General features: G+C 35.5%; 11 protein-coding genes across 28 annotated transcripts in view; 6 read left to right on the top strand and 5 right to left on the bottom strand.

The window, feature by feature from the left end:
* The window catches only part of LOC127858199 (uncharacterized), a 5,173-nt gene extending 1,255 nt beyond the window's left edge, over positions 1-3,918 (bottom strand). Inside the window, exons 1-2 of the mRNA XM_052395174.1 lie at positions 3,456-3,918; positions 1-3,352 (exon numbers count right to left, since the gene is read on the bottom strand). The exon at positions 1-3,352 is cut by the window's left edge and continues 1,255 nt beyond it. Coding sequence (XP_052251134.1) covers positions 93-3,352; positions 3,456-3,756 — 3,561 coding nt within the window. The 5' untranslated portion in view covers positions 3,757-3,918 and the 3' untranslated portion in view covers positions 1-92. The remainder of the gene's footprint in view (positions 3,353-3,455) is intronic.
* A 12,745-nt stretch (positions 3,919-16,663) lies between these two features.
* Positions 16,664-23,867, bottom strand: LOC127858206 (toll-like receptor 7). The gene is given in 2 exon segments (XM_052395178.1): positions 16,664-22,161; positions 23,626-23,867. A coding segment is annotated over 1 exon segment (2,556 nt). The 5' UTR covers positions 22,047-22,161; positions 23,626-23,867; the 3' UTR covers positions 16,664-19,490.
* A 19,111-nt stretch (positions 23,868-42,978) lies between these two features.
* On the top strand, positions 42,979-48,799 carry LOC127858003 (cholecystokinin receptor-like). Of its 2 annotated transcripts, none has more exons than XM_052394840.1 (2): positions 42,979-43,208; positions 45,713-48,799. In XM_052394840.1, the coding sequence occupies exon 2, from the start codon at positions 45,750-45,752 to the stop codon at positions 46,890-46,892; it is 1,143 nt and encodes a 380-aa protein (XP_052250800.1). In that variant the 5' UTR covers positions 42,979-43,208; positions 45,713-45,749; the 3' UTR covers positions 46,893-48,799. The 2 variants fall into 2 exon arrangements, with proteins under 2 accessions (XP_052250800.1, XP_052250799.1); XM_052394839.1 differs by having other exon boundaries at positions 45,709-48,799.
* A 6,046-nt stretch (positions 48,800-54,845) lies between these two features.
* Positions 54,846-118,481, bottom strand: LOC127857363 (uncharacterized). The gene is made up of 17 exons (XM_052393762.1): positions 118,432-118,481; positions 116,811-117,028; positions 108,011-108,031; positions 107,312-107,383; positions 104,587-104,753; positions 102,115-102,229; positions 100,414-100,526; positions 92,283-93,735; positions 90,139-90,345; positions 80,546-80,728; positions 72,676-72,712; positions 71,865-72,120; positions 70,967-71,063; positions 69,535-69,666; positions 68,746-68,832; positions 65,526-65,777; positions 54,846-60,100 (listed from the first exon to the last, which is right to left on the bottom strand). The coding sequence occupies exons 2-17, from the start codon at positions 116,850-116,852 to the stop codon at positions 59,948-59,950; spliced, it is 3,387 nt and encodes a 1,128-aa protein (XP_052249722.1). The 5' UTR covers positions 116,853-117,028; positions 118,432-118,481; the 3' UTR covers positions 54,846-59,947.
* Positions 118,482-121,214: 2,733 nt separating this feature from the next.
* Positions 121,215-214,032, top strand: LOC127858964 (neo-calmodulin-like). Of its 4 annotated transcripts, none has more exons than XM_052396347.1 (5): positions 121,215-121,289; positions 123,077-123,113; positions 123,953-124,096; positions 141,361-141,606; positions 142,101-142,451. In XM_052396347.1, exons 2-5 carry the CDS (start codon positions 123,077-123,079, stop codon positions 142,130-142,132), a joined length of 459 nt encoding a protein of 152 aa, XP_052252307.1. In that variant the 5' UTR covers positions 121,215-121,289; the 3' UTR covers positions 142,133-142,451. The 4 variants fall into 4 exon arrangements, with proteins under 4 accessions (XP_052252307.1, XP_052252305.1, XP_052252303.1 ...); XM_052396345.1 differs by lacking the exons at positions 121,215-121,289; positions 142,101-142,451 and adding exons at positions 121,390-121,950; positions 213,858-214,032; XM_052396343.1 differs by lacking the exon at positions 121,215-121,289 and adding an exon at positions 121,390-121,950.
* On the bottom strand, positions 146,450-221,950 carry LOC127858961 (uncharacterized). Of its 5 annotated transcripts, none has more exons than XM_052396328.1 (5): positions 221,926-221,947; positions 150,051-150,090; positions 148,484-149,193; positions 148,150-148,334; positions 146,450-148,004 (listed from the first exon to the last, which is right to left on the bottom strand). In XM_052396328.1, the coding sequence occupies exons 3-5, from the start codon at positions 149,160-149,162 to the stop codon at positions 147,117-147,119; spliced, it is 1,752 nt and encodes a 583-aa protein (XP_052252288.1). In that variant the 5' UTR covers positions 149,163-149,193; positions 150,051-150,090; positions 221,926-221,947; the 3' UTR covers positions 146,450-147,116. The 5 variants fall into 5 exon arrangements, with proteins under 5 accessions (XP_052252288.1, XP_052252286.1, XP_052252289.1 ...); XM_052396326.1 differs by lacking the exon at positions 221,926-221,947 and adding an exon at positions 150,558-150,680; XM_052396329.1 differs by lacking the exon at positions 150,051-150,090 and having other exon boundaries at positions 221,926-221,950.
* LOC127858959 (uncharacterized) lies at positions 166,186-176,231 on the top strand. The gene is made up of 4 exons (XM_052396324.1): positions 166,186-166,465; positions 170,184-170,867; positions 172,146-172,333; positions 172,717-176,231. Exons 2-4 carry the CDS (start codon positions 170,189-170,191, stop codon positions 173,809-173,811), a joined length of 1,962 nt encoding a protein of 653 aa, XP_052252284.1. The 5' UTR covers positions 166,186-166,465; positions 170,184-170,188; the 3' UTR covers positions 173,812-176,231.
* LOC127858960 (uncharacterized) lies at positions 186,906-193,887 on the top strand. The gene is made up of 4 exons (XM_052396325.1): positions 186,906-187,441; positions 188,312-189,001; positions 189,430-189,617; positions 189,857-193,887. The coding sequence occupies exons 2-4, from the start codon at positions 188,317-188,319 to the stop codon at positions 190,805-190,807; spliced, it is 1,824 nt and encodes a 607-aa protein (XP_052252285.1). The 5' UTR covers positions 186,906-187,441; positions 188,312-188,316; the 3' UTR covers positions 190,808-193,887.
* On the bottom strand, positions 217,165-239,981 carry LOC127858962 (uncharacterized). 10 transcript variants are annotated; one of them, XM_052396339.1, is made up of 6 exons: positions 239,706-239,975; positions 238,470-238,676; positions 228,417-228,919; positions 228,082-228,266; positions 227,387-227,931; positions 217,165-218,846 (listed from the first exon to the last, which is right to left on the bottom strand). In XM_052396339.1, exons 2-6 carry the CDS (start codon positions 238,643-238,645, stop codon positions 218,639-218,641), a joined length of 1,617 nt encoding a protein of 538 aa, XP_052252299.1. In that variant the 5' UTR covers positions 238,646-238,676; positions 239,706-239,975; the 3' UTR covers positions 217,165-218,638. The 10 variants fall into 10 exon arrangements, with proteins under 10 accessions (XP_052252299.1, XP_052252300.1, XP_052252301.1 ...); XM_052396340.1 differs by having other exon boundaries at positions 217,165-219,069; positions 227,610-227,931; XM_052396341.1 differs by lacking the exon at positions 217,165-218,846 and adding an exon at positions 219,076-219,403 and having other exon boundaries at positions 227,911-227,931.
* An 18,612-nt stretch (positions 239,982-258,593) lies between these two features.
* Positions 258,594-270,062, top strand: LOC127858958 (uncharacterized). The gene is made up of 4 exons (XM_052396322.1): positions 258,594-258,863; positions 264,003-264,686; positions 265,947-266,134; positions 266,518-270,062. Exons 2-4 carry the CDS (start codon positions 264,008-264,010, stop codon positions 267,634-267,636), a joined length of 1,986 nt encoding a protein of 661 aa, XP_052252282.1. The 5' UTR covers positions 258,594-258,863; positions 264,003-264,007; the 3' UTR covers positions 267,637-270,062.
* A 6,924-nt stretch (positions 270,063-276,986) lies between these two features.
* LOC127857362 (uncharacterized) lies at positions 276,987-283,250 on the top strand. Its single transcript, XM_052393761.1, has 5 exons — positions 276,987-277,510; positions 279,936-280,028; positions 280,900-281,589; positions 281,882-282,069; positions 282,312-283,250. The coding sequence occupies exons 3-5, from the start codon at positions 280,905-280,907 to the stop codon at positions 283,248-283,250; spliced, it is 1,812 nt and encodes a 603-aa protein (XP_052249721.1). The 5' UTR covers positions 276,987-277,510; positions 279,936-280,028; positions 280,900-280,904.
* The last annotated feature ends 5,108 nt before the right edge of the window (positions 283,251-288,358 follow it).

The following is a 288,358-nucleotide window of genomic DNA, read 5'->3' as shown; positions in this document are numbered from 1 at the left end:
CCATGCAAACCTGCGTCCTCTAATCGCTCAGTCAGAGTTCCTCTCAAACCAATACCTGTCAAACATATGTGATATATGCATCAATACATGAATTATGGTATGCATATTAATGCTATCATATCAAATGATAATCTAGTTTCGCCAAAACAACCGTTATTTCCCTTCCCAGGAATCGTACAATCTCTTCCAATAATGTTACAATCTTTTACAAAATATCTAAATATGCCGTCTGACGAAATTAGCATTGGCCAATAAGGCGAACTGACCCATTTTGGGACAACAAGGGTGCATTTTGCTTTCTCCGATATCATCTTATCGATACAGTTCGGAACCAACCTAGGTGGTGGAACTAACCAATTTACATCGTTTCCCCAATATTGTACTAAGGCATCTACTGCCTCTGTTCCTGGAACCCACCATCGGGAATTAAACCTTCTGCATTTATTGTTTGCATGCGATGCAAATCTGTCAACTGAATGTTTACCCCATATGTTATCTAATGCTATAAAATAACATTTATCTATCTGCCAGTCGTCTGAATCGAAACATCGACTTAAATAGTCGCTCTTTTCATTATCTGCTCTTGGAATCCATTCCGGACATAATGATATCTTATTTTGATCACAAAACATATTTAAATCTAAAGCTATGTCATGGATATCCATTTTTCGACTACCATTCAGTAATATAGATTTTACATTTTTATTGTCTGAATACACTTTTATGTACGAATTTTGTAAAGTATTTCCAAAAGTTTTAACAATTCTGTTAACTGCTTCCGCTTCCCGCCAAGTGGAGCTGCGTGATTTTTCTATATCAGACCAAATGCCAATTACTTCTACATCTTTAACCGCATTATCATCAACCTTTATACAAAAAGGATAAATCTCGTCATCTGTGGTTTTACCATATACTCTACAAACCATCTCTGACAACCGTCTATTATCTTTACCGTCCTCTTCTACGGGCTTACCATATTCGCTATGGCTCCTTTGCGGGAGCCATGTATTGCAATCTTTGTCCACTTCCGGGGACCAAATCATACCTTTTTTGCTCACTTCCGGGAGGCATCTTACTGAATCTGTGTCCACTTCCGGGGATAATAACATACCATTTCTGCTCACTTCCGGGAGCAATCTACTAGGCTCTATGTCCACTTCCGGGGACCATAGCATACGCTCTCTGCTCACTTCCGGGAGCAGTCTACTAGGCTCTATGTCCACTTCCGGGGACCATAGCATACGCTCTCTGCTCACTTCCGGGAGCAATCTACTAGGCTCTATGTCCACTTCCGGGGACCATAGCATACGCTCTCTGCTCACTTCCGGGAGCAATCTACTTGGCTCTATGTCCACTTCCGGGGACCATAGCATACGCTCTCTGCTCACTTCCGGGAGCAATCTACTAGTCTCCATGTCCACTTCTGGGGACAATAGCATAATCTTTCTGCTCACTTCCGGGAGCGATAACATACCTTTTATATCCGTATGCAAAGTTTTATCTTGAAAACCAACTTCCGGTGGATACGTGTCTTTACGTAATGTTACAACACAATTTGTTGTCTCATCTTCAGGACTCAGAGACCGTGAGTACATACCTTTACTCTGTTCGTCAAGTGAATACATCAAATTGCTCAAATTTTCTCGTTTATTTCCATGAAAGTCGTAGACTTGAATATCATTTTGTCTATCTACCTGAAAGCTACAACTTTCTATAAAACCTCCATAACCTGTGCTACTTGCATCAGCAAATATATTAAACAAACACACTTGATTGTGTTTGAAATATTTTCCACTGCTGTTTAATTTCCTAGCGTTTTCTTTCCAGAACGTAAGTTCGGAAATAGCTTGCTCTGTCACAATAATGGGAGCTCTCCAACTAGCTCTGGTATTTATGCAATTGAATAAATGTCTTGTTAACAACCTAACTTTATTTCCAACAACACTCTGAAGTGAAATTATCTGCCCTACAATGCTAGCTACGAATCTTACTGGCACTGTTTTTTCTCTCGTTTGATGAATTTGATAGATCATCGAATCAATACTCTTTTCTAGTCTAGCCACTCTGTTTTCAGTAATGAACAACCGATTTGTATGCATATCGAGCACATGCCCTAGCCATTCTACTCTCTGAGAAGGAATCCAATTACATTTATCTTCGGCTAATAAAAACCCAAAATCTACCAGGGTATTTCTCGTAAATTCACTGGCACACAATGCTCTCTCATATACTACATTTCCGCCAATACCATCATCCAAAAACATAACTATTTTAAGTCCTTTTGATCTAAGTAATGCTACTACAACTCTAAGCAGTTTAGTAAATATATGACCGGCTGTTTTTATGCCGAATGGAAGCGAGTTAAACACATAATAACACTGTTTGCTATTGTCTTGATAGCTAAAACCTAAATATTTTCTATGTTCCATGAATATATCAATGTGATGATATGCTCCTTTAATATCGAAAGTAAATAAAAAGGAATTTTTCTCAAACAAAGTTTCAGCAACTTTAATGTCTTCAAATTTTACTTTAAACTGGTGCAAGTGTGGATTAATATACCTACAATCTAGAACTAATCGTGGCTTCCCTTTCTTATTAAATGCTACTGTAAGCGGTTTAACAATATGTGGAATCTCGTTACATCTTGAAACAATACCTTTGTCTAATAAAGCTTTTATTTCGCTTTCTACAAATACGGAATTTACTCTCGCTGAGTAATTATTTTTCACCTGAGAATGTTCGGGTACAGTTATAAATGGAAGCTTGTACCCACCACTTACTACATCTAAAATATACTTACTATCAGTAGCCTCTTGCCACTTGGCCACGTGTGCCTTCAGTCTACTAACCGGAGAACTTCCGGTATCAATCTCTTTAATAGGATCCTTTAGATCAATTTCTGTGTTTACATGTTTAAGTACGATACCTTTTTCCGACGGAATAGGAACTACCCATTTTATGGATAGCGGTGTCCCAAACATAAAACTACTTATCTTATTGTTAGAGCTGCTTGCTGGACATTCAGCTGCCCCTTTCCAATGCCCCGGCTTGCCACAAGCGAAACACAGCCCTGTGCGTCTCAACGGCTGTCTCATCGACATCCCCTGGGTTGCATTGTTTTGTGCAACCATCGGCTTCCGGTACGGCCCATTGCGCGCGCCTCGTGATTTTTTCGATTTTTCCGCTTTTAACTTTTTGTTTGCCCGCGCCTCTGCCCTGTACATCCTCTTTTCGTCTTCGGAGTCAGATGCCAGCGGGTTGGACTCGTATTCGCTTACGAACCTCCACCCCAACTCTGATTCGTCAGCTAAACGTATTAGCTTCTGTCGGTGAGCCACCATAGCTTTGACTGCAAATAGATTAATCTCATAAGACTCGTCAAACGATTAAACATAAATATATGTTATGTATATGACGCAATAAAGTAAATAAAATTATTTTCCAATACTGACCTTCCGCGATTTTGTTTCGCGTTTCTTCAATATTTCTATTCGACAACGAACTTTCTACTTCCTCTAATGCCAAATTTACTTTCGCATTATGCTTAAATTGCTCTTCACTTGATTTTCGTTTAAAAGATGGTATACCTGATACAATGTTCGAAATTTGAGTTAACTGAGTAACATTAGTTTTTGAACTTATCTTTTCTACAATGCGTTCCAGGTCATGAAGCATTGCATTCTTATGTTCAGTTAAAGAAGATTTCAACTTTTCATCGACTATTTCGCTGATCAGGTGTATATGTTCCTCCATTTTCGGTGCACGATCTTGCCACGTTGACGCCTTCGCTAGAACTGATTTCTATCGCTATTTATTTCTATAAATAGCAATACACAAAACAAACTCGCAAAACCGGTTTGTTTTCTCATGTCCGTCAGGACAAAAGTACTCCGCTATACGATGTAACGCGGAGTACTATAATGATCGGAAATAGTTGGTTCAGCTTGATCGCACTTCAGATTCAATTTCACATCCGTGACCGTAAGTGATAGTAACACAAACGACAACATGATTACAGCTTACACATTGTGCGCGTATTTATATGAGTCGTGTTCTGAGAAAACTGGGCATAATGCATGTGCGTAAAGTGTCGCCCCAGATTAGCCTGTGCAATCCACACAGGCTAATCGGGGACGACACTTTTCGCTTTTATGACATTTTTCGTTTGAATGAAGTCTCTTCTTAGCACAAATCCAATTTAGGCGGAAAGTGTCGTCCCTGATTAGCCTGTGTGGACTGCACAAGCTCATCTGGGACGACACTTAACGCACATGCATTATGCCCAGTTTTCTCAGAACACGACTCATATGTATTGATAAAGATATTCCATGGCCGAATAGAGAGACGTACTTTTTGTTTAAATTTGCCCCATGTCTTCTATTTATGAGAGTAAAGGAAATATGAGCCAATTAAACTTTCCACTGATAGCATTCGCGAGGAAAGACGTCCAAAATGTAAACACACTTAAGAGAAAGCACACTATTTCCAAGCTCCATTTTTAAAATAAGGGGAATGAGTTCATCATATAAATTATTCTTTTACACATACAATATGTATATCTTTATATATTTGCAGTTCCGGTCAACATAGTTATAATCGTTAAATGGAAATTTACCAAATACTATACAATATTTTTACGATGAACTCCTCCGGTGGGAACCGAACATATACCAACAAAATTAAGCACTTCAAAAACATTACAGTAACTACCCTAAAGTCCCGTTATACCGTGATAACTTGAGTGCGCATGAGTACCGGGGTACTTCATGTACACTTAAATAACGACTTCTTATTACCGCTACCGCGCCCGCAAAAAGTGTACCCTGGGAGAACTTTGTATAATTATATACATAGATATTTTTTTAACATTATCAAAACGGGACAAATGTGTAGCGCAGCTATTTAAAAAATATTTTAAAATAAAATACCGCTCTTACCGCCAATATGTCCCTTTAATGTCCACTGTCACTGAACAAAACGTGCGTTCCGACAATTGGCAGCATCCAACGACAGAATTTATGTAAACAATTTATGTAATTATATCATATATGCACCTCTAAATTTTCTTCCAATGATAAACTTCTTAAATTTAACTTATTTGTTTAAAGCAAGTAAAAATATTATCGAATATGTTGGTAAAAATACGTGGTATACAATACGTTACAAAGATCCCAGCAACATTGAACTGACAGACCAAAACTCACTTATTCATTTTTATTAACGATCCGTTTGCAATTAAGATAATCATCTAAGTACATTAAAAGCGGAAAGCGTTCGTGAGAACTCGAACTGTATCCTCAAATGCATTTCAGTGTTCAAGCATGTTTGTTCAACGTCAAACATCTGTTTGTATTCGTATTCACCCATAAAAAACAACGCGTGTGCTAGAATTAAAAAAAGTAATTGTACGAAAGAAAACCTGTCAGGTGCTGTTTTTGTGTGTATACAGTTGAACAATTTCGAAGTCACTGAGTCCGTCAAAATTTATCGAAGTTCTAAATTGGTTTGCATTTTATTAAACTTAATTGTATTGTAAAAATGCGCATGATGTTGTATTTCCTACCAAAAGTAGAAATAGTGTTTGCCTGCCCCCCCCCATCTGGCTGTCGATTTAGGATTTTTTTTTAAATAATGGGCCTACTGCAAAGTTTTCTCTCATGAAAGGGCCCACAGTATTGCATGGACTCACTGAAAGCTGCCTGTACCCCTTGTCAAAAAATGATACAAAACGTGCATGGTGGTCGCAAATTGGTACGAATTTTATTAACTATCCAGGAACAGTCACACATCCATAAGAACAAAAAACAATGTTATTGTATTTCGCAACTGTGTAATTGCGACGCAACCATAGCCGATATTGCTAAATGATCGAATGCATATTTGTATACCGAGTCCGCTCTTTTGTGACAAACTATTGACTGGGCGGCATTGGAAATCAGTAGGTCACATTTTGGTATCTTATAGTATATGATGTAAAGAAATGTTTAATGCATTGTTAACGAGAAAGAGAGCCAGGACAAGACCATTTCGTTGATATTTATGTACGTAATCCAGGGTTACCATGAGTACACATGTTAATTGTTAATCTTTCAATGCAACAGCTTTGCGTTGGAACCAAACAGATGCTGGTGGAATTTCTGATCTCTCTTTCTGTTAAAATGGACTCATAACTGTTGTCTGTACAGTGTCTGTAATGTGAGCGTGTGGCTTGGTCGTGTTCTTGGTACTTTTGCTATTCCTGACATATATCGAATCTTTTCTTGTGTGTTTTTTCACGAACTCTCTTGGGTTGCTTTTGCTGACGACCACATACACAATAAAGTTTCCTTTCATTATTGACACAGGCACACTTTGTTAATCGCGATAACATGAAAATGAACGAATCCATACATAATGAATATACTTGTCTCCACAGCAGGACGGAGTTGTAAACACATGATCATATGTTATCTTTGAAATGTTTCGAAATAAAAGAAAACGTCATACAAGATACCACAACGTCATCAAAAATTGACGTATGCAAAGTTGCATTTTTATATCAGTTGTATTTTAAATAAATTACTCAAATTGCTGCTGAAATGTGTGTAGCGTTTCATGTGTAATTGTAGTTACACTGCGCTCAAATGTCGCCGTGCAAAAAAAACGTTTGAAATGCATGTACCTGTTTAAGCAACTACAACATTACACACAATTAGGATTGAACATGTGCACTCCAAAAAGCGATAGAAATGTATTATTAAAAAGTAAAAAGGGTATGTTATCATATTGTTATTTAAAAAAACATGCACGGTGAACCTGTTATTGATAAGTAATGTTCTTTACCATATCGCATGTTTATGTCAAACTTATATAGATACTTTTTATGCTACTTGTTATTTAGTTTGTATGTACATTGTAAAACGTCGTTGAATATATTATTCTTTTTGCACGGCAGGAGGAAGACAATACATAATATATGTGTTTGTATGTTATCTGTCAACAGTAACAAAAAAAAAATCTGCCGATATCTCCTTTCAGGAAAATATTAATACACAAAGCGTAATGCGAGTATTTTGAAAACTGTATTCATTGTATTCGTGTTCAACGCGGATAATAAGGCGCACGTCAAAACATGACTGACATCCGCGTAGCGGCAGTATTCATATAAAGATTGGATGTTAAAATAATACGATGTAACGCCAGCCAAATATGAACATGTTACAATGTTTAATACATAATACACAATCATGTACAGGTATTCATCTCTAACGTGATAGAACATTTCTTGATTTGCAAAACACTGGTGGCAATTTTTTACACAGAGCACACAATAAAATGAAAAATAAAACCATGTGGGTATTTTTTATTGAGTGTGAATGTCCATACTCGTGTTCATGTTCAGTATTTCATTAAAATACAAATGTTATGTAAAAATTCAATCGTTTATAACTTTAAAGACAGTTTAAATGCCTATCAACTTTTTAATTTGTTTACAATACCAAGCTTCTGTTAATAGTATTAGTATTATTACTGTTATTTGGATCATGTTGTGGAAATAAATATCTTCAAGTAACTAATAGAATAATTATTTGCCGCTTGAATAACGCATCCGATGTGAGCTTTGCTACACCACTGGACTTGACAAACATCTCATTTGTTTAGTTTTATAAAAGTTAAAATTGGTACATTTGCAAACATTGAATATTAAGGTCAATACTAGCTGTCAACTGGAAAAGACAAACAAGCAAATTCAATTTTATAATAGTGTTTATGACAGTTGGATTTTTAAAAAACATACGCGCTTTAAAATCACGAAAATGGATTAAATTCTTAGTAAACAAACTGCAGTTTTAACAAAAGGTACGTAAAAATGAGGAACCTGTTTGTATGGGTAAGTCTAGTGGAATTCTAGCATAGCTATTCATACATAACCCCTGCTAAAAAGGGATGAACTTGTCAACTGCTGGCTATGTGAGAAAATGCAATCTAATAGAAATCTATAAACTCTATGGCAAAATTGTATGAACTTAAGCTACCCATTATGTAAAACGGAATATATTAATCGGACTATACTCTATTTATTTGTAAATATTGGTTTTAAAAGTTTTTGTTTTATTGTTTAAGGAATATACACTGTATGTTTTACTAAAAAGGTACCGTAACACTTAAAATGTCATTTTATTTTAACACTGTTGTTGATTCATACAGTTTTTTCTTACATTTCTTAAAATTTCTCATGTATGTAGTATTATTATGTTATAAGAATCAAATTAAAATTAAATAAATCATTTAATAAATAGTGAGCTTACCTTCTATCAAGACAAAGAAATACAAGTATAACTAAATGCGATGTGAAGCTTACAAGACAGGATTTAATTGTTATGAGAAAGACCAAAGAGTATTTAAAATGCAACATAATTCAAAGTAATTTGAATACATATACAGTTACTTCTATGGTACATTAAAATCAATAAATCTTATATATATATATATATATATATATATATATATATATATATATATATATATATATATATATATATATATATATATATATATATCCATGAGTTAAGCTTTGGCGAGATTTTGATGAGTACGTGGGTATACACACATGTTTATATATTATACACTATTTTATGCAATGTAATTAATTTAAATTACATGCAATAGGTATAAGTCTTGAATATTTAAATACTTATTAGTAAATAACAAGATGAGACAATATTTATATTAATTACTGTATTAACAATTCACATAGTCATGTATTTATTCATATGTTTGAACATTTTCAAATGTACACCCAATAAACAACTCAAACTAGAGTGGTTCTTAATTGCGTTTATTTTTCCATCCTTAGGAAAAAAATAAAATATATTTTTAGTCTTTAAGAATAGTATAAATCCTTCTGATTCTCCATGCTTAACATTTTATCTTAACACTAAGGAAAATGTATTTGTATGTAAATTTGTAATGTATACATTTAAGGTAAACATTGACGTCCTTTCACGATCAAGTATCCGAACGAAATGTCTCCCGAAGAAAACGTCAGCGATTCATATCTACTGGACCAAATAAATACGGAAGTAGTAACACTGATGACACCTTTGATGGTGTATCTGAGCGTGGTGATGTTCTTTGGTCTCATAGGCAACATTCTCGTCTGCTTTTACTATGGGCATCAGACAAGGCGCTCCGGTCACGCCGTTTTCATTTGCACCCTTGCCTTATTTGACCTGGCAAACTGTGCATTGTCTATTCCACTTGATTTTGTAGACACGAAGTTTTACTACACTTTTACTAACATTCCTCTCTGCAGGTTTCTCAGTTTTGTCAACCACGTGACCGTTATGGGTAGCGCGTTTACACTTTTGGCGATAGCTGTAGACCGCTTTCGAAGAATATGTCGACCTTTGAAGAAACAATTGGACTTAACTAAATGCAAAATCCTATGTGTTCTTTCATTCGTGCTTGCCTTGGTGTATTCCTGGCCGGCATTAATCTTGTACACATCGATTGAAGTAGATTTGCGTGCGTCAAGTGGTAGAATTGTGAAAGGTCATGACTGCTCGACCACAAAGGTCAAAAGTTACAAACCCTATATCTGGGGTTTTAATGTTGTTTATTTGATTACATTCATTATTGGTACTGGGACTCTCGCCGTGATGTATTCACTCGTTGGAAAGGCTATTTATCAACACAAAAGAAAAGTCCTACGCAATTCCAGAATCAGCTCACAGATATGTCGCACGAAACACACGGATGTACATACAACTCAAACTTCCAGCTTCGACATTAGTGTTGAAAAGAACGAGGCAATTTGTGGTGGGAAGTCGCAAATGAATGAAATGCAGCAAAAAGAAGAAGGTTTGAACAATGTGTCTATTAAATATACCATCATCATGTTAGTTATTGCGGTAGTGTTTATTATCAGCTTTCTACCCTATCTCATTTTAGTGATACTTAACGCATTTCTGGGTATAAAGGATTCGGCTAAAGGAGGTGCTCTTGTTGCATATAAGATTGGTTCGCGCTCTTACTTTCTCATTTCTGCCCTCAATCCAATGATTTACGGATTACTCAATTCACAATTCAGGAAGTATTATAGCTCAAAGCTCGTTCTGTGTAATAGATGCGAAGTCCGGAGAGAAAATGTACAGTCTATCTCTGAAGCAACGGCTTCTACGAATGTATAGGCTTACATGTATGTAACGGCACATACTTATATTGCTTTTGATTACTACAAAAGGAAGCAGTTTAAAATGACTAATGAATTCAGGTAACTTACATTTAAAAACAATATTAAAGCAATAGTCCGAAAGAACATAGTTGAACATATGTTTTCTGGCATTACTTCTAATGAATGTGAAGTATTTTTTTTAAATTGAAAGTGACTGTCTTCTTTTAAGAACTGTATCGTATCTTTTAATACTTATTTTCGAAAATATCGTTATGTACATGCTTTACAGATCATGTTTTTTTCTTATTTTAATGCAACCCAAAGTGATGTTAACGATTTTTGTGTATATTGTTTTTATTTCGATCAGAAATATTCCCGTTAGAGATGGCAGTTAATATTTAATTCCATCTGCATGCTTGACCTGGCCCCGTGTTCACAAAACGATTTTGCAATCGAAATTCGATTTTAACTGACATCGATTTTCATTTTTGCCTATCAACTACAATGGAAATCAATTTTTAATGACAAGCAAAATCGATTTTCGATTGCAAAAAAAGTTTTGTGAACACGAGGCCAGTTGTTACCGTCGTAGTCACTAGTGTGTTGAGCGTCGCGCGTCCTCATTTTGAAATGTCATCTCGTCAACAAATACACCAATTTTAATTAAGTTGAACACGCAGTTAATGGGTTTGTACTTTTGGTGGTAGCTGTAGATTGAGAAAGACATCTATATCAAATACAACATTAAAACTTGGACTAAATGCAATCGAAGTTAGTGTGTGGTTGTTAAAGAATTCATGCAAGTCGCGTGAATAAAGATCTTCAAAAAGCATTATGATACACATTTAAATGATAGTTTATCAACAATTTCGTGTATCTGTGATTTGTTGTTGTGTCCTTAGCCTATTTAATGTATTAAATAGCATGGTAGAGCGACGAGGTCAATAATGCTCTTAATAAAAAACAATGTTTTTCGGGATATGCCTGTAATTTGCCTCATGTAAAACACTAAATGGTTTTGTTTCATTAAAAGAGTGTAATGTAAGCTCGTCATTACTTAGTCTATGCACATGTATGCTGATATGTAAGTTGAACGAATCGAAAGAAAAATGTGACTTCGTAATGTGTTATATGTTATTAAAATAGTTGTAACCGAGCTTCACATATACATATTAAATATTTCATTTATATTTATTTGTCTTTTATAAGAGCGAAGATCGTGGAACTGAATCGTACCTGTATATGCTTCCAATCGCTTTGAGTTTGCCATTATATTTTTGTGATGTGCCTTTACAAAATAGTATATGGTTCGCATGTCACATGAATACCAATACGCACAATGTAACTTGATTTATGTTAGCTAAATTAATAGTTGTAGCGGCATATAGTTATATCTAGTTGCGTTTGCACCAGTATTTGCCCCAACCAATAACATCTTACACAGACAACAGGCATGCAACAATTACAATAGAAAAGGAAAAATCATTACGTCGATTCTGAATAAATCTACGATTTTGTTCAACCAAGTGATTGTGTTTAAGCCGAAATATTATATCAAACCACTTACAAATAGATCGGATCTACGGCAACAAACATAGAAATGTGCGTTCTTCTTTGTTATTGTTATAGACCCATATATAGTACCAGCAGAAATAACTAAGAGTTTTGATCGTGGGGAGTTTTGTGTCTGGTTTTTGGTTAATGCATAGGGTAGTTATATGCAGGTAAATTATTCAACTTTAACATTCAATGCACATACAGTTTCGTTAAATATTTAAAAGCACTGATGTGTCAATGAAGTATTGTTAATATGTCATTGTATTCATATACAGGCCAGGTGTTTGAAGCTGCGCTGATTTGCATGAATGTAACTTCTTAACTTGCTGTTGCTAAAGCTGGAATATTGCATACCTTCAGGTCAATAAATAAATGAAAGAAGGTCGTTAAGATAGGTAATTGTCCAATCACGTGCGTAAAATGATGTGATTAACATCTATATGTAATTGCTATATATTATTCTATTATGTAAAATATGTATTGATATCTCGTTTTAGTCAGATGTATCTGCTGATGTGTAAATGCTACACACGTTCAACGTTTGTTTTGTTTTGCATTGTTGATAAGTAATGATTGATAATTGCGTTATGCATCGTCTCATGGTGATTTACATTTGTGTGTGTTCATTTTGAATTCAATACTGAAAAGATAAATGACCGGACTATTTAAGCAATATTTTAAAGTGTTTGTATACCTCTACGTGTGACCTTGACATTGGTAATGCACATCTGTGTCGTGCTCGCCATACACCGTCTTCCAATAATGAACATTTCATCCAGGTGCTCATTGTCTTATAATCATGAATGCTTATGCAAAGAAATATCAGTATCCTACAATATAAAAACTATAACGACATTTTTCATCACAAAAGGGTATTAAATTGTCTTATATTATTCATCAGTTTATTACCACTGATTTTGTCAGGTTTGTCATGGCAGAAATGATATTCATAAGTGTTAAATAGCATTGTATATGAGTGATTAGAGTAATACGGGTGAGTAGCGTTGTAAAGCAAAGCCCGTCCACAATTCAACGTGATCATACCGTTACAAGCATCCCTAATTTGACAGGTACGTAACTCAACATACTCAGATAAATCAGAAACCTGAGCCGCTCATGATGGTCATACTAAATACACGATCAATTCTTTTAACATGGTGAATACTTACTTAAACGGTTCGGAGAAATTTTACTTTATGAGAGTGATTGCGACGAACTTTTCAACATTAATGTAGATCAAACGAAAATGATTGCATGTATACTCGTGAAAAATTATCAAATTGGGGAGTCAGTTACAATTAATCCATTAACTTCACATCACAAACAATCAACGCGGAAAAAAAGATCCACCCGTACTGACGATTGACAAATAGTATGCTGAATGACCAAACCCGACCAAGCTCGACTAAAAAGGGTATACACGACTTCATCTCGACCTCTTGTCGATAACACACGACCCCCATACGACTCATTGACGACGTCCACTCAACCATCTTTACGATTTCCGCTCGATCATCTCGACCCATACGCGATCTCAGCTCGACCAAGTGGACCTCAGCTCAATCGCCACCAGATCTTCACACGACCCGATCGTGATGGTCGTACTACAGTCGTACAAAGTCGCGAACGGTCGTGTATTGAAACTTTGTCTGAACTTTGAGAATAAAAACTTCAAACATTGTTGTTCACTAATCACTTTAATCATCATGGTGATTGAACAATTACAGTTGTGGGCCAGATGGTTAGAGCTCCAGAGAGACAGGGCCATGGCTGTATTAGAGTTAGAGGAGGAGGAAGCCGCCCAGTATCAGTCGTGTTTTTGCTCTTTCTTGGCATTTGTTGATGTTTACTCGTCCGATTCTAAGAAGGTTATGAGAGACAAGCACGACGTTTTGCACGTGAGTTTTGTTTTAGTGACATTAGCTCGTGTATGGTCGAATAGCAATCGGGAAGTGATCGTGTACGGTCGAGTAGCCGTCGGGTAGCAGTCTAGTAAATCTGTACATCAACTCGAATAGAGGTCGAGTGGATCGTGTTGCGATCTAAAATAACTCGGATAGAGGTCGAGCGGATCGGGTACAGATCGGGTAAAAGATGTCAATCCGATCGCTACACGATTGCTTCACGATCAACTCGATCTTTTACTCGACTAATACACGACGACTTCCCGAGCGCTTCTCGATCCATTTCCTACTCGACCGCTACTCGATATTTTTTGACATGTCAAAAAATATCGGGTAGGAAGCCCGACCAATGCCGACCTACCCGACCGCCCCCGACCACTTATGCCGACCGAACCAGACCAGTACCCGACCGCTTGGTCGGCTTGATCGAGTTGATCTGATCGGCAATGGGAACCCAGCTTAAAGTTAAAACAAACACGCATGTAAACAGTTTTATCTAAAACAGTGTTAGTAGCGCACGTTGCTACGATTGAACCAATTCATTCCGGTGATGTGCTATCACTGATTTCTAACAAATGAAAGTATACGTAAACAAAAATGAATATAAAAATGTACACAATTTGTAAACGCAATTATTATGCATCAACTTCTTTTTTTTAACCCATTTATGCCTAGCGTCTAGAAAAAAGGCCTTGGCAAACAGCGTAGACCCAGATGAGACGCCGCATAATGCGGCGTCTTATCAGGGTCTGCGCTGTTTGCTTAAAGGAATTTCTGTAAAAAATATTCTAAATATAGAAATAAATATACTAGACATCCCTTATTTTGGAAATAAGTTGATCCAATTTAGAAGGATGGGAGAGTCCACTAGACATAAATGGGTTAATGACAGTTGCGCATACAAAGTAAAGATCGTGTCGTACAATTGCTTGCATTTAGAAATATCGACTGTTAGTGTATATTTAATGCTCTGATACTGTAAATATTTAAGTTTAACATATTTATGTGACCATTTTGCATGATACTTAACTTTTCATCGCTGCATGGAGAAGTTTTCGGACGACGCACACTATTTGTACCAACCTCCGTACAGAGATTTGACGGGAAACACCAGGATTACTGGATTAAATTGTATGTGAGAGCAAGGAACGACAACTCGGCGTGAAGAATGACAGTTCATGTGTCAAACACAGTCACATATAGGTAAGAATATAATATAGGTGTGTCAGTTTATTTCAAAATCATAGTTTCTCGTTTACACATCTTTGGTCAATGTATTGGTTTTCATTTACAGTCTTTTGAAACACAGTGCCTTAAATAATTATACAAAACATAATCTTTGCTTATATCCAGAAGCACACATGACCATGCTCACCTTACACTCATTATGATAACACTTCAATTAAAGAGGTTTCTTCTCACAAACACTTAGGTGTTATTCTGACAGAAAATTTAAATTGGTCAACCCATATAAATGATATAAAAGAAAGGTGTTGGAAACGAATTAACGTAATGAGAAAACTTAAATTCAAACTTGATAGACAATCCCTTGAAACTATATACATCTCGTTTATTTATCCAATTCTCGAATTAGTGCCATCCTATTCGACAATTGCACACAGGCCGAAAAATATGAGCTCGAAAAAATTCAACACGAAGCAGCAAGAATTGCTACTGGTACAACAAAACTAGTATCTATCGAAATACTTCAATCAGATATCGGTTGGGAATCTTTAGCATCTAGGCGAAATAAACACAAACCCATTATGTTTTACAAGATGAAAAATTCGCATGTTCCTGATTACCTTGCTAACCTTGTCCCGCTTACATTAGGTCAGTCTGTCCCGTACTCTTTAAGAAATAGAAGCGACATTCAAAACGTCAACTTCCGAACATCATTCTATAAGAACACATTTCTACCCTAAACCATCGCCAGTTTCAATTTCTTGCCAAGTCATATTCAAAATGCACCATCTGTTGTCGCATTTAAAAATATGTTGAATACTAACACTGAACCTTCCAGTAGCCCAAAAATTTTACCATGGGCCGCGAAATCTTCAAATTTTACATACACGTCTTCTCACCAATTGTAGTTCTCTTGCTGCCCATCTTTATAGAAAAAAAAAAATGACTCGCCTAATTGCAATTCTTGTGACAAAATTGAAGACTGCAACCACTTTTTCTTTTATTGTGCTAAGTTCAGTGTAGAACGAGCTCAGCATATAAATAGTGTATCGCAGATATGTTCTCCATCACTATATGCTTTTCTGTTTTGTGATCATTCGCTTTCTGTCCATGAAAATTGTATCATATTTGACCATGTTCAGCGCTTCATAAAATCAACCAAGAGATTCTAGCCGCCATCCATTTTCTTCTCTCTGCCACTCTTCTTCTCCATAAATTTCTGCATGACCGTTTACAACCTCGAAATCAATACTATTTTTCTGTTTATGTTTCCTTTTCCCCCCTCAATTTCTATTTCTTATCCCCTGTAAAATTGCTTTTGTTTCTTTCCACCAATGTTAGTGGACTTGTATATATGTTGCATTCTGTATTATGTTTTTTGGACTTGTAAGTTGCATTTTGCATCTGGTATTGTCAATTTACTACGACGTCATGACATAATATCATGTGTAAATATATTATTTATCGGGAGAGGGCTCCAATAAGGTTCGCCTTTCAGCCCAATCCTATGTCAATGTCATGTAACTTGTGAATATGTTACTATGTCGTAATAAATAAGTTTAAACCAAATAATTATATATGACGCAAAAACACTATAAAACTGAATACAACTACCACCTTTGATTGTGAGGTGATATCCAGTGCATGTGGATCTGAAGAGCAAATCGATCTGAAGAACAAAATCCAGTGTTAAACATTATATATTCTCACATGAAACTATATGTCTTAAAGTATCTTTGTGTTATTTTCTTTTCCCCGGGAAGCATTGTTGTACCTACAAGCCTTGATGAGTTAGTACTTGCAGGTCAACGGCTAAGCAAATGTCTTTTTACATCGACAAGGGAAATAACCAAGGCGATATATCATAGTATTTTATTGGTTAATTTTTAGTATATGCGTTTTATTAGGAATTTTGTTTTCAAACTCATTATGGTCATTCTATACATAGATGGTGACGTCAACACGCTATTGTCAGTAAGACAATATGAGATATGTCTTCTTTTTCGTAAACCGTAACGAAAATCAGTATCCTCGAATTTTAAGGAGTCTTTACGTATATAAATTTATTTGCAAAACATGTATATGGCTTTGAAGGAACAAAACTTTGGAACATTGACAAGACAATGTGTACACAATGCATTATGGTGAAAATTTGTCTAGAAGGTTTAAAACAAATATTTTTATTACAAGCTTTAAATGTACTGAATATAAATCAATAAAACTATTGATGACGAAAGTATCCATTTCCTCTCGCTTCAATGTTCCAAAGTTTTGTTCCTTCAAAGCCATATACATGTTTTGCAAATAAATTTATATACGTAAAGACTCCTTAAAATTCGAGGATACTGATTTCCGTTACGGTTTACGAAAAAGACGACATATCTAAATGGCATGTGAAATATATTATCACGTACATATACCAATGATGTGTAAGCATGAAACACTTGAACATTGAACAAAAGACTACGTGAATAACAATGAATTGTTATATCCAACGTTCATACCTAATATGGAGTGATGCGAATATGTATATACAATAAGCATTGACAGTTTATTATGACGGTGACCACAAATTAAAAAAATATATATACACATACAATAGTAACGGAAAAATAGGACTTAATCATCATCATTTACGCACATATGCTTCTCATTATTAACAGAAAAATGCGATTGACTACTTTCAAACAAATGCGACTGACTACTTTCAGACAAATGCGACAGACTACTTTCAGAAAAATGCGATTGACTACTTTCAGACAAATGCGATTGACTACTTTCAGACAAATGCGACTGACTACTTTCAGACAAATGCGACAGACTACTTGCAGACAAATGCGACTGACTACTTGCAGACAAATGCGACTGACTACTTGCAGACAAATGCGACTGGCTTCTTGCAGACAAATGCGACTGACTACTTGCAGACAAATGCGACTGACTACTTTCAAACAAATGCGACAGACTACTTTCAGTCAAATGCGACTGACTACTTGCAGACAAATGCGACTGACTACTTTCAGACAAATGCGACAGACTACTTGCAGACAAATGCGACTGACTACTTGCAGACAAATGCGACTGACTACTTGCAGACAAATGCGACTGACTACTTTCAAACAAATGCGACTGACTACTTTCAAACAAATGCGACTGACTACTTGCAGACAAATGCGACTGACTACTTGCAGACAAATGCGACTGACTACTTGCAGACAAATGCGACTAACTACTTGCTGACAAATGCGACTGACTTCTTACGGACAAATACGACAGACTACTTGCAGACAAATGCGACTGACTACTTGCAGACAAACGCGACTGACTACTTGCAGACTAATGCGATTGACTACTTTCAGACAAATGCGACTGACTACTTGCAGACAAATGAGACTGACTACTTGCAGACAAATGCGATTGACTACTTTCAGACAAATTCGACTGACTACTTGCAGACAAATGCGACTGACTACTTGCAGACAAATGCGACTGACTACTTGCAGACAAATACGACTCACTATTTACTAACAATTATACATGCACATATGAATGGTTCACTGACAGCTGTCACCGATGCAAAATCGACCATATTTGTTACCACATGCAGGAGCCTTTTATATGACCAAGGTGTACTCATGAACTTTTATTACAGGCAATATATACATAACAATATTACTTACCTATTGAAAATATCAGGTTCTTACCATTATTTGGAGGTCTATAAAAGTTATATGCATGTGTTCCTATTTTTCAATATACAAAACACCTTCAGCTTTAATATGTTTAGAAAAAATGATTGACCTGTCATTTGCAATATCCCACAGATTTTAAACAACAATATGTTTCATGACAAAAACACGAATACACGAACATTCTTAAAATGAAATGAAAAAAATTGTATAAACATTAAAATCTTTATGCAATATTGACAACTATGAAAGTTTGTTTTGATAATTTATTAAATTCCTTACAGGTTGGTAGTCATATAAAAATGTGTTATTTTCAAAATAAGTAATTCTTTTAAATTCCTGATTTGACGTAAGATGTATTAAGCTTTTAAAAAGGGATAAATGTGATACTGTTTATGTCAATATTGTTAATTTGATTATGCGAAAAATTGGTTGTTTATGTTTAAAATGTCATGTGACGTATTTTAATAACAGTTTTAATAATAAAAATCATATGATCATAATCATTTTAGCATCAATGCTATCGTTTGAGTTTATCGGTTGTATAAACAGTTTTAAAGACCTGTGAAGACATTATATTTACCCATGTTAATACCAAATATGCCATTCGTATAAACATGTCTTTATATTTACATAACATATCAAGAGCGCAAATAAATATATGTTACCAATAAACGGCGGCCTTAAACAACCGTGAAGAAAATACAAGCAGTCAAATTATAAGTGTAAGTAGACTACACATGCAACACACATATCTTCAATATAACAGCGATTTTACTCCAGAACAACAAAAACAAACGACATGGCTTTTTACAATATGTATATGTCATCCCGTACGCCCACAAACCTTCATAAAAGTACCCTTATTAATCATAGACATACTATGTTTTACGTGATTTGAAGTCAACAAACGAACTTTATTAACAAGTTGACCTGAATAAAAACTGTTGTTGTGGGAAGCTATTGATAAGTTATGAATTTCAGTGTCTGCACATTCTATTCATCTTCCTTACAACTTAGTTCTGAGTCCTTCGAATAAGAACCGGAGTAGTCGGGCTTTTGTAGTGAGGTTAAATTCGCCGGGTTTCCAAGTATAGACGTCAGTTCCTCTATCAACAATCGCTGCCGTATGCTGTTCTCATTGTCGTTCCATCTAACACTTGTCTTCTTGGTCAAGAGCACGCACCAAGATTTATTTGCGAGTTCCATCTCCGTATTGTTCATAACGACAACAAATATATTCCTTTTACCCTTGGATTCAATCTTCCTCATCAGAGCTATATCGACTTGGAAAGTACACCAGGCATCCTTCATTAGACTGTTTGAGAAAACTACGACCACAGACTTGGAAATGTCCATAGCATCAAAATAGTTGTCCGCTTTTGATCCGCCTATAGCACCATCTTTGTTTGAAGTGTGCACAGTGTAACCTAGCTTGTCTTCCACCAGCGGCACCAACAAATTATCTACAAAGGGACCATCGGCATCGCTGTTGATCACGTATGCGTCATACAGAAATCTTGGTCGCCGTGGCCTGGCAAACGGCTGGCGCTCGGGATCTCTTTCTTGGCCATTCTTCTTAAAGCGTTTCTTAAAACGGTACCAGTAGTATTGGAGGTACCATCTGTTCCAGAATGCAACAACGACTAAAACGATTATCACAAAAGATGAACATCCTGTTGCTATATAACCTGGCAGTAACGGATTTGGGGGCCTGCATTCTTTCTCAGTCATGTGATAGTTCGTAAGTAATCGAAGATGCATTTCAGGAGGGGTACTGCAAAAGTATTTAATAGGCCAGTTGACAAGTTGAACATTTTGTACTCGACCAGAGGCGCTTATCTGGTCTCTAAACCAACGGGATACGTCGTTACAACCGCAGTCGAACAGGTTGCTTGAAATATCTAATGATTTTAGAGATTTCATGATTGTTGAGGGCAGTATATCTTTGCTTTTGAATGTTATTTTATTTGAAGAAGCTGATATGTATTTGATCTTTGTTGTGAAATTATGATAGGAGATTGTCTGTAATGACGAAAGCGCGTTTTTATCAATAATCAGGACTTCGAGATGCTTCAGTTTCTTAACGACGTCGATTGGGAAGTTCCTCAGGCCGAAACGCTTCATCACAAGACGTTTTAATTGTGTCAAAGGTTCAAGTATTCTTGCAAGCAATGTTTCATTGATCGTCCCTATGTAGTTATCCGAAATGTTCAACAGTGTGAGGTTCGGGCAACAATGAAACAATTCCCGCAGGTCACTGCGGTCAAAAGTCAAGAAATTACCTTTGATGTCGATTTTTTTCAGTCGAGCAAGTTTTAAAGCAGGCGGTTCAAACACCTGGATTCCGCGCAACTGCGAATCAATGTGAAGATACCGCAAGTTACTGAACGCTGCAAAACTGTCGTTAGATATTGTGCTGATAGAGTTTTTACTCAGCCTGAGTTCATAAAGATTTGGGAAGCAAAACAACTGGTTATTTTTCAGGGTGATAATATGGTTGTAGCTGAGATCTATAACTTTTACCGATGTGAAATTCTCCCTGCTTGCGTTTGGACACATAATTGGTGGAAAAGGAACGAACTCGTTTCGACTTAAATCAATTGTCCGAATCTTGCTTGGGTATCGTCCAAACGGATCAATTGAAAAGTTTTGAATTGTCAACCAGTTGCCTCGCATATTCAAATCAGTCAATGAACCTAACGTTTCTATGTCTGAGACATTGAACGATTGAAGGTTGTTATAACTCAGGTCAAGTGTGCTCAATTGTTTTAAACAATAAAGCCAGGTAGAGTTAAAACTTCTAATATAGTTTCTACTAAGTTTTAAGTCCGTCAGATTTGGGAAATAATCCTCTCCGTCCGAACATAATCCCGGATTATCCAATCTATTTTGGCTAAGGTCAAGATGACGGAGGGCTGGAAAAACAGTAAAATTATCAAACCTTCGGATAAAGTTTTCGGAAACTTTTAGCATTTCCAGTTCAGAAAACACGTGAAGTCTTGAAAAGTTTAAAGTAGTGAATTAGTTTCGACTAAATTTTAGTGCGATTATTTTAGAAAAGTTTCCACTGATAAATTCCGGGTCTTGAAGTTGTGCAACCCTCATTCCCTGAAGTGCAATTTGTAAGTTCTGTGTGCCTTGCCTCAGGACTACCGCAATGGCAATGAAGAGTTCCGTCGTATTTTGTACCTCGTTGTCCGAGAAAGACAGTTCTTCTAAATCACTCCAGTTCTCAAACAAATCTGGGTGAGTGTAAACTATTTCATTGTCTTTAAAATGCACCTGTTTGATATGCATAAGGGGCGGAAAATTGCTAGAAGAAAGATTAGTGAATAGAAATCCTTCCAAATGAAGTTTATCGACATCATCGGGTAGTTGTTCGAAATAAATGGTATGACGAATATTGTCTCCATTACAAAAGACGCTTGTTGTTTTGTTCTTTGATAAACATTCACAGATCTCTGATCCCGGACAAGGACGTCTTGAACGAGCGTGGGTCAAAATGATCAGCATGAGAACCAAACTGCACATAATAGCATGTTTCGTCATGTTGTAGTGAAAATCCGTTCGACAGATGCTTTAACCCAGTCGAGTAAGCATTCACTTGGATAGATACAATGTCTTTTGAAGCGTCTTGTCAAGACAAGAGGGCTGGATAGTCTCTCTGAAATGGGAAAATATGTCTTCACAAATCTATCGGTCATTGAATTAGTGTTTGAGGATGAGCAGTACAGTCAGAGTATTCGAGCGTTTGTTTCGTTTAACGATAATGTTAATAGTCGCATTTTATTGCCGGGTTTTTGTCCGCGAATAATTAAGAACAAAGAAGTTTTTAAAAAATTCCGGAAGTGAATTTAACAAGGAAATGTTGTTTTATTTCCTGTATTGATATTAATAAAAATATCTGTGTGCTTTTTAATCAATGTGTTATTTTTATGTGAAATCCGGATTTTATTCTTGCCTGAACAGTATATAATTCACGGACCCGTTTAACTGAATGGCACAATCAAAGTTCTGTACAAAGATAAGAGAATCAAAAATGTACATAATACAATAAGCGCGCACATTGGTGATTTTCTGATTTCAGTTAATTTACTCATTAAAAGTAACGATTAATATTGTTGCACTAAATGTCGTTCCATTAAACAGTTTAATCGTTAACACGTATTTTCAAAGCACAAACACACAGTTGAAGTTAAGTTTCACCAGTCGGAGAGATACATGTTGCTCCCAGGCGGTCCTCTATTTATCGCCAGGAATTTATTGACAAACAATGAGACTCTAACAATAAATGAGCCATGCTCTATGATAAAGGGGTTAAATGTATATGCGTAACGTGTCGTCCCAGATCGGCCTGTGCAGCCCGCATAGGCTAATCAGGGACGAACCTTTCCGCTGTGATGATATTTTTCGTTTCAAGAAAGTCTCTTTTTTGCAAAATCCAGTTAAGGCGTAAAGTGTCGTCCCTGATTAGCCTATGCGGACTGCAAATGAATGGCAAGCTTAACTGTATTTGACATTTGAACACTACAAAAATTACGATACCCTGGCATAAACACGTAAGCCCCTGGGATCCTATTAATATCTTGTAAGACGTTAACAAGTAATGTGTTATTCTGTATATGGTGGCATGACATAAATAGAATCTATAGCCAAATGAAATGTCAATATTAATATATTATGATTCGTGTAAATTTTTGAGTGTCAGGTAAGTTAGTAAGTTTGTTAAGTCAGTGAACCCAATATTGTACGGAATTATATAAACTTAATTTGTTGTTTTGCGTTATGTTACGAAACATGCGGATGTGCTTAGAACGATTATTTTTGTGTTGTTTTATTAAATGTAGTTATTATAATAATAGGCGAATCATGAGTACAAAAGAAACTTTACAATGAATCCATGTCTTCTTAAATTGTTCATATAAACTAGAAATTCCGGTTAATAAGTTCCGTAAAGAAAATAACACATACACAGCATGCGTTTTTGTACAAGACAGTGCTGATTAAAATTAAACACTGATTGTTAGACGGCGTAAGAACTTATTAATTTGTATCGCCAGTCTGATGGTATAATTTAACCAAATATCAAATCAATCATAATGTTTAAAACAATCTTCTAGTTACATACCTTGAGTCAAATCCGAATCGAACGCAAGTCCGCTTCCAAGTACATAATCATGTGGTTAACTAAAGGTTGAAGATTTAAAATAACAAGATAAAACATCCGCCAATCCTAATGTTTCTTTTAACTTCCCCGTTCAACACCTGTGACATCGCACTAAGATACGCGGTTTCATTAAATATTGTCCGGCATAAACGAAAGTCTGTCAGAAAGCCCGACGATGAAGAACGATTACTGCGTTCTGTCGTTATCGAAAACCTGAAAATACAACAGAACTGCATAAACTTTGAGCGAGATCATCTCAAAGCGGAAATAAACAATACCATTGTACATTAGTCGCAAAATTTTCTCTTTTCAATGATAAAGAAACAGGACGAAAATCTAGATGAAACCTTAAACTTATTAATAATAAGTCAATGAATAATTCCTAAATGGACGTTGCAGGCCGACCCAGCAGCTTGATGACTGTCTTCCAGGAAGCACGCGGCAATAGAGCGTGGCATACCGGTAGCTGCGAAACACTATGCATATACGGTGTTCCGGTGTGACATGACAGTGCAACAACAAACAACAGCAGCGGTAGCTTGGAACGTTCAAGGACTTACATTTACCCAACTTAATTATGAAGACTTCGTAAACTATATTCGTAAATTTGATATTATTGTGTTGGTGAACACAAAGGCTTTATATAAACTCAGCTTGCTATGATATTGTCGTCTATAAATTATGCTTTTTGAACAGGAAACTAATGAAATTACAAGTTTCTAGCGTCCTTAATAACTTGTTAATCCACGAAGAAAACTCATCGTATAACACGTTTGAATCTTACTTAGAATGGCCAGATTATTGCCCATAATTATTTAATATTTATTTTATAATACACAATATCGAGAAGTAATAATAAATCGATTACAACACGCTTTATCTGGTTGAGCGGCATGCCTGCCTGCCTGACAGCCCGCTCGCCTGCTGGTCTGTCTCGTCTGTCTGTCTTTCTGTCTGTCTGTCTGTCTGTCTGTCTGTCTGTCTGTCTCTCTGTCTCTCTGTCTTGTCTGTCTATCTGTCTGTCTGTCTTGTCTGTCTTGTCTGTCTTGTCTGTCTAGTCTGTCTGAATGTCTGTCTGTCTGTCTGTCTGTCTGACTGTCTGTTTGTCTGTCCTGTCTACCTGTCTGTCAGTCAGTCTGTCTGTCTGTCTGTCTGTCTGTCTGTCTGTCTGTCTGTCTGTCTGTCTGTCTGTCTGTCTGTCTGTCTGTCTGTCTGTCTGTCTCTCTGTCTGTCTGTCTGTCTGCCTTCCTGTTTGTCTGTCTGTCTGTCTGTCTGTCTGTCTGTCTGTCTGTCTGTCTGTCAGTCTGTCAGTCTGTTAGTCTGTCAGTCTGTCAGTCTGTCAGTCTGTCAGTCTGTCTGTCTGTCTGTCTGTCTGTCTGTCTGTCTGTCGGTGTGTCTGTCTGTGTGTTTGTGTTGTCTGTCTGTCTGTCTGTCTGCCTTCCTGCCTGCCTGCCTTCCAGTCTGTCTATCTGTCTGTCTGCCTGTCTGCCTGTCCCGGAGACAAGTAATTTCACATAAATTTACGATATTTCATACTCAAAACTAAAAATAGCAAAATGCATAAAATGAAGTTAGTTTTCATTACCGGTAGCGTAGAATAAAACAGCATATAAATCATGTAATTATCATCAATAATACATATTGCATATGTTAAAATGGATTTTTTCACAATTAAACAAATTTATAGTTTTAAAAAGAATAGCCACAGACACCAACGAAAAGTTTTGCATTTTATTCAAACAAAAACAATATTAAATGCTAGTTAAATAAAAATCATCAATCAAAATCGAAGAAAAAAATAATGCAATTGTAAAGCTAATGTAGTAAAAAAAGTGCATTAACGACACAGCGTTTTAACTAATAATATAAGGTATTTGTACATAACATCTGCACACAAACTTCGCGATGTTCATCTAAAAAAAAGTTTCATTAGGTAAGATATAAATAGCCTTTTTTGATTTTCCAGATTATGGAATTTACTTTATTTGTTAGTCGTTAGATTACCTAGACTGAAGGTCGTGTAGTTTAGCAAGATCGTGACTGTATAATGTGAATCACTCTAATCTGCCTTTGAATCACTTTATTTCCTTGCGATTATTATGATACTTATGAAAACCAATGGACACAATTGAACATCATATCAAGACGACGAGTCGCGTGCAACAACCATATCACTTGCTTAAAGGTCATGGTCACCTTGGACAAATAGAGGTATACTTATTATATAGATGTAGTGAAATGTAGATTTCTTTTCCCGGTTCATTATTTTATTCCGCGTGGTAATATTTCATAATAAATTGGCAGATATTATCATCATATCTTGACGACGTGCCATGTACTAACATCCCGCTTTTGAAAAGGCCAAATCAAAGGTTACTTTGTGCATATTACTGATATAGAGTAAAAGTTTATGTTCGAGTACAAACTTTTTTCGCGCAATACGTGATTCCGAACAATTTTTTTTTATAATTTGAAAATAGTTTATAAGTTTAGGTTCATAATAAGAAATAAAAAACCTAAATTTAAAAAATAATTAAAAATAACAACGGGAATCTTACTTTCCCATGTGGCTTGCCTATCATCAAGTGGTTGGTTATAAAGGTAGGAATTTGATCCAGCTATATTGGTTCCAGTCAAATCTCTGGGCGGATGTTTGATTTCGAGTATTTATTTAATCTTATTTTTCATTTGGCACTGTAAACCACACATAACAAGACTATTGCAAAGCAATATATATGTCCCCTACCGCCTCCACCATTGTCAGAATTTGTTAATATGTTTTTTTATAAATATTTGTTGCCATAGCAACCAGAATTCTTGACATAGGAACAAAATGAAAAGACGTGCATAATCTCCATATTGCCATCTGACCATGTTTCAAGTTTCATGAAAAAAATATGAAGAACTTTTAAAGTTATCGCAGGATCCAAAAAAGTGTGACAGACAGACTCACAGACAGACTCACAGACAGACGCACAGAGCGCGAACCATAAGTCCCCTCCGGTGAAACCGGTCGGGGACAAAAATCAGCTTAGTAGAATACAGCATTTCAAGACCAGGGCGGATTTCGATTGTCTCTACAATGAGAACCGTAAACCGTTACGGTTAACAACTGCAAGGACGCCGGTGTAACAACAGCTAGAATGTTACATACATTGTATTTTCTTCTCCATAATTTTTACGCTATGATGTCTTCATTATGATATATTTTCATATAATGTCTTACACACAATGCTCATTCAGTGTCTTGTAAGGTAAGTGGAGACATCCGCGACCTATGGATACATCTCTATTGATTGATTTTTTTATATGTTCAAAGGTCTGAAACGTACCAATTATAGAACAAGAGTTTCTTGGGAAATTTATAATTTAATACCAATGCACAACAAAACGAATTAGCAAACATCATAAATAAACTATAGAAATATGAAATAACTAAATGCAAAATAACATTTCATAGAAAGATATTTTGTTAATCACAAAATATTGAAATATTAAAATTCGCCAATGACAGTAAAATTAAGAAAATAATACAATTGTTTGTATAAGAAGCGATCACTATCTGTTGAAAGTGTGTATTATATGGGTAAGGAAGTAAGATTGGGATATACTTTTCTTAAAGGTAACACGGCTTTGAGAAAATGTGTGCAATAATATGTCTAATTAGATATAAATATGGTTTACACACAAACAATGAACGTAACAACAATCATTTTCAAACACCTGTAAACACAAAACAATATTATATATGTGACAAAATGAATATCCATTAACCATATGGAGGGTGCATGTATTTGATTATTACATATTATTCATGAATAACACCTTAAAAATACAAACCAGGGCATACATAATTTACATTTAGGTACTTTTTACACAAAGTGATTGAAAGACATATTATAAACGTGAATAAAAACCACAGGGTTGACCATTTTGAGATTTACCTAATTCAGTTGATTACTAATGTCCTCAATAATACATGCAATAAAGGTTGCCCACAAGCTTAGACAGATAACAAATATAAAGAAAACAATGGATACATTTATAATGTTCACATAAATTAACAATACAAATAATTCCAGCATACTAATTTCACATCGTTTGGAATACAAGTGTATGCAATGTCAATAACATTATTTACACTGAATTAACAAACAAATTTTATCAAAAGACACAGATTTTGGCTTCCAGTTCCTAACATGAATATAACAAATAAAACTGAGACATAAAATGAAATTTATATGTAACCCTTATTTTTTTTTTTTTTAAACTTTGTCATGAACTCTATACTTTATTTGTTCTTTCCAAAACAAACAAACTGGTAAGAATACAATATTTCCTCAATATGTTTTACTCCTATCAAAATGTATTAATTTTTACATCGGTAGAAAGATAATATTCCCTCAATATAATATGAGTCCTGTTCTGAGAAAACTGGGCATAATGAATGTGCGTAATGTGTCGTCCCAGATTAGCCTGTGCAGTCAACACAGGCTAATTAGGAACGACAATTTCCACCTAAATTGGATTTTTGCTAAGAAGAGACTTCATTTAACGAAAAATGTCATAAAAGAGGAAAATGTCGTCCCTGATTAGGACTACACAGGCTAATCTTGGACGACACTTTACGCATATGCATTATGTCCAGTTTTCTCAGAACGCGACATATATGTTTAATCCATTTGCATTAACTTAAGACAGGTACTGCACACTTAACTCAGGACCTGACTCATTCTTACACCTCATAAGTTAAGTCAAGTGTTCCATTGCTTCCAATTAAAGTGAATCTAATTATTTATTAAAGGGGCCTTTTCACAGATTTTGGCATTTTTTAACTTATTCATTAAATGCTTTATATTGATAAATGTAAACATTGGATCGTAAAAGCTCCAGTAAAAAATCAAGAATAAAATTAAAAAAAGGAAAAGAACATAGCCCGGAGCAGGTTTCGAACCAGTGACCCCTGGAGTCCTGCCAGAGTCCTGAAGTAAAAACGCTTTAGCCTACTGAGCTATTCCGCCGAATACACATACTTGACGTATGTTATACCTTATATAAGCAATCTTCGTAGTTTCACAAAATTTAACGACAAAAACAGAACTCTCCAAATTATTCAATCGTTTCGCGTTGCAACGCTTTATAATTTTTAGGTTTTAAAATCGTCAAAAGATGCATATAATGGCTATATTAGACCATGGTAAATGTTCCGTATTACTGTTTCCTCACAAATATCTTAACTAAAACGAAAATGTGCGAATCTGAAACAACTTTTTTCAATTTTGTCAATTTACCAAAGCGTGAAAAGATCCCTTTAAACCAAAATACCCCTAATAAAATTACAAAACTCTTTCTTCGTAAACACCTGCTTACTTACAAGGAACTTTATACTCATTTGTTTTGCTTTGGAAAAATAAAACAATAACTGGTTTAATAATGAATGAATTCACATTATCTACTTATGTGGATCAAGCCAAATGATTACCCAATATAAACATTATTGTAAAAATGAAATAACAAGTGATATCCAACCTTATATATGGAAGTTTTATGTAAGCAAAGAGACATGTACCACTGAATGGTAATTGTTTGGAATATTCTTCAAATGATAAACGATAAATCTTTTTTTAGTGTTAACATCTTTCGCAAAATGAGTTAACATATAAACTGTAGAACAAGGGTTGTAATGCATGTGTAGGCCAAGGGACACATCTTTCATAAACAACAACCACAAGGCGTAATGTTATTAAAATGGCATTAAAACATGTGTTCTAAAGAAATAGATGTGAAACATGGAAATTCTTTACAATAAATTATTATTTTACAGAATATTTGAACCAAACATTGTGCATGTGGTTCTTTAACCCATTTATGCCTAGCGTCTAGAAAAAAGGCCTTGGCAAACAGCGTAGACCCAGATGAGACGCCGCACGATGCGGCGGCTCATCAGCATCTGCGCTGTTTGCTTAAAGGAATTTATGTAAGAAATATTCGAATTATAGAAATTAATGTACTAGACATCCCTAATTTTGGAAATAAATTGATCCAATTTAGAAGGATTGGAGAGTCCACTAGGCATAAATGGGTTAATATAAGCTACAATTGCATGACAGAGACAGGTTTATGGATAAGTAAAACATTTACTTCATTGGTGCAATATTTTACTGAATAAATATTCTGTTCTGTCACCTACTGTTTTATTTACTTGCACATTTCTTTGAATCACTGAAAATGTTCTGTTACCCCATAATTTTAAAATATAAAACCTCAATGTACAGGACAGTGCTTGGCATATTAATAAATATAAAAACATCACACGGACTTCATATACATACAGAGCAAATTATCCTATATAACATTAAATGCATGCATTATTTACAGCAAATATTAGTGAACAAATAAATATAATCATGAAAACATTTATACTTTATAAATATTTTTCTCACTACATTTCAGTTCATTTATAATATTTAAACAAGAACTGTCTGAAGATTACCATTTTTAAAGCGAGTATGCACGATTTTAATATGTGTTAAATTGTAATATATTGAAAAATTTGTTACAATAACACAAAATAGGCAAGACAAATTAAACATTTGAACCGAATTTCATTAAATGCAGCAGATGTCTTATTTCAATGAACATATGATATTTAAAAAAGGAAGTTTACTTTAACCTTTGACATAAAATTGAAGTAGCTTTGCAGGAAATGGTACAACAAGTTTAACATAGTTCTCCAACCGGCACTCAAACTTCATCAAGTCAATACATGTATATGAAATAGAAAGTCACATTCGAATTTTCGATAATATAAATGATAGAATTTATCTCTGAATATTACTATATAAGTTCCTGCAGCTGCAACTGCCGCTTTCGTTATTTCTAGTTTTGAACTAGATTGGACATAATATTATCAATATAGTAAGTTCGTATGTTTTAAAATTGTATTTCGCTTCATTAACAACGATCTGTACGAGATTTATTACGTATGAAATTATTGTCTTGAGATCGCGGAATTACAGTTTTGTAATTTATAACTAACATCATATTTAAAATAAAAATTTAATTTGTCTGAATTTGTTTATTTATTTAGATTAAATAATTAGAATTCGTATTCTTATTATAGTCTAAAACATGCACTTAAACATAATTATGTTTATGATTTTTGAGAGAGTGTTATTCAACAACTAAATGTTGGGTAGCACATTTGGGAACATTTGGCAACACCAATCTCAAATTTTCAAACATGTTTTAAATAAGTGACTTGTCAAATACGGTTTATTATGGAATTTGATGCAAAACTCTCATACAAACATTTGTAAAGAACCGACTGGAACAAGTGCATGTGTAATGGTTACACTCTCAGATGCTTAATGAATGGAAACTTCACTAAGCGAACATACATGTGATCAAGAATTTTGTTCAAACTTTTTATCTTTATACGTACTTCATACCATGCTCTATGTTCGGATTGTTATCCAGGGGAATGTACTCAATGTTTTCCCATTTTGAACAACTCCTGATCAGTTACGTGTCGCACATTTTCACTATTATGGGTCCGTGTCTTTTTTTTATTGATTTATTTCGGTATGGAATACACACATGTATAATACAGAATCGCAAAACACATGAGAATATATAAACCATGACATGCACACCAAACACCTAGGATAACACAAAAAAGAGCGACTCTTATTTCCATTGCGGTCCTTTGTGCTGGTGGCATGACATAGAGAGCTTTTTACTAACAGAGAGTAGCTTTTAAACATTAACCTTATAATAAAGTTTATATTAGTACACATAGTTAAATGGAATGATATCACAGATAAATGGCCTAATTATATTATCACAGTACAAATCTATATTTGGCATATTGTATTCAAAGTAGGGAATATACTATAAACGAATATAAAATATATTTAAGGATTTCAAAAAAGCTAGAAAATACTTGGAATTAAGACACAAACTTACACATTACGCAATGTCCTTAAAATCTAATAAAAAGTAATTTAATATCAACTAAAGAAAAGCTGATAAAAACAATATCACAACTTCAGCAATTATAAAAAAACCATCAAATGACTAGATTTAGATGAACTGATTAAAAATATTCCTATACCGAAACAATAATGATACATAGATAATAATGATATAAAAATGAGAAAATTATAAACTGTCCATCAGGTACTTCTTAACTGCTATTTTGAATGAAGGTAACCTTTCAATACTGGATATGTCAGCTGGTAGGCTGTTCCACAAGGAGCAACCAAGAGAGCAGAAGGACTTGGAGCCAAAACCTTTGACCTTTGGAATTGCAAAAGCACCCCTACTACATGACCTTGTCTTATGTGAATGAACAGAATCCTGGGGGATAAACGACTCTTCCATATAATCAGGAGCTAAACCATTTTTGACCTTGAAAACATGACAAAGGATAATCTGTTCAACACGTTTGCTGACAGGTAAGCAATTAAGAGAGCGGAAGTGTTGTGGACCAACATGTGACCTGGCGTCAAGATTAATAACAAACCTAATTAGCTTATTTTGAGTAACCTGTAGCTTGTGTTTAAGCAACTGAGTTAGACCGGGGTACCATATTGAACAGCAATAATCAAAGTGACATTGAATCAAGGACATAATAAGGAGTTTCTTAGTGTGTTGGGTAAGGAAGTCCTTTTTACGATACAAGTATTTCAACCGGACATTAGCCTTCTGCAAAACAGACCGAGCCATAGTATCAAAAGACAGAGTCTATGTTTAGACCCAAATAAGATTGACTCAGTCTTACCTATATGTAGTGATAATTTATTATTTATTATCAACTAGCCATTGGCTAACAAGACTCAAATCTTCTTGAAGGGCATGTTAAATGACAGACTTACATTTACCTGAAACTAAAATTCCTGAATCATCTGCATATAATAATAACTTGTTTTTTAACACAGCTGACATGTCATTTAAATATATCAAAAACAGAAGAGGACCTAGGATTGACCCTTGTGGAACCCCGCAAGAAATACCAGCAGTTGATGAATAGTTGCCTGAGATATCAACAAGCTGCTGTCTATCAGAAAGATATGAAAGAAAGTGTCGAACACTGCTCGTATTATGGGTCCAGTTGAACTGCAAAGCTATTGTTTTTTTTAAAGACAATACTTCTATAAAATAACATTAAGATTTTTCTATGGATTCTCAGACAAAAATTCGCTTAACCCATTTATGCCTGGCGTCTAGAAAAAAGGCCTTGGCAAAACAGCGTGGACCCATATGAGACGCCGCATGATGCGGCGTCTCATCAGGGTCTGCGCTGTTTGCTGAAAGGAATTTCTGTAAGAAATATTCTAAATATAGAAATAAATATACTAGACATCCCGTATTTTGGAAATAACTTGATCCAATTTAGAAGGATGGGAGAGTCCACCATGCATAAATGGGTTAATAACAAGCTATTTCGTTGAATCGATATCACCCACCTTCTCATTAATATCTATCCACATATGAAGTTTCATGTTGAAATCTTGTATAGTTTCTGAGATATAGCCCTAACAAATTTGTGAAACACGGACATACGGACAGACTGACTGACGGAAGAACTGACAGACTGACGGATGGACAGACGGACAACGCTAAAACTATATCCCTCGCCTCTGCCGGGGGATACGAATTTAATAATAATAATACTTGTATTACATTCTTTCTTTATTTAAAATTAAGATAACATGTCTTATTGAATGCATATACGTTCATCTAATTGAATAAATTAATGTACGAGTCTCCGTTGCAACGCGGTGTCGTTGTAAACGCAATATAAGATATGAGCCTCGCTCTGTGAGAAGGGGGTTTAATGCATGTGCGTAAAGTCACGTCCCAGATTAGCCTGTGCAGTCCGCACAGGCTAATCTGGTACAACCCTTTCCGCTAAAACTGGATTTTCGCTAAGAGAAGATTTTACTGAAACAAAAAAATACCATGAGAGCGGAAAGTGTACTCCCTGAGTAGCCTGTGCGGACTGCAAGTTATGATACTGTGAAACCATTATTAATCGTCAGGCATTAATTTTCATAAATTTCGTCAGTCGACCGATCGGCGAATTTAAGATCCTAACGAACAATCATGCTCTATGTTTGAACAAAAACAAACACTAAGTTGAACAATATTTTAAAACTTTACCGTAGACATGAGGCATTAAATTCCAACATAATCCATGCACACATTCACTGCTGTTTCGTAATCAAGATTAATCCGGTTTTGACACATAGGGATGTTGATTACACAAGGTACTTAACTGACACGTTACACTTCTTTAAAACGCGTGTGCAGTACAGCTGTATCGAATGCGTTGACTTCGTTTATGTAGAATAGTAATGAATTAGCGCTAATTGTTTATAACTTTATTACCCATTAGGTGCATTGTGTTTTTAAGGGGTGTTGCATATTAGCCATCACGCAGCGAATGCCGATAAAATACAATAAACCAAATGAAAAGATGACGATGTGTGATCAACATGCGTATTTATCACAAATAAATACAGATTATTTTAATTGCTGTTTGTTGTTTGAATGTTTTCGTTTAACCACACTTATTACTATTTTATATGTATTAATTTATTTATTTTTAAATTATTGACATTTTTGATTTAGATCTATATACCGGTAGTTTACTTTTTAAGAACAAACACACACATAGAGTTTATAATTTGAATGTTGATATCAGAATAAAAAAGCATTTTATTTGAAAAAAAAAACCACTTAACAATCTGGAACCTCTTTTGTATAACACAAACAGTTTTAAAACAGTATCGACAGCATTTTAATAAAATTGTTATCAGTATGGCAATTATAATAATAGAATAAGACTAATTGGCAATTGGCTTCGTTGTTACAAACACTCGTTAACAGTTAACAATGAACGTGTGAAAGGCATATATTATGAGGGTCCATTACTGTCCCTTGATAACAAAAGACTAGTTAATTGGCATGTGACAAACAGGCCCCAAACAGGCCCCACCTCCTGCAGTGATTCTAAAAGTGTGTTCCCGCAATCGTACGATTTTTCGCAACTGCGATTGATCGCGAATATGTATTACACACAAATCGGATATTGACTGACGCATTTTTTTAAAATTCAAAATCAGAAATCGGCGAATTTATGTGCTGACGAAATCGTCATTTTTATAAAAATGGCGAAATTTTGTGCTGTCGAAAATAAATGGTTTCACAGTAAGTCCTTTTTATAAAACGTGTAAAATAAAGGTAAAGCTTATTGTTAAGGATCAGTCACAATCTGTATTTGCCACAATACGTTAAACTTGCCAAAGTGTGTCAACTTGGCTAAAACAAGTACCAATGTTGAACTTGAGCCCAAAACAAACACATTCGCCGATTTGATTGCAATATATTCGATCAAAGGAAATCTGATAACGTTACAATTTGAAAACGTTTACCCGAAATGATAGTGTTGTCATTATGGGCAATTGACAACGTGCTCGGTACATCTTATGAATTCGCCATAGCGATGTCTAATTATAACACCTCGCTCGAGATGGACGAAGTCCTTAGACTCTAGAGGTAAGATACTTCCTGTATTTCTGGTTTAAAAAGCCATGCACCAATGGAGTCATCGCTGAAGTTAGAATGTACGAACGCACTGCAATGTCGTATGCAACGAAAGAGTTAAGCATTTTATTGAATCCATCAAGTCGCAAAATGCATCCACCGCAACTAAGATGAGGTAAAGTTGAAAGCTGATTACAAAGCTGATGTAAGTGATCATCAGCATCATCAAGATAAATTTCACAGACATGGAGTTGAAAGCCGTTTTTGCTGTCCATTTGTTTCCAATGAAAGACCTATTTTGTTAGTAACTTTTTAGACATGACGCATGCCCCTATATTTTCTTTCACGAGCCTCTCGACAATTTGAGCCGCGTTCTGATAAAGCTGGGCTTAATGCATGTGCGTAAAGTGTCGTCCCAAATTAGCCTGTGCAGTTTGCACAGGCTAATCAGGGACGACACTTTCCTTTTTTATGGTATTTATAGTTTCAAGGAAGTCCCTCCATACCGAAAATCAAGTTTAGGCAGAAAGTGTCGTCCCTGATAAGCCCGTGCGGACTGCACACGTTAATTTGGGACGACACTTTACGCACATGAATTATGCCCAGTTTTCTCAGAACCGGACTCATTTAATTACAAATTGTTGACATGTTGGTTCCTATCATTACCAATGATCGAATCGCATTCATTGGCTGTGTCTACTTTATTGTGTTTTGATTGATGCAAATTTGATTTTAACGCATTTATGCCTAGTGGACTCTCCCATACTTATAAATTGGATAAATTTATTAAAAAAATTAGGGATTTAGGGATGTCTAGTATATTTATTTCTATATTTAACATATTAATTCTTAAAGAAATTGCTTTAAGCACACAGCGCAGACCCTGATGAGACGCCGCATGATGCGGCGTCTCATCTGGGTATACGCTGTTTGCCAAGGCTTTTTTTTTCTAGACGCTAGGCATAAATAGGTTAATTTGAGCAGGTGTGTGAAAGGTTCCTTTTTCGTCGATAAACTGACTATCCAAGAGAATAAACCACAGTAAGATTTTCAGTACATACAATAAACGTAATATGGTAAACAACATTGATACCCAGATAAAGATTCTATAACAATTATTATTTTTTATTTTACAATCGTACCCTTTCACTATTTGACCATTTGCCGCGTTCAAATAAAATTTAACGGTGTATTAAAGGGGCCTTTTCACGTTTATCTAAAGTGACAAAATTGAAAAAAAGTTGTTTCAGATTCGCAAATTTTCGTTTTAGTAATCATTTTTGTGAGGAAACAGTAATACTGAACATTTATCATGCTCTAATATAGCCATTAAATGCATTTTTCGACGATTTAAAAACCTGAAAATTATAAAGCGTTGCAACGGGAAACGATTGAATAATTTGGAGAGTTCTGTTGTTGTCGTTATATTTGTGAAACTATGAAGATTGCTTATATAAAGTATATAATACATTAGTAACAGTTACTTGGAAGGATGGCCGAGCGGTCTAATTGGTAGAGTGTTTACTCCAAGACTCCAGAGGTCAATGGTTCGAGCCCCGCTGAGGCTTTCTTTTTTTCTTTTTTTAAATTTCATTCTTGACTTTTTACTGGAGCTTTTTAGACCAAATGTTTACATTTATCAGTATAAAAACATGCCAAAATCTGTGAAAAGGCTCCTTAAATGTTCAACGCCGACAAGGAATATAAAAATGAGGGAAGACATAAACATGCAGACAAAAGCTTGTTCTTTATTAAGTTGAGCCTCGCTATGTGCAAAGGGGGTTTAATGCATGTGCGTAAAGTTTCGTCCCAGATTCGCCTGTGCAGTCCGCGAAGGCTAATTAAGGACGACACTTTCCAACTAGATGATATACAATGTGATCGTTTTTCTTCTTCAACACATCTAAAACTAGAGGATATTGTTTTTAACTTGCCAAACCAAGATGTGAAACACATTTTAGACTTGACAGTTTGTCTCAAAGAATTATATCTGAATGGAATCTTTACCTTACGAAGTAGTGTCTGCTAAGTCATTAAATACTTTCAAAAACAGACTCGACCAACAGTGGGATAATGATGCTCAGTATACATGCTCTAACCCGTGTTATATCTCAATAAAGGTATTGTAAGTCCAATCATCAGTTGATTAATGAAGATGTAGGCTAAACAGGATCCTGATCCTTACTTACGAGCCTCACAACGATTATTTGGTATTCTATGGTTTATCTGACCGAGCTTCTTTCATTTAAATATTTGAGTCGTGATCTGAGAAAACTGGGCATAATGCATGTGCGTAAAGTGTCGTCCCAGATTAGCCAATGCAGTCCGCAAAGGCTACTCAGGGACGACACTTTCTGCTTTTATGACATTTTTCGTTAAAATAAAGTCTCTTCTTAGAAAAAATCCAATTGAGGCGGAAAGTGTCGTCCCTGATTGTCTGATTGACTGCACAGGCTAATCTGGGACGACACATTACGCACATGCATTATGCCCAGTTTTCTCAGAACGCGACTCATTTGACATCACTATATGCACTATCTGCAATACAATACCCAAGCTTCACCTACAGCAAGTGAAGAAGTTGCAGTTATGCAACTAAGTCATCATTAAACACCAGACCCATTTATTAATACAATAACGTTTTAAGGATAAGTCGATGACAAATAAATGCTTTGGATTATTTTAGGAGCCTATACGTCATTTGAATAGTTAAGTTGAACAATTTATATGCATTTAACTACACTTTGCATATAAGAATAACCAGAGTAGTGAGACTTAAGATCCATCCCCGTATTAATTGCCACCTGAATGTATCTCGGCCAATCGCCTATACACCAAAAGGAGAAACTCACTACTGAGTGAATTGATACAAATATTGCGGATTCAAGTAAAGCAGTTGGTTAATAAAGTTTTTTTTATTTACAAATGTAATCACAATTAAATCAATGGATTTGCTTTCTTATTGCATTTGTTGCATACTTATCGCCTTTGTCAGCTTTGGTAGCAGGTTTAAATTAACATAGCCATATCAACAAACACCTACGTCTTATTTTATGCAGCCATAGCCACATATTAAGATAATATAAAGCAGTTTACATTGTGTTTATTGATATGCATTTTTCCTAAATCATATTTACAACTTGGTACAGAAACATACAGAAATAAATAAGGTAACTGTCAAACCAAAGGGAAGCATATATGAGGAAAATTATTTTATAGTGTATTTTTTTACATTATAATTAAATAGCAAAAACGTCCATTGCAGTATTTAAAAAAGAAATTGTATTTAATTAAATACATATTGTCAAATTCATCAAAATGCATGCCCGTGAACATATGTAGTTTTAATGTGTATCGTTGCATACATAATTGCCTAAAATTTCGTTGTAACCGTTGTATCGGAGCTAGATAATAAATTATCGTTAGATACTTTGCATCTATTACACAGGAGCAGCTTGGATCTATAATACTTTCGAAATTGTGAATTGAAAAATCGGTAAATGATTGCATTGATGGCACATGGAAGATATTGGGAGCGTGCCCCAATCTCGTATGCAACAAGTGCTCCTCCCTGAGCCGAATCCTTCATTTTGAGAAACGCGTTAAGAATGACTATAATGAAAAACGGCAGAAGGCTGATAAGATACACTGCCGCAATCACTAACATGATCAAGGTGTATTTTATAGACACTGTGTTCAAGCCATCTTCCTTTTGCTGCATGTCATTTGTTTGCGACTTTCCTTCACAAGTGGCATCGTTTTTTGCATCACTACTGTCATATCTTGACGTTTGAGTTTTATCTAATTCTGTGCGTTCCATGCGACGTTTCTTTGAGCTCATTTTGAATTTCTGAAGGTTTCATTTATTTCGATAAAGGAACTTTCCAAAACGCGAATAAACAACAACAATAACACCATAACAAATAATAACTGTTATAAGGTAAAGGAAATATACAACTTTGTAATAGGTTTTTTACTTTCTGATAGTTATATTCCTACATTCGTGCCCTTTCACAATTTTACCATTTGACGCTTTCAAATCTTCTTCGACCGATGTATACAAGATTAATGCCGGCCAAGAATATATCAGGGCAAGCAGAAATGAAAGACCACACAGGAGTCTGCATTGTTTTAAGCCCCATTGTTGCTTCAAAGGTCGACATATTCGTCTAAAGCGGTCTACAGCTATTGTCACTATTGTAAACGCACTACCCGTTACGGTCAGGAAATTTACAAAACAAAGAACCTTGCAAAGAGGAATGTTAGTATACGTGTAGTAAAACCTAATGTCCAGAATATTAGCTGGAATTGACAATGCACATCTTGCCAAGTCAATAAAAGCAAGTGTGCAAATAAATATCGCGTGCCTGGAGCGATTTACCTGACGTCCATAATAAAAGAGGACGAGAATGTTTCCTATGAGACCAAAGACCATCATCACACTGAGATAAATGATCACAGGTGTCAACAGTGAAACTACTTCCGAATTTATTTGATCCAGTTAATATGAATTGCTGACGTTCTCTCCGGCAGGCATTTCGTCCTTGTTATTTGATCGTGAAAGGACTTCAATGTTGACCTAGAATGTTTTAATTAAACAATTATATTTCAGAAAAAAAATAATTAAAATGCGATGAAAGTAAAACATAAAATTTTAAGCAGCAAATATTAAAAAAACAAGAGATGTGTTTGTCAGAAACACAATGCCCCCTAATGCGCCGCTTTGAAGCCATATATATGACCTTTGACCTAGAAGGATGGCCTTGACCTTTCACCACTCAAAATGTGCAGCTCTATGAGATACACATGCATGCCAAACATCAAGTTGCTATCTTCAATATTGCAAAAGTTTTGACCAATGTTAAAGTTTTGGTTAAAGTTTTGGTACACACACACACAGTGACACACACATACAATGACAGACAGGCCAAAAACCAATACCCCCGATCATTTGATCCGGGAGCATAAAAAGAAATTATCTTTAATTGGTGGCAATTAACTAATATGCTCACCTTGTTAAATGTCCTTTATAACGCGACAGTGTAGCTAAATCCGGTATGACTTCTGAACAGCGAACGTGGTAAATTAAAGGTATATAAGTTTACCTACTGCACCCGATTGTATAAACGCTGGTTAAAGTTACCGCTCGGTAACATTCAAACCTTGGTAAGTTTGCGGTTATTCAGGTATAGTAACCTTCAAGGTAACTCGATTGTATAAACACGATATACCGCAAAGTAACCTAACCGCGCATAGTGGAATTTAACCACCGGTAACTTTAACCAAAACATTCCCACAATGCATTTTCTAATGACGTAATTTTCGTGCGAAGTGTCACGCTTATAAACAGTGACATGTATTTTTTTTATATCAAATTCATTTACAAATGAATTCACAATAAAATAAAGTGTAAATTTTAACTATGACTTCATCAAAATGACCAGGGACAAATTGATAATGATGTCGGGATTTGCATCATTTAGCGGAATCCCTGGTTCTTCCAAACTGCAAGAGAGTGCTTACAAAGACGTCTATTCTTCTAGTTGTTCTAGATGTAACATAAAAATTATACATGGTCGTCGTAACATGCTAGACTATTCTTCTAATTTGGCTTATGTTTACAATAAACTTACTTACTTTCTTGTACAATAAGGGAATTTACCATAGACAAATAAAATATTGTTCAAGATCAAATATATCTTTGTATGCAGAATTCTGCAAATGCAACCGAGTTCACCAACGGCTATTATTTGTGTCGTGTTCTGAGGAAACTGGGCATAATGCATGTGCGTAAAGTGTCGTCCCAGATGAGCTTGTTAAGTTCGCACAGGCTAATCAGGGACGACACTTTCCGCCCAAAATTGATTTTTGCTAAGAAGGGACTTCATTTTAACCAAAAAATTCATAAAAGCGGAAAGTGTCGTCCCTGATCAGCCTGTGCGAACTGCACAGGCTAATATGGGACGACACTTTAAGCACATGCATTATGCCCATTTTTCTCAGAACACGACATATTTGATAAACTGCTCCGGTTCATTTTAACAGCAGTAATGTACACAGAGTACATAACGTAGCGTGTGAAGAAGAAGAAAGTTTATTGAGTTCTCATTTGAATATAATGATTTGATGGCATAAGGGTCTTTATTTTACTATGCTAAAATAATTATCAAAGATCCTAGATAGATGCAAACTCGTCAATTATTGAATTAAATGGATTATTTATGGATTTTAAAGGATTATTAAAGGTAAGATATTAGTTCGAACGTGTTTTGTTTTTTGTTTGTACTTTTGTTGTTCCCTGTTCTCGGAGAAATGATTTTAACATGGGCGCCATTGATGCATCGGATCACACACGGCATAACCATAACAGAATATAAGAAACACGTTCTGTGCGTCCTTAAATTCGTCGTCCGAAGTCGGAAATCGTATTGCACATGTTAAATCCTAATTGTGTGTAATGCTGTAGCTGCTAAAATAGGTACATGCATTTCGAACACGTTTTGCACGGACGACCTTTGAGTGCAGTGTTACTACAATTACAAATGAAACGCTACAAACATTTCAGCAGCAATTTGAGTAACGTATTTAAAAACACAACTGATTTAAAAAAGCATCTTTGCATACGTCAATTTGTGATGACGTTGTGGTATCTTGTAATGACGTTTTCTTTTATTTCGAAAAAAATCAAAGATAACATATGATCATGTGTTTACAACTCCATCCTGCTGTGGAGACAAGTATACTCATAATGTATGGAATCGTTCATTTTCAGGTTATCGTGATTTACAAAGTGTGCCCGTGTCAGTAATGAAAGAAAACGTTATTGTGTATGTGTGGTCGTCAGCAAAAGCAACCCCAAAGTACCAACAACACGACAAAGTCATGCACTAACATTGCAGATGTGCAGACAACAGTTGTGAGTCCATCCTAACAGAGAGAGAGAGATCAGAAACTCCACCAGCATCTGTTTAGTTCCACCGCAAAGCTGTCGTATTAAAAGGTTAACAATTAACATGTGTAGTCATGGTAACGTACATATATATCAACAAAATTGTACTGGTTCTCTCTCTCGTAAACAAGGCATTAAACATTTCTTTACATCATAAACTATAAGATACCAAAATGTGACCTACTAGTTTCCAATGCCGCCCAGTCAATAGTTTGTCACAAAAGAGCGGACTCGGTATATGCATTCGATCATATAGCAATTTCATCTATGGTTGAGTCCATGTAATGCTGTGGGCCATTTCATGAGAGAAAACTTTGCAGTAGGCCCATTGTTTAAAAAAATCCTAACTCGACAGCCAGCTGGGGGGGGAGGGACAGGCACACTGTATACACTCTATTTCTACTTTTGGTAGGAAATACATCATGCGCATTTTTACAATACAATTAAGTATTACAAAAAAACAAACCAATTTAGAACTTCGATAAATTTTGACGGACTCAGTGACTTCGAAATTGTTCAACTGTATACACACAAAAACAGCACCTGACAGTTTTTCTTTCGTACAGTGACATTTTTTTAAATTCTAATACGCGCGTTGTTTTTTTATGGGTGAATACGAATACAAACGGATGTTTGCCGTTAAACAAACGTGCTTGAACACGTCATTTTGAAATTTATCTGAGGATGCAGTTGGAGTTCTCACGAACGCTTTCCGCTTGTAATGTATTTAGATGATTATCTTAATTGCAAACGGATCGTAAATAAAAATGAATAAGTGAGTTTTGGTCTGTCATTTTAATGTTGCGGGGATCTTTGTAACGTATGGTATACCACGTATTTTTACCAACATATTCGATATGATATTTACTATATTTAAACAAATAAGTTAAATTTAAGAGGTTTATCATTGGAGGAAAATTTAGAGGTGAATATATGATATAATTACATAACCCGTTTGCACAAATTCTGTCGTTGGATGCTGTCAATCGTCGGAACGCACGTTTTGTTGAGTGACAGTGGACATTAAAGGGACATATCGGCGGTAAGAGCGGTATTTTATTGTAAAATATATGTTTTTAATAGTTACGCTTCACATATGTCTCGTTTTGATAATGTTAAAAAAATTATATGTATCTGATTATACAAATTTGCACCAGGGGACACTTTTTTTGCGTCGTAGTACGAGGGTATTTAAAGGTACCGTCAACCACGACGACGAAGAAAAGAAAAGTTGTAAAATAACGTATATTTGTTTACAATAATTAGCTTATATTGATAAAAATATCACGACTGATATATTACATTACTTGAAAAAGTTCATATTTTCAGTATATTCGGACATAAAATTTCGCGATGTGAAATTGAAAGTACATCGCGACAATAGGTGACATAACGATATGCACACTTTAAATAACGTAAGTAGATTAATCATTATATATATAAAATATATACAATTCACTACGCATGTACAATTTGCATTCCTGGGTTTACCACGTGACGATAATGATCAATCTACTGGCGTTAACTGGTAGTTACCTGGTACCGGTGCCCAGTAAAAATTATTACCGAATATACTGAAAATATGAAAACTTAACAAAGTTATTCAAGTAATGTAATTTACCAGTCGTGATATTTTAATCAATATAAACTAATTATTGTAAAAAAATACGGTATTTTACAACTTTTCTTTTCGTTATCGTCGTAGTTGACGGTACCTTTAAAGTGCACATGAAGTATTATTACGCACGCATTAAGTTATCACGGTATAACGGGACTTTACAGTAGTAATGTTTTTAAAAAGCTTGATTTTTGTAGACATGTATTCGATTCCCACTGGAGGTGTTCATCGTAAAAATAGTGTATATTATTGGTATAATTTTCATTTATCGGGTATAACTATGTTTACCGGAACTGCAAATAGATATACATATTCCATGTGTAAAAGAATAATTTTTATGAGGAACTCATTTACCTTATTTAAAAAATGGGACATGGAAATAGTGTGCTTTCCCTCAAGTGTGTTTACATTTCGGACGTCTTTCCCCGCAAATGCTATAAGAGGAAAGTTTAATTGGCTCATATTTCCTTTACCACCTTAAAGAGAAGATATGGGGCAAGTTTAAACAAAAAGTATGTCTCCCTATTCGGCCATGGACTATCTTTATCAATACATATTAACCCATTCATGCCTAGCGTCTAGAAAAAAGGCCTTGGCAAACAGCGTAGACCCAGATAAGACGCCGCATAATGCGGCGTCTCACATCAGGGTCTGTGCTGTTTGCTCAAAGGAATTTCTGTAATAAATATTCTAAATATAGAATTAATATACTAGACATCCCTAATTTTGGAAATAAATTGATCCAATTCAGAAGTATGGGAGAGAGTCCACTAGGCATAAATGGGTTAATACGCGCACAAAGTGTAAGCTGTATTTATGTTGACGTTTTTGACTAACACTGACGGTCACGGATGTAAAATTAAATCTGAAGTGCGATAAAGCTGAACCAACTATTTTCGATCATACAAACACTTGATTGAAGTGAAACATTTTAAGCCAAAGTAAGAAACATTTGTTTTTAGAGATGAGCATGCATTTGCCATTTGGTTTAGTGGTCATGTTAATCTGAATCCAATTGTAATTTGCTCAAATGATGGCAGAACAGTTGATTCCGAGTAATAAGACCTACCTACAGATACTGACTTATATTACAACTTGTAAACGTCAGTAAACGTGATACATTTGTTTTACATCAAGCCGCGTTACATCAGACTGATATCAGTGTAGTGGTATGAAAAAGTTAGATATGGGAAGGAAATTGCAATTAACACTACTGAAACGTACATAATAACAAAGTAGAATATCAACAAATAAATGACGATTCATAGAATTACAGCACGCTTATTACATTCAAATTAATAGTTTTAGTCTTTAAATGGGCCTTTTCACGTTTTGGTAAATTGATAACAGTGAAATAAGTTTTTTCAGATTCGCAAATTTTCGTTTTAGGTATGGTTTTTGTGAGGGAACAGTAATACTGGACATTTACCATGCGCTAAAATAACCATTATTCGCATCTTTTGTAAATTTGAAAACCTGAAAATTATACAGCGTTGCAACGCAAAACGATTAAATGGTTTGGAAAGTTCTGTTGTTGTCGGTATATGTTGTGAAACTTCGAGGATTGCTCATATAAAGTAAAATATACATCTTCTCATAACATGAAGACGGATGGCCGATCGGTCTAATTAGATAACTTTTACTCCAGGACTCCAGAGATCAGTGGTTCAAGCCCAGTTGAGGGTTACTTTTTATTTATTTTTAAATTGTATTCTAGTTTTTTTTACTGGAGATTTTTAGGTCCAATGTTTCAATTTATCAATATAAAGCATTTAATGAAAAACTTCAATACATGCCAAAATCTGTAAAAAGGCCCCGCTAAGAATAGTATAAATCCTACTGATGCTCCCTGCTTAACATTTTATCTTTACACTACAGAAAAGGTATCTGTGGGACATGTTAATTTTCAATGTATACATTTAAGGTAGACATCGACGCGCTTTCACGATCAAGTAACCGAACGAAATGTCTCCTGAAGAAAACGGAAGCGATTCATATCAACTGGACCAAATAAATACGGAAGTAGTAACACTGATGACACCTTTGATCGTGTATCTGAGCGTGGTGATGTTCTTTGGTCTACTGGGCAACATTCTCGTCTGCTTTTACTATGGGCATGAGACAAGGCGCTCCGGTCACGCCGTTTTTATTTGCACACTTGCCTTATTTGACTTGGCAACCTGTGCATTGTCGATTCCACTTGAGTTTGTAGACACGAAGTTTTACTACACTTTTACTAACATTCCTCTCTGCAGGTTTCTCAGTTTTGTTAACCAGGTGACCGTTATGGGAAGCGCGTTTACACTTTTGGCGATAGCTGTAGACCGCTTTCGAAGAATATGTCGACCTTTGAAGAAACAATTGGACTTAACTAAATGCAAATTAGTATGTGTTCTTTCATTCGTGCTCTCCTTGGTTTATTCCTGGCCGGCATTAATCTTGTACACATCGGTTGAAGTAGATTTGCGTGCGTCAAGTGGTAGAATTGTGAAAGGCCATGACTGCGCGACCTCCACGGTCAAAAGTTACAAAACCTATATCTGGGGTCATAATGTGCTTTATTTGATTACATTCATTATTGGTACTGGGACTCTCGTCGTGATGTATTCACTCGTTGGAAAGGCTATTTATCAACACAAAAGATATGTCGCACGCAATCATTCGAATCACACAGATGTACAGACACCTCAAACTTCCAGATGCGACATAGGTGTTGAAAAGAACGAGGCTTCTTGTGATGGAAAATCGCAAATAAATGAAATGCAGCAAAACGAAGAATGTTCGAACAATGTTTCTATTAAATACACCATGATCATGTTAGTTATTGCGGCAGTGTTTATTATCAGCTTTCTACCTTATCTCATCTTAGTGATACTTAACGCATTTCTGGGTATAAAGGATTCGGCTAAAGGAGGTGCTCTTGTTGCATACAAGATTGGTTCGCGCTCTTACTTTCTCATGTCTGCAATCAACCCAATGATTTACGGATTACTCAATACACAATTCAGAAAGTATTATAGCTCCAAGCTCGTTCGGTGTAATAGATGCGAAGTCCGGAGCAAAAATTTACAGTCCAGCTCTGATGCAACGGCTACTACGAATGTATAGGCTTATATGTATGTAACTTCACATACTTATATTGCTTTTGAACACAACAAAATGAAGCAGTTTACAATGACTAATGAATTAAGGTAACTTATATTTGAAAACAATATTAAAGCAATAGTCCGAAAGAACATAGTTGGACATATGTTATCTGGCATTAGTTCTAATGAATGTTAAGATTTTTTTTGAAACCGTCTTTTTTAAGAAGTGTATCGTATCTTTTAATACTTTTTTTTGAAAATACCCTTATGTACATGCTTTGCAGAACATGCTTTTTTTCTTATTTAAATGTAATCAAAAGTAATGTTAACGATTTTTGTGACTATTGATTTTTATTTCGATCAGAAATATTCCCATTAGAGATGGCAGTTAATCTTTTATCTCATCTGAGTGTTTGACCAGTTGTTACCATCATAGCCCCAAGTGTGTCGAGCGTCGCTCGTCCTCATTTTGAAATGTCATCTCCTTTTAAACAAATACACCAATTTTAATTAAGTTGAACACAGTTAATGGGTTGCACTTTGGGCGGTAGATGAAGATTGATTAAGACAGCTATATCAACAATTAAATTAACAATTGGACTAAATGTAATCGAAGTTAATTGTGGTTTTTGCAGAATTCATGCAAGGCGCTTGTATGAAGATCTTCATTAAGCAATATAATATTTAAAATGATAGTATATCATCAATTTAGTGTATCTGTGAGTTGTCGTTGTGTCCTTTTCCCATTTAATGTATTAAATAGCACGATAGAGCGACGAGGACAATAATGTTCTTAATAAAAACAATGTTTTGTCTGGATACGCCTGTAATTTGCCTCATGTAAATCACTAAATGGTTTTGTTTCATTAAAAGTCTAGTTTATGCACATGTATGCTGATTTTTAAGATGAACGAATCAAAAGAAAATCGTGACTTTGTAATGTGTTATATGTTATTAAAATAGTTGTCACCGAGCTAAACAATATACATATTTAATCTTGCATTTATATTTATTTGTCTTTTACGAGAGCGCAGATGGTTGAAATGAATTGTACCTGTATATGCATCCAATTGCTTTTGTTTGCCCTTATAATTTGTTTATGTGTCTTTACAAAATTGTATATGTTTCGTATGTTGCATAAATTTAAATAGCACAATGTAAATTGAATTATGTTAGCTCAATTAAAGATTGTGGCCACATATAATTATACCTATGCGTTTGCACCAGTATTTGCACCTTCCACTAACATCTTACACAGAGGGCAAGCATGCAACAAATGCAATAAAAAAAGGGCAAATCCAGTACGTCGATTCTGAATAAATCTTAAAAATTGTTCAACAAAGTAATTGTGTTTAAGCCGAAATATTATATCAAACCACTTACAAATAGAGCGGATCTTCGGCAGCAAACACATAATTGTGCGTTCTTCTTTGTTGTTGCTTTAGATCCATATATAGTTCCAGCAGAAATAAATAAGAGTTTCGATTGTGGGGTGTTTTTTTGTCTAGTTTTTGGTAAATGAAAAGGGGAGTTAAATGCAGGTACATTTTTCAACTTAAATATTCAATGCACATATACTTTCCTTAAATAATTAAAAGCACTGATGTGTCAATGAAGTATTGTTAATATGTAATTGTATTCATACACGTGCCTTGTGTTTGAAGCTGCACTGAGTTGCATGAATGTAACCTCTTTACTTGCAGAAGCCAAAGCTGGAATATTGCAGACCGTCAGGTCAATATATAAATGAAAGAGGGTCGTTCAGATATCTAATTTGCCAATCACGTGCGTAAAATTATGTGATTAGCATCTATATGTAATTACTATATATAATTATATTATGTAAAAGAAGTATTGATATCTCATTTCGCAAAAGTTTTAGTCAGATGTATCTGTTTATGTGTAAAAAATACAAACGTTCAACGTATAGCTTTGTTTTGAATTGTTGATAAGTAATGATTGATAATTGCTTGAAACATCAAGTAATGATTGATAATTGCTTGAAACATCAAGTAATGATTGATAATTGCTTGATGCATCGTCTCATGGGGTGTACATTTGTGTGTGTTCATGTTGAATTCAATACTGAAATGATCAATGACCAACCTCTTTAAACAGTATTTTTATAAAGTATTTTTATACCTCTACGCGTGACCTTGACATTGGTAGTGCACATCTGAATCGTGCTCGCCATACATCGTCTCCTAATAATAAACATTTCATCCAGGTGCTTATTGTCTTATAATCATGAACACTCATGTAAAGAAATATCAGCATCCTACAAAAACTATAACGACATTTTTCATCACATAAGGGTATTAAATTGTCTTATATCATTCATCGGTTTATTACCACGGATTTTGTCAGGTTTGTCATGGCAGAAATGGTGTTGAAAAGTATAGTATATGAGTTATTATAGTAATTCGGGTGAGTAACGTTGTAAAGCAAAGCCAGTCCACAATTCAACGTGATCATACCGTTAAAAGCATCCCTAATTTGACAGGTACGTAACTCAACATACTCAGATAAATCAGAAACCTGAGCCGCTCGTGATGATCATACTAAATTCATGATCAATTCTTTTAACATGAGTTTTTAGATCTTGATGTTACTGCTAAGATGGCAGCTCCGAGTGCTAGTAGAGCTTTAGGTTTACTTATTGCCAAAGTTAAAACAATTGGTGGTGTACCATACGATGTCTTCACGAAGCTTTACGACTCCGTTGTTTGGCCAGTTATTGCTTACGGGGCGGCTATATGGGAGCATAAATCCTTTTCATGTGTAACAGCTGTCCAGAACAGGGCAATGCGGTTTTATCTAGGAGTGGGTAAATACACCCAAAATCTTGGGGTTTCTGGAGAAATGGTTTGGACTCCAGTCCCTATCCGCCAATGGAAAGTGGTGGCAAATTACTGGGCCCGTCTTTCCACTACCAATTCCTTTAGATCAAACAAGCGCATAGCAATCTGGGCTAGCACCAAATCAGAAAGATGTAAAAATTGGTTTTTCTTTGTGCGAAAGCATCTATCTCATTGCAATCTTAGACATTATAACAATGTTTCTAGACCTATTTCCAAAGGTGTTATTGTTAAAGACATTGAACAGTTTATGTTAAATGAATATTAAGTAGATTGGCTACATAGAATTAACTCTAGTAATGGTGTATCAGGTAGAGGTGGAAATAAACTTAGAAGCTCCTGTACATTTAAGCAGAACTTTGGTGTTGAGAAATATTGCAAATTAAAAATCCCTAAGAATCATAGGTCGGCCCTGTGAAAATTTAGGTGTTGCGTTGCTCCGATTCGCCTCGAGACAGGAAGGTATGAAGGTCTGCCTGCTGACAGACGATTCTGTCCATTTTGTAGAGATAATACAATTGAAAATGAATGTCATGTATTACTAGAATGTAGCATGTATAATGATATCAGATATTATCTTGTTGAAAAAGCTGTTGATTCTACTCCAAAGTTTATTAAAACGTCGAATAGCGATAAGCTAAAATCCCGTTTTATCAATGAAGAATAAACAAGAATCTTAGCCAAAACCTGCTTTTTAATTTTACAAAGAAGACAGTTTTACATATGTAAATAAATAGTAGTGTTGCATGTTTTATGCAAATAGCAGCGATAGTATATTTATTATCTTTGATATATAATATACTTGTGTATAGTAAGAAATTCTAGTCATAAGTTGATAGTGTATTGAGAGTCTTTGTGTATAGAATCTATTATATAGGATAAAAAGGTGATACATTTTGTGTAACGCTCAACTATAGTTCTTTAGGTTCTAATGAAATTAGTTGTTAATTATACAAATGTCTCCTATTATTTTATCATCTGAAATAACTGTTTTATTAAAATACAGATGGCCACTGTTAACCAGTCCTCTAATGATCTGATCCTATTTGGTAGTCACTCTTTTACTTCATGTTGTTCCTTCTGATAAAAGTATCCATTTCCCCTCGTTTCAATGTTCCAAAGTTGTGTTCCATCATCGCCATATACATGTTTTGCAAATATATTTATAAAATTATATACGTAAAGACTCCTTAACATCCGATGGTTTTGCCTTTTGTTTACACACATGTTTTCAATATAACAGCGATTTTACTCCAGAATAGCACAAAACGACATGGCTTTTAACAATATGTATATGTCATCCCGAACGCCCACAAACCTTCATAAAAGTACCCTTATTGAGCATAGACATACTATGTTTTACGTGAATTGAAGTCAACAAGTCAACAAACAAACGTTATTAACAAGTTGACCTCAATGAAACTGCTTTTGTGGGAAGGTATTGATGAGTTATAAATTTCACTGTCTGCACTTTTTATTTATCTTCCTCACAACTTAGTTTTTAGTCCTTTCACTGTCTGCACATTCTATTCATCTTCCTCACAACTTAGTTTTGAGTCCTTCATTTTCCTCACAACTTAGTTTTGAGTCCTTCGAATAAAAACCGGAGTAGTCTGGCTTTTGTAGTGAGGTAAAATTCGCCGGGCTTCCAAGTATAGACGTCAGTTCCTCTACCAACAATCTCTGCCGTATGCTGTTCTCTTTGTCGTTCCATCTCACGCTCGTCTTCTTGGTCAAGAGCACGCATAAGATTTATTTGCGAGTAACATCTCCGTGTTGTTCATAACGACAACAAATATATTCCTTTTACCCTTGGATTCAATCCTCCTCATCAGAGCTATATCGACTTGGAAAGTACACCAGGCATCCTTCATTAGACTGTTGGAGAAAACCACGATCACAGACTTGGAAACGTCCATAGCATCAAAATAGTCGTCCGCTTTTGATCCGCCTATAGCACCATCTTTGTTTGAAGTGTGCACAGTGTAACCTAGTTTGTCTTGCACCAGCGGCACCAACAAATTATCTTCAAAGGGACCATCGGCATCGCTGTTGGTCACGTATGCGTCAAACAGAAATCTTGGTCGCCGTGGCCTGGCAAACGGCTGGCGCTCGGGATCTCTTTCTTTGTCCTTCCTCTTAAAGCGTTTCTTAATACGGTGCCAGTAGTACTGGAGGTACCACCTGTTCCAGAACGCAACAACGACTAAAACAATTATCACAAAAGATGAACATCCTGTTGCTATGTAACCTGGCAGTAACGGGTTTGGGGGCCTGCATTCTTTCTCAGTCATATGATAGTTCTTAAGTAATTGAAGATGCATTTCAGGAGGGGTACTGCAAAAGTAATTACTAGGCCAGTTAACAAGTTGGACATTTTGTACTCGACCAGAGGCGCTTATCTGGTCTCTAAACCAACGGGAATACGTCGTTACAACCGCAGTCAAACAGATTACTTGAAATATCTAATAATTTGAGAGATTTCATGATAGTTGAGGGCAGTATATCTTTGCTTTAGAATGCTATTTTATTTGAAAACGCTGAAATTTATTTGATTTTGTTGTGAAATTATGATCGGAGGTTGCGTGTAATGACGTAGCCCGTTTTTATCAATAATCAGCTCATTAAGATGCTTCAGGTCCTTAACGACGTCGATCGGGAAGTTCCTCAGGCCGACACGCTTCATCACAAGACGTTTTAAATTTGTCCAAGGTTCAAGTATCCTATTATCTTATACACATACCTGGCAATTACATACCACGTGATGATGTCTACCTAAGTTTACCGTAATACGCATTATTTCGAGTCTCCACACAGAGTGGTCGTTCCATGCTTTCACATACAATCTGTGCCATCATAAGTAAATCCTACTAGATTTGGTAGGATTTTACTTTTTCTGTTAAAGTATTTTTTTAATGAAAATTAGTATACTTTTCTTTCATAGTTTGAAAATAGTTTATAAGTTTGGGTTCATAATAAAAAATAAATAACTTAAATTTAAAAAATAAATAAAAATAACAGCAGGAATATTATTGTTTCATGTGGCTTGGCTATCATCAAGTGGTTGGTTATGAAGGCAGGGACTTGATCCAGCTATATTGGTTCCAGTAAAATCTCTGCGCTGAGGTTGGTTTACGAGTATCTGTTTTATCTCATTTTTCATTTGGACTGTAAACCCCATATAACAAGAGATGTGTTTGTCAGAAACACAATGCCCCCTACTGCGCCGCTTTGATTTTTTGACCTTTGACCTTAAAGGGTGACCTTGACCTTTCACCACTCAAAATGTGCAGCTCCATGAGATACACATGCATGCCAAATTTCAAGTTACTACCTTCAATATTGCAAAAATTATGACCAATGTTAAAGTTTTCGGACGGAAGCACAGACTGACAGAGAGACGGACTGACGGACAGTTCAACTGCTATATGCCACCCTACCAGGAGCATTAAAATCAGCTTAGTAGAATACAGCATTTCAAGACCAGGGCGGATTTTGATTGTTTATACCATGAGAACCGTAATCCATAACGGTTAACAACTGCAAGGATGCTGGTGTAACATAATCTAGAAACGTACATACATGGTATTTACTTCTCCATAATGTTGACGTTATGATGTCTTCATTATGATCTATTTTCATATAATGTCTGACACACAATACTCATTCAGTGTTTCGTAAGGTAAGTCGAGGCATCCGCGACCTATGGATACATCTCTTTTAATTGATTTTTTACATGGTCAAAGGTCTAAAACGTACCCAATTATAGAACAAAAGTTTCTTGGGAAATTTATAATTTAATACCAATGCACAACAAAACGAATTGGCAAACATCATAAATAAACTATAGAAAGATGAAATAACTAAATACAAAATAACATTTCATAGAAAAGTATTTTGCTAATCACAAAATATTGAAATTCGCCAATGACAGTACATTTGAGAAAATAATAAAATTGTTTGTATAGGAAGCGATCACTATCTATTGAATGTGTGTATTATATGAGTAAGGATGTAGATTGGGATATACTTTTGTTAAAGGTAACACGGCTTTGGGAAAATGCGTGCAACTATATGTCTTATTAGATATAAATATGGCTTACACACAAACAATGAACGTAACAACAATAACTTTAAAACACCAGTAAACACAAAACAATGTTATATATGTGACAAAAATGAATATCCACTAACCTTATGGAGGGTGCATGTATTTGATTATTACATATTATTCATAAATAACACCTTAAAAAGACAAACCAGGGCATACATAATTTACATTTAAGAACTTTTTACACAAAGTGATTGAAAGACATATTATTAACATGAATAACAAGATGTGTTTGTAAAACACTATGTCCCCCCATATATTTGACCTTTGACCTTGAAGGATGACCTTTACCTTTCACCACTCAAAATGTGCATCTCCATGAGATACACATGCATGCCAAATATCAAGTTGCTACCTTATATATATTACAAAAGTTATGGCCAATGTTAAAGTTGGAGCAAACAAACCAACAGACAGGGCAAAAAACAATATGTCCCCCATTATAGTGGTGGGGGACATAAAAACCACAGGTTTGACCATTCTGAGATTTACCTAATCCAATTGATTACTAATACCCTCAATAATACATGCAATAAGGGTTGCCAACAAGCTTAGACAACATACATCACAAAAATTAAGAAAACAATGGATACAATTATAATGTTCACATAAATTACATAAATAAACAATACAAATAATACCAGCATACATTTTTTACATCGTTTGGAACAATACAAGTGTATACAATGTCAATAACATTATTTACACAGTTTTTCAAACTGAATTAACAAAAAAAAATTATCAAAGGACACAGATTTTGGCTTCCAGTACCTAACATGAATATAATGAAAACAATGAGACATAAAAACACATTTAATACATAACCCTTTTTTTAAAGTTTTAAACTTTGTAACAAAACTCAATACTTTATTTGTTCTTAGCAAAAGCAAACAAACTGGTAAAAATACAATGTTTCCTCAATATGTTTTACTCTTATAAAAATGTATTAATTTTTACACAGGGAGAAAGATAATATTCCCTCAATATAATATCAGCCCTGTTGTGAGAACATATACACTGTAGAACAAGGGTTTTAATGCATTAGTAGGAAAAGGGACACATCTTACATAAACAACAATCACAAGGCGTAATGTTATTTAAGTCGCATTCAAACATATGTTCTAAAGAAATACATGTGAAACAAAGAAATTCTTTACAATAAACTATTATTTTAAGGAATATTTTAATCAAACATTGTGAATGTGGTTCTTTAACCCATTTATGCCTAGTGGACTCTCCCATCCTTCTAAATTGGATCAATTTATTTCCAAAATAAGGAATGTCTAGTATATTTATTTCTATATTTAGAATATTTCTTACAGAAATTCCTTTCAGCAAACAACGCAGACCTTGATGAGACACTGCATCATGCGGCGTCTCATCTGGGTCTACGCTGTTTCCCAAGGCCTTTTTTAGATGCTAAGCATAAATGGGTTAATATAAACTACAATTGCAAGAGAGAGACAGGTTTATGGATAAGTAAAACATTTCAGTGCTTGGCATATTAATAAATATAAAAACATCACTTGGACTTCATATACATACAGAGCAAATCATCCTATATAAAATTAAATACACGCATTATATACAGCAAATATAAGTGAACAAATAAACATAATCATGAACACATTTATACTTAATAATTTGCTTACTACATTTTCAGTTTATTTATAATATTTAAAACATGAACTGCCTGAAGATTACCATTTTTAAACATATGTTCTTCTTAACTTTTATTTTAATTTATATTGAAATACATGTATAAAAAGTGTATTACACATTTGATATAAATTCATAAATATTTGACAAAATCATGCATACTCGCTTTAAGGTGCTACTTGTTGACACCTTTTTTATTCAGATCATTAGAGGTTCCTTTGCTGTAAATAAAATTGGTCAAAAGAGTCGGTTGCTCTTAAACAAACATTACTCAATGTTACGGGAATGAATAGGCTTAATAAGTAAACAAAGCCTTTTTGAAAAACTGCAGAAACTCTTACTGCATGTCAATCTTGGTAATACAATGTTCAAGGAAATTATTAATGTCAACAAAGTAAACCAAATTTGTGAACAACACCAGTACTTAAATGCAATATTCAAATGCTCTAATTATGTTATATTATAACCCATAATCTTGTACAAAAGCTACATTTTATTCAGCTTTGTAGAAGGCTCAGAAAGTAGCTCCAAATCAAATGGTCTCAAGGCACATGAGAATAACATTTAAACTTAAATGCACACCACAACTCACTTTAACCATTTTACATTAGCCAGCATAAATTACAAACTGAAACCATTCCTCTAAAAAGGCAAGAAATAGTTCCTTAAATAGGTATAAATATTTTGACTTGTCCATCTTTATTATAAAATAAGCACTTATTCTTTATTTGTATTATTGTGATAATAAAATGTTTATGAATGTAATATACATTGATTTCTGACATACTTTTTGTCATTGACCTGTATGTTGAGATGTAAAAGAAGGAGATTGACATCAACACACTAAATGCAATAATATATATCCTGGGCCATTATTCAACAAAAGAATTGCAGACCTAAGTGAAAAAATCAATGACTATGCTTGAATATAAAACAGTTCAATATGATATCAAATGTCCTTTCTCTTACTACTTTGTACTTCATTATGAACAACTGATTTATGACATTAGCAAAATGCATAACCTGTATATATTCCAACACAGAACGTATGTTCTTGTTTCTAAGTCTATTTTTTATTTTTAAGTCTAAAAATTAATTGCTAAAAAATAAGCCCTGAGCTGGGGTTGAAACCAGTGTATTTTAACAGAAATGTCCTGAAAATGCAATAGTTTCACAATAAGCCCCTAGACATATGACATACATACTAACAATAACTACTGGCTAATAACTACTGGCACGTTTGCGACCACCCCATTTCTTTGGTTACCATGACAATACTGTGGAGTTTTATAGACATTTTGAACAGTTCCATACATATTTTATGATAACACTTAAAATGTAGAAATATGATACTGAAAATATTGAAAACGGTTTAGCGTTGAACAATTTAAATTTATCTATATTTAACATATTTATTTCTCTATTATGCAAGTTATTATATTACAGTGTTCAACAATTATTCAGAATGTTGTACTTTATTAATAATATCAAAACAAGCTGACTTTACGGTATATGGTTTGAAAGAAAACAAGTCTAATTATGAATTTGGGTGAATAGATACCACAATGCTTACATAAAGTTTTGTTCAATGAAAACATATCATGATAATATAATCTGCCAAACCTATAACAAATAAATTTTTCAGTTTGAATGTGGTCACCCATTTCTTAGATAGTTTACAAAAGACACTGTTGTTCTTTGAAACACACAGAATATATGAAGACCCTAATGAAGTATGCTTTAACTGTTTCAGTGCTGGAACCGAATTTTGAAGGCGTTTGCAAACAGTTTGGATCCAGATGAGATGCCACAGAATGTGGCGTCTCATCACGATCCAAGCTGTTTGCTATTCTGAAAGTATTCTTTGAAAAAAAATCAAAGAAAAAAGCTAATTTTAGAAATTCAGCAGACAACATTTTAGCAGACGACAAATTTCCCAGCATGCAAAGGGTTAAAGCAAAACAAGTGCTGTTTGTAAAACATGCATGCCCCCCATATGGGCTGTCCGTTGTACTGGCAGCCATTGTGTGAATACATTTTTTGTCACTGTGACCTTGACCTTTGACCTAGTGACCTGAAAATCAATAGGGGTCATCTGCGAGTCACGATCAATGTACCTATGAAGTGTCATGATCCTAGGCAAACGCGTTCTTGAGTTATCATCTGAAAATCATTTTATTATTTCTGGTCACCGTGACCTTGACCTTTGACCTTGTGACCTAAAAATCAATAGGGGTCATCTGCAAGTCATGATCAATCTACCTATGAAGTTTCATGATCCTAGGCATATGCGTTCTTGAGTTATCATCCGAAAATCATTTAACTATTTCGGGTCACCGTGACCTTGACCTTTGACCTAGTGACCTGAAAATCAATAGGGGTCATCTGCGAATCATGATCAATCTACCTATGAAGTTTCATGATCCTAGGCATATGCGTTCTTGAATTATCATCCGAAAATCATTTTACTATTTCGGGTCACCGTGCCCTTGTCCTTTGACCTAGTGACCTCAAAATCAATAGGGGTCATCTGCGAGTCATGATCAATCTACCCATGAAGTTTCATGATCCTAGGCGTATGCGTTCTTGAGTTATCATCCGGAAACCATTTTACTATTTTGGGTCACCGTGACCTTGACCTTTGACCTAGTGACCTCAAAATCAATAGGGGTCATCTGCGAGTCATGATCAATCTACCCATGAAGTTTCATGATCCTAGGCGTATGCGTTCTTGAGTTATCATCCGGAAACCAATTTACTATTTCGGGTCACCGTGACCTTGACCTTTGACCTAGTGACCTTTAAATCAATAGGGGTCATCTGCGAGTCATGATCAATGTACCTATGAAGTTTCATGATCCTAGGCCCAAGCGTTCTTGAGTTTTCATCCGGAAACCACCTGGTGGACGGACCGACCGACCGACCTACCGACCGACTGACCGACATGAGCAAAGCAATATACCCCCTCTTCTTCGAAGGGGGGCATAATAAAATACACATTCTTAGGCATGTTGATTCCAATAAAAATTGAAATACAAAAGAGCTAAATCTAACACTGCAGACCTGTGCAAGTTGTTATTGATTCAATAACTAAACTTATGTCAAAACAGCTACAAGCAAATTCAAAACAAAATCTATATAATGACTTCAACTGACTTCATAGAAGTTCAATGGAATAAAAAATGATTCAGCTAAACTCATTTACTCTAGCTCAAAGATTGTTAGTACTAGTCAATTTTGTTTCAATTAGTATTTATAATAAGGCATCCCTTTAAAACAATGGCATTTATAGGTTAAAAACAAAGAACCAGAAGGCAAAGCAATATCAAATAGGCAAGACAAATGCTAACCGGGTATTGGCAAACGAGAAGAAGATGTTCACATGGTTTCACAACAGACTTATAAGGAAAACTGCATCACTCTTGGGAGACATTTTTTTAAACCAAACCACAAATATTTCAAACTCAGACCTTGTTAAACATGTGGCTTCTAAGTGTTCTAATGGTTTCACTAAATATAGGTAACTTCCCTGTCTAATGGAGGCCATATTTTTTTAATGGACAGGAACTATTTTTAATACTTGTCAAAAATCATTACCTAAAGAGCAAATTTCATGACTATTAGGTTATAAATATGGCATCAAGCCTTTTCAAAAGCTTTTTATTTACCATGACCTAGTGACCTTCTTTTTCCTCCCACATGTCCTTGTGGCCTAGTGACCCCCCTTTTTTACCCCACATAACCCTGTGGCCTAGTGACTCCAAATGAACTAGAGTCGAGCAATTATGAGGTTTAATGGGACAAATATACTGACAAGTTGCATAAAGATTGGGCAATAAATATGGCATCTTGATTGTTGAATGTTCACAAGGAAAATGTTGATGATGCACTACCCAAAATTCATGGCAAACAACTGACAAAAAGTGATAACAAAAAGCTCAGCAATCATTTTTTACACAGGTGAGCTAAAGTTACCTCAGTTAAACTTGGATGGAGGGGGGTAGGGGGCGATAAAATTTGTTATTCTGCTATAACATTTACGAATCAGAATAACAAAGATTGGTTCATCTGCAAACAAACCATCATAATGCTAAAACTTCAAATACAATCATGGCTTGACATAATATTTTCTACTAACAATGTAACCTACGTTTTGGCAATTTTACAACGGATGTGTTTTCTTTTTCGTCTTCACACTAGACAATTAAAGTCCTATTGGCACGGTTCCAATCTTGTACAAACAAGGTCCTATTGGCACTATGCCAATCTTGTATTGGCCCTATGCCAATCTTATATTGGCACTATGCCAATCTTGTATTGGCACTATGCCAATTTGTATTGGCACTATGCCAATCTTGTACAAACAAAGTCCTATTGGCACAATGCCAATCTTGACCAAACAAAGTCCTATTGGCAAGGTATATGAGACGTTACACACAAACCTAAGCTTTAAGCTTTGAGCTTGATCTTGTAGAGCTTGAGCTTAAATCCGAGGAGCTCGGTAAGCACAGCCGAGAACGCAGACAGCACTACAACCTTTGTCACGTTGAGTATGAGAGGGTTGGCCGAGATACCGGAGATCTTGAAGGGGCTCTCCAGCTCCTGTAATTGTAGACAATTGTGTTGTAGGTGTTTTCTATGGTTGTAAATTTATATGAGTCGCATTCTAAGAAAACTGGGTTTAATGCATGTGCGTAAAGTGTTGTCCCAGATTAGCCTGTGTAGTCCGCACAGGCTAATCAGAGACGACACTTTCCGCCTTAATTGGATTTTCTTGTAGAAGAGACTTCCTTTAAACGAACAAGGGCTGTTTGTAAAATATGCATGCCCCCCATATGGGCTGTCAGTTGTAGTGGCAGCCATTGTGTGAATACGTTTTGTGTCACTGTGACCTTGACCTTTGACCTAGTGACCGGAAAATCAATAGGGGTAATCTGCCAGTCATAATCAATGTACCTATGAAGTTTCATGATCCTAGGCGTAAGCATTCTTGAGTTATCATCCTGAAACCATTTTACTATTTTGAGTCACTGTGACCTTGACCTTTGACCTAGTGACCTGAAAATCAATAGGGATTATCTGCCAGTCATGATCAATGTACCTATGAAGTTTCATGATCCTGCTTTCTCTTATAAACAATTTGTTACAGTTTAAAGCTATACATATGGAAATATTATGCCAAAAACGTTTTGTACTTAAAGATAACATATACAGTAATTTAATCTCGAAAAAACATTACGTTAACAGATAGAGGAATATTTTGCTAGAAGAAAGTTACATTTGTACATACAGTAAAACCCTAAATAATAAGATCACCTGAGGGTATTAATAACAAGAGCATCGCATAACGGGTGCCATGCTCGGCTGCGAAAGCTTGTCAAAAATTTTTTTTTTTTTTTTAGGTCAGTGACCTTGACCTTTGACCTAGTGACCCAAAATGGGTGTGGCATGTAGAACTCATCAAGGTGCATCTACATATGAAGTTTCAAAGTTGTAGGCGGAAGCACTTTGATTTTAGAGGCAATGTAAAGGTTTAGCACGACGCCAGCAGACGGCGGACGACGAGCAGGCTATGACAATACCTCGGGTTTTCTCCAAAAACAGCCTCGCTTAAAATAGTCTTAGTAGCACAGTAGTCGTTTTAATGCAGTACACAGAAAACTTAGTTTAATCAAGACCCTGCATTAAAAAGTGCAAACTTGAAGCCTTTTTAGTATCGATTCATTGGCCCATTTGAATAATTTTGATGAGAGAATACATAGATAAATTCCATTCAAGTATTAAAGCTTTGTAGGAAGCTTAATTTATTCTATACCAAATTAACAGATTAACCGTTGCCATCCCTACATATTATTGAAATGCCTTACTTTAAGGAGACTCCATGCCATTAAAGCATATTGTTGAAATGCCTTACTTTAAGGATACTCTCTGCTAGTATAGCACATTGTTGAAATGCCTTACTTTAAGGAGACTCTCAGCTAGAATAGCACATTGTTGATATGCCTTACTTTAAAGAGACTCTCTGCTAGTATAGCACATTGTTGAAATGCCTTACTCTTAGGAGTCTCTCTGCTTGTATCGCACATTGTTGAAATGCCTTACTTTAAGAAGATTCTCTGCCTGTATAGCACATTGTTGAAATGCCTTACTTTAAGAGATTTCTCTGCTAGTATATAGCATATTGTTGAAATGCCTTACTTTTTTAGACTCTCTGCTAGTAAAGCACATTGTTGAAATGCCTTACTTTAAAAACTCTCTGCTTGTATAGCACATTGTTGAAATGCCTTACTTTTAAGAGACTCTCTGCTAGTATAGCACATTGTTGAAATGCCTTACTTTAAGAAGACTCTCTGCTAGTATAGCACATTGTTGAAACGCCTTACTTTAAGGAGACTCTCTGCTTGTATAGCCCATTGTTGAAATGCCTTACTTTAAGAAGACTCTCTGCTTGTTTAGCACATTGTTGAAACGCCTTACTTTAAATAGATTAAGGAGACTCCGTGCCATTATTGCATATTATTGAAATGCATTACTTTAAGGATACTCTCTGCTTGTATAGCACATTGTTGAAATGCCTTACTTTAAGGAGACTCTCTGCTAGTATAGAACATTGTTGAAATGCCTTACTTTAAGAAGGCTCTTCTAGTATTGCATATTGTTAAAACCCCTTACTTTAAGGAGACTCTGCTAGAATAGCACATTGTTGCAATGCCTTACTTTAAGGAGACTCTCTGCCAGTATAGCGCATTATTGCAATGCCTTACTTTAAGGAGACTCTCTGCTAGTATAGCACATTGTTGAAATGTCTTACTTTAAAGAGACTCTCTGCTAGTAAAGCCATTGTTGAAATGCCTTACTTTGAGAAGACTCTTTGCTAGTATTGCATATTGTTGAATCGCCTTACTTTAAGGAGACTCCGTGCCATTATAGGATATTGTTGAAATGCCTTACTTAAGGAGACTCTCTGCTAGTATAGAACATTGTTGAAATGCCTTACTTTAAGGAGACTCTCTGAAAGTATAGCACATTGCTGAAACGCCTTACTTTTAAGAGACTCTCTGCTAGTACAGCACATTGTTGAAATGCCTTTCTTTAATAAAGAGACTCTCTGCTAGTAAAGCACATTGTTGAAATGCCTTACTTTAAGAAGATTCTCTGCAAGTATAGCACATTGTTGAAATGCCTTACTTTTAGGATGCTCTCTGCTAGTATAGCACATTGTTGAAATGCCTTACTTTAAAGAGACTCTCTGCTAGTAAAGCACATTGTTGAAATGCCTTACTTTAAGAAGACTCTTCTAGTATTGAATATTGTTGAAACGCCTTACTTTAAGGAGACTCTGCTAGAATAGCACATTGTTGCAATGCCTTACTTTAAGGAGGCTCTGCCAGTATAGCACATTATTGCAATGCCTTACTTTAAGGAGACTCTATGCCAGTATAGCACATTATTGCAATGCCTTACTTTAGGAGACTCTCTGCTAGTATAGCATATTGTTGAAATGCATTACTTTAAAGAGACTCTCTGCTAGTAAAGCACATTGTTGAAATGCCTAACTTTAAGAAGACTCTCTTCTTGTATAGCACATTGATGAAAGGCCTTACTTTAAAGAGACTCTCTGCTAGTATAGCACATTATTGAAATGCCTTACTTTAAGAAGACTCTGCTTGTATAGCAAATTGTTGAAATGCCTTACTTTAAAGAGACTCTTTGCTTGTATAGCATATTGTTGAAATGCCTTACTTTAAGAAGACTCTCTGCTTGTATAGCATATTGTTGAAATGCCTTACTTTAAGAAGACTCTCTGCTTGTATAGCACATTGTTGGAACGCCTTACTTTAAGGAGACTCTCTGCTTGTATAGCACATTGTTGAAATGCCTTAATTTAAGAAGACTCTCTGCTTGTATAGCACATTGTTGAAATGCCTTACTTTAAGGAGACTCTCTGCTTGTATAGCACATTCTTGAAACGCCTTACTTTAAGTATACTCTCTGCTAGTATAGCACATTGTTGAAATGCCTTACTTTAAGGAGACTCTCTGATTGTATAGCACATTGTTGAAACGCCTTACTTTAAAGAGACTCTCTGCTAGTATAGCACATTGTTGAAATGCCTTACTTTAAGGAGACTCTCTGCTTGTATAGCACATTGTTAAAATGCCTTACTTTAAGAAGATTCTCTGCTTGTAAAGCACATTGTTAAAATGCCTTACTTTAAGATTCTCTGCTAGTATAGCATATTGTTGAAATTCCTTACTTTAAAAAGACTCTCTGCTAGTATAGCACATTGTTGAAATGCCTTACTTTAAAGAGACTCTCTGCTAGTATAGCACATTGTTGAAATGCCTTACTTTAAGAAGATTCTCTGCTAGTATAGCACATTGTTGAAACGCCTTACTTTAAAGAGACTCTCTGCTAGTATAGCACATTGTTGAAATGCCTTACTTTAAGAAGATTCTCTGCTTGTATAGAATATTGTTGAAATGCCTTACTTTAAGAAGACTCTCTGCTTGTATAGCACATTGTTGGAACGCCTTACTTTAAGGAGACTCTCTGCTTGTATAGCACATTGTTGAAATGCCTAATTTAAGAAGACTCTCTGCTTGTATAGCACATTGTTGAAATGCCTTACTTTAAGGAGACTCTCTGCTTGTATAGCACATTCTTGAAACGCCTTACTTTAAGTATACTCTCTGCTAGTATAGCACATTGTTGAAATGCCTTACTTTAAGGAGACTCTCTGATTGTATAGCACATTGTTGAAACGCCTTACTTTAAAGAGACTCTCTGCTAGTATAGCACATTGTTGAAATGCCTTACTTTAAGGAGACTCTCTGCTTGTATAGCACATTGTTAAAATGCCTTACTTTAAGAAGATTCTCTGCTTGTAAAGCACATTGTTGAAATGCCTTACTTTAAGATTCTCTGCTAGTATAGCATATTGTTGAAATTCCTTACTTTAACAAGACTCTATGCTTGTATAGCACATTGTTGAAATGCCTTACTTTAAAGAGACTCTCTGCTAGTTAAGCACATTGTTGAAATGACTTACTTTAAGAAGACTCTCTGCTAGTATTGCACATTGTTGAAATGCCTTACTTTAAGGAGACTACGTGCCATTATAGCATATTGTTGAAATGCATTACTTTAAGGATACTCTCTGCTAGTATAGCACATTGTTGAAATGCCTTACTTTAAGAAGATTCTCTGCTAGTATAGCACATTGTTGAAACGCCTTACTTTAAAGAGACTCTCTTCTAGCATAGCACATTGTTGAAATGCCTTACTTTAAGAAGATTATCTGCCAGTATAGCACATTGTTGAAATGCCTTACTTTAAAGAGACTCTCTGCTTGTATAGCACATTGTTGAAATGCCTTACTTTAAAGAGACTCTCTGCTAGTTAAGCACATTGTTGAAATGACTTACTTTAAGAAGACTCTCTGCTAGTATTGCACATTGTTGAAATGCCTTACTTTAAGGAGACTACGTGCCATTATAGCATATTGTTGAAATGCATTACTTTAAGGATACTCTCTGCTAGTATAGCACATTGTTGAAATGCCTTACTTTAAGGAGACTCTCTGCTAGTATAGCACATTGTTGAAATGCCTTACTTTAAGGAGACTCTCTGCTAGTATAGCACATTGTTGAAATGCCTTACTTTAAGAAGACTCTGCTAATATTGCATATTGTTGAAACACCTTACTTTAAGGAGACTCTGCTAGAATAGCACATTGTTGCAATGCCTTACTTTAAGGATACTCTGCCAGTATAGCACATTGTTGATATGCCTTACTTTAAGGAGACTCTCTGCCAGTATAGCACATTATTGCAATGCCTTACTTTAAGTATACTCTCTGCTTGTATAGCACATTGTATATATGCCTTACTTTAAGGAGACTCTCTACTAGTATAGCACATTGTTGATATGCCTTACTTTAAGGACTCTCTACTAGTATAGCACATTGTTGATATGCCTTACTTTAAGTAGATTCACTGCTACTACTCAGCATAAAATGTCTTACTTTAAGGAGACTCTCTGCCAGTTTGAGCACATTGTTTGCCACGAGAAGCTCCTCCTTCTTGTGTGGTTTCTGCTCCATCTGCAGGTACAGGTTGATCTGCTCTGTGATGAGCACACTCAGGTTGCGGTACTTTTTGTTGATGCGCAGTCCAAGGGTCATGAACCTCAGCAGGTAGATGCCCAGCGCCATGCACCACAGGAGCAGCTCCCAGTTCACCAGGAAGTTCAGATAGGTCTCAGCTTCACGGAGCAGCTGATGGAAGAAAGCGAGGTCATTTATAATGTTTTGTACATTGCAACCTTTCCCAGTTTATTGAGGAGGTTCAAGTCGGTCTCCACTTCTCAGAGCAACTGGTATAAGAAGGTTACAGTAAACTTAATATTATATATTATACTTAAAAAATCAGTATCTTGCGACCTCTCCCTGTTCACTAGAAAGTTCAGATAGTTTTCCACTTCACAGAGCTGCTGGTAAGGGGAGGTCACAATAAACTAAATATTTATGAAGGGCAATGCTATACTGTCTAAAAAATCAACACAATTGATTTGACAATATAATTCTCTGAAGTGACACTTTTCATGACTTAATTTTTGAATGTGTTTGTGCATGTGGTAGGAAAAACATGTGTGTACTAGAACATCTCTGTATTTCTTAAAGGTTTGCGATGTGTTTAAGCATGTGGTAAAACATGTGTGTACAAGAACATCGCTTTATTTCTTGAAGGTTTGCGATACAGTGTTTAAGCATGTGGTAGGAAAAACATGTGTGTACTAGAATGTTGCTGTATTTCTTGAAAGGTTTGCGACTACACAATACCTAGACAGTTTGAGGTGTGCCTTCATTAACTGGCGCGCATAGATGGTAAATAGATAGATGTAAAATAGTGAACTTTGATTTCTTTCAAATTCTTACTTACATATCGCATGACCTATCATTTTTTATTGTTCAAATCAATTCGGCTTTAAATTCTTTTTAAGAAAAGGTATGGTTATGAGGGCCGCCAAAATGTGTGTTTTTTGTTAAAAGCAATTGCCTTTTTTGTGAATTTCTTAAATTGATCTTTTGGTATATTGTGACATCTCACTAATTTAAGAAAAGTTTTGATATGTCTCTGCCTCACAAGCAGCGAGTAATGGAAGAAAGCAGGGGTCTCATATTGGGTCTCATATTGGTCATTCAGGCTCTAAGAAAATCAGAGATTCCAATCTCAAATTGTATAGTTTTTTTATATTAAATACTGATCACTACAAAATATGTCAGCTAGTTCATTTTACCTTTCTTTTGTTAAGCTAAAGGTAAGTGGACCTACAAGCTTATTTTTGATCTCAACAAGAGTTGTCTCCATATGATGCCCATATGCTTTAATAGAAGCAGACATGTTTACCCTTCCGATTGCTTCTCAGTAGTATGGAGGGCATCTCTCAGTAGTTTTGGGCTGTTGTCAGTAGTTTTAAGCTTTTCAATCATTTTGAGCATTAAAACACCATGACTGGGTCACATATCAGTTTAACGGTACATAAAGCATTAGATGAATCTACTTGCTAATGATTTAATCTGTTAAGTGATTTTTTTGCTTTATTTGTTACAGCCTGTGGCATTTGGATTGGGAAAATTAGCGTGATAAACTATGAAATTGGATAAAATAGCGCGATAAACCATTAAATTGGGAAACATTAAGCATTATAAATATGATTATAAGTAACAGAATTAAAATTGTTTTTAAGTTCATGTTTGACATCATTTTTATATTATAAAGTGCTGCTTTAATGTCTTCTTACCATGAAGACAATAATATCCATCCACATGCATATTAAACTTGCAATAATCTATAGATTCTTAAATGCACCATTTTATCATAAGCTCTTTAAGCTATTAATTTAGTATTTCAGTATTTTTTTAAATTAAATATCATAAGGGGAAAACATAAACAAATATTGACAAACACCCTTTAGTGTTCTTGTTGTGTAAATGATGTATTAAATGGAGTTAAAATAATATATTTTATTTGTTTACCTTTCAATATCTTGCACTTGACAACCTCAGTTCAATGCTATTTCATTAAACTGAACAGCGTAACAAACATAATAAAGCAGAATATGAATCTGAGTATACACAGATACACTAACATAAAAATCAAATCATGTTTGTCTCTTTCCATTTTCGAACGATACTCATCTTATTATAATAAATGCTTTAACTTTGTGAGTAGACTGAACTCCAATATTCCAACACTCATTTCCGTGACGCACATTCACTGTGCAGATTTCTGATAAATATGTGTTGCTGTTTTTTTATATATCTCAAACGTAGTATTTTGCGTTAATTGACACAGGCATTACATTATTCCCTACTGACCATATGATATCCGTTGTTAATTTGAATGGTATTTATTATTTTCGCCGTTAATCGCAATTTCTTGTCTGCTTGCCGCAATCTTGGACGTGTGTAAAAACTGGCGTGCTCAATCCCGATACATCGACTATCGTCGGTATTCTCCGCAATAGAGAGAGAGATGTGTATACTGGATAGCAACACAAATCGTATATATTCGGCTAAATTTGCGAACCAATACGTAAGTCAGTTGTCGTTCGAGACGACTCGACAAGCTCGATCAGCACTCGTTCCCCGGGAGGCTTGAATTTTAACGTTTCTTTAATTACAAGCGCCAAAATGATTATAATTGATAAATTACCCGCAAAGACCGAAAATATGCGATAGTACGATTAAAAATTGAAATGTGACCATTTTGATCGATGGATCCGTAGTTTTTCAGTACAAATCCGTAGTGCGTAGTTTAGCCAAATAATCCGTAGTAACTACGGCGAATCCGTAGAAGTAGACAGGTCTGTAGAAGTAATGAGCATTTTTCGAAACCTAAACACAATTTTTCGAAACCTAAACGCTGACCCTAAGTTGAAGGTCAAGGTCGAAGGGGTCAAAATCTGTGTGTGTATGGAAAGGCCTTGTCCATATACACATGCATACCAAATATGAATGTTTCATCTGAAGGGACATAGAAGTTATGAGCATTTTTCGAAACCTAACCACAAAGTGTGATGGACAGACAGACGGACGGACTGACATATGGATAGACGGACAGTGCGATCACTATATGCCCTCCTTTGGGGGCATAAAAACTCATAAGACATCATATAAGCTTCAGTTTATTCGGACACCTCACCATTTCCACGCACTGTGATATGTAGACAGACAATCCTACCTGTAGACACATGAGGATCAGCATGATCAGAGTAATTAGGAAGGCTGCCGACACTATCACGTCCACAGAGCGCTGAGGACCACGTTTCTATAACACAATATTACAGAAATTTTATGTCTGTAAAGAACACATATTTGCACTTCTTTTGTGCTTTTCATTATACAAAATATTATGGCTTTTCTTTATACAAAATATTATGTTATTGTTTTTATACATAAATTAGCTTTTCTCATAAAAAATATCAAGGATAAAATTAGTCATATTCTTGAGCTATTTTTCGATAAGAAACAATAAGAGACAGTGATTTCAAAATTCCAGTTGAATTGAAGTGAATTAAGCATATTCTCACCCATCATTGTAACATACTTGATTATTATTTGCTGATACATGTATATTTCATTGTTGAAATCACTACATATTTGATTATTTTTAGCTGATGTTCATATGTGCTTAATTCAAACTATAAGTATTCTGTAATTCTTATGATTATTGGCAATGACTGATAAACTAGTCTAAGTTAACCCTTTACCACTTACATACATATTTTTACGCATTTGTAGTCCCATAGAAAGCAAAATTTTATTAAATATCTTTATTACTAAATTCAAGTTTTTAAGGCTTAATTTCCAACCCTTAGATACTGATGAGCAGCAAAACGCATAAAACCTGAACAGACTATGAGTTACTCGCAGGCTGTTCTGGTTATATGCTGTTTGCACATAGCCATTTTCATTTCACTTCTTATGGTGAAAAGGGTTAAAAGCGACTAAGGGCTAAGAGGTTTCATACCTTTAGGTAAGACCTCAGGGACAGCCATGTGCGGATGTTACGCACTTTGTTGAGACGTAAGTGAGGCAACTCAAACTTCTTCGCCCGTCGAGAAGACGTCAGGTAACAGAAATGTTTGGCATATAACAACCGCTGGAAAAAGGTAGCAAAAATGATTAGCTTGTGACAACTGCTGTAAAAAGGTAGCAAAAATTCTTGGCATATAGCAAGCGCTGGAAAAAAAGAGACAAAAATGCTTGGCAAATAACAACCACTGGAAAAATGTAGCATAAATGCTTTGTAATTTTAACAGCTAAAATTAGGGAAAATGCCCAATCCCCTAGAGGCCATCTTTTTCTACAAACTGAAACCATTTTCGAACTCGTCCAAGATATCATTGGGACAAATTATCTGACCAAGTTTCATGATGATTGGAAATAAATGTGGCCTCTAGAGTGTTAAGAAGGCCAATGTTGACAACCCATGACATTGTGCTCAGGTGAGCTAAAAATATAACAAAATATAATGTTCATGGTTTCAATAACAATATATACATTACATTGTGTTTTTGTTTACACTGCTATGCCAACATTGTAAGGGCTTAATTTACTGTATGGGCAATACTTCAATAGAGAGTGATGTTTTAATAATGTGCACACAACCTAGAAAGAGGCACCTAATGCTAATTCTTCCATTGCTGCTATGTTTTAATTTTTAATGTTAAATGTAAATTTACTTTTCCAACATCACAAATTCACGAACATTCAATACACACACAAACTATCATTCATCTATACACGTATAATCCAGAAATATCTCCTTGAACCCTTATTTAACAAGAGATTGCCAAGCAATATGGTCCCCTACCTGTGAAACTCCACCATTGTCAGAATTTTTATATATGTATTTGTTGCCATAGCAACCAGAATTCTTGACGTAAGAACTAAATGAAATGACTTGCATAATCTCCATATTGCCAGCTATCCATGTTTCAAGTCTCATGAAAAAATATGAAGAACTTTTAAAACTATCGCAGGATCCAGAAAAGGGTGAATGACTGGCAAACAAAGCACAAACCATAAGTCCGGTTTCACCGGTAGGGGACAAACATAGTGATGCTGTTGAAAGGTTTACATTTCTACAAAAACCTTCCATTCCAACAAGGGCCCGTATTCACCAACCCATTCTTAGACTTAAGAATAAAGAATAGACTTGGAACCAAGAAAAATGTGTTCAATGTTTGAATATATACAGGCCTCCACTGGTGATTATGTCATTAACAAAATGTTATACATGAAAAATGACATTTGATAGAGGTGTTGAATGCCAAGTTTGACTCAACATGTAAGCAATTATTGAATATATCAGTTTAAAGAATATTCTTTATTCTTAGACTTAAGTCTAAGAATTGTTGGGTGAATATGGGCCAAGGCCAGCAATCTTTTTCACATACCTGTTTAAAGGTCCTGTCTGCTACAGACAGCAAGAAGAAGAAAATTGCACTCAAGCAAAACCTCTGAATGGCAGCATTGGCATGAATCAGGCATTCCCTGCAAAGATTACAAATATCTCCATTACTATTTTACATGTTCTCTGTCTGCAAACTCACTTTCGTAGTGCCCCTTTAAACCTCCCCTCCTCCCCAACAAGTTGTTCGTGCCAAATAAGTTGTATGTGTTAGTTTTTTTGGTATGAAATCATTTTTCAGCTTCTAGTGACACAACTAACAAGAGATGTGTTTGTCAGAAACACAATGCCTCCTACTGCGCCGCTTTGAAGCCATATATTTGAGCTTTGACCTTGAAGGATGACCTTTACCTTGACCATTCACCACTCAAAATGTGCAGCTCCATGAGATACACATGCATGCCAAATATCAAGTTGCTATCTTCAATATTGCAAAAGTTATTGCAAAAGTTTAACCAAGGTTAAAGTTTGTGACGGACACATAAAATGACAGACAGGCCAAAAACAATACACTCTTGATCATTCGATCCGGGGGTATAAAAACATGTTGCATCCAATTTCTACTTTGTAAACTGGAAGTGCTAACATACATCGTTGAATCAATTCAAAACGACATGATTTGATTGTCAGAATTCAGACTTCTTCTCTCAAGACTGACCACGTTTGTCACGCATGTGACGTTAGATAAATAACTGAATTCCCTTTAATCATGACACTATACACATACAAATTCCCTAGTGTTTTTTCCAACTAATGCAAGTAAGTGGCATTTACCGGAAAGTTTTCATTAATTCCTTCCCTAAAATATTTGTTATTTTATACCGTGAAAGCCATACTGCGTTATCAACATAAGGCTTCTATCGATAGTTTCCATGACAACGTACTTCCATGTAAGACTGTAGCCCCAGTCCGTGATCACGGTGAGCACCTCCCAGCTGAGGATGCTGGGCGAGTCCTTGGCATGGAAGGCCATGAACAGGAACGGAGTGAAACCCATCAGTATAGAAAACGTCAGCCCGATGAAGATGTAGTCTGAACTCTCCGGTATCTTGTCTACAGTTTCTATTATGGCCCAGCCGATGTCCAGGGCTGTCAGTTCTACCTTCTTGCACTCGTTTCTCTCCCAGATAATGCAGGTGACTGAAATAGAATTATTTATTGCACTTTTTCCCGGAGTTTGACAGTAATTAATTCATGATTTTTTCTTATTTCAACATTAATTCATTTATGATTTCCTCTGAGTTTAAAAGTAATACATTTACTATTTTCTCTGAGTTTTACAATTATCCATATATAATTGTCTCTAATTTCAACAGTAATTCAGTAATGGTTTTTGTCTGAGTTAAACAGTAATTCATTTATGATTTTCTCTGAGTTAAAGTTATTCATCTATGATTTTCACTGAGTTCAAGTGTAATTCATTGATGACTTTCTCTGAATTTAACAGACATTCATGTTTTATTTTCTCTTATTTAAACAGTTATTCATTTATGAGTTTTGTTGACTTTAACAGTAATTCATTTCTTATTTTCTCAGAGTTAAACAGTAATTCATATATAATTCATATAGAATTGTCACAGGAGTAAAACAGTAATTTGTTCATCATTTTCTCTGAGTCCAACAATAATTCGTTTATAAAAAGGCAGTCAGTTGACCTGATAACACTTTGAACATTCATTAACACTAAATGTTTACCTTTATCAGGCGGTTGTACATTTGGAACTGCAGAGGACTGTAAACAACAAGAATAGATGATAAACACCCAAAGTTTTCTTTTAACCCTTTCCCACTCGGAAGCAAAGTTAAAATGGCTATGTGCAAACAGCATAAAAACAGAACAGCCTGCTAGTAACTGGCAGTCTGTTCAGGTTTTATGCTGTTTGCTGCTTATCAGTATCTAAGACTTGGAAAAGAAGCCTTTAAAACTTGAGTTTAGTAAGAAAGGTCTTCAATCAAATTTAACTATCTAAGGGACTGCAAATGCGTGGAAATACTATCTAAGTGGTAAAGGGTTAAATAATCATGTAAATCATGAAACTGCTGTATCCGCTACACATTCCTTGCCTCTTTTCCTGTTTAGTCAGCAACTTTAAGGGCTATATTTCATCATGAATAACACAATTTAAACACTGTGAGGCATTTCAATAAACAAGAGCACCGCATAACGAATGCCACGCTCGGCTGCAGGTGAAGTTTTGAATAAATGAAAGGTTGTCAGAATTTTTTAATTAAAAAAAAATTTTTTTTAGAGGTCACAGTGACCTTGACCTTTGACCTAGTGACCCAAAAATGGGTGTGGCATGTAGAACTCATCAAGGTGCAGCTAGATATGAAGTTTCAAAGTTGTAGATTGAAGCACTTTTATTTTAGAGCCAATGTTCATAACCTTGTCAAAATGTCAAGGTTTTAGCGGACGGCCGACACGACACGACGAGCTGGCTGTGACAATACCTCGGGTTTTCTCAGAAAACAGCAGAGCTAAAAATGTAATGTCTTTACAGCAAAATACAAAAATATTATTTTTATATAAAATATTTCGCTATTTACTATTCAATGAATCATAACAGCAACCTCAAGTTTTTAATCTTTCCCATCAATCTTTTCACTCATCATTTTCAAAACACTTAAATTTTGTTTCAATTATTATATTATTCATAAAACACATTTTCTCAAAGACCTTAATAGAAAGATACTGTTTTAAAGTGAATAATTACAATATTATGAACATTTGCATAGCACATGAAGTGAGTATTGCTACATTTTTACCAAAATTGTATTTGTCTTAGGAAAAAATAATATCATGTTTTTAAGAAAAACAAGCAAATTCGTTGAATTGATATCCCCCGCCAATATACTTCTAGACACAAAAGTTTTCTGGACTGATACAAAGGGCCATAACTCTGTTATTATCCAATGGTGTACAATGCCATTTGGCGTGCATCATCCTCTTATCCATATATATACTCATACTAAGTTTCAATGAATACCCCAAAGCATTTCCAAGATATGGCTCCGGACACAAAAAAGCATTTTTTCAAGATACAAAGGGCCATAACTCCGTTATTAACAGATGGTGTACAATGCCATTCGGCGTGCATCATCCTCTTATCCATATATACTCATACCAAGTTTCAATGAAATCCGACATAAAGCACTTCCAAGATATGGCTCCAGACACAAAAGTGCCGGACGGAAGGACAGATGGACGGACAACGACAAAACAATATCCCTCCGGCTATGGCGTGGGATAAGTAACAACATTCATGTGACATGAATTTCTTTTTACTGATAATTAAACCAGGTTTTATATATTTATAGAGAATTCCAAACCAAGGAGTATCTGAGTCAATAGGATGAAACAAAAGGGAAGAATGAATTCAACAGTTTGGCACTCAATAAGGTCATGTACAATAATTTATTATGTTTCTTTATGCCTAGTGGACTCTCCCATCCTTCTAAATTGGATAAATTTATTTTCAAAATTAGGGATGTCTAGTATATTTATTTCTATATTTAGAATAATTTTTACAGATTCCTTAAAGCATACAGCGCAGACCCTGATGAGACGCTGCATCATGTGGCGTCTTATCTGGGTCTACGCTGTTTGCCAAGTCCTTTTTGATAGACGCTAGGCATAAATGGATTAAACCAAAAAAATATTCTTAAAAGAAAGCCTTGGTTGTCATGACGGGTTGACAGGACAATAAGAGTGCTCACCTACAACCAGAAGGACCTGTAATGTTCTGAGTTTTGCAATGTTTTCAGAACCATTTAGAACTTAAGCACACAGCTAAGATATCATAAGAACAAAATTAATGTTCTTAACAAGTTTCATGAAGATTGGGCCAAACATGTGACTTTTACAAGATTTTAATACAGCGATATAGGGAAAACAGCCTTGACCCCTGGGGACCTTGATTTTTGACTGACAGGGACTCTTTTTGAGATATCATTAAAACAAATGTTGTCAAAAACTTTTATGAAGATAGAACTATAAAATTTGGCTTTATCGTGTTTTCACTATAGCCATATTTGGATTACTGCTTTGCCCCCTGAGGGCCTTGTTTTTTAATGTACCGAAACCACTTTCAAACTCAGCCCAGATATCCTTTGAACAAATGTTCTCAGCAACCTTAAGGAGGATTGGGAAATTAATGTGATTTTGGGGTGTTTCTCAAATGCCATAAAAGGAAAATAGCCCTGCATACTGGCGGTCATGTTTTTCAACAGACTGGTATTGTTTTCAAATTCAGCAGAGATATCACAATCATAAATGTTCTGAGCAAATTTCATGAAGACTGGGATCAAAATGGGATTTAATGAGTGTAAACAATTTTTTTTCTTTAATTTGACCTAGTGACCTAGTTTTTGACTCCACATGACCATATTACAAAACTTACTGCCATATCGCTGGGACAAATGTTCTGACCCAGTTTAATTAAGATTGGAAATACAGTGTGAACAAAATAAACATTGACAACGGATGACAAATGATTGACGAAAGACCAAAGGTGATCACATGTTCTGATTGAGCTAATAGAGGAAACTGTGCAATATAAAGTCAATACACTGACATGAATATACTTATACAGGTTTACAATTTTACAGTTACACAAATGCATACTATGCTATTTTCATCATAAAATCAAAGCAAACTAGACCCTAGCAGATATGAACACTATAAACTCTAAGATTTACATACTGTAAACTATTTGCATATCTTTTCTTTTAATGACTACATAATTATCATGTTCTTCAATCACAGTAAGGGATATGCACCCTCTTGGGTTTCATATTAAAATTAAAAGTTTTAAATAACAAACACCAGGGACACCTTAAACAAAGCTAGAATTCTACAAGGAAGCCCGGTTCATGCATGTGTAAAATCCCTATATAATACATGTTTATGTTGAAAACCATCCAGTTTTTGTCCACTTTACCACTTAGATACGTATTTGGACGTGTTTGAAGTCTCTTAGAAAGTTACATTTAATTAAAGATCTTTCTTACTCGATTCAAGTTTTAACAGGTTTATTTCCAACCCTTAGATACTAATGAGCAGCAAACAGCATAAAAATTGAAAAGACTGCGAGTTACTCGCAGGCTGTTCTGGTTTTATGCTGTTTGCACATAGCCATTTTCACTTTGCTTCTGGGTGGAAAAGGGTTAAAGTAACTAAACAGCAGACTGAAAACTGACTTTTTATGCTGTAATATTTTCACAGATACAGTAGATATATGCACATTGATTTATTGGTTTATAAAGCTTCATTGAGAAGTGAGAGAGATAGTAAGAAATCAAGCTTAGCCCCCCTTGTTGCTTGCTTGTTGCTGCACTTTATAAAACGGCCATTGCAAAGTTTACTATGAGTTGAAATCCATATGAAGTTGAATGAAATATATGTAAATTAATAATTATGTTTATATGATTATATTTTATTTATCTTAAATACGACACACTACCTTTCTAATTAAAGTTGTGTGTAGTTTTATTATTGAAATATTAAACAAGGAAGGAAAATATTAAGGAAATAGACTACACATGTTTTTTATTATTATTTTATGTAATCCTTTCAAGTACAAATTTGTTTAAGTAGTAAGTTTTTTAGGTCAAAGTCACCTATGAATAGAAAAGCAAGCAAGGGAGATGCATTTTTGAGGGAACATAAAGCTGCAGAGGGATTTTTTAAAATGAAACAAAAATTGCCCAAACCATCGGAACATTTTGAAACAAGAGGGCCATGATGGCCCTGAATCGCTCACCTGACTAACCTTGCTACATCAACTTAAATTCTATCAGACCCATATACAATCCCAAGAAAGATTTCATTAATTAACACATTCTGACAAAAAGTCATTAAGACGTGATTAAAACTGTGACCTCTTTCATCTACACAAGGTTTTACTTGAATTGGCCCGGTGACCTAATATTTTACCCCAGATGACCCATATACGATCCAAAATCAGGTATTTTCAAGATAAACATTCTGACCGTACTTCATTAAGATCAGATGAAAACTATGACCTCTATTGTCTACACAAGGTTTTTCTTTGATTTGACCTAGTGACCTAGTTTTTGACGACAGATGACCCAAATACAGTCCCAACCCAGATTTCATCAAGATTAACATTCTGGTCAAATTTAATTAAGTTTGGATGAAAAATGTGACCTCTACTCTCTACAAAAGTTTTTTTTTTATAATTTGACCTAGTAACTTAGTTTTTGACCATAGATGACCCAAATTCAATCCCAACACAGATTTTAACAAGACAAACATTCTGACAATATTTAATTAAGATCTGATGAAAACTGTGACCTTTATTGTCTACACAAGCGTTTTTCTATAATTTGACCTAGTGACCTAGTTTCTGACCCCAGATGACGCAAATACAATCCCAACCCAGATTTTATCGAGATAAACATTCTGACCAAATTTCATAAAGATTGGATGATAAGAGGCCCATGAGGGCCTGAATCACTCTACTGCTATAAACACTGTGCAAGTTTGGAAAGAATAAGATGAAAACTGTGTACTTAATCGCGGAAACAAGGAGAATTTTCTCAAATTCAAGGGGAGATTATTGTGTACTTATTTTTCCAATACTGCTCATATTCAATAGGGTTCAAGTCCTCATTGATATAAAGAAACTGTGCAAATTTGGAAATAATTGGATGAAAACTGTGGAATTATTTGCGTAAACAAGCGGGATTTCACAATTTTCTCATATTCAAGGGGAAGTCATTCTGGACTTATTGCTTTGATATTGTTCTTTTTAAACAAGAGCTGTTTGTAAAACTTGCCCCATATGGGCTGTCAGTTGTAGTGGCAGCATTGTGGGAAAACGTTTATTGTCACTGTGACCTTGACCTTTGACATAGTGACCTGAAAATCAATAGGGGTCATCTGCCAGTCATGATCAATGTACCTATAAAGTTTTATAATCCTAGGCCTTATTATTCTTGAGTCATCATCCGGAAACCATTTTACTGTTTTGAGTCACTGTGACCTTGACCTTTGACCTGAAAATTAATAGGGGTCATTTGCCAGTCATGATCAATGTACCTATGAAGTTTCATGATCCTAGGCGTAAGCATTCTTGAGTTCTCATCAGGAAACCATTTTACTGTTTTGAGTCACTGTGACCTTAACCTTTGACCTAGTGACCTGAAAATCAATTGGGGTCATCTACCAGTCATGATCAATGTAACTATGAAGTTTCATGATCCTAGGCCTAAGCATTCTTGAGTTATCATACGGAATCCATTTTACTATTTCAAGTCACTGTGACCTTGACCTTTGACCCAGTGACCTGAAAATCACTAGGGTTTGAGTCCTCATTAATATAAAGACACTAAACAAGTTTGAAAAGCATTGGATGAAAACTTAGACTTTATCGGATAAACAAGAAAAAGTAACCATTTTACTATTTCGAGTCATTGTAACCTTGACCTTTGACCTAGTGACCTGAAAATCAAAAGGGGTCATTAGCCAGTCATGATCAATGTACCTATGAAGTTTCATGATCCTAGGCCTAAGCATTCTTGAGTTAACATCTGGAAACCATTTTACTATTTCGAGTCACTGTGACCTTGACCTTTGACCCAGTGACCTGAAAATCAATAGGGTTCGAGTCCTCATTAATATAAAGACAATGAACATGCCATCCCATAAGCTCCTCTGCCTTTGGCAGTAGAGCTAAAAACTGTGACCTCTATAGTATACACAAGGTTTTTCTAATATTTGACATATTGACCTAGTTTTTTACCCCAAGTGACCCAAATACAATCCCAACCCAGATTTGATCAAGATAAACATTCTGATCAAATTTTATAAAGATTGGATGAAAACTGTGACCTCTATTGTCTACACAAGGTTGTTCTATGATTTGACCTAGTGACCTAGTTTTTGACCCCAGGTGACCCAAATACAATCCCAACCCAGATTTCATCAAGACAAACATTCTGACCACATTTCATAAAGATTGGATGAAAACTGTGACCTCTATTGTCTACACAATGTTTTTTCTATTATTCGACCTAGTGACCTAGTTTTTGACCCCAGATGACCCAAAAACAATCCCAACCCAGAGTTCATCAAGATAAACATTTTGACCATATTGCATAAAGATTGGATGAAAACTGCCACCTCTATTGTCTACACAAGGTTTTTCTATAATTTGACCTAGTGACCTAGTTTTTGACCTAGTGACCTAGTTTTTGACCCCAGATGACCCAAATACAATCAGAACCCAGATTTTATCAAGATAAACATTCTGACAAAATTTTATAAAGATTGGATGAAAACTGTGACCTCTACTGTCTACACAAACAAATTGTTGACGGTTTTTCTATTATTTGAGCTAGTAACCTAGTTTTTGACCTCAGATGACCCAAATACGATCCCAACCCAGATTTAATCAAGATAAACATTCTGACCAAATTTCATAAAAATTGGATGAAAACTGCGACCTCTATTGTCTACACAAGGTTTTTCTATTATATTGACCTAGTGACCTAGTTTTTGACCTAGTGACCTAGTTTTTGACCCCAGATGACCCAAATACAATACCAACCCAGATTTCATCAAGATAAACATTCTGACCAAATTTCATAAAGATTGGATGAAAACTGTGACCTCTACTGTCTACACAAACAAATTGTTGATGGACGCACACACACACACGCACAACGGACGCCGGACATCACATGATCACATAAGCTCACCATGTCACTTCATGACAGGTGAGCTAAAAAACACACTAAATTTTTCAACAGAACTAAGTAGATATAGACCAGCCCATTAAGTAAAGTATGCACTCTAACTAACTGTGAATATATACACCCAGTGCACATATAAGCCAAAAAGAACTAATTCCAAATTCTGAGTGAGTGTCTTAAATGGGAAACAACGATTATTTTCAAATATTTTCCACCTTTAAGTGAGATATAAAATAAAACAGGAAAAAGTAAAAGGGGATTAGTTATCATCAGATACTTTCATATTTTCAAATATATACAGAGGAAAAAGGCATGATAAGAATCTAGTCAAATGTGGAATACAAAATATAATTTAATACTGTAATAATTAAAAGACATAAGAGCCTTTGAATACAAAACAATATCATTAAAGGTTTTGAGAAAGAGGGAATGTGATATAGTAACGCAAAAGAAAAAATTAAAACATCTATGTTAAAAAAAAAAATGCTACACGAGTGTTCACTTTACCTTTGAGCTAAAAATTCTTCCCTGTTGTATAACACCATGCAGTAAAAACACAAATAGAGCAAATAATATTATACAAAATAAGATTTAAAACACAATGAAACAAAAGCAGTCAATAAGTAATGCTAAAAAATATAACAAAAAACATAAAGAACTTAATTAATATCATGCACTTACTGCTAAAATGTATATACACACAATCTGCTCTGAGTTTGAATACATTTGTTTAATAAATTTACAAGATGAATTTCAGTAAAGCTTGTACTATGATTCAACCAGATGTAAATCAGATGTACTGCAAAGTTTGCCATATGGCAATAATATAACATCAAAATATTATTACCTGAATTTTGTTAAGCTGTAAAATAAATAAACAATATATATAGATAGAACACTGCACAGCATAACCACACATATATTTTACAAAAGCATGCACTGATGTGGTAATAATGAACATATCGTCGCTGTCGTTCTCAAACCTCGTAGCTCCAAAATTTTCAAAATATTTTTTTCGTCTTTTCCGAATATATGAAGTCTGGCGCGTGTTTTGTGCTATATCTCGTCGTTTCGTTTGGACAAATTTGACAAAAACGTTTTTATAATTTTTTTATTTGCAACTTTGAGGTTTCCTATACAAAAATGAGACGTTTTTTTCTCTCCCCTGAAAAGTTGACATTTTGTAGCTACGAGGTTTGAGAACGACAGCGACGATATGTAAAATTTACTGGAAAAAGGGCAACATGCAAGTTAATCACTCAAAAATCAAAGCTACTTTTTTATTGATTATAAACTGCACACCTTATTTGTGATTCAATACAATGACACACACACAAGTCAGCATAATGTGCTAGTGTTTGAAGTACAGTCCTAGATTACAATTACTTCTTAGACTAATTTTTGAAAACAAAACACGTGTCCTGTGATATTCTAGTAGATATGCTACAGAAATTGGAAATGAGTATTACATGTTAAAGTGGTAAACTCAATGTCAATAAATGAGAGAGAGCGCAACTAGTAAATGGAGATACTGAACTCCTTGTTAATTGTTAGCATTAACTTCTCCCCACTCAGAAGCAAAGTGAAAATGGCTATGTGCAAACAGTATAAAGCCAGAACAAGGTGCGTGTAACTTGCAATCTGTTCAGGTTTTATGCTGTTTGATGCTCATCAGTATGTAAGGGTTGGAAATGAAACCTTTAAAACTTGAATCTAGTAAGAAAGGTCTTTAACCCTTTCAAAGCGGGAACCGTATTTTGAAGGCCTGTGCAAACAGTTTGGATCCAGATGAGACGCCACAGAACGTGGCGTCTCATCAGGATCCAAACTGTTTGCTATTCTGATAGTATTCTTTGAAAAAAATCGAAGAAAATGCTAATTTTAGAAATTTAGCAGACAACATTTTAGCAGACCACAAATTTCCCAACATGCAAAGGTTTAATAACATTTAGCTTACTAAAGAACAACAAATATATCCATTTGGATAGGACTAATTGTATTTCTTTTGAAATTAAATCAATGCATTATGAATGGTTTGTCCTGCAGTTGATTCTTAACCCTTAACTCCTTATAAATGCACTTTGATGTGTTTGTAGTCCTTTAGAAAATCTAATTAAATTTTAAAGCATCTTTACTAGAATAAAGTTTTAAAGGCTTCATTACAAAACTTAAGATACTGATGAGCAGCAAAAAGCATAAAACATCTGAAACAGACTACAAGTTACTTGCAGGCTGTTCTGGTTTTATGCTGGTTGCAAAAGCCATTCTCACTTCGCTTCTGATGAGGAATGGGTTAAAAAACACTAAGATTGAAGCTGGGTTTCCATTAAGCCAGTTACTTTGAAGATGCAGTTTTTATCACCACTATAATTACTGGCGAGAATGCAATAAGAAATGTTTCCAAGTAGCCACAACTGGACTGGTTTTCTGCTGTTGGTTACTTTTACAATAAACAGTGAGGAAATCATCATTGGAAATACCGCCAGGCCATATGGGAATAAAACGATTACTGGTAATAGTTAATATTAAGTATTTGGTGTCAAATAAAGTCTTGCCCACAATACATACTTGTGTTTTCTGTTTCATGGAAATTGGCCATAAATTAGAATAAACATCTCCACTTGAAGGTGAATGATCAAACATGTGCATACAAGAAACTATGAGTACCAAAAGTCTTACAGTATTGAATTCAAATCAACATTAAATTACCCTAATAAAAATTGAATTACCTAAATCACCATTGAATTACCCAAATACCCATGTAATTACCCAAATCACCTTGTAATAACCCTAATCAACATTGAATTACCCAAATCAACATTGAATTACCCAAATCACTATTGAAGTACCCAAGGCACCAATGAATCACCCAAATATTGAATTGCCCAAATCATCATTGAATTTCCCAAATAACCATTCAAAGACACTTGATGTGTGCATATTTTTCAAGGAAACACAAAGTCATACAAACATACATAATTAACAGATCATCTAGGTACATGTAACTAGCTTACAGAAAATCAACCACCAGGTATTATTATGATCATTAAACGCTAATCTGTTACAGCACTGTGTCAGTATATCCCTTTAACTTCACAGCAGACAATGACTTGGCATCTTACTACTAACCTGTCTTCTTGTCTGCAAAAAACAAAGGGTACACATCACTAATTCACTTTGTCGCGTTCTGGAAAACTGGGCATAATGCATGTGCGTAAAGTGTCGTCCCAGATTAGCCTGTGCAGTATGCACAGGCTAATCAGGGACGACACTTTCCGCCTAAAATGGATTTTTGCTTAGAAGAGAATTCATTTAAACGAAAAATGTCATAAAAGCGGAAAGTGTTGTCCGCACCGGCTAATCTGGGACGACACTTTACGCACATGCATTATGCACAGTTTTCTCAGAACGCAACTGCACTAATAAGCAATGCATTCATTCATGGCAATTTAACACCAAATACACATTTTCTTAATCAGTCTTCAAATTTGCTTCAGGATATTGATTTGTTAAGTTTCTTTGTCTTCTCTTAACAAATTGCTACCCTAGAGTACTAAGATGACTTTAAAATGTCAATTAAGTTTATAGAAATATTAATTAGAGATTATCTATAACTAGAATTGTTTTATTTTTCAGCAGAAATCTGACCATTTTTGAAGACTGACAAGACATGCTTTACAGAGCTGGGAATGTACAACACTTTGATTCTAATTATTAAGACCTATTATTTTCTAAAAAGATTTTTGAACACAACAATAAAATAAATATATAATTAATCTCAATATATTGAAGGTGATTTGATATTCTTATTTGAAGAATTTTGGAGGGTTGGATGTTGTCATGCGTTTCAAGGAAATTGCTTAAATCATCCATAGTTTTTGTGTGTGAGTAGAAAGAAGAAATTGAGTTATGTAATGAAATATAAACTTGACAAATATGCACTTTTCAATGACAGTTCAGTCCCCTTAACTTCCATTACCAGAGATTTGGACATTGAAATATGCATAATAGAAGACATCGGTCTATTTGTCTTCTTAAATCATTTTTTAACTTCCAAAACAAGTAAGAAAAGACCAACCATCATCTATACAAATAGTCCCACCCATACAAAAATCTCCACCCATACATATATATCCACCCATACATATATCTCCACCCATACATATATCTCAACCCATACATATATATCCACCAAGTACATATATAACCACCCATACATATATCTCCACCCATACATATATCTCCTGCCATACATATATATCCACCCATACAAAAATCTCCACCCATACATATATATCCACCCATACATATATCTCCACCCATACATATATCTCAACCCATACATATATATCCACCAAGTACATATATAACCACCCATACATATATCTCCACCCATACATATATCTCCTGCCATACATATATATCCACCCATACAAAAATCTCCACCCATACATATATATCCACCCATACATATATCTCCACCCATACATATATCTCAACCCATACATATATATCCACCAAGTACATATATAACCACCCATACATATATCTCCACCCATACATATATCTCCACCCATACATATATATCCACCAAGTACATATATCATCAACCATACATATATCCACCATGTACATATATATCCACCAAGTACATATATCTCCACCCATACATATATATCCACCAAGTACATATATCTCCATCCATACATATATATCCACCCATACATATATATCCACCCATACATATATCACCACCCATACATATATATGCATCCATACATATATCTCCACCCATACATATATCTTTACCCATACATATATATCTACCAATACATATATATCCACCCATACATATATCTCCACCCATACATATATATCCACCAAGTAAATATATTACCACTCATAAATATATATCCACCAAGTACATATATCTCCACCCATACATATATATCCACCAAGTACATATATCTCCACCCATACATATATATTCGCCAAGTACATATATCTCGACCAATACATATATATCCGCCAAGTACATATATCTCCACCTATAAATAAATCCATCAATACATATATCTCCACCCATACATATCTCCCCAACCAGTACGTAAATCTGCACCCATACATATATCTCCACCCATACATATATATCACCACTGTACATATATATCCACCAAGTACATATATATCCACCCATACATATATATCCACCAAGTACATATATCTCCACCCATACATATATCTCCACCCATACATATCTTTCCACCCATACATATATCTACCAAGTACATATATCTCTACCCATATATAAATCAATCCATACATATATCTCCAGCCATATGTATCTCTTCACCCATACATATATATCCACAAAGTATCTCCACCCATATATAAATCCATCAATACATATATCTCCACCCATATATTTAACTTCATCCAGTAGATTATATATCAACCCATAAATATATTACCACCCATGCATATATCTCCAGCCATGAATATATCCCCACATACATATATCTCCACCCAGTACATATAACTCCACAATACAAATATTCCACCAATAAATATATCCCAACCCATACATATATTTCCACCCATACATATATCTCCACCCATACATATACCTCCAGCATGTATAAGAGTATACATTTCCAGCCCTATAACAATAAAATGCAAACAACACTCGGGTGAATCCGTGATAATTTGGACATCAAGTGATCAAATTTGTTTGCAGATCAAAATTGTGTTTGCAGATCGATTTCTATAATGTTTTCAAGTTACTTGTACTCATTCTTGTTAAATACTCATACATGTATTAGGTGGAGTACATGATGTATAAAATAAGAACCTGACACAATTAATTGCTGTCGGTCTAATTCCCCTACAGTGTGCAACTCTACAATATTTTAGTTAACATCCCCCCCAAAAACCCAGGGATTTCCCAGTAAAGCTATCATTACACCCGGGTTTGCTACAGTGCTAGGTGCAGCATCTTCATACACTGGGTCATTGTTGAATTGTCTGAACTTCCACAGACTCATCCTACTACACGCAACAAAATGAAAACAGTCAGGGATCGTCTCTTGCAATTCAGTAGAAATTGTTTGATGAATAATTCATTATAAATCTTCAACATTGTCCAGCAAATCTTGAGCGGACAATTTAGAATTATCGTACATATGATATACCCATTTCAATATGGGCCAAACACCAAATAATAGTTTCAATTAGCAGATTTACTATGGGTTCCACTAAAAACTAACTTATTGTTATACCTCAGGATTCAATTCTTAGACCACTGAATAAGAATTAACCATCCAAGCCATGATACAGTATGAGCCACAACACGCACATTATGCTCAGGTGATTTGATAGTAATAAAATAATCATACCGCTCATTCAGTGTTAAAAAAAACACAATTCGGAAGCATTTTTAAAAGCAGATTTGAAACTTTGCAAACACACACACATAGCTAACTGTTGGCAACAGCAAAAGCTGGTGAGAACTTAAGAGTGGGTTGGTGTCAAAGCACATTGCATTCACATGGTAACATGCAAATGATTCTGATTCTTTAAAGTTAAGAAATTCTTTAATATGTTTGTGAATGTATGGAACTGGCTCTGTTTATCATAAGAATAATGCACTGTGATTTGATTTTTGAACTAAAAAATCATAAAATGTATAACAATAAAAAATGTATTGTATTGTATGGAAAATTAAAGATCATACAATTTTATATTATACTTAAATTATTGCATTATCTTATACAATCATAAATTAAACAGTAATTTATGACGTCATTGTGTACAACATCATTTGATGTTTAAAAACATTAACTTTGTTATTTAAATTGTGCTGTCAAAAGACGTAAAAATGTAGTTTTTGGATATTTTCCATTGTTTTGATAAAGGCACATGGCCAAAACGTCAAATTAAAGGAGTAGAATTAGTGATTTATAATGATTTAATATCCCTTTGGACAATTCAACTGTGCTTAAACAGTAACCATTCAGTTAATGCCAGGCAAACACGGTTCACACTTGGTCACCTTAATTTTCAAGGTAAGTTAGTAGAACAAAAGAGTTTTGACCTGTGGTTATTTTATTTATATTGCTGTCTCTTTTTTTAAATACTAGTAACATCAGCCAATCGTAGCCTCTTTATCTATACATACCAAGAAGCGAAAGGAACGATTGTGAATTCGAACCTAGAGGCAATTTCCATAATGCAAGAATAATTGCGATTCAAAACAGTCAGTACAACTAGAGGTTTGTCACAGACGTGACGAATACCCCCACATGCCGCATTGACACATAATATTTTGCATGTCGTCTTCACAAAAAACAGAAGACACCATGCTCAATTTTTAAAACGCCCCTTGACCTAGTAGTTTTTGACCCAGAAAGGACCATGTTTTAACTTGGCCTTAAGATCATCTCCATAAAACTTCTGACCAAGTTTGGTGAAGATTGGATGTAAACTACTTGAATTAGAGAGCGGACACCATGCTGAATGTTAAAAAACGCACTAAGTGACCCCGTGACCTAGTTTTTGACCCGGCATGACCCATATTCAAACTTGACTAGACAATATCTAGATACAAATTCTGACCAAGTTTGGTGAAGATTGGATGAAAACTACTTGAATTAGAGAGCGGACAACATTGTGATGTTTAAAACGCACTAAGTGACCCCGTGACCTTGTTTTTGACCCGGCATGACCCATATTCAAACTTGCCCTAGACATTATCAAGATACAACTTCTGACCAATTTTGGTGAAGATTGGATAAAAACTACTTGAATTAGAAAGCGGACAACATGGTGAGGTTTAAAACACACTAAGTGACCCCGTGACCTAGTTTTTGACCCGGCATGGCCCATGTTCGAACTTGACCTACACATCATCTAGTTACAACATCTGACCAAGTGTGGTGAAGATCTGATTTAAACTACTTGAAATAGAGAGCGGACACCATGCTCAATGTGTAAAACGTACTAAGTGACCCTGTGACCTAGTTTTTGATCTGGCATGGCCCATGTTCGAACTTGGCCTTCAGATCATCTAGATAAAACTTCTGACCAAGTTTGGTGAAGATCGGATGAAAACTACTTGAATTAGAGAGCAGACACTTAATACGGACCGACAGACAGACCAACAGACCAACCGACCGACCGACAGACAAGTTCACTCCTATAGACCCCCGTAAACTACGTTTGTGGGGGTATAACTAGTTTGCTGATTGTACCTGACCAACTAGCTTGCTGATTGTAACTGACCAACTAGCTTGCTGATTGTAACTGACCAACTAGCTTGCTGATTGTAACTGACCAATTAGCTTGCTGATTGTAACTGACCAACTAGCTTGCTGATTGTAACTGACAAACAAGCTTGCTGACTGTAACTGACCAACTAGCTTGCTGATTGTAACTGACCAACCAGCTTGCTGATTGTAAGTGCCTTATAAAAGCTTATCAAAACTGTGTTCAGGCTGTCTCAGAAGGTCAGTTCTACCAATGTGAACTTGCAACAATTATTTAGCTCTTGAGTAAAAATATTCTTATAAAGAACCCAAATTTGGCTAGGCTAAATTGATCAATAGATAATTGTCAGTTTTTTTCAGTATTTTTGCCAAATTTAAGCTTTAATTCAAACGCATTCCTAATCACCAAAAGTCACAATTTTCCCAAATGACTACAAACTATTCCCAATTAAAAGTTTCCCATTTTTCCCTTTAGAAATCCAAATTCTCTGTTCATCTCCTTATCAAGTTCTCATGAAATGTACCTCAGTAAATGTAATGTTAAAAACTCTTTGACAATATGAAATTATTTTAAGTTAAACAAGTGGCCATAGTGGTCCTTGAAAACTCATCTGAGTTCTGGGACACCAATCATTAAAGACTTGATGTGGTGATCTAGTGTTTTTATTTAAGATTTGACCTGTTGACCTAGTTGTTGGACCTGCCTCACCCAATTTCAAACTTGGCCTAGATATTGTCAGGATAAACATTCTGACAAAATTACATCAAGATCTCGTCAAGAATGATTCATTAATGTGGCCTTTAGAGTGGTGACATGGTTTTTCAAAGATTTGACCTTGCGATCTACTTTTTGGCTGCACCTGACCCAGATTCGAAATGCAGCCTCCATGGAGAGGTAACGAGAAAAAATGCACATTGGGCATAAGTTGATCACAACAGCTCACTGTGAGCACTTTGTTAAATGGTCAATATGACAAAAATTGTTTGATGAAAGAAAACTTTTAAATTTGGTAATTGGTAATCATGCCTTAAAACTTAATAAGCATATCTTTGGTAATGTGTTTTAATGGGTCAAATAGAACCATGCATTGGAAGATTGTCCTAGTATTTTTGTATATTAGATTGTCAAAGGTTGATGATTAATGCCTGAGTGAACTGCACACATGTAAATACCCTTGACCTTTGTATAGGTCAAATACACTATTCAATGGGTGGTTTTCCTATTATTTATTGTAGTTCTAAAGTGTGTCTATTTATTTGTCTACCAGTCAATTATTTATGCAAGTCTTTTTTTTACTTTTTTGAAGCGGCCTTTGGCTCATCAATTAGTGAAAAAAAATGGGTTGCAACATTTTCGAAATTTTGAAAATTTGAATCACAAACTTCTCAAAATTTTGAAAATTTTACTTGGGAACGTCTCTTAATTGTGAACAAGAGATGTGTTCGTCAGAAACACAATGCCCCCTATTGCGCCGGTTTGAATTTTTTATATTTTTTTTACCTTTGACCTATAAGGGTGACCTTGACCTTGAAATTCCACCACTCAAAATGTGCAGCTTCATGAGAACGCCGCTTTGATTTTTTTGTGTGGACCTTTGACCTTAAAGGATGACCTTGACCTTGAAGGATGACCTTGTACTTGAACTTCCACCACTCAAAATGTGCAGCTTCATGATAACGCCGCTTTGAAATTATTATATTTTTTTTACCTTTGACCTTAAAGGATGACCTTAACCTTGAAGGATGACCTTGAACTTCCACCACTCAAAATGTGCAGCTTCATGAGTACGCCGCTTTGAATTTTTTATTTTTTGACCTTTGACCTTGAAGGATGACCATGACCTTGAAGGATGACCTTGACCTTACAGGATGACCTTGACCTTAAACGTCCACCACTCAAAATGTGCAGCTTCATCAGAACGCCGCTTTGATTTATTTTTTTACCTTTGACCTTGAAGGATGACCTTGACCTTCCACCACTCTTCAATAGAGAAAAAGTTATGGCCAATGTTAAAGTTTTTTTCTGACGGACAGACAGACTGACATACACACATACTGACATACTGACTGACGGACAGTTCAACTGCTATATGCCACCCTACTAGGGGCATAAAAACTGTGATTTATTTTATCTAAGCAGAAAAAAAGCCCTGTAGTTCCTAAGTGAACTACATACCTGTAGATAGCTCATGGAATGGCTGCCACTGATGACGCTGCTGTTGTTCAGGTAGGGGCTGTTGGCAACGTTAAATTCCGTTTCTGAGTCCTCAGGCATGTGCTCAGTCTGTGAGATCTCCGGGGACGAGTGCGAGGATTCTTCTGATGTGGAGTCCACATCGGACTGAAGGTGGTCCCCAAACTCATCCGAACTGGCTGTGCGACCCTGTACATAAATGTCCAACTTGATAAATATAACCATTGGAAAAAATTAACTTAAATATCTCTACAAGAAAACCATTAAATTCCCACTCAATGAGCATTCTACAGACATTTTGAAAGTCTGTCTAGCAGTTTATACAATTTTACAATTATCATGGCTAAAAGGGAACTGCTCACAGATTAAAGTTTTCAAAATTTAAAGTAAAAGAATATACTTTGTAACTTGATGTGTCATATTATTTTTAGTTTTAAGTTGCACTGGAGTAGAAGACCCATTTACTAATTTCTTTCAAAATGTGTCCACATATAAGGCAAACAGGAGTTTAAGTCAGGGCCCTCTCTGGCCATCAGGGGAAGGTACCCAGGTCCCTTATAAACTGAATTTTCCCTCCATTTTTATGGGGATTTTTTTTTATTAACTCTCTCATTATTACATGTTTACATGTTTGCACTATATTCATTTTTTTCTCATAATTTAGAATTTTTGAAAAGATGAACTTGAAATAAAATTTAGATTAATCATAACGAGAAACTTCTTTCTAAAAAAATAATATTTTTTTCATAGGGGGATTTTTTGCCCCAAAACAGGGGGAAAATTATACTTTTTATGGGGGACGGGGCCGATATTCAGCCTAAAAAAACGCAGATCGAGGGCCATGTAAGAGGCACATAACGTCGCTGTTCTTCGAAAACCGCGTAAGTAAATTTTTACAACTTTTCAATAGGCAAAAAAAACATTTTTAAAATATAATAATTTAGATGGTCTAAAAAAGGAACCAAGTATTAAAGAGAAAACTGCGTAAGTCCATTTTTAGAATTAAAATGACAACCACAGGCTTTTATATTTTCATAAATAAAAAGTATGCCCATTTTGACTAAGACTATCTAAATTAATATATATTTTAAAACTTCAAAAAATATATAAAAAATGTTTTTTGAAAATTTGAAAAATTGACTTACGCAGTTTTTGCAGAAACAATTAGTGCACCAATGAGTGTTCAGGATTTTCTCACGTGCTCATAACTATGCCTTCCAATTGGATATAAAATCCAGTATTTTCGCAGAAAATGACCTGTGAACCCGCCGTTCTTATTAAAACAAATAACAATTTGCGCCAAATTTGACTTACGCGGTTTTCGAAGAACAGCAACGATAAACTATCATGAAATATTCCTAAGTTTACATATTAAACACATATTAAATTATGAAAAATTTTATTTAAGCTGTCTGTTGAAAGATAGATATATAATCATTGCAAATAAAAACAGATCACAAATCTCTACAAGAAATAGACTTATTTCTAACTCAAAGAACATTCTAAAGAAATTCTTGTCATTCTTTGAAAGACAGTCAAGTACTATTTCCTCCATAAAAATGGACTCTATGTTGTCTCAAATTGAATGCGCCTCGCTTTGAGAAAACTGGGCTTTATGCATGTTTGTAAATTGTCATCCCAGATGAGGCTGTGCGGAAGTCTGCACAGGTTAATCAGGGATAACTATTTCCATTTTTTTATGGTATTTTTTGTTTAAAAGGAAGTCTCTTCTTAGTTAAAATCTAGTTTTGGTGTAAAAGTGTTGTCCTAGATTAGCCTGTGCATACTGCACAGGCTAATATGGATTGACATATTAAGCACATGCATTGAGCCCAGTTTTCCAACAACGATGCTCAAATAGATTTCATCTTGAATGCTCAATTTGCGCTCATTACCCATCTACTTCACCTGCTGAACTCCATTTAGAAAGACATGTAAGTACTTGTTCTTCCCACAAAAATGGACTCAAGAATTAGTAAAATAAAATAAAGGGAATGCTCAAACTGCGCTCAGTACCCATATCTGTTTCAAGTACTGACCTAAATTTAGAAAGACATGCAAGTACTGGTTTTTCCCACAAAATGGACCTGACAACGACAAAATTAACTAGAATTCTCAAATAGTACCCGTCTGCTGCCCCTGCTGTACTCGGAGCTGTGCCCCTCTGTCTCCCCATCAGACGAGCTCACCCCCGTTGTACTCTTCGTCTCTAGTAGTGACAAACTCCCCGGATGCCAACGGTTACGCAGGATGGAGCTCTTGACCTCTGTGCACTGAGACTCAGAACCCTTCCTACGACGCAAGTTAACAAATTTAATCTTGGACCGTTCTGTCCGTTCTACCTCAGATTCAGTGTCAGTGTCCAGTTTCTCTCTCATTTTCAGTGAGTGTTTTTTCTGCAGTAATATGTCCGACGGTGTGTGGGTAGGGGTGCTTTCCCTTGAGCTCTTCGGGGTAAACTCTCGAAGCGAGACAAGGTCTTTTGTAAAATGCACAGTGGACGCTATATGGGTATGCGATTTCATCATGTTAGGTGCTCCATCCAGCATCATGTTGCTTAAGGCAGACCTGTTGACGTCCTGGTGTGTGTGCGAATCACGAATTCGACAGACCTTCTGAGTACTCGTAGTGTCTACAGCACCAATCTGACTGGATTGACCGCTAGCACCGTTGCACAGCTTGAATGGAGTGCTGGTTCCTACAGGAGAGGGATCACTTTCTTTAACCACTACCACTGGGACAGTTTGAGAGATCTCAGTGGACCTTCCTTCCAGAGGAGTGGGGTTCTCAAAAGGTGATACTGAAACCCCCTCAACCTCGGCTTTAGCATTCATCTGTTTGTCATTTTCCAATGTTTGCATATAACTGCTTTGCACTGACACATTTTTCAAGGATGAAACTGAAACCCCCTCAAACACAGCTTTAGCATTCAGCTCTTTGTTATTCTCTAATGTTTGCGAGTCAACACTTTGCACTGAAACATTCAGTGCACTAGTTTTATTATACTTGTCCTCATTGTCATCATCATCAGAAGATATCGACTGGCTTGAACGTTTGGAGATTTGCTCTAAATGCACAACAAGTCCAGGTTTTTCATCGTCTGAGTTCGACTCCTGGGGAAAGTCACTTTCATTACTCTCACGAGTTTTGCAGAAAGTTTCACAACCATTTATCTTCACTCTCGGTGAGATATCCAACTTTGACTCTGAACTTGAATTATCTTCCTTTCTTCTGATTTCATCAACTCTACCAGCACCATAAGAATCAGGCTCCCTTGAAGAAGTTCTCTCTGGTATGGAATCACTCGCCTCAAATGTGTGATAAGCTGATTCAGAATCTTGGGCATTTTCTCGAATTATTATACGCTGATTCATAGCCCTAATTTGGTTATATCTAATCGTTTGCTCCTTTGTTCTCTCTCTCAAAGGTCGTGACCCTTTATGACCTTTCATACTCGATCGCGATTGGCTCAAACCAGGTATATCCATGGAGGCAGTTTCCGTAGCAACTGGCATTCCAACATTGTCGGCTGTGCCGACACAGTTCTGAGACATAGAGCGTTTTCTTCTCCACAGGTCACTGCAAAGAGACAATGGAGGACTAAAATTTGTCAACAGATTATAAAAAAAATCAATTTTTCAAATTTGTCAAGGATCATTAAAAAACAATGTTTTTGCAACCAAATCACATCCTGAAAGCAAAATCAGAAATTAACAAATGTATTTGTCCACAAAAAAAAATCATTTTCTGAAAAATCACAAGATGTCATGCTGACAAATATATATGGGCCGTTCTCTGTGAAAAGGGGGTTTAATGCATGTGTGTAAAGTTTCAACTCTGATAAGCCTGTGCAGTCTGCAACACCTTAACTGGGTTTTGCTAAGAAGAGACTTTCTGTAAACGAACAATACCATAAAAGCAGAAAGTGTTGTCCCTGATAAGCCTATGCAGACTGCACAGGCTAATCTGGGACAACACTTTACACACATGCATTAAACCCCCTTTTCACAGAGCATGACTCATATGACGTAACAGTTTTTCTCATTAAGTCACTCTTTTAGTTAAGGATGTCTGTATAGATGATGCAACTAACTTCATAAATGTCTACATGTATGTCTGTATAGATGATGCAACTAACTTCATAAATGTCTACATGTATTAAGCATGTGAATTCGATCACTGCAGTATTACTTGATGATTACCTTAAGACATCTTATTGCAAACAAGAAACCGTCGGAGACGGGTGATGCTCCCCAAAGTTGTTTTTTTGTCACAATATTGCACTATATATTCAGATAAAAGAAAACGTCTTGAGGGCATAACTTTGGACAAAATAATACGATGGATGGTTTAGCAACTTAAAAATTTCAAAGAGCCATAAATCTCTAAATAAATCATCTAACCAGAACCCACAAATAACATGTGCATCTCTTCAAGGTAGTCAAGCTTCCCATAAAGCTTCATTGAATTCCGGTCAGAAGTTGCTGAGAAATTGCACTATATGTACAGCTAATGAAAAAACAAAGGGCCATAACTCTGTGAAAAAATCATCCAACCAGAACCCGCTGATAATATGCACAACTCCTCTTGGTAGTGAAGCTTCCCATAAAGTTTAATTGAAATCCGGTCATTAATTGCTGAGAAATAGCCCGGACAAAAATTGTGCACGGACTGACGGACACACGCACTGACAGACGAAGCGGCGACTTTATGCTCCCCCCAAAAATTTAGGGGGAGCATAACAAATGATAATATGTCTGCAATTCATTGACAATGTATCAGGGTAAAGTTAGCGTTTTTCATTACAAAAAATGCATTCATAATTCTTTTGAAGATTATGCAGTTTAATTAAACTTACTCAACACTGGTATACACTCCATGCTGAATGGGTATTTTAGAACCAAGACTGGGTGACGCAAACACATTGTTATAGACAAATTTTAATGGTATTTGGTGTCACCATACAAAAGGGGCTAGATGTCACAATATATTTTCTGTACCGGTAATGTGAATAAAGGTATGTGTGAAGTATATCTTAAAAATTAATAACATTTAAATGGACACCTAGTGACTACCAATCAACACTAGAATGATACTGCATTAAATGGCTTAATGTAAGACAAGAACTGGATAATAAATATAACATTGTGAGAAATTATTTTTGAAAGGCTCTTTGTTAAAAAGGGATCTGATTAGCCAACAAATTCATTGACTTACATCTGCAAATAGAGAATATTTAATACAGTTTAAAATGATGCGAAATTCAACACCTAAAACTGCAAAAACTCTCATTTAGAACAATTTCTCTATGACATAAGCAACTTTGTAGTCTGTTCATATCAAACACTCTACCTATGTTTTTTCGGTTCTAATTCTATACTTTATTTTATGTCTAATAAGTGAGTTAAGGCAAAAGAATGGTTGAACTAGTCAGGAGGTTTCTTGATGTATGTAGAAAACTTTTAGGACATGTGCTCATTATCAGCAGGAATGGCTAAAATGTAAATGTTTACATTATTGAAGAGGGATAACTCGGTCGCTAATTAGGCCACAAGCTGATTATCAAACTTGGACCAGACATTCTGCTCACTGACATATTAATTTCAGATTATTAAGTATTATAACATTAGCGGAACAAGCAAACATTATTATTAAATGTGTTGATTTCAAAATCAAGAAATAAAATAAAATTAGTAACAACTTGCATGGCATAAGAAATGCATAAGACAAAAAGAGCACAGCATAACTGGTGCCAACGCTCGGCTACGGGTGCAGTTTTGAATAAATGAAAGTTTGTCAGAATTATTTTTTAGAGGTCACAGTGACCTTGACCTTTGACCTAGTGACCCCAAAATGGGTGTGGTATGTAGAATTCATCAAGGTGCATCTACATATGAAGTTTCAAAGTTGTAGGTGGAAGCACTTTGATTTTAGAGCCAATGTTCAAAAGCTTAACAAAATGTAAATGTTTTAGCATGATGCTGGAAGACGAGCTGGCTATGACAATTATACCTCGGGTTTTCTCCAAAAACAGACGAGCTAAAACAGGTAGCAACAGCAACATCAATAGTTTCATCTATACCAATTTTTCTTGATAACCATGAGATAAATAATACAAACTTCACTTAATGTTAAAAACATGAGACAAAAACTTGCAGATTATAAAAACCCAATTTCTTCTTTTATAATGAAGCATATTAAATCATATATACTATAAATTGCTCTGGTCTATCACATAAAATAATATTAAACAAGAAACATGGTAATAACTATTGGTAATAAATTCAGAGGTTAAAAAATAACTTATTAAAATGTGTTTTCATAGTAAAAAACACTCTTTTATTCTAATATTTCGCCCAAATGGGCTTTATCAAAGCTATGAAAATGTATATCTTTATCCCTACTGGATTGTAAACTGAGTATTAAAATGTGGTTTATTATATGAAATTCTACATACAATATGAAACTAAATTGCAGCACAAGAAAACAAAATGAATTTGTCGTTTACAATACAATTTTAAAGCTGGCATTAAAAGCGTGAAAACTCTTTCAAGCAAACTTGACAAACATTTACTATTTAATGTACAGCGAATTTTTTACAATTCTTTAAAATGCTGAACCTTGCACATGTCCTAAAAGAGTGAAAACTCTTTCAAACAAACTTTACAAACTTTTACAATTAAGAACAGCGAAATTGTTACAATTCTTTAAAATGCTGAACCTTGTCCTAAAAGAGTGAAAACTCTTTCAAACAAACTTTACAAACTTTTACAATTTAGAACAGCGAAATTGTTACAATTCTTTAAAATGCTGCATCATGTCCTTAATTAAAATGATAACTTCATGCATCATAGGTGCACAAATGTGGAGCCAACAAATGCTAAAAACAATGCAATGCCAGAATGTGTCATGGGCAATCAATCAGGAAAAACAACAGATCCAGCAGACCTGGCATTTTAAACAAACAGCATTTTTGAAAGTGGTCGTTACAGTTACGTCATTGGAATGATACTGTAAAATCATTTATTATTTTGCAGAGGTTGAACTGTAATTATCACGTACTTTATCTCTAAAACCATACATTAGATCCCATTTGCATGATATAATTGTTATGTTACTTTTTTTACCATCAGATCAATGGTATGTTTATACAAATACATCATAATTATGATGCTCATTTTGACCAGTTACAGGAATGAACTGGACATTGAACACAAATATAAGGTTTTATTAAATGAAAGCCCACATAAGCCTTTTTTTGTTAAATGCTCAGTTAATTAAACCATTTTTCAGCAGAATGCCCAATTAAACAATCTCTGTTGACTGCACAATACATGTAACGCTGATGACGGTAAAGGCTCGAAATGCAGAATACAACTGATGTTACAGCAGCAATTCGTAGCAAACTTAGGACCAAACTTAGGACCAAACTTAGGGATGTGAGGGGTGAGGGTGACTCTGCCAGCCTCACTTACATGTATAAGAAGCCAGGGATCTCCTCTATATCACTTAATCTACCAACACAGAGGACAGCACTTGTCAGTTTTTAGACAAGAGCACCGCATACTGGGTGCCAACGCTCGGCTGCGGGTGCAGTTTTGAATAAATGAAAGCATGTCAGATTTTTTAAGTTATTTTAGAGGTCACAGTGACCTTGACCTTTGACCTAGTGACCCAAAAATGGGTGTCGCGTGTAGAACTCATCAAGGTGCAGCTACATATGAAGTTTCAATGAAGTAGGTTGAAGCACTTTCAATGTTCAAAAGGTTAACAGAATGGAAAGGTTTTAGCACGATGCACTCGGCGGAAGACACAACAAACTGACTATGACAATACCTCAGCTTTTCACCGAAAACAGCCGAGCTAAATTATGTATGAATACCAAAGAAATAATGAAATATTTTCTAAATTAACAATTATATTGTATGGCCAACCAAAGTACAGAAAAGTAAAAGAAGTATCTGCTGCTAGTCTGAATGAACATGTGAAAGAAGTCTTTATTTTTATCTAATAAACAAGGGAAGAATATAAGTTTATAAAATCCAGTTATCTGGCTGAAATTTCCTTCAAAAACTTAATGTTGACAGTTAAACTATAAATCGAAGTTGTTCTGTTAACACAGCAGATAAATCTTTGTTTAATGATGATCACTTGTGTAATTAGTTCCTTTTTATTTGACGATATTATCAATTGCAATTAATTTAGTTCAAGTGTTTGTTTTTGATAAAAGTTAAAAATGAATACAGTCGAAAACTGATGACTTGATCTCAATCTGACAGACAACAAAAATTAGAGCAAACCAGAATTAGAGCCTACCGATTTCTAATATACTTATGTTTACTAACATGAATCTGCAATATATTTACATATCCAGTTGAAGTGTATTCATACCGTCTAAACTCTGTACTACTTTCTGCTTTTGAATAAATAAGAATCAAATATATACTTAATATTTTTAGTAAGCAATATTTTTAAACAGTTACACATACAATCAAACAAATATCATATAATAAATTTATATTATATCAGCATGTTTTTACATAGCACATTCACGTGTACATGTAAGGAACAGCACTAAGGATCAAATACATACGTAAGCATTGTATTCCCATCTTTGAAATATTAAACAGCACGACATGTATTTAATTAATCGCTTGTTTTTTTTTTAAAGAATGACATTATTTATAGATACAGAGTTTTCTATTCCATCAAGTTGCCATAGCACATTTTGTAATGCAGCCCTTCCAGCCTTAATAATACAGTATCTACAAGCACTGTCAGATTGTATACAAAATGTCATCTTTAGCTTAAATCCATTGACGATTGAGTTGACGACATGTTTGTTTTTTTGCACTTGTGATGAGCCTTTAACCCTTTGCATGCTGGGAAATTTGTCGTCTGCAAAAATGTCTTCTGCAGAATTTCTAAAATTAGCATTTTCTTCGATTTTTTTTCAAAGAATACTATAAGAATAGCAAACAGTTTGGATCCTGATGAGACGCCACGTTCTGTGGCGTCTCATCTGGATCCAAACTGTTTGCAAAGGCCTTCAAAATTCGGTTCCAGCACTGAAAGAGTTAATCAAGCGCTCCTTATCGATTAAAAGCTTTGTGCGACCCAGTGCTTCAAAGAAAGTTCAAGCCAACTGGAAATTTGACTAGCCAAGCAAGTTTGAGCCTTTACGTTTTAACTTTATCTGTTTTAATAAGCACAATTAATGGCTGTAAAACTATAACAGCTTGATAAGCAGCTGTAACATTATTATAGTTTGCATGCTTAGTGAGTGTTTATCATATTGAAAGAATAAGAAGCAACATAAGGGGACACTTTTTGAGTTACATTTTAAGGTCTTGAGGAGTAACTTTTTAGTCAGGACAAGTACGAAATTAGGGCTAAAATCGAACTGGACAAGTAAGTTTAAATTTAATGTTGAGCCCCAATGTCAAGATTATTTTGTGTGTTTTTTGCATGGATATATATATGAGCGCAATTCAGCCCGTATTCACCAACCGATTCTTAGACTTAAGAATGAAGAATAGACTTAGAACCAAGAAATATGTGTTCAGTGTTTGAATATATACAGGACTCCACTGGTGATTATGTCATTAACAAAATGTTCTATGTGAAGAACAATATAGAAAGAGATGTTTACAGCGGAGTTTGACTCACAATTAAAGAAATTCTTGAATATTCTAATTTAAAATATTTTCTTTATTCTTAGACTTAAGTCTAAGAATTGTTTGGTGAATACGGGCTGGTATATCAATGATCAAAATAAGCGCAAACCCACACTAGCAAATTTTTAAGCATACTTGCCCAGATTCTTGGCTTCATATAGATAAACTCAAAACATTTTCATGGTGCCCAGAGATAGTAAAGGAATTCAAACTTGCTGAATCAAACTACTTATTTCAATTACTGGCATCTTTAAGACGATAAATTACTGAACAGCTTTTTCTTCATCTTAAATTTGCACCACTAAAGGCAAATAAATGTAAATATGAGGGTTGCTCTATGAAAATGTGGCTTAACGCATGTGCAGTCCACACAGGCTTATCAGCCACAATATTTCATCCTAAACTGGATTTTTGCTAATAAGAGGCTTCATTTTAACAAAAAATACCACAAATGTTAACAGGTTTTCCAAGAAAAGCCTAGCAAAGGCTTACCTGGTTAGACACTTAACACCAATGCATTAAGCCCTGTTTTCCAATATCGCAGCTAATTCATAAATATATATAATGACTGCTGGCATACCGTTTGTTGTCGCGTACTGGTGGGCGTAGATGGGTGAGGATGGTCTGAGAGTGGATGAGACCCAGCAGCACCATGAGGATGAACGGGACCACCACCTCACTCAGGGACTGCTCCTGGGGGGACACAAGGGCAAGTATGTGAGAACACAATGGGAAGTATATGAGAACACAATAGGAAAATATGGAAAATATGCGAAAACACCTGGGGAACATAGGGAAATATGCGATAACACAAAATATGGATGGACAAATCTTTCTTAGATAAATCAAGCAAATTCTCATTTATTTGGAAATCATGTTGAAAGTAATTCCAAACAAGAGATGTGTTTGTCAGAAACACAATGCCCCCTACTGCGCCTCTTTGAATTAAAATTATTATTTTTTGATTAAATCCCTTTAAAAAATATTACTTTCCTTGTGAAAATGATCTGTACCTGCCAAATGATATAAAATAGAAATTATCTCCCCATTAAAGCTTGCTACTTCCCTTGGATTTTGTTTTTTGACCTTTGACCTTGAAGGATAACCTTGACCTTTCACCACTCAAAATGTGCAGCTCCATGAGATATACATGCATGCCAAATATCAAGTTGCTATATTCAATATTGCAAAAGTTATGGCCAATGTTAAAGTTTTCGGACGGACGCACAGACAGACAGTTCAACTTCTATATGGCACCCTACCGGGGGCATAAAAACATAATACAACAAAAGCTGGGATTGTGAAACACAATTCCCCCTATTGCGCTTTGGAAGCCCGCAGCAGCATTTTTATAGAAAATTGTTAAGTCCAAGGCCTGTTACTTTGTCAAAAATCAATGGACGGGAACTAAACTCTAACTTGATCTGTAAGTCATATAGGATTATAGGTAGACTCACACACCTAGACTGTGGTAAATATCTGCAAGCATTAGGGAAAAAGTCTGGACAATTATCATTCTAGAGAAAATTAATACTTCTAAGGGACATAACTTAGCAGATAATAATGTTATTGGAACAAAACTCAAACTTGACCTGCAAATCATGTAGGTTGACTCACCCATAAAAAATCTGGTGAATATTTGGAAGTGTTTAGGAAAACAAACTCTGAAAACGGATATCAGACAGACGGACAGACAGAAAGACGGGCGGAGAGACTGGTGGACACAGGGGGACAATGTGAATTCTATATGAGCCCCTACCGGAGTATAAAATACAATACTGTATTAAACAGCTTATACACTTGCTTTTTCTTATTATCAAAGTTTAACAATAAATTGTATTTTAAATGAAAAAGAAGAAAAAAGAAATTATTTTTCAGGAAAACATTAACTATGATCAGTTGAAATAAAAATTTACTATTGCAAAACTTAAAAGAAAAGCATATAAATTATGAACTTATGATAAAATTTGAATTAATATAAAGCTTGACAACATTGACCTAGCGCTTGTAAAGTCAGTATGCATAAATTACAGGGTAGCATTGTTTCCAATATTTTCATTCAGTTTTGGTCGTACATCTTTTGCACAAGTAAAACCAGGCCATAACAGTATACTTAGTGAGGAACAGTTGAATTGATTTGAATTGCTTCTGGTACAGAAACAAATATATTTATCATAAGGGTATTTTTATATATCAATGCATAAAGGTCAGCACAAGGTTAACATTTGCAAGCTATACAATATCTCTTAATAAACGAATCAATAAAAATGAGCCAACATACATCCTGCATCAACTGTTCGCTGACATTGAAGAAGAACACAATGAAGGAAACGATCTGCATGGAGTAAAGGACCATCAGGGAAGACATGAACAGCCATGATGTCTGCTGCACCCACCTGTAGGTAGAAAGACAAACAGGGTTGAGTGATCTACTTTATAAGTCTAAATAATTGCCATGTCAAGGTCAAAATGAAATCAGGTCACGTGGGTGTGTTGCGAGTGCTTATAGATAACATCCATGCAAGAGTCAAAGCTTTGTAGCTGGTAGTATTGATCTTATTCATGTTATACAAGAAGCGTCATTTTTGTTAAACTCTTTCCGACTCAGAGGCAAAGTAAAAATGGCTACATGCAAAACAGCATAAAACCAGAGCAGCCTGCAAGTAATTCAAGTCTGTTCAGGTTTTATGCTGTTTGCTGCTCATCGGTATCTATGGGTTGGAAATGAAGCCTTTCAAACTAATGTATGGCTATGTCAAGATGAGGTCACATGATGTCATTGTGTTCATAGTGTTCATATACATCATAAATGCGAGTATTAAAGCTTTGTAGAAAGCTTTATTGATGTTATTGATGACATGGCACTTTGGGTTAACCTAATACTGACAGATGACAAGAGGAATGAACAGACAGGTCAATCCTTCTATACCTTCTGAATCAGTAGAATCTAATCAATATTTTTTTTATATAAAAAAAAATCAACGAAAAATTTAGGCCGTGCTCTGTGAAAAGGGGGTTAAATGCATGTGCGTAAAGTGTCGTCCCAGATAATCAGGGATGACTTTTTCTGCTTGTATGGAATGTTTTGTTTACAGAGAGTCTCTTCTTCGCAAACATCCAGTTAAGGAGGAAAGTGTCGTCCCAGATTAGCCTGTGCAGACTGCACAAGCTAATCTGGGACGACACTTTACGCACATGCATTAAAACCCATTTTCACAGGGCAGGGCTCATTTATATTTTCATTATCCTACTACATACAAATGTAGGTTATTACAGGTCATGGCTAAGGTTTAATCCCCAAAGAATGTTCTAATCAGGTTGTTATACGGTCTTATATTCACCTGATTACAACCCCAGGAAATGTACATGCACGATAACTTGTCTTTAATAGTTAATCGCACATTACTAAGGTTTAAAAGAATATTTCCAATCAGGTAATTATCTGGCCATCGTCTTAACCTGATTTTAACCCAAAGTAACAAACAAGTACCATAACTTCAATTTAAAGGTTAAACTACCCATAACAAAGACAGCTTTGGGTTAGGCTGTAGGCATTCTAGTATGTCACATAATAAAAGCTCAATAGAATTCAATTATTTTCTTCTGGCACCAACATTATGTTTATTGATTTTTTTTTCACACAAAAATAATTGAGCATGCAATTGAAAGCATTTCTATCTCAGCTATAATCATGATAATAGTTCAATTGATTTAATTATTATTAAATGACAGGAAATTAGAGTAGGAAAGTCATTCATAATGCAATACTGGTGACATATGACTTAATACACTTGTTAACTTGTATTGGAAAACAGAAAAAGGCATGATACATGTACCACCAAGCCAACATTTTGCTGATCTGTAAAAAAAAAATTTAGAGGCTAAAACGTCAACACAATTAATAAAATAATATTTTAATAAAAACAAGAGGGCACTGATGGCCTTACATAGCTCACCTGAATTCAGATTGTGATATTAGAGTGAATAAAGCTTGGACATTATTTACCATGTCCATGAAGGAAAACAAGCTACACCTCGGTAGGCCAATTTTTACCAAGGAGCATAACTTGAATAACCTCAGCGGACCGCTATATAATATATAAGGAACACAATGTAATACATAAAAAATACCAAAGCTCCGGGGCATGCAGTTTCAGAGATGATTGCATATGTTTTCAATATACACATATCAGCAAAACAACAGCTACCCCAGGGCAGGGTCGATTTTGACATAAGGGGCATGATTTGAACAAAGTTGGTGCACCACCATCATATAATGATTGTACAGGACATATACCAAACCTCTGGGCCTTGCATATTCAGGGGATATTTTTTTAAGATTTTTCTAAACACATGTAAGGGAAAAAGTAACCCCAGCTAGGGCAGGCCAATTTTGACTCCAAGGGCATGACTTAAATAAACTTGGACAACAATACATTTTTACATAACAAATACCCGGGTACATGTACCACATCCCTGGGCAATGTGGGTTGAGAGGAGATTTTTCACATTACGTTGTAAGTTTTCAAATTATACTTATGGAAATGTGCTCTGTGAAAAGAAGGTTTAATGCATGTACTTTAAGTGTCATCCCAGATAAGCCTGTGCAGTCCGCACAGGCAAATCAGGGACGACATTTTACACTTTTATTTCATTTTTTGTTTAAAGATACACTTTATGCACATGCATTAAACCCACCTTGTCACAGAGCACAGCCCATATACATATAAAATCGCACATAAAACGACCATACCATCTGTAATGCAGGGGAAAGAAGATGACTCGACTGAATGTTTTCAGCGTAATGTAGGTCCATGGCACCTGCGGCTTGGCCTTGGAGAAGGTGGACCCGCGCACGAGATCTACGTCTATCAACTCAGTCTTTGGCTTCACAACACGGCGCGGGGCATGCTTGATGTTCTGAAAATCATCAACAGGGCATTAGTGATTTACATGTTCACTGAGAAAAGAATTACATTTTGACCAATGAAAATCCTGATTTCTTTTAACTATTTGATAAAAGAGGCATGTTTGATGTTCTGAAATTAAACAACAGGGCATAATTGATTAACATATGTACGCTGGGAACAAGTTTATGTTTTGACCAATCAAAATCATGATTTCTTGAGGAAAAAAGGTGTGGGTGGAGGAAATACTTTCACAACAAGGAGCGGGCTTTGCATGATGATTCAGCAACAGGACATTAGTGATTTTTCTTGCTATTTTCCATTTGGCATTTGTATTTGACCATCAAAGCCTTATTCTTAAAGATAATTGATATAAACATTCTGGCATTATTGCTAATTATTATCTGAGAATCCTTTTGACCAATTTGTATTTTATGATTCAATGTGACATATTGGCAAGAGAATATTAAAATCACAGGCATGCAATTTGCATAGTGCCTAGTGTAAAACGTTAAAGCTCAATAAGGGAAATATAATTTTATCAGAAATGTTAAAATTCTGAAAACATACCAAATTGTGTAACTCTCTGCTGTTCCATAAGGAAGGAAATATAAGTAAACTCAAGTACTTTGAACACAGAATTCAGAAATCAGTTATTTTAGGAATGCACTTCCTTCTTTCTCTTTATAAAGGAAACATAACTATCCTCATAAGTCATTTGGTAATTGATATGAACCAGACCCATTGACACGATGTTGAACTCAATTATTATTGAAATTAAAACCTGAAGTGGTAAATAACACTTCACCACTTAGATACGTATTTTCACACATTTGTAGTCCATCAGAAAATAAAATTAATTTAAAGACTTTTCTTACTAATGTCAAGTTTTAAAGGGATCTTTTCATGTTTTGGTAAATTGACAAAATTGAAAAAAGTTGTTTCAGATTCGCAAATTTTCGTTTCAGTTATATTTGTGAGGAAACAGTATTACTGAACATTTACCATGGTCAAATATAGCCATTATATGCATCTTTTGACGATTTTAAAACCTAAAAATTATAAAGCGTTGCAACGCGAAACAATTGAATAATTTGGAGATTTCTGTTGTTGTCGTTAAATTTTGTGACACTACGAAGATTGCTTTTTATAAGGTATAAAATATGTCACCTATGTATACTCGGCACAATAGCCGAGAGGGTAAAAGCGTTTTTACTTCAGGACCTCGGCAGGACTCCAGGGGTCACTGGGTTCGAAACCTGCTCCAGGCAAAGTTTTTTCCCTTTTTTAAATTTTATTCTTTATTTTTTACTGCAGCTTTTACGATCAAATGTTTACATTTATCAATAGAAAGCATTTAATGAATAACTTTAGAACATGCCAAAATCTGTGAAAAGGCCCCTTTAAAGGCTTCATCTCCAACCCCTTGCTACTGATGAGCAGCAAACAGCATAAAACCTGAACAGACTGTGATATTAATTACTCCCTGGCTGTTCTGGTTTTATGCTGCTTGCACATAGCCATTTTCAATATGCTTCTGAGTGGGAAAGGTTTAGAGGACTGGTGTTTTGAGGCAATATCAATTGAACCTAAACAGAAACAGTTTTTCTGTACATGTATTTGAATAACCTTTATTTTAAAAGTATGCTGATAATTTTGTTATTTTTTGACCATTAAAAATCATGATTTCTAGAAACATTGAACATCAGTTGAAAACATCAAACAAGAAAACAAGAAGCCCTGGTGCACTCAACTGAAACTTAAAGAAAGTAAACCAATCTGATCTGCTGTGGTGATGTTTGTGTAATATATTCCACTTCCGACCAAGCTTTATGTACGCCATACGACACAGATTTTATGTGGGCTGTAAAATTATTAGAACAAAGATCATAAGTATAAATGATCTTAGAAAGTTTATATTATTTTTGTTTATTTTGTTGAAATGTGTACTCAAAATCCAGTTTACCCTGTTTTCTAATGTTATTTTCGGCAAATATCTACCATTCTTTCTTGAAATTATCACTTCACCAAAAAAAAGGAACAACCATTTGTCAATATATTAAATTAAATATAAATTAAAAGAAACTGAGGAACTTAGATGGCTTTTGTTTTTCTCTGTTATCAAAGTGCCCTCTTTTATTGAAGTATCCCCATACCCAGTGAGGTACTAACCTAGTTTATGAACTCACATGACCAAGTTTAGATCTCAGCCAAGATATACAAGAGACAAAATTCTACCATAATTGGTCCGACCATGTTTCGCAAAGATTGGCAAATAATGTGAACTCTACAGTGTTCTCAATGTAAATGTAATCAACATGCCACTGCATACAAAAGACTATGTAAAATGCTTGAACTGATGGGCTAAAACTATTTATATTTTTACATACTGAGTTATAGCACGACTTTGACATATTACAGATAAAATGCAGACAGTTTTTGTTTTATTCTGTCATCTGTTGCAACCAATAAAAAATTCACTATGAGCACTTTGTGTTAAGTTGGGGTAAAAAAATCACCATATACTTCTATGCATATACACATCTATTGATATTTGTGATCGCTGCTTACATTTTGTCCACCAACCTTTAAAACTTTCTGTTCGACGGACTGCTCCCACAGTTGTCTGTCGTACGATCCAATCTAGAAAAGACACAAAACGCAGTCGATTATTGCACACCCACCATCATAAACTGCATGACATTTAAAAGCAATCACACACAAATATTGTGTTGCTCTTAAAGAAAATGTGCATGATCAAGCAAAACAAATTACCAAAATTCTTAGACATAAGAAAGAACAAAGAATATGTTTCATATTGGGCATTCAAAAAATTGCTTAATTTTGTTTAGTCAAACTTGTTATGAACAACCTTTAATAACCTTTTTATTTATTTATTTACAGCATTTTTTTGTCAACAAAAGTGCCATTTGTAGCCTGTACATGTACATATTCAAAGTCAGCGGTGCTTTTTTCTTGGTTCTAATTAGTAGGTTCATTAATCTTCATTCTGAGATTGGTTTGTTGAAAACATGCCCTAAAAAAAATCAAAACATACTGCATATTGATCTCATACTTTGTTATCTTGGAGATTATCCTTTTCAAATGATTACTTTGAACAAAAAAGTCATTACTTTCATTTGAACTAATAACATCACTGTCAATTGAAATAATTACATAACTTTCATTTGAACAAATAACATAAATTCCATTTGAATTAATAAGCTAACTTTCATTTGAACTAACAACACAACTTTTATTTTAACTTACAACATAAATTTCATTTGATATCTGTAATAACAACATATTTATTTGAACTTATGACACTTTCTTTATAGTAGTAACATAACTTTCATTTTACCTAAAAATGTAACTTTCATTTCAATTAATACCATAACTTTCATTAATTTTGAAGTACATGTAATAGCATCAATTTCCTTTTTCTTTAGAGTAGTAACATCACTTTTATTTGAACAAATAACATCCCTTTTATTTAAAGTAGTAACATCAATTTCCTTTGAACTAATAACATCCCTTTTCTTTCAAGTAGTTACATCACTTTCATTTGAACTAATAACAACACTTTTATGAGTGATTATACTATATCTATCGTTTGTATTTTTCCATTCCAGAATTTTGAGCATGGTTCAGGTCGATTGTCTATAAAGCCAAAGTCCACATTCACTAGATAACAAAAGTGCTGTCACTTTCTAAGTGCTGAATTCCCCCACCCCAACCCCCACCCTGAAGTTTAGTTTTGATTTGTAGGTGTGATTCTGACCCTCAAGGTTTGCTTTCATTTCATTTTGCCTCAGAAAGTTTTGGTTCTGGTGCTCTGGTATAACTAAAAATGGTGCTGCAGAGGAAGACGCGTATTCTTACGCCACATGTTTGACCCAGGGGGCACCCCAGGGTTGGTAATGGGGACATGCATAGTTGAGATTGACTGTATTGTCATAAGAGATGTTCAGTATCAATTGGAAGTGAATCGGTATAGAAATGAAGAAGTTGATGTAAAATAACATAAAACAAGTGATGTGTTTGTCAGAAACACAATGCCCCCTCCTAAACGGCTTTGATTTATTAAAAAAAAAATAATAATTTGGCAGGTTCATTACTTACCTCCCTGTAAAGCTTATTACTTCCCTTGGATTTGTTTTTTTTACCTTTGACCTTGAAGGATGACTTTGACCTTTCACCACTCAAAATGTGCAGCTCCGTGAGATACACATTCATGCCAAATATCAAGTTGCTATCTTCAATACTGCAAAAGTTATGGCCAATGCACCATACCGGGGGCATAAAAATGAGTGAAAATCTGACCCGCACCCACCCCAACCCCCATAACTTTTTACCCAGGGGTCAGATCAAAATTCCTAATAGTGCAGGGTCGCACATATGCTCATAGCTACCATGTGTGTAAGTTTCAAGGTTCTAGTGATTATAGTGCTTAACATATGGAGCTCCATAAAACCAGTATAAACCCCTAGAGCTTTGGGGTTAACCATTCCAAGGCACTGACTCCTGTTTTGTTCATGTTTGTGTGTTAATGAGTAATGTACATGCGTTTCTTGTCCGGTGCATTTGTTTAGAGTCTCCATATTCGGCAATAGGTTGCTAGCCATAAAACAACCCACATTGTAAATAAATGTTACCTCTTCTGCTAGTGCAGCTGAAGTTTTACTTTATTGTGCCTTTGATGTAAATAGCTGGGAACAATAACAACAAAAGCATCTCACTTTTTTTTTCACAATTCAGTCTTTTTTTTTCATATTACAGCTCACATTGAGAGATAAATTTGAAGGCTATTATATGGGGAAAATATGGGAATTTGAGTAAAATTTACAGGGCAAAGTGTTCGCCCAAAAGAAGCCCTAAAAACTCACTGGCAACAAGTGTTGCAGAATTACCTGGTTTTCTGATTTTTCCCAAAGTTGACCCATATTCAAACATAGAATTGATATTTTTAATATTCAGACCCTGTTTCATCAAGTTTGAGTCATAAATGTGGCTTCTATTTCTTATATTCAAACATAAGAACTTGTTTTTGAAGACTTGGATAAATGCGCATTAAGCAAAAAAAAACGTTGGAGCAAGCATTTTAATGAATACTGGCAACAATCACTACATGATAGACACTTAAAAGACAGTCAAGCATCATGTTATTTGAAAGTTTAAACAAACTGGCATTTATACATTTAGACATTGACCTTAAATGTCAGCTTAGTTAAAATATTAAACAGAGATAGAACAAACACATTGATATGAAGGAAAGATTATGTCCAAAATGTTTGCTGCATTTTTGTGCTTGCAAATTTCTATGTTGCACATATGTTTACATATATATATGTAACAAAACTACAACAAGGGCTGTTTGTAAAATATGCATGCCCCCCATATGGGCTGTCAGTTGTAGAGGCAGCCATTGTGTGAATACGTTTTTTGGCACTGTGACCTTGACCTTTGACCTAGTGACCTAAAAATCAATAGGGGTCATCTGCGAGTCATGATCAATGTACCTATGAAGTTTCATGATCCTAGGCGTAAGTTTTCTTTAGTTATCATCCGGAAACCATTTTACTGTGTCAAGTCAACGTGACCTTTGACGTAGTGACCTGAAAGTAAATAGGGGTCATCTGCGAGTCATGATCAATGTACCTATCAAGTTTCATGATCCTAGTCGCAAGCGTTCTTGAGTTATCATCCGGAAATCATTTTACTATTTTGGGTCACCGTGACCTTTGACCTAGTGACCGGAAAATCAATAGGGGTCATCTGCCAGTCATGATCAATGTACCTATGAAGTTTCATGATCCTAGGCATTAGCGTTCTTGAGTTATCATCCGGAAACCATTTTACTATTTCGGGTCACCGTGACCTTCACCTTTGACCTAGTGACCTCAATAGGGGTCATCTTCGAGTCATGATAAATGTACCTATGAAGTTTCATGATCCTAGGCCTAAGCGTTCTTGAGTTTTTATCCGGAAACCATCTGGTGGACGTACGGACATACAGACGGACCGACCGACATGTGCAAAACAAAATACCCCCTCTTCTTCGAAGGAAGGCATAAAAATTAGACGGAAATGGAATAAAGTTATTAGCAGAATGAAAATGTGTTGCAAATTTAATCGTTATTATAAAAGGCTGTATTTGACAGGATAATTCTAAAACCGTAGTTCTATGAACATATCATTTGACATTGAACAAATGCAAGAGATATAGACATACTAGTAAAAGTGTGAAACTATTATATATCAAACTAAAATAGTTGCATATGCAACAGGGCTCGCGCTGTCGTTATCCATTTGCGAAAATATTGAGAATTTGGTTCAAGAAAAATCTGATTTGCGATAATGCTTAAAAATCTCGTAAATTTTTATTGAAAATAGCCGCCATTTAAATTCAGACTGGTTTTCTTTATTTTCTCTTTGTTTCAATGAAAGTTGCAATCCTTGAATGGGTTTTTTTTCCTGATAGATCTTTTTACTTTTTCTTGAAGAAAAAGACAACTTATTCAGAGAGCTTAATGTATATGCAGGGATGTTTTATATATAATTTCCCCTGTTTGGCAACACAAATTTTGATATAGGCTAGTATAATAAATGAAATACTCCCCTGATGGGGTGAACTTATTTTCAGATCAATTCACTTCAATATTATGTAAGAGGCGCTTGGATGATGGCAATTGGTTACATCCTTGCAATGCTAATGCTTCTATATTATGTTTTATGCATCTCATTATGTTTATCACAGAAACCAGTCAATATGTGCAATATGTGTCTGCATGGATAAGTATTTAGAATGACAATGTCTATTCAGGCCCCCCCCCCCCCTAAAAAAAGAAATAATTAACAACAGCTTGATATTCACAATTGAGTTTGGGTAACTGAAAATCTCAAATTTAGGGTAACTAAAAATTAAGTAACCTGGCATTGTGAGCTGGTAGCCCTGCTTTGAGTGGCTTTACAATGACTTTTACATTCATTATTTACCATTCGCTCTGATTCAATCAAAAAACATAAACCAATACCACATGGCTAATTAATGCCCATCACATATATTATGCAAGAGTACATTCCATAACAGATACTACACCTTGGTGTAATAAACCACAGTTGCCATACATCACATGTCAGAGAATTGCAGCTTTCTTTAGAATTCTCAACAATTCGAGCAACTGAACAATAGGCATAAACATAACATCCAGAACCGTGCATTCTGGCCAACAAACAACAAGTTACAAGTATAAAGTAAAAATTAAAACCCCTAAGTTACACTAGAAGAAAGGTACTTCCAACACAATTTGCTATCTATAAATGGGCCATGCTCTTTAAAAAGGGGGATTCAATACATGTGCTTAAAGTGTCGTCCTAGATTAGCCTTTGCAGTCTGCACAGTCTAATCAGGGATGTCACTTTCCACCTTAACTAGATTTTTGCTAAGTAGAGACTTTCCTGAAACGAAAAATATCATAAAAGCGTTAAGTTTCGTCCCTGATTAGCATGTGTGGACTGCACAGGCTAATCTGGGACGACACTTTATGCACATGCATTAAACCCCCTTTTCACAGAGCACAGCCCAAATTCATTCTAATTCACTCATGTTATATTAGGTGTGTATAGGACATTATTCATTCAGTGAAAGAGGTATTCGTTTTTTCTCTTTAAAACTGTTTTAAATTTGAGATTTTCAGATGTTTTGGATCTTCCTTGGCAGAAATTTAAGAAATCCTGTGACAAAACCAAAATTACTCCTTAACATTTCCATAGGCATTAAGTTCTTGTCATTTTGTAGTGCATATCTCCCCACCCTTAACCTGACACAAATGTTTATGCTTGATTATAGAAGAGACTTCCTTTTAATTAAAAACTCCATGAAAGCGGAAAGTGTTGTCCCTGGTTAACTCTTTCAGTGCTGGAACCGAATTTTGAAGGCCTTTGCAAACAGTTTGGATCCAGATGAGACGCCACAGAACGTGGCGTCTCATCTGGATCCAAACTGTTTGCTATTCTGATAGTATTCTTTGAAAAAAAATCGCAGAAAATGCTAATTTTAGAAATTCAGCAGACGACATTTTAGCAGACGACAAATTTCCCAGCATGCAAAGGGTTAACACACATACTGCTGAGGCTAATCTTGGACAAAACTTGACCCTCATGCATTAAGCCCCATTTTTGCAAAGTGCTTCTCATATATTAAAGCACTGTTATCATGAAAACATTTGTGACACGCAATTTCCATTTAGATTGACAGCTTTCTTTTTAAAATCAATAAAATCAATTGTGCATAGAACAGTATTTATACTGATTAAAAAAAAAAATTACATTAATGAAAATAGAGTTTGAATAAATAAAAGTCTTTATTTTTAGACAAAACACCTTTGTCAGATGTCATTTGTAAACATGCTCTTAACCCATTTATTTGTAGCGTCTAGAAAAAAGGCCTTGGCAAACAGCGTAGACCCAGATGAGATGCCGCATGATGCGGCATCTCATCAGGGTCGGCGCTGTTTGCTTAAAGGAATTTCTGTAAGAAATATTCTACATACAGAAATAAATATACTCGACAAACCTAATTTTAGAAATAAATTGATCCAATTTAGAAGGATGGGAGAGTTCACTAGGCATAAATGGGTTAAAACCTTCTGTTGGTCATATTCATCTATGAAAGATTTGCAGAAATGCATAGCAGTAAAAGCTGTACACAAACAAATCATGACATATGTTCAATTAGCTTGTTGTTTTTTTAAACAGGCAAAGGGTGACATTCTACCTTAAATAGCTTAAGTATGTTTGAAAAAACAGGATATAGTATGCTCATTGATACCTCTGTTTACCTAAAACATCAAGAATGGTAACTTAATAGAATGGTATGTAAACCGGATTATCATGCAGACTAAATCTCAAAAGAGAGATTATTCATTCATTGATCTGTTTGTTGTTGTGTTTTAATCAGCAGCCTCAAGGTGAAATGAATGGGTTCAAAGTCATTATCAAAGCAAGTAATACATGTATATCATTTTCATGAATGACACAGAGATTATATATTAATAATTACAGATTATTCCAGTAAAATTCAATCTGCTTATAACACTCTTAATCTTTTGTGTTCAGTTATGTAAAAACAAATGTTTACAGAAATGCAATATAATTATACGAATTGGCACAATTTTTTCTTTAATTTACAATTCTTTTAAATGGATGCAGTTTTTTTTATTCCATGTAATACAAAGTCATGTACAATTATTAGCAATTATTTGAAAATGTGTATCAAATGGTCCCCACCTTAAGACCTGTACCTATTGGTTCCTAATATTGGTTCTTACTATTTTCCCAAGGAACATAACGTTCCTGTTTTAACCCTTTCTTACTCAGAAGCAAAGTGAAAATGGCTATGTGCAAACAGCATAAAACCAGAACAGCCTGTGAGTAACTCGCAGTCTGTAGAGGTTTTATGCTGTTTGCTGCTCATCAGTATCTTAGGGTTGGAATTGAAGCCTATAACTTGAATACAGTCAGTAAGAAAGGTCTTTAATTATATTTAACTTTCTAAGGGACTACAAAGGCGTAAAAATACGTATATATGTGGGAAAGGGTTAACAGAGGTTAATTATGAAAGGCGTAAGTCATTGTGAGCGAGGTCTATATGTGTCTTGTTCTGAGAAAACTGGGCTTAATTCATGTGCGTAAAGTGTCGTCCCAGATTAGCCTGTGCAGTTGGCACAGGCTAATCAGGGACGAAGCTTTCCGCTTTTATGTTATTCTTAGTTTCAAGGAAGTCACTCCTTACCGAAATCAAGTTTAAGCAGAAAGTGTCGTCCCTGATTAGCCTGTGCAGACTGCACAGGCTAATCTGGGATGACACTTTATGCACATTCATTATGACCAGCTTTCACAGAACAAGACACATATAATTGTTGTGTAGTATTTGAAGTTGTTAATTCAACATTTCTTATGAACAATCTGAAAGTGACCCCGAAAGTGTCTGTTTGATCTGAGGTCTGAAAGACTGCTTGGCCAAAAATGACAATCCATTATAATTATATCTAGAATTCAAAATTTTTGTAATCACTATATAAGTGGTGGTGCCAACAAAGACATATTACTACAGTGTTTATAAAGATGAACACTAACTGGGGATACCATTTTTTTTTCAAAGTTTCATGAACGTTGGTCAGTGCAAACTAGCAAGTCAAGTCAGTAATCTGAAATACTCAGATAAGAGATTATCTGTTGTTTTTTTATAATTTTTACAGTATTCTTTATCTTGAAACAAGAGATGTGTTTGTCAGAAACACAATGCCCCCTATTGCGCCGCTTTGAAATAAAATTTCAATATATCATTTGGCAGGTTTAGAAATCATCTCCCTTTTAAAGCTTATTACTTCTCTTGGATTGTATTTTTTACTTTTGACCTTGAAGGATGACCTTAACCTTTCACCAGTTAAATTGTGCAGCTTCATGAGATACATGTGCATGCCAAATATCAAGTTGCTATCTTCAAAAAAGCAAAAGTTATGGCTAATGTTAAAGTTTTCGGACGGATAGACGGACAGACAAACAGTTCAACTGCTATATGCGACCGTACCAGGGGCATAAAAACTGCCCCAAATATAATTCCAAGCTACCTTTATAAATAGTTTCAGATCAATCCATCAAAATACATTATATTCCATGTAAAGGATAAATCTATTTTCTCTTTTTTTTGTAGCAGTGCAGGGTTTTTTTTGGCCCGATTTTATAGCCGAAATTCGGCTATGTTCCCAATCCCAAAAAGTATACTTTTTTCCCAAAACGTGGCAAAAAATTCCCAATTTCCAAAAAAAAAAAAAAAAAAAATTTTTTTTTTTTTTTAAGAAGTCTTATTTGTATTTTATCTCAATTTTAATTCAATTACATCTAACAAAGTATTATATGATTGTTTTCTTTAAATTTGAATGATTATAAAGAGTTATATCAAATTTAGTATTTCCCTAATCAGTGGACTTTTCATGTGGAAAAAAAGGCTAATTAATTTATTTTCCCAATTTCATGAAAATGCCGATAAAATTCCCAATTCCAAAGCCATGGGCTATCTTCCCAAAAAGTGGGAAAAAAACCCTGCAGTGACCTGAATCTGACTAGTCCCAGAGCATCCTACTGCACTATGCCAATCTAATAATAAGGATTTTCAACTATGTAATAAACCTGGTTGAAAACTAGCAGCATGTTAATATCATATTATGCATGACGCATTATTCAACATGTTAATACTGATGTCTTAAAGTATGCATGTTCCCTATGAAATACAAAAGACAGTAATGAAGCAACCAGTTGAATCACGGGCCAATCGAGGCTAGTTTTTGGTGTTAAACATCAAAGACAATTATCAAGTCATTTTTCAAAATAATTTTTAAAAATTCATATTACATCGTTGTTTAAATGTTTGTTGCTTTTTATGGAGAAAATTAAAATTAGGATAAGTTCACATTATATTTAAATTTCAACAAAAGAAATTCATCTATATTTGAAAAGCAACAAAAAAAAAGGCATAACACAATGTGTATAGTATTAATATGCAACCCATATACAATATTATGTATTAGTTATCTGATGTGAGTAGTACATGAAAATAACAGATTTCAAGTATTAAGGGAAATAATTCATTTTGCTAATTTCACACTGTTTGGTGATTAAACATTGTTACATAATTGCATCTCTCAGACTAGGAAAAAAGGGTAAAAATACATTTGACATCTCATGTCGAACTGTCATTTTGATACCTTTGGGGAAATAAATAAGGGCATGCATATCCACATAGGGTCAAAAGAATTATCTACATGATCATGACAACTGCTGTCCCTTAACCCTTTGCATGCTGGGAAATTTGTCGTCAGCTGAATTTCTAAAATTAGCATTTTCTTCACAAAAAAATAAATGAATACTTTCAGAATAGCAAACAGTTTGGATCCTGATGAGACGCCATGTTCTGTGGCGTCTCATCTGGATCCAAACTGTTTGCAAAGGCCTTCAAAATTCGGTTCCCATAGCCAGCACTGAAAGAATTAATTTTTATAAAACCACTCACCTTCTGTTGGTACCATGCAACAGAAGACTGCACCTTTTCCATAACTCTACACAACACACCCTTTGTGATACGCCGCCTTTGTTATAGTCTTATGGACCGCCTTTCTGATCGTCTTACGGCAAAGACAGGCTAGTAAGAACAATTTCTTAGACTAAGATTCAGACAAAAAATTTCACGTTTGTTAACACCAGTTGCATTCTTTATCTTTAGAACTGCACCTGAAATATAATTTCAAATGGGTTTACAGACATTAATAAACAGAAAGAATAATACAATGTTAATTATCAGTACCAACCATATTATAACAATAGTTATTTTGAGTACTAAATAAAATATCTATGAGTTTCAGTTATCTTTTTGTGTTGTTGCTCACATACTAGTGTAACATTTTGTTACTTCCCTTAATTCAAGTGCATGGCCCACTCTTGCAAGTAGCAAGCTCTGGAACTTGTAGTGTCATATTTTTTTTAGTAATTCACAAATTTTTTCAGACACATGTACATACTACAGTGGTGTAATGGTAAGCTGTACTAAATTGGCTAGTTGAACAATTTAAAACTTTTTTCAAAGAGATACCATACTACAGATGTTTAACTTCAAATAATTATGTCTTTGTGGTCATTATATAACAGAGGGGGTAATCATGTGAAAAACAAGATGGCGACAGCCATCCCAAGACAGGTATTGTTTGCTGTTTTATACCCTTTATAATTTGTATTGATTGTTTAAATGCCGTACACTTTCCAGCCATATCAGGAAGAAAATAAGCATTTTTTTCGTATCAATATTCGCTCTTAATCTCGATTTTACTCGCTGCTAATTTCTTAGCAGGAGCTGTAACTTTGTGATCCGCTTGCTAAGAAATTTCTTTTCCCGTAAAATAATATAATGTTACACTACACAGTATGTGAGCAACAACACAATAGGCTAACTGAAACTCAGAGATATTTTAGTAAGTACTCCAGATAACTATTGCAATAATATGGTTGGCAAATAACACAGTATGGTAAAAGTTTTACTGTAAAACATGTTGGTATGGAATCATAAAGTAAATTATACTTCCTTCTTGAAAATGAAATTGTAATAGTAATGGAAAAAAAGTGATAAAATAATTAACCATTCACAAAGACAAATCTTTTGCATTCTGGTACATAACTTAAATAAAGCAACATACTGCATAAAATAAGTGTAACATGTTCGATTTGTTCAAATTTATAAAGAAGCTGACACAAATCTACACTAGGCAAAAACTGAAAGGTGTAGTTGACATTAATATTACTTTGTCTCAACACCATTCTAATCTTTTTATGTCTACTTACTCTTTGTGTGTGAGAACCAAAAAAACTACAATTGAACCATCCCTGAATTTGTTCAACAAGCAGACAAACCTGTCAATAACTGTCAATGACAGTTGGTTTCACATGACCTTATAACTATTTGTTCAATTTTAAGAACATTCCCGACATTTAATTTATCACTTTCAGTGGAAACACTTGATTAATATTCCGAAAACTGTCTAGTCAGAAAATCAAATAAACATTTCAATTATTGGTTTCATTCATGAAAAACGTAACATGTCGTTAGCAAATCCAGAAAACGCATTTCTTATTTAGCTACTTACAATATTCACGATTTGTCAATAACCTTTTCGTGACAGAGTACTAAGGGGACATAATCGATGAAACAAACGGCTACACACTACAAACAAGTTTTGCAATCTACAAACTATGAATTGTAACCTCACTCAGGTACCTATAATGTTTGTATAGACTTTACTGTTACTGCATCAGTAAATATCGGTGTGCATAGAGTTAAGTAAAGACCGAAAGAGCTGCGAATAACTAGTTTTAAACGTCTCTGAAACCAGTAAAGTAAAACCCTGTGGGTAATAAATGCAAACTTTGAGCAGAGAAAGGACTGGTTCCGACCTTTTTGTTCTATCATACCTACAGTACTGTTAATCCGTATGGGGAGGAAAACAATGTGAGCAGTTTGCAAGATTACTTACGACAGAGGTTTTTCGACTGCTTCCGAGAAATCAAATTTGTGCAAAGTTTAAAGCCATTTAACCACGTGTTGATGATTTGTTGAACTGTTCTTTGATTATAATTATCCCTCTTTCCTCTAGTATCACCAATCTCTATAGATCAGGAACCTATACAGTGTTTGTATAGATCCAGTTATAGATTCAGCCGACCCCATAATTGCCATTTTATGACAACTACATTTGAATCGTTTAAAATATGAATTAAGTTAATAATATGAACATTTTAGAAAAGTTTATTGTTTTCTTATCAAAATGTAGACGCGATAGATCGCAAGGAAATATTATATATAAATAATAGTTTCTAAGCATATACTTAATTTGTAAACTATCTTGCCTTAATTTTGTTGCCAACATATATGTTTAATGTTGCGTGCCTCGTAGTTGGAAAAGAGATGCCAGAAATTATGTTCATTCAGGATAGTTTCAATTCAGCTCTTATAAATGGTGGAAGTATGTACAGAAATCGAGGCTGAGTGTTGAAATTAGCTGTATTTTCTTGCCTCGTTTAAATTTATCTGCAAATGAAATCAATAAAAGTTAAACCACCACGTTTTTTTCTTTCTCAGCAATCTTTCACACAACTCTTAATTTTGAATGTATTACTGATATTATATTTCTGGTTACATTTTAATAATGTGCTATAGGAATACTGCTTTAATTGCGCTTTTAGTGTATAATAACTATTTCTTATACTGTATGCCATGTATTAATGATGTGTTGCAATTTGCTACTGTGTGTTAGGTCTGTCAAAAGCCATACATAGCTTATGTTATATACATGTTATTTCATACCGACAATAAATAAATTTTGATTTGATTTGATTTGGTTTAGCAGTAAAACGTGGGCCTATTCATTGAGTGCATAATATGAGTTACATCAGTGACCTTACTGAACTTGCTCGTATAAGATACGATAATATTGAGGACAGACTTTTTTCATTAGTAAGAGATCGCACGTTCGATTTAATCCTACATCTTGCCTTCTGATCTAATCGTGATTGGCTGGCGATGTTTAATCAATGTGCGCTGTACTTGATGCTTCACAGCGGACACGAACAGACCCAGGGACTTCTTTGGAACCGTACGTCTCCTGTATATTGCGCGTCTCCTTAACCCAATTATGCTTAGTGGACTCTCCCATTCTTCTAAATTGGATAAATCTATTTCCAAAATTAAGGATGTCTGGTATATTTACTTCTATATTTAGAATATTTCTTACAGAAATTCCTTTGAGCAAACAGCGCAGACCCTGATGAGACGCCGCATCATGCGGCGTCTCATCTGGGTATACGCTGTGTGCCAAGGCCTTTTTTCTAGACGCTAGGCATAAATGGGTTAACCTACTGACACGTCACATATAGGTGATGGCCAGTGAGAGAGAATGAATTTGCACTAAAACAAAATTCAACTACATACACACCGGCAGCAGTATCAACAGCAGAATCAGCAGCATCAGCAGTAATGGCGCATTCGTTGTATGTACCCGGCTCTAGCCCATAACGGTCCATATGAAATTTCTGGAATTGTACATGATTCCGAATACCAGAATTTTCGTAGAAACAACTTTTTTTTAAAGACACATTGAATAACTAAATAAAAAACACAATATATAACATTCTAAACATTTTTAGATATAAATTTAAGAAAACCGCGACGAAATGAAAAAAAAACGCAGTTATGGGCAAGAAACATGCGTTGATGTCGCCACGCAAGCGTGAACGATCTTATATGCTTGTATGACGGGACACTAGTTTATATAAATAAGAGGCAGATTAACCCATTAATGCCTAGTGGACTCTCCCATCAGTCTAAATTGGATCAAGTTATTTTCAAAATTAGGGATGTCTAATATATTTATTTCTATATTTAGAATATTTCTTACAGAAATTCCTTTAAGCAAACAGCGCAGACCCAGATGAGACGCCGCATTATGCGGCGTCTCATATGGGTCTACGCTGTTTGCAATGTCCTTTTTTCAGGACGCTAGGCATAAATGGGTTAATACTTAATAGTTAATGGCAGCCCAATGCACGAGAGAGACTTTGAATGGCTGATTAGTCTATTTCTTTGACCTTAATGACGTTTAAGCATATCTCATTGAATTCTTGTTTACCCACATATGTAAAAACCTATTAGCGAATTAGCTCTTCAAATTTTGCTAAATTTTAATCGACGTATTTACTTAATCAATAGATGCATATACATCTTATTCCAGATGCGTACTGTATGCATTTTAGTTGAGAAGCTATACATTATGTACAGAGATTATAGGTCGGATGAAATATTGATCAGCGTCGATCAAAGTTTTAGCAATTTGAATAGGAACGGATTACTGACAGAGGATTAAATATATTGAATTACACAATGATCAATGAGCAATAATAATATTTCCACATCTACCGTGATTTAATAACAAGTTTGTTGCTCTCTAAGGTTAGTTATTCACTTTGCACTTTAAAATATTTACCAGTAAATAGATATATACATCCAAAGGAATATATTTATTAGATGTTTGGTTTTGATAAACGTATGCAGAACCACTTACCTCACAACGCATCTCATCGGTAAAGTAGCATTTTAGCGAAATATTGTTTATACATTCTACGTGTTTATTTTAAACAAGCAAAATATATCAATTCATAAAGATTTCATATGAAAGGAAAAGCAAACATTTGTCAAGCATCATTTCAGTTGACTACGCATCATTTGATAAGGTTCGATAATTGAATAGATCGCATGGACAAAATTGGATTAAATATTCGGAACTGACACTTGCTATTTTGTACGTTATTTATTACTCTGAAAAGGTGCTTCACCATCAAAGAAGATTTTTTACGCGACATGATACATTAACGTTCTTAACGACATTCGGATGTTGGAGTTTGCAAACCTTGTTTGTACGTGGAATAATCGTAGTGTTTAATGCTGTAAAGTGAAACGTTACAACTGCAGTTTAAAAAGTGTGTACATGAGAGACCCCAGACTAAGGATTTATTAATTATATTAAACCAAGTGGGATATTCAACCGAAAGAAAACCCACTATTCTTACATTCTTGTACGCCATCGCTGCATATTGAACGTTATCGAGCAAAGGTAAGTACCGGTAAGTCAAATCTGTCTATGTTGTTAATCTGTAATCGATGTCTATATGAGTCGCGTTTTAAAAATAAAACTTGTAGCCTGTGCAGTCCGCACAGGCTAATCAGGAACGACACTTTCCGCTTATATGAATTTTTTCGTTACAAAAAGTCTCTTTTAAGCCAATATCGAATTTAGGCGGAAAGTGTCGTCCCTGATTAGCCTGTGCGGACTGCACAGGCTAATCTAGGACGACACTTTACGCACATGCATTATGCCCAGTTTTCTCAGAACACGACTCATACAGAGATTTGCTTCAATCCACCAGTTATAAATGATATTCGGAAAGAGATGAAAGTTATTACACAGGCGTTTCACTCCAATGTTTATTATATATGAATGAGACAAACAAGACTTGTGAATACCAAATTATATTCAAGACATAAAACACGCGTGTTTGAACGAACGTACGTCACCGTTTTATTCGTTATATGTATTGATACTACGATGATTTTTAATCAGACCCAATCGTTGATTATTTTTTTTACAAAAATAGCGCAGAAAGTCTAGAAGTAAGGTGCATACAATAGTTTCACTGGGACAGGTGTTCAACATGCGATTTTAAATTCCCCTTTTCGACCAAATGCAATACAAGTAGAATAATGTACTTGTTAATCATTGGGAAAGTATTGAGAATCAAATGAAGTATAGTGTTGATTTACGTATTTAACCCTCAAAATTGAAGCTTAACTTGACTAAGTAACATTTTTATCTTCGTTTTAATGCACGGGATCGATTGAGTTTAAATTATAGAAATTTAACGCACAAGACCCCATGACGCTGTAGGTATTACGATTATGAATAGAGCGGTGCATTTCAAATATTCTATTGAGTATAGCAATCATGAGCGTGATGGTCAGTCATATTGATGGCTTAGTCTTTGAATCACTTTCATGATATTGGCCGTGATAATGTTGATGTTAGGGACGAGGATCATAACGGGTTTGATGCTGCTTGCGACGATGTTGCAGTCAGAGATGCGGACCATGAAGAGTTCAATAATTCAGGCAATGATAATCTCAATATCGATTTCAAAGATCAATCCGGAGAACACATGTACTAAATCATTATTTTATTTCAGATGATGACTGAGGGAATTTCCGAGGCCCAGATGCAAGGTAAGTGAATAGTACAGGTTATAATCATCATCATCATCATCATCATCATCATCATCATCATCATCATCATCATCATCATCATCATCATCATCATCATCATCACCACCATAATCATCATCTTCATCATCATCATCATCATAGTCATAGTCATCGTCGTCCTCCTCCTCCTCCTGATCATCTTCATCATCATTGTAATCTTCATAGTCATCGTCGTCGTCCTCCTCCTCCTCCGCATCATCTTCATCATCATCTTCATCATCATCATCTTCATCATCATCATCGTCATCATTATCATTATCATTATCATCATCATTATCATCATCATCACCATAATCATCATCATCATCATCATCATCATCATCATCATCATCATCATCATCATCGTCATAATCATCATTGTCATCATCAGCAGCAGCAGAGCATTACACGTGGCAGCAACTGACAGCTGACTGATAGCTCCTAACCAGACTGTTTTGTGTTTATTATCCGTTATGTCATAGTTATACCATACATGTACAGTCAAGTCTACTTAACATTGACTAGAAGTGTGTTATACCGTTGTACATTTGTACATACGAGTTTCGTCGTTTTGAAAACCCCGGGCTTAGTGCATATGCGGAAAGTGTCGTACCAGATAAGCATGTGCAGTCCGTACAGCCTAATCCGGGACGACACTTTCTGTCCATACTGAATTTTCGTTTAGAACATACTCCAGCGGAACGTTCCGTCTCTGATAAGTCTGTGCGGATTGTACAGGCAAATCTAAGATTACACTTTACGCATATGCATTAAGCCCAGTTTTCCGAGAACGAGGCTTTATGCCATGCTTATTTTCATAGAACTGAAGGATGCTTTCAACCTGTTCGACAAGAACGGCGATGGTCACATCTCAGCCAGCGAGCTGGGCTACGTGCTCAGGGCCTTGGGCCAAAACCCCACCGAAAGGATGATCAAGGAAGTCATGGCAAAGGCCGACAAAGACGGTAGTTTGAAACATATTTATTTAAGTTCGATTGCACTGAAACCTGTAATTGGTGTCTTTGGGTATGATCGAACTCGTGACTCCCCGGTCGCTATGCGGACACAATAGCCACTGCGCCAGGGCGACTTTAAAAGGTTTTTAGTTTTCAAGAAGGAATGTAACGTGGCTTTTTTTCCAGCTGATCGCTTTTGTTTATTATGGCATTGAACTATTGGTCTTGACATTTCTATACGAACGGTATTGGCATTTGGGAATAATAAAGTAAGTCATGACTAAGGTAGATACAGATGGTAACGCGACTTCTCCTCATTTCGTTGCTTTTGTTTATTATGGCCCTTCAGTGTGGGTCTTGGACAAATTTTATGTCAACGTTATTGACACTCGGGACTGTCCGTTTTTGAAGTCTCTAAAGTATCCCGGTTTTACTGTTAATTCTGTTTTACTAAATGTGTTCCTTTTTAAATCTGTCATGGGGTTTTCTTGTTGTATTGGGTTCTGTGATGTGGGCAATCAAGGATAACTGTAACACATGGAGATCACTTTATTCCTCAACTTCATTAAGTGTTATGAAGAATAGTGGTCATGGTATGTTCACTCATGCGTTACAGGCTGATCACAATGGGATTAGTACTGGGGAATGATGGTTTGTTAAATTGATCTTAAGCCTTGATCGACCGACTATAAAAACACTGTAACTTTAAATGTTACCCTATGACATACTCCACTGCTTTAAAACAAAAGGCTCCTGACTTTTTCTTAATATATAATTATGTGTTTTAATATTGTTAATGAAAAAATATTTCATTAGTTACAATGTACATCAGGCAAATATAATAATCATTATTTTAAAACCAAATGAACATATCGTAAGGGCTTCACCACCTGAGTAATCCCATCTTAGATAAACATTTTACAGCAACGTACGACAATATATAATACTGTTTCGAATGTACCAGCAATTTACTTAATTGGTTTCAAATCTAGTACCACAACAACGTCAGTACTATAGTAACATAAACCGAGACATTCTCGTAACCACCAGGTGATTTCTCCAAGGACAGATAGTCGATGCACACCAGTTCCATAGGGTACGACGATGAAATCGACACTAATTCGGCTGCTTTCGACGGCGCTGTCTTACGACGAATGCATCTTCCACAGTTTTGAACGCGGTTGCGAATGTAGGTATTGATCCCTGGCCAAAAGAAACGTCGCTTGATGAGTGAAGACGTTCTTTCGCGTCCTTGGTGCCCAAGATCATTATGGTAGGCTTGGAAAATGATGTGTCGGAGATTCACAGGCACAACCAGTTGTTGACAGACGTCGCCGTTGACTACTCCTCGATGAAACAGAAGACCGTCTTGTAGGGTAAGCTTACTCTTTAGAGAGAAGTAACGTCTCATCTGCTGCTTTGGATTAACCAGAGGTGCCTTTCCAAGACAGTAGTCAATGGTTGCGACGATATCTGTATCTTGTTGTTGCGCAACAATCCAATCTTGTTGGGAAAGAGCAGTACTTTGTAAGAAGGGTTCCGGAATGGTTTCTGCCTCATTCAACAGCGATGTACTATCCGGCCTGTCTGGTTCCTGTAACACCAAAGTGCATACTATAGGAGCTATAGGTTCCTCATCGCTTTTATCTTTGATTGCTTTCAGAATGTCTGGAAAACACAGCACTTGTTCTTCACCCTCTTGGAACATGAACTTTCGAGAAAGACCGTCAGCGTCAGCGTTGAGTTTCCCGCTTCTGTAACGTATTCGGCAATTGTAGTTCGCAAGTGCAGCCATCCAGCGGTGACCTGTGGCGTCGAGTTTGGCGCTAGTTAAAACATATACTAGCGGGTTGTTGTCAGTGACTACGTCGAATGTGTTCCCATAGAGGTAATCGTGGAACTTATCGACGATAGCCCACTTCAGTGCCAGGTACTCAAGCTTATGAGCCGGGTAGTTCCGCTCCGATGGTTTAAGACTTCGACTGGCGTATGCTTCGACTCTATCTTTTCCGTCATGTTCCTGGTACAAGATTGCACCTAAGCCAGTACCACAAGCATCGGTGTGCAGTTTGAACGGCTTAGTGAAGTCAGCATACACCAGGAGGTGGTTATCTTTGCCATCGGGTGGAGTTATAAGCGCTGTGACCAACTTATCAAATGCAGTTTGTTCCTTCTCTTCCCATACGAACGGAGGTTTCCCTGTCTTAGTCGGTGTGTTCCTGCCTTTCTTCTTGGTGCTGGAACCTACTAGGAGATCATTGAGTGGTCTGGCAATACTGGCATAGCCTTTTATAAATCGGCGGTAGTAACCCGTAAATCCCAAAAAGGCACGAAATTCCTTCACAGACTTAGGAACTGGCCAATCTTTCATTGCCTTTATCTTCTCGGGATCTGTCTCAATGCCGTTGTTAGATACCACGTGTCCGAGATCGGTAATTCTTGATTGGAAGAATTCGCATTTAGAGGCTTTTAACTTGAGATCATAGGTTTCTAACTTGGTGAAGACGGCATCTAAGCGTTGGAGATGCTCCTCAAACGTCTTGGAGAATATGACCACGTCATCCAAGTAGATAAGGCAGTCCCTCAAGTTAAGTTTTCCCATACACCTTTCCATGACTCTCTGAAACGTGGCTGGAGCATTACACAGTCCAAATGGCATACGGGTAAACTCATAAAACCCGAGTGTGCCTACTGTGAATGCTGTCTTCTGGGTGTCTTCTTCTTCGATTTAAATCTGCCAGTACCCACTTCGAAGATCAAGTTTTGAAAAGTATTGGGACCCAGCAAGAAGATGTAAGGTGTCAGCAACACGGGGAAGGGCGTATGCGTCCTTTACGGTCTTCTTGTTCAGTTTTCTGTAATCGACGCAGAAACGAATGGAGCCATCTTTCTTACGTACAATAACGACGTTCGAAGAGTATGGGCTCTGACTTCTCCTAATGGCACCTGCGTCGAGCATCTCTTGAAGATGTTCGCGGACTTCTTGAGAAATGGCTGGTGGAATTCGCCGATGGGGTTCCTTAAATGGTTCATCTGTATCCAATTTGATCCTTGTTTTGCCAAATTACAGGATCCTAAGTCACATACATTTTTCGAAAAGATGTGGCTCCACTTCTTCAAAAATTCCTGTGCTTGATCCTTTTGGTTTTTCGTTAGATAAGTGTTGTCTAGGTTGAATGTTTCTGACTTAGCTTTACTTTTATCTGTTGCTGTTTGCTGGTGAACGTGAATTTTAGATGTGGATGGAAGATCATTATTAAGATCCTTTGCTGTCCAGAACTGTTCTTAAAACGTCAAATTCGTGTAATTCGCATATAATTGATTTCTCTGGTATTTTCACTGTTTTAGCGGACATGTTGAATAATTTTACAGGAACTCTTGATGACACAGTTTTTTCGTTCAGTTTCACGACTCTAGGACAAACAGAGATCCTGCTCGAGTACCCCTTTTCTGACGTTTTTGTAACAACTGATCCACAATTCCTGTTCTGCCTCACGAATCCTGTGACGACGATGGTGTCAAATGGCTCAATGGTAATCGGTTTCGTCGTTTTTACCACTCCTACACTTGAAACGTGTATCGAAGCGAAGGCGTCGTTCCATACATCAGGAAATTCGTCTTCATCCTTTGTGTGTAGACGAGCTTGCCTAATCACGTTAGTTCCAACTACAATGGGAACTTTTTTGTTGTAAGATGTAGCTCCGACTACCAACGAAGGTATCGTGAACACTTTATCTGTCAAGCAAGGTACTGAAATGTCTATCTCTACATAGCCACTATATGGCAATTTCTCTCCACTAGCAACTCTTATGTCCAGGTCAAAATCTTCTAGTGAACGTAATTCGGGTTTCGGATCTAACATTTCATAACATTCCTGTGAAATGGTGGTAATCATTGACCCTGTATCAACGAGTCCGATTCAGTATGGTGTTTTGCTGGCTGGTATCTATTTCTCCTTTTCGAACCAATTTTTGGAATATATTTTCTACTCTAACACCCCAATCAGAAGCTGACTCCGACGGATTTTTCTTCGAGCTATAAAAATCCTGCATGAGTGCATCCGACTCTTTTAAACTCCCGTATACCTCTTCCAACTTTTCAAGTAGTTCAGCAGAGGTTGCGGATGGATTCAAGGACTGTAAGCTTCGTGTGGTGTTTCATTTTAAGGATGCCCGAATACCTTGCGTAAGTAAAGGTTCAGGGTACATCTTTGACTTTACTAGACATTCGACTTCTATCTTCCAATCTTCAAAGTTCTTTCCGTCGAATGCTGGAACGAAAGGTTTACCAACAAAAACATGATCATGTTTCGAAATACCACTCTCAATCTTTGGTTCCGGTTTCTTTACTTTTTCTTCGGTTTCAGTCTCAAGTGAAGTCTTTTTAAGCTGAATTCTTTCAATCAGCTCGCAACGTCTCAATCTTAAGATTTTCAGGTTCTTTTTCACGCATTCATCATCTTTACGAATTGCTTCCATTTCCATCTTCAATTTCGACGCTTTTAACTGATTCAACTCAATTTTTTTTCTTTCAGCTCTAATTCTTCAATGCTTTCCTGAAGTTCTGCTTCCTCTTCAAGTTTCTTCTGTCTTTGTATTTCAAATTGTCTCTTTTGTTCAAGCATTTTACTTAGTTCCAATTCCTGGCCTTTCTTTATATCGTCAAGCTCTCTTCACCTACTTTTCATTTTCTGCATTGCTTCTCTGTACTCGGAAGAATACGCAGGTTCACTGTAAAGTGGTCTTTTATTTGCCTTGTTTCTTTTCTTTCCTCTGACCTATTCTCACTCTCTTCATTGTCATTTAATTCATCCTGATACAATTCTCTTCTTGTATTCTGGAACGGGTTCTCGTCTTTAATTTCAGTTGACTTCTTGTCATATATTGAACCTGTTTCGTTTATATTACTATATCTTTCTTTCATTACTTTCTTTATCTTATCCGGTGTATCAGGGAATGTCACATGCTCTTGTAATTTTGGGTTTGCACCTTCACGTTCATCTTGTGTTCGTGTTTGTCTTTCAAATATCTTTCTTTCTTTCTTTAACTTTACCATGCTACTAAGGTGTCTTTTTGCCTTTTCAGTATCTTCCTCACATTTTTTTATTTCTTCAGCTATACTATTCTCAATATCTTCATCAAGTAATCCTAATTTTTCAAGAATATTCTCTGACGTTATCTTTTCTTTTTCTCTTGTTTCCTTATTCCTTATTGTCATCATAATGTCACTTTTTCTTTCCATTTCTTCACGTTTAGGGTCCTGTTCGTATGAAAATCGACCTCCTACTGCGTAACCTTTTTTACTTGTATCTACTAGCACTGAATCAGTTTCTTCTATTTCATCATCCTGGTATTTTTCAAATGATCCAAGATCTGGTACTGTACTCATTCTTGTTACACCGTTTTCACTAAAGAACCGTCTCCGCTGCCTTTCATTTGATTTCATAATCGCATCAATGTCTCCATCACTACACAACTTATTTCTTTCTTTCTGCTTTTGTAACAACACTGCTTCCATATCCTTGAGTACTTGTGACATATACTTAGTGTACCCAAATTTCTCTTGCTCTACACTTTCCTCTTCTTCTACACATTTGCCTTCATATTCATCTTCTTCGCTGTCGTTTAACATCTCGTTGCTGTGTTGGATAGTTTCCCTATTTATAATCTCCATGAGTAACATTCGTTGTTGTTCTAGCAATTGCATTTCTTTCTCCATTCTTTCTTTCATCTGTTTTCTTTCTTTACTTTTTCCCCTCCTCTCTCTCGATGCCAAAGAACTTCGACTCTTCTCCATTGTTCCAACTCTAAGAGTCCTATTTTCAAACATCTGCAAACACGTGTTAGCTCTCTTTCGACTTAACACTACTTCAACTATTAACTTAGTATCTCTCCTCCAATATAACAGTTACCAAAAGTCAATAGTTTTCTTCACTTCTCAATCTACTGGTTAACTTCTCTTCACTTTCGTTTGTTTATCTCATTTTCTTCACTTTAACGCACTTAGTTTTTTTCACTTCACTTTCAAGTATTCACTTCTAACTACATGCTTTCCTTTTATTAACTTCTCAGTATTTGTCTTCACTTCAAAGTATTTACTTCTAAGTACTTATATACACTTCCATTTTCACTCCTGCTTCACGAATGTTGTTATGTGCCCAGTTGTTCACTACACTTTGAACCCTTTTATTTATTGTGTATGACTATTGTATGTACAAACAATTTTATAATATGTTTTTCTTATCTAAGCATCTATCTTATCAAAACTCAAAGTAATCAACACACTTATCACATTAAGTAATGTTATTTCTTATAGCTAATACATTCTAACCAACTTATAAGCACATTTATATCTTATTCAATAAAAACCGATGATTTTAACCAAAACGGATAAAGTAATACAGTAAGTTATTCTGTAAATAAATCTTCGCCACAAAATAAATTATTTCAAATGAACAACTCTAAAATTCCAGGATGTAAGCGTAATTATACAGCAGTAACTATATCAAGTCAAACAAAACTTGAACACAAAAATTGTAAATACCGTAAATTTTATACTCTCAGAAATAAAAATTTGCAGAAAATATCAATAAAAATACTGATGTCTACAAAAAGAACAATACAAGATTACAAAACAAAATGTACAAAAAAATCCAGAAAAAAACCAAGAAAATAGAAATATAGGTTGAAAAGGGTGTATAAGGGCAACAAAGGATGTGGTTGAGATTCACATGTCAAATTTGCGCCTTGTGTAACGTTGACATGCCAATAAGTGGGGGATACTAAGTCACGTGTCACAGGTAAACACACATGTTTACCTCTTACACATCAAGGTAAAATCTAGTACAAAAAAAATTAAAATAAAATAATCTGATAAAAGACATGTAGTGTTTTTACGGTTAGCTCTTTGGGGTTCTTTCACAACAACTACAGCAATTACTAGCAACGACAAGATACTAAACTACTCACATGGGCATCAACTGGAATGCTCGTCAGGATGGCACCAATCGTCCTCGTCGTCTTCGAGGGAACTCGTCGGCTATACTCGTCGACTCGGCGGGTGGACACTCGTCGGCTACGGCTCGTCCACGTCACAAATAGCACTATACATATACTTCTGGGAATACACCTCCAGGGAAATGCGTGTCATTGACACAATCACAGGCAACTCACAGACTCACATACACATATACTTCTGGGAATACACCTCCAGGGAAATGCGTGTCATTGACACAATCACAGGCAACTCACAGACTCACATACACAGTCACAGACTCACTTATATCTTCTGGGAATGGCCTTCCAGGTAAATACGTGTTGAACACACATAAAATACAATATAATACAATATAATACAATATAACCTATACTCAGGCTCACAATTACTCACTCAGGCTCACAATTACTCCAAGCAATACTCAGCTTGGGAAAATACGTCTACTCGCATCAGTCACCCGTGCATAAGAGACCGTACTATCTCGTGCTGCCCAGCATGCACTATACCGATTTGTCGCTGGTTCCCAATCACGAGGTATGTGCGCATTTTGTAGACCGGGCACCGGCACAACACTCCTCCCACTTTTGTCCTTTTGGGACGACGCCACACAGCGAAGGAATCGTACCGGCGCTACCGATGAAGTTATAGTGCCCCTTGCGTAAGCACCTTGACCCAACTCCCCTAAGTCAGGTATAGCTTTCGTCCGACCTCTCTTTTGGCGCAATGCCTGCCATAGACCACAACTATACCATTGGCCTGTAATATAATTATTAAAACACTACACAAAAACAAATGTTTAATATCCAGCGACAGGTCATCCTGTATATACCCACAATCCAAACAAACCGGCCCGTACCAACAAAAATAGCACACCATCAACTCAAGTGCCCCAACACGCCCCCAAACCCGAGTGTATCAATACAAAAATCAACCCATGTGCCTTACCAAAACTTTTCGACCCAATATTCTAAAAAACAAGGTCAGGCTACTCCTGTCCCCCCCTTGTCTACACAATGAATGGACAGGAGCACCCACCTTACAATCCATTTTCACAAATTTTAACAAATAGAATAACTTATCAAATAAAATCATAAAATATCATACAAATACATCCCCTCGCAGCCCAAATGAGAAGGCCTACGCCCTCTGCATGTGACTGCATAATATACGATAAAAATCCACTTGGTTATATTAAAATAAAAATCACAAGAAATGTAACTTTCTACTACAAATGACAAAAAGGTTAAAAATATAAGAATAAAAATAAAAATAATCTTATTTTTGTCCAAATAATACATATAATCATTGACATTATATGAAGGAAAAGACAACTAAAATAAAACTATTGTACCCACTACATTCCTCCCACTTTTCTCCTCTTGGGCCGCCGCCGTACGGTCGCACCCAGGCAGAAGAGACAGAGACTCAAATGGGACCATGATCCCCCTCACGCAGGCACAGGAGTGGCAGCGCATAGCGGGGTACATACAGACCGCTGCATTCTAGCGGTTAGTGACCAATATGTTTCTTGCATAAGAAAATTTCCATCACATTAGTTAATTAAAAAAAACATTATTGTCGGCTATCGTCCGACAATTGCTTAATCAAGAAAAAACATTCTTGTTGGCTTTCGTCCAACAAGTACAGTCACTTATGTATTAGAATGTGGAGATCACACTGAGAAATAATGTACTTTACAAAAATAAAAACAAAATAAAAGTGTACATGCACCGGGAAACAACTCCGGCCATTCAAAAAATTAAAGTGACGCTACGAGACAGTTGCCGTCAAGCACGGTCACACACAAATTTAAAAAGACCTGCAAATATTGTTTAAAAGAACAACTCAAGGAAATACCACTTCCGGCCAACAGTATTGAGTGTGACAGTGGTCGTCAAGCACTGTCACCTATAAAAAAGAACTCATGCGACAAAATTCTACGACATTGCTCGGCATATGGTTGGTAGAAAAGAATTTATAGAAAATTACGGAAATAAATGACATGATACAGCAATGACGAAGTGATTGAAGTTAGATCGACTCACAAATCTTAACATGGAATGATAAAAGGTGACGGAGGTGCCAAGACTGGGATATTGCAGAGGAAAACGGGTTCCTATTCACCATCTGCGTAGTTACCACATCCGATGGTGCGGTGTGACAGCGGTCGTCCGACAATGTCCGACAATGTCACACCCGACCATAAGGAAAAAAAAAACAACCTACTTCACGGGAAATAATCAAACACATCCGTGACTGTGCAAAGCACTTTTTAGCGCGGTAATACAAAAATTACAGGAAGTTAAGCGCGGACGGCACAAGATAATTTGGGACGACACTTTATGCCTATTCATTTCGCAGAGCACTGCTCAGATTAATTTCAATTGTATAGTTCCAACAATATTGCAATAAAAGACTGGGCTTAAACTGAGACAATCTAATCAAATTAATCAAAATGTTTAAGAGAACTATTACTTTTATACACCGCGTACTTTATGTAATATTCATAACAACAGCTTTTACTACTACTACTACTACTACTTCTGCTACTACTACTACTACTACTACTACCACTACTACTACTACTACTACTACTACTACTACTACTACTACTACTACTACTACTACTACTACTACTACTTCTACTACTACTACTACTACTACTACTACTACTACTACTACTACTACTACTGCTGCTGCTTTTAGTGTTACTACTAGAGATACTCCGCGTACACCGTAATACATTATCAACACCGCGAATAGAATGTCACTGCAACTTTACTGTAATTTTTTTAAATTGGGGGTCTTTTGTATTTTGCATTGTTTTCCTAGTTTTACTAACAATTAACCTCGCCATTTACAATTTTAGGCGGTACAGATTTTGGAAGTTAGACGCTCTGGTGGTCGCCACCCTTTTGAGCCACGCCTAACAAGTCTTCGAACACCACCTTCCCAGCTGTCATCTGGGGTAACTCGGCATCCGCATGCGCCGCCCTCACGGCGGTCACACGCGGCAACTTCTGTCGCCCGTCTGACAGGGACTGACCTTCCGGTGGCCGGAGAAGTTTCAGCAGCTTTTCGTTGGGCTATTTTGGCCCCCACCTGGTCGGCCCTGTCGGTCGCCATGCTTTTAGCCGCCTCCGCAGACTGAACCGCAACGCGCTGCACGCGAAATTCATCATCGCACACAGGATCTCCATGGTCTCCTTCAGTGCTCTCGCAAATGACCATCCTTGGATCACTGACGACATCTGGCACTGTTGGCAGCACCAAGGGAACTGCATCGTGCACGTCCTTGGCATGCTGCACCTTCATGCAGAACTGGGAAACCGGACCTAGCTGGTTTACATGATCCACTTCCGGTTGGCCCAACTGCTTAGTCGTCGCAGCTACCACAACGGGCTCCTCCTTATGGTTGGGCAAGGACATGGCATGGAAATGTCCCCAGTTGGAACCATATCTGCCGCGATACGAACCCTCAGGGCGGACTTTTGAATTTTGGTTCCGATGCCCACGTGAACCTCCGCCACCCGCACCCGCAGGATACATAACGTAGCGTTGGTCGTTGTACCACCGGTTCCGGACCTTCCCTGGGTAGGGGCACTCCACAGGGTATTCGGCATAGCCTTTTTTATTTCCAAACGGCTTACCCGGTTGTCGTACAAAGGGATCAACGGCCGAACTTCCAAAAGAGTTTGACAATCTCTCCACAGCATCCAGCAACTTCTCGACCACCTGGGTCAATTTGTCGACCGCCGACACACTGACCTCATCCGCAGTGGGTGCTTTCTTCACCTCGTGAATCCACCTTGACTCTTCTTGCTCAGTCTCCTGGGTATACCTCGGAGCCGCGGCGCAAGCCGACTGAACATGGCTATATATCTTCAGCATGTTCATCGCATCTCCCATAGATGTTGGTAACTGCAGACTAACATGCTTGCCGGCCTCCTCGTCAATCAAACCGTGACAAAACTTCGTCACTGCCTGTTCAGCGGCGTATGCATAGGGCAGATCACGAAACGCCGCTGTTGCCAGCTTCAGCGCCCGATCTGACCAATTGTCTAGGGACTCGCCTACTTCCTGATGGGCAACGTGGAAACGGCCCTGCGCGGTGGCGGTAAGCTCCCTGGCGCCAAAACGCTCCTGCAGTCGCTGCATTAGCTCTGCGTAAGGTACCGTCCCTCTCCCTTCGGTAAGCAACGCATAGAAATCGACCGCCTTTCCTGTCAAACACCAACCAAGGCAATCGGCGCATTCTGCGTCAGACCAATCTTGCACCCTTGCGTAGCGCTCAAACTTGCTCTGAAAAACAAACCAATTGCTCTGCCCATCATATAGCAGGCTCTTAGGCAATTTTGTCAGAACATCCCGATCTTTCTGTGTCGGGGGAATACTTGGGCCAGGAGGGTTGCTTGGTCCGGGCAAATTATTGAAAACCGGTGCATTGCTGGGTATGGGAATAGTGATGGTAGATGGAATTGGGACAGGTAGACCATTCGGGGCAAGAGGGCCCTTTGAGGCACGATGGGATCCCGTAGGCCCATTGTCCCTACTCTGGGGCAAACCTAACAAAGGGGGCGGGGCGGGGACGCTTGATGCGACATTAAACGGTTTCGGTATCCTTGTCATCATATCGTCCGGCTGTAACAACAGACGCTTTGGGAGCAAAGGCTTTGCAATCTGGGGAAGAAAATCGTCCCATTGAGCTACGTCCGCCTCAAGAGCCGAAATTTGGGCTTCGAGTTGGGCCCTCTCGCGATCCTGACTTACCGACTCCTTCTCAAGCACAGACATATCTATCCACCTTTCGTGTGGGTCAATGGGCCTATTTGCGATTGACCGCCCCATTCCACCCTCCCCAACATGTTCCGCCCCATCCCCATACCCCAGGGCTTCTCTAAATAATGCGGGGTTAGTACTAAAATCCAACTCGGTCATGTCACCAAAGGTCAGCGGCCGTCCTATAATTGCCTCTAAAGTATCTGGTAACAAATTTCCCGTATTTTCCCGTATCAAAACAATGGCCTGTGCCAGTTGTCTGCCCACCCCCAGAATATTGCATAATCTAGTGGGAGTGTCGTAGTTCACTCGAATTTTTCTGGGGGCTACCGGTAAAAATGGTGGGGTATATCCACTTCCCATATCTATTGTTAATTTAGAACTTTACAAGTAAATATGAAAAAGTTAAATTAATAAACAACCTAAAATAAATGGGCCGAGAAATTCTGAAATAAAAACTTTTGTATCTACTGGTAGGCAATTAAAATTTAATTGCCAAACAATAACCCATTAACAAAATCGCTATCACTGTTGTTGCTATCAATAATCAATAAAAACTGAAAGTAAGAAACACGTCGCTTTAAGGTTCATGGGGGGGGGGATAAAATTCATTAAAAATTCGCTTTGGCTTTTCTTCATTCAATGTGGTACAATATGGTCAAACTATATATCATTTTAAAGCTAAAGACGGATAGAATAACATAAACACATTTTTGACATTCAATATTTGTGTGCTTTATTCATATTTTGGTTTAATACCAATACATTTTTACACTAATTTACAAAATCTCAATCTAAAGTTAGGAAGGATATGCACTACCTTAAGTTGAATAAATACAAAGCTATATACATATACAAGGTCAAGTTAGCAACATTTCACAGAAAATTATTGTCATAAAACAACAAATGAGTTTTTATTCAACTGCCTATTTTGGAAAAATTTCCTAAACAAAGTTCTAAAAATAACTAAAACGTAACTACTTTTTAAAAATCCAGGTATGGTGGATAGTAAGAGTCACAATTCTTCTTCAAAATTTAACAATTTTGTTATTTACCTCTCAACCAAATTGCAAATTTAAACCATCTAAAATTGAAATAGATTGCAGACGACATATAAAATTGTAAAGAATTATATAGAAATTGGCAAACCGATTGATTTTATATTTCGATTACTTCTACCCATTTTGAAAGCGTGGCCATCGCTGTGCTCCGTAGAAAAACGTGCAAAACAAATCGGTCGAAACCACGTGCAGTAGTGAGAAAACCGGGTATGTGTATACACATACCTGAGAAAACACAAACATATTTTGACAGTTGGTTCGCAACTAGTAAAACAACTATTAACATTAATCAGCAAGAGATCGCACTCAATAACAGAAATGACCACGTAGAGATATCATCACTTACCCTATTTCAAATATTTTCCAGCTGAAAATTGTCCCCCACACGTCTTTTTTAGTTTATTTGTATTGTTTTTTTCTGGAGCCGAAGTGCATCTCACAGAATATCCATCTAACTTCCGTTGTTTTCACTTTCGTTATTAAAAACTTTGTTTAAAAGAATTATTTCTCCTTTTAGATTGTTAAAGCGATGTGTTATTATATATTATCAATAGAATAGTATACCGTGATGAATTTAACGGAGTTACGTATCGATCTTTCTGTCAGTCTGTAAGCGTACTATTTTATGCGCAATAATATAAGTATGGTGATTCGACAACAATTGTAAACATTGGTGAAATGCTTCTTACATAGTTATTCTTTTGAGTGTTCATGAGGTCTGATCGTGCAGTTTGCAAACATCAACGGAAAGATTACAATCCAATGCATTTGTCATCGTCAACCGTTTGGAATGTCAATTAGGCGATGAGTTAGTTTTAAGCATGTTTCTTTCTATGTTATGAATTTACAAATGGCTGCCCCCATGGTGATGAAATGACATGTGTTCGAGTTTTGATATTTCTAGATATGTAAACTTTTTTTACTATTTAAGCGTAACTTGCCCTCGTCAATGTCGATATTATTCACTAGTTATATAATTTTCCGCCGAAATACGTGGAATAAACATGATTCAGATTTTTGAAAATAATGTTTATTTTAGTGTTAAAATCGCTTTGTATTTTGATTGATTTTGTGGATGGTATGATACGTTGATGTACAAAATTGGTAGCAGTTTGAAGGAAAAACATCCTTTAAAGCATATATGTATACATTTTCAATGTGGCACTCTTCCTTTAGTCAAATTTGAGTTCAATGCTTGGGGTCCCACATTTTTCAAAATGAAGCCTCTACATGAACCTTAACTTGACGTTAAGCACTAATTTCCCGGGACCCAGTTTACATTCGCAATAACACTGCTATAAATAGAATTGCCAAGGACAAAATTCGTGCCCGTAAACTTCTATTTCCTCGGACTTCAGTTACCGATACATCAGCAATTTACACTACTATATACAGCAGTCAACCAAACACGTTTTTCATGAACTGCTGCGCACAGAATACGCGCCAACTAATCACGGAAAAATTGCCAAATAAAAAAACACGTGGCCATCCGTGGATTACACAAGCAATTAAACTGTAACAAACAGCATTGGAAAATCACGTTTTTTAAGAAATATTTCACCAACTGATAACATGGCCGGCGAATGCCAACAATGGAAAAAAACTACGATGCCGTCTGTTAGTTACACACTTCTTAAAATAGACGAACACTGAGTTCAACAAGTTAAAAACAGAAATCACGTTTTATGAAACGAACAGTTTCTATGAACTTTAAATTAAATTTGATCCGTCGATTGAAAATAAATTATGCGATGCCGATTGATTTTGCAACTAGCCTAACCGTTAAACACAATTTTCACTTTGTCCCACGTTGGGCGCCATTGTAGTGTTTTTACGGTTAGCTCTTTGGGGTTCTTTCACAACAACTACAGCAATTACTAGCAACGACAAGATACTAAACTACTCACATGGGCATCAACTGGAATGCTCGTCAGGATGGCACCAATCGTCCTCGTCGTCTTCGGCTATACTCGTCGACTCGGCGGGTGGACACTCGTCGGCTACGGCTCGTCCACGTCACAAATAGCACTATACATATACTTCTGGGAATACACCTCCAGGGAAATGCGTGTCATTGACACAATCACAGGCAACTCACAGACTCACATACACATATACTTCTGGGAATACACCTCCAGGAAAATGCGTGTCATTGACACAATCACAGGCAACTCACAGACTCACATACACAGTCACAGACTCACTTATATCTTCTGGGAATGGCCTTCCAGGTAAATACGTGTTGAACACACATAAAATACAATATAATACAATATAATACAATATAACCTATACTCAGGCTCACAATTACTCACTCAGGCTCACAATTACTCCAAGCAATACTCAGCTTGGGAAAATACGTCTACTCGCAATCAGTCACCCGTGCATAAGAGACCGTACTATCCTCGTGCTGCCCAGCATGCACTATACCGATTTGTCGCTGGTTCCCAATCACGAGGTATGTGCGCATTTTGTAGACCGGGCACCGGCACAACAGACAAAACTCCAACCGCTAATAAATCCTAAATCCAAGTTAAATTATATTAATCCTTATCCATATTTATAACACATCACAACACAAGAACACAAGGCATATAAAACACAATGCCCAACTGTCACTAATGTTATTCCGGAATTTCAAAACACAATGTTCACGTCTTTCCTCCGACGACGGCGATGGTCCTTCATCAAAGCATCACTCATTCGTCTTAGGGAAGGTATCGGTTGCTGCAGCTGTAACCAATGGGTACCAAAACAAGTTTGTGTAACACGTGTTTTTGTTTGTTTTGTAAACAACAGTTTGAGGTCAGTCTCACTTTGGCGATAAATTAACCAATAGGAATCGTCCACAAGTTTTAGCGTCACAAATGTCCTGGTTTCGCCCAGACGTCGACCAATGAAATCGAAAAACTACTGTGACGTCATGTGTATTCTATGCTTTGTGTGTCTTATAATAGCTCAACACACGCGTGTAATCTATTGGTAAACAATAGATATCCACATTATCCTGATCAATCCTGCACATCTCCTTTGTTGGGCGCCAAATGTCATGGGGTTTTCTTGTTGTATTGGGTTCTGTGATGTGGGCAATCAAGGATAACTGTAACACATGGAGATCACTTTATTCCTCAACTTCATAAAGTGTTATGAAGAATAGTGGTCATGGTATGTTCACTCATGCGTTACAGGCTGATCACAATGGGATTAGTACTGGGGAATGATGATTTGTTAAATTGATCTTAAGCCTTGATCAACCGACTATAAAAACACTGTAACTTTAAATGTTACCCTATGACAAATAAAAATTTGTTATGATTATGATTACGGTTGACATTGCGAATATACTTTTCTAACGATTTAATTTAAAATGTCGTAAGTTGCCTTTTGTATCCATTACTATTTGTTACAAACCATTTTGCACGCGATGTTGGTTTAGTTTTTACATAATTATTATTCTCAAGTGCTAAAGGGCATATTATGAATGACTGGGATATGATTTATTGTTATCGTTATTGCTTTATCTCAAACGGGGTTATTTCCCTTTGTTTAAAATCTCGTTTACAAACTAATGCACGCAACTCCGACAACTGTTCGTGTGCAATTGTCGTCAAACTGTTACATAATTATTATCTGCACATGTAACAGAGCATATTTTTAAAGTCTCACGATTGCATTATTTTAAAGGAGTTATTGTCATTTGGGTGCGATTTTTGTGTCAAACTGGTACAGAATCATTATCTCCCAGCACCACAGAGCATATTTTAAAGATTTCGCGATAACTCTATCCTTGTCAAGAGTTATTTTCCTATTATAAATATAGATAAAGCTGCTGTGAGCAACGCCTCCTACTATTTACGTGCGATTGTAGCCCTACTTTTGTATAATTATTATTTGTAATTTCTAATGCGCATATTTCTTTAATTTTAAGGAGATTTTGTCATGTTTTTTTAAATTACACATTTACGGTTCTGTATTAAAATGGATTTATAACACAAACTATGAAAGATAAACAATATAAATAATTTAGAACTGTATACCGCGTAATACATTCACTACACTCCAAAACAAAAAAGTATTTACATTCGTGGAATAATTGATCTTGAGATCGTTGTTATTTAAATTTTTTGTTTCCAATTATTTACTAAGAAGCATGATGCCGACAATAATATCCATAAACTTCTTGTATTAACAATACAAATTTCATAATAAGTACACACATATTTGAAAGTTTTAAACCATGCCAGCAGTAATATCGCAGAAACTTTCATTCCGTCAGTCCAGACACTCAATTTATCAATCGCGTTCTCGTTTATCACATGGTAAAATGTATGAGCTCAACATCGATCGATACACATCAACAACTGTACAATGATTGTGCTTCAAAACACTTACATAAAAACCAATGACCGTGCAGTGACGTAAGCCTTTTTTTTACAGGAAATGACGGCATAGAGTACAACGAGTACGTGGAGCTCCTGAAGGACTTCCTGAAGGATCCACAGATCGTGGAAATAGAGCTGCGCGAGGCGTTCCGAATGTTCGACAAGGACCGGAACAACACGCTCAACCTGGCGGAACTCCGGCGCGCACTTACCCACCTCGGCGAGCCGCTGTCAGAGAAAGAGGCTATGGAGCTGTGCAATATGATGGACGTGAACGGGGATCAGAAGGTCGACGTAGACGGTAAGTTTTCTTCGGTCCGTATTCACCAAACAATTTTAAGACTTAAGTGTATGAATCTAAAAATTCTGTAAATTTGAAGGCTAAAAAATTGCTTTAATTCAGAGTAAAACCTGGCATTTACCTCTTCTATCTTCATCATTCTTTATGTAAAACATTTTTTAAATGACGTAGTGGTATTTATATATGCAAACGCTGGACGTATTTTTCTTGGTACAGTGTACTTACTATATTCTTTATTCTTACGTTCTAGAATTGGTTGTTGAATACATGCACTGGAGTCATTTTACTTAAGGCTTCTTATGACAATCTTAACTTAAGTATTACTTTATAATGTACGGCAAGTCTCCAGGGGCCAGTGGCTGCTAAACTTCTAATGATAAGCTTATATTAAGTTTTGCTAATAGAATGACATGATAATTTTGCGAATGTTTAATAGTGGTAAACACACATTTTATATTAAATTATATAGTATGTATTGTGTTGTATTCTTACAGAGTTTGTACAATATCTTTGCAAACGGATCTGAATAAATCGCGACAAATGACGGTTGAACCACAGTATTGCTTCTGAGACCAACGAAGGCTGAGCGTAAACAAAGGCTTGATGTAAACTTTAAAAACTTAAATTATTCTGAAATAGGATTGTTGATTGATTAATTTATTTATTAATTCATTTGTTAATTCATAAATGCATTCGTTGTGTTAAACTTGTATGTATGTATGTTCGTATGCATGTTTAATATTGTATTCTGATATAATTATTTGATACATTTATTTCATTCAAAATTAATTAATTATTGCATTTTTAATGATATAACCACATAAGCAACACGAAAAGCTTGCGAATAAAAATTTAAATCATCGCCTGCTATGCTTGACCGTAAATTACTTGCATACTTTATGCTAAGAGTCGGCCACCAGATCATGTCATCACTTCCTACGGCGTCTCAGGATCTCGTCATCTTCAAGGAGTTGTTTCGTTCTCTGTCTTTGGATCTGGTTGCTTATTTTGTTCGGCCAGCGGCTTGAAGAAATCTTTCACAGACATGAATTTATGAAAACATGTACTTTCTTCGTGCTTTGTTCCAAGCGTGTTTACCAGATTTCAGCTCCATATTGCAGAACTTAATCGATTCTAGAACTCAATTGCATGACTTAAACTTGATGAAAATCTGAAGAATGTTAATATAGACAGTATCTCGACCACCTTCAAATCAAGGAAACGTGTTTACAAAACGTAAGTAATTATTTCCACAGGGTTCAAAATCTACAACTCGATAACACATATAACACATATAAAGCCAAGTTCTTGATTCTTTTTCCCTACTTTTTATCAATCTTTTTATGTTTTTATTTTAATTTTACGTAACGAACATCCATTTTAGGAGCCAAGCATTTATCAAAGCACACGTACAACTACATCAGCGTGCTACTGTTGTTAGTATAAGGTAAAAGCGCTCAAGGGATTGGTTTCAAAGTTGAAAGTATACCAAGAAATATGATCTATAAAAGATATTCAACTATCAAGATAACCATGTATGTAAAGAAAATTGCCGAACGAACTATCAGTAAGAACGATCATTTGTACGTTTGATCCTCTTAGCAACACGCAGCCTCTAACAGCATCTGATGACTGAAATGTAACAATCATTGAAGCTTTGTGCGGGGATACTTTCTACTATATCAAATTAGATGCACCGTGGAGGCCCATAGGCAGTGAAACGTTTGGAGTCGACACCCAAGACCCCTAGTAGGCCTAGTGTCTACTAGAAGGATCGTGCAAAGTTAATTTTGTTCGTTTAAATTAGCCTACCAGACTTAAGGTTTGCAAGAAATTAAAAAATGATCATGCCTTTTTATATGTATACAATGTCATTATAATACTGTAATGCCGATACGAAATTATAATTATTAGATGAAGAATTTAAGAAAACACAACGGGTTTGCAAATAATAAATGATTGGTAAAACAATTGCATAACTTAAAAATTAACATAATATTGCTATAAAATAATTGGCTTCTTCAAGTCATTATAATTGTTTAAGTATTTAAACAAATTCTTTCGTCACGGTCTCAGTCTTATGGGGCCCATAATAGTTCCGTGGCCCATAGGCAGTTGCCTTCTCTGGCTAATGGGTGATCCGGGATTGGTATTGAGAAGTAATTAGTGAGTGGAAGGCTGTTTGAAGAAACAACTAAAGAGATTTGGAAGACCATATGAAAGACAGTGCCAGAAATGTCCATAGTGCCTGACATGTCTTCAAGGCAAGGAAGGTGGAACCAGGTTTTGCAGGTATCGCATTCAAGTGCTTTGTTCTTCCATGTGACATTTTTTTTCCACAGGAACCGAATGGTCATCTCGGAGCTTGTGGACAAGGGGTTATTTTTTACATGGTTTGAGGTAAACAGTTTAATGATGGCATGATATTGTTTTTGGTTTATGACATGCTTTGCATTGACCGTTCCAAGGCGGTGACCCCAGTTTTATTCATATTTTGTGTTTATGTTGGTTTGTATTGTGCTGTTTTGTTCTGTTTGGGCAATTGGTCACTTGCCTTAAATAAAGGACCAATTAATTGTTTTTAATGAAAATTCAATACTGCTCCAGCAGCTGGAGTTTCACTTCTTTATATTGTACGTAAGAAAGGTTGTTGTTTTTTTTTCAGTAAAAAGACCCACTAACAGATACTTACATGTTTACTTATAACTGGGGGGGGGATGTATTTGTGTGATCAGTTGAGAGATGACATTTATTGTTGAGAACAACTTTTTAAACAAGTTGAGAAGAAAAAAGGTAGTGAGTTGTTACGGTATGTTAATCGTAGGTTTATTTGGAGCAGAGTAGACTAGATGAATAAGATTTTAGAAGGGTTTTCTTACTTTATCAAAATAATGTTTATAAAGGGACGCAACCCGTGTGTATATATTGTTGTTGAAAGTCAATGTTATCAAGGGACGTCACTCTTGTGTATGTGTTGTTGTTGAATTTCAATGTTATCAAGGGACGTCACTCTTGTGTATGTGTTATTGATGTAATTTTTCTTGAGAACAGCACCTTTCACTACCTACAACTACGAAAAACTGGCCTATAAGGAAGTTTTGCTTTTAGTAATCAATATAAATACACTTAGCTTCTGGTTTGCAGCAAATGTGAAGCAGTTGGATAAAGCATCCAATGATAAAACTGTAACTTTTGACGAGCTCTAGAGATGACTATCGCTGGCGCGCATATCGATCAACAAATAAAAGTCGGAGAATTGCAATAAAGTAGAAACGAAAAGATATCGTGAACCGAAGCACATTGTTCAACATCAACATTTTTTATTGAAAGAAGGGAAACGATAAAGTTGCTGAATCTAAGGTTGTCAAGGAGTAAATTTACAAATCCTTATTTCTTTACAAAAGCTCATCATACGAAATCAATATCTATCTATTTCAGTGTTCAATTCATCATTAATTGCCCGCACGCTTACACGTATGCATTCGTACATTATTTCGTTTAAATGATGTCATCTTATCATTACCAAACATAAAACAACTCTCGGACCCTGCGAGCGAAAACGGTTAAACAGTGCACACCTTCACACTTTTTCCGTAAAAAAAATGATGAAAAACAAACTACAATTAACGTCCAGAAGAATGGTACCAAACATTAACGAAATCAGAGTTTATACAACTGGAAAAATCACCTTTTATATAATGGAACACAAATTCATTTAAAAAAAAAACTTAAACACAGAAATCTTCACTGTTGGGGAATCCCTATTTTTAGCTGATTAGTTCATGCGACAATAAACATTAATTTGGGTTCTCCGACAAATAAAAGAAACCGTGTCGGTATCGATATAGTTATTAAAACAACATGGTTGATGATCTAAACACTTCATTATTGGTACCAATGACAGTTTATTTATTATGTGTACGTAACGTTACTCTGCTTATGTGTAAGTTTTTAGGTTAAAAATCAAATATCGACAATAGATATTTAAGAAGGCTAAACCAGCTCTTAAATAACATATTTATATAAATTACTTGAAAAAGCATTACTTTACATTATCTAGTATGTGTTTGTATGTGTGTGTATGAGCATTTCGAAATTAACGAAGTCCTTCCCGAGCCAGATGCATCACTATGTATAGAACCGAAGTGTGCCCGAACTCTACTACCTAATTAATTTTCTAGACTCACGAAATTTGGGACGAATTTATTAATTATAGCTGCAATTTCCAGCTGTTTCATTGTTACTGAAAGATTGTTTAATTTTGCTGTGGTATCGGGTTTCGGGGGGAAACCGGAATACCTGAAAGAAGCCCCACCTGTCCGGTATTGAACCCACCAACTCGCATGCTGCCTGGAACGGGAATTGAACCCTGGTCACCTAGGTGAGGAGCGATTGTACCAACCACTGCGTTAACAGGACAGACACTGAGCAATATCTAATAAGGCAGCATAACACCGAAACAAATGTCCTTGCGGTGTTCAAGATTGTTGACCGCTTTAATTTAAAAAAAGCAGCGCAGTATCCCCCATCAGCTACAAATTACGTGTACGAAGTATTACCAGTAATGCATCGACCCATTTAAACCTTTAGCAATTTTATTTGTCATTGCAAAATATCACTACCAATTGAAATTGTTTGGCACCAGTATTTGTCTTTTTTTATAAGAAAGCTAATGTTTTAACAGTTTGATGGAATAAATTTGAGGCAAATTTTTTATATTTATAAATAATATTAAATATATAAAACATAATATTATAAATGTTTGCTGCAATATCTGATTAAAATATTCAATTAGGACCATATGACGTAAAAATTGACCAACTAAGAAAACACACAACGAATCTTTACGAGCTCAGCCTTATACCATATGGCCGTTTTTTTAATTGGTGTTAATTACGGCAATAACTTATACCAGCTCTTATTCAAATTCATACTTACATTCATTTTCTTCTAAACGTGTAGAATATATACGCGATTCATACATGTTAATATAAAAAATATTACTATATTTCATATATGAACATTCATGTAAACAATTGCTTGGTTTAACGTATTAACGTGTCCATATCCATTTTATGGATACAACCTTCAACATCGTCGATGTGTATTGGTTAGGAGATCAAATCATTTAAATGCAGTGTCGTCAATGTTTACTTATTATATTGTCATAAGCGGCAGTCACTATTTTCAAACACGACTTCGCTTTATTGTGAGCCACGCTCGTTGGAAACTGGGTTAAATGCATTTGCGTTAAGTTTCTTCACAGCTTAGCTAGTGCACTCTGCTCAAGATAACAAGGGACGACATTTTCCGCTTCATTGTATTTATCGTTTAAAGGAAGACTCTTCTTGACGACATCCCAGTTTACGCGGAAAGTGTCAACCCTGACTAGCATGTGCAGACTGCACAGTGCACACGCTAATCTGGGATGACACTTTACGCACATGCATTAAACCATTGTTTTCTCAGAGCGCGATGCAAATGATAACAATCTTCTTGTGATAAAAATCTTAAGAGTCCTCATACAACCTGATATGACCATCGGCTTGATTTTGTTCCATAGCAAGCTGTCTTAAGCCGTGTTGCAACGGAAAAGCCAGATATTGCTTCTTTTGATTGCTCGGGTCTTTAATAACTCTTTCCCCCATTAACATTCCAATCACGTCGATGCAGTTTCCTTCTGGATTCTCAGAACAAATTATTGAACCACTATCACCAGGTTTAGCAAATGGCTTAAACTCATCGGCGCTTTCGTAATACTCTATAGTTATGTCTTCAATTACAATGTTGTTCATTCCTTTCACTGTCTTCGAGTCACAGGTTGTAATTTTTCCATAGCCTGGCTTCGAACTCGCTCCCCAAATATATACTGGTAGTGATTCCAAAAAACTCGTATCCCCTTGATCAAAATTAAATAACTTGCTAATTGAAGGTCTCCCGTCCGTGTCTTTGAAACGCTTTTCAGGAATTTCAATGATAACAAGAGCTGCAGCAATATCCAAAGGTGCCGGCAAATTCAGATCAACTGTTGGTTTCAAAATAGGTCCTATGCGATGATATTCATTTTCATCAACAATGTACACATCGTTTTCTTCTCCGACAACATGCTTGGCTAACAACGCCAGCATTGATTCGTTTTTCATAGCAAATCCTCCCAGTGTCCCATGGCCCATCGCGTGAATTTTACTTCCCGTAGAACACTGAGCTGCCAGTGGATTTTCGTGTACTTGTCTTAAAACAGTACATTCCTGAATACCATTTTGCCTGAGTTGTGGCATAAGTTGTTTTGCGATCTCCTCGTCGGACGACTGCGTTGTATTTTTAACATAAACGCAGAATGTTCCATACCTAATCCCACATTCAATTGCACCATCGACCTTCCGGACAGCATCGCAGACCTATTTGATAAGCAATTCAATCTCATTATCAAACCAAGTGTAATAAAGAATATTTAATGACTTGGTGAAAATAAGCCAACACGCATGTATTTAGTTTTATTTAGGGATAAAATACGAGTGGGAACAAAAGTGTTATATGCAATACCTCATCCGTGATCTTTACAGGGGACCAGTCAATTGTTGGCCACGCATCAAGCCAATCTTCATTTTGGTGTCTTCTGCGCTTATACATCGCAATTGCTTCAAAAATCGTGTCCTTTATGAGCAGTTTGTTTGCTTCAACCAACCCAGCGTGAGCGGTCATGCATTCATCATGTGAAGAAAAACCACCTGTAGATTAAACACAAAATCGTTATAAGCGAATTGCAATAACAAGATTGTAAGTTAAAACAACAAATATGCAGATCGAATCGGTGAACGCGTGCATTTAAATATTCCGCTATGAACTTTGTGATTGCATTATTTTCATTAGTGTTTACCTATTCCTAAAAGTCCTTGGAGCGTTTCAGATACTTGAAAACCATTGCGACCGCTACAGTTCTCAAACATATCTGTCAGTGTGACCAACAACTGGCTTTCGAAGTCACTCCTGTCAACCGACTGGAATTGAAGACGAATGGTGTCTAAGACGACCATCACTTTCACTAGCCCTTTGAGCCAACGAAACACGAGTTCTTCCAGTAAAGTGGAAACTAATGCCGAAAAGGAGTCCTGCGTTGTAACATGTATCACGCCATTATGTTCATCTGATTCAAGATTTTTGTTTATGAGGATCACGCAGTCGCCTAAGAGGTTTGCACGTTTGTCCGACATTCGTACACTGTGATATGTTGCTACATATATTAGAGGATTCCTATCGCCCTCTTCTGTTTTTCCAGTTTGGTAGGCCAATAAAGGACACGAGGACAAACACTCATCGCCTGTTACTGTGTGACTGCATTGGTTCAAAAAAGGAGCATGAGATGAACCTTGTACAGCTAGTGTCACAGTTTGGAAATCTGGAATAAACCTGTCGTCCTTGATTCCACATTTTCTGAGAAGTCCCTTACATTTGATTATTAATGGGCGGACATACTGAGATGCATATTTGTACTTTGGGTAAGCACTGCAAGCATATTTAAAACATGTTACATCTTCTTCATGAGAACCAGAAGCCATTGTTGTTCCTTAAGATGACATAACGGTGAACCTGAAAAAAAGGAACATGTCGACAGGTGGAATATAACATTAACTCTTATTGAACCTTTAATCTTTTGCTGTTTATATAGATATACACACGTTTGTAAAATAGGAAACACAATATCCTTAATATTAAATATTAATACTTTTTCTCCAATGATATTGTTGCTGTTTATATAGATATACACACTTTTGTAAAATAGGAAACACAATTTCCTAAATGTTAAATGTTTATACTTCTCTCCAATAATATGTTTGCTGTGTCTATAGATAAACACACTTTTGTAAAATAGGAAACACAATCCCCTTAGTATTTAATGTAAATACTTGTTCTCCAATGATGGTTAATGTGTGAAGATATGTGTGTGTGTGTGTGTGTGTGTGTGTGTGTGTGTGTGTGTGTGTGTGTGTGTGTGTGTGTGTGTGTGTGTGTGTGTGTGTGTGTGTGTGTGTGTGTGTGTGTGTGTGTGTGTGTGTGTGTGTGTGTGTGTGTGTGTGTGTGTGTGTGTGTGTGTGTGTGTGTGTGTGTGTGTGTGTGTGTGTGTGTGTGTGTGTGTGTGTGTGTGTGTGTGTGTGTGTGTGTGTGTGTGTGTGTGTGTGTGTGTGTGTGTGTGTGTGTGTGTGTGTGTGTGTGTGTGTGTGTGTGTGTGTGTGTGTGTGTGTGTGTGTGTGTGTGTGTGTGGTTAAGTCGAAATATGCTATAAACTCTAAATTTAAACCTATTTTTTACCTATAACAGACAATGTAATAAACGCTACAATTAAACCTTTCTCTTTTCAGACAAATAATCAACCATTACGAATGTAAGTTATACTATTTCAGTCTCAGGTAGTGAAGCAAGATGTTAAATTTAATGAAGATGTGTACTTATGATCCTTGACGAAAGTCAGTCAGGCAGGGTAAATATCTATATAAAAAAAAGATATATGTCAGGTGCTATCTAAGAAGGAATAATACAATTGTATCAGGTCAAAAGCTTAATAATATGATTACAGAATATACAGAAACCTAGTAGAAGAGATAAAATCGTGTAACCAATTGCCATTCGTTTATTTATTTCAAATGGCGAATTGGCTCTAAAATACAGGACAATATGTACAAAACAAATTTTAAACCAAAAAAAAATAACTGAAAAAAACCCTGATTATAATGGTCTTCATGCCATTAAATCATAATTTGCAAAAATATTATAATGTTAATATTTAAAATATTCATATGTAAAGCAGGCTAAGTAATGAGATTATTTCTATTTGTTTAACACCAATAGTCATAGATGATATATTTAAGTAGAAAGCATGTTAAGTAATGAGATTATTTCTTTTTTGTTTAACAACAATAGTTATAGATGACATATTTAAGTCTAACATTATTTACCTGAATGTTGAATTGAATCAGCGTAAAATGTGTCCATTCAACATGGCGTAAAAACACAATATTTATTCTACCTTGCGGAAACCTAACATAAATACCTGGGTGTATTGGTTTTCTAAAATCATAAACCATTGCAATCTCCCTGGCAGTATGCCAAGTTTCGATTTATTTGATATCAAGTTCGTTATCTGATATGATTGTATGCCCCTTTATGGCGACTGGCAAACTTTATCTGGTGAAGGACATATTTATAACACGCAGTTTATAAATAATAACTACTATAGCTGTAAATTACGTATCAAACATAACAACAATATGATGAAGCCTAAGACAGCAAGTTGGTTAACAAGAAAATAAACAACCAAGAACCAGATGTTGTATTGAACGGTATAACGATTGTTTAGAAGTGATATCTATGTTTATTGCATTGTTTATCTATGTTTATTGCATTGTATATCTATGTTTATTGCATTGTATTTCGATTGTTTAAAAGTGGTATCTATGTGTATTGCATAGTTTATAGAGAATGCTAGGTTAGCGTTGAATACAGAGAAGTTTATGTTGCGAGGCTTAGAACGCCGGAAGCGCGAGCCTTGGCGAGCGCTTTCGATGTTCGAGCCGAGCAACATAAACTTCTCTGTATTCAACGCTAATCCTAGTATTCTATTTATCCCATTTGATTTTTTCGACGTGAAATTTAACATACATAGATCTAATCACCTTAACAATAATTTTAATTCAGTCATAACAGCACTTAAAATCTAACAAATGTAACCATGCGTAGTGATATACATGTATTTGTTCTTGTACGCAAAATAGTCAAAAAAAGTTTAAAAAATTCACACACAAACTGTAAAACAAGTAAAAATATCACCATATGCCTACATTCAATTTTACGCAGTATGCGAATTTTAACACATTACGACCGCGAAAAGAAGATTTTACTTTACTATAATTCATTTTATTTTCGAAAGAAAATGATCAAAATCCAATATGGCGGCGATTTCTCCTGACAAAATGCTGTCGATGTCAACATACAATTAACATGTACACCATCGACGACCTAGTTCTGGCTACCATAACTTTAAATGTCGCTGTTTATGATTTTCGACTGGCGCGACTTTGTACAGGTCTGTCAATACTAAATAAACTGTACGCTGAAGTTTCTTTAGCTATAGACTACCTTGACAATTTTGACGAGTAAACAGACAATTGCAGCGACTGACACTTTATTTGACAAAATATACAGGGCAATACGTGTTCCGACTTCGGACGACGAATTTAAGGACACACAGAACGTGTTTTTTATATAATGTTATGGGTATGTCGTGTGTGATCCGATGCATCAATGGTGCCCATGTTAAAATCATTTCCCCGAGAACAGGTAACGACAAAAGTACAAACAAAAATCAAAACACGTAAGAACTAGTATCTTACGTTTAATTATCCTTTAAAATCCATCTAATAATCCATTTAACTCAATAATTGACGATTTTGCATCTAGGGTCTTTAATAATTATTTTAGCATAGTTAAATAAAGACCCTTTTGCCATTCTATCACTTTATTCAAATGAGTTTATGAACGCGATAAACTTTCTTCTTCGTCACACGCTACGTCATGTACTCTACATTACTGCCGTTCAAATGAACCGGAGCAGTTTATCTAATAATAGCCGTTGGTAAACTCGGTTGCATTTGCAGATTTCTGCATACAAACATAATTATGTTTAAACTTGCACACTGTTTTATCTATCTATGGTAAATGCCCTTATTGTACGAGAAAATAATTTAATATATAAATACACAAAGAATGGAAAACATTCCAGTACACAACAGATAAATGAGTAGAAAATACCCGTGTACAAAATGGGATGTTCCCAATTCCAGTGTGGTGCTATTTTTACCATCTTATACTTTACACAGCTCTATGCCTAACGTGAATTAAATAGGAAAGCAAACATAGCAGATTATTCATGAACTGTGCGATATGTGTATGGCTTGTTGTACATTCTTAATATTTAAGTTAAATGTCAAAAGTATATGCTTTGGTTATAAACAATGCACATTACACGAAATAAGGAAAATGTGATAAATTGACAATTCAGATATGTCGACAAACAGTACATGTAGGAAACATATGAAATAAGTCGCGTTTATAATAAATCGTCAAAAAAATGGGGAAAATGACGCCATCAATCAGCTGATTCATTATACGGATGGCGAAAAATTATGTCATATGACTAGATTTAAAGGTTGAAGGTCGTATAATTTTGAAGCTTAAGTTTTGTCGATTTTGTTTCTTATGAAAAATCATTCAGTGGTAAAGTAAATATAAATAAAAAAATAACAAAACAAAAATCGTGTTATTTTATATTTTATTTCAACATTTCTTTTGGTGAATATGTCATATATATTTTTCTGCAAAATATGCACATTTTCTTCTAATGGGTGACCTTAAAATTCGATCAATGAACCAAACAATATCGACCTAATTTTAGCGCATATCGCATGACGTCATTTAAAAAGTAGTCCGTGCACGCGGCAGGTATATTCCACAGTGTTGAATACAAGCAAGTATATTCCACAACGTGTTATACCGTCAATGTCGCGGTGAAAATGGGATAAAAAAGTGATATATGTGTTTATTGCAAGGAATAACGATAGTTATTTTTTAGTTATATCCAAGAGAATTGCAGGGAATTATGATACACATTTATTCTCCACTTAATCTACTTTGTGGAAATTACAACTTAATGTTTGCTTTAAATTGAATGTCCGTTAAACATATAGCCGAATCATAACTTGATCTGTGTTAGTTATTACTAAAATATAAAAAAATATTCTCCTTAATTTCCATTTCTGACTGAACTGTAAAAATAGTGAATTCTTCGTTTCGAAATTACGGATTATAAACTCAGATTAAATAGCATGACCAATAATGGTGTGATATCCGTTGATCAAACAACCTGATTATTTCACAATAACCAAATACCGGTACACGTATTCAAATATTTCACTTTAAGCTTTAATGTTTACACTTTACGCCTTATTTTATAGAGATAAGCGACTTCATTTTAAATACATTGCAACTTGTCGTAACAAAGTATTTCAAAATAATGTGAAACGTTAGCCAACTGGAGATTAAGTATTGTTCAGTTATTGAATACCATAACCAGAATACTTTTAAGCATATAGAAGATGTGTTACTCATATAAAGTGTGTACTGAATCTTATTTCATTCAATCTAGCTAACAGGTTGTTTTTCATACGTGTAAGGAAATATTGTTTGCAAATTGCATTTATATACTGATATAAAACATTTGTTAAATAAATATGTTTAAATCAGATATTGGAGCCTGAAAGGGTGAATAACTGTTTTGGATTTCGGAATATAGTCTACTCAAAAACTTTTGTACCGTGCATTTTAAAGAAGCGAAATTCATTAAAAAAAGGTTATAATCCAATGATAAAATAATACCAAACAATGTTTTTCAGCTAAAACCAAACGCTTACAAAGTGTAAGAAATTTTGAACCCCTTACATGTAAAATAGTAATATGTACAACATTCTCCTTAATGACACATTATGGTTCACGTCACCCAACGGATATACCCGCTAATGGTATGGTTTCCCCCATCAAGACCATTATATTCAGGTAATATTTGCGTAATTTACGCAAAACCCGGGTTTCCGTGAAGCCTACTTTTGGCGTTGATTTAATCGGTACCAAAATGCGCACGGCATAAACAACACATTTCTACGTAACTTAGAAACTCGTTCCCATGACTTTACATGTCACACCTGCATAGACTTAGTAACTCGTTTTATTGGCTTTACATGTCACATCTGCATGTACTTAATAGCTCGTTTCATTGGCTTTACATGTCACATCTGCATGACATTAGTATCTCATTTCATTGGCTTTACATGTCACATCTGCATGTACTTAGTATCTCATTTCATTGGCTTTACATGTCACATCTGCATGGCATTAGTATCTCATTTCATTGGCTTTACATGTCACATCTGCATGGCATTAGTATCTCATTTCATTGGCTTTACATATCACATCTGCATGTACTTAGTATCTCATTTCCTTGGCTTTACATGTCACATCTGCATGTTCTTATTATCTCATTTCATTGGCTTTACATGTCACATCTGCATGTACTTAGTATCTCATTTCATTGGCTTTACATATCACATCTGCATGACATTAGTATCTCATTTCATTGGCTTTACATGTCACATCTGCATGTTCTTATTATCTCATTTCATTGGCTTTACATGTCACATCTGCATGTACTTAGTATCTCATTTCATTGGCTTTACATGTCACATCTGCATGTTCTTAGTATCTCATTTCATTGGCTTTACATGTCACATCTGCATGTTCTTAGTATCTCATTTCATTGGCTTTACATGTCACATCTGCATGGCATTAGTATATTATTTCATTGGCTTTACATGTCACATCTGCGTGTACTTAGTAGTTCGTTTCCATTGATAAACACGTCACATCTGCATGGACAATGTATGAATTAATCCAGTAAATGTACATTATATTGTGCAATACTTTTGTATCACAAAATAATTACTATTACACCCATTCAAAGTATATTTAACGTGCTATATCCGTTATTATCAATCATTATTATTTTTGTCACATTCAGATATTTTTAAGAAGTTCTACACTGTGGGCCCTTATAAGTTAAATTGTCTTTTAATACTTCGATATAAACCAGTTCACAGGTTTTGTATTTTATTATAACAAGACATTTTAAGTTGATAAATAACCCTGTTATATTAATTTATCATAAAGTGGGTTTGATTCTTGCGATGGTATTAAACACAATCGTGAAGGTAATTATGTTTTCACGTGTATACATATATGTGTTAAACAGAAAAAAACATGGTTTGAACCCTCAACTTAAGAGCATTCACCGTTACTACTGTCGTTTGAAAACCCAGTTTAACCGTTTAATGTTTAATAATGTGGTGTATGAATTGCAATGTGACGATAAGTGACGACCGTGCAGTAGCGCACAGCGACATGGACTGGGTTTAAAAGTTCAAGTAGTGGATTGTGAATATCCACTGTTATCCATCCGGCACTTAAAATACAATAGCGCTCTTTAGACCGAAATGGGTTAAATAATGATTTATATATTATTAATTAATTAATTAAATATTAGACAGAAACCATCAAGATAATAGTATTTTCTTTTGTATTAGTATTAAGATCACAAGATCGAAAGTAATAAATATGCGATTTTTTCATAGATATAAATGATGAAAATATAAGTCGGATGATTTTAACCCGACTTTTTTACAATGTAAATACGTGTATTTACCTATTATATACGTATTTGAAGATCGATGCCATCCTTCTCCAAACTAGTTCACAATATGATAGTAGGAGTAGTTTTTTACGTACTAGTATTTAATACAATAACATAGTGCCAATATAAATTATAATTGTTAATATAAGCTACATCTTGACTAAAATCAAACAAAAATAAATATTTGTAAAATAGATGCACTCGAACTGTTCCAAGTAGTGATTTCATATTCATCTAATATACTTCAAATACGCCGATTGATATATTCTGTTTTTAGTGTAGAGCATGATTCAAATTACATTGAATGACATATTTATACGTGAAAATGATATTTACCTTATACAATAAAAATATTATATTTAAAGTTTGGCAACACAATGTTGATATGTTCAACATAATAAACTTGTATTTATATCAAAATCGACTAAATGTTGCAAAACTTAGAAGACAATGTTGTGAAGAACTTGAATGTGATTCTTTGTTACAACTAATTTATCTTAAGTTCTGGTCAATAAACACGTAGTAAAGCAAAATGTAAAATTGGAGAAATATATCAAATTAATAGAAAATGTGAACATGCAACAGAGCTCTGTAAGTCCGTGTGCAAAGTCACTAGTCTAGCAACTGCAACGTTAGTATAACGTATGCAACGGACACATAACGAATACGTACGGATTGACCGATGTTTTGACAAACAAGGTAAACATTGACTCGTGTCCGGTACGTATCGACGTTTGATACCCGAGGCAATGAAATGTTGGTTTAGGCGTGACTGCCGTTTAAAGATTTATAAAATTTGGTTTGTTGCTTCTATACACATTTCGATTCTTATATTAATCCAATTATGCCCCGAATATATGATACGTTACATCTCTATGTACAAAAGGTGTATGATTGTTATAGTGTATATGTGAGGTGTTTTACCTTAGAAGACTTACAACTGTCAAATTACGGAACTGCATTTTCTGATTGTTCAAAGGTGGAGATATTCTTTTCTTGACAAATAACCCTGAAATAATGGTAGTGGGTGTTGTACAAGTGTTTTTTGTGTTTACACTTGGACATATAACCAAACATATATTAACATTTTTCATAATCAAAATCATCATTCGCCTGACCGGTCTCGCCCTCGGAGAGAAATGAGGGACGACAATACAGAAATCCTCATCAAGTCAGGTCTGTTTTGTGCTGTTGAGAGTAACTCATCAAAGGGAAGAGATGCCCATATTGTCCAACCAGCTTTTCTTCTGACGACCTTGACAGCGACCTCCCTTAAGCGTGCCCTGTTGAACTGTCTTACGCAAGGAGTAATGCCTGGTGACGTATCCAACCAAGCGAGCTTTCATATTGTGACGATCGCCAGAAGGGGCTCTTGTGGGCAAACACGATTAGCAGTTATATTCCGGACGTACTTGTTGGTCCTGTGCTCCCTGTAAGAGATGCAGAGCAGTCTTCGGAGACATTTGTGTACAATGGCTGTATCTTGAGTTATGTGTCCGTGTGAAGCGTCCAGGTCTCGCAGCCGTTCAGTAGGATGGAGACTACGAGGGACTGGTAGGGCATGTACTTGGTGGGGAGCTCAGTCTGACCATCGCTGCGGTCGCCATGGCGAATCTTATTCGGACATTAGCGGTACTGGTACCGTCCTTGGATAGATTTGCCCTAAGTACTTGAGCTGGCCACTTCGACCAGCTTCTTGCCGTTCATGATGTTGTCTACACCGGCATTGGTCGTGCTGCTCACCATGATCTTCGACTTCTCCGTTCTGCCTTCCATTCCGTATGGCCCTGTAATAACTTCACTGCTGATGCCATCCACGTTGTAAATGTCACCAGCGAATATCAAGTGGCAGATGGGTATTCCACCAATGGAGATTGAGGTGTTGTAGTCATGGAGAGTTTCCTGCATGATCTTTTTTAAAGGGGCCTTTTCACGTTTTGGTTAATTGACAAAATTATTAATACATGTTTCAGATTTGCAAATTGTCGTTGTTGTTATGATATTTGTGACAAAACAGTAATACTGAACATTTACCATGCTCAAAAATATCCATTATATGCATCTGTTTACGATTTTAAAACCTGAAAATTATAAAGCGTTGCAGCGCGAAACGATTGAATAATTTTGAGAGTTCTGTTGTTGTTGTTATATTGTGTGATACTACGAGGATTGCTTATATACAGTATAAAATACATCACCCATTGTATGAGCACGGATGGCCGAGTGGTCTTAGCGATAGACTTTTACTCCAGGGTCATTGGTTCGAGCTCTGTTGAGGGTTACGTTTTTCTTTCTGTAATTTAATTTTTGTTTGTTTACTGGAGCTTTTTAGATCAAATGTTTAATGACGAAACTTCAATACATGTCAATATCTCTGAAAAGGCCACTTTAAGGAAAATGTAAAACAGGACGGGAGATAGCAGACATCCCTGACGGACGCCCACTAGTTTCCTGTAGAAGTCCCCCTGATGTCAATGGACAAGTAATGCGCTGCTGGCGTCTCCGCATACTTCTTGGATGACTTGCATGTCTTAATGTGAAATTAATAAATAAACTATGCTAGACTATTTATTTCGATATGTAATCTGTATAACACGACCATGTTAGGCTAACCGTTCCGTAGTGCATGTGGTTGGCGTGTAGCTATACCAAGACTTAGAAAATATAATTGTTCTATAGGGTTCTATTTAAATCCGCCTCAGGAAAAATAATAAACACACACTATTGCACTTTTCAACTATATTATACTTTTATTACACTATAGTTATTTAAAGATTTCACAATATACTTTACTTTTCATATAAAGCATTAAAACAACTCTTTTCTATTATTCCTATTATTGCTATAAAATATTTCCATGTCTATGCTGCTTTCTCTATAAAACCTAAAATTTAACTGAACTAAAACAAAGCTTATTCTAACAGCTATTTTAAATGTCAAAACATCTATTCAATTTGCTACAGGAAACAAGAGCATGGTGAAATTAATTCTCTTTCAACAGAGTGATATTTAAAGTAAACAACAGGCAACACAATGTTGTTATTAATTTCATGGTTAAATGCTATCCATTAATTTCCCTGCAGAACATTCTCCCCTACCTTGATAAACTTTAGTTTATCAAAATGTCAAGTATACCAGATGTATGCTAACTGCTTATGCTAACTGTACTCTGTCGAATTTCAAAAAGTATGCCATATACTATATTCTATCAAATGTTAACAGTATAACATATCTTCTGTACTATTTGCTTATCTAGATTCAGTGGAAGCGTTACTATTACTATACTAACTATAATTTACTGTAATATCATACTACAATACAAACGAGACACTTTAATCTCAAAATTCTCAACTACACAATCGCATTATTGTTATAAACAAAACTAGAACATTTCACATGCATATATATGATAAAAGTTTGTAATAAAAGCAACAAATAATATACATTTTCTATCATCAAAATGTCATACAATGTTTAGTAAACTCAAATGTAATTACAAGACATAAAGCAAAATTTCAAGCACTTCAGTTTCACAAAATATTCACTATGTTTGTCTTCCCAAAAATAAGATACTAGTATACAGTTATTATTATGCGCTAGTATACAGTTATTATTATGCTATTATGAGTCAAATTGCAAATCTGCGTATAAAACTTTTTACACCTAACAGTAATAGTTTCTGTGGTTGCTTTGTGGATTATTATGCCACTTAACACAACAACCAACATACAACTAGCTTATTTACACTTGCACTTGGTCTTGAAGCTGAGTTAATGCTCTAATCTTCTTCCTCTGGCACAATTAAACAAAGTCTTGTAATTGATCTCTTCAAAACTGATTGTCCAATACGAACACTGACAGCGCGAACATGACCATCAGCTCCTGGGAAAATCTCCACTATTCTACCAAGTGGCCATCGACCTCTAGGCTGCTCAGGATCGACAACAAGAACAACGTCTCCTATCCTAAAGTCTCTGTGTTGTTGAAACCACTTCTTTCTGCCAGCAAGCATTGGCAGAAACTCTCGCAACCAACGTTTCCAGAAGTGTTTCACGAGTTCTTGTACACGTCCCCAGCGTTTAATTGGGCTATAATCTGTGTCGTCAACTGAGTCTGGAGCAAACTGGCCTCCAACTTGTCCAAACAGGAAATGGTTTGGAGTCAGCGGTGTGCAATCATCAACATTTGCAGACTGGTATGTAAGTGGACGAGAATTAATCAAACTTTCAGCACCTGTTCAAGCTGTGATGAGCTCTTCATCAGATATATCAGCTGATGTCAAGATTGCTGATATTGCTCGTTTTGCTGATTTAATCATTATTTCATGTACGCCACCCCAGTGTGGTGCCGCAGGAGGGTTGAAAAACCACTGTATTCCTCGGTTAGCGGCACTTTCTTTGATTTTGTGATTGTCTACATTTTGCACTAGTTCTCTTAGTTCTTTATCTGCCCCGACAAAGTTAGTGCCATTGTCAGAATACACTGAAACTGGTAAACCTCTCATATTCACCATTCTGTAGAATGCATTCAAGAATGCGTTTGTGTCGAGACCAAAGGCTATTTCTAGGTGCACTGCCCGTGTTGATAAGCATGTAAATAGACAGAGATATCTCTTTGCTCGTCTTGTTCCCCTTCCCTGGATTGTAATGTATGGACCACCAAAGTCTACTGCGACATTACTAAATGCACGCATGGTTACTCTTGTTCTCACTTTTGGTAGAGGTGCCATGATTTGATCATTTGGATGGCCTTTCCTCCGTTTGCATTCAGAACACTTGTTTTCCCAGTCTCTTATTTGTTCTCTAGCAGCTACAATCCAGTATTTCACTGAAAGATCAGAGAGTGTTTGGTTTGTTCCGCTATGATTGTTCTTTACATGGGCATCTTTCACTATTAACTCTGTAACTGGACTCTTTCTGGGTAGTAACACAGGATATTTAGTGTCATACGGAAGAAATTCAGAGTACTTTAATCTACTGTCACTTCTCATCACCCCTTCGGTGTCTAATCTTGGATTCAGTTTGATCAGTTTGCTGGAAATTCCTACTTTCTGATTCTTACTAAGTTCATCATACTCTTCTGCAAAATATCTTCTCTGTGTCTCTTTGATCATTTCAGTCTTGCTTTCTTCAATTTCGACCACATTTAATGGCCCACTGACTCGATCTTCTTTCTTCATTTTGCAGTTTTCAACAAATCTAATGACCCATGCTCGAATTCTAACAAGTTTTGTCCAATTTGAATATCTTTCCGGGCTAAGTCTCCACTCTTCTTGTGAAACAAAAAAATGTACGCAAATGTGTTTGTGCTGTTTTTCGCATTTCAAGTTTTCCATCATTACCCACATCAATTTTGCTCTTTGGCCATTCGGTTTCACTTTCTTTTAGGAAGCTGGGGCCTTCCCACCGATTGTTCGCAACAGCAAGACTGTTAACAGGTAAACCTCTTGACACATAGTCTGCTGGGTTTTCGTTTGTTGGAACATATCTCCATTGACTTGGATTTGTTACTCTGTGAATTTCACCAATTCTGTTTGCAACAAATGTTTTGAATTGTCTGCTGTTATTTCGTATCCAATATATGACATTCATGCTGTCCGACCAAAATGTTACTTGTTTGATTTCTATTTGAAGAGTTTTGCAAATCCTTGATGTCAGTTTTAAACCAAGTGTTGCTGCAAGTAGTTCAAGTCTTGGGATACTAGTAAATTCTATGGGAGCAACACGACTTTTTGCAGCTACAAAGCGTACAGTCACATCGTCATTTTCATACTCACATCTCAAATATGTTACTGCTCCATATGCAATTGATGACGCATCTACAAATGTATGAATTGACATTGACTTCAGCTGTGTTTCATTATTTTCGTTTTTGAGACATCGTGGAATCTTGATCTTATCTAAATGTTTAAGTTCTTCGAACCACCTTTCAAAATTCAACTTCTCTGCTTCTCTCACGTTTTCATCCCAGTCAACCCCACTTAACCAGATGTCTTGCATGATTTGTTTACCTCGCACTACATATGGCGCTAAAAAACCTAAAGGATCAAATATCCTACAAACAGTTTTCAATACATTTCTCTTTGTGATTTCATCAGGCATGGTCATTTCGTCACCGACTTTGAATATAAATTCATCATGATTTGCTTGCCAGGATATTCCAAGAGCTTTAGTTGTTGGCAGATTTCCTGTTCCTAAATCTATTTCTGCTGCTCTATCTTCTTCTGGTATTGTTTCTAACACTTCTCGTGAATTTGAAATCCACTTTCTAGCATGCATATCAGCTTTCTGCCACAGCTCTCTCAATTGTCTACATAGTTCTATTCCCTCTGTCACGTTTTTCGTAGAATCCATGCTATCGTCCATGTAAGTAGACTTCAGAATTGTCTCAGCCGCCATCGGATATATGTCAGCATGGAGCACAGCATTATGTTGAGATACATACTGGGCTAGATATGGTGATGAGTTAACTCCAAACACTAAACGTGTGAATTCAAATGTTTCGATGGGGCTTTCTGGTGATTCTCTCCATAGGAATCTTTGGTATTTTTGATCCTCACTTGCTAGGCCAACTTTCAAATACATCTCCGCTATGTCACAGACAACTGCGATCTGATTTTTTCTGAACCTTATCAACACATCAAACAGTTCTCTTTGCAATTTTGGACCTGTACTTATGTACTCATTCAAACTTGTGCCTTCATGTTTAGATGATGCATCAAACACAATGCGAACTTTTGTTGTCTCCTTTTCTGGCCTCACTACAGCAAAATGTGGCAAATACCATCCTTTTTCATTGTCTTTTCTTTCAACCTTCTTAATAAAGCCTTTCTCTTCATATTTCCTTATAATATCACTATACTCCCGCTTCAATTCAGGAGATTTCTTCAATTTTTTCTCAGTACCATATAGTCTGTTTAAGGCACTACTATAGTTGTCAGGTAATGTTTCTTTATCTGATTTCCATGGCAATGGAACTATGTATCTATTGTCTTTGTGTTCAATACTGTTTTCTATTTTAACCTGCACTTTCTTGTCTTCTAGTGACATTTGGTTACACTCCGTTTCACTTTCAAGTTCCCAAAACTGTTTCAATGAAATCTCCAAGGTATTATTAGCATGAAACACAAACATGCTGGTGCTATGATGATTATTTTCTCTATTTATTGGCCCAACACATGTCCATCCAAGTGGTGTCAATCTAGCCACTGGTTCACCATCACCACCTACTATCTCTCCAAGTGACCTATGAAGGTGCGCATAGTCAAGACCTATCAGTAAATCTATCTTCTTCTTTCTACCAGTACTTGGGAATGGTATGTCTTTAAGATGTGGCCACTGCTCTTTCATTATTTGCCAATTCACTGTTTGAAGTTTTCCAGTTACATTTCTTGTTGTTTGTGCTTCCATTGAAAGTTCATATTTTCTATTTAAGCTCTGGAGTTTGAACATAACATTCATAGTGCTGAATCTATCTGATTTTCCATTCATCACACTTACTTCAATGTTTTTTCTTTCACCTTGGAGTTGTAATTCACATGCAACATCTTCGTTTAGATAAGACGTTGTACTCCCGTCATCTAACAATGCATTGATGACTAATTCACGATTGCCTGCTGATACTACTACCGGAATGGTTCTCAGAGCAATACTTGATCTATTATGGGCACTATATGTCTTCGAGACATCTTCTTGTGGTACTGGGTGAAATGCATTAGCATTAACATTCAAAACATCTCTATGTAATAGTCTGTTGTGTGTCTTTGTGCAACTTTTTATTCCACACTGTCCCTTTAATCTACATTCTTTCCCCATATGATTACCTTTAAGGCATCTGAAGCAAAGTCCAGCATCTTTTGCTTGTTTCCATCGTTCTTCTACATTCATAGCCTTGAATTTCATGCATTCCCATACATTGTGATTTTTTCTGCAAATTTGACATTTAACAGATTGTTTTTGCCTTGCGTCTGTTTTTAGGAAGAAGGTCTTTGGGGGTTTCATTCGCGGGTTTTCTTGGTGTGTCAGACCATAAATAGTCTCATTTGCATGAACTGCATATTCCGTCTCTTCATTCACAAACGTTCTCAATGTTTCAACAGAGTCTGGTAACGATTTTTCATGGAGTGTTCTCATATAGCGTGTTAACATGGTTTGTGGCAGTTTCTTTAACAAACGGTGGTATAACGATCCTCCTTCAAGATCATGAAGATGGTTTACTTCCTTTAAGTTAATAACTGCAATGTCAAGTAAATCAGCGAATTTTTCAAGTTCTTTAGGTGATTCATTCTTTAATGGCTGGAAATTCTCTAACTCATCTAAGAATTGGTTCACTACTCTTTTGGTACCACCATATTTCCTGTCAAGCCTTTCCTTTGCAGCATTATATGCCTCTTTCGAATGTCCCAGATTTTCAATAGAATGTAGCGCTTCGCCACCTAGGTACTGACGTAATTGCAGAAGTTTGTACTGTGGGGTACTTGGCGATTCGTCAATACATGCTTGAAAAGCTGCCTTCCATGCAGGGTACTTTGTTTTGTCACCAGTGAACACGGGAATCTTTACTCTTAGAAGTTGTTTCCACATGTCTTTGCCTAATGCGGAATCTGATTTACTGCCGTCTTCATGGTTTGATTCATGATCTTGGTCAGACTTGGAGCTTACTTTGTGGTCAGACTCGGAGCTTACTTTGTTGTCAGACTTGGAGCTTACTTTGTGGTCAGACTTGAAGCTTACTGTGAAAGCTTCATCATATAAACTTACGAGGTCATCATACTGTTTTTCAAAAATGTCAATTTCATTCAAAGTACTTGCCAATTCTGTTGAATCTTTAACCACTAAGGCTAAGTCTTGAACACTTTGCACTGCCATGTCCATAGCCTCTTCAACCTTGTCAAGAGACTCTTTCGAAAGATCTTTATTTGGCGTATCATCGCTTAAAATGTCTTTCATTTTATTACGCGCCCTTGTGAATGCTGCTTTACATCGTGATTTCTTCACTTTTAATTCTACCAAATTCTCCTGAGGGGCCTCTTGAGGGGTGTCTTCATCTTCTTTGTCATCCATTGTGAGATGTAGAAATAGGCAAACCTCGCTCTGCTACCAAATTGTTCTATAGGGTTCTATTTAAATCCGCCTCAGGAAAAATAATAAACACACACTATTGCACTTTTCAACTATATTATACTTTTATTACACTATAGTTATTTAAATATTTCACAATATACTTTACTTTTCATATAAAGCATTAAAACACCTCTTTTCTATTATTCCTATTATTGCTATAAAATATTTCCATGTCTATGCTGCTTTCTCTATAAAACCTAAAATTTAACTGAACTAAAACAAAGCTTATTCTAACAGCTATTTTAAATGTCAAAACATCTATTCAATTTGCTACAGGAAACAAGAGCATGGTGAAATTAATTCTCTTTCAACAGAGTGATATTTAAAGTAAACAACAGGCAACACAATGTTGTTATTAATTTCATGGTTAAATGCTATCCATTAATTTCCCTGCAGAACAATAATTACAAAAAATCATAACATGACGATACATACTATTTTACTACGCTTTTTAATGGTGAATGGAATGCTACGATTTCTTAAAGTAAATGTGATTTGGACTTGGCCACACAGAATCGTTTAAATAGGTATGAGTATAAATTTTCAGTACTTGTAACGAAGACGCCCTTTTTCATTTTTGCAGTGCAAAGTTCCAAACCTCTGTTCGCAGCGATTACTACCTATTTTGAGTTATTTACTATTATTGAACCACTGTCATTCTTCAATACTTGGAATGATTATCAGATGAAATGTTTTGTTTGCAAGATGTTATATATGCAATGCAGCCTTGACTGCAACGCTAAGCATAACCGGACTTTAAGTAAATATACCCTTAATTCATAAATAAACTCTGTGAAGAACAAATACACATAAATTTGATGAGTTAAGAAGATTATCGCATAATATTATATTTCAGATTCAGGGAGTTGTATTCTTAAATCTGAAAGCGGAGAATAATGAGATTGGGATTTTATTTAATTCGTCCATTTTATGTTATAACAACAATAACGATTGTATTGTATTAAAAACATCCAATGTTCTCTATTGACATATTTGCGCAAAATGATAACGAAACAAATTGTTAGTGACCTGGCCGTCCGCGACAACGATACGTGTTTAGCGAGTTATAAACTTTGCACAAGCATAGAGACCGGTGATCTAATTTACTTCCTTGCATTCTGCAGCGGAAAAGTTTAACCCAGCTCGGTAAAACAACGCACGGTCACGTGGTTTTAACCAACCAGGGCTCGATATGGCGGCCATATATCACAAAGTGTTATCTTGAAAAGGAGAACGTTCTGTTTAAATGTCAGTACGAAGTTTGAAATTAACGATTTAGTGAGTTGTCTATATACACAAAAACAAGTGCTCAAAATTCGTCCGTGTTGTTCATTTAAATCGTTTAAACGTATAATTTGTGTTTAAGAAACCGACAATTAGAGTCATCAACACTCAGGAAATATTCAGCTTATCGAGCGGTATATGTTTATGAGGACTCAGACATAAGGTAAATAGTTCGTACCTAAATTCTACAACGTTTAAAAAAAAGAGAATTGCGAGATAAAATAATATCAATAATGTTCGGTTGTTAAAGTTGTTTATGTTTAACTTCAGCTTGAGACTAATAAATATATACATTTAAAACGCAAATATTTGTAATGCTAACAAAATATTATAAGATGTTATAAAATTCTATATTTCTATTTATGTTTGCTAAAGCGAGATTATATATGTATTTATTTTCAACATTGATATCACTCTATAAATAGATGTCATTGAGTCAACGTTATTGAGTCAGTAATACCGTTATTGATTGCAATGAAGAGTATAATTTAATGGCCATCATATACGACATAGTACGGTAGTCCCATACTGTCACTCGCTCCACATAGTACGGTAGTCCCCTACTGTCACTCGCTCCACATAGTACGGTAGTCCCCTACTGTCACTCGCTCCTTTGCACTTTCGACATCAGGATTACACTCGCGAGAACACGATTTAAGGAGATCATGGTGAGATATTACATAATTAATACCGCAATTTCGCACTTTAGTATTCGAATCTTTTTTATCGCTGTCACCCATTATATATCTTATGACAAACAATGTGAAAAGAAGATGCATGATTGCGAAAATAAGCTGGTGATCTCGCATTGTACTTTGTGAGCTCACAAAGAGGTTATATATGTAGCAATATCACGATCAGAGATTGCGAAAATACGATGAATGACCATGTTATAACGATGCGATGTAGTTATAATAATAATAATAATGCGAGATGCCACCCAAGATTTCAGATTGTGAAATTATTATGCCGATCTAGCAATCGTTTCTTGGTTGTTTTTATTAAGCATATGTTGAAGAGAGAATATTCCATATTATTACCTTTTTAAACACATCTAAAACATTAATGAAAACCAAAAAAATGAATATTATTATTGTTATATGACTGATTTTACTTTATTTCCTTAGTAAATTATCGATGTTTGAATGTAAATGTTCAATGCATATTAGTAAATAAATTGTTTTCATAAGGTTTTAAGGTTTATTTAATATATACAATAGACAAACAGTCCATGAGTACACGTGATCAAAAACATAGTAACATATATAAAGGCATGACATGTGATCAGTAATGAATTTCATAATTTGTTAAATAAAGTACATGTATCAATACATGAAAAGGTCAAGGACACATTTTTTGTTTGGATTACAACATTTAGAATCTATTTCATAATCAATGCTATAACGGTAACATCACAACAACAAAGATGAATCTACTAGAGTAGAGAGCGAGAAGTCATGTTTGAGTAATGCATTATAATATATATTATACAATTGATCATAATAATATTTATACAGGTTTCTTTGACTAAATGCTTTGTGTACATACATAGCTAAGTTTCTGTTGGTACTTGTATTATCCGATTGCATTATTTCAATAAATTGTATCATGTTTGGTCTTTTCCAGTAATATTTATTTATATACAACATAGAAATAAAGATTAACAGTTCAGAATGAGTAGAAAAACATGAAAACAATAACATTTAGCTTTCATTCGATCGATTATAATTTGGTTCCTAAACAAATTCGAAAAAAAATATCTTTATCGGACCTTGTTGCCATTTGAGTTTGTTCTTAAATTTATTAAGAATTTATAGTATGAATGTTGTGTCCAGTTAAGAATGGACACATGTATTGTTTATATCAGGGCTTAGAGTCCCAGGCCACCAAAAATATAATTTTTCACGTGCATCTTGTCTAATGAAAGTTAATGAAGTTTATGTCACTGAACATTATTTCTTGCGTATGAAATGCATATTTTTTATGTGTATGTTCAAAAGGCTTTGAGCGAATAAAAAGATATGTTAATTGAATAGGAGATTTTGATACGTGTTTTCCATTTTCAACCATAAAATAAATCAGGTTTATTAAAGCAACAGATTTTGCGAGGCCGCGGTAAGATCGCGATATTAATTTCTAGATTTCTTATCGGAATTTGACATAGAACACAAATATCATAATTTTACCACATGATTATGGAAATAGTGCACGCATTTGTGAACGAACGAGGAAACAAAAATAGTTTTACCATATAAACATAACATTTTCAAATATAAATATTTGTAGTTTACAAAAGTAAATATGACATTTACATATATATTTTACAATAAAAAAGTGATGTGAAAGCAACACTAAACCACGTACAAAGTCATACATATTGAAATATATATTAATTTTTAGCTCACTTGATTGCTTTTGTGACCAGTCTTTGTCCGTCGTCTGTCCGTCCGTCCGTCCACATTTGTTCGTAAACACTCTAGAGGCCACACTTATTGTCCAATCTTCATGAAACTTGGTCAGAAGCTTTGTCCCAATGAAATCTCGGTCGAATTTGAAACTGGGTCGTGCCGGGTCAAAAACTAGGTCACCAGGTCAAAAAAAGAAAAAAACTTGAAAACACTGTGGAAGTCACATTTTATGCCCAATCTTCATGTAACTATGTCAAAATGTTGGTCTTAATGATATGTTGGTTTAGTTCAAAAGTGGTTCCGGTCCGTTGAAAAACATGGCTGCCAGTGGGCGGGGCAGTTTTCCTTATTTGGCTGTAGAGAAATATTGTAAACACTCTAGAGGACACATTTCTTGTCCGGTCTTCATGAAACTTGATCAGAAGATTCGTCCCAATGATATATCGATTGAGTTCGAAACTGTGTCATGCTGGGTCAAAAATTAGGTCACTAGGTCAAAAAAAGAAAAACCTTTTTAACACTGTAGAAGTCACATTTCATGCCCAATCTTCAAGTAACTTTGTCAAAACGTTTGTCTTAATGATACATGTATGTTGGTTGAGTTCAAAAAGGTGAGCGAACTAGAGCCATCTTGGCCCTCTTATTTAAACGTTGGACACGCCATATTTTTTCACTAAAAAAATTGCAACCATTATGTTATTTATGCATAAGAAGATATCCCGTAGTTGGAATATCGCCAACCGATTATTTGAAGGGATGGTAGCAAATAGATTTAATGATAATGTGAACAATTCTTCCTTTTCAAGTGTAGATCCATTACAAATTAGCAATTTAGCATGTGCTATTGTTAGAATAAAGATAATGAATACAGAGTGGGATCCTATATTCGGTAGAACCCGAGAAACTCGTTTCAACAATTATGCAACGAATTTTGGTTAACAGTTAATCATTGTCGCAATTTCGCAATCAATATGATTACACATTTGCGAAATGGCATTGACAGACATTGTTTCCTTCGGATGCTACTAGTATTATACTTGATTATTACTTAATGTGGTTTACATCTGTATTTATTTTGATATTCAATTCAATATTTAAAATTGATGTTTTTGTTGTATTAAATTAGAATAAATAATAACATAACTGAAATAGACAGGTACGAGACATGACACTATAAAAACTGTTTAATTTAGGCTAATCGGTAATATGTAAGACCGTGCTGCTTATTTTCACTGCTTGGTTTTGTTTGTGTTTTGTTTATTGTATTGTAAAGAATCACGGAGACAACAAGCTCTGAGTCTCCAGTCAGTTTAAAACTACCTGTTTTGTAGATCCTGATCAGTTATGTTCAATTGTGGCTTGGTTGTTACATGTGGAGATACTCAAGGCGGGTATAATACCGTAGTTTCCCTATTACATATATTTATAAGTGACAAAGGTATATACATAACATGTTGTTGTTGTTGCTTTTAGACAATATGGCGGAACGATTGCGTCAATACCGACTTGGGAAAGAGCTGTACCCGCGTTACAAATATGCCACCGAGGAGATCAAAAGAGCGTACAAGAAGTACTCCAGACTGATCAGTGAGTGCGGGCTGTCAGGTGAACCACATCTGCCAATATTTGGAGATGTTTCGGTGAACATATTAGAATCGCACGTTGATGTACTGATAGAAGCAGACGAGCTCTCCCCTAAATCTATGCCAGATCCTACTAAGTTCGAAACCATGAATCAAGAACAGGCAAAGACACAATTTGCCGATCTGACCGAAAATGAAAGATTGCCTACAATTTATGTCACAAAATACACGGAGAAAAACGTCCCACAAGACTACTTTGGGAATATGATTGTCTACATTTCCGGTCGTCCTATTCCAGATTCGAAATGGTCGAGATACGAGGACACATACATTTGTGTTTCAAATAAGAAATCGTGTAAAGAAGATATCAATGAAATGTTAGCGAGATATGTTTTCTCTTACATGCGTAACAGGACTGAGATTTTACATTGCATCGCACATTGTGCTGAAGCGGACGATTATACACAAAAACTAGGACGATGTTTGGAAAACAGAAATAAGTGTTCACCTTCCACACCCGTAAAGGTCATGGGGAGTGTGACATTTCGCCGTAGCAAATCTTCTACCACCGAAGGTATATACTTTACAATGTTTTAGAAAATACTATATAGTAAATTTGTTAACAGATTCCGTATGTATGTTATTTATTGTATTTACTAACGAAACTACACCATTTGGGATAATCTTAAATAATTTGAATAGTAACATAAGGTTAAGACGATTCATTCATTCGGATTCGAACCAAACGCTGAAAGGATCGAAATCTGACGCGCTACAACTAGACCTTTCCGTATTGTTTCAAATTATCCACAAACATTATTGCAAACCATTTGTTTGTTTACCTATTTCTACTGATGACTATCCTAAACAGAACTGATATTTTTAACATTTTCTCAGTCGTGAGTGTTGTTTTCTTGTTTATTCGAGTGAAAAATACCGGATTTATAGACACTTGTTTGAGTTTCATATATACTATCACACAATCTGATACCTTATTACGAAATCTTAAATCAGCAGCGATGCGCACATTATATAAAATGTTGATATATGGTAGCTTATGATTTGGCGAGAGAACTGATATGAAGATGACGCATTTTATAAAGAGCAAGTAGATTATGCATTTTAGCTAACCTGAGCACAGGGGTAAACTTGTGTGATCACATTTGTCCTTCGTTCTTCGGCCGTCATGCGTCGACCGTCGAACGGCGTCAACATTTACCTTGTGAATGCTCTAGAGGCCAAGTCTTTATGCAATACGGTCCCGATGATATGTTTCCCGAGTTCAACACTGGGACAAATGTGGTCAAACACTTAATCAAGATGTAAAATTAAAGAAATGTTAGAGGACGCTCTATAAAGCACACATATATTGCAGAATCTTAATAAAACTACATGATCATTGTCTTAATGATATCTCGGCCGATTTTTGGTTATGCAGTGTCTAAAACTAAGCAAACAAACTAAATATTATAGTATAACATGTATTCTTCTCATGCGTTGGATAACGAGTTTGCGTGGCTTTTCAACCATTTGCTAATTACTACACCATTGCGGGGTTTGAACCCGGAGATTCTTAATAAAAAGCTTACTCCTTTATCTTCTCGATCATTATGGGATTAGGCCACTACTAAAACTTCTGGCAAAAATAGAAGTGTTGAAACAAGAATAGCAAAAAAAGAAAATCCATCATTTTGCATTACTTATGCTTAAAAGTCATTTTCAAATGTTTGGAGTGTTTCTTCCATTTTTTTTTAAATTAACAATAAACAAAAGAAAAACAGCCATATCTCCTGTCTGTGAATTGTTAACGTCTAATGCCCAAAACATTTTTTTTGTTGCGTTTTTCTCACAGCAAATCTCCTCGTGGAAAAAAGTCTTGACGAAGGAGTTGGCCTCGAAGAGCACTTGAAAAGGGCCCGAACCATGAGACCAAGATTGCTCGATGCCGTTTCGGAGATTTGTACGATGTATAAAAGAAGCGAAATACCGGAAAGTGAACGTCCTCAAATTCAAAGACGAGAGAAAAACGTCAACGAAGAGGTTTGTTTCTCTGTAATCGTTATATTTGCTAATGATACATACTTACATTTCGGTTTTTAGTTGTTATTTAAGAGACCAATTAAACAATTTATCGAACTAACTTTCAATCACTCGGCCACTTATTTCACTAATTTTACATAGTAAAGTAATTGATTAAGTAATTGTCAAGAATCTGAACAGAAATGTCATGGTTGAATTCATATCTATCATTACGGCTTACTAGAACTTTATAAATAACATGTGACATTGCGAATAGTTAAATTCGTCAGTAATAGATATTTTACAAAATTTAAAACGCTTATCTTCTATCATTTATAACAAAGCGTCAATATTAAGAACATAATTCCGTAAATGCATTTTAAATTGAGTATAATACTTCACAGGTTGCTAATGAGCTTACCATGAAGATACCACAAATCATCGGTGTCGGGTACAGGTTAGACACACTGGTGGTAACTGTGGATGCATCCGTCATGAACGATGAAAAAACAATGAATAAGATAAAATCAGACACAAGAAAAGTGTTTGACGCGAGGAATATAAAAGAAGAAAGTATAAACTTTATATTTAGCACGCGAGATATGAGCAGATTTGCAAGCGCCGATGTGAAGACTGGGGGTTTCATTCGAGCTGTTGGGAGGGGAACGCTTGGTGGCTTCGTATGGAAAGGGAATCCACCACATAAGAATTGCTGTCTGATATCGGCAAATCATGTTTTACAAGACCAAAACAGCAGCGATGTGTACCTTATTTCTTCTTACGCAACAGAAACAAAGATCGCTACAACACTGCTACCTAGAATGGACGTAGAATATTTAAAGCCTCTGGATATCGCAGCCGCTAAATTGCACATTCAACCAACTGAAGAACCCAGCCTATTGGACTCAACAGGTCAAAAGGCAAATAGCAAGGTGTATGATTATCAAAACCAAGACCAGGTGGAGTTGTTAAATGGTTTACGGGTTCACTTATGGGGAGCGAAGACCCGATTGGGCAAAGGTAAAATAACAATGCCTTTGTACTATCGAAGTGCCACTGCAAATATCCAACCATTAATTGGACTCGAGGACCTTGATTCTGATGAAGCATCTGATGGTGACACAACAGACGAAGCTGGAGAAAGCAGTAGAGTACTCGCTGCTGAGGGTGACAGTGGTTCTCTGGTGTGTGCCGACACTCCAAAAGGAATTTACATCGATGCAATAGGGATGTTAATCGGAAAACAGCATGAGTCTGATGCCAAAACCCCTTCGCGAATGACATCAGCCAGCGAAACAAACAGTGTAGATACTGCAGGCAATGGAATAAGCGACAGCACAGGTGATGCTGCTACCCAAAATCAAAGTGTAGCTTCTGCCTCATCTCATGGATCCAGCAGAAAACTGTATTTGGCCTTTGATCTTCAAGCAGGACTTCGTCACATGAATGACAAATACAAAGATGATTTCCAATTGTGTAAAAGTGTGAACAACCCTTAGGTATATTCTGCGAAACAAACACAATTTATACTAAATTGATTTGGTGTTTATGATCGAAGTTTATATACGTTTTTTTGTGAATTGGCACACGTGATTTATTTCGAAGTTCTAACCAGACAGTTTATGATCGGAATTTATATACGGTTTTTGTGTGCATTGGCACACGTGATTTATTTCGAAATATTTACCAGACAGTAAATAACAGACAGTTGTTTTCAAACGTTACAGGTAATGCCATAAACGCTTACTCTCCCATGTGTTATATACAATCCGGTACGGGTTTTTCTCTAGATAAATATGCCGTTGATTGTTTAGAAAAGCGGTTATAGCCTCACCCGTTATACGTTTAGCCGGTTTCTGTTTCGTTGTGTTGTGTATTCCCAAATCAAATTTTAAGACAATATATGTGAATATATAACGTTGAATCGTATGAGTAAATTTTTCTTAAAAAGCATTCTTCGAAGAGTCTAAGCGTTTAAAAATTAGAGTAAATAATGCAGAGCTAGTTCGTATAAAAAGATGTTTTTTTATTGTAATTGTACGGCATCTATTCACGATGCTATTGAATTAGATATATTATATAAAACTGTTTGTTTATTATGTGCATACATCTCGAATTATTGTATAATTATAGTAGTGCACCATGTTAGTCGCATTACTTGTTTGATTTGCTTACAAGTACAATAACGATCAAACTCAATTACTTTAACCCATGTAAACTGTTGGCATAAAATGCCAATGTCGTTTCTTGGAGCAGAAATTCCATATGCCGTACATGTGTACACTTTTAGGTTTATCTTATTGAATAAATTAAATTGTTATTTGATTCATTTATTTTATTTCATTCTTCATTTGTAACGGTATTTTGGATGAACAGTTTTCGATCTCGATATTGTTTCAGTTTTGAAAGTACTTTTACAATTGTCCCGGTTTGCATTTTGATAATAGTTCATGACATGTGTACTGGTATTTATCGATGTTTATTTAATTTCGATTTAAATAAGTTAAATTCTAGTTAAACCTTTTGTAAATATCGATCGTATAAATATGTGATTTGTAACATGCGGCTTGAATACTGAAATGGTTAGTACTGTGATATTGGTATTGTCTGTTAAATGTTGTAAATATATTTTAAGAACAACCAAGTTTGTAGTAGAAGCTTTAGCTAAAAGTAAGACGGTCAATGTGACTGTCACTTCACTGGTAAACATTATGGAAACATATGCATAATATTGTTATGGAATAGTTGTATGCAATGGCCGAGTTAGCATGAAGGATAATTTATGAGCCGTTTCTGTCTTAATGCATATGAGTAAAGGATCGTACCAGATTAGCCTGTGCAGTCCACAGGGGATCATTGAGGACACTTTCCGCCTGGACTGGTATTTCGTTTAGAAGAGATCTTTTTAAACTAAAAATTGCTCAAAACGGTATTTGTCGGTCCTGATGAGCCTGTCCGGACTGAACATCACAATCTAAAATGGGACGATAATTTAAGCACATGACGTAAGCCCGGTTTTCCTATAGCCCGGCTCATTTACATGAACGGACCAATTGCGACCCTTGGTAACCAAACCAAGCCGGCATACATATGTGTCTTGTTCTGAGAAAACTGGGCTTAATGTATGTGCGTAAAGTGTCGTTCCAGATTAGCCTGTGCAGTCCGCACAGGCTAATCAGGGACGACACTTTCCGCTTAAACTAGATTTTCGGTAAAAAGGGACTTCCTTTTAACGGAAAATACCATTTAAGCGGAAAGTGTCGTCCCTGATTAGCCTGTGCGGACTGCACAGGCTTATCTGGGACGACACTTTACGCACATGCACTATGACCAGCTTTCACAGAACAAGACACATATGCTTAAAAATTTGCATTCCTCTTGATATATTCTTTGACCAACTGTTTGCCTAAGTTAAATTTATGAGTCAATAACGAATACTTCTTATGTACGTTCAACCGATGCAGTCGGAATTTGTATTGAATTCAACACTGTTTATGCAGGTTTACTTATTTTCTGTGATACATGTGTTTCTGTATATTAATGTTACTGTACACTTTTAAATTTATTTTGTTGTGAATTAGTTGTATTGATAACGTTTTTCACGACCTAATTTGTATTAATCACTTATTGAATTGCATAATGTCAATCGGATATCAGAGCCGTTAAATATAATGATGTCTGCTTATGTAATTTTATTTGTGTCCAAATTGAGGATGTATGGATGATTTTTAACAAATACGATTTGATTTTGAAAACAAGGTAGAAAAGACAATGTATATTTGCAAGCAATATCTAAATGACTGCTGGACAAACTAATTGTTGCATGTATTGTTATTACATTGTTATCTAATAACCTGTGTATGATCTACATTTTTAAATTAGATAATGTGTCCAAATTAAATGTTCTGAACACTTATAATACTGACTTGAACAGTTCAAGTGTGTTGTTTGTAATTAATAAGTGTGTGAGTTTGAACATGCTAGGTCTAGCTCCATAATAAGTTTTAATGTAGTTTCTAATTTGGAGGAATTACGAACACTCCAACAACACATTTAGCTTCTACTTAATTTTCTTCACATAAAAACCAGGAAAGCAAGTTTCTTTCCAAACTATAATATGTACCCGTCTAAACTCTCATGTTACGTGCAGTGATGCGTTAGTACCGGGGAAATCGCTTTTCCTAAATTTCATGACACAATCGTCTCTGAATATGATTCGAACGAAATGGTCACTATTTGTATTGCTGTATATACGATTAGTACCCTATTATCATCAATAGCTCGTAACCACTGGTGTAGGTATTAATACCTATGTCTTTGTTTAAACAAAGTCAAAAGAAAGACTACACATATGATAAATGAGTGCGTATTAAGATATTAAGGCCCTCACTTTTCGAACTAGTCAAATTTATCATAATTTAATGCAATCAAACCATCTTTCAATATGGATCGCATTATTATATTGATGTGTCCCATTATTCTTTATATTCATACATTTTTAATTACAATAAACATCACAGTTAATTTCGACAATAAGGTCACCTACAGTTTTGTTTTGAATTAGGATGAACGATTTTGATCATAAAAATGTTTATTTCTCGCCATAGCAACACTTGTCTCGCGTTTATTATATTTTCTTTTAATCGCGGTTTAAGGTTCGAGTCCTAATCCTATAAAGTTAATATATGTAATTTCTTTTCTGAAGCAATGTCCGTGGTTTGGTTCTACACGGAATGCCATTGTTTACACATATGCTAAATTCGTCTGTGTGCATATTTTTGGTAGACCGTGTAAACTCGGTCGACCCAGTCGACCAACGCAATCGTTCTATGAGCTATAAAGAGTCTGTGTAGTTCCAGAGCGGGAGGGCTGGACTTTCAAAAAGCTGGAATACACGCTCGTCGAATTTATTCCTTCTATGTATGTAAACGGGTAAGTTTAACTTTAAGTAACATCAGTCTGTCTTTTTTGGAGATCATTTTAAACCGTAAAATAGTTTTTTAAAGTGCTCGGTGCCGACTTCCCTCACGACGGACTTGGCGAGTTTAAATCAAAAGCGCTTTTACAACGTAAATAACGACGACACAAGTGTTACTGTGGCTTTTGTGCTTGGATATTTGCCGTTCAACAAGTTATTGTATGTGACATATCTATGACATACATTACTTAAAAAAGAAGCCGTTGACAACTTGTTAATGTCGAATCGCTAAAATTATATAGTAAAATAACATAAACAATAATCGTTTGTACAATTGTGTGTACATGTATTGTTCAATCGTACACATTATTAAAAACTATATATATATATATATATATATATAATTAAATAAACAAACACAAGCGGAGAGACTTTAAACTGCAAACATTCACATGGTGATTGATGTGAATATAAAGTTTCAGCACACAAGCAGTTGAAGTTTAAAAGGTAATGACACACACATCCTAGTTGCTTATTTTGGCATACAGGCCATAAATTCCCGAAAGTAAAGGCAACAAACACAGGAGCGCAAATCTTGAGTGTAAAGTTTAAACGTTGAAGTCACAATAATGTTCGAGTTACATGCGACACGATTGATAGACGATGTTTTTCTTGCACTAGGCAATGGCTACGCTTATGTCGGAAACAAACTGGTCTTAAATGCACAGATGCGCCAGTTGACACGCAGGCTAATATTTATGTTACGTTTCATCACTCTAGCAGCAGAGCTTTTGAACTTTTGCGCGATACAATATCAAAAAAATAATCTTTAAGAACCATAAATCCGGATACTTGTTTTTCGAAAAATGCAGAAATGTGTTATTTTTTATGCTGGTTAATTAAAGGTTTCAAAACTCAAGCGGAACTAAGTTTCGAGTTAACACCGGTATAAACAAGTGAATTCGTTGAATTGATATCCCCCACCAATATACTTCTGGACACAAAAGTTGACTGGACGGATGGACGATGCCAACGTGCATCATTCTGTTATTCATATATATATATACTCATACCAAGTTTCAATGAAATCTGTCAAAGCACTTCCAAGATATGGCTCCGGACAAAAAACAACAACAGTTTTTCAAGATACAAAGGGCCATAACTCCGTTATTATTCAATGGTGTACATTGCCATTTGGCGTGCACCATCCTCTTATTAATATATATACTCATACCAAGTTTCAATGCAATTCGCCAAAAAATCTTTTTTTCAAGATACAAAGGGCCATTACTCCATTATTAACGGATGGTGTACAATGCCAATGCCATTTGGCGTTCATCATCCTCTTATCCATATATATATATATATATATATATATATATATATATATACTCATACCAAGTTTCAATTAAATCGGCCAAAGCACTTCCAAGATAGCTCCGGACACAAAAGTGCCGGACGGACGGAAGGACGGAAAGACGGAGGGAAGGACGGAAAGACGGATGGAAGGACAGACAATATCCCTCCGCCTTTGGCGGGGGATAAAAAGCGGAGGGCAAATTATGATTGCTGTGGGAAGCGGGTATGAATCAAAACTATTTTTTCACTGAAACTACTTGGTTTTAAATATCATGTAATATCAATATTATATGAATGTCCGTTGGATCGCCTTTAACAGAGGTGCAAATCAATTGGCATTCGTCTTAATTATTTAAAGACTTAGTTACACAATAGCAAAAATAGTTTACTGAAATCCATGTGTGAACGAGCTGTGAAAAGAGTGCATTCTCAATTTAGAAATCACTCGTTTTAAACTCAGATGAATAGACACTGGGTATACAATGTACTGTGCGGTAGTAAATGGGTACACGACTTGAACTAAACATGTAATAAAATAAGAATGACAAAATATAAGCGCTAGCTGTACTGATTTACAATCGTTGGCTGACGTGTGCCATAATGTGTAATTGATAAGAATGGTGAGCAGATTGCATGGAGTGCATGTAAGGGATTAGAGTTTTCTTACACTTGGTAAGCGTTTTGTTTTATCTAAAATACGTTCTTTTTAAAACAATGTAAGCATCGTTGTAAACTAAAATAAACTCTTTTGTATAATGTTATCATTGTTTTATAGCATGTTTCATGTTTATTTTTTCTCTCAAGTATTTGACAATAAAGGGGTTTAGTGCAATCCGGATTCAGAATCGGTTTACCATCCTGTAAGGCTCAAATGTATGACTAAAACATATTAATTTGACAAATGTAAGTATATAAATCGTATTTGGAAACAGTATTTCCATACATGTACGAAAAACAACATGTTTACTGAATTTAATTGGATAAGATGTAATTTACCATTTTCAAAAAGGAAAACCTCTCGTGGTCATTATATTAAATGACCACACACTACTTAACTTCAATTTTGCTAACGTTTGACATTTTTTTGCAAAGCCTTTTTACATCATGTTGCTTTTTACTTGGAATTAAATATCTTCATTCTAAACATTAATGCGTAAATTGAAAGCTTAACATAAAATGTTTGAATAATCGTAGTGTGTGGTTGTGAAAGAATCAGTTTATTTATCAAAATAATTATTTTAGATAGATACTAGAAATTATATTTATATCGTGTTCCCTACTAGGACATCATAGTCGGGTAATATATATGCCTTATTTGCGTAAACCGTGTTTCGGTGAAGCCTTTGAGAGCCGCTGGTATTGGTATACCAAAATGAGCACCGCATAGACGCTACAATACGACACGGTTTCTGCATCAAAAACGCTTTTTATGTTTGTTAAACTTTACTTTTAAACCAACCAAGGTACTTATGAGCTGTTAATAAATATGTTACCCTGTGCATTTCCATTTTTCATTTTGTATCGTTGGTACTCGACATTCCATAAAAAAGAAAACAGAAACCGATAATTTAAAGTATAGTGATGACTCCTCGTCATACATCTGAGCTTTTCGTAGTTACGTGTCTACTTTTTGGGTTGGTTTACCATCCTTCCTTCTGTCTGTTGGACGTTTTATGTAGTGCACAATTTTAATGGAGTTATTACTCGTGTAATGTGTATTTTTTGTTAGACTAATAAACTTTGATACATCAAAACTATATTTTGCTATTGACGTAGATGCATGTTATGATATGTGATCCAATCAATCAATAGGCCTAGCTATGTCAACGTTTTTCAATGATGTTATTGTGTATTATGTTGACTAGAACATAAGGAGTTGGTTTCTTAAATCCTTTTCTGACATTACTTAATGACAAAGTCATCATTACTTTTAAATTCTCATTGTAATAAATTAAGTAACGTTTTTAAACGCGTATGTTTCCTCTTCATAGACACTTTCATGATACCCTTATTTACAAAAAGCTCCTCATTAACAAGTTTTAGAAATTCAGTTTAAACATTCAGAATTATGTGTACAACCATGAACAAATTTAACATTCAGAATCAAAGATTGGTACACATGTTCATCATCCATACAATCATACTTGGTTTCCCATGTAGTTAATTTTGAGTGGGCAGTAACATTATATGTTGTATGTATAGGGTGTAGTTAATATGCGAGGTAACCCATTTATGTAGGTGTATTACACCTACATAAATGGGTTACCTCGCACTGCGTATTCATAAAACATTACCTATTCAAATATTAAATTAAATATGTTACACAAATTTTGCTATAGCTCTACGGTACTGCGCACATTACCGACATGTATTGTTTTCAGTAAATACATCACGATACCGTTAATAATAAAAAGTAACTTCGAAAGTGATTTTCAATAGATTGAATTACTTGTAAACGTAAGCTTAAATTTAGAAAAACATTTCGAATTCTTCTTGTCGTTTAAACATCCTGAAAACTGAATTTAAGCAGCATAATAAAGAACTATTTTTCGGCCAAAGAAATAAAGGAGACCGACATTGATTGTCAAGATCCCCATCGTTATCGTTCACGAAATCACAGTGTATAAACCAATTGTATCATTCCAGGATATTGCGATGTGATTGCCATGGCGTAACGGCAATATTTACATACCGCTGTTAATTTTGATACGAATCAATGGATTAATACTGCAAAAGAGTAAGTAAACTCTGTACTTTAGATGACGTAGAGAATTAAGTTTCCCTTGAGAACGTATAAATCCGCTTCGAAGAAGTTGTTGTTTATGAAAACATTGAAAATCACCGAAGAAAACTGGAAAACACATGTTGCACTATGCCAAAATATCCTTTTTTGTCTAAAGTCTGTTTCGAAATATACATATTTCTGTTTGTAATATATTGCAATTTAAGTCAAATAACTTATAATCTATCGGCATATTAAATATACTAAAATATTGATTAAAATACACGAGATAGTTTTTAAAATGACTGTATCATATATTGCAGTGATGCTGTATCATTGATTGCGATTACATTATATGCATTTTGTATCAATTATTGCGATAAATCTATGCCGATTTTGATGATTTTGTATCATTTATTTTGATTAACAATAATTGATTGAGGCTTGTATATTGTCTGTTTAGGCACAATGGAAGAATTCCACTGCATTTACTGTGATTTTTCAACAAGCGTATTCGGAAACACAATTAATCACTGCACATCAAAACATGAAAGTAAAAACCTGAAAATAAAAATATCAAAATACTGTGCTACAAACAAAACAATAATTATCGTATTCCAAAGACTTTTAAATCTTACCAAAAGGGTTAAAATCTTCAAGTATTATTCCAAATAATGAAACAGAAACAATACGAATTTCAAAATGTGAACAAGAATCACCACTGAAACTTTGGTTGGCTGATGGGGGACATGTTTTTACGCAGGTCAAGTGGTATTTCAGCAGAGAAAGTTTTCATACGGGTTGGCGTGCAATTTACCGTAGCAAAACTACCGTCCAAGCCAAAAACAAGCCATTGACTCGTCCGCCATTTTTCTGTAAAATATCAATAATTTAGTTCTTTAATAATGTTTCCAAAGAAATGCAGAGAGTTAATATAAATCACCAAAATAATAATTACTTTCACTCCCATCATGATGATCATCACCATCATTATCTTCAGTGAAGTTGGAATCATCATTAGCAACAGCAACACCACCAGCAGCAGCATACACTGTTCGAACTGGCAATATGTGTGAAATTACGTATGACCTGAGAGAGAAACAATAAACGATATTTTCTTCAACTTTAAAATCAAAGGGTAACCTTGTGAAACAATAAACGATATTTTTCTTCAACTTTATAATGAAAGGGTAACCTTGATTTTGGATTTTTGGATGACTTAGAATTCAACTTTATAATGAAAGGGTAACCTTGAGTTTGGATGATTTAGAATTTGCATTATTTTTCCAAAACAAAGGCACATGTAAATAGTGTACACTTACGTGTGCGAATAACTGAAATCCCGTAGTACTATAGGCCATGCAACAGTGGCTATATCATTAATGCATATTAATATAGAACGAAGTATCAGCTAAAATAAATTTGAAAGAAATAACGAACAGAAATACTTGCAAATTATATTCTAAAACCGCATAGAGTATAACAAAATCTCAACAGACTCTTCATTTTATTAACCAACACTTGTACATGCATGTGTGTGCCAGCTAATATTGATGGATAACACATTCTAGCGTTGTTTCATATCAAGACTACCGCCAGTGTTAAACATAGGTAATCAATGAAGTGAATGCAACTGTTTCGTAGGTGTTTAAACATTTAGGAGGACGAAATAATGACATGTTAACTTCAATCACATATTGAAAATCCCAAAATTTGATACATAATAATCGCTATACTCATACAAATGATTGATTCAGTTAATGCAATAATTGATACAGAAGTATAAGCACACGTGTGTAGTATTAAATGCATATATCTGATGTTAGAAAGAATCCCTAAAACATACGTTGTACTGATCGAAAGTGCACATTCTTAATCTAACATCTGATGTATAAATAGTTCTTGTTATTCGTTAAAACGCCGGTATAACAAAGATTTCAAAACTAGATCATGACAATTTGACGAGATGTTCTGTGATCTGTCCATTTCATCCTTATTTTAATATATACAATTCATAACAGCATGCCTGAGAAATCTGCATTCAAATCTGAATATTAATAACTGCTTGAAGACCATCATAATGACAAAAAAGGAAAATAATTTACCTTTCTAGCAACGCACGTATGCCAAATATTCATTTCGTCATGGCAATTACATCGCAACATCCTGGGATGATACAATTGGTTTATACACTGTGGAAATGTGTCACCCTTTAAACTACGCATTTGCTGTATGACAAATAAGAATGATTGTCACTATCATTTAGTTTTGTATATTAGTGTACACGTTCGGTTTCGTTTTAAGAGACTTGTCACACAGAATGTATGTGTGTATACCAATGGCAGCCGTTTTTATTTCAGAACTGTCATACAGAATGTATGTGTGTATACCAATGGCAGCCGTTGTTATTTCAGAATCTGCCGTCGAACGCTTTCTTATTTTCCAAAAGTCGTTTTGCGGTATAGTCTATAATTGGTTTGTTTTAATGATAACGATTCAATACAAATAAATGTTGGCCTTTCACGGTTGATTCATCCGAATTTCCTTCGTTGAAATGCATTTCAGATTAAACATTTTGAACACAAACAGCTTCTCGCCGATTTTTCAATCTAATGTGTTGAGTTACATGGTGAATTAGATAGAACTAATATATGCATTCAGAAATAGCGCAATCATACAATAAAGTCTTATGAGAGAACAACTTTTAATAGACGTGTAATGTAAATCAAATAATTTAGGCAAGTATGGAAAAACATAAAGATCTAAAAATGTTTAGGTTAAATTTTCTTTGAAACAACTTCTACATAGCGTGTTGCTTTAAATATTTACTTGACCTTTTGTTTAATTTAGTTAATTGTTGATAGAGCGACCTGTTAACTTATGTTGTTCTAATTGTTTAATTTTCGTCTGAACATATTATATTGAAATTAACATTTAATAAAGGTAAATAGGATTTATTTATATTTTGTTTTACAAACCCAAATCGCACTTGAGGAGATCACGTTCTTTTAGTTGAAAAATCTTAAATTGTTGTGTTGTGTGTTGCTATTACATAATGTCGTGTACATTTACTGCATGTATGCATTAAGTGACTAATATCAATATATGGTGACGACATAAGCACATATCTCATCACTAAGGATATATCAATATACAAATATAGCTAAGCCTAAGTATCACGAAACAGTCGAGTGTTTCAAACGAGGTCAATGTGGAATCCTATTGTTAACGATGTGTAACAAAGTGTTAAATGTAACTTTCCTGGACTTTGTTTTTTATAATGATTCATATAATAAACTTGAATTGATAAGTAAAAATAGATTAAATATACAATAAAAGAACAACGGAAACGAAAGTGTTTGCATTACTTGAACACTTCAAGTGTGTTGAATGTATTTTAAGAGGAATACTTATGATAAAAACTTCAAAGCAAACGAGATTTCATTGTGTTATATAAATGTATACCTTTAAATTAAATGCCGAAAAGTTATATGTTGTGTTTGTAAAATGTGGAACCACTTTTAATGTAAGTGACTTTCAATTTATCGTTTCTTACGCCAAGTTCATTCTTTTCAGCCTGTGCGTTTTTTGTATGTGTGTGTGTGTGTGTGTGTGTGTGTAAATTAAACTCTATGATACCTCAGTTTTGGTTTGTATTCACTATAATTTACATATGTTTAATAGATACTTATATCACTGACACTGTAAGTCGAAAGGTTTTAATAAAAAATTTCAAAGTTTTGAGGGTTTTTTCATAATATGTTCTGTAATAAAAAATAATAGTTTCTCATGCTAAATTACTTCTTTTCAATTATTTAATATACGTAATTTCGTATATGTGTAACAAACACTTAAGTATCATTTACATAATCTGAATCACATTCAAATAATAAGAATCAAGTAAAAATATGTTAGACTTTCCATACTTCATCTATTATTATTATTTATGGGCCGTTATGATCAATTAAAAATTAATTTAACATTGAATTCCCTTTCAAAAATATTATTTAAAATCAATTGGATGATGTTTATCAATTTAAAAACGCGCTACCTGGTAGCTGAACTGAAGTTTTTCAGTTTGTGTAGTTCTTAAGATTGAAAGGTGCTTGCCATTTGTATTAAGAACGACTTGTCTGGGTATGATCATTAGGTTATGACCACATGCGACGTGTAATGTAAAAGTTTGGCATGATATACTTCAAGGAGAATTTGTCTTTGTATACCTGTAATGCCTATAGTTGTTTGACCGCATGCGTTATTTCACACTGACAACATGTTTTACTTATACGGGACTGTTTATTCCGGAGACTTATATGGCTATGGTTGATTTGGGTCTCCAGCTAAGCACACTTCTTACGTTCGTTTCTTTAAGGAGAAATAATAGCCATCATGTGGTGCCAATATTTCCAATCGGAAAAGCAAGTACAATACTCGCATACGGTGTATGTATACGGTGCCATGAAGACGATTCAGGGTGAAATGCACTAATAAACAACACATACCTTGTTTGTTTAACCTACACACTGATACAATATCATAGTACATATAAGTATATCTATTGTCATACAAGCATTTCTTTCTCGCCTCGCCTATGTATTCAAAACTTTCAGAAGTGTACCATCTCATAGTTTGCATAGTCTCAATCATCAGCTACATAATAGCACGTAATGCTCGACATGGTCCCATCAATCGTGATTCATCCGCTATATCCGGACTCCGAAAGATAGGCATAACTCGTCTGCTGATCCAGAGTGATGGTACCATGTTGATCAGCGTCATTGTTTTTTTTGCTACGGTTAAGTGACAAAGAAAACAGTTATTTAATTCTATGAATGCAGTTACATTCTGATTGTCACATTCACTTGAAGACAATTTTGAAGGCTTGTGTTCATTTCTGTCTCGTATGTGTTCAAGTTACCCGCATAATTGTATCTGAGCAGATCAATTTTAACAACTGTGTAAATTGAAATCCCTAGAATGATAAAGTAATTTGTATACTTTTAAGAATTGGATTATGTGTGCATTTAGAAAATTTGACCATTCGATTGGCATTCAATTCTGTATTAATTAACGCACCTTAATCTGTTGGCAGTGAGTTTATACAGCGACACTTCAACATTCAATTCTGTATTAATTAACGCACCTAAATCTGTTGGCAGTGAGTTTATACAGCGACACTTCAACATTCAATTCTGTATTAATTAACGCACCTAAATCTGTTGGCAGTGAGTTTATACAGCGACACTTCAACATTCAATTCTGTATTAATTAACGCACCTAAATCTGTTGGCAGTGAGTTTATACAGCGACACTTCAACATTCAATTCTGTATTAATTAACGCACCTAAATCTGTTGGCAGTGAGTTTATACAGCGACACTTCAACATTCAATTCTGTATTAATTAACGCACCTAAATCTGTTGGCAGTGAGTTTATACAGCGACACTTCAAACGATTATCAAATTGGCTTAACAAATAATTATATATTTTATTTACGTTTATGACTGTCTTGGTTAAAATTATCTTGTTGTTGAGTTGTTGCATGTTTTTATCAGTATTATTTTGCAGTTTATGTTAACCTACTTGCACACAGTTGTATATCATGGTATGTAACACCTAACAATTCATTCGGTGATATCGAATGCACTATGATCAGTTTACTTCTTACACATGTTTATCTAGACTGTATACACCATGAGCGAGCTCGGGCTTTAAACGTTTACCTCCAGCGAGAACCACACTAACATACTGAATGTATTTAACCTCTCAACGGAGTTGTAAACTTCCTTGTATTTTGCACACAGCTCTGCATTATCGACATAATCGTCACAGCAGGTCACGTGATTTGAGCTGACTTGTCCGCCGGTTAGCTTAATCTGTTATCTTGAAATGGAAACTACGATATATTCGTGTTACATGTTCAAGTGTGGGTGTGTGTTTATGTAATTAACGTTTAAACTATTGCATGTAAGTGTACGTTAATAAAATCCAGTGATATTCGTGGATGGTGTATATATTAATTATTTCTATATTTATTTTTAAAGGATTGCCTATGAAGTTACTCAACCGGTAATAATCAGCTACGATCAATAACCTGAGTGCTAATTTTCATGTGAAGTTACAACATAAGGTAAAAGGAAAATATCTGTATTTTACAGACTATATGAGATAGACACACAACTTTGAAATGTTGTACAAGATCAGATAATGACGGTGGTTCTATTAATATCTTGTGTTGATTTATTAGTTATGTCTTAGTTAGATGAGTTTTGAACTAAGTGTTCACATTGATCAAGTTAATTTTTCAATATGGTAGTACAATAGTATAGTTGGTTCTCCTTATTGTTTTACGGAGCTGAATAATGCTATTCACTTTCTGCATTCTTTGTTATGCATGACCTTATTACACATTTTTGTGTTACACAAAACGTTTTCCACGTTAAAAGTTTGCCGACAACATTAATAAATTCTCTTGATTGTGAGTTTGATTATATTAATCTCAGCGCATACAACTTAGTAATTAATTGTTTGCCTGTGTTCTGTTCATAATCAGGCCAGTTCTTAATTTAATAAACACATAAACGCGATATAAATACAATCAAACACAGTTGGTGTATAGATAATAACAGAAGGCTGCCTGATATATAACAAAACGAGCATGCAGTAACCTTTTTTTGTGTTAATCATACCACTCACCCCCTTACAACTTTTAAACTTATAAATAATAAACTTCAGTGTTATGACCGGTATAAACAATTAATCTTAGTACCTACCTCAAAACATTTACTGATGTCACAATTTCCTGTTGACGTGATAAAAATATATCAGCCAGCTTTATATCAGGCAGATACCAATTTAGTGGTATGATAAAAACATAAACCTAACGGTGTCAAAAAATATGTGCGTTCATTTCATAAAAAGAGGTCAAACCTAATAAAACTCAACCTTAAAAATACAAATTAGATTTATGATGTATCTTAGCTAAAAACTTGTATTTCAGTAAATATGGCCGAAAGACTACGCCGATACAAGCTCAGTCCGCATCTGTATCCACGTTTCCAGTATGCTGTAACAGAAGTCGAACGTGCGCACCGGAAGTTTGATAAGTTAACAAAACAATGTGGACTCACGGATAACCAAGCACTGCCACCATTTGGATTTGTTTATGTGAACATTCTAGAAACTGAAGGTCATCCATTGATAGAAGAGGAACATCTCACTCCAAACAAAATAGATGATAATATTGAGTTCGACACCGTCAGCCATGCCAAGGCTAAGGACATGTTTGATAAAGCACCTAATAATCAAAAATATCCGACCGTTTATGTAACGAAGTATAGCGGTTACAATGATTTGCCGGACTACTTTGGAAATTTGACAATCTTGATCAATAATGACCATAACCACGTTGGTAGCACGTTTTCTAAGTACGAGGATATATACATTTGTGTTTCAAATCATGCAAACTTTGCCAAAGACATCAGCAATATGTTGGAGCGCTACGTCTTTTCTCACATGCGTTACAAAACCGAGCTGCTGGATCGCATCACAAGTGCAGAAATGAACACAGATTACACACACGATCTAGGTCGTGCTTTGGAAAATATCCAGATCAAGCAATTACCCTCAGGTCCAGTGGCATCGTTCGCAAAACTAACACTACGCAGGGTAGTGTCTAGTCCAGAAGCACGTGAGTACCTTTTTAAATGTTATTCGCCTCACATATGTGTTTTCAGTAGATTTCATCTAACATAGCAAACAGGGATATATCAGATAGAAATAATACGATGTGTACTTTGATAGAGAAACCGTTAATGCTCGGCTAGTCCCTATCGAAATTGTCTTTTTAAGTATCTTCATACGATTTCCTTTAAACATTAATACAAATAGTTTTTGGAAAACTGAATAACAAAAGGGTATTTAAACGTGCTATATAATCAACTAACCTAAACATAACTTAAAACAGCGGAGTTATAATAAATGTCAGGATCTTTCGATTAAGTATCAATGGATTAAAATGATCTTAAGCCGAGAACAAAATCACACGCACGAATTTAGAAAATATTATTACATGGACTAAAACCAACATATCTAATTTTTTATTCGATGTTTTACCAGTACAAAAACTAGTCGAAGCGAGTCTGAATAGTGGTGTAGATATGAAGATGCATGTCGAGACCGCTGTTAAGATGAAACCAAAGCTAATGCAAGCCGTTGCTGAAATTCGAACCATGTTCAAGCGCAGCAGGGTTCCACAAGACGAACATCCAAAACTCCGTGACCGTCAGCAACATTTCGATGAAGAGGTTTGCCTTTTGCATATATAAATGTATTATCATGACTACAAACAGTCATAACAATATCGTTTTAACAAGCTAGCTTTTAATTACTAGTATGTACAAAGCATGTGTGTGGAACATTAACATGGTTATAAGAACATTTACAACGTCAACAGTTAACAGAGACATATATGCCGATCGATTAAAATATTTATTTTTTTTATTTCAAAAATGTACTTAAGTTTTTGGTTTTGTTCCTGTAATAGGTTGCGAATGAACTTTTCAAAGAAGTCCCTGAAGTCCTTGGAGTTGGATACAGGCTAGACACACTGATAGTAAATTTGAATTCTTCAATCCAAGACGATAAGGCCTCTATTGACAAGATCCAATCCAAAATTGTGAAGTTCCTTCAATCTCGGAACAAACAAATACCAGACATCACTTTTCGTTTTTGTAAAAGCGAAATAATGAAATATGCGCATGGCGATCAGACAGTCGGAGATTGCATTACAACAGGATCTAAGCGCGGAACACTTGGCGGTTTTGCTTGGAAAGGGACGTCTGAAGATGAGAAATGTTGCCTTATATCGGCTAAACATGTTTTAGATGACGAAGAGGAGAAGAATGTTTTACAAGTATCAACGAACGGCAACAAAATTATCGCCCAGACTTTGCGCCGAAGAGATGATCTTGAATACTTGTTGCCGGTCGATATTGCAGCTGCGCGACTAATAGTCGATTCAATAACGAAACCTAGTCTATTAGATTCGACCGGCGCTGAAAAACCATGCAGAGTGTATGACTATGGAAACCGAGAGCAATTAGAATCCTTGAATGGACTTATGGTTCACCTGTGGGCGGTGAATTCTAAACCTGGTAAGGGCAAAATAACTACGCCGAAATATTATCGACGCCTTGGTGCAACGATTCAAAACATAATTGGCATTGAGGATCCCGACTCGGATGATGAGGAGAGGGATGGCGCCTCTGTTGGTACAAAACTGGCTACCTTTGGAGACAGTGGTTCGCTTGTCTGTGCAGACACGCCAGATGGCGACTTTATACATGCGATTGGAATGTTAATGGGAGAGGACCCATATCACGGTGAATCGGCAGATGAAAATACAAAAATGTACGTGTCGTGTGACCTGCAGTCTGGGATTGAACACATGGCAGACAAATACCAAGATACGTTCAGGTTGTGTAACAGTATTTAATAACAATAGAAAGCCCATGTTTGGTATTTCAATCAATTTTAGTTTGCTGTGTGTTACTACTTATTGGTAATACAATTTTATTGATCGCAATGTAAATACAATTAAGTGTATATTTTAAAGTGTACTGGTAAAATTATTGTTTGCTACAAATTACTTTTTGCATATTCCGTAATTAACGCAAATGAAATTAAAATTATTTAGCGTAGGACATACAAATAGGCTATGTACAAATCAGTTTGTAAGAGATTTCTTTTCTTTCATTCTACTTTATGTTGATAGAATTATGCATAATAATTGCTATATATGGAAATTATATCATACGCATGCATTTAATATAACCTTCACTTAGGTGACAGCTTAAAACTCAAATATAGGGAGATCACATTTAGGGAACAGGAGTATGTACAAGAACCATTAATCTTGCTCTCATATTTTTTTTATGAAACCTCTTTTGTTTATTGTTTTGCATAAATGTTGTCAGGTGCATATCTTGAACACTGAAAAAGGTATCAACTTGAAACCTCAAAGGTAGATATACCTAATAAACGTTTGGTAAGTGCACAGATATCATACATTTTGCTCGCGTATGTGTAAAGTTGTTGCTATTTGCTATTTGTGTTATTAGATTTTGTCCGGAGTATATCGTGAAAACAAACAGAGGTACCAACTTGAAACTGTATAGGTAGGTAGATCTCATTGGTATGTACAGTGCACATGAACAAAAACTTTGGCTTCCATATATTTTCAGTTATTGCCCTTAGCATATGAATGTATTGAAGTTTTGTCCGTAGCATATCTTGAAAACAATAAGAGGTTTTAAACTTAAAACTTAATCAAAGTATATCTCATTGAGTGGATGTGAAGTAAACAGTAGCCATTACTGTCGGTTCAATATTTTAATAGTAATTGTTATTGAGTAGTTTTCATGCATACATTTTGTCCAGAGAATTTATTTTGGAAAGCATAATAGGTATAAAATTCAAGCTCTATTTGTAGCTTCATCTCGATCAGGGGAAGTGCAGTGCAAATTTACCATAATTCCTGATTTCATAATGAGTTTTTGTCCATTGAGAACTCCTGTTGAAAAGTTGTCCAATGCATATCTTGACTATGAGGTATCAAGATGAAACATGTAGAAAACTTGCTTTGTAATAAACCCGTTTTGATACTGAACTGCTGAGAGGAAGGTATTCTAGTTCTAGTTATCATTTTTATACCCATACTTTATTGAGATTACAAGTATCGTACTATTGGACACGACATTAAACGTTGTATATAAATTTGGTCATGATTTTTTTTTATTTTGTTTGCTAGTTAAACATTTCAATCGCTTTTCGTATGACATTTTTAATGTGCCATATATTTAAATGTTTCGTTTGGTGATCTCTTGATTTCAGTTCGTGTATTCGTGAATTGTACATTACTTCACATGCAATACATATAATTTACTTCATATGGAGTACATAATTCATTAATTGTGACTTGTATTTACGAAGATCTTGTTATCAGTATTTTAGCAAAGAAATACACGTGTCAACATTAAACTCTTTTTATAATCATAAGTTAAATTATAAAATAATGAAGTAAAAATGCAAAACCTCAAAGCATATAATGCGTGTTCCGTACTGATTGAGGATTATTCTATTTCATTTCATTTTCAATTTTGCACACGTGATATTGTTTGTGCATACAATTTACATATATTTGGAATAAGTGCCAAAATAGTGCACACAACGCATTCTAAAATGTTTATAGAAGAATGAATTTTGATATAACGTGCACTTTAAATTAACATGTTTGCGTGCACGTTAAGTTAGTTTGTGTTGAGCAATATTCATCCTGTTGTGGTTATATCAATTTTAGTATTATTTTGATTATGTAAGGTAACATTGTGAATATATCATGTGTATGTATCATGTTTTGACCTATTTTATATGACAATCCTTTACCGGGTCAGACATAATCTGGTTTAAGTTTTAGGTTTCTGGGTCCATTGAAAGAAAACCCCACGTTAATTGCCCAATCTTTATGGAACTTAGTCACATGATTTGAACTAATGTTTTTTTTTCGATAACGGTCATGAGGAATCCCAAAATGGATTACTGGGTGTTCTATAAAAAAACAACTTGTTAACACTCTATATAGGCGACATTTATTACCAAATGATCATGAAACTTGCTGCGAACATGCTTTGAACTTATATCTCAACCGAGTTTGAAACTGGGTCACGTTGAAATATAAGCTAGATCCTAAGTCAAATTTAAGAGAAAGACTGTTAAAACTCTTGATGTAACATTTATTGAAAAATCTTCGCGAAACTTTGTCATAACATTTTGTCCCATAATATCTCTTACGAGATCGTTACTGGGGCACTTGGTGTCAACATTTAGGTGCCTTGTCCGAATTTCAGAAAACGATTGTGAAAACTATTCAACCCATATGTATTACCCACTATTTATGAAACTTGGTATGCTCATGTTTTTGTTGTTGTTGTTGTTTTACCATTGATTTAGAAATGAGTCCAGTCATTTGTAAAAAAAAAGCTATAATTAAATACTTTAGAATCAAACGTGTAACCCAATTATCATGAAACTTGCTAAGAATATTTTACAAAAAGCGTTGATAATGGTATAATATATGATAGCTGTACGCGACTATTTAGTAAGTGGTGCGTTATAATGTTTGTTGAATGTATGTACTGAAAATTAAAAGTCAGTACCTACAGACCATAATTAGATCCATTTTATATATAACAATTCTTCATAAAGAATATTATTTGAAACGTTTCTTAACGTGAATAAAATATGTTCTGTTCTTAATATTGCCCTAACCCTGTTCCCTTTTTAGCACCCTGTAACTTTTTTCGTAAAAGGTGTTTCCCTAACTGCTACCGTTTGTCATTTATTACGAGTATTACTTGGTTAACATGCGATTTGTATGAGCTTACTTGATATAGAATATACAAGTATATCAGTCAATATTTGCATCACTATACCTATATAATATTCATGTACATGTCTACAAACATAACGAAATGCAATCATCTCAATAAAGAAGCATATAATACTGGCATAATTATATGCGTTTTAGTTATTTTTAATAGTATGTGTTTTAAAGCACAATGCTGTTTTACCAAAGCATTTCTGGTTTTCATTGTAAGTTCATCAAAACACTAATCTAGTCTATAAAGACTATAAAGGTTCTTTTTCGAAGATATGCAGATCTCAGGCTGTAACTACCTTTAGACGCATGAACACCTTCATCAATTGGGTACCGATGTTTCATAAACATGAATTTGTTCAACGTAGAAAGTAATTTCCCTCCACGAAATAGAATACTCCATTGCATGTGTTGCAAATATAAGGCCATTGTTTTAAATTATTACATGAAATATAGTTTATATGACCGTCACGCATTTGATATCGCCTGTCTAATATTTGGCAGCTTAGCGAAACCATTTGCATAACGTTTGCAGACATGTGCAACGAGACCAATCACACCCTGAAGTATGTCAGCGCAAGCTTGCTTGACGAAACACTTGTCAATATATATATTACACATTACGCACATACATTAAACCCACTTTTCACAGTGCGTGGCCCGAATATATTAAATCCATGTGTCAATACAATATCAAACAGGTGTCGTTGTGTGATGGTTTTAGGTTGTTTGTAAAGTAATTTATAATTTAAAAAGTTTGTTTATGAATAATTCAGCGTTTTGGGGCCTCATATGAGAGTCTCAGTGAGTTAAAGTCAAGTGTTGTTATTTTTAGCTCATCTATTTTTTGAAAAAAAATTATGAGCTATTGTCATCACCTTGGCGTCGGCGTCGGCGTTGGCGTCGGCGTCCTGTTAAGTTTTGCGTTTAGGTCCACTTTTCTCAGAAAGTTTCAATGCTATTGCATTCAAACTTGGTACACTTACTTACTATCATGAGGGGACTGGGCAGGCAAAGTGAGATAACTCTGGCGTGCATTTTGACAGAATTATGTGCCCTTTTTATACTTAGAAAATTGAAAATTTTTGTTAAGTTTTGTGTTAAGGTCCATTTTATTCCTTAAGTATCAAAGCTATTGCTTTCCTACTTGCAACACTTACTAACTATCATAAGGGGACTGTGCAGGCAAAGTTATGTAACTCTGACTGGCATTTTGACAGAATAATGTGCCCTTTTTATACTTAGAAAATTGAAAATTTGGTTAAGGTTTGTGTTTAGGTCCACTTTATTCCTACAGTATGAAAGCTATTGCTTTCATACTTGCAACACTTCTTAAATATCATAAGGGGACTGTGCAGGCAAAGTTATGTAACTCTGACTGGCATTTGGACGGAATTATGGGCCCTTTATACTTAGAAAATTGAAAATTTGGTTAAGTTTTGTGTTTTGGTCCACTTTACCCTTAAAGTATCATAGATATTGCTTTCATACTTGGAACACTCGCAAACTATCATAAGGGTACAGTAAAAGGACAAGTTGCATAACTCTGGTTGTCATTTTTACGGAATTATGGCCCCTTTTTGACTTAGTAACTTTGAATATAAGATTAAATTTTGTGTTTCGATCCACTTTACTTCTAAAGTATCAAGGCTATTGCTTTCAAACTTCAAATACTTTCATGCTATCATGAGGTTACTGTACCTGGCAAGTTGAATTTTACCTTGACCTTTGAATGACCTTGACTCTCAAGGTCAAATTTTTAAATTTTGCTAAAATTGCAATAACTTCTTTATTTATGATTAGATTTGATTGATACTTTGACAAAACTACTCTTACCTGACATACCACAATAGACTCCACCCAAACAATCCCCCGTGCCCTCTCCCCCCCCCGAATCCCCCCTCTATTTTTTTTAAGATCATCTCACAAATGACCACCACACCCTCACACTATACCCCCCCCCCACCCCCCACCCCCAATTTTTTTTTGAAACGGTTAAAAAACACAAATATTTATTTTTATTATTTTATTTTTGAAATACCGTCCAACCATCGCACCTTAGAATCCCCTCCCCCCCCCCCCGAAAAAATTTTTTTTTGCATTTTTTTTTCGCATTTTTTGGTAGATAATGTTATAAATGTCCACACCCCCACACTTTACACCCCTCTTCACTCCACCCCTCTCTCCTTCGTGATTGAAATTGAGAGTCCCTTCATCTTTAAAAAGAAAATAGATGAGCGGTCTGCACCCGCAAGGCGGTGCTCTTGTCTAATTTTGGGGCTGAAGAAGTACAAAACATTGGTAGAATAATGTAACTGCAGAGGCTAATTCGCATTGTTTACTTGATCAGTGTACACACGTAAATTTACACAAACTTAACCCATTTATGCCTAGTGGACTCTCCCATCCTTCTAAATTGGATCAATTTATTTCCAAAATTAGGGATATCTAGTAAATTTATTTCTATATTTAGAATATTTATTCCTTTAAGCTAACAGCGCAGATCCTGGTGAGATCATGCGAAGTCTCATCTGGGTCTACGCTGTTTGTCAATGCTTTTTTCTAGACGCTAGTCATAAATGGGTTAACAAAGACATATTCCCTTTAAACAGATAAACTTTACTGTGATTGTTAGGCATAAAATTAAAAGTTTATTTGTTGCCACTCACCCGACCGACCATAATTTTTAGCGCTGACTCTAATTTGTGTGTGTATTCCAGATTAAAAGTTAAGATTTCCTACTACATTGTATCATTATTGAAATCGAATTGAATTGAACTCGCAAAGGTAACTTTAACATATTAAGATATGACGTAAAGAGATTTGGAAGATGTCTGTCATTCAAAAATACTTAACAAAAAGGGAAATAACCTGATACTATTTAACGAAAAATAAAGGAATAAATGATGTGCTAATCGACCTACCATACTAATTGGAGAGGTGAGTGGAAACAAACAAAATATTTTGGCCTTAAATGCGTATAACAATAGTTTTCATTTCACTGTGCTTAAACGCCTGATACTATTCAAAGTGACGCTTTCAATCAGAAAAAGAATTGTGGGATTGACCTAGTATATAATATAACCTATTCATAATTTTATTTATAATACCCCAGTTCATAGACTTTTTAAACATACATATTTTAAAGACCAAAATTCAACAAATCATCATCAAGTTTCTGTACAAAATGCATTTCATGCAAAGCAAATACTATTAAGTGAACAAAACCGCGTTATTAATTATTTCATTACAACTGCTGCTATTTCGAATTGTTTTATTTATGACAGTTTACTTTTTTTTTGAACGGACAAGATCGTCAACGAGTAGGTCACGGCACAGTAAAGTCAGGCAGTGCTGTATCTTATTTAAAATCTGAAGTTAGATACTGTTTTACACATTACACGGTGTGAATTGTTTAAGCATCAATGCAATGATTTGACATTAGAATGATGCGTTCATTAAAATATAATCATAGCCCCGCGCGAAACCACACGTTTTACACATAGCGTGTTGTTCAACGTTCGTTACCATTATTATTTGAGAGCAATTTTGCAAATCAGTATGGATCAGTATGGGATTAGGAATGACAGAAACCGTAACCCGTGACTGCCTGTGTGGATAACTCCAGTAAACTTTAGCAGACGATAATGCTAAAAGCGTCTGCTTTAATCACCGCATCTACTGTTCTCACTGGTACAGTACATATGTGTATTTAACAACTTGTAGCAAGACAAATAAATTATGGTAGCATAGCATATAACTCAGCCAGCGACAGCCTACTATACAACCTACAAGTTATACAAAATACGGCACTTAAAATTATCACGGGCACGCGAAAATCCACTAGCACCGTACTACTCCACACCGAGTGTGGAATGTTTGTTCTGAGTCACCAAAGGCAAATAAATCAGCTAAAATATCACGCGCGCACTAAGGCTATGGAGGATAATCTCCAAATTAACTCAAGCATAACCAAAGACCCGGTCTACCTTAAACGGAACAAGCAATTCCCGTACGCGATGAATATACTAGCGCTTTATGAATATTATGAGGTCGACTCAATTGAAGTACAGTTACCTACTTATTATAGCCTGAGTAAAATTTCAAAACCCGATATTGACTTTCACCTCTCAACACTAATTAAAAAATCCGAAATCGACTCCAATAGCGTAAATATAGCCCTAAATTATATAAATAATGAATATGGCGGGTACACACAGATATTCACGGACGGTAGTAAAAACGAGGAATTAGGACTAGCCGGCGCTGCGTACGTAGTATATAACCCACAAAATGCCATTACCCACCACAACAGAGTAAAACTTAACAAAGAACTCTCCATATTTGCCTGTGAATTAGCTATTATTTACGACGCAATAATGTGGCTAAACACGCTTGACACACACGAACGAACAAACTACGCGATTTTAACTGACTCTTAGCGCATTGCAAGCACTTCATGCAGGATCATCGAAAACGCGCCCAGACTTGATTTACGCTGTCCTAAAAGGTATCACAAAATGAACTCATAAAAACATCTCTCTTTTATTAATATGGATACCAAGTCATGTAGGCATCCCGGGTAATGAATACGCCGATAAACTTGCTAAGATAGGATCCCACGAGGGCCTACTATACGAGTTAAAACCCAGCGCACGCGAACTTATCGCCATTATCAACCAAAAAGCGTATAATGAACAGGACCGCCACTTTTCAAAGTACTGCGCTGATCATGATTTACCATATATCACTAACCCCAGCCACAAGATCAATATCTATAGCTCCATTAAACAAGAAGATAGGGCATATACTCGAATGCGATTAAGGGTGAGTAGGTTACACGACGATTGTTACAAACCTGTTCTGTGCCCCATATGCAACATTCCAGACACCTTCGAACATCTATTCTTTATATGCCCAGAACATTCAGTGCAGCGTCTAGAACTAAGCGCAGGAGTATTAGCAGCGTACAAAAATATTACTGTTAAAATTGATCGAGGTCTACTGCTTATGCCTCCGAACGCGATCGGCTCTATTGTAAGGCAACATGTTTTCAAATTCTTGCGAGACACGGGATACCTTAATAAAATATAAATACACTAGATGCAACGCGTTTAAATAGTAAAATAAAAATATCCCGATAACGAGCATTCATGGCGAGGGCCCTATCAAACTAAGCAATAATACTATGGCACTTCGCATTAATGAGACGATACCGAATAATTAGTATTAATGAATACGACTATACATTTCTCTATCCCTGACTTATTATACTGCACATCGTATACCCGAAACAATATCCGTTAGACTACATACTAATGATAAATTAGTTTTAAATCCCCAATTAGCTTGGAAATGAACAAAAATATATACAAAAAGACTAAATTGGAGCCTTTTAACGATTTCTAATTACCTCCCCTGCAATAGAATATATATAAGGAAACTCGCATTCTAAACGCGTGCCCGTGCCACTCGCTCTCCAAATACGTACTAAATATAATGAAAAGAATCAACAAAATTTTAAACAAACGCAAAAAAAGCAATCAAGCTAAATACCTACTCAGGCACCTAAGATAACAACCACATACATATAAAACAATTACACGTTACAACAGGGCATACTAATCAATCTAGCGTCTTCTTGAATAGATTATTTCCCTTAGGCTTATCCGAATAGCAAAAATATGTATATAAGCAAATCGCGTACCTTGCATAAGTGCGAATTAAGGGCGTGCCTGTGACAGGATAAAAATACATTTAGGCAATAATATAACATTTACTCTGTCTTCCGGACCCTGTCCGTGGACTATAGTCATGAGAGGGTCCCCTGGGCGGGCACGGATGACGGGTCACTTCGGTGATCACCATGGGGCCACTCGCCCGGTCCCGCTCAGAAGGAGCCTACGGTATTATCACGGCCCGAGCATGGCACAGATATGACAACCGACCTATAGTTACCCCGTCGCAGGGCATAGCCGACGGGTCACATCGGTGATCACCATGGGGCCCCTTGGTCTGTGCCCTGTGAGGACGCCACGGACGGGCACGGGCTGACAGGCTGCACAATATAACCCAGTATAACAACAACAACACTCTCTTAATACAACGACGTTGTATGACGTATGGCTGAACTTTAATCTCCCCTCGAAAACCATTAAGCAATCGGGCTAACAGTATCCGGGTTCCGCGAGACCCCCCCCCCCCCCTTTTTGTGCTGGTCCTTTTAATTTTATTTTTTTCCGCTGCATCCAGCACGCAGCAACCGACGACAAAGTATGTGGGGCAGAGCACACAGACACCTCACCTCCGTACGAGCACGGAGGCCGCAGTAAGTGCGCACGCAGGTACTCTCTCGAGATACCTACAGTGCAACCCCTATAGATGTGAATATTGTAACATTCATGTATTTTCCCATATGCATAATACTAAAATATGTTGGTTGGAGCGTGTCGGCTGGGATGTTAAAACGTGCCTAGCCCCCCACGCAATATGTCTCTGCCGACGCGACCCACCCAAGATTACCAAAAAAAGAAAAGAGAAGTTAATTATTGTAATTGTGTTTCTCGTTGTATTGCAGCGAGGAGAATAATTGATTGCATGTCATATGTCTACTAACCATTATATCCACCTATGTAGCCGGATTGAGCCCATAGAAAGCCAAGCTCCGGCCACGATACCAAACGGCCATAATACAATAACACATAGGATTGCTGCCTTTGTAACCACATACATTATAACCAGAAGGAGTAACGTATGCTCCCTCCCTAAATACCATATACACTAATACCTCAAACTCAGCCCCTCTCTTCTTTCATCAAGTAAATGATCTTTAAAAACTAGTCTGGCCCTTACAACACCACAGTGTCAGACACCCAACTCTGCAAGAAGACAAAATGGATCTCGACATTGTCTATGTCCCAAATGAAATAGTCATCTCGGTCCAAATTACACACACACAGTCCCTTTCTACTATCGTCAAGTAAACGATCTTTAAAAAAAACTAGTCTGACCCTCACAACACAATACAACCAATACCCATAAAAGCAACAGGGAGAGCCCACATCACTATACAAAGGCAGCACATTTATATTTAAACCAGTACTAACACCATGTACTAACATGTCCTCCGCGAGGAACGTTAAAGGGGGGTGCAGTGTTCACTTAAAAGAACCAGGGGCGCCTCTGGATTCGGGGCGTTTCCTGTATCCTGCTCGAACCCCCACTAACAACTCTCTCAGGGCGGAGAGTACAACAACCACACATAAATATAGGAAAAATAATAACAAAGCCTTAAACAACCACACCAAGATCTTCACAACATAATAACAAGTATAAATAAAAATATAAATCATATGCTATATAAATGATATCATTTCACCATCTTCCACTATTAAATCTAGTTATAATCATAAAATAAATATAAATTTAATACAGCCCAGCCTGATACAAGGACTGGATGTTTGGCGGCGGGTGGGAAAGAACGATGGTGACTCCGGGTGTGGCTTTGGGAAACTCCTTGGTCGGTTCTTGGCTGATCTGTTGTCGCGCGCAGCAAGAGGGTGGATGAGGGTGCTTGTCTCGGGAGGCTCCAGCGGTGGGGGGTTCGGGGCGGGGCCGTATGCGAGCGCGAGGGGGGGGGGGTTTCGGGCCCGCTCGGCGTGGGTGCGCTTGTGCGGGGCGGGGTGTTCTGCGCCCTGGGAACTGAAATGAGATACAGCCTTCCACTATTGACCGACGGACGTGAAACAACCGACAAACTCCTCCTCTTCCGCTCCAGACAAAGGTTCAGCCACCACATAACACAAACTATACATAACCATCCACATATCAACAACACAGGACCCAGAATACACCCATGCAACACTCACAAACACATCACTCACATACAAAACACGCCGCATGATCCACACCACACCATCAGCACACGATACAGGGTACATTAAGGTCTCATTGGCCAACGTGCACTGAACTATTAAAAAAACAAATTAAAAAAAATTATAATAATTATTATTATTTGGCGAATACCCGGGCAACCGGGGTAAATTTGACCTACTTTGGCTCAAAATTAATCTTTTTCCCCTGAAAGGGCACAGGGGCAGGTCCAGCTGAAATGACTCCGTGAAGGGGCGTGGGACCTGTAAATAAACTCAGAACAACACAACATTGGATTTAGTTTTTTTCATACATCAAGAGCCACAGTCTGCAACTGACTCGGGTACATCGCTTCCGGTCCGTACAGAAGGAAGAATAGGCTGAATTTTGTTGACGACTGTTTTTTTGGTCCGAATTGAGAAAAGAACCTCATCAAGCCTTTCATCCCAGTTTGTGTATGTCGTTGACCGATTTGCTTAAGGCCCTTTGACAAAAATCAGACAATTAGTGAGGTTTTAACAAATCAGAAGCACATAAAGTGATATTGAACACTATTCTGGTATAAATTATGCAACTTAATGAATTCAATGAAAATTTTTAAGACAATAATTACGCTCCCTACACATATTGTACAGAATCGATATTGAACCAGCTAAAGTCTTCAGGGTAGAAATCCAAATCTTCAAGGCTTCGTTAGAATTACATGTACCAGCAATTGAGGAGGAACCTTTCTCTCTTTATGATTAATTTTGGAAAATCTGGTGTGTAAATTTAAGGGTGAGCAAGGCCCAGTTTACACACAAAGACAAAACAGATTGGCAAATGCTTGGTTAAAAGTTATAGTGAATAATAAGCAAAAACACAGTCACATCTCAGCGATAAACAGTTTGAAATTTATTAACCTTTTGATTGTTTTATTGGTCCTTTCATCAAGGCCTTTTGTTTGTGGGTGGCATGCAGATGTTACTTTGTGTTTAATGTCCCACGTTAAGCACAACTCTTGATTTATCTGAAAAACAAAATAAGCCAAACATATAATGTCGTCCGTTCACCTGTAAATAAAACAGAACAAGAGCTGTCACTATTAGATCACTTATGCCCCCTATAAATGCTTGATATAAGTTATGAGCTTTTTTCGAAACCTAAACGCAGATTTCGAAACTTAAACGCGGACCGTAAGTTCAAGGTCAAGGTCACAGGGGTAAAAATTTGTGTGCGTATGGAAAGGCCTTGTCTATATAAACATGCATACCAAATATGAAGGTTATATCTCAAGGAGATAAAAGTTTTGAGCATTTTTCGAAACCTAAACGCAAAGTGTGGCGGAAAGACGGACAGACAGACAGACACACAGTCCAATCACTATATGCCCCCTTTTCTTCATTATTATATAAAGAGAGTTGGTCTGACAAATCTCATGGCAGTAATTATCAATGTATTCATAAGAAGGGCAAGTGCGCACTACCACCTTCATCATCATCATTATTGCATGCTTGGAGTTGGTCTGACAAATCTCACAGGCAGTTATACTCGTGTTATCACGAGAAAGGCCAGTCACCACCACTACAACCTTTATCATCATCATCATTGCATACAAAGAGTTAGTCTGACAAATCTCACGGGATGTAATTATCAATGTATTCATGAGAAAGAAAAATAACCGCCACTACCACCTTCATCATATTCATAATCTTTATTGCATACAGAGAGTTAGTCTGACAAATCTCACAGGCACTTATAATCATGTAATCAAGAGAAAGACAAGTCACCACCTACACCACCTTTATCATCATCATTATTGCATACATAGAGTAAGTCTGACAAATCTCACAGGATGTAATTATCAATGAATTCATGAGAAAGAAAAGTAACCGCCACTACCACCTTCATTATAATCATTATTGCATACAGAGAGTTGGTCTGACATCTCACAGGATGAAATAATCATGTTATCATGAGAAAGGCAAGTCACCACCTATACCACCTTTATCATCATCATTATTGCATACAGAGAGTTGATCTGACAAACCTCACAGGCAGTTATACTTGTGTTATCATGAGAAAGACAAGTCACCATCACTACCACCTTCATCATCATCATTATTGCATGCTTAGAGTTTGTCTTAAAAAATCTCACAGGCAGTTATACTCATGTTATCATGAGAAAGGCCAGTCACCACCACTACCACCTTTCTCATCATCATTATTGCATACATAGAGTTAGTCTGACAAATCTCACAGGCAGTAATAAACATGTAATCATTTATATGATTACAAAGACAAGTAACCACCACTTTTACTTTTATCATCATCATTATTGCATACATAGAGTTGGTCTGACAATACTAATGGGCAGTAATTATAATGTTTTTATGAGAAAGACAAGTCACTCTCACTACCATCATCATCATCATCATAATCATTATTGCATACAAAGAGTTGGTCTGACAAATCTCACAGGCAGTAATAAACTTATACATGTAATAACTAGAAATGGCGCGGTAGAGGCCGACGAGTATCCCCACACCGCATGTTTGACCCAGTGGCGCCCCAGGGTTGGTAATGGGGCCATGCATAGTTGAGATTGACCGCATTGTCATAAGAGAGGTTCAGTATCAATTAGAAGTGAATCGGTGTAGAAATGAAGAAGTTATAGTTAAAGGCAATTTTGGGTGGGTGTGGTCTTTGTTGGCGGGGCGCCCCAGGGTTGGTAATGGGGCCAGGCATAGTTGAGATTGACCGTATTGTTATAAGAGAGGTTCAGTATCAATTTGAAGTAAATCGGTGTAGAAATGAAGTTAATGTAAAATAACCTACAAAAATGAGTGGAAATCTCTGACCCGGCCCCACCCCAACCCCCATAGCTTTTGACCCAGGGGTTAGATAAAAAAGTTCCAAATAGTGCAGGGTCGCACATATGCTCGTAGCTACCATGTGCACATATGCTCGTAGCTACCATGTGTGAAAGTTTCAAGGTTCTTAACCAACAATTTGCTTGATAAAGATCTCTTTATCACAACTGTCTATAGGTGAATATCTTCACTAATGAATGATCATTTTAATAAGGCAGTGGTATGGCAAGCGAAATGCACATTAATTCCTTAAACCACGGTTTAACAGTTAACTATATAGTTAAGAGACTTTGAACCCGGGTTCAAAGTGCCGTTTGCACATGAAGTTCTTAAACCCGGGTTCAAGAATTTGAACCGCGGTTCAAAGTGTGTCTAAAAATAGATACAAATCTGTTATCTGAGACAACCAATCAGTGGGGCTTAAACCACAATTAGAAGGTAAATACCGCGACTTCATCGGTCATCTCTTAAATATAGGGTTAAGAGACTTTGAACTGCGGTTCAAAGTCCTAAACTGTGGTTAAGAGGCACGGAATGGACATTAATTATATAACAGTCAATTGTTTAGCAGTGCTGCAGCTAGGATTTGAAAAGGGTAGGGGGATTTTTTGTCAAAAGGGCACTTTGGACGCGCAGTATTTTGTCAAAAGGGCACTTTCGAGCGCGCGGGTGTTTCTAGAATGCTTCCTCATGCATGTTAATTTATATGTTATTATTAATTGTAAGAATAAATTATTGCCATCGTCATTAAACAATTCAAATTTAATGACTGCAATGAGGAACAAATTAATTACAATGTATTTAATAAGAGATTTATTAATCATCATAATATGTGAATTTTTTTTTATTTTTTTTTTAAGGGCAGGGGGGGGGGCCCTAGGAAGGTCAGGGCGGAGGTTCGGGAGGGCAGGGCGGGACGCCCTTCGATTTAGGCCTAGCTGGAGCACTGGTATTGTTAAGAAACTTTGAACCCGAGTTCAAAGTGCCGTTTGCACATTAATTCTTTATTGGTCCTCTCTTAGCTATAGGGTTAAAAGACTTTGAACTGCGGTTCAAAGTCTAAAACTGCGGTTTAAAGTCTTAAACTGCGGTTCAAAGTCTTAAACTGGGGTTAAGACGCGCGGAATGCACATTCATTATTTAACAGTTAACTATTTATTCCTTAAACCCGAGTTCAAAAGTTTGAACCGCGGTTCAAAGTGCGTTTAAAAAAGACACAAATCTCTTATCTACATAATTCAGAGACAACCAATCAGCGGAGGTTAAACCACAATTAGAAGGCAAATGTCACGGTTTCATTCGTCGTTTCTTAACTATAGAGTTAAGAGACTTTGAACCGCGGTTCAAAGTCTTGAACCCGGGTTTAAGGAATTAATGTACAATGTGTATTTAAATACTACATAACTGTGATTTATATTAATTGCTGTATTTGTTTGTTTGGCGAAATAAATTACATTTTCATATCTCCCTTTTTACACCCTTTATATACTATGCACAAAAATCGGAATTTCACTATCTAAGTAGCTAAAACATATGCACTAATTATCTTGCGTGACGTTCATGTAGCAAAAAACAATTAGATCTTATCAGCCTGCGTGGTAGCACACAATTTAAGTAAATGTATTAGCACGTGTTCTCATGATGCATGGCAAAGAAATCTGCACGTAGATCAATAAATAATCAATACATTTATTTGTTATAACAGCCGTATGGCTAAACATTCCTTATAGGAAAGGCTAAACGTACAGAGCCATACGACAAGCCAATATAGGCTAGTCGTACGGCCCGTATGGCTAGCCTATATAAAGTATAATGGCTAGTCGTACAGGGCCGTACGGCTAGCCACTTTCTTTTAACAAACAATTTATAAAATATCTAATCTATGACTTATCCTTATTTCCTAGAATTTTTACATTTTATTTGGATTTTTTTAAATATACAGTTGCTACGCATGTTGTGTAGATGAAAATAATTTGGAAAATATTCACTAATAATGGTGGATTGGTCATTGTCGGCTCAGGTATTACTTACATGTACCCCGGGTACTCTTAAGTATACTAACAAACCCCTGGTACGGTAAAAATCAAAGTACTGACAGTACTGGTGTGACGATGCTTTTGAGAGGATGGATATAAAAGCATCAAGTTAAGTTTATCTACATCACCACAATCACCACAATTGTGTATGTTGGTATGAAAAAAAAATGGGTATGAAAACAAATTTGGGTACGAAAAAATATTTGGGAACAAAAAAATTTGGACCGAAAAAATTTTGGGAACCAAAATTTACAAAAAAAATTGGGGATGAAAAAAAATTGGGTACGAAATAAAAATTGGGTAAGAAAAATTTTAGGTACGGAAAAAAAAATGGGGCAACGGCAATGTAGTACCTGTGGGGAACTTGACCCACACTCGCACATTTTCGGTCCTTTCCGTCAAACATCAGATAAGATCCTCGAAGGCAATAGTATGAATACACATTTCGGAAGCGGTAATGTGGTCCTACCTACGCGCGTCAAAATGTAAGCGAAATATGTACACAAGTCTGTCAGGAATGATTGAATTAACGAAGAAAATCGTGTATTGATGTTAGTTTTTTGAAGAAATGTGCAGAAAATATATTAAACAAGAGCTGTGTTTGTGAAACACAATGCCCCCTGCTGCGCAGCTTTGAAGCCATATATTTTACCTTTGACCTTGAAGGATGACCTTGACCTTTCACCACTCAAAATGTGCAGCTCCATGACATACACATGCATGCCGAATATGGAGTTGCTATCTTCAATATTGCAAAATTTGACCTTTGACCTTGACCTTGAAGGATAACCTTGACCTTTCACCAATCAATATGTGCAGCTCTATGAGATACGCATGCATGCCAATATTGAAAAAGTTATGGCCAGTGTTTAAGTTTTCGGACAGACAGACAAACACTTAATATTTGACATTTGACCTTGAAGGATGACCTTCACCTTCACCTTTCACAACTGAAAATGTGCAGCTCCATGAGATGCACATGTATGCCAAATATCAAGTTGCTATGTTCAATATTTAAAAAGTTATGGCCATTAAAGTTTTCGGACGGACGGACAGACTGACACACTGACTGACTAACTGACTGACAGTTCAACTGATATAGGCCACCATACCGGGGGCATAAAAAGCAATGGCGATATTTTTCTCAGCCACATAATTGTTAATAGTTTGATATCACAAAATGAAAGTGAAAGTAGAACTGTCAAAATGACAACCTGTCAACGTCTTGTTGTTGCTGGCACGAGAGGGCGATTACACTCAATGTGTTCACATTTTGACCATAGGCTTTGTCAATGACCTTTATAGTATGGGTAGCTTTGATATTATTTATTGCTATCATGTCACTGCATGATTGTGTATATGTTTACAATACACAAAGCATAAATAATGATATAAATATACTGATTGAGCTTATAATAATCTGAGAACTATAGCCAGGTCAATTAAGGACTGTGTCCTGATTTCATGAAGAAATGACCATGCATGTCCTAGATTTCAAATTCAAGGCCCTGGTGTGACACATTGGTAGCATTACCGTTAAACTGTTACCAGGCTTATGAAATTAGTTTTTATTGAACTATCTAAGGAAATCTAAATCAGGCACTGATTTTTTTTGTTTTAATACAGTCATAGATCAGTTGTGGCCTCTGGGTAATGACCAATTTTTGCTTACTTGTCACACTCTTAAAACTTTCCACACGTCTATAATAGCAAATCTGGATTTAGGTGATCTTCAATGGTACATTTAAACTTTAGCTCTGTTACAAGAGTGCTGGTAAAGTCCAGTCACATATTTAAATCTAGGCCATGTCAAAATCAAAGTGTCAAAGACAAATGAAAGATGCGTTCATTAATTATTGTCCAGTTGTTTACTACTGCTGTAAGTTTTTATATAATATGACTGATGAACATCATGTGAGAGAAAATTCACATTATCATTGTATATCAGGTTTAGCAGCCTTTGAGATAACAAAGTATGCTAGTTTTCAATGTCGCTTCTGGGGATCAAACCCGTAGGGCTTTAGGAAGATTCTGAAATTTTCGATCCCTCAATAGCAACCAAACCAAAAATTAAGTCAAATATTGCCGACTCGGTTTTTTGAGTCGGTTCATGAGGGATAATGGAGCTTGATTGGTCATTGTCGGCTCTGGTACTACTTACATGTACCCCGGGTACACTTAAGTATACTTACATGTACCCTGGGTACTCTAAGTATACTTACATGTACCCCAGGTACGGTAAATAAACGTAATTTTATTCGCGCCCAAAATTTGATGTCGTAAAACGCGCAACCGATTATCTTAAACACACTTCTCTTCAAAAAACACTGCATCAACATGCTTTTTGAGTATGTGTTCCGATAATATAGAGGCCATTCTACAGAAAATTGACATAAATGTGTATATATAATAATTACAAAAAATAGTCGACAACGACTGATTTAGGGTTAAATTTCCCGGGTATATTTTAGTATATTTACCGTACCCGGGATACATGTAAGTATACTTAAGAGTACCCGGGGTACATGTACGTAGTACCCGAGCCGACAATGAACAATCGAGCGATACTGGAAGGTGCAACATCACTCACGCCTCCTAGCATCGCCTTTAGCAGTATTCAAATCTCAACAGGAAAGTGCTGGAGTCATTGATCTCGAGGGACAAGAAAAACAATTGATTAATGTTCGAAATTAATAATTTGATTAATGACAATTCTATTATTTGAACCAGATCACAGGAAAAGCGCAGTCAAATCAGTATCCAATTAAATTATTTGTTATTGTCAGAAATTATTGTTATTTTTAGCAAACAGCTTTCAAGCGACTGCAGGCTGATCTAGATCTAAACTGGCCACAATCGCCTTTATGTCTCTCTAACTATGACACAGTTCATTTAACTTTAAAATGATAAAAAGTACTAACACTAAGAAAGTCAGAGTACAAACCAGTAAAGAGTTTGAAATCAATGTTGAATTTCAGGACAGCTTGGTGATCTGCAAATCCCCGATGAAATGTTGATATCGGGTATCATAGTCATTCAATAAGTCGCAAATTGCTCGAATACAATTTATAACGCACAATGTGACTTATATTGATAACTAAAATACCAGTATGCCAGTTTTGCCGTGTCAAGCTGTTACGATCCAGAAAGTCCTTCATTCACATCGAGTATATATCCTTCGAATTCCAACTATTGTTTTCAAAAGCGGAGATTTAGTGAATAAATAATTCATATATCATAAATGACAGCTTCTAAATAGCGAAACAAGCAAATTTATGCAGTAAGAAAGTTTTGAATCGAGACTCTCATGGGGGCGGCCATTGTTGAATGTTGAAACACGAACGACAACTCTGCTAGGAGAATGTTATCAATGACGAGCAATCTCCTACGCAGTGGCGAATGCAAAAGGGAAGTAACTGAAAAATCGAGTTATCTCAATCGGACTGGCTCGGTCTTTCACATAGGTCGCCATTGTGATTTTTTTTTAAAGGTTTCATACCTTGGACGATGCTGTAGCATCGTCAAAAAGGTAATCGTACCCGTTCGATATTAGACTGTACCCGAATTGTATTCCCGCCTAAAATCCGATGTCGTAAAACGCGCTACCGATTATTTTAAACAAACTTATCTTTAAAAAAACTGCGTCAACAGGCTTTTTGAGTATGAGTTTTCGATAATATAGAGGCCATTTTACAGAAAATAGACATAAATGTGAATATAATTAATATTTTTTTAAAAGCTGACAACGACTGATTTAGCGTTCAATTTCCCGGGTACGTTTAAGTATATTTACCGAACCCGGTGTACATGTAAGTAAGCTTAAGAGTACCCGGGGTACATGTAAGTAGTACCCGAGCCGACAATGACCAATCGAGCACTATTAACAGTGTGTTGGTGATCATTCATGTATACGATTTATAGAATGCTTTATATCAAAATCATGACAAGTTTATTGTTAAGTGTGTTCTTAATCTTATTAAAATGCTGACTGCCATTCAGTCTGAACAGATTGAGAAGAAAGATATCAACAAATCAGGGTTGCTAGGCCCACATGAGTTTGAAATTCTATCCATAAAACTAATAATAACTAATATTACAAAAATATACCCCTATATGGTGGTCTCTATACTATAAAGGGGTATATTTTTTGTTATTTAGCCATTAGATTAGCTTTATGGATAGAATTTCAAACTCCTGTGCCAGGCTTAAGGTCGGTTACAAAAGAACTATCTGTATTTTGTTTAGACAACAGTCTTAAAATAAATTATCTCACTTGCGGCGAAATTGTTTTTGTTCAGTATAAAAAATACATTCAGCACAAGTGTCCGCATTAGTCTAATACATTATTAAATGAGACGTTGAAGTTGAACGCACCGAAGTGTAGTACTAGTAGCGACATTGTGCACCGATGTCGTTAAGATACATTTAGTAAATAACTGCAGTAAAATTGGAGGTAAATTGTAATCGTAGTTATACATGAAATATTATGCATAGATTGTCATGTGTCTGTTGCAATTATACTTAAGTAATGGAAAGAATCGTTGCTTAATATTACCTGTATCTGACGGTTCTCACGCATATGATTTTGTTTCTTTATGTTCTATTGCGCATGCGCAGTGCTCTGTGTTTTCCGTTTATCTGACCCTTTTCATGGTCTGACGAGTTTCACGCCACACCGGGACGACACTTTCTGTCCATACTGAATTTTCGTTTTGAACATACTCCAGCGGAACGTTCCGTCTCTGATAAGTCTGTGCGATTTGTACAGGCAAATCTAAGATGACACTTTACGCATATGCATTATGCCCAGTTTTCCGAGAACGAGGCTATATGCCATCCTTGTTTTCATAGAACTGAAGGAGGCGTTCAACCTGTTCGACATGAACGGCGATGGTCACATCTCAGCCAGCGAGCTGGGCTATGTGCTCAGGGCCTTGGGCCAAAACCCTACCGAAAGGATGATCAAGGAAGTCATGGCAAAAGCCGACAAAGACGGTAGTTTTAAACATATTTATTTAAGCTCGATTGCACTGAAACCTGAAATTGGTGTCTTTGGGTATGATCGAACTCGTGACTCCCCGGTCGCTATGCGGACACCATAACCACTGCGCCAGGGCGACTTTAAAAGGTTTTTAGTTTTCAAGAAGGAATGTAACGTGGCTTTTTTTCAGCTGATCGCTTTTGTTTATTATGGCATTGAACTATTTGTCTTGACATTTCTATACAAACGGTATTGGCATTTGGGAATAATAAAGTAAGTCATGACTAAGGTAGATACAGATGGTAACGCGACTTCTTCTTATTTCGTTGCTTTTGTTTATTATGGCCCTTCAGTGTGGGTCTTGGACAAATTTTATGTCAACGTTATTGACACTTGGGACTGTCCGTTTTGAAGTCTCTAAAGTATCCCGGTTTACTGTTCATTCTATTTTACTAAATGTGTTCCTTTTTATATCAATAAAAATTTGTTATGATTATGATTACGGTTGACATTGCGATTGCAATTTTCTAACGATTTTATTTAAAATGTCGTTAGTTTCCTTTTGTTTCCATTACTATTTGTTACAAACCAAATTGCACGGGATGTTGGTTTAGTTTTTACATAATTATTATTCTCAAGTGCTAAAGCGCATATTATGAATGACTGGCATTTGATTTATTGTTATCGTTATTGCTTTATCTCTAACGGGGTTATTTCCCTTTGTTTAAAATCTCGTATACAAACTTATGCCCGCAACTCCGACAACTGTTCGTGTGCAATTGTCGTCAAACTGTCACATCATTATTATCTGCACATGTAACAGAGCATATTTTTAAAGTCTTACGATTGCATTATTTTTAAGGAGTTATTGCCATTTGGGTGCGATTTTTGTGTCAAACTGGTACAGAATCATTATCTTCCAGCACTACAGAGCATATTTTAAAGATTTCGCGATAACTTTATCCTTGTCAAGAGTTATTTTCCTATTATAAATATAGATAAAGCTTCTGTGAGCAACGCCACCTACTATTTACGTGCGATTGTAGCCCTACTTTTGTATAATTATTATTTGTAATTTCTAATGCGCATATTTCTTTAATTTTAAGGAGATTTTGTCATGTTTTTTAAATTACACATTTTCGGTTCTGTATTAAAATGGATTTATAACATAAACTATGAAAGTTAAACAATACAAATAATTTAGAACCGTATACCGCGCAATACATTCACTACACCCCAAAATAAAAAAGTATTTACATTCGTGGGATAATTGATCTTGAGATCGTTGTTATTTAAAAGTTTTGTTTCCAATTATTTACTTAGAAGCATGATGCCGACAATAATATCCATAAACTTCTTGTATAAACAATACAAATTTCATGATAAGTACACAAATAGATCTATTTGAAAGTTTCAAGCCATACCAGCAGTAATATCACAGAAACTTTCATTCCGTCAGTCCAGACACTCAATTTATCAATCGCGTTCTCGTTTATCACATGGTAAAATGTTTGAGCTCAACATCGATCGATACACAGCAACAACATCAACAACTGTACAATTATTGTGCTTGAAAACACTTACATAAAAACCAATGACCGTGCAGTGACGTAATTTTTTTTTACAGGAAATGACGTCAGAGAGTACAACGAGTACATGGAGCTCCTGAAGGACTTCCTGAAGGATCCACAGATCGTGGAAATAGAGCTGCGCGAGGCGTTCCGGATGTTCGACAAGGACCGGAACAACACGCTCAACCTGGCGGAACTCCGGCGCGCACTGACCCACCTCGGCGAGCCGTTGTCAGAGAAAGAGGCTATTGAGCTGTGCAATATGATGGACGTGAACGGGGATCAGAAGGGTCGACGTAGACGGTGAGTGTCTTTTTGTCCGTATTTACCAAACAATTCTAAGACTTAAGTGTATGCATCAAAAATATTCTGTAAATTTGAAGGCTAAAAAATTGCTTTATTTCATAGTAAAACCTGGCATTTACCTCTTTTATCTTCATCATTCTTTATGTAAAACATTTTTTAAATGACGTAGTGGTATTTATATATGCAAACGCTGGACGTATTTTTCTTGGTACAGTGTACTTACTATATTCTTTATTCTTACGTTCTAGAATTGGTTGTTGAATACATGCACTGGAGTCATTTTACTTAAGGCTTCTTAGGACAATCTTAACTTAAGTGTTACTTTATAATGTACGGCAAGTCTCCAGGGGCCAGTGGCTGCTAAACTTTTAATGATAAGCTTATATTAAGTTTTGCAAATAGAATGACATGATAATTTTGCGAATGTTTAATAGTGGTAAACACACATTTTATATGAAATTATATAGTATGTATTGTGTTGTATTCTTCCAGAGTTTGTACAATATCTTTGCAAACGGATCTGAATAAATCGCGACCAATGACGGTTGAACCACAGTATTGCTTCTGAGACCAACAAAGTGTAAACGTGCTTCCTGTGCATAAACAAAGGCTTGATGTAAACTTTTAAAACTTAAATTATTCTGAAATATGATTGATTGATTGATTGATTCATTTATTAATTCATTTGTTAATTCATTAATGCATTCGTTGTGTTAAACTTGTATGTATGTATGTACGTATGTATTTTTAATATTGTATTCTGATATACTTATTTGATACATTTATTTCATTCAAAAATAATTAATTATTTATTTTTAATGATATAACCACATAAGCAACACGAAAAGCTTGCGAATAAAAATTTAAATCATCGCCTGCTATGCTTGACTGTAAATTACTTGCATACTTTATGTTAAGAGTCGGCCACCAGATCATGTCATCACTTCTTACGGCGTCTAAGGATCTCGTCATCTTCAAGGAGTTGTTTTGTTCTCTGTCGTTGCATCTGGTTGCTTATTTTGTTCGGCCAGCGGCTTGAAGTAATCTTTCACAGACATGAATTTATGAAAACCTGTACTTTTTTCGTGTTTTTTTTCCAGGTGTGTTTGCTAGATTTCAGCTACATATTGCAGAACTTAATCGATTGTAGAACTCAATTGCATGAATTAACCTTGATGAAAATCTGAATAATGTTTATCTAGAAAGTATCTCGACCACCTTCGAATCTAGGAAACGTGTTAAAAAAAAGTAATTATTTCCGCAGGGTTCCAAATCTACTAATCGATTACAATTTTAAGCCGATTTTTTTTTTTTTCCCTACTTTTTATCAATATTTTTATGTTTTTATTTTAATTGTACGTTACGTACAGCGATTAAAAAGCCAAGCATTTATCATAGCACGCGTACAACTACCTCAGCTTGCTAGTGTCGATAGTATAAGATAAACGCGCTCAAGGGATTGGTTTTAAAGTTGTAAGTATACCAAGAAATATGATCTATAAAAGATATTCAACTATTAAGATAACCATGGATCTAAAAAAAATTGCCGAACGAACAATCAGTAAGAACGATCATTTATACGTTTGATCCTCTTAGCAACACGCAGCCTCTAACAGCATCTGATGACTGAAATGTAACAACATTGAAGCTTTGTAAGGGGATACTTTCTACTACATCAAAACAGATGCACCGTGGAGGCCCATAGGCAGTGAAACTTTTTGGACCGACACCCCAGGCCCCTATTAGGTCTAGTGTCTAATAGAAGGCTCGTGCAAAGTTAATTTTGTTCGTTTAAATTAGCCTACCAGTGCTAAGTCTTGCAAGATATACAATATGACAATCTCTTTTAATAAGTATACAATGTCATTATAATACCGCAATGCCGATACGACATTATAATTATCACGGGGTTGCAAATTATAAATGATTGGTAAGGCGATTGTATACCATAACAATTAACATGATATTGTTATAAAATTGTTGGCTTTGTCAAGTAATTAGAATTGTCTAAGTACTAAAAACAATTCTTTCGTACGGTCTCAGTCTTACAGGGCCCCTTAACCCTTTCAGTGCGGGAAACCGAATTTTAAAGGCCTTTGCAAACAGTTTGGATCCAGATGAGACGCCACATAATGTGTCGTCTCATCAGGATCCAAACTGTTTGCTATTCTGATAGTATTCTTTGAAAAAAATCGAAGAAAATGCTAATATTAGAAATTCAGCAGACGACATTTTTGCAGACGACAAATTTCCCAGCATGCAAAGGGTTAACGCGGGGCCCAAAGTCAGTCGCCTGCTCTGTCGAATGGGTAATCGGGGATTGGTAGTAAGAAGTAAATAGTGAGTGGAAGGCTGTTTGAAGAAACAACTAGAGAAATTTGGCTGACCATATGCAAGACAGTGCCAGGAATGTCCATAGTGCCTGACATGTCTTCCTGGCAAGGAAGGTGGTACCAGATTTGGCAGGTAGCGTATTCAAGTGCTTTGTTCTTCCATGTGACACTTTTCCACAGAAAGCACATGGTCATCTCGGAGCTTGAGGACTAGTCTGCATGGTTAAAGCTAACAGTTTAATGATGACATGATATGATTTTTAAGTAAGAAAGGTGTTGTTTTTTTCAGTAGAAAGATCCACTAACAGATACTAACTTGTTTACTTAACTTGTTTACTTACAATGAGGGGAATGTTTATGTGTGAGCAGTTGAGATATTACTGTAGAGAACAACTTTTGTAACAAGTTGAGAAGAAAAAAGGTAGTGAGAAGTTAAAGAATGTTTGTCGTAGGTTTATTTGGGGACAGATAGGAAAAGATTAATTAGATTTTAGAAGGGATTTTGTTACTTTATCAAAAACATGTTATAAAGGGACGCAACTCGTGTGTTTATATTGTTGTTGAAATTCAATACTATTAAGGGACGTCACTCTTGTGTACGTGTTGTTGTTGTTGTTGTTGTTGAATTTCAATGTTGTGGATGTGTTGTTAATGTAATTTTTCTTGAGAACAGCACCTTCCGCTAACTACAACTACGAAAAATTGGCGTATAAGGAAGCTTGGCTTCTTGTCATCAATACAAATTTTCGTAGCTTCTGGTTTGCAACAAATTCGGAGCAGTTGGATCAAGCTTCGAATGATAAAACTGCAACTTTTGACGAGCGAGATCTAGACTAGAGACGACTGTCGGTGGCGCAAGCGTTGCATATCAAACAACAAAATAAAAGTCGGAGAATTTCAATAAAGTAGAAACGCAAATATATCTTGGCACATTGTTCAACATCAACGTTTTTTTACTGAGAGAAGAGAAACGGTAATGTTCCTGAATCTTAGGTAATTCATTGTTCTATATATCATTAATTGCACCCATGCTTACACGTTTGCACAGGTTAATATTTCGTATATATAATGTCATCATATCTTTACCAAATATAGAACAAATCTCGGACTCGGACTGAGAGTGAAAACGGTTAAAGAGTGCATAGCTTCACACTTTTTCAGAACAAATAAAACTTTGATGATGAACAAACTACAATTAACGTCCAGAAGAATGGTGGTACCTTACATTAACGAAATCAGAGTTTATACAACTGCACAAATCACCGTTGATACAATGGAACACACATTCATGTAAAAAACACAGACATATAGTCTTCACTGCTGGAAAATTCCTATTTTGAGCTGGTTCATGCGACAATAAACATTAATTTTGGTTCTCCGATAAATATAAGAAAACGTGTCGGTATCGATTTAGTTCTTATAACAACATGGTTGTTGATATAAACACTTGTTTATTGGTACCAATGACAGTTCATTAATAATTTGTACTTAACGTTACTCTGCATATGTGTTAGTTTTTAGGTTGAAAATAAAAAAATGACACAAAAATATTAAAGAAGTCTTAACCAGCTCTAAAATGATAGATTTATATAAATTACTTGAAAAAAGCATCACTTTACATTATCAAGTGTGTGTATGTGTGTGAATATTTGGAAATTAACGAGGTCCTTCCCGAGCCAGATGCATCATTATGTATAGACCCGAAGTGTGCCCAAGCTCTCCTACCTACGGTAATGTAATTAACTTTCAAGACTCACGCAATTTGGGACGAATTTTTTTATTACAGTTGTAATTTTCATCCTTTTCACTGTTAATGAAAGATTGTTTAATTTTAATGCGGTCTTGGGTTTCGTGGGGAATACCTGAAAGAAGCCACACCTGCCCGGTATTGTTTCCACCAACTCGCATGCTGTCGGGAACGAGAATTAAACCCGGGTAACCTATGTGAGGAGCGATTATACCAACCAATGCGCTAGCCGGACAGACACTTTACAATATCTAATAAGGTAGCGAAACACTGAAACTAATGTCCTTGCGGTCTTCAATATTGTTCGCCGCTTTAATTAAAAAAAATCCTCGTAGCATCCCCCATCAGCTATAACTTACGTGTACGCGGTCTTACCAGTAATGTTTCGTCCCATTTAAACGTTTAGCAATTTTATTTGTCATTGCAAATTTCATATTTGTAAATAATATCAAATATATAACATAATATTATACATGTTTGCTGCAATCTCTGCTTCAAAAATTCAATAAGGACCGTATGACATAAAAATTGACCAACCAAGAAGACACACAATGCATCTTTACGAGCTCATCCTTATACCATATGGCCGTTTTATTTAAATTGATCTACGTTAATTACGGCAATTTCGTATACCAGCTCTTAATCAAATTCACACTTACATTGATTTTCTTCCAAACGTGTACAATATAAACGCGATTCATACATGTCAATTTCAACAAATATAACACTATTTCCTATATGAACATTCATGTAAATCATTTGTTTGGTTTATGACCGTCATTAATTTCTTTAAACGTATAAACGTGTCCATATCCATTTTATGGATACAACCTTCAATATCGACCATCGTCGATGTGTATTGGTCAATAATATGCAGTGTCGTCAATATTGACAAGTAATATTGTTATAAGAGGCAGGCAATTTTAAACACGCGTTCGCTTTATTGTGAGCCACGCTCTTTGAAAACTGGGTTAAATGCATTTGCGTCACTTCTCAGCTTAGCCCGTGGGGTTCGCACAATAAACTTTACGCGCATGCATCTTTTTTTCAGAGCGCGATTCGATGATAACAATCTTCTTGTGATAACAATCTTATGAGTCCTCGTACAACCTGATATGACCATCGGCGTGATTTTGTTCCATAGAAAGCTGTCTTAAGCCATGTTGCAACGGAAAAGCCAGGTATTGCTTCTTTTAATTGTTTGGGTCTTTAATAACTCTTTCACCCATTAACATTCCAATCACATGGATACATTTGCCTTCAGGATTCTCACAACAAATTATTGAACCACTATCACCAGGTTTAGCAAATGGCTTAAACTCATTGGCGCTTTCGTAATACTCTTTCGTAATGTCTTCAATTACAATATTGTTCATTCCTTTGACTGTTTTCGAGTCACAGGTTGTTATTTTTCCATGCCCTGGTTTTGAACTCGCTCCCCAAATATATCCTGGACGTGATTCCAAAAAACTCGCATCCTCTTCATCAAAATTAAATAACTTGCTAATTGAAGGTCTCCCGTCCGTGTCTTTAAAACGCTTTTCAGGAATTTCAATGATAACAAGAGCTGCAGCAATATTCAAAGGTGCCGGCAAATTCAGAGCAACTTTTGGACTCAAAATAGGTCCTATGCGATGATATTCATTTTCGTACACAATGTGCACATCGTTTTCTTCTCCGACAACATGCCTGGCTAAAAACGCCAGCGTTGATTCGTCTTTCATAGCAAATCCTCGCAGTGTCCCAACGCCCATCGCGCGAATTTTGCTTCCCGTAGAACACTGAGCTGCCAGTGGATTTTCGTGTACTTGTCTTTAAACAGTACATTCCTGAATACCATTTTGCCTGAGTTGTGGCATAAGTTGTTTTGCGATCTCCTCGTCGGACGACTGCGTTGTATTTTGAACATATACGCAGAATGTTCCATACCTAATCCCACATTCAATTGCACCATCAACCTTTCGGACAGCATCGCAGACCTATAGATAAGCAATAAATTCTCATTATCACACCAACGATAAGTGTAATACAAAATGTTTAATGGCTGGGTGAAAATAAGCCAACATGTATGTATTAAGTAGTTTTTGGAGATTAAATAAGAGTGGGAACAAAAGTGTTATATGCAATACCTCATCCGTGATCATGGCAGAAAACCATTCAATTGTTGGCCACGCATCCAGCCAAGCTTCATTTTGGGCTCTACTGCGCTTATACATCGCAATTGCTTCAAAAATCGTGTCTTTTATGCGCAGTTTGTTTGCTTCAACCAACCCAATGTGAGCGGTCATGCATTCATCATGTGAAGAAAAAAACCCTGTCGATTAAACACAAAATCTTGGTAAGAAAACGTCAATTACAAGATTGTACATTAAAACAACAGGCACATAAATTGAATCATTGAACTTGTTCATTTAAATGTTTCGCTATTAAACATTGTAATGACCTCATTTACATTAATATTTACCTATTCCCAAAAGCTCTTGGAGTGTTTCAGATGCTTGGAAACGATTGCGACCACTACAGTTCTCAAACATATCTGTCAGTGTGACAAACAACTTGCTCTCGAAGTCACTCCTGTCAACCGACTGGAATCCACGACGAAAGATGTCTAAGACGACCATCACTTTCACTAGCCCTTTAAGCCAACGAAACACGAGTTCTTCCAGTAAATTGGAAACTAATGCCGCAAAGGAATCCTGCGTTGTAACATGTATCACGCCGTTATGTTCATCTGATTCAAGACTTTTGTTTATAAGTATCATGCCTTCGCCTAAGAGGTTTGCACGTTTGTCCGACATTCGTGCAATGTGATATTTTGCTACATATATAAGAGGATTCCCATCGCCCTCTTCTGTGTTTCTAGTTTGATAGGCCATAAAGGACATGAGGGCACACACTCATCGCCTGTTTCTGTGTGACAACATTGGTTAAGAAATGGTGCATGAGATGAACCTTGTACAGCCAAGGTCACAGTTTGAAAATCTGGAATACGCCTGTCGTCTTTAATTCCGCACTTCCTGTGAAGTCCCTGACATTTGATTATCAATGGACGGACATACTGACATGCATATTTGTACTTTGGGTATGCGTTGCGAGCGTATTCAAAACATGTAACATCTTCCTCATGAGAACCCGAATCCATTGTTGTTTCTTATGATGACTTAAGGATGAACCTGAAAAAAGTAACATGTCGACAGGTGGAATGAATATAACATTTTATCATAAAGCTGCATGGATATCTGTCTTATATAACGTTGCATGAGATATTTTTATATCAGTTCAACAAGAAGTTCTTTTATCAGTCGACGATACGAGGTAGGTCATATTACTCAGAATCATGCATAAAGTAATCATTTTTAGTAAAATCGAATCACATTTAACAAAACAAACACTTTGATACCAAGATGTAATATATATATTTAAAATGCAACTCAAACAACAAAAAACATGTTTTACAAATATTAAGCGAAAGTGCTCATGACGACATTATTACACGACAAAAATCCTATTTTTTCCGCTTAAAATTCAGCCTTTAATCAATGTTTGCATTATTTCTTAAAAATCGGGGACGTAGATTTATGATAAACAGAAAAAAAGGTTACTGCCTGATCTTTTTGTAATATATCAGGCTCGGCACGAATGACATAATGGCTCGGCAAGCCTCGCCATTACATTATTCTAAGCCTTGCCTGAGGTATTACAAAAAGATCAGGCAGTAACCTGTTATTCTCTATAACTCCAATTTAGATCTTTTGCTGTTTATATGGATAAACACACTTTTGTTAAATAGGAAACATAATCTTCTTAATCTTAAATGTTAATACTTTTTATCCAATGATATGGTTAATGTGTGAAGATGTGTGTGTGTGGTTGTGCGGAAATAATCTATAAACTCTAAAATTAAAACTATTTTTCTTACATATACAAGACAATGTAATAAGCGCTACAATTAAACCTTTCTCTTTTCAGACAAATAATCAACCATTACGAATCAAGTTTTAATATTTCAGTCTCAGGTAGTGAAGCATGATGTTAAATTTATTAAAAGATGTGTACTTATGATTCTTGAAGAAAGTCAGTCAGTAAGGGTGAATATCTATAAAAGAACAACTGAAAGATGGCAGGTGCTATCTCAGGAGGAATTAATTGTATCAGACAAAAAGCTTAATAATATGAATATAGAACATACAGAAACTTAGTTTGAGATAAAATTGTGTAATCAAGCGCCATTCGTTTATTTATATCAAATGGTCTATTGGCTATAAAATACAGGACAAAAATTACAAACAAAATGAAACAAAAAATAATCATTTTCAGAAAACAATCTTTATGACGGTCTTCGTGCCATTAAATAACAAAAAAAAGAAAAAAGAATAATATTTAAAATATTCATATATAAAGCAGGTTAAGTAATGAGATTTTTTCTTTTTGCTTAACAGCAATAGTTAAATATGATATATTTAAGTAGAACATTATTTACCTGAATGTTGAATTGAATCAGCCGTAAAATGTTTCCATTCAACATGGCGTAAAAACACAATACACAGTCTACGTTTTGAAAAACTAACATAACTACCTGGATGTATCGGTTTTCTACAATCATAAACGACTGCTTTCTCCCTGGCAGTATTCCAAGTGTTTGGGTTAGCCTTAACCCTAACCGTAACCTTAACCCGACCCCTAACCCTAACCCTAACCCAGGGTTATCTCCCCTATACCAGGCCTCGCTCGTTGTCGTCCGCTTCCTGATAGGTCGTCTCATATTTTAAATAAAAGTGGTATCTATGTGTATGTCATGGCCTTTCGATAGTTTTAAAGTGATACATGTGTGTATTGCATCGAGATATGATAGTTTTAAAGTTATATCTAAGAAAATTGCATGGTATTAGGATAATTTAAAAGTTATATCTATTTGTTTTGCAAAGTATAACAATAGCTTCACACTTCATGCACATAGTAATACCCCTAAATACGATATTACCAAGCACTTCGACCGGAGACATATGAATTTTTGAAGTACGTTTTTACTTATTTGCTTATCTGAGAGGAAAAATACGAACAATTGCAAATAATTTCACATATATTTATGTTTGATTTTAAGTGAAAACGCTTCGAAAAATAATCTTTATCAATGAAGTAATGTGGTGACTTCTGGACTCGATACAGTTTTTGTCATCTCTCTGAAAATATATTCTCTTGGGCTCCATGAGCATGAGATGATCAAGTTAAACAATAACAATAATTTAGAACCTTAAACCGCGCCTTACATTCATTACACCCCAAAATAAAAAAGTATTTACATTCGTGGAATAACGGATCTTGAGATCTTTGCCATTTAATTTTTTTTTTCCATTTATTCAGTTAGCATGAAGTGACACTAATAGTCATATACTTTTTCTATTAGCAATACAAATTTCATAATATGTGCATGCATTTGAAAGTTTCACAACATACCAGCAGTAATATCGCAGAAACTTTCATTCCGTCAGTCCAGACACTAAATTTATCAATTGCATTCTCGTTTATCACATGGTAAAATGTATGAGTTCAACATCGATCGATACACAGCAACACCATCAACAACTGTAAAATTATTGTGCCTGAAAACACTTACATCAAAATAAATGACCGTGTAGTGACGTAAGCCTTTTTTTACAGGAAATGACGTCATAGAGTACAACAAGTACGTGAAGCTCCTGAAGGACTTCCTGAAGGATCCTGAGATCGTAGAGATAGAGCTGCGCGAGGCGTTCCGGATGTTCGACAAGGATCGGAACAACACACTCAACCTGGCGAAACTCCGGCGCGCGCTGACCCACCTCGGTGAGCCGCTGTCCGAGAAAGAGGCAATGGAGCTGTGCAATATGATGGACGTGAACGGGGACCAGAAGGTCGACGTAGACGGTGAGTGTTTTGGGGTCCGTATTCACCAAACAATTCTAAAACTTAAGTGTACGAATATTAAATATTCTTTAAATTTGAAGGTTAAAAAAATGCTGTAATTCAGAGTCAAACCTGGCATAAACCTCCTCTATCTTCATAATTCTTTATGTAAAACATTTTTTAAATGACGTGATGACCAGTGGTAGCCTGTATATATGCAAACGCTGGACGTATTTTTCTTGGTACTTGCTATATTATTTATTCTTACGTCTTAGAATTGGTTGTTGAACACACGCATTGGAGCCATCTTACTTGAGGCATTTAGGACAATCTAAACTTAAGTTTTACTTTATAATATACGGTAAGTCTCCAGGGGCCAGTGATTGCTAAACTTCAAATGATAAGCTTATATTGAGTTTTAAGTTAAACTGGTATGTATGTATGTATGCATGTATGTATGTATTTTTTAATATTGTATTCTGATATACGTATTTGTTACATTTTTTTCATTCAAAATTAATTAACTATTTTTTTTTCATGATATAATCACATTAGCAACACGAAAAGTTGGCGAATTAAAAAATTTAAATCATCGCCTGCTATGCTTGACCATAAATAACTTGCATACTTTATGTTAAGAGTCGGCCACCAGATCATGTTATCACCTCCTACGGCGTCTCAGGATCTCGTCTTCAAGGAATTTTTTCTGTCTTTGGTCCTGGTTGCTTATTTTGTTCGGCCAGCGGCGTGAGGTAATCTTTCACAGACATGAATTTATGAAAGTATGTACTTTCTTTGTGTTTTTTTTCCAAGAGTGTTTGCTAGATTTCAGTTCCTTATTGCAGAACTTAATCGATTCTAGAACTCAATTGCATGACTTAAACTTGATGAAATTCTGAAAAATGTTAATCTAGACAGTATCTCGACCACGTTCGAATCTAGGAAACGTGTTTAAAAAAAAACTAAGTAATTATTTCCGCAGGGTTCCAAATCTGCTACTCGATTACACATTTTAAGCCGAGTTGTTTATATTTTCCCTACTTTTTATCAATATTTTTATGTTTTTATTTTAATTTTACGTTACGTACATCCATTAAAAAGCCAAGCATTAATCAAAGCACGCGTACAACTACATCAGCTTGCTAGTGTCGTTAGTATCAGGTAAAAGCGCTCAATGGATTGGTTTTTAAATTGTAAGTATACCAAAAATATGATCTTTAAAAGATATTCAACTATCAAGATTACCATGGATCTAAAGAAAATTGCCGAACGAACTATCAGTAAGAACGATCATTTATATGTTTGATCCTCTTAGTAACACACATCCCTTACAGCATCTGATGACTGAAATGTAACAACATTGAAGCTTTGTAAGGGGATACTTTCTACTACATCAAAAAAGATGCACCGTGGAGGCCCATAGGCAATGAAACTTTAGGGGTCGACACCCCAGGTCCCTAGTCGGCTTTGTGTCTACTAGAAGGCTCATGCAAAGTTAATTTTGTCCGTTTAAGTTAGCCTACCAGTGCTAAGTCTTGCAAGATATACAATATGACAATCTTTTTTTATAAGTATACAATGTCATTATAATACCGTAATGCCGATACGAAATCATAATTATTACGGGGTTGCAAATTATAAATGATTGGTAAGACGATTGTATACCTTAACAATTAACATGATATTGGTATAAAATAGTTGGCTTTGTCAAGTAATTAGAATTGTCTAAGTACCTAAAACAATTCTTTCGTCACGGTATCAGTCTTACAGGGCCCCTTAACCCTTTCAGTGCGGGAACCGAATTTTAAAGGCCTTTGCAAACAGTTTGGATCCAGATGAGACGCCACATAATGTGGCGTCTCATCAGGATCCAAACTGTTTGCTATTCTGATAGTATTCTTTGAAAAAAATCGAAGAAAATGCTAATATTAGAAATTCAGCAGACGACATTTTTGCAGACGACAAATTTCCCAGCATGCAAAGGGTTAAAGTCGCGGGGCCCAAAGTCAGTTGCCTTCTCTGCCGAATGGGTAATCGGGGATTGGTTGTAAGAAGTAAATAGTGAGTGGAAGGCTGTTTGAAGAAACAACTAGAGAAATTCGGCAGACCATATGTAAGACAGTGCCAGGAATGTCCATAGTGCCTGACATGTCTTCCTGGCAAGGAAGGTGGTACCAGATTTGGCAGGTAGCGTATTCAAGTGCTTTGTTCTTCCATGTGACACTTTTCCACAGAAAGCACATGGTCATCTCGGAGCATGAGGACTAGTCTGCATGGTTAAAGCTAACAGTTTAATGATGACATGATAGTTTTTTGTTTATTACTAGTATTAGTAAGTAAGAAATGTGTTGTTTTTTTCAGTAGAAAGATCCACTAACAGATACTAACTTGTTTACTTACAAAGGGGGGAATGTTTATGTGTGAGCAGTTGAGATATGACATTTACTGTTGAGAACAACTTTTGTAACAAGTTGAGAAGAAAAAAGGTAGTGAGTAGTTAAAGTATGTTTGTCGTAGGTTTATTTGGGGACAGATAGAAAAAGATGAATTAGATTTTAGAAGGGATTTTGCTACTTTATCAAATACATGTTATAAAGGGACGCAAATCGTGTGTATATATCGTTGTTGAAATTCAATGCTATCAAGGGACGTCACTCTTGTGTACGTGTTGTTGTTGTTGTTGATTTTCAATGTTATAAAGGGACTTCACTCTTGTGTATGTGTTGTTAATGTAATTTTTCTTGAGAACAGCACCTTCCGCTACCTACAACTACGAAAAATTGGCGTATAAGGAAGCTTGGCTTCTTGTCATCAATAAAAAAATTCGTAGCTTCTGGTTTGCAGCAAATTCGGAGCAGTTGGATCAAGCTTCGAATGATAAAACTACAACTTTTGACAAGCGAGATCTAGACTAGAGACGACTGTCCGTGGCGCAAGCGTTGCATATCAAACAACAAAATAAAAGTCGGAGAATTTCAATAAAGTAGAAACGCAAATATATCTTGAGCCGAAGCACATTGTTCAACATCAACGTTTTTTGCTGAAAAAAGGAAAACGGTAAAGTTCCTGAATCTAAGGTAATTCAGTGTTCAATATATCATTAATTGCACCCATGCTTACATGTTTGCACAGGTTAATATTTCGTATATATAATATCTTTACCAAATGTAGAACAAATCATGGACTCGGACTGAGAGTGAAAACGGTTAAAGAGTGCATAGCTTCACACTTTTTCAGAACAAATAAAACTTTGATGATGAACAAACTTCAGTTAACGTCCAGAAGAATGGTGGTACCTTACATTAACGACATCAGAGTTTATACAACTGCGCAAATCACCGTTGATACAATGGAACACACATTCATGTAAAAAAAACACAGACATATAGTCTTCACTGCAGGAAAATTCCTATTTTGAGCTGGTTCATGCGACAATAAACAATAATTTTGGTTCTCCGACAAATATAAGAAAACGTGTCGGTATCGATTTAGTTCTTATAACAACATGGTTGTTTATATAAACACTTGTGTATTGGTACCAATGACAGTTCATTAATAATTTTTACTTAACGTTACTCTGCATATGTGTTAGTTTTTAGGTTGAAAATAAAAAATGACAAAAAAATATTAAAGAAGTCTTAACCAGCTCTAAAATGAAAGATTTATATAAATTACTTGAAAAAGCATCACTTTACATTATCAAGTGTGTGTATGTGTGTGAATATTTGGAAATTAACGAGGTCCTTCACGAGCCAGATGCATCATTATGTATAGACCCGAAGTGTGCCCAAGCTCTCCTACCTACGGTAATGTAATTAACTTTCAAGACTCACGCAATTTGGGACGAATTTTTTATTACAGTTGTAATTTTCATCCTTTTCACTGTTAACATTCCAATCACGTGGATACATTTGCCTTCGGGATTCTCAGAACAAATTATTGAACCACTATCACCAGGTTTAGCAAATGGCTTAAACTCATCGGCTCTTTCGTAATACTCTATCGTAATGTCTTCAATTACAATATTGTTCATTGCTTTGATTGTTTTCGAGTCACAGGTTGTTATTTTGCCATGTCCTGGTTTTGAACTCGCTCCCCAAATATATACTGAAAGTGATTCCAAAAAACTCGTATCCCCTTCATCAAAATTAAATAACTTGCTATTTGAAGGTCTCCCGTCCGTGTCTTTAAAACGCTTTTCAGGAATTTCAATGATAACAAGAGCTGCAGCAATATCCAAAGATGCCGGCAAATTCAGATCAACTTTTAGACTCAAAATAGGTCCTATGCGATGATATTCATTTTCGTCAACAATGTGTACATCGTTTTCATCTCCGACAACATGCCTGGCTAACAACGCAAGCGTTGAATCGTCTTTCATAGCAAATCCTCCCAGTGTCCCAACGCCCATCGCGTGAATTTTGCTTCCCGTAGAACACTGAGCTGCCAGTGGATTTTCGTGTACTTGTCTTAAAACGGTACATTCCTGTTTTGCGATCTCCTCGTCGGACGACTGCGTTGTATTTTGAACATATACGCAGAATGTTCCATACCTAATCCCACATTCAATTGCACCATCAACCTTCCGGACAGCATCGCAGACCTATAAATAAGCAATTAAATCTCATTATCACACCAACGATAAGTGTAATACAGAATGTTTAATGGCTTGTTGAAAATAAGCCAACACGCATGTATTAAATAGTTTTTGGAGATTAAATAAGAGTAGGGACAAAAGTGTTATATGCAATACCTCATCCGTGATGTTGGCAGAAGACCATTCAATTGTTGGCCACGCATCAAGCCATGCTTCATTTTGGGCTCTACTGCGCTTATACATCTCAATTGCTTCAAAAATCGTGTCTTTTATGAGCAGTTTGTTTGCTTCAACCAACCCAATGTGAGCGGTCATGCATTCATCATGTGATGAAAAACCACCTGTCGATCAAACACAAAATCTTGGTAAGAAAACGTCAATTACAAGATTGTACATTAAAACAACAGGCACATAAATTGAATCATTAAACTTGTTCATTTAAATGTTTCGCTATTAAACATTGTAATGACATCATTTACATTAGTATTTACCTATTCCCAAAAGCTCTTGGAGTGCTTCAGATGCTTGGAAACGATTGCGACCACTACAGTTCTCAAACATATCTGTCAGTGTAACAAACAACTTGCTCTCGAAGTCACTCATGTCAACCGACTGGAATCGACGACGAAAGATGTCTAAGACAACCATCACTTTCACTAGCCCTTTAAGCCAACGAAACACGAGTTCTTCCAGTAAATTGGAAACTAATGTCGCAAAGGAATCCTGCGTTGTAACATGTATCATGCCGTCATGTTCATCTGATGCAAGACTTTTGTTTATAAGTATCACGCAGTCGCCTAAGAGGTTTGCACGTTTGTCCGACATTCGTGCAATGTGATATTTTGCTACATATATAAGAGGATTCCCATCGCCCTCTTCTGTGTTTCTAGTTTGATAGGCCACTAAAGGACTTGAGGACACACACTCATCGCCTGTTACTGTGTGACTACATTGGTTAAGAAATGGTGCATGAGATGAACCTTGTACAGCCAAGGTCACAGTTTGAAAATCTGGAATACGCCTGTCGTCTTTAATTCCGCACTTCCTGAGAAGTCCCTGACATTTGATTATCAATGGACGGACATACTGACATGCATATTTGTACTTTGGGTATGCGTTGCGAGCGTATTCAAAACATGTAACATCTTCCTCATGAGAACCCGAATCCATTGTTGTTTCTTATGATGACTTAAGGATAAACCTGAAAAAAGTAACATGTCGACAGGTGGAATGAATATAACATTTTATCATACAGCTGCATGGATATCTGTCTTATATAACGTTGCATGAGATATTTTTATATCAGTTCAACAAGAAGTTATTTAATCAGTCGACGATACGAGGTAGGTCATATTACTCAGAATCATGCATAAAGTAATCATTTTTAGTAAAATCGAATCACATTTAACAAAACAAACACTTTGATACCAAGATGTAATATATATATTTAAAATGCAACTCAAACAACATAAAACATGTTTTACAAATATTAAGCGAAAGTGCTCATGACGACATAATTACACGACAAAAATCCGCTTAAAATTCAGCCTTTAATCAATGTTTGCATTATTTCTTAAAAATCGGGGACGTAGATTTATGATAAACAGAAAAACAGGTTACTGCCTGATCTTTTTGTAATATATCAGGCTCGGCACGAATGACATAATGGCTCGGCAAGCCTCGCCATTATATTATTCTAAGCCTTGCCTGAGGTATTACAAAAAGATCAGGCAGTAACCTGTTATTCTCTATAACTCCAATTTAGATCTTGTGCTGTTTATATGGATAAACACACTTTTGTAAAATAGGAAACATAATCTTCTTAATCTTAAATGTTAATACTTTTTATCCAATGATATGGTTAATGTGTGAAGATGTGTGTGTGTGGTTGTGCGGAAATATTCTATAAACTCTAAAATTTAAACTATTTTTCTTACATATACAAGACAATGTAATAAGCGCTACAATTAAACCTTTCTCTTTTCAGACAAATAATCAACCATTACGAATCAAGTTTTAATTTTTCAGTCTCAGGTAGTGAAGCATGATGTTAAATTTATTAAAAGATGTGTACTTATGATTCTTGTCGAAAGTCAGTCAGGCAGGGTGAATATCTATAAAAGAACAACTGAAAGATGGCAGGTGCTATCTCAGGAGGAATTAATTGTATCAGACAAAAAGCTTAATAATATGAATATAGAACATACAGAAACTTAGTTTGAGATAAAATTGTGTAATCAAGCGCCATTCAATTATTTATATCAAATGGTCTATTGGCTATAAAATACAGGACAATAATTACAAACAAAATTAAACAAAAAAATAATCATTTTCAGAAAACAATCTTTATGACGGTCTTCGTGCCATTTAATAACAAAAATAAGAAAAAAGAATAATATTTAAAATATTCATATATAAAGCAGGTTAAGTAATGAGATTATTTCTTTTTGCTTAACAGCAATAGTTAAATATGATATATTTAAGTAGAACATTATTTACCTGAATGTTGAATTGAATCAGCCGTAAAATGTTTCATTTCAACATGGCGTAAAAACACAATACTCAGTCTACGTTTTGAAAAACTAACATAACTACCTGGATGTATCGGTTTTCTACAATCATAAACGACTGCGTTATCCCTGGCAGTATTCCAAGTGTTTGAGTTAGCCTTAACCCTAACCGTAACCTTAACCCGACCCCTAACCCTAACCCTAACCCAGGGTTATCTCCCCTATACCAGGCCTCGCTCGTTGTCGTCCGCTTCCTGATAGGTCGTCTCATATTTTAATTAAAAGTGGTATCTATGTGTATGTCATGGCCTTTCGATAGTTTTAAAGTGATACATGTGTGTATTGCATCGAGATATGATAGTTTTAAAGTTATATCTAAGAGAATTGCATGGTATTAGGATAGTTTAAAAGTTATATCTATTTGTTTTGCAAAGTATAACAATAGCTTCACACTTCATGCACATAGTAATACCCCTAAATACGATATTACCAAGCACTTCGACCGGAGACATATGAATTTTTGAAGTACGTGTTTACTTATTTGCTCATCTGAGAGGAAAAATACGAACAATTGCAAATAATTTCACATATATTTATGTTTGATTTTAAGTGAAAACGCTTCGAACAATAATCTTTATCAATGAAGTAAAAAAAAGCATGCCAGCCTTTTGACTACTCTGTGGTGACTTCTGGACTCGATACAGTTTTTGTCATCTCTCTGAAAATATAGTCTTTTGGGCTCCATGAGCATGAGATGATCAAGTTAAACAATAACAATAATTTAGAACCTTAAACCGCGCCTTACATTGATTACACTCCAAAATAAAAAAAGTATTTACATTCGTGGAATAACTGATCTTGAGATCTTTATAATTTAACAGTTTTTTTTTCCATTTATTCAGTTAGCATGAAGCGACACTAATATTCATATACTTCTTGTATTAGCAATACAAATTTCATAATATGTGCATGTATTTTAAAGTTTCACAACACACCAGCAGAAATATCGCAGAAACTTAAATTCCGTCAGTCCAGACACTAAATTTATCAATTGCATTCTCGTTTATCACATGGTAAAATGTATGAGTTCAACATCGATCGATACACAGCAACACCATCAACAACTGTAAAATTATTGTGCCTGAAAACACTCACATAAAATAAATGACCGTGTAGTGACGTAAGCCTTTTTTTACAGGAAATTACGTCATAGAGTACAACAAGTACGTGAAGCTCCTGAAGGACTTCCTGAAGGATCCTGAGATCGTAGAGATAGAGCTGCGCGAGGCGTTCCGGATGTTCGACAAGGATCGGAACAACACACTCAACCTGGCGAAACTCCGGCGCGCGCTGACCCACCTCGGTGAGCCGCTGTCCGAGAAAGAGGCAATGGAGCTGTGCAATATGATGGACGTGAACGGGGACCAGAAGGTCGACGTAGACGGTGAGTGTTTTGGGGTCCGTATTCACCAAACAATTCTAAAACTTAAGTGTACGAATATAAAATATTCTTTAAATTTGAAGGTTAAAACATTGCTGTAATTCAGAGTCAAACCTGGCATAAACCTCCTCTATCTTCATAATTCTTTATGTAAAACATTTTTTAAATAACGTGATGACCAGTGGTAGCCTGTATATATGCAAACGCTGGACGTATTTTTCTTGGTACTTGCTATATTATTTATTCTTACGTCTTAGAATTGGTTTGTGAACACACGCATTGGAGCCATCTACTTGAGGCATTTTAGGACAATCTAAACTTAAGTTTTACTTTATAATATACGGTAAGTCTCCAGGGGCCAGTGATTGCTAAACTTCTAATGATAAGCTTATATTGAGTTTTAAGTTAAACTGGTATATATGTATGTATGCATGTGTGTATTTTTTAATATTGTTTTCTGATATACTTATTTGATACATTTTTTTCATTCAAAATTAATTAACTATTTTTTTTTCATGATATAATCACATTAGCAACACGAAAAGTTGGCGAATAAAAAAAATTAAATCATCGCCTGCTATGCTTGACCATAAATAACTTGCATACTTTATGTTAAGAGTCGGCCACCAGATCATGTTATCACCTCCTACGGCGTCTCAGGATCTCGTCTTCAAGGAGTTTTTTTTCTGTCTTTGGTCCTGGTTGCTTATTTTGTTCGGCCAGCGGCGTGAGGTAATCTTTCACAGACATGAATTTATGAAAGTATGTACTTTCTTTGTGTTTTTTTTCCAAGAGTGTTTGCTAGATTTCAGTTCCTTATTGCAGAACTTAATCGATTCTAGAACTCAATTGCATGACTTAAACTTGATGAAATTCTGAAGAATGTTAATCTAGACAGTATCTCGACCACGTTCGAATCTAGGAAACGTGTTTAAAAAAAAAACTAAGTATTTATTTCCGCAGGGTTCCAAATCTGCTACTCGATTACACATTTTAAGCCGAGTTGTTTATATTTTCCCTACTTTTTATCAATATTTTTATGTTTTTATTTTAATTTTACGTTACGTACATCCATTAAAAAGCCAAGCATTAATCAAAGCACGCGTACAACTACATCAGCTTGCTAGTGTCGTTAGTATCAGGTAAAAGCGCTCAATGGATTGGTTTTTAAATTGTAAGTATACCAAAAATATGATCTATAAAAGATATTCAACTATCAAGATTACCATGGATCTAAAGAATATTGCCGAACGAACTATCAGTAAGAACGATCATTTATATGTTTGATCCTCTTAGTAACACACATCCCTTACATCATCTGATGACTGAAATGTAACAACATTGAAGCTTTGTAAGGGGATACTTTCTACTACATCAAAAAAGATGCACCGTGGAGGCCCATAGGCAATGAAACTTTAGGGGTCGACACCCCAGGCCCCTAGTCGGCTTTGTGTCTACTAGAAGGCTCATGCAAAGTTAATTTTGTCCGTTTAAGTACGCCTACAAGTCATTAGAATTTTCTAAAAATTTCTTAAAACAATTCCTTCGTCACGGTCTCAGTGTTTTGGGGCCATAAAAGTCGCGGGACCCATATACAGTGGCTTCTTTGGCTAATGGGTAATCCGGTATTGGTATTGAGAAGTAATAAGTGAGTGAAAGGCAGTATGAAGAAAAAACTAGAGAAATTTGGCAGACCATATGTAAGACAGTGCCAGAAATGTCCATAGTGCCTGACATGTCTTCCGGGCAAGAAAGGTGGTACCAGATTTTGCAGATGTCGCAGTCAAGTGCTTTGTTCTTCCATGTGACACTTTTTCTACAGGAACCACATGGTCATCTCGGAGCTTTAGGACCAGGAGTTAAGTCTACATGGTTTGAGGTAAGCAGTTTTGGTTTATGATTTGTTCGTAAGAAAGGTTTTTGTTTTTTTTCAGTGAAAAAACTAACTAACAGATACTACTAAACTTGTTAACTTATATTGGGGGAGTGGTAAGGTTTTTGTGTGAGCAGTTGCGAGATGACATTTATTGTTGAGAAAAACTTTTTAAACAAGTTGAGAAGACATAAGGTAGACTAGTGATCAGTTAAAGTATGTTAATCAAAGGTTTATTTGGGGACAGAATAGACTAGATTAATAAGATTTTAGAAGGGATTTCTTACTTTATCAAATTAATGTTATAAAGAGACGTAATTCGTGTGTATATATTGTTGTTGAAATTCAATGTTATCAAGGGACGTCACTCTTGTGTACGCGTTGTTGTTCTTGAATTTCAATGTTTTCAAGGTTATCAAGGGACGTCACTCTTGTGTATGAGTTGTTGATGGAGTTTTTCTTGAGAACAGCAGTTTTCACTACCTACAACTGCGAAACACTGCCACTGACATATAAAGAAGCTTTGCTTCTTGTAATCAATAAAAAATACACTTAGCTTCTGGTTTGTAGCAAATTAGGAGCAGTTTGATCAAGCTTTGAATGATACAACTATAAATTTTGACGAGCGAGATCTAGAGATGACTGTCACTGGCACAACCGTTGCATTACAAACAACAAAATTAAAGTAGGAGAATTTCAAAAAAGTAGAAACACAAAGACATCGTGAACCGAAGCACATTGTTCAACATCAACATTTTTTACTGAGAGAAGGGAAACGGCTGCGGTGCTGAATCTAAGGTAATTCAGTGTTCAATTCATCATTAATTGCACGCATGCTTACACATTTGCATAGGACAATATTTCGTATAAATAATGTCATGTCATCTTTACCAAATATAATACAACTCTCGGACTCTGAGAGCGAAATCGTTTAAAGAGTGCAAACCTTCACACTTGTTTGCGAACAAATAAAACTTTGATGAAAAAAACACAGTCTACAATTAACGTCCGGAAGAATGGTACCAAACATGAACGAAATTAGAGTTAATACAACTGGACAAATCACCGTTCATACAATCGAACACAAATTCATGAAAAAAAAACAGCACAGACATTTTCACTGTCGGGAAATCCCTATTTTTAGCAAATTGGGTCATACGACAATAAACATTAATTTAGGTTCTCCGACAAATATAAGAAAACGTGTCGATATCGATTTTGTTCTTAGAACAACATGGTTGTTGATCTAAACACTTGATTGGTACCAATGACAGTTTATTCATAATTTGTACTTAACGTTACTCTGCATATGTGTTAGTTTTTAGGTTGAAAATAAAAAAGTCGACACAAAAATATTAAAGAAGTCTAAACCAGCTCTAAAATGATAGATTTATATAATAACTTGAAAAAGCATTACTTTACATTAGCTAGTGTGTGTTCGTATGTGTGTGTGACAATTTGAAAATTAACGAGGTCCTTCCCGAGCCAGATGCATCATTATGTATAGACCCGAAGTGTGCCCGAGCTCTCCTACATAAATAGTTTTCTAGACTCACGAACTTTGGGACGATTTTTTTTTATTATAGCCGCAATTTTCATCTGTTTCATTGTTACTGAAAGATTGTTTGATTTTGATGTGGTCTTGGGTTTCGAGGGAAACCGGAATACCTGAAAGAAGCCTCACCTGTCCGGTATTGTTTCCACCAACTCGCATGCTGCCATGAACAGGCATTAACCCCGGGTCACCTATGTGAGGAGCGATTATACCAACCACTGCGCTAGCCGGACAGACACTAAACAGCGAAACACTGAAACTAATGTCCTTGCGGTGTTCAATATTGTTCACCGTCTTAATTAAAACAATGCCGCGCAGTATCCCCCCATCAGCTACAAACTATGTAATGTTCCGCCCCATTTAAACGTTTAGCAATTTTATTTGTCATTGCAAATTTCATATTTATAAATAAAATTAAATACATAATATTATAAATGTTTGCTGCTATATCTGATTGAAAATTTCAATTAGGACCGGATGACGTATAAAATGACCAACCAAGAAGACACACAATGCATATTTACGAGCTCAGCCTTATACCATATGGTCGTTTTTTAATTGATCTACGTTAATAACGACAATTTCTTATACCAGCTCTTAATCAAATTCACACTTGCATTGATTTTCTTACAAACGTGTACGATATATACGCGATTCATACATGTTAATTCAACAAATATAACAATATTTCATAAAGAACGTTCATGTAAAACATTTGCTTGGTTTATGACCGTCATGAATTTCTTTAAACGTATTAACGTGTCCATATCCATTTTATGGATACAACCTTCAACATCGTCGATGTGTATTGGTTAGGAGATCATAGCATTCAAATGCAGTGTCGTCCATGTTTACTAGTAATATTGTCATAAAAGGCAGTCACTATTATCAAACACGTGTTCGCTTTATTGTGAGCCACGCTCTTTGAAAACTGGGTTAAATACATTTGCATAGTCTCTTCCCAGTTTAGCCAGTGCAGTCTGCTCAAGATAACAAGGGACGACATTTTCCGCTTCATTGTATTTATCGTTTAAAGAAAGACTCTTCTTGACGACAATCCAGTTTAGGCGAAAAGTGCGGACTGCACACGCTAATCTGGGACGACACTTTCCGCACATGCATTTAACACCGTTTTCTCAGAGCGCAATTCAATGATTGCAATCTGCTTGTGATAAAAATCTTAAGAGTCCTCATACAACCTGATATGACCATCGGCTTGATTTTGTTCCATAGAAAGCTGTCTTAAGCCATGTTGCAACGGAAAAGCCAGGTATTGCTTCTTTTGATTGCACGGGTCTTTAATAGCTCTATAACCCATTAACATTCCAATCACGTGAATACATTTGCCTTCAGGATCCTCAGAACAAATTATTGAACCACTATCACCAGGTTCAGCAAATGGCTTAAACTTGTCGGCGCTTTCATAATACTCTATCGTTATGTCTTCAATTACAATGTTGTTCATTCCTTTCACTGTCTTTGAGTCACAGGTTGTTATTTTTCCATAGCCTGGTTTCGAACTCGCTCCCCAAATATATATTGGAAGTGATTCCAAAAAACTCGTATCCCCTTGATCAAAATTAAATAACTTGCTAATTGAAGGTCTCCCGTCCGTGTCTTTAAAGCGCTTTTCAGGTATTTCAACGATTACAACAGCTGCAGCAATATCCAAAGGTGCCGGCAAATTCAGAACAACTTTTGGACTCAAAATATGTCCTATGTGGTGACATTCATTTTCGTCAACTATGTGCACATCGTTTTCTTCTCCGACAACATGCTTGGCTAACAACGCCAGTGTTGATTTGTCTTTCATAGCAAATCCTCCCAGTGTCCCATGGCCCATCGCGCTTATTTTGCTTCCCGTAGAACACTGAGCTGCCAGTGGATTTTCGTGTACTTGTCTTAAAACGGTACATTCCTGAATACCATTTTTCATGAGTTGTGGCATAAGTTGTATTGCGATCTCTTCGTCGGACGACTGCGTTGTATTTTGAACATATACGCAGAATGTTCCATACCTAATTCCACATTCAATTGCACCATCGACCTTCCGGACGGCGTCGCAGACCTATTTGATAAACAATTCAATCTCATTATCAAACCAACGATAAGTGTTATAAAGAATATTTAATGGCTTGGTGAAAATAAGTTAACTAGCATGTATCCAACATTCATTTGCACTATCGACCTTCCGGATGGCATCGCAGACCTATTTGATAAGCAATTCAATCTCATTATCAAACCAAGTGTAATAAAGAATATTTAATGGCTTGGTGAAAATAAGCCAACACGCATGTATTTAGGTTTATTTAGGGATAAAATACGAGTGGGAACAAAAGTGTTATATGCAATACCTCATCCGTGATCTTTACAGAGGACCAGTCAATTGTTGGCCACGCATCAAGCCAAGCTTCATGTTGGGCTCTTCTGCGCTTATACATCGCCATTGCTTCAAACATCGTGTCCTTTATGAGCAGTTTGTTTGCTTTAACTAACCCAATGTGAGCGGTCATGCATTCCGCATGTGAAGAACAACCACCTATCAATCAAACACAAAATCGTTATAAGCGAATTGCAATTACAAGATTGTAAGTTAAAACAACAAATAGGTAGATCGTATCGGTCAACGTGTGCATTTAAATATTTCGCTATTAAACTTTGTGATTGCATTATTTTCATTAGTATTTACCTATTCCAAAAAGTCTTTGGAGCGTTTCAGATACTTGAAAACCATTGCGACCGCTACAGTTCTCAAACATATCTGTCAGTGTGACCAACAACTGGCTCTCGTAGTCACTCCTGTCAACCGGCTGGAATTGAAAACGAATGGTGTCTAAGACGACCATCACTTTCACTAGCCCTTTTAGCCAACGAAACACTAGTTCTTCCAGTAAAGTGGAAACTAATGCTGCAAAAGAGTCCTGCGTTGTAACATGTGTCACGCCATGATGTTCATCTGATTGCCGGCTTTTGTTTATAAGGATCACGCAGTCGCCCAAGAGGTTGGCACTTTTGTCCGATGTTCTTGCACGGTGATATTTTGCTACATATATAAGAGGATTCCCATCGCCCTCTTCTGGACATGAAGACAAACACTCATCGCCTGTTACTGTGTGACTACTTTGATTAAGAAATGGAGCATGAGCAGAACCTTGTACAGCCAAGGTTACAGTTTGAAAATCTGGAATACGCCTGTCGTCTTTAATTCCGCATTTCCTGAGAAGTCCCTGACATTTGATTATCAATGGACGGACATACTGACATGCATATTTGTACTTTGGGTAAGCACTGCGAGCGTATTTAAAATATGTTACATCTTCCTCATGAGAACCAGAAGCCATTGTTGTTTCTTAAGATGACTTCATGGTGAATCTGAAAAACGTAACATGTCAACGTGTGTGTGGAATAAATACAAAATTTTCTTTTCATTGAACACATTTTCTGTTTAAATGGATAGACACACGTTGGTTAAATAGAAAACATAATCTTCTTAATCTGTAATGTTAAAAAGTATATATTAGATATGCGTGTGCGGTTTAACGAAGTTTATGGAATTTAACATTTTATCATATGATTTAAGACAAATATTAAAGCATTACGACTGAAAGTTTTGTATGTTTTAAGAAAGATATTTCAGTTTTATGTATCGAAAAGCGATGTTATATTTATAACTATGCATGTATTCATGATTTTTGACGAAATTCATTGTTATTATTGTCACTACCACATCGCATCGTTATTTCATAATCATTCATCATTTTCTGGCAATCTCAGATCGTGCCGATATGACCTCAAACCTCGATGTCAGTTTTTAAAATGCCATGCGAGATCGCGAGATTGATTTCGCAATATCGTATCGTATTTTCTCATATTCGGCTTTGAGATTTATAAAGAGCAAGAATGCTAAAAGACGATGCGAGGAATATAGTACGGAATTGCGGTATTATTTATGTTATATTTCATCGTGATCTCCTTCGTATAGTTTTCCTTATCTTACGCGTGTAATCCTGATGTCGGACTTGTGAAGTAACCATTGACAATTACGGAGCACCGTATTTAGCCGTCTGTGACAGCCATTAACTAAAACACTTCAGTACAATCAATACCGCTATTAGTGACTAAATAACGTCGTGACATCGCTATCTTTTTTGTAGAATAATCTCATTTAGATAATTAATATTATATTGATTAAGCACATATAAATTACAGAACATGAATACAAACTTTATTACATCTCTTTTTTACTATACAAATATAAGCGTTTTACATGTATTTATTAATAAGTCTCAAGCTGAGATAAAACCTTAACCACTTCAACAACCCTATATTATAAATAGAGTTTTCCCTCGCTATTACTCATTTCGTTAGACGTTTTAGAATTGGGATAACCGATCTATTTACCTTATGTTTATTCTCTCATAAGTAGATACGCCCTCGATAAGCTGAATATTTCTCGTTGAGCACTATGATTATCGGTTTCTACTCAAAGTATACATTTAAACGATTAATAACAAATCACTGACGAATTTTAAGCACTTGTTTTTGGTGTGTATATACAACTTACTAAATCTTTAATTTCAAACTTTTTACTGAAATTTCAAACACAACGTTCTTCTTTTCAATAATACACGTTATTAAATATGGCCGCTTAATCAAGCTCTGGTTGGTTGAAATCACGTGACCATGCGTTGTAATAACGAACTGGGTTAAATTTACCATTGCAGAATGCAAGCTAGTAAATTACTGTATCTCTGCTTGTGATATTAGGTTACGTTTATAACTATGTACTTGCTAAACCTGTATCGTTGGCGAGGAAGGGCATGTCTCAACATGAAGGCTTAATAAAATTAACGCATTGTTTCGAATGCATTTTTCGCAAACAAAGTCCGTATGGATGTTGGATTTTATCATGAAGTATTTAGTTTGTATAATGTTATTGTTGTCGTTTGCTATAACATTGCATTGATGTAATAGACAATATCCAAATTCACAGCAATCTCCGCTTGGATATTTGATCACATCACACAATGCCATGAATTTTTAACATTTTAAACATAAAAATATGTGATTATTTGATGATATATTTTACTTATCAGAGTTATGTGTAATTTGTTTTTGCAGTTTTCATTTATAAATTCAAAATATATTTAGTAAAAGTCCGGTTATGCAGACTATTGACATCATAATTGTATTACATAAGTAACATTTTGCAAACACATTTTTTCTCTTCTAATCCTTCCAAAACACATAATGATAACAATAGTGGTTCAATAAGATAAGATATCGCAAAGGGGTAGTAACAACTGCAATAAGTTTGACAGAGCCCTGGAACTTTGTAATGAAAACATGTTGAATTTGTTACTGTTAATTCATACTCATATCTGTTGAAACTCGGATTCTCTTACTTTAAAAACGAGTCGATGTGGTTTATTAAGAAATCGTAGCATTCCATGAAACGTTAAAATCTTTAGAAAATATTATGTATCATCCGTGCTTGGTTATGTTTTGGAATAAGCAGTATGGTTTATAAAGTTTAAGTAATTCCACACGCCAACCACATGCTCGACAGAACGGTTAGCGTTATAAGGTCGTGTAATAAAGATAAAAATATAGAAATACATAGTATAATGTGGTATATTTATATATTTCACATTCAATCATATGATTAAATATACATGCTTATCAACTTACTACATATTGATCTACTTGTGTAAACATGTCTTAAAAATACGGGCATATTAAAGGACATCGTACAATCCATATTCCATACTTGCAGTGATATTATGGGCATTTTTCACTGTTGAATTGAGCTGAATAGAATTAACAGGTCAAAAGAGTTAGTTGAAATATGGTTACTGACCAATTATTTGCAACTCATCTTGCTACCGGTTGTTTATAAAAAATATATATTTTTTTATTCGATATCTTACGTGACTCACCCGGTCCTCTACGCCGAAATGATCCGTAAAACAAAATTGTGTCTTTTTGTCGTATGAACGAATCTGCACTAAAACTAAATTTAGGTTCACATCGTACATGCATGATCAGTTGTCAAACGAAAGTACGGTTGAAATTCAAATGCATTATTTTTCTCTTTTCGGGATATTGTTTTAGTATGTTGATGCTGCATTAACAAATATAAGTGTATATGCAGTGAAAACACCAACAATAAACAACGGTTGCGATAGACACCTATAAACAGTTAGATGCCCATAATATCACTTTAAGTGCCTACCATGCAGTAATGGTATGTTTTTGTCTTCAGTGTCTGCTTGATTTTTAACACGTATAATTATCAATCATATAATCGTTATGCAAGTTATTTATTCATTTTACAGCATAGTAAGAAATCGCGTATCGTCTCTAGCTGGTGCAGAAAAATGCACTTAATTGATATAGTTAAGGAAAGGTGTAACACGTACAGGCGAATGCTTCAACTAGCTAAATCCTTGTTTGTTGTTCAAAATGTATAATATGAATGATCAAATGTTGAGAAAATTGTGAAGAAAACAATAAATCACATTTAAAAAGTTGTTCTTAGATACTGTATTATGTTCATGAATAAACATTAAGTTTTCAAATTTGAAGATGTTTTGAATATGCTATTATTCTGTAGTACCAATTTTAAAATTGTTATTGTTTTAAACTGCATTACATTGTATTACAAGAATATCAATGACAAAGAAGGAATACTATAGTAAGAGATATAATTTCTTTCTCTGCAAATGTTTTGACAAAGATATGCTTTGTGGTCTGTATTGTTAAACGCCTAAATTGTATATACCTTAGGATGAAGGGTTGAAATTAAGTGTTTAAAGGTTGTTTAAAAACTCTAAAGCCGTAAAATATTGCCATTAAACATGGCGTCAAAACACAATATTCAGTCTACCTTATGAAAACCTAACATAACTACAACCTGGGATAATTACTTCATTTCTAATAATATTTTGTTGATATTTGAGCAAATGTTCATGATGATTTTTTTTCTATTTTGATACTTTTATTCATTTTATCCTCAATTAAAAAAGAGATTTTAAACATTTATTATGAATAAATCTGAAGGAAAAGCGGCTCAAGAGACGAGTGTTTTGATTGGCTTTTCAGAAAATGTGTACGTCGAAGTACAAACATGTACGTCTAAGTACAAATATACTTCAAAGTGTATTTCATATTTGTACGTCGACGTACAATTTTTGTACTTCGACGTACATAGTGAACGTCGAAGTATATTTCTCTTCTTACCTAGTAGGTCTTGTTGACTTTCGACCCAAATGGTACGCCATATATTCTATGATATCATAAACCATTGTGCTCTCCCTGGCAGTATGCCAAGTTTCGATTTATTTGATATCAAAGTTCGTTATCTGATATGATCGTATGCCCCTATATGGCGACTGGCAAACTTTATCTGGTGAAGGACATATTTATAACAACACACAGTTTATAAGTAATAACTACTCTAGCTGTAAATTACGTATCAAACATAATAACAATATGATGAAGCCTAAGACAGCAAGTTGGTAAACAAGAAAATAAACAACCAAGAACCAGATGTTGTATTGAATGGTACAGCGATTGATTAGAAGTGATATCTATGTTTATTGCATTGTATTTCGATTGTTTAAAAGTAGTATCTATGTGTATTGCATAATTTAAAAGTGATATTTGTGTTTATTGCATGGAATAACGATAGTTGTTTTAGTTATATATACAAGAGAATTGCAGGGAATTATGATAGTTTAAAAGGGGGCGCCATACACATTTATTCTCCACTGAATCTACTTTGTCGAAATTAAATCTTAGCGTTTGCTTAAAAGTGAATGTCCATTTAACATAAAGTTGCACATTGACTTGATCTGTCTTAGTTATTACTAAAAATATAAAAACATTCTCCTTAATTCCATGTCTGAATGAACTGTGAAAATAGTGAATTCTTCATTTTGAAATTACGGATTATAAACTCAGATTAAATAGCATGACCAATAATGGTGTGATATCCGTAGTGATTAATATTCGTTCGGTAACGTGAACCATAATGTGTCATTGAGAAGAATTTTGAACATATTACTGTTTGTCCCCTACCGGTGAAACCGGAGGAGACTTATGGTTTGCGTTCTGTCTGTCAGTCAGTCAGTCAGTCAGTCTGATGTCACACTTTTCTGGATCCTGCGATAACTTTAAAAGGTCTTCATATTTTTTTCATGAAACTTGAAATATGGATAGATTGCAATATGGTTTTTTGTATCTACGTCAAGAATTCTGGTTGCGATGGCAACACATATAGATATATAAAAAAAATACTGACAATGGTGGAGTTTCACCGGTAGGAGATCATATTGCTTGGTAATCTCGTGTTTTACATGTAAGGGATTCAACATTTCTAACACTTTGTAAGCGTTTGGTTTTAGCTTAAATACAATCTTTTGTATTATTTTATCATTGAATTATAACATATTTAATGTATTTCACTTCTTTAAAATGCACGGTACTAAAGTTTGTGTGTATATTCCGAATTCCAAAACAGTTATTCACCCTTTGAGGCTCCAATATCTGAGTTAAACATATTTATTTGACAAATGTTTTATATCAGTATATAAATGCAATTTACAAACAATATTTCCTTACACGTATGAAAAACAAGCTGTTAGCGAGATTAAATGAAATAAGATTTAATACACACTTTAAATGAGTAACACGTCTTCTATATACTTAAAATTCTTCTGGTTATGATATTAAATAACCGAACAATACTTAACCTGAATTTGGCTAACGTTTCACATTATTTTGTAATACTGTGTTACGTCACGTTGCTATGTATTTAAAATGAAGTCGCTGAACTCTATAAAATAAGGCGTAAAGCGTAAACATTTAAGCTTAAAGTTAAATGTTTGTATACGTGTACCGGTATTTGGTTATTGTGAAATAATCAGGTTGTTTGATCACACGCGTATGAATAAATCCAGTAAATGTACATTGTGCAATATTTTTTTATCACAACACAATTACTATTTCACCCATTTAAAGTACACATTAGGTGTTATATACGTTATTATCAACCATTATTATTTTGTCACATTCATTTTTTTAAAGAAGTTCCCCATTTTCTTTTAAACGTTCGATATAAACATTTTCAAAAGCTTTGTATTTTATTATAAAAAGATCATAAAGTATGTTTGATTCTTGCTATTGTATCAATCACAATCTTGAAGGTAATTATGTGACTGTGTATAATTATGTGTTAAACAGAAAAACTGGGTTTGAACCCTCAACTCCAGAGCTTTATTATTTACACCGTTAGTAACTGACGGTGTACTGAGTATGGGATATACACCCTCAGTAATTCCATACCATACGAGAGCGAGGCTCGAGTATGGTATTAAATTACTGAGGGTGTATACCCCATACACCGTCAGTTACTTACGGTGTAACGATTATATCTCAACCGACTACTCGATTACTCGGTGGGTATGGCAATTACTCGGGGTTTATGGAAAATACTCCATGGGCACGTGGCCGCTCTAAGCCAATCGGATTAGATCATTTTTGTAGGTGAGATATTCATCGTTACTACTGTCGTCTGGGAACCCAGTTTAATCGTTTAATGTTTAATAATGTGGTGTGTGCATTGCAATGTGACGGTAAGTGACGACCGTGCAGTAACGCAAACCGACATAATCTGGGCACTCTGGATCAGCCGACGATTTATTGCTTAAATCTGCCTATCTTACGGAGAATTCCGGAGATAGTCAGTGTATCATAGTTCAAGTAGTGGATTTTGAATATCCACTGTCATCCATCCGGCACTTAGAATACAAAAGTGCTCGTTCGACCGAAATGAGTTTAATAATGAACTTAAATATAAGACAGAAACTATCAAGATAATAGAATTTTCTTTTTATTCGTATTAAGATCACACGATCGAATGAAATAAATATGCGAATTTTCCATGGATAATGATGAATAAAACAGTGGAACCGTTATTTAACTTTTAAATACGTATCTGCAGATCGAGGCCATCCTGCTTTTTACCATAAACACAATATGATAGTAGCTGTAATATTTTATGTGTTAGTAAGTAATACAATAACATAGTGCCTAATCGAAAATAATAATTTTCTATGTGAGCTAAATATTGAATAATATCATACACAAAATAAATAAATAAATAAATATATTGGAAAAATATATGCACCTGAACTGTTGTAAGAAGTGATTAAATATTCATCTAATATACTTCAAATATCACCGATTAATACATTCTGTCTGAAGTGAAGAGCATGATGTTAATTACATAGAATGATAACTTTATACTTGAAAAAGATATTTACCTTATACAATAAAGATATTATATTTAAAGTTTGGCAATTCAATATTGTGTTACAAATATTTTTTTCAACAGGATAAACTAAAATTTATATTCAAAATTGACTAAATGTTGTAAAATTTAGAAGACAATGTTGTGAAGAACTTGAATGTTATTCTTTGTCAAAACTAGTTCAACTAAGGTCTGGTAAAGAAACACATAATAAAGCAAAAGATAAAATGAAAAATATATAAAAATGAATAGAAAATTTGAACAGGCAACGGTTTTTATATCAGTACAGTCCTCTCCATTTACAAAACGTGTATGATTGTTATAGTGTTTATAAAAGGTTGTTTGTATAAGAAGTTTTACAACTGGCAAGTTACGGAATTGAAGTTCAGAGGTTTGCACTGTGTATGTTTCTTAATATTCCAAGGTAGTAATATACTTTTCTTTAACCCTGAAATAAATGTAGTTGGTATTTTACATGTGTTTTACGTGTAAATACATGAAAATCTTACCAAACATATACTAACATTTTGCATACATCAAAATCAATATTCCATTGACCGTTCTTGCCGTTGGGAAGACATGAGGGACAACAAATCAGAAATCCTCCTCCGGTCAGGTCTGTTTTGTGCTGCTGTGAGTAACTCAACAATGGGAAGGGATGTCCACTCTTGACATTGTCTTTTTTTCTGACGGCCTTGACAACGACCTCCCTCAAGCGTGCCCCGTTGAACAGTCTTACACAAGGAGAAATGCCTGGTGACGTGCTCAACCAAGCCATCTTTCATAGTTTGACGATCGCCAGAAGGGGCTCGTGTGGGTAAACAAGATTTGCAGTCATGTTCCGGACGTACTTGTTGGTCTTGTGTTCCTGTACAAGATGCTGAGCAGTCTTTGGAGACATTTGTGTTCAATGCCTGTATCTTTAGTTATGTGTCCGCGTGAAGCGTCCAGGTCTCGCGAACGTTCAGTAGGATGGAGACTACGAGGGACTTGTAGGGCCTTACTTGGTGCAGAAGCTTATAAAAATGATTTTCCACATCCTGCTCAGTCTGACCATCGCTGCAGTCGCCATGGGGATTCTTATTCGGACATTAGCTGCACTGGTACTGTTCTTGGATAGGTTTGCTCTCAAGTCCTTGGGCTGGTCACTTCGACCAGCTTCTCGCCGTTCATGATGTTGTCTACACTTGCGTTGGTCGTGCCGCTCCCCATAATCTTCGACTTCTCCGTTCTGTCCTCCATCAAGTATGATCCTGCTCTTTTATAGAGTCTGAAGTTCACTGCTGGTGCCACCCATGAGGTCAATGTCACCAGCGAATCTCAAGTGGAAGATGGGTATTCCGCCTATTGGGATTGAGGTGTGGTTGTCGTTTAGAGTCTCCTGCATTATCTTCTTAAAGAAAATGTAAAACAGGACTGGATAGCAGACATCTCTGACGGACGCCCACTGTTGTCCATTTAGAAGTAATGCGCTGCTGGCGTTTCCGCAGACTTCTTCGATGACGTGAATGTCTTAATGTGAAATTATTAAATAAACTACGCTATACTATTCATTTCTATATGTAATCTTCCCAACACGGCCATGTTAGGCAAACCGTTCTGGCGGGCATGTGGTTGACGTGACTTAGAAAAACAAAATGACAACTAATCATAACATGACGATACATACTATTTTCTTACGCTTTCGAATGTTTAATGGAATGCTACGATTTTTTAACGAAAATGGAATTTATACTTTACCACACCGAATCGCTTTCGATGTTAGAAATGGTTTAAATAAATATGATACGTATGAATTTACAGTAACGAATACGCGCTTTTTCAATTTTTGCCACGCAGCTCTGCCCGAAGCGGTAACTGCCTATTTTTTTTTTTTATTGAACCACTGTCATCCTTCAATACTTGCAATGATTATGAGATGAAATGTTTTGTTTGCAAGTTGTTATTAATGCAATTCAGCTTTGACTGCAACACTCTGCATAACCGGACTTTAAGTAAATATACTCTTAATTCATAAATAAAAACGGTGAAGAACAAATACACATCTTTGAGAGTGCAATAGATTATCGCATAATATTATGTTTCAAATTCAGGTAGTTGTTTCCTTAAATCTGAAAGCGGAGAATGATTAGATTGGGATTTTATTTAATTCGTCCATTTTATGTTATAACAAACCACAATAACGATTATATTGTATAAGAAACATCCAATATCTCTATTGACATATAATTTGCGAAAAATGAAAACGAAACAAATTGTTGGTGTGACCGTCCGCGACAACGATACATGTTAAGCGAGTTATAAACATAACCACTTTGCACAAGCATAGATACCGGTATCTAATTGACTTCCTTGATGTTCTGCACCGAGCGGAAAAGTTTAACCCAGCTCGGTAATACAATGCTTGGTGTCTCGTCACGTGATTTTAACCAACCAGGGCTACTACACACGTGGTATATCTCCGGAATCCCCCGTAGTTCTAGTAAGGTTTATGTCACACTCGAGGGAATAGTCAACATAGTTGCTCGTATAAGGTTTAACAGTTATTACATATAATATTAGTAAAATATTAAATTTTAATTAAGAGTTATTAAAAAAGAAAATCTGCGAATGAGTGAAAAAAAATAGAAAAACATAAAGGACAAGTAATTACTATTTCATTTAATAGTTCAGCGCCTAATTCTTGCGACTCTAATTAAATATGGTGTTACCTTTAGCACCAAGAGATCAGTGTGCGCGGGATATGCGATTTGAACTCCATAGACTTGTTTCATTCTCAACGTTTCCACAGCACGCAAATGTTAGTGGATTAAGATTAGCCCAAGAGGGATTCTTTTACACCGGATTGGGAGTAACAGTGAGGTGCTTTTGTTGCTTTAGAAACCACTCATACTGGCGAACAGACGGCATCCTTTTCCGGACCGGAAACTTCATGCACGATACGGACTGTGCGTTTATGTTGGGAACTGACATACGTAACGTTCCTATGCACGAAAACAGGAGATCGTAACAAATGGGATGTTTATATATCATTTAGGATTGGTCTCGTTGGCATACATCCTGTAAGTACTATCGTATACAATATCTCACGAATTGTCTACATGAATATTATGTTATAATTTTTGTAACTACCTACACTAAAAAAAACCTCTATAGACATGAGCATGATTTGATATCAGTAATATTTTATTCAACAACATACGGTAAAGCTGGGCCGGACAACTATGATCGCCCGCTGTCAGTATAACGGCCCGATATATTGGACGTTATTCAGATCTTGAAGTTTAGAATCCTTAGGTTTAATTATCGAAGCTCTGTGTTTTTAATCCCGATATTTATTTAATGAACGATCCATCTTTCTCGTGTCTTGTAAGTTAATTATGCAGGAATGCTGGGACTGACACCAGCTCCTCATATAATGCAGCCTCAGACGCGAAAAGAGCTTGTAAGTTAGAAATACACACACACACACACACATACACACACCCACTATGCCTCAATTTGAGCTGTCATTCCATATTTCGGAATGTTTTATTTACGCCGATTTTAGGGCAACAGTTACTCATATTGAAACAGATTTGATATTTTAGTGCGGTAAATGACATTGAATGATGCATAGAAAAAATGGCGGCAAACAAAAATCGACATAATGCAACGTGCCAAGCTTCTAAAAGGCACGGGCGTTTTCATTAACGAGGACCTAACAAAGGTCAATGCGGAAGTTTTATCATCATTGCGTCTAAAGGAACCCGAGTTGGTGGAGAGGGCCTGGTCCCGCGACGGAAAATTATTCGTTCGTTACCGTTGAAAAGATCGTAACGAGCTTGTGTCGTTTGACATGTACAAACTATGGCTTGCAAAGCCATGGCAAAACAAAAACAATGCGACTACTAGAACAACATACCCGGTACGCCCGAAAGTTTCAGAAAGCAACAACTCACGATAATCAAACAAAATATAAACAATGGAACTGTGGCAATAAACCTGGTCCCGGACTTTGCATACTCTCCTTCGTATACTCAGTGTGTTTTCCCCCTACAGAAGTGTTGTTATGTTGCAACTATTACATGTTTTAATTACTGTTTTTTTTGTTACTATGACATGTAACTAACAAAACTCACACACACAGACACACGCATGCACCCACAAACACACACGCACGTGCACGAACGAACGAACGCACTTACGTACGTACGCGCGCGCAGGCGCACACGCAAACTCACACGCACACACTTAACAGACGCATTTGCGCACATGCGTGCATAAACGTCCATTGGGAAGCGCATTCTGTAATACACTCATAAGAACATGCACAACCACCATGGGAATATGCAAAAACACATCCATATTCAAGTATCTAAAGTTATTCCCATTTTTGTGTGTAATACACAATATAGCATCATTTTCCGGCATAGCTGTTTAACGTCACTTTTGACCTTAGATGACCTTCATTCATGATAGGTCCAAAATGAATAAATCCGAATTTTGCATTGGCTAATAATACAAAAATCACCGTAAACATTGGATGCATATCATTGGAAGTGAAATATGAATATATTGTAAATTACATGTAAATGACAAAAAATTAAAAACTGTCATGATACAAAACATCCTCTAAACATTACATCGAAACGTTTCTCCTTAGTTTACGAAGCAGTATAGCATTAATCACACGTCTCTACAATTAAAAGAAGCTATTGTTTACATGCCATAGCGGTCACACTAAACACTACAAAAACAGGCTAGATTGCACTTTACCGGTACGCAGTGGTTTACCACTATCGACAAAGCGGGGGTTTGGGGGCGGTAGCCCCGGATACTAAGGAAATATATATCTGTCTTTGAATTATTCTAATCCATATTTGCGTTTATTAGTGTAAATATGTTTCTTTGTACTTTGTTTTGTTCATTGGTTATATAAATATCTGTCTTTCTGCAAAAAATTCATATCACCATGATGCTTGCAATATTGAGTATTTTATGTTTACATTCTACTAACATCTTTACACATTTTAACACATTATCTTTTATTTCATTCCAACATTATGTTATAAGTATTTCAGTGGCGAATATGTTTCCTTTTCCTATTGAAACTAATGTATTTCTCGTTCGATTATGAAAACCTAATCATTACAATACTTATTGACAATAAAACATACAATTTCACCTCTTCTTGTTCTTCATTTCTTATTTGTTAATACAGTAAAATATATTATCTTATTATCACTCACTACCTTCATTAAAAAACATGGTCGCTTCATTCCGTCTCATTTCACTGGTCGCAAACATTACACCATCAACGCCGTATATCTTTTTAAAGATATTTCTTGTTTTATGTGAAATGAGATTTTATATATATTGGTATGTTGTAACCTTTTCACACTGACCAAGAGTTATCGATTGTTCGCGACGGAAGCATCCTATACATAGATGGTGACGTCACTACTTTATTGTCAGATAGACCGGTGTGTACACAATGGGACGGAAGATCATTAAGTAAGTGGTGTGTAACCTATATTTATTAAAGTATTTTTTGAGAAAAATTACATATTGTCTCGAGTAAAGATGAAGCATAAAACAAAACAATAGTTCCCATCACACAAACATGATGCAAAATAATTATTTTTACAAAGATTTATGTAGATTTCGGTAGATTTGGGAAGATTTAGGTAGATTTGGGTAGATTTGTTTAATTCGTGTCGCCGATTTGGGGCGAAATACTCGAACCAAATGAAACAAGTTCTGTACCTCAGATCGCAAAAATCGGGATATGTACAGAATATTTCAATTAAAATTTTCTTATTTAAGTATATTTATTGATTAATATACCTTTATGGCCAGTGTATTTACATTTGTATTTTTATTCTGCCTTGCAATATTACTTCGCGACCAGGAAATAGTTTTCATTTAATGTTTGGAAATTCTGACATTTTCTATTTCTGTTTTTAAAAACTGTGCCATTCGCATTATTCAAATTGCATCCAACATTTGGCCCGTTGCTGCAAGGTTTTTCATTGATTCCTAACCAGTTTAATCAATAAAGGCGTGTTTAGTTTAAATATTAATTGGCATTCTTCAGTCAGTCTTATTGACTTATTAACTATCACTATATCAGTTTCTAGAAATATGCGTTTTTATAGCAATTTCCATACCAGTTTTTTGTAAATTTCTTGAAATTTCAATTGAGAAATAATATTGTTTCGAACAATTGTGTGGTTTAAATAGTGTTCTTTAGAATACTGTGTGACAGTGTTGTCAATGGTGCCAGCTCAGTTTTGTGTTGTTTATTTTCATTTTCGTCCAGTGACCGAGTTCACTGAACGAGTTCATTGACCCAGTTGATCAATTAACTAAGTGCGTTATTCAGTGTGGCCATACCACGTGGTTCATGACGTCATTTTGGCTAGCACGCCAAGTAGAAAATTGTAAACATTGCCTCCGCTAAGCTACGTTTGACGCAATGATGGTCAAAGCTTTAATTAATTATTTGCAAGCAATTGTGATCGGATTTACAAAAGCGACAAGAAACAAATAACATTAACATGTATTTGACTGAAGTAAATATTCAGCACTTCCATTACATTAAATACTGGACAAATTAAAACACACATTATGCATGAATAAATATATATTTATATGTCTGTATTATCTCAAGTCAAGCTAATTGATTGCAGTCCCTCTAAAACAAGGAATTCTACAGAAAGGGGGTTTCTGATTAAATTTCTTTCATGTCGAGTCCAAGTCTATAAGTAGGAAATTTAACCTTAACAGGTTTCCCTATGATTTTCTCTTTAACGGCGAACAATATTGCTTTGAATTCTAGGTCATTAATATGCTCAGAATTTCGTCTTTAGTCCACCTACCACCTACTGTTCTACTACCAATGACAAAACCCCAACCTGACAGAGAAGCATCACTCTGTATAACAAGGTCTGGGTTACCGTTACTTATGACCCTATATTGTTCATGGACATGCTGTATCCACCAATTGAGTTCTCTTTTCATCTTCCAATGTATCCCCATCTTTGCGTTCAAATCACCACAGACAAGCTTCAGTGCAACAGTTTCGCCCTTTTCTAGCTCTCTATAGTGTTGCTTTCCAAATTGCACTGCTGAAAATGCCGACACTAACAAGCCTATATCATATGCTAGCTCCCTAATTTTTGCTTGCTTTGCATAAAACAACTGCGTACATTCCGAATCTATTTGATCAATTTTATTGTGGGCAAAAACACTTTCATTTGCTCAGAGTCCATGATATTGTCGAAGAACACCAGCCTCTTGGTGGGAATTCTAACAGATTTTTTTAGATTTATGACAAACCCAACTCTCGACATTAGGTCTTCTGTATTAGGGATGTTTTCACAGCACAGCTGGTATGTATCCCCACAAAGAATACTATCATCAATAAATCCACTATTGACATATGCTTGACTGCGAAGTTTAGCATATACCTGCTTGAGTAGCTTTGTAAATAATCTTAGCAAGCATGCTAGCCCGTTGGGACAGGCTGTGAATTAAAAAAGTTGACCTTTCCAAACAAATCTAAAGTATTTCTGCTGTTCTGGAGCAATACCAATAGAGTAGTATGCATGGCGCAAGTCAATAGATCCCATGTATGTGTATTTTGTGATTTAATTCAAGGCTTTCTCGGAAGTATCCATTAAGAAATGGTGATAAGGGGTAAACTCATTTATTTATTTTTCAAATTTAAAATCATTCTATGCACAACGTTCTTCTTTGGTCTGATAAAAATTGGTGAAACAAATTGTCCTGGCTCATACTCAGCCTTTACAATTACCCCAAGATCCATCAGTTTCTGAATTTTCAGTGTCAATGATCTTTGAATCACGAGTGTTAAATTGTATTTTACTGCAATATACATTGTTTGTATTATAAAATTTCTCATGAAAAACCACATGAAAGTTTTCAACCATATCAAGAATAATGGGATCGCAAGAGAGCTTGCGCCATTCATCTACAAAATATTTGAGCCTTCCGGCTTCAAAATTTGATTCACTGACCTGATCTGTTACTGACGTGGAGGGCGACTCTGCCCACGTCGCATCACGTTTTTTGGCGGGCTGGAGAACGTCTGATTAGATCCATGTGATGCATAGGAACCACGGCCCCTCATGTAACCCCGTGGACTTGCCCGTGACCGCGTACGGAAACCTGGTCTCCTGAAATCACCTCCATAACCACCTCTCTGAACACGATTACAGATTTTGTTACAATCTTCGATCTTTTTTGCTTGTTTTCCTACATCGTCACCGAACAGCTCGGAAGTGAATGGCAAAGAGTGGTTGCACAGATGAGCATAGTCGCTACGCAGTTCTGGCCTGAGGAGGTATCTCCTTGTGAGATTTATCAGTCGGTTGGTGCGCCCAAAGAGGGCTAAGGCATTATTGCATGGGTAAACATTGGGGTTCATCTTTTAGGACCCCTGTTCTAGAGACGCCATTTCATTCACGATTTTAGCTAAAATTGTAGCTGCCTTAGTCACTGATGATTTGATGCTTTGTAGTTTTTTGTCTGTCAACCTGGCGTTGTGTGAAAAGGAATCCCAAATAAACCTATTAGTCTTAACTACTGGAAGTCCTTCACGTTTTCCTGGCCTTTCAAGTTGCTAATTTGTTTATCAGTTTCTCGTACCGATCCTCGTCGATCCAATTATGGAAGAGATCATTGATATATTCAGCAAATGTCTGATCGATATTCTCATCAACTGTCTCCGTCGACCGAAACTTTTTTGCCATCGACTCAAGCTTGCTGTGACTTGATTCGTCAGCCGGTCGCTTTCGAGTGTCTTTCTGAGTTTCAGAACCATGCCCGACAGGCTGGGCTTCCTCTGAATAATCCGGCTCGAAACACTCACTTTCTTCGCCATAATAACCGTAGCCATCCTCATAAGAGTCGTAGTTTTGCGATTGCGATTCCACTTTCTCGAGCCGCGCTCCCAAATCGGTCATTTTTTCACTTTGTTTTATTATTGAGTCTTGCATGTTTTTCAAAATCGCCAACATTTCAACGTCAGCCGACTCCTGATTAGCCGACTCCGGCACTGGTTTCAATGGCCCTTTTTTTCTTCTCAGAAACTTAAACTTTCTTCTTAACCGGAGTTTGTTTCACGGCCTCCTTGCCGTCCGCCATCTTGCTTTTTTCTCACATGGCGAACTAAACCACTGTCGAAAAAACTGCAGTTACTGACCGAATCCGATAGATTGGTCTCGATATAATTCTCCATAAAGGAGAAAAACTCCCGACAGGAGTATTTTAGAGTAGAAAATTTGTTAAAGAACACATAAATCCTCGAAATCGATGATAATTCTCCTTAGTTTATTCACGCCTGATACTCCTGCAAAACGACGTCAGCACACTGATCTGCGCATGCGCCGCACAATCTCATTTAAGACTAGAATTGATATGACGAAATAGAATTAATTATAAGACAGAAATCATCAAGATAATAGTATTTTCTTTTTTATTCGTATTAAGATCACAAGATCGAAAGTAATACGTATGCGAATTTTCCATGGATAATGATGAAAATATAAGAGAAACCGTTTTGAACCCCAACCCATTTGAAAAAAAAGGTATATACGTGGATTTACCAATTATATACGTATTAACAGATCGATGCCATCCTTCTCCACAATATCAACACAATATGATACTAAAAGTAGTATTTTATGTACTAGTAATTAATACAATAACAAAGTGCCAATACAAATTATAATTGTTAATATAAGATACATCTTGACTAAAATCAAACACAAATAAATATTGGTAAAATAGATGCACCCGAACTGTTGCAAGTAGTGATTTAATATTCATCTTATATACTTCAAATATACCGATTAATATATTCTGTCTGAAGTGATATGTTCAACAGAATAAACTAATATTTATATTCAAAATCGACTAAGTATTGTAAAATTTAGAAGACAATGTTGTGAAGAACTTGAATGTGATTCTTTGTTACAACTAATTTATCTAAGTTCTGGTAAATCAACACGTAGTAAAGCAAAAGGTAAAATTGAAGAAATATATCAAATTAATAGAAAATGTGAACATGCCACATAGCTATGTCAGTCCGTGTGCAAAGTGATGTGTCTAGCAACTGCAGCGTAAGTATGATGTATGCAACGGACACATAACGAATACATACGTATTGACCGATGTTTTGACAAACAAGCTAAACAATAACTCGTGTCCGGTACCTATCGACGTTTGATACCCGAGGCGATAAAATGTTGTTTAAGGCTTGACTGCCTTTTAAAGATTGTATGAAATTTGGTTTGTTGCGTTGATATACATTTCGATTGTTATATTAATCCAATAATGCCCCGAATATATGTTACGTTACATCTCTATGTACAAAAGGCGTATGATTGTTATAATGCATATATATGGTGTTTTACCTTAGAAGTCTTACAACTGTCAAGTTACGGAACTGAAGTTCCGAGGATTTGCACTGTATTTTCTCATTGTTCCAAGGTAGTAATATACTTTTCTTTAACCCTGAAATAAAGGTAGTAGGTATTGTACAAGTGTTTTATGTGTTTACATCTGGACATGTAACCAAACATATATTAACATTTTTCATAATCAAAATCATCTTTCCCGGTCTCGCCGTCGGAGAGAAATGAGGGACGACAATACAGAAATCCTCCTCCAGTCAGGTCTGTTTTGTGCTGTTGAGAGTAACTCATCGAAGACAAGAGATGTCCACTCGTTTACATTGTCCATCCAGCTTTTCTTCTGACGGCCTTGACAGCGACCTCCCTCACGCGTGCCCTGTTGAACTGTCTAAAGCAAGGAGTTATGCATGGTGACGTGTCCAACCAAGCGAGCTTTCATATTGTGACGATCGCCAGAAGGCGCTCTTGTGGACAACCAAGATTTGCAGTCATGTTCTTACGAAATCCGGATAGTGCCATCTATAATCTCGCACTTCTTTCATCAAGGGCGACACTAGACACACGAAGCGATACTTGATCTTTTCTTGACAGTCGCGGCGACGCACGATATTTTTCTTGACAGTCGCGGCAATACTTGATCTTTTTCTTGACAGTCACGGCGACGCACGATATATTAAACACGATATATCGCCTTTTTGGCTACCTTCACTTTTGCTCCCTTTATGAGATGCTGAGCAGTCTTAGGAGACATTTGTGTTCAATGCCTGTATCTTGTACCGTCCTTGGATAGGTTTTCTCTCTAGTACTTGAGCTGGTCACTTCGACCAGCTCCTCGCCGTTCATGATGTTGTCTACACCGGCATTGGTCGTGCTACTCACCATGATCTTCAACTTCTCCGTTCTGCCCTCCATTCCGTATGGCCCTGTCATAAGTTCACTGCTGATGCCATCCACGAGGTAAATGTCACCAGCGAATCTCAAGTGGGAGATGGGTATTCCACCAATGGAGATTGAAGTGTTGTAGTCATGGAGAGTCTCCTGCATTATCTTCTAAAAGGGGCCTTTTCACGTTTTGGTTAATTGACAAAATTAGTAATACCGGTAAATGTTTCAGATTCGAAAATTTTCGTTGTAGTTATGATATTTGTGAGGAAACAGTAAAGCTGAACATTTACCATGCTCTAAAATATCCATTATATGCATCTTTTTACGATTTTAAAACCTAAAAATTATAAAGCGTTGCAACGCGAAACGATTCAATAATTTGGAGAGTTTTGTTGTTGTTGTTATATTGTGTGATACTTACGAGGATTGCTTTTATAATGTATAAAATACATCACTCATTGTATGAGCACGGATGGCCGAGTGGTCTTAGCGATAGACTTTTACTCCAGGGGTCAGTGGTTCGAGCCCTGTTGCGGGTTACTTTTTTCTTTCTGTAATTTTTTTTTTACTGGAGCTTTTTAGATCAAATGTTTACATTTATTCATGTAAATCATTAAATGACAAACTTCAATACATGCCAATATCTGTGAAAAGGCCACTTTAAGGAAAGTGTAAAACAGGACGGGAGATAGCAGACATCCCTGACGGACGCCCAATAGTGTTCTGAAGAAGTCCACCTGATGTCAATTGACAAGTAATGCTACTTCTTGGATGACTGCGCATGTCTTAATGTAAAGTTAATAAATAAACAACTCTATACTATGAACGTCCATATGTAATCTTAATTACACGGCCATGTTAGGCTAACTGTTCCGTGTGGTTGGCGTGTAGCTTTACGAAGACTTAGAAAAAAATAATACCAAAAATCATGACATGACGATACACACTATTTTCTTACGCATTTTAATGTTGAATAGAATGCTACGATTTCTAAAAGCAAATGGAATTTTGACTTTGCCACACAGAATCGCTTTCGATGTTAGAAATCGTACGAATAGGTATAAGTATGAATTTACAGTAACGAATACGCCATTTTTCCGTTTTTTCAGTGCAAAGTTCCAAAACTCTGCTCGCAGCGGTTACTACCATTTTTGGGTTATTTACCTTTATTGAACCACTGTCATCCTGTCAATATGTTATTAGTGCCATGCAGCTATGACTGCAACAGTCTGCATAACCGGACTTTTAGTAAATATAATCTAAATCATAAATAGAAATTGTGAAGAAAAAATACACATAACTTTGATGAGTTAAATAGATCATCGCATAATATTATGTTGAACACTTCTGGACTTGTATTCTCAAATCTTAAAACGTAGATTGATGAGATTTGGATTATATGTTATGTTTTTACAAACGAAAGTAAATTTTTTTTTATTATAAACATCCAATATCCCTATTGACATTTTGCACATAATGCAAACGAAACAATTCGTTAATTATATTAAGCCTTTATAATGGCCTGGCCTTCCGCGACAACGATATATGTAAGCGAGTTATAAACATAACCACTTTGCAAAAAGCATTGATAATGTAATTTACTTCCTCCATTCTGCAGTAGAGGTTTAACCCAGCTCGTTATTACAAACGCATGGTCACGTGGTTTTAACCAACCAGGGCTCGATATGGCGGCCATATATCACAAAGTGTTATCTTGAAAAGGAGAACGTCGTGTTTCAATTTTCAGTTCGAAGATTGAACTTAATGGTTTAGTGAATTGTATATACACACCAAAGAAGCGGTTAAAATTCGTCAGTGGCGTAAATATTAATCGTGTGTGTATACTTTGTGATGTATAAACCGATAATGAGCGTTCTCAACAGGAAATATTAAGCTAATCCTTGTCGTATCTGTTTATGAGGGCTCAGACATAAGGTAAATAGTTCGTACCTAAATTCTACAACGTTTTAAAAAAGTTGGTAAAGTTGTTTATGTTTTACTTCAGCTTGAGACTAATAAATATATACATGTAAAACGCAAATATATGTAATGCTAACAATATGTTATTAAATGTTATAAAATTCTATATTTCTATTTATGTTTGCTAAAGCGAAATCATATAACAATTATTTTCAACATTGAGATCACTTTATAAATAGATAGCGATGTCACAACGTTATTTAGTCATTCATACCGGTTTTGATTGTTATGAAGTGTTTCCTTTAATGGCTGTCACATTCTACATAGTACGGTAGTCCCCTTCTGTCACTCGCTCCTTTGCACTTTCGACATCAGGAATTCACTCGCGAGAACGCGATTTTAGGAGATCACTGTGAGAAATTACATAATTAATACCGCGATTTCGTCGTTAGTCTTCAAATAGTTTTTAGCGTTGTCACCCATTATATATATGAAGGTCAAACATGCGAAAAGCGATGCAAGATTGCGAAAATAATCTAGCGATCTCGCGTTGTACTTTGTAATATCACATGGAGGTTGCACGTAGCAACAACACGTTCAGAGATTGCGAGAATACGATGAATGATCATGTTATAACGATGCGATGTAGTTATAATAATAATAATAATAATGCGAGATGTCACCCAAGATTTCAGATTGTGAAATTATTATGCCGATCTCGCAATCGTTTCTTAGGTTTTTTTATTGAGCATATGTTGAAGAGAGAATATTCCACCTTATTACCTTTTAAACACATCTAAAACATTAATGAAAACAAAACAAGAGGGCCATGATGGCCCTGTATCGCTCCACTGCTGAAAGAAGGCTGAAACAAATATTCTCTGCATGTGCAAATACTTAAATGTAGGCCCTATTTTAGCACATGTACACTTGTGTGACCCCCTGGGCTTGGTCAAATTTAACCCCAGGGGCATAATTTGAGCAAACTTTGTAGAGGACTACTATATCTCACTACATGTACATACAAAATATGGTAGCCCTAGGTCCTAGAGTTAAGGACAAGAATATTTTAAAAGTTTTCACAAAATAAGCAAGATATAAGCGTATATAATGTTCAGTTTTGTGACCCGCGGGTCAGGGTCAAATTTGACCCAAAGGGCATAATTTGAACAAACTTGGTAGAGGACTATAAGATTTTACTGCATACCAAATTTGGTAGCCATAGTCTGAATGGTTTTCAACAAGAAGATTTTTAAAGATTTCACAAAATAGGCGCTTTATAAGCGTTTATTCACTTGTGTGACCCCACAGGGCAGGGTCAAAGTTGACCCCAGAGGCATTATTTGAACAAATTTGGTAGAGGTTTATTAGATGTCACTACATACCAAATTTGGTAGCCCTAGACCCAATGGTTATGGAAATAAAGATTTTTAAAGTTTTCACAAAATAGGCCCCATATAAGCGTATGTACAGCTTTGTGACCCCCCCGGGCAGGGTCAAATTTGACCCCAGGGGCATAATTTGAACAAACTTGGTAGAGAACTATTAGATGTCACTACATACCAAATTTGGTAGCCCTATGCCATATGGTTAAGGACAAGAGAATTTTTTAAGTTTTCACAAAATAGGCACTATATAAGCATATAATCGATTTTGTGGCCCCCAGGGCAGGGTCAAGTTTGACTCCTGGGGCATAATTTGAACAAACTAAGTGGAGGACTATACAATGTCACTACATATCAAATTATGTAGCCCTATGCCTAATGGTTATGGACAAGAATTTTTTTTAAGTTTTCACAAAATAGGCATTATATAAGCATATGTTCAATTTTGTGACCTCCGGGGCAGGTTCAAATTTGACCCCAGGGATAAAATTTAAACAAATTTGGTAGAGGACTATAAGATGTCACTAAATACCAAATTTGATAGCCCTAGGCTGGATGGTTATGGACAAGAGAATTTTGAAAATATCACAAAATAGGCCTTATATAAGCATATGTTCAATTTTGTGATCCCCCGGGGCAGGGTCAAATTTGACCCCAGGGGCATAATTTGAACAAACTTGGTAGAGAACTATAAGATTTCACTACATACCAAATTTGGTAGCCCTAGGCCCAATGTTTTTGGACAAGAATATTTTTAAAGTTTTCACAAAATAGGCCTTATATAAGCGTATGTTCAATTGTGTGACCCCCAGGGCAGGGTCAAATTTGACCCTAGGGGCATAATTTGAACAAACTTGGTAGAGGACTATAAGATGTCACTACATACCAAATTTAGTAGCCCTAGACCCAATGGTTATGGACAGAAAGATTGTAAAGTTTTCACAAAATAAGCCCTTTATAAGCATATATTCAATTTTGTGACAGCCGGGGCAGTTTCAAATTTGACCCCAGGGGCATAATTTGAACAAACTAAGAAGAGAACTATTACATGTCACTACATACCAAATTTGGTAGCCCTATGGCATACAGTTATGGACAAGATGATTTTGAAATGTTTCACAAAATAGGCCTTATATAAGCATATGTTCAATTTTGTGACCCTCAGGGCAGGGTCAAACTTGACCCCAGGGGCATAATTCGAAAAAAACTTGGTAGAGGACTATAAGATGTCACTACATACCAAATTTAGTAGCCCTAGGCCCAATGGTTATGGACAAGAAAATTTGTAAAGTTTTCACAAAATAGACTCTATATAAGCATATGTTCAATTTTGTGACCCCTGGGGCAGGTCAAATTTGACCCCAGGGGCATAATTTGAAAAAATTTGGTAGAGGACTATTAGATGTCTCTACATACCAAATTTGATAACCCTAGGCCCAATGGTTATGGACAAGATGATTTTTAAAGTTTTCACAAAATAGGCCTTATATAAGCATATTTTCAATTTTGTGACCCCCGGGGCAGGGTCAAATTTGACCCCAGGGGCATAATTTGAAGAAATTTGGTAGAGGACTATAAGATGTCTCTACAAACCAAATTTGATAGCCCTAGGCCCAATGGTTATGGACGATAAGATTTTGAAAGTTTTCACAAAATAGACCCTATATAAGCATATGTTCAATTTTGTGACCCCTGGGGCAGGTCAAATTTGACCCCAGGGGCATAATTTGAACAAATTTGGTAGAGGACTATCAGATGTCTCTACATACAAAATTTGATAGCCCTAGGCCCAATGGTTATGGACGATAAGATTTTGAAAGTTTTCACAAAATAGGCCTTATATAAGCATATGTTCAATTTTGTGACCCCCGGGGCAGGGTCAAATTTGACCCCAGGGGCATAATTTGTAGAAATTTGGTAGAGGACTATTAGATGTCTCTACATATCAAATTTGATAGCCCTAGGCCCAATGGTTATGGACGAAAAGATTTTGAAAGTTTTTACAAAATAGGCCTTATATAAGCATATGTTCAATTTTGTGACCCCCGGGGCAGGGTCAAATTTGACCCCAGGGGCATAATTTGAATAAATTTGGTAGAGGATTATTAGATGTCTCTACATACCAAATTGGATAGCCCTAGGCCCAATAGTTATGGACGAGTAGATTTTGAAACTTTTCACAAAATAGGCCTTATATAAGCAAATTTTCATTTTTGTGACCCCCGGGGCAGGGTCAAATTTGACCCCAGGGGCATAATTTGAACAAATTTGAAAAAGGGTCACCCTAGGAACATTCCTGTGAAATTTCATCAGAATTGGACCAGTAGTTTAGGAGGAGAAGATGTTTTAAGGAAAAGTTAACGCACGCACGCACGACGGACGCAGGACCATGACATAAGCCCCGCTGGCCTCTGGCCAGTGGAGCTAAAAATGAATATTATTAGTGTAATATGTCTGATTGTACTTTATTTCCTTAGTAAATCAGTGATGTTTGAATGTAAATGTTCTATGCATATTAGTGAATAAATTGTTTTCATAGAAATAAAGATTAACAGTTCAGAATGAGTAGAAAAACATGAAAACAGTAACATTTAGCTTTCATTCGATCGGAAATATTTGGTTCTTCAACAAATACGAGAAAGCTTATCTTTATCGGCTTTTGTTGCCATTTGAGTTTGTTCTTAAATTTATTATGAAGTTATAGTATGATGTTGTGTCCAGTTAAGAATGAACACATGTATTGTTTATATTATAGCTTAGAGTCCCAGGCCACCGACAAAATACATTTTCACGTGCATCTTATCTAATGAAAGTTAATGAAGTTTATTTCACTGAACATTATGTCTTGCGTATGAAATGCATTTTTTATGTGTATGTTCAAAAGGGCTTTGAGCGAATAAAAATATATATTTATTGAATCGGAGATTACGATACGTGTGTTTCATGTTCAACCATAAAATAAATCAGGTTTATTAAAACAACAGATTTTGCGAGGCCGCGGCGAGATCGCGATATTAATTTCTAGATTTCTTATCGGAATTTGTCATAGAACACGAATATCATAATTTTACCACATGATTATAGAAAAAGTGCACGCATTTGTGAACGAACGAGGACACAAAAATAGTTTTACCATATAAACATAACATTTTCAAATATAAATATTTTTAGTATACAAAAGTAATACGACACTTACATATATATATTTTACAATAAAAAAGTGATATGAAAGCAACACTAAACCACGTACAAGGTCATACATATTGAAATTTATATTAATTTTTTAAACGTTGGACACGCCATATATTTTCACTTAAAAATGTGCAACCATTATGTTATGCATACATAAGAAGATATCCCGTAATTGGAATATGGCCAACCGATTATTTGAAAGACTGGTAGCAAATAGATTTAATGATAATGTTAACAATTCTACCTTTTCAAATGTAGATCTATTACACATTAGCAATTAAGCATGTGCTATTGTTATAATAAAGATAATGAATACATATTGGGATCCTATATTCGGTAATACCGGGGAAACTTGTTTCAACAATTATGCAACGGATTTTGGTTAACAGTTCATCATTGTCCCAATTTCGCAATCAATATGATTACACATTTGCGAAATGGCATTGACAGACATTGTTTCCTTCGGATACTACTAGTATTATACTGGATTATTACTTAATATGGTTTACATCTGTATTTATTTTGATATTCAAATAACAAATGTTAATAAATAACATGTTGTTGTTGCTGCTTTCAGCCAATATGGCGGAACGATTGCGTCAATACCGTATTGGGAAAGAGCTTTACCCGCGTTACAAATATGCCACCGAGGAGATCAAAAGGGCATACACAAAGTACTCCAGACTGACCAGTGAGTGTGGGCTCTCAGGAGAACCACATCTGCCAATATTTGGAGATGTTTTGGTGAACATATTAGAATCGCACGTTGATGTACTAATAGAAGCAGACGAGCTCTCCCCTAAATCTATGCCAGATCCTACCAATTTCGAAACCATGAATCATGAACAGGCAAAGACACAATTTTCCGATCTGTCCGAAAATGAAAGATTACCTACAATTTATGTCACAAAATACACAGAGAAAAACGTCCCACAAGACTACTTTGGGAATATGATTGTCTACATTTCCGGTGGTCCAATTTCAGATTCAAAATGGTCGAGATACGAGGACACATACATTTGTGTTTCAAATAAGAAATCGTGTAGAGAAGATATCAGTGAAATGTTAGCGAGATATGTTTTCTCGTACATGCGTAACAGGACTGAGCTTTTACATTGCATCGCACATTGTGCTGAAGCGGACGATTATACACAAAAACTAGGACGATGTTTGGAAAACAGAAATAATTGTTCACCTTCCACACCCGTAAAGGTCATGGGAAGTGTGACATTTCGCCGTTGCAAATCTTCTACCACCGAAGGTATATACTTTACAATGTTTTAGAAAATATTATATAGTAAATTTGTTCACAGATTTCGTATTATTGTTATTTATTGTATTTACTAAAAAAACTACAACCTTTGGGATAATCTTAAATAATTTGAATAGTAACATAATGTTAAGACGATTCCTTCATTGGGATTCGAACCAAAGGCCGAAAGGATCGAAATCTGACGCGCTACCACTAGACATTTCCGTATTGTTTAAATCATCCACGAACATTATTGCAAACTATTGGTTTGTTGACCTATTTCCATTGATGACTATCCTAAACAGAACTGATATTTTTAACATTTTCTCAGTCGTGAGTGTTGATCGTGTGAAAAATGTCGGATTTACAGACATCAGTTTGAGTTTCATATATCTTATCACAAAATCTGATACCTTATCACGAAATCTTAAATCGCAGCGATGTGCACATAAAATAAAATTTCGATATATTGTAGCTTATGATTTGGCGAGAGAACTGATATGAAGATGACGCATTTAATAAAGAGCAAGTACATTATGCATTTTAGCTGAGCACAGGGGAGAACTTGTGTGATCACATTTTATCCTTCGTTTTTCGGCCGTCATGCGTCGTCCGTCGGACGGCGTCAACATTTACATTGTGAATGTCTAGAGGCCAAGTCTTTACGCAATACGGTCCCGATGATATGTTTCCCGAGTTCAAAACTGGGACAAATGTGGTCAAACACTTAATCAAGATGTAAAATTCAAGAAATGTTACAGGACGCTCTATAAAGCTCACATCTATTGCCGATTTTCATAAAACTACATATGATCATATTCTTAATGATATCACGGCCGATTTTTGGTTATGCAGTGTCTAAAACTAAACAAAAAAACTGAATATTATGGTATAACATGTATTCTTTTCATGCGTTGGGTCACGAATGTGCGTAGCTTTTCAACTATTTGCTGATTACTACACCATTGCGGGGTTTGAACCCGGAGATTCTTAATCAAAAGCTTACTCCTTTAACTACTCGATCATTATGGGATTACGTCACTACTAAAGCTTCTGGCAAAAATAGAAGTGTTGAAACAGGAATAGCAAAAAAAGAAAATCCATCATTTTGCATAACTTATGCATAAAAGTCATTTTCAAATGTTTGGAGTTTTTCTTCCATTTTTTTGTTTCTATTTAAATTTACAATAAACAAAAGAAAAACAGCCATATTTCCTGTTTGTGAATTGTTAACGTCAAATGCCCAAACCATTAATGTTTTTCTCACAGCAAATCTCCTCGTGGAAAAAAGTCTTGACGCAGGAGTTGGCCTCGAAGAGCACTTGAAAAGGGCCCGAACCATGAGACCAAGATTGCTCGATGCCGTTTCGGAGATTTGTACGATGTATAAAAGAAGCGAAATACCGGAAAATGAACGTCCTCAAATTAAAAGACGAGAGAAAAACGTCAACGAAGAGGTTTGTTTCCCTGTAATCGTTATATTTTCTAATGATACATACTTACATTTCGGTTTTTAGTTGTCATTTAAGAGACCAATTAAACAATTAATCGAGCGAACTTTCAATCACTCGGCCACTTATTTCACTAAGTATACATAGTAAAGTAATTGTTTAAGTAATTGTCAAGAATCTGAACTAAAATGTCATGGTTGAATTCATATCTATCATTACGGCTTTCTAGAACTTTATAAATAACATGTGACATTGCGAATAGTTAAATTCGTCAGTAATAGATGCTTTACAAAATTTAAAACGCTTATCTTCTATCATTTATAACAAAGCGTCAATATTAAGAACATAATTCCGTAAATGCATTTTAAATTGATTATAATACTTCACAGGTTGCTAATGAGCTTACCATGAAGATACCACAAATCCTTGGTGTCGGGTACAGGTTAGACACACTGGTGGTAACTTTGGATGCATCCGTCATGAACGATGAAAAAACAATGGATAAGATAAAGTCAGACACAAGAAAAGTGTTTGACACGAGGAATATAAAAGAAGAAAGTATAAACTTTATATTTAGCACGCGAGATATGAACAGATTTACAAGCGATGTGAGGACTGGAGGCTTCATTCGTGCGGTCGGGAAGGGAACACTTGGTGGCTTCGTATGGAAAGGGAATCCACCACATAAGGAATGCTGTCTGATATCGGCGAATCATGTTTTGCAAGACAAAGAAAAGAGCGATGTATACCTTATTTCTTCTAACTCAACAGAAAGAATGATCGCTAAAACACTGCCACCTAGAATGGACGTCGAATATTTAAAGCCCCTGGATATCGCAGCCGCTAAATTGCGCATTCAACCAACTGAAGAACCCAGCCTATTGGACTCGACTGGCCAAAGGGCAAATAGCAGGGTGTATGATTATCAAAACCAAGACCAGGTGGAGTTGTTAAATGGTTTAAAGGTTCACTTATGGGGAGCGAAGACCCGATTGGGCAAAGGTAAAATAACAATGCCTTTATACTATCGAAGTGCCACTTCAAATATCCAAACATTAATTGGACTCGAGGACCTTGATTCTGATGAAGCATCTGATGCTGAAGAAAGCAGTCGAGTACTCGCTACTGAGGGTGACAGTGGTTCGCTTGTGTGTTCCAACACTCCAAGAGGAATTTACATCGATGCGATAGGAATGTTAATCGGAAAACAGCATGAGTCTGATGCCCAAACCCCTTCGCTAATGACATCAGCTAGCGTAACAAAGAATGTAGATACTTCAGGCAACGGAATAAACAAAGTAACAGAGCTTTATGCAAGAGTGACATTAGCTGGCAACAACGCCAGCAAAGGTGATGCTGCTACCCAAAATCAAAGTGTAGTTTCTGCCTCATCTTATGGATCCAGCAGAAATCTGTATTTGGCCTTTGATCTTCAAGCAGGGCTTCGTCACATGAATGACAAATACAGAGATGATTTTCAATTGTGTAAAAGTGTGAACAACCCTTAGGTATATTCTGCGAAACAAACACAATTTATACTGAATTGATTCGGTGTTTTTGACCGGAAATTATATACGTATGTTTTTGTGTGACTTGACACACGTGATTTATTTCGAAGTTCTTTCCAGACAGTAAATCACAGACATTTGTTTTAAAACGTTGCAGGTGATGCCATAAAAAGCTTACTCTCCCATGTGTTATATACAATCCGGTACGGGTTTTTCTCTAGAAAAATATGCCGTTGATTTTTTTGAAACGCGGTTATAGCCTCACCCGTTATACGTGTAACCGGTTTCTGCTTCGTTGTGTTGTGTATTCCCAAATCAAATTGTAAGACAATATATGTGTATTTATAATTTTGAATCGAATGAGTTAATTTTCCTTAAAAAGCATTTTTCGAAGAGTCTAAGCGTTTAAAAATTAAATGATGCAGAGCTAGTTCGTATAAAAGGTTGTTTTTTTTTTAATTGTAATTGTACATAGTTTTACGGCATATATTAACGATGCTACTGAATTAGATATTTTATATAAAACTGTTTATGATGTGCATAAACCTCGAACAATTGTTTAATTATAGTAGCGCACCATGTTAGTCGCATTACTTGTTTGATTTGCTGACAAGTACAATAGCGATCAGATGTATGACTGTATAACAAACTCAATTGCTTAACCCATGTAAATTGTTTGCATAAAATGTCAATGTCGTTTCGTGGAGCGGCAATTCCATATGCCGTACATGTGAACACTTTTAGGTTTATCTTATTCAATAAATGTAATTGTTATTTGATTCATTTTTTGTATTCCATTCTTCATTGATAGCGGTTTTTCGATGAACAGTTTTCGATCTCGATATTGTATCAGTTTTGAAAGAAGTTTTACAATTGTCCCGGTTTGCATATGCATAATATTTCATGACATGTGTACAACTATTTATCGATGTTTATTTGATTTCGATTTAAACAAGTTAAATTCTAGTTAAACCTTTTGTAAATATCGATCGTATAAATATGTGATTTGTAACATGCGTCTTAAATACTAACAGGGTTAGTCCTGTGATATTGGTCTTGTCTGTTCAATGTTGTAAATATTTTTAAAGAACAACAAAGATTGTAGTTGTAGCTTTGGTTAAAAGTAAGTCGGCCAATTTGACTGTCGTTTCACTGGTAAACATTATGAAAACATATATATAATATTGTTGTGGAATTGGTGTATGCCGTTGCCGAGTTACCATGTAGGATAATTTATAAGCCGTTTCTGGCTAAATACATATGAGTAAAGGATTGTACCAGATTAGCCTGTGCAGTCCGCAGGGAATCAGGGACGACACTTTCCGCCTGGACTGGAATTTCGTTAAGAAGAAAAAATTTTAAACTAAAAATTGCTCAAAACGGTATGTGTCGTCCCTGATGAGCCTGTCCGGACTGAACTTCACAAGCTAAAATGGGACGATAATTTAAGCACATGACGTAAGCCCGGTTATCCCAGAGCCCGGCCCATTTACATGAACTGACCAATTGCGACCCTTTGTAGCCAAAACAAGCCGGCATACATATGTGTCTTGTTCTGAGAAAACTGGGCTTAATGCATGTGCGTATAGTGTCGTCCCAGATTAGCCTGTGCAGTCCGCACAGGCTAATCAGGGACGACACTTTCCGCTTAAACTAGATTTTCGGTAAAAAGGGACTTCCTTTTAACGGAAAATACCATTTAAGCGGAAAGTGTCGTCCCTGATTAGCCTGAGCGGACTGCATAGGCTAATCTGGGACTACACTTTACGCACATGCATTATGACCAGCTTTCACAGAACAAGACACATATGCTTAAAAATTTGCATTCCTCTTGATATATTCTTTGAACAAATGTTTGCCTAAATTAAATTGATAAGTCAATAACGAATGCTTCTGATGTACGTTCAACCGACGCAGTCGGAATTTGTGTTGAATTGAACACTGTTTATGCAGTTTTACTAATTGTCTTAGATACAAGTTGTTTTTGTATGTTTATGTTTATGCTACTGTGCTCTTTAAAATTTATTTTGTTGTGAATTAGTTGTATTGTTCTTATTATTTTCATCAAATGGACAAATGGCTTCGACTAAATCAACTAACGTTTTTCACGACCTAATTTGTATTTATCACATATTGAACTGCATAATGACATTGGGATATCAGAGCCGTTAAATATAATGATGTCTGCTTATGTAATTTTATTTGTGTCCAAATTGAGGATGTATGGATAAATTTTAACAAATACGATTTGATTTTGAAAACAAGGTAGAAAACACAATACTAAGATATATTTGCAAGCAATATCTAAATGACTGTTGGACAGCCTAATTGTTGCAGGTATTGTTATCACATTGTTATCTAATAACCTGTGTATGATCTACATTTTTAAATTAGATAATGTGTCCAAATTAAATGTTCTGAACACTAACTTAAATACTTACTTGAACAGTTCAAGTATGTTGTTTGTAATTAATAAGTGAGTTAGTTTGAACATGATAGGTCTAGCTCTATAGTAAGTTTTAAAAATAATGTAGTTTCTAATTTGGAGGAATTAAGAACACTTCAACAACAAATTCATCTTCTAATTAATTTTCTTCACATAAATACCAGACTACACATATGATAAATGAGTACGTATTAAGATATTAAGGCCCTCACTTTTCGAACTAGTCAAATTTATCATAATTTAATGCAATCAAACCATCTTTCAATATGGATCGCATTATAATATTGATATGCCCCATTATTCTTTATATGCATACATTTTTAATTACAATAAACATCACAGTTAATTTCGACAATAAGGTCACCTACAGTTTTGTTTTGCATTAGGATGAACGCTTTTGATCATAAAAATGTTTATTTCTCGCCATAGCAACACTTGTCTCGCGTTTATTATATTTTCTTTTAATCGCGGTTTAAGGTTCGAGTCCTTATCCTATAAAGTTAATATATGTAATTTCTTTTATGAAGCAATGTCCGTGGTTTGGTTCTACACGGAATGCCATTGTTTACACATATGCTGAATTCGTCTGTGTGCATATTTTTGGTAGACCGTGTAAACTCGGTCGACCCAGTCGACCAACGCAATCGTTCTATGAGCTATAAATAGTCTGTGTAGTTCCAGAGCGGGAGGGCTGGACTTTCAAAAAGCTGGAATACACGCTCGTCGAATTTATTCCTTCTACGTATGTAAACGGGTAAGTTTAACTTTAAGTAACATCAGTCTGTCTTTTTTGGAGATCATTTTAAACCGTAAAATAGTTTTTTAAAGGGTTCGGTGCCGACTTCCCTCACGACGGATTTCGCGAGTTTAAATCAAAAGCGCTTTTACAACGTGAATAACGACGACACAAGTGTTACTGTGGCTTTTGTGCTTGGATATTTGCCGTTCAACAAGTTATTGTATGTGACATATCTATGACATACATTATTTAAAAAAGAAGTCGTTGACAACTTGTTAATGTCGAATCGCTAAAATTATATAGTAAAATAACATAAACAATAATCGTTTGTACAATTGTGTGTACATGTATTGTTCGATCGTACACATTATTTAAAACTAAGCATATATATATATATATATATATATATATATATATATATATATAATTAAAGAAATAAACACAAGCGGGGAGACTTTAAACTGCAAACATTCGCATGGTGATTGATGTGAATATAAAGTTTCAGCACACAAGCAGTTGAAGTTTAAAAGGTAATGACATACACATCCGGGTTGCTTATTTTGGCATACAGGCCATAAATTCCCGAAAGAAAAGGCAACATACACAGGAGCGCAAATCTTGAGTGTAAAGTTTAAACGTTGAAGTCACAATAATGTTCGAGTTACATGCGACACGATTGATGCACGATGTTTTTCTTGCACTAGGCAATGGCTACGCTTATGTCGGGAACAAACTGGTCTTAAATGCACAGATGCGCCAGTTGACACGCAGGCTAATATTTATGATACGTTTCATCACTCTAGCAGCAGAGCTTTTCAACTTTTGCGCGATAGAATATAAAAAAAAAATTCTTTAACAACCATAAAACCGGATACTTGTTTTTCGAAAAATGCAGAAATGTGTTAGTTTAAATAAATGCTGGTTAATTTAAGGTTTCAAAACTCGAGCGGAACTAATTTTCGAGTTAACACCGGTATAAACAAGTTAATTAGTTGAATTGATATCCCCCGCCAATATACTTCTGGACACAAAAGTTGTCTGGACGGATGGACGATGCCAACGTGCATCATTCTGTTATCCATATATATATATATATATATATATATATATATATATATATACTCATACCAAGTTTCAATGAAATCTGTCAAAGCACTTCCAAGATATGGCTCCGGACAAAAAAAACAGTTTTTCAAGATACAAAGGGCCATAACTCCGTTATTATCCAATGGTGTACAATGCCATTTAGCGTGCATCATCCTCTTAACCATATATATACTCATACCAAGTTCCAATGCAATCCGCCAAAGCACTTTCAAGATATGGCTCCGGACACAAAAAATCATTTTTTCAAGATACAAAGGGCCATAACTCCATTATTAACGGAAGGTGTACAATGCCATTTGGCGTGCATCATCCTCTTATCCATATATATATATACTCATACCAAGTTTCAATTAAATCGGCAAAAGCACTTCCAAGATATGGCTCCGGACACAAAAGTGCCGGACGGACAGAAGGTCGGAAAGACGGAAAGATAGACGGAAGGACGGACAATATCCCTCCGCCTTTGGCGGGGGATAAAAAGCGGAGGGCAAATTATGATTGCTGTGGGAAGGGGGCATGAATAAAAACTAATTCTTCATTGAAACTACTTGGTTTTAAATAACATGTAATATCAATATTATATGAATGTCCGTTGGATCGCCTTTAACAGAGGTGCAAATCATTTGGCATTTGTCTTAATTATTTAATGACTTAGTTACACAATAGCAAAAATAGTTTACTGAAATCCATGTGTGAACGAGCTGTGAAAAGAGTGCATTCTCAATTTAGAAATCACTCGTTTTAAACTCAGATGAATAGACACTGGGTATACAATGTACTGTGCGGTAGTAAATGGGTACACGACTTGAACTAAACATGTAATAAAATAAGCATGACAAATTATAGGCGCTAGCTGTACTGATTTACAATCGTTGGCTGACGTGTGACATTATGTGTAATTGATAAGAATGGTGAGCAGATTGCATGGAGTGCATGTAAGGGATTAGAGTTTTCTTACACTTGGTAAGCGTTTTGTTTTATCTAAAACACGTTCTTTTTAAAAGAATGTAAGAATCGTTGTAAGCTAAAATTAACTCTTTTGTATTATGTTATCATTGTTTTATAACATGTTTCATGTTTATGTTTTCTCTCAAGTATTTGACAATACAGGGGATTAGTGCATTCCGGATTCAGAATGGGTTTACCATCCTGTAAGGCTCAAATGTATGACTTAAACATATTAATTTGACAAATGTAAGTATATAAATCGTATTTGGAAACAGTATTTCCATACATGTACGAAAAACAACATGTTTACTGAATTTAATTGGATAAGATGTAATTTACCATTTTCAAAAAGGAAAACCTCTCGTGGTCCTTATATTAAATGACCACACACTACTTTACTTCAATTTTGCTAATGTTTGACATTTATTTTGCAAAGCCTTTTTACATCATGTTGCTTTTTACTTGGAATTTAATATCTTCATTCTAAAAATTAATGCGTAAATTGAAAGCTAAACATAAAATGTTTGAATAATCGTATTGTGTGGTTGTGAAAGAATCAGTTTATTTATCAAAATAATTATTTTAGATAGATACTAGAAATTATATTTATATCGTGTTCCCTACTAGGACATCATAGTCGGGTAAAATATATGCCTTATTTGCGTAAACCGTGTTTCGGTGAAGCCTTTGAGAGCCGCTGGTATTGGTATACCAAAATGAGCACCGCATAGACGCTACAATACGACACGGTTTTTAACGCTTTTTATGTTTGTTAAACTTTACTTTTAAACCAGCCAAGGTACTTATGAGCTGTTAATAAATATGTTAGCCTGTGCATTTCCATTTTTCATTTTGTATCGTTGGTACTCGACATTCCATAAAAAAAAAAACAGAAACCGATAATTTAAAGTATAGTGATGACTCCTCGTCATTCATCTGAGCTTTTCGTAGTTACGTGTCGACTTTTTGGGTTGGTTTACCATCCTTCCTTCTGTCTGTTGGACGTTTTATGTAGTGCACAATTTTAATGGAGTTATTACTCGTGTAATGTGTATTTTTTGTTAGACTAATAAACTTTGATACATCAAAACTATATTTTGCTATTGACGTAGATGCATGTTATGATATGTGATCCAATCAAGCAATAGGCCTAGCTATGTCAACGTTTTTCAATGATGTTATTGTGTAGTATGTTGACTAGAACATGAGGAGTTAGTTTCTTAAATCCTTTTCTGACATTACTTAATGACAAAGTCATCATTACTTTTAAATTCTCATTGTAATTAATTAAGTAACGTTTTTAAACGCATATGTTTCCTCTTCATAGACACTGTCAGGATTTATTTACAAATTATTTACAAAAAGCTTCTCATTAACAATTTTTAGAAATTCAGTATTTTAACATTCAGAATTATGTGTACAACCATGAACAAATTTAACATTCAGAATCAAAGATTGGTACACATGTTCATCATCCATAGAATCATACTTGGTTTCCCAAGTAGTTAATTTTGAGTGGGCAGTGACATTATATGTTGTATGTATAGGGTGTAGTTAATATGCGAGGTAACCCATTTATGTAGGTGTATTACACCTACATAAATGGGTTACCTCGCACTGAGTATTCATAAAACATTACCTATTCAAATATTAAATTAAATATGTTACACAAATCTTGCTATAGCTCTACGGTACTGCGCACATTACAGACATGTATTGTTTTCAGTAAATACATCACGATACCGTTAATAATAAAAAGTAACTTCGAAAGTGATTTTCAATAGATTGAATTATTTGTAAACGTAAGCTTAAGTTAAGAAAAACATTTCGAATTCTTCGTGTCGTTTAAACATCCTAAAAACTGAATTTAAAGGTATCTTTTCACGCTTTGGTAAATTGACAAAATTGAAAAAAGTTGTTTCAGATTCGTAAGTTTTCGTTTTAGTTATGATATTTGTGAGGAAACAGTAATACTGAAAATTAACCATGCTCTAATATAGCCATTATATGCATCTTTTGACGATTTTAAAACCTAAAAATTATAAAGCGTTGCAACGCGAAACGATTGAATAATTTGGAGAGTTCTGTTTTTGTCGTTAAATTTTGTGAAACTACGAAGATTGCTTATATAAGGTATAAAATACGTCAAGAATGTGTACACGGCGGAATAGCTCAGTAGGCTAATGCGTTTTTACTTCAGGACTCTGGCAGGACTCCAGGGGTCACTGGTTCGAAACCTGCTCCGGGCAATGTTCTTTTCCTTTTTTTATTTTTTTTCTTGATTTTTTACTGGAGCTTTTACGATCCAATGTTTACATTTATCAATATAAAGCATTTAATGAATAAGTTAAAAAAATGCCAAAATCTGTGAAAAGGCCCCTTTAAGCAGCATAATAAAGAACTATTTTTCGGCCAAAGAAATAAAGGAGACCGACATTGATTGTAAAGATCTCCGTCGTTATCGTTCACGAAATCACAGTGTATAAACCAATTGTTTCATTCCAGGATATTGCGATGTGATTGCCATGGCGTAACGGCAATATTTACATACCGCTGTTAATTTTGATACGAATCAATGGATTAATACTGCAAAAGAGTAAGTAAACTCTGTACTTTAGATGACGTAGAGAATTAAGTTTCCCTTGAGAACGTATAAATCCGCTTCGAAGAAGTTGTTGTTTATGAAAACATTGAAAATCACCGAAGAAAACTGGAAAACACATGTTGCACTATGCCAAAATATCCTTTTTTGTCTAAAGTCTGTTTCGAAACATACATTTGTCTGTTTGTAATATATTGCAATTGAAGTCAAATAACTTATAATCTATCGGCATATTAAATATACTAAGATATTGATTAAAATACACAAGATGGTTTTTAAAATGACTGTATCATATATTGCAGTGATGCTGTATCATTGATTGCGATTACATTATATGCATTTTGTATCAATTATTGCGATAAATCTATGCCGATTTTGCAGGTTTTGTATCATTTATTGTGATTAACAATAATTGATTAAGGCTTGTTTATTGTCTGTTTAGGCACAATGGAAGAATTCCACTGCATTTACTGTGATTTTTCAACAAGCGTATTCGGAAACACAATTAATCACTGCACATCAAAATATGAAAAAAGAAACCTGGAAATAAAAATATCAAAATACTGTGCTACAAACAAAACAATAATTATCGTATTCCAAAGACTTTTAAATCTTACCAAAAGAGTTAAAATCTTCAAGTATTATTCCAAATAATTCAACAGAAACAATACGAATTTCAAAATGTGAACAAGACTCACCACTGAAACTTTGGTTGGCTGATGGGGGACATGTTTTTACGCAGGTCAAGTGGTATTTCAGCAGATACGGGTTGGCGTGCAATTAACCGTAGCAAAACTACCGTCCAAGCCAAAAACAAGCCACTGACTCGTCCGCCATTTTTCTGTAAAATATCAATAATTTAGTTCTTTAATAATGTTTTCCAAGAAATGCAGAGAGTTAATATAAATTACCAAAATAATAATTACTTTCACTCCCATCATGATGATGATCCTCATCGTTATCTTCAGTGAAGTTGGAATCATCATTAGCAACAGCAACACCACCAGCAGCAGCATAAACTGTTTGAACTGGCAATGGGGGGAAATGCATTTCAGATTAAACATTTTGAACACAAACAGCTTCTCGCCGATTTTTCAATCTAATGTGTTGAGTTACATGGTGAATTAGATAGAACTTATATATGCATTCAGAAATAGCGCAATTATACAATACAGTCTTAGGAGAGAACAACTTTAAATAGAAGTGTAATGTAATAAACGTATCCAGTAAATCAAATAATTTAGGCAAGTATGGAAAAACATAAAGATCTAAAAATGTTTAGGTTAAATTTTCTTTGAAACAACTTCTACATAGCGTGTTGCTTTAAATATTTACTTGACCTTTTGTTTAATTTAGTAAATTGTTGATAGAGCGGCCTATTAACTTATGTTGTTCTAATTGTTTACTTTTCGTCTGAGCATATTATATTAAAATTAACATTTAATAAAGATAAATAGGATTTATTCATTATATGTTTTACAAACCCAAATCACACTTGAGGAGATCACGTTCTTTTAGTTGAAAAATCTTAAATTGTTGTGTTGTGTGTTGCTATTACATAATGTCGTGTACATTTACTGCAGGTATGCATTAAGTGACTAATATCAATATATGGTGACGACATAAGCACATATCTCATCACTCAGGATATATCAATATACAAATATAGCTAAGCCTAAGTATCATAAAACAGCCGAGTGTTTCAAACGAGGTCAATGTGGAATCCTATTGTTAACGATGTGTAACAAAGTGTTAAATGTAACTTTCCTGGACTTTGTTTTATATAATGATTCATATAATAAACTTGAATTGATAAGTAAAAATAGATTAAATATACAATAAAAGAACAACGGAAACGAAAGTGTTTGCATTACTTGAACACTTCTAGTCTGTTGAATGTATTTTAAGAGGAATACTTATGATTAAAACTTCAAAGCCAACGAGATTTCATTGTGTTATATAAATATATATCTTTAAATTAAATGCCGAACAGTTATATGTTGTGTTTGTAAAATGTGGAACCATTTTTAATGTAAGTGACTTTCAATTTATCATTTCTTACGTCACGTTCATTCTTTTCAGCCTGTGCGTTTTTTGTATATATGTGTGTGTGTGTGTGTACATTAAACTATATGATACATCAGTTTTGGTTTGCATTCACTATAATTTACATATGTTTAATAGATACTTCACTTCTTTATATTATATCACTGACACTGTAAATCGAAAGGTTTTAATTAAAATTTTCAAAGTTTTGAGAATTTGTCTTTGTATACATGTAATTCCTAGTTGTTTGACCGCATGCGTTATTTCACACTGACAACATATTTTACTTATACGGGACTGTTTATTCCGGAGACTTATATGGCTATGGTTGATTTGGGTCTCCGGCTAAGCACACTTCTTACGTTCGTTTCTTTAAGAAGAAATAATAGCCATCATGTGGTGCCAATATTTCCAATCGGAAAAGCAAGTACAATACTCGTATACGGTGTATGTTTACGGTGCCATGAAGACGATTCAGGGTGAAATGCACTAATAAACAACACATACCTTGTTTGTTTAACCTACACACTGATACAATATCATAGTAAATATAAGCATATCTATTGACATACAAGTATTTCTTTCTCGCCTCGCCTTTGTATTCAAAACTTTCAGAAGTGTACCAACTCATATGGCAGGGTGGTTTTTTTTTGGCCCAATTTTATAGCCGAAATTCGACTTTGTTCCCAATCCCCAAAAGTATTTTTTTTCCCCAAAATGTGGAAAAAAATTCGTAATTTCCAAAAAAAAAAATATAAATGATTTTTTTTAGAAAGAAGTGTCTAATGCGTATTTTATCTCAATTTTCATTCAATTACATCTAACAAAGTATTATATGATTTTTTTCTTTTAATTTGAATGATTATAAAGAGTTATATCAAATTTATTATTTCCCTAATCAGTGGACTTTTCATGTAAAAAAAAGGCTAATATATTTATTTTCCCAATTTCATGAAAATGCCGATAAAATTCCCAATTCCAAAGCCATGGGCTATCTTCCCAAAAAGTGGAATAAAAACCCTGGATGGTACCATGTTGATCAGCGTCATTGTGTGTTTTTTTTGCCACGGTTAAGTGACAAATAAAACAGTTATTTAATTCTATGAATGCAGTTACATTCTGATTGTAACATTCACTTGAAGACAATTTTGAAGGCTTGTGTTCAATTCTGTCTCGTATGTGTTCAAGTTACCCGCATAATTGTATCTGAGCAGATCAATTTTAACAACTGTGTAAATTGAAATCACTAGAATGATAAAGTAATTTGTATACTTTAAAGAATTGGATTATGTGTGCATTTAGAAAATTTGACCCATTCGATTGGCATTCAATTCTGTATTAATTAACGCACCTTAATCTCTAGGCAAAAAGTGAGTTTATACAGCTACACTTCATTAATCTCTAGGCAAAAAGTGAGTTTATACAGCGACACTTCATTAATCTCTAGGCAAAAAGTGAGTTTATACAGCGACACTTCATTAATCTCTAGGCAAAAAGTGAGTTTATACAGCTACACTTCATTAATCTCTAGGCAAAAAGTGAGTTTATACAGCGACACTTCATTAATCTCTAGGCAAAAAGTGAGTTTATACAGCGACACTTCATTAATCTCTAGGCAAAAAGTGAGTTTATACAGCGACACTTCATTAATCTCTAGGCAAAAAGTGAGTTTATACAGCGACACTTCATTAATCTCTAGGCAAAAAGTGAGTTTATACAGCGACACTTCATTAATCTCTAGGCAAAAAGTGAGTTTATACAGCTACACTTCAAACGATTATCAAATTGGCTTAACAAATAATTATATATTTTATTTACGTTTATGGCAGTCTTGGTTAAAATTATCTTGTTGTTGAGTTGTTGCATGTTTTTATCAGTATTAGTTTGCAGTTTATGTTAACCTACTTGCACACAGTTGTATATCATGGTATGTAACACCTAACAATTCATTCAGTGATATCGCATGCACTATGATCAGTTTACATTTTACACATGTTTATCTTGACTGTTAACACCATGAGCGAGCTCGGGCTTTAAACGTTTACCTCCAGCGAGTACCTCACTAACATACTGAATGTATTTAGCCTCTCAACCTCAACGGAGTTGCGAACTTCCTTGCATTTTGCACACAGCTCTGCATTATCGACCTAATCGTCACAGCAAGTCACGTGATTTGAGCTGAATTGTCCGCCGGTTAGCTTAACCTGTTATCCTGAAACCAAAGACATATACATATATAATAGTATTTTATAGGTGTTTGTACAAACGGAAACTACGATATATTCGTGTTATATGTTCAGTGTGTGTGTGTGTGTATTTTAATGAACGTTTAAACTGCCTAGTGTAAGTTTACGTTAATAAATCTAGTGATATGGTTTACATATTAATGATTTCTATATTTACTTTGAAAGGATTGCCTATGAAGTTACTCAACCGGTAATAATCAGCTACGATCAATAACCGGAGTACTAATTTTCATGTGAAGTTACAACAAAAGGTAAAAGGTAAATATCTTTATTATACAGACTATATTAATATATCGACACACAACTTTGAAATGTTACATTATGATGGTGGTTCTATTAATAGCTCTTGTTGATTAATTTACTATGTCTTAGTTAGATGTGTTTTGGACTCGGTGTTTACATTGATCAAGTTAATTTTTCAGTATGGTAGTCAAATATTATACGTTTGCTCTCCACAATGGTTTACGGAGCTGAATAATGATGTTAACTTTCTGCATTCTTTGTTATGCATGACCTAATTACATTTTTAAGTGTTACACAAAACGTCTTCGACGTTAAAAGTTTGCTGACAACATCAATAAACTTCTATTATTGTAAGTTTGATTAAATTAATCTCAACGCATACAACTAATCGCATACAACTAATTGTTTGCCTGTGTTCGATTCATAATCAGACCAATTCTTAATTTAATCAACACATAAACACGATATTAATAGAAACAGACACAGTTGGTATTATACATAATAACAGAAGGCTGCATGATATATTACAAAACGATCAGGCAGTAACCTTGAATTTTGTTTATCATACCACTCACCGCCTTTAAACTTGTAATCTTACAAATAATAAACTTTATTTTTATAACCGGTATAGACAATAAATATGTGTACCTTCCTCAAAACATTCACTGATGTAACACTTTCCTGTTGACGTGATAAAAAATATATCAGCCAGCTTTATATCAGGCAGATACCAATATAGTGGTATGATGAAAACATTTAACTAACGGTGTCTTAAAATCTGTGCGTTCACTTTACAATACGAGGTCAAACCTAATAAAACTCAACCTTAAAAATACAAATTAGATTTATGATATATTTGAATCTTAGCTGAAAACTTGTATTTCAGTAAAAATGGCCGAAAGATTACGCCGATACAAGCTGAGTCCGCATCTGTATCCGCGTTTCCAGTATGCAGTAACAGAGGTCGAACGTGCGCACCGGAAGTTTGATAAGTTAACAAAACAATGTGGTATCACGGATAACCAAAGACTGCCACCATTTGGATATGTTTATGTGAACATTCTAGAAACTGAAGGACATCCATTGATAGAAGAGGAACATCTCACTCCAAACAAAATAGACGAGAATCTTGATTTCGACACCGTCAGCCATGCCAAGGCTAAGGACATGTTTGATGAAGCACCTAATAATAGAAAATATCCCACCGTTTATGTAACGAGGTTCAGCGGGGACAATTATTTGCCGGACTACTTTGGGAATTTGACAATCTTGATAAATAATGACCATAACCACGTTGGTAGCACGTTTTCTAAGTACGATGATATATACATTTGTGTTTCAAATCATGCAAACTTTGCCAAAGACATCAGCAATATGTTGGAGCGCTACGTCTTTGCCCATATACGTTACAAAACCGAGCTGCTGGATCGCATCACAAGTGCAGAAATGCACACAGATTACACACACGATCTTGGTCGTGCTTTGGAAAATACCCAAATCAAGCAATTACCTTCAGGTCCAGTGGCATCGTTCGGAAAACTAACACTACACAGGGTAGTGTCTACTCCAGAAGCACGTGAGTAAATGTCTAAATATTGTCTCCATCGACATTGTCTTTATAAGTAAACATTTATATCTAAAAAAAAATGGAAAACTAAATAACGAAATTATATTTAAACGTGCTCCATAATCAAACAACCTATAGAGAACTTAAAACAGTGGAGTTATAATTAATGTCAGGATCTCTCGATTAAGAATCAAATGATTAAACTAACCTTTAGACAAAAACAACACAAACAAGAATTTTGAACATATTTTCAAATGAAGTAAAACCAACATGTCTAGTTTTTTATTCCATTTTTTACCAGTACAAAAACTAGTCGAAGCGAGTCTGGATAGTGGTGTAGATATAAAGATGCATGTCGAAACCGCTGTTAAGATGAAACCAAAGCTAATGCAAGCCGTTGCTGAAATTCGAACCATGTTCAAGCGCAGCAGGGTACCACAAGACGAACATCCAAAACTCCGTGACCGTCAGCAACATTTCGATGAGGAGGTTTGCTTATTTCATATATAAATGTATTATCATGATTACATACAGTCATAACAATATCGTTTTAACAAGCTAGCTTTTAATTACTAGTATGTACTAAATATGTGTGTGGAACATTAACATGGTTATAAGAACATTTACAACGTCAACAGTAAACAGAGTCATATATGCCGATCGATTAAAATATTATTTATTTTTTATATTTCACAAATTTACTAAAATGTTTGGTTTTGTTCCTGTTATAGGTTGCAAATGAACTTTTCAAAGAAGTCCCTGAAGTCCTTGGAGTTGGATACAGGCTAGACACACTTATAGTAAATTTGAATTCTTCAATCCAAGACGATAAGGCCTCTATTAACAATATCCAGTCCAAAATTGTGAAGTTCCTTCAATCTCGGAACAAACAAATACTTGACATCACTTTTCGTTTTTGTAAAAGCGAAATGAGGGAATATGCACATGGCGATCAGACAGTTGGAGATTGCATTACAACAGGATCTAAACGTGGAACACTTGGCGGCTTTGCCTGGAAAGGGACGTCTGAAGATGAGAAATGTTGTCTTATATCGGCCAAGCATGTTTTAGATGACGAGGAGGAGAAGAATGTTTTACGAGTATCAACGAACGGCGACAAAATAATCGCTCAGACTTTGCGCCGAAGAGATGATCTTGAATACTTGTTGCCGGTCGATATTGCAGCTGCGCGACTTATGGCCGAGTCAATAACGGTACCTAGTCTTTTAGATTCGACCGGCGCTGAAAAACCATGCAGAGTGTATGATTATCAAAACCCAGAGCAATTAGAATCCTTGAATGGACTTATTGTTCACCTATGGGCGGTGAATTCTAAACCTGGTAAGGGCAAAATAACTACGCCGAAATATTTTCGACGCCTTGGTGCAAAGATTCAAAACATAATTGGAATTGAGAATCCCGACTCGGATGATGAGGAGAGGGATGGAGCCTCTGTTGGTACAAGACTGGCTACCTATGGAGACAGTGGTTCGCTTGTCTGTGCAGACACGCCAGATGGCGACTTTATACATGCGATAGGAATGTTAATGGGAGAGGAATCGGCAGATGAAAACACAAAAATGTACGTGTCGTGTGACCTGCAGTCTGGGATTGAACACATGGCAGACAAATACCAAGATACGTTCAGGTTGTGTAACAGTATTTTATAACAATAGAAAGTCAATGTTTTGTATTTCAAACAATTTTAGTTTGGTGTGTGTTACTACTTAGTTGGTAATACAATTTTATTGATCGCAATGTAAATACAATTAAGTGTACTGGTAAAATTATTGTTTGCTTCAAATTACTTTTTGCATATTCCGTAATTAACGCAAATGAAATTAAAATTATTTAGCGTAGGACATACAAATAGGCTATGTACAAATCAGTTTGTAAGAGATTTCTTTTCTTCCATTCTACTTTATGTTGATAGAACTATGCATAATAATTGCCATATATGGAAATTATATCATACGCAGGCATTTAATATAACATTCACTTAGGTGACAGCTTAAAACTCAAATATAGGGAGATCACATTTAGGGAACAGGAGTATGTACAAGAACCGTTCATCTTGCTCTCATATCTTTTTATGAAACCTCTTTTGTTTATTGTTTTGCATAAATGTTGTCATGTGCATATCTTGAACACTGAAAAAGGTATCAACTTGAAACCTCAAAGGTAGATAAATCTAATTAACGTTTGGTAAGTACACAGATATCATACATTTTGCTCACGTGTGTTTAAAGTTGTTGCTATTTGCCATTTGTGTTATTAGATTTTGTCCGGAGTAAATCGTGAAAACAAACAGAGGTACCAACTTGAAACTGTATAGGTAGATAGATCTCATTGGTATGTACAGTGCACATGAACAAAAACTTTGGCTTCCATATATTTACAGTTATTGCCCTAAGCATATGCATGTATTGAAGTTTTGTCCGGGGCATATCTTGAAAACAATAAGAGGTTTTAAACTTAAAACTTAATCAAAGTATATCTCATTGAGTGGATGTGAAGTAAACAGTAGCCATAACTGTCGCTTCAATATTTTAATAGTAATTGTTATTGGGTAGTTTTCATGCATACATTTTGTCGAGAAAATTTATTTTGGAAAGTATAATAGGTATAAAATTCAAGCTTTATTTATAGCTTCATCTCAATAAGGGGATTGCAGTGCAAATTTACCATAATTCCTGATTTTATGAGTTTTTGTCCATTGAGAACTCGTGTTGAAAAGTTGTCCAATGCATATCTTGACTATGAGGTATCAAGATGAAACATGTAGAAAACTTGCTTTGTAATAAACCCGTTTTGATACTGAACTGCTGAGAGGAAGGTATTCTAGTTCTAGTTATCATTTTTATACCCATACTTTATTGAGATTACAAGTATCGTACTAGTGGACACGACATTAAACGTTGTATATAAATTTGGTCATGATTTTTTTTATGTTGTTTGCCAGTTAAACATTTCCATCGCTTTTCGTATGACATTTTTAATGTGCCATATATTTAAATGTTTCGTTTGGTGATCTCTTGATTTCTGTTCGTGTATTCGTGAATTGTACATTATTTCACATGCAATACATATAATTTACTTCATATGGAGTACATATTTCATTAATTGTGACATGATTTACGAAGATCTTGTTATCAGTATTTTAGCAAAGAAATACAAATGTCAACATTAAACTCTTTTTATGATATCATAAGTTAAATTATAAAATAATGAAGTTAAAATGCAGAACCTCAAAGCATATAATGCGTGTTCCGTACTGATGGAAGATTATTCTATTTCATTTCATTTTCAATTTTACACACGTGATATTGTTTGTGCATACAATTTACATATATTTGGAATAAGTGCCAAAAGAGTGCACACAACGCATTCTAAAATGTTTATAGAAGAATGAATTTTGATATAACGTGCACTTTAAATTAACATGTTTGCGTGCACGTTAAGTTAGTTTGTGTTGAACAATATTCATCTTGTTGTGGTTATATCAGTTTAAGTATTATTTTGATTATGTAAGGTAACATTGTGAATATATCATGCCTATGTATCATGTTTCAACCTATTTTATATGACAATCCTTTATCGGGTCAGAGATATTCTGGTTAAAGTTTTAGGTTTCTGGGTCCATTGAAAGAAAACCCCACGTTAATTGCCCAATCTTTATGGAACTTAGTCACATGATTTGAACTAATGTTTTTTTTTCTTTTAGATAACGGTCATGAGGAATCCAAAAATGGATTACTAGGTGTTCTATAAAAAAAACTTGTTTACACTCTATATAGGCGACATTTATTACCAAATGATCATGAAACTTGCTGCGAACATGCTTTGAACTTACATCTCAACCGAGTTTGAAACTGGGTCACGTTGAAATATAAGCTAGATCCTAAGTCAAATTTAAGAGAAAGACTGTTAAAACTCTTGATGTAACATTTATTGCAAAATCTTCGCGAAACTTTGTCATAACATTTTGTCCCATAATATCTCTTACGAGATCGTTACTGGGGCACTTGGTGTCAACATTTAGGTGCCTTGTCCGAATTTCAGAAAACGATTGTGAAAACTATTCAACCCATATGTATTACCCACTATTCATGAAACTTGGTATGCTCATGTTTTTGTTGTTGTTGTTGTTTTACCATTGATTTAGAAATGAGTCCAGTCAGTTGTAAAAAAAGCTATAATTGAATACTTTAGAATCACACGTGTAACCCAATTATCATGAAACTTGCTAAGAATATTTTACAAAAAGCGTTGATTATGGTAAAATATCTGATAGCTGTACGCGACTATTTAGTAAGTGGTGCGTTATTAATTTTTGTTGAATGTATGTACTGAAAATTAAGTCAGTGCCTAAAGACCATAATTAGATCCATTTTATTTATAACAATTCTTCATATAGAATATTATTTGAAACGGTTCTTAACGTGAATAAAATATGTTCTGTTCTTAATATTCCCCTAACCCTGTTCCCTTTTTAGCACCCTGTAACTTTTTTCGTAAAAGGTGTTTCCCTAATTGCTACCGTTTATCATTTATTACGAGTATTACTTGGTTAACATGCGATTTGTATGAGCTTACTTGATATAGAATATACAAGTATATCAGTCAACATTTGCATCACTATACCTATATAATATTCATGCACATGTCTACAAACATAACGAAATTTAATCATCTCAATAAAGAAGCATATAATACTGGCATAATTATATGCGTTTTAGTTATTTTTAAATAGAATGTGTTTTAAAGCACAATGCTGCTTTACCAAAGCAGGTCTGGTTTTCATTGTAAGTTCATCAAAACACTAATTAAGTCTATAAAGACTATAAAGGTTCTTTTTCAAAGATATGCAGATCTCAGGCGGTAACTACCTTTAGACGCATGAACACCTTCATCAATTGTGCACCGATGTTTTTCATGAACATGAACTTGTTTAACGTAGAAAGTACTTTGATATCGCCTGTCTAATATTTGGCAGCTTAGCGAGACCATTTTCATATCGGTTGCAGACATGTGCAACGAGATCAATCACACCCTGACGTATGTATATATATATATATATATATATATATATATATATATATATATATATATATATATATATATATATATATATATATATATATATATATATATATATATATATATATATATATTATATATATATAACAGTAAATGGGCCGTGCTCTGTAAAAAAGGGGTTTAATGCATGTTCGTAAAGTGTCGTCCCTGATTAGCCTGTGTGGTCCGCTGTATGATATTTTTCGTTTAAAAAAGTCTCTTCTTAGCAAAAATGAAGTTTAGTCGGAAAGTGTTAAGCCTGTCAGGACTGCGCCGGCTAATCTGGGACGACTTATTACGCACATACATTAAACCTACTTTTCACAGTGCGTGACCCGAATATATTAAATCCATGTGTCAATACAATATCAAACAGGTGTCGTTGTGTGATGGTTTTAGGTTGTTTGTAAAGTAATTTATAATTTAAAAAGTTTGTTTATGAATAATTCAGCGTTTTGGGGCCTCATATGAGAGTCACAGTGACTTAACGTGAAGTGTTGTTATTTTCTAATGTTTGGGCTGAAGAAGTACAAAACATTGGTAGAATAATGTAACTGAAGAGGCTAATTCGCATTGTTTACTTGATCAGTGTACTATCACATACCACACACGTAAATTTACACAAACTTAACCCATTTATGCCCAATGGACTCTCCCATCCTTCTAAATTGGATCAATTTATTTCCAAAATTAGGGATGTCTAGTAAATTTATTTCTATGTTTAGAATATTTCTTACAGAAATTCCTTTAAGCTAACAGCGCAGAGCCTGATAAGATCATGCGGCGTCTCATCTGGGTCTACGCTGTTTGCCAAGGCTTTTTTTCTAGACGCTAGTCATGAATGGGTTAAGAAACACATATTCCCTTTAAACAGATAAACTTTACTGTGCTTGATAGGCATAAAATAAAAAGTTTATTTGTTGCCACTCACCCGACCGACCATAATTTTAGCGCTGACTCTAATTTGTGTGTGTATTCCAGATTATAAGTTAAGATTTCCTGCTACATTGTATAATTATTGAAATCGAATTGAATTGAACTCGCAAAGGTAACTTTAACATATTACGATATGACGTAAAGAGATTTGGAAGATGTCTGTCATTCAAAAATACTTAACAAAAAGGGAAATAACCTAATACTATTTAACGAAAATAAAGGAATAAATGATGTGCTAATCGACCTACCATACTAATTGGAGAGGTGAGTGGAAACAAACAAAATATTTTGGCCTTAAATGCGTATAACAATAGTTTTCATTTCACTGTGCTAAAAAGCCTGATACTATTCAAAGTGACGCTTTCAATCAGAAAAAGAATTGTGGGATTGAACTAGTATATAATATAACCTATTCATAATTTTATTTATAATACTCCAGTTCATAGACTTTTTAAACATACATATTTTAAAGACCAAAAATCAACAAAATCATCATCAAGTTTCTGTACAAAATGCATTTCATGCAAAGCAAATGCTATTAAGTGAACACAACCGCGTTATTAATTATTTCATTACAACTGATGCTCTTTCCAATTGTTTTATTTATGACAGTTTACTTTTTTTTTGAACGGGCAAGATCGTCGACGAGTAGGTCACGGCACAGTAAAGTCAGGCAGTGCTGTATCCCATTTAAAATCTGAAGTTAGATACTGCTTTACACATTACACGGTGTGAACTGTTTTAGCATCAATGTAATGATTTG

Source organism: Dreissena polymorpha, chromosome 14, assembly GCF_020536995.1.
Source record: "Dreissena polymorpha isolate Duluth1 chromosome 14, UMN_Dpol_1.0, whole genome shotgun sequence".
NCBI classification, from domain to species: domain Eukaryota; kingdom Metazoa; phylum Mollusca; class Bivalvia; order Myida; family Dreissenidae; genus Dreissena; species Dreissena polymorpha.
Note: the sequence above shows the minus strand (reverse complement) of the source record. Positions and strands in the feature narration are given on the sequence as shown.

Excerpts from the sequence above, each read along its gene's own strand:
- LOC127858961 (XM_052396329.1), bottom strand. The coding sequence starts at position 149,162 with ATGGCTTCTGGTTCTCATGAAGAAGATGTAACATGTTTTAAATATGCT. Across the intron at positions 148,335-148,483 it reads CCAAGGACTTTTAGGAATAG|GTGGTTTTTCTTCACATGAT; the intron begins GTAAACACTAAT and ends TTTAATCTACAG. Across the intron at positions 148,005-148,149 it reads CTGTAAAGATCACGGATGAG|GTCTGCGATGCTGTCCGGAA; the intron begins GTATTGCATATA and ends CTTATCAAATAG.
- LOC127858959 (XM_052396324.1), top strand. The coding sequence starts at position 170,189 with ATGGCGGAACGATTGCGTCAATACCGACTTGGGAAAGAGCTGTACCCG. Across the intron at positions 170,868-172,145 it reads CAAATCTTCTACCACCGAAG|CAAATCTCCTCGTGGAAAAA; the intron begins GTATATACTTTA and ends TTTTTCTCACAG. Across the intron at positions 172,334-172,716 it reads AGAAAAACGTCAACGAAGAG|GTTGCTAATGAGCTTACCAT; the intron begins GTTTGTTTCTCT and ends AATACTTCACAG.
- LOC127858962 (XM_052396331.1), bottom strand. The coding sequence starts at position 238,645 with ATGGCTTCTGGTTCTCATGAGGAAGATGTAACATATTTTAAATACGCT. Across the intron at positions 237,844-237,993 it reads CCAAAGACTTTTTGGAATAG|GTGGTTGTTCTTCACATGCG; the intron begins GTAAATACTAAT and ends TTTGATTGATAG. Across the intron at positions 237,373-237,658 it reads CTGTAAAGATCACGGATGAG|GTCTGCGACGCCGTCCGGAA; the intron begins GTATTGCATATA and ends TTTATCAAATAG.
- LOC127857363 (XM_052393762.1), bottom strand. The coding sequence starts at position 116,852 with ATGGAAAAGGTGCAGTCTTCTGTTGCATGGTACCAACAGAAG. Across the intron at positions 71,064-71,864 it reads GGCTACAGTCTTACATGGAA|GGAATGCCTGATTCATGCCA; the intron begins GTACGTTGTCAT and ends TAATCTTTGCAG. Across the intron at positions 69,667-70,966 it reads CAGACAGGACCTTTAAACAG|CGGTTGTTATATGCCAAACA; the intron begins GTATGTGAAAAA and ends ACCTTTTTCCAG.
- LOC127857362 (XM_052393761.1), top strand. The coding sequence starts at position 280,905 with ATGGCCGAAAGATTACGCCGATACAAGCTGAGTCCGCATCTGTATCCG. Across the intron at positions 281,590-281,881 it reads AGTGTCTACTCCAGAAGCAC|TACAAAAACTAGTCGAAGCG; the intron begins GTGAGTAAATGT and ends ATTTTTTACCAG. Across the intron at positions 282,070-282,311 it reads AGCAACATTTCGATGAGGAG|GTTGCAAATGAACTTTTCAA; the intron begins GTTTGCTTATTT and ends TTCCTGTTATAG.
- LOC127858960 (XM_052396325.1), top strand. The coding sequence starts at position 188,317 with ATGGCCGAAAGACTACGCCGATACAAGCTCAGTCCGCATCTGTATCCA. Across the intron at positions 189,002-189,429 it reads AGTGTCTAGTCCAGAAGCAC|TACAAAAACTAGTCGAAGCG; the intron begins GTGAGTACCTTT and ends ATGTTTTACCAG. Across the intron at positions 189,618-189,856 it reads AGCAACATTTCGATGAAGAG|GTTGCGAATGAACTTTTCAA; the intron begins GTTTGCCTTTTG and ends TTCCTGTAATAG.
- LOC127858003 (XM_052394840.1), top strand. The coding sequence starts at position 45,750 with ATGTCTCCTGAAGAAAACGGAAGCGATTCATATCAACTGGACCAAATA.
- LOC127858964 (XM_052396345.1), top strand. The coding sequence starts at position 123,077 with ATGATGACTGAGGGAATTTCCGAGGCCCAGATGCAAG. Across the intron at positions 123,114-123,952 it reads TTCCGAGGCCCAGATGCAAG|AACTGAAGGATGCTTTCAAC; the intron begins GTAAGTGAATAG and ends TTATTTTCATAG. Across the intron at positions 141,607-213,857 it reads TCAGAAGGTCGACGTAGACG|AGTTTGTACAATATCTTTGC; the intron begins GTAAGTTTTCTT and ends GTATTCTTCCAG.
- LOC127858958 (XM_052396322.1), top strand. The coding sequence starts at position 264,008 with ATGGCGGAACGATTGCGTCAATACCGTATTGGGAAAGAGCTTTACCCG. Across the intron at positions 264,687-265,946 it reads CAAATCTTCTACCACCGAAG|CAAATCTCCTCGTGGAAAAA; the intron begins GTATATACTTTA and ends TTTTTCTCACAG. Across the intron at positions 266,135-266,517 it reads AGAAAAACGTCAACGAAGAG|GTTGCTAATGAGCTTACCAT; the intron begins GTTTGTTTCCCT and ends AATACTTCACAG.